At 32.0% G+C, this 244,925-nt stretch overlaps 6 protein-coding genes, 2 long non-coding RNA genes and 1 pseudogene across 9 annotated transcripts; 5 read left to right on the top strand and 4 right to left on the bottom strand.

Annotated features, from left to right (window-relative positions):
• Positions 1–16,130: 16,130 nt before the first annotated feature.
• LOC127721131 (uncharacterized) lies at positions 16,131–20,362 on the bottom strand (annotated as a pseudogene).
• Positions 20,363–25,488: 5,126 nt separating this feature from the next.
• Positions 25,489–28,121, bottom strand: LOC127722010 (uncharacterized). The gene is made up of 3 exons (XR_007991596.1): positions 27,703–28,121; positions 26,821–26,973; positions 25,489–25,885 (listed from the first exon to the last, which is right to left on the bottom strand). It is a non-coding gene; the product is annotated as an uncharacterized LOC127722010 (long non-coding RNA).
• Positions 28,122–36,373: 8,252 nt separating this feature from the next.
• LOC127721996 (trichohyalin-like) lies at positions 36,374–39,420 on the top strand. Its single transcript, XM_052228849.1, has 2 exons — positions 36,374–36,516; positions 37,639–39,420. Exon 2 carries the CDS (start codon positions 37,689–37,691, stop codon positions 39,180–39,182), a length of 1,494 nt encoding a protein of 497 aa, XP_052084809.1. The 5' UTR covers positions 36,374–36,516; positions 37,639–37,688; the 3' UTR covers positions 39,183–39,420.
• A 2,469-nt stretch (positions 39,421–41,889) lies between these two features.
• Positions 41,890–45,930, top strand: LOC127721992 (uncharacterized protein MAL13P1.304-like). Of its 2 annotated transcripts, none has more exons than XM_052228838.1 (2): positions 41,890–41,965; positions 43,345–45,930. In XM_052228838.1, the coding sequence occupies exon 2, from the start codon at positions 43,888–43,890 to the stop codon at positions 45,757–45,759; it is 1,872 nt and encodes a 623-aa protein (XP_052084798.1). In that variant the 5' UTR covers positions 41,890–41,965; positions 43,345–43,887; the 3' UTR covers positions 45,760–45,930. The 2 variants fall into 2 exon arrangements, with proteins under 2 accessions (XP_052084798.1, XP_052084797.1); XM_052228837.1 differs by having other exon boundaries at positions 43,342–45,930.
• A 6,333-nt stretch (positions 45,931–52,263) lies between these two features.
• On the bottom strand, positions 52,264–54,472 carry LOC127722009 (uncharacterized). Its single transcript, XR_007991595.1, has 2 exons — positions 54,046–54,472; positions 52,264–52,803 (listed from the first exon to the last, which is right to left on the bottom strand). It is a non-coding gene; the product is annotated as an uncharacterized LOC127722009 (long non-coding RNA).
• A 33,104-nt stretch (positions 54,473–87,576) lies between these two features.
• On the bottom strand, positions 87,577–96,061 carry LOC127721130 (ornithine decarboxylase-like). The gene is made up of 5 exons (XM_052227805.1): positions 96,012–96,061; positions 92,357–92,406; positions 90,375–90,451; positions 89,517–89,689; positions 87,577–87,904 (listed from the first exon to the last, which is right to left on the bottom strand). The coding sequence occupies exons 1-5, from the start codon at positions 96,059–96,061 to the stop codon at positions 87,685–87,687; spliced, it is 570 nt and encodes a 189-aa protein (XP_052083765.1). The 3' UTR covers positions 87,577–87,684.
• Positions 89,620–180,004, top strand: LOC127721997 (ornithine decarboxylase-like). The gene is made up of 11 exons (XM_052228850.1): positions 89,620–89,691; positions 166,055–166,178; positions 166,913–167,003; positions 168,579–168,655; positions 170,722–170,894; positions 171,755–171,892; positions 172,385–172,556; positions 174,095–174,257; positions 174,624–174,754; positions 177,757–177,965; positions 179,749–180,004. Exons 2-11 carry the CDS (start codon positions 166,071–166,073, stop codon positions 179,804–179,806), a joined length of 1,320 nt encoding a protein of 439 aa, XP_052084810.1. The 5' UTR covers positions 89,620–89,691; positions 166,055–166,070; the 3' UTR covers positions 179,807–180,004.
• A 16,821-nt stretch (positions 180,005–196,825) lies between these two features.
• LOC127721129 (ornithine decarboxylase-like) lies at positions 196,826–201,894 on the top strand. The gene is made up of 6 exons (XM_052227804.1): positions 196,826–196,831; positions 197,588–197,678; positions 198,991–199,067; positions 199,712–199,884; positions 200,332–200,469; positions 201,882–201,894. Exons 1-6 carry the CDS (start codon positions 196,826–196,828, stop codon positions 201,892–201,894), a joined length of 498 nt encoding a protein of 165 aa, XP_052083764.1.
• An 11,700-nt stretch (positions 201,895–213,594) lies between these two features.
• Positions 213,595–217,246, top strand: LOC127722001 (tripartite motif-containing protein 5-like). Its single transcript, XM_052228855.1, has 3 exons — positions 213,595–213,722; positions 215,609–216,229; positions 216,488–217,246. Exons 1-3 carry the CDS (start codon positions 213,643–213,645, stop codon positions 216,855–216,857), a joined length of 1,071 nt encoding a protein of 356 aa, XP_052084815.1. The 5' UTR covers positions 213,595–213,642; the 3' UTR covers positions 216,858–217,246.
• Positions 217,247–244,925: the final 27,679 nt, after the last annotated feature.

Raw genomic sequence — 244,925 nt, 5'->3', positions numbered from 1 at the left:
TTCAATAACTGCCATGGCATTGTTAGTTTTTTGTCGACTAATGACTTTGATAGAATTTCGTTTTTCAGTCTCATATATGAGTGTACACGTATCATGATGTTCAGCGATTGGTCACCATAGACTGTTCCCTCAAATTGACAAACCCGAAAATCATAGAATGCATTTTCTAAAAAATAAAACACATTAACAGAGGTATTGATTTTATCAATTTGTCTTGTATATTCAATGTCTATACCATTGGCCAAAACTGAGTCTCGACTCGCATGGTGAATGATGCACGTGTAGCAAGAGAAGCTTACCCTATCTACGCACCTTGTTATGTTCCTTTTGAAGTTCGTGTGATTAAATAAGACACACGAAATTCCTTTGACTGCTAGTGACGTTTTATAAGACATCAAGTGAATATAAAAATACTTTGACTAGGTCAACTATCGTGTTAATTAAAATGTGTTTTTTTTAAGATTATAACATGTATAAGCATTAAAGGCAACTTAAAATCGAAACTGTTATATGGTGAAATTTTTAGCGAAAGGTCATCCTCAATTAGCAGAAATGAAATTTAAAAAAAAATGTTTATCTTTGTTATATCCATACGAATGTTCTCCATAGTCTTGCCCGCTACTAATTATACTGAGTGCCAATGAAAACGCAACACTTGTAAATTTCAAATATTTTAAAATATATAAATATTTTTTTTTAAAATGATTACCTTTATCGGTTTGAAAATGAATCGTCAGACTTCTTTCGACAACTTTACGCTTGAATGATTTTAGAAAAAAAAGTTACGTGCTCGGTTACAGAAAAAGGGGGTGAGTCGAGTGCACCGCTATTTTTCGCACGAGTGATTTTTTCATTGTGTGTTTTGGAAAGCCTCGCTTAAGAATTTAACTTTCCCATCCTTTTTGTAAGCCACTGCAATAAACTAAGGCGTAGATGCCAAGACTTTCAGACAACCAGAGACATGAAGTTTGGGGCATGGTGCAAGGAGGCATTTCAAGTCGTGAAATTGCACGCAGAATGCAGTGTTCAGCCTCAACAATTACCAGACTTATCCAAAGATTCAACCAAACTGGGTCTTTGAATGATAGACCACGTCCCGGTAGACAGAGAGCAACTACTGCCCAACAGGACCGATACATTCGTCTTCAGCATCTGCGAGATTTGTTCCGTACGGCTGTCCAAACAGCACGGGAGACTGTCGGCGTCCATAGGAGACAAATTGGAGCAAACACGGTAAGACGCCGTTTGCGCAGCAGTGGATTAAGAGCACGGAGGCCTTTCCGAGGTAACATGCTGACAGCAGTACGACGCCAAAATCGCTTTAGATGGACACAACAGCGTCAGAGATGGTCACACAGGCAATGGACAACTGTTTTATGGACGGACGAATCAAGATTCCATCTTTGCCGTAGTGATGGACGAACTCGTGTGTGGAGACGAAGAGGAGAACGCTATGCAGATTCGTGTATCCAAGAGACAGATCGTTGGGGTGGTGGTAGTGTCATGGTATGGGGAGGAATATCATTCAACAATAAAACTCCGCTCATCACTATCAATGGCAATTTAAACGCTCAACGCTACATTGATGAAATTTTACGGCCGACCGTTATACCGTTTATGGCTAGGCATCAAGATGTTAATCTTTTTCAGCAAGATAACGCTCGTGCACACTCCGCACGAGTCAAAACTGCGTTTATCAACAACAACCATGTTCAGACATTACCATGGCCAGCCTTTTCGCCGGGTTTGAGTCCAATTGAACACTTATGGGATCAAATTGGACAAGCCGTAAGACGACGACAGCCACCACCAGTTACGCTGCGCCAACTCGAAATTACATTGCGGGAAGAATGGACAAACATTCCACAACACCGTATCCGACGTCTGGTCAGGTCAATGCCACGTCGTTGTAGAGCTTGCGTTGCAGCACGCGGTGGACACATTCGTTATTGAGACTGTGAGTTAGTGAACTGTAGCGTTGTGATGCATAACCGTATTGCATTCGAATAGTGGCAATTGAACATTTTTGTTTGAATTTTATCTTTAGATAAACCCTTTAACTGTCATTAACAATTACTATATAGAAAATATTATTTTGTATAAAAATGTTATTTCTAAAAAACTTAGTGTTGCGTTTTCATAGGCACTCAGTATATAAATGTATGTAACTATAGTGCACTGTATGTTAAATTGGTACATTAAAAAAATCAACTCTTAAGTGCTGTTATAGCCATACTAGTGCGTAGCTCCTTGGCGATACTTGTTTTATTTAAATGTATTGTCCAACAGCAAAATTAACTGTCAAGTTGCAGTTACTTTCACATTGACTTCAGTATGTACAACACACGTTTTCAAATAACCTAAAAGTGTCTTTTACACAATTGATATCCAATTGTTTGGAGTTTTTTACGAATGTGTATGATGTTAAATATTTGTATTGCCTGTTTTGTCTATTTCAAACGTTGTTCATACAACATATACATGGAACGCTAAGCATATTTTTTTTTTATATCATCTTTATTGTTTCATTCTTTAGTTATTCAATTTGTCCGCTCTGTGTTCCATGTATAACTGTATTGTTAGTTTTGCAAAGGATTTAGATGGAAATCCTTCTATAAATAATTTAAAGGCTAACAATCCAGCATGTATGTTACAACAAAAGTAAAAGTGAGTAAAAAAGTGTGAATATAATGATTGGTAGTTGAAATAGTCATACACCTGTGAGTCAAATTTGGGAAAAACCACACTGTTCTTACAGTTAGGTAAGATAAGATGGAAATAATGCAGATCTATCTACTTACAGCAATTGTAATTTTTTGTTTGATGCCTCATTCTGTCACAACATTATATATTGGTTAATACATTTGCTTTTGGTAAGTGAATGGAGAATATATACAAACTTAATAGCCCCTTCCATTCTATGATTAAAAGCATGATATTTCTTATATAACATCCTCAGTTATTCACACAATGTGTCATATAGGTGTATTTTGAACTTTTATTAATAACTGACAAATAGGTTCTTAACCTAAAATCCTCTTTTATTCAATGCTGAAAAATGCCAGCGAGCTTCATTTGCTATTCATATTGCCTTAAATTAAGTTGTGTCAATAAGATGTCATACAACAATACGCCTTTCTAAACTGATATTTACAGTTTATTGGTATGTCGTTATGGTACACCACAGTTCCAGTTTCAGTTTTGATTGACCACACACATGTTTACCAAGCCACATTCTTTTGTTTACCTGTCCCAAGTCAGGAGCCTGCTTTGAAGTGGTTACAGTGCTTTAAGTATGTTGTACCACATCTTTTTGATTTCTATTTACGAGGAAAAAAACTGAAGGGTTAGTCTCATTTTGTAACACATATATGTGTAAATAGCTAATTCCGGACAAAAATTTTGATTTCAAAATGTGTAAGACGTCATTGTTGCTTCACATTGACAATAACCGTTTTATTTACCGGATATAGTTTAGATATGGAGAGCAGATTATTCATATTCATCCTAACATGGGCTCAGTAATTTATTTTACACTTTATCCCGTAAAAGTTGTTTTCAGAATTCTCCTATCCTCCCCTAAGGATTAACCAAGAATTGAATGTATGGGGGAATTCCCTTATTTTTAGACCTTACCCATCCATAAGTAAAATTTTACTTCCAAAATGTTGTCAGATGAAAATGCAACCACCTGTTAATTGGTAATGTCATGGGTACTCTTTGGGAGCAGTTTTATTGGAATTTAAACTTCTAGTTTATGTTCATTATCAATTATCTTTCAGCTATAGAAACAGAATTAAATGTGAAGGCGCAGGTGGCTGTTGAGGATGATAAATTGCTTGGTAGTAATTTTATTTCTTTTATTATTGGGTTAAAAAAAAAAGATGAAAAGACACAAATGTTGTTCATATTTTTGTCTTAAACAATAGAAAACAATTTATGCTGAACATTAAACTGTAAACATTAAAATATTGAAGCAACTCCAAATTTATGAAAATGTATGCAAACCAGTTTTATATAGTGGTATTTTTATTTATATATTTTTCCATAAAAATAAATTTATGTCTTCATAAAATTGTTGTTAGATTATCAGAAGGTCAGTTTCTTTTTAAGTTAACAGAAAAAAACTTGAAGTTATATGTAATGAGTTACTGGGCAAAAATTATGTTCATTTAGTTATCCAACCATGATACTTGCGTATATACACTAAATTTATATGATCATGTTTTAACCTTTAATATGTTAACATGCATCTATAAAGTTAAATTAACTTTCCTGTGAGCTCTGAACTTATCTGACCAGTTTACATTGCTAAAGTGTGTATGGAAAACACTCTTCATAAGTGCGATGATTGGGCTGTGTAATTTTATAATGTTTCTTGCACGTTCCTGTTTGTAAATCAAACATTATAACCGTTTTAAAACAATTTTGTTAATAAAAAGTTTTCTTTCAGCATCAATAAATATATGATTTAGAAGTAATTTTATTTTCCACATATATCACACAATGAAAAAAATGTAAAACATCATTAATTCTTTCATTGCATTTTCAGAAAGCACAGCAGATATACTACAGGATATTATTTTACCATCACATTCTACACCATTGACACATGCACTGACGAAACCTATTACAGACGCAATGATAAGACCTATCACATACACATTGACAGCACCTATGACAAACACACTTACTGTTCCCATGACACATACAGGGACACCCACAGTGACATTTCCTTTGAAACGGACAAAGACACACACAATGACAGTACCTAAGCACACACAGAGACATTACCTTTGACGAAGACATTACCTTTGACACAGACAAAGACATTTACCTTTTACACAGACAGAGACACAAACAGTCACATTTCATTTGAAGCAGACAGAAACATTACCTTTGACACAGACACACACAGTGACATTACCTTTGACACAGACAAAGAGACACACAGTGACAGTACCTTTGACACAGACAGAGACACATACAGTGACAGAACCTTTGACACAGACAAAGACACACAAAGTGACATTTCCTTTGACACAAAAAAAGACACACACAGTGACAGTACCTTTGGCAAATACAGAGACACGTACTGTGACAGAACCTTCAACACAGGCTGATTTATTCTCACAAACAAACCTTAAAAGAAAGATGAACCAGCAGGCAAAGACAAAACCTGTCTGGGAACAAAGAGTAAAAAAGGTACTTAACAGTAGTTTGAACTTATTTCTTATGTGAACTTACTAACAAGAGATCAACTAAAAAGTAATGAAAGCATATGACCATCATAATTAGTAAGATGTAACCTAGATTAATAATAAGATGGCGTCCAGTGTAAAATATACAGGGAATGTTGGTACATTAAAACGAGTTACTGCATTGATAATACTCAGCATTGTGTTCTTTTGTAATAATATTATATGTATTTGACATTATAAGCAATAGTTGAATAGATAGATATGCTTTTAAAAATTTACTACAACTGTTTTATACTCTGATATTTGTTAAAGTTTTTTAATTCAGAAGATTTGTCTAGTGGATATGTGCAAACTTAGAAAACAGGTTTTTTTATTTATTCTGTTCATTATGATGTAAACTATAATCTGTATATCAAATAGGAGTTTTGAACCTTATATCATGTTTCACTGGTTTTTGAATACAGTTAAAATATGATAAAACAAAACGTTGTTTTTTTATATTCTGCAGCATAAATGTATACCTTGTATTTTTGTAGAGTTTAAAGTAGAAGACATACATTTCTAAAAGCTGCAATATTGCTTTTCTATCCTGGTTTTCAGTTAAACTGTAAAACTACATTTAAACATGTGACGTATCCTCAACAAATGATATGCTAATTAATAATACAAATGTATATATATATTATCATAAATTGCTCCTGCATGCACAAGGTCATTTGAAAATGCCAGGGGCAATAATGGAAACTAAGCCTGACTGAATAGTTGTTTTTGAATATGAATTGGTGCTGCAAAAAAAAAAAGATGAATTGCATACAATGCCAAATGTATTCACTATACTAATAACTACTATACATGTACATGTAAATCCTTTATTCATCCCCTATATGACATTTTGCATGTTTGTGTGGATTTAAAAATCCTAAAACAAAAAAGAATTGTATTTACCTGCAATACATTTATTATAGTTTAACACTTATCAATAATTCAAGTCTTAAAGAAAAAATAATGCATTGTGGCCATATTTTACCTTCCACGAGGGACCACAATCCTGACAAAATATGACATCATCAACAGTTGATTGACAAAAGCAACAAGAATGAGTTGCTGGGGACTGTTCCTCCAACCTGGTTTCAATGAGCCTGTTTCTCAACAAGTCCCATGCTCCCGTTACCCTTTGCCTTTTTTCTGCGTAGGTAAGATTAGTTCTTGAAGTTGCAGGATTACTGTTCACATTATCTACAAAAACAATTATTTTATCATAATCATAGTAATTCTATCATTTACAAAGCAGGCAAATTAACAAGACAAATGGACGCAAATTGTTTTTTTGTTGATTTAACTTGAGGGAGCAGACCATCTGGCCAGTGCGCAGAAGAAGAAAGTAAACAATTGAAAATTCCCTTTTTTAATTGCAGCAGACCATCCAAACTGTAGTCTGATATTATATTCTTGTAAAAAATAAATACAAAACGTGTGGTCAAACATGTTAACCATTGTTGTTATTCAGCACTTTAGACAGTAGCCATCTTTCATGAGTGTATTTTGTTGTGCAAGCAATCTATATAAGATATCATGTCCACAGTTGTAATAATGAAAAATATATTCAAAATGATGTTAAGTACAATGAATTTTTAACCTTGCTAGAAAATCTGGTAAAAATCAATAAGTATTGCTTTAAATATTTTATGCAGATAGAACATTGATTTGAACACTTATTCAAGAATAAAAAATGACAATATGAATACAAAAAATACCTTGACATGGAAAATCAAATTGGTCAGCTGGATAGTTTATTTGAGAATGTTGGTTAGTCACTTCTTCTGTTATCTTGTTGCCATCACTAACATCAGAACCATTATATGTTATCCTGACATATTTTGTTTTAAATTTGGAAGATGCCCCATCAAAAACAGTCCTCTTTATTTTGGGTGGTTTTGTTATTAAATGAATCCTTTCCATCTGAAAAAGAAATGAATGTGAAGTAAAATAAGTGGTTGATCAGTCTCTGTTAAAGGTTGTGGTTTTTAAATGATTAATGGTTTGCACTGCATCGTTATGATATTATTAAATACATGATGTTGATTGTTATTAAAACTTTTTTTCAAATGTCAAATACATGTACATTGAAGTATATAATCGGGATAAAAAAGACAAGCCTTTCTTTTCCCATCAGTTAATATAAGAATGTCCCAATCATTTGATAGAAAGAAGATGTGTGTCTGATCTCGCTATCTCTGATATGAACTATGATAAAAGTGTTTTAAAAATTCTGGAAACACATGAGAGCACTTAGGCCAAATATAAATATATGTGTGGTTCCAGTTACCCCACCTACCCTACTTTTTAGTCTTAATAATAGCCTACAATAAAGATATTTTTGTCATTTTTCATTAAGCACTGTTAAAGTCAGAATGTTGCTCCCATGACTCAATCTAAAAAAAAAACAACAGCATAAAATAAAAAAAAAAATCCCTACCTACCTACCTACCCTAACTTTATTTTACATGTAACTAGAAGCACACGTATTATTTATTTGGCCTAACAAAACCTGACTAACAGACACACAAATAAATGAACACCCATTATTTCTTTGTACTGCTCGAACGCGTCATGTGGGGTAAAAATACAGTTATTCTATTTTGTAGATTCCAATTGCAAACATATTAAGCAAAATAAAAATTAACCAAAAGCTGTTACTTTTTCAAAAGTCAAAAGAGTGGAAATATATCAGTGAGAATAGTATCTGGCATTAAACTGTGAGTAAACTCACTAAAGGATACCCCCACTTCCCATTTTTAATAACCAATTTAGTTCAATTATCTCCCTTAAATAAAAAGACAGACAGGGTGAATCCTATATACCACACCAAACGTTGTTTGTGGGTTATAAAAACTAAAAATAAATAAATGGAGAATGTGTCCATGTGATACGGATGCCCCGCTTGCATGACATTATAAAGGGGCATAACTCCTGGACGGTAAATGTGACGCCACCCAATTTCTAACTTGATCTGTGTTATGTGATAATAAGAATTGTGTATAAGTTTCATAAAAATGGTTTGAGGCAAACTAAAGTCAAAGAACTGAATTGAAAAATTCAGTTTTTTTGGGGGTTTATAAAGGAGCAAAACTTAAGAGCGGTAACAGTGAGGCCATCCAATTTTAAACTTCATTGGTGTTTTGTAGTTATAAGCATTGTGTATAAGTTATATAGAATTTTTTATAAGGGGGAGGGGGGGGGGGGGGGTGGGCAGAGGGAGGTGGGGCCAACTCCAGTCATGCTCCAGTGTTTCGTTATATAATCAACCAAATATTTTTGAAAGTGGGGGGGGGGGGGGGGGGGGGGGGGGGCAAAGGGCCTATGGATCCGCCTATGGAGGCAAACTCAAGTAACAGAACGGAAGCGATATATTTAGCAATTTGTTCAATAATAAAAGGACTGTAAATAGCTCAGTATCATTAAATGTTGAACCGCCAAAATCTGAACTTGATCTGTGTTATGTGGTAATAAGCATTGTATACAAGTTTCATAATATTAGGTTTAGGCAAACTAAAGTTAGAGAACAGAAATGAAAAATTCAGCATTTTTATTTTTATAAAGGGGCATAACTTAAGAACTGAAAAAGTGATGCCACCCAATTTCGAAACTTGATCTGTATTTTGTGATCATAAGCATTGTGTATTAAGTTTAATAATATTTGGTTGAGGAAAACTAAAGTTAGGAGAACGGAAACCAATTTTGGGGACGTACTGGACGGACAGAAAAAGACAAGCAACACTTAATGCCCCTTTCTCCTAGCAGCTGGGGCATACAATTTTTTTTTTTGTTCAATTTATTTTATTAACCTAATATGATGAGATTACCAAGAGTGAAGAGACCTAGGTCAACTCTCAGCATAAATAGGTTTAACAAAATTACAATCAAACATCAGTTTAAGGTGAACCTCAATTAATTGTACAATTATGTGGAAAACAAAAGGGCCTGGAACGATTTTTAATCAACGCTATTGTCCTACATAGTTATATATAAACTAAAGTTCAATTCTTTCATTCCTCGTTTGTACGTCATGCCGGTTAACAAATTCCACCTCATCATTTTAGTTAAAGATATCCATACATTTTAATGTTATGAAGAAGTTACGCACTGATGTATTATTTCCAGGTTTAAATGTTAAGTGTTACTCATTTTGTTCCAATCTGGATCCATTAAGAACTATATATGTAAAAGGTGTTTTTATAAATGTATGTACTTACTTTTTATAGATAGTAAACTAATTAAGATATTTAAACACCTTAGTTTTCAATGGTTATCAACACTGCAAATTTTCTGAAAAACTTTCAATCGGAAAGTGAAGATACTCCTATAAATCGTGCACTGCTGTTGAACAAACTTTCTTAATTTAAAAATGGCCGCCAAAAGAACGGTGATGCTGACACAGGATGCAGCGTGCCCAGCTTAACGGAATTGCGCATGCCCGATAATACCTTAGTGGCTCAGGTTAAGTCATTCTATTCAACAGGATAACCCGATACTATATAGTAACACAGTATACTATGTTATCGGCTGAACAGCATAACCCCGCATAAACTAATATCTATTGAATAGGAAAACCCCAGTTGCATCGGGTGGTCTAATAGTTCAGTAATACGGACGCTTACTCACTCATAACTGAACAATAACCTGTTATAAACTTATACCATTAGAATAATATGCGCTATATGTTTATGGTTTTTGAATATGAATCATTTATGGCAGATGCAGCAATAAATAAAATAGATTTTGTGATTGACAATATATTTTTTTAGATAAGTAGATTGATCCTCTTAATATATTTAGACCGCTTCGGAAGTCTCGTGGTAGCGTGTTCGCCTCGAGAGCAAGAGGTCGTGGGTTCGAATCCCGGCCGGGTCAAACCAAAGAACTTGAAATTGGTATTTTCTGCTTCTCCGCTAAGCATACGGCATTAAGGAGTAAGAGCAAATACTGATCGGCTCGGAGTCAGAATAATGTGTCCGGGTAAGGTGACATGTCTTCCTGCGGACTATTACATTGTGAACTAGCACGTTAAAAATCCGGCTCAGCGTTTTAGTCTAGTACAAAGCAGGTTTTAATATTCATATAACATTTACATGTTCTCGTCTTGAATATGTATATTAATTTGCAGCTGCACGTTAAGCAGCCATTCATCATAATTAATATATGAGCCTCCTCATGGGGTATTTGATTATGATTACTTGGCCGTTTTTATAGTGATTATTTGATTACCAGACCAAATATTTCATGATTATTTGATTATTTGATAATCTAGGACTGTATTTTTGATTATTTGATTATTTTTTTGGAAAAAAAAATCAATGATTATGTGATGATATTGGCAAAAAAAATGTGATTATGTGATTACTTGGACACCCCCATGAGGGGCCTCATCTATGTTTGCACGTATATAAAGCAGAATTAATACGTAAATCTTCTGATTAATACCTATAATTAAATTTTAGATCAAGTCATTTCCAAATTGAAAATAATGAAAGGCTTCGATGTGGAATCAAATATAAACGCGACATCTTGAATTTTTCTACTGTCAATTCCAATGTAGTTCTTGTTCAGCAGTAAACATGTAACTTCTGTCTCTGGATACCTTTTGGGTTTGTACTATGCAGTTGATATGGCAGACCGTCTTTATGTTATATCGACTTCACACACATTGAAATTATCTCTTAGTTAAGTTATACACCTAAAGAGTTATTTGGAAACATAAAAGAATCATCACTTCACATATTTCATAGTCGCCTTTACATAGTGTTTGCTTGTAACAATGTCAAAATCAACTAGCAAGATACTGTGGATTCATTTTTTTCGTGGGTATCAATTTTCGTGGATTGAGGAAATCTTGCATTTTCGTGGATAACTGATTTCGTGGATTTATCAAAGTCTATACAACCCAATAGCACATTTGTGATTCGTTGAACATTTAACTTAATAGTTCATCTGTACCAAAGAAAACCACAGAAATTGGTATCCCACGAATAATAATGAATATGTTTTCTCTGTCAAGGATGTCATGTGTTGCCTAGTAATAACAAAGACACGTCATCAGATACAAGTGCAACCTATAATGCGATAGTTGTTAACAAGTGTAATTAATTAGTTAAATGTTTTAGATATTTATTACGTAAAACATTTTATATATAAATGAAGTTTTATTAATGTAAGGTATACTTCTATTATAATACAAATAGTTACAAAGTTTAATTATATGTAAGTGACTTATAGTTCAAAATAATTTAAATTATGTATATCATAAAACTCATTACTGCTCATTCGAAAACAGAATTTTGTCTGCAAAACAATAAGTACATGTTATCTGGATGTGGATATGTAGATATAGAAAAATATCAGCCCACGAGCCTGAATATGAAGCTAAATGTCGAGTGAGCGTAGCGAACGAGCCATTTAGCTTTATATTCTGTCGAGGGGGTTGATATTTTTCAATATCTATACAATCCACATTCAGATAACATTTTTATCATCTTTCAAAGCAATGTTTATTATCAAAATTTCCTTTTTCAATAATTTCGCGGGAATTGTTATGCCCATTACCAGAGTGTCTTTGTTATTACTAGGCAACACACGTCATCAAAATATTAAACCGTGGTTACACCTTGTGGCCAAAATACGCAGGGTAAAATATTCCCATTAACTAGAGGAAGAAAAATGTTTCGTGTACATGATAATGCATATATGAGAGTATAGTATTTGAAGATGATACAAAAAAAAAGAAATATTAAAGATTATATTGAAAGATCGTAGTATTTCATATCGCCAGAAGAAGAAAATTTCTACTCGCTGACTGCTGAACAGCATACGCTTCATAAAAACAATTCCAGAAACACATCAAAATGCTGTTTGTTTTCAAGACTAAAAGTACACATATATATTTAAGTAGTCGTAATTCGTAAAGGAGAAGTTAATTTGAGAAAGACAGATGTTGGTAAATTGTCCTTCTTGTATGTAAATACCTCGACATCTCGCACCTTGTACCCGCCATTTGTACGTGAGAAGACAAGGAAGGTAGGTGTTATTTTTGTAACGACTACCCCACCAAATTGCAGTGGGACGGTTTTCTGGTTCAGGTTATGGGGTACCATTTCCTATAAGTGCTTTGCCAAATGTTATCATTGAGAAAAACATATTTGGTTCAAACATGTCAAAATTTTCCGTCAGATATTTTCTTCTGTATTGACAAATAACAGAACCAGATCACCAATATTATACAAAATTGCTTCGCTGCATTCTGTTTGTCCATGTACATTGATATATCATTCTTTTGATGACTTGGAGTTAAAATGATGACAAGGTACATCATGTTTATTATTCTTGAAAAAAATTATGCTTTCAGTGTATTCAACTAGGTAGCTCAGGGGTCAGAGCATCTCTTTATGAGAAGGTCTTAGGTTCAAATCCTAACTTAGTTACACTGAAACAGTAAATACTATAAATATAATCTTAACATGTTTTACATGTATTAATCATTTAATATTTTGCCCTCTTCAGTCTATTTCATGTGAATTATCAATGTACATATACAGATATAGCCAATATATATGATTTACACCATTTTTCACAACAAAAACATTAAATTGTGACTTTTTGTGGAATTTTTCAGGATACCAATTTAATATGCAGTGAACATGATAATAAAATTGTTGTATGTGTGCTTTTTTTATGAAACAATTATTTTTCTTTGTTTTATAAGCAATTTGAGAAAACTTGGTATATGTAATTCAGGCTTAAATAATTTGACATTAGTGATACATGTATGAACATGCACTCAGTTTGACTTTGACTTTCATTTGCTGAATTTCCCCCGAATTGAAGTAAAAAATGTCTGTTTGATGACTTTGATTGGTCTTCAAAAGCATTATCTTTGTCAGTAGCCATTTTGTATGTTTGTTTTGTTTTGTTTTGTTTTAGCAGACGAAATAAGTATCTTAGACTTGTCAGAAAGAGGGTTGTTGTTTTGTGGTAGATTTTTTCCCCTATTTTATTATTTAAAATGAAATGTTTAATCTAGAGTGTATAATATATGTGCATTTAATTAATAAAGTTTTATTATAAGTTTTACTGTGAATTTTATGTTCACTATAATTGTTTTTAAACTGCCACACCCGCATTGTTGACATTTGTATCGATAGATTGATCTCAATACAGGTCAGATCAATAGTTCAAATTAGGTCAAATAGTTCAGTTCTAAAACAAAGTAGTCCCGGCAGAACTTATCAAGACTGCCGTCGACACCATTTTATCAACATCTCGTTTCAGAATGTAAAGTAATTTTAGAAAAAAAAAGAAGTGGTTCATTGTAAAATATGTACTGCAAGTGTAATTCATTTTATTAAAAGAATTTATTTGGTGACTTATCACCATTACAATACAAAACAATATGTTGGGAGAATTTGTTGATAAGTCCTGCTCACTTGATAATGTCTCCTCACTTGCACGCGCTAACTGGATACGAGTTTTACAGATATGTTGAGGAAGCTGATATAGCGGTAGGGAAGGATGATAACAGTGAATATGTACGTTCCGGTATGTCAACAGTTTTAAAAAACTGAACAACTTTTTAAGTATAACCAAGAAAGTCAAAACAAAGTCCGAGTCTTGTATAGATCCAACCGAGAAATATATCTATAAAAGAAGAAGCCATCGACACATCATTAGCAGAAAAAAATGATGGACAAGGATCTGGGACCATATTGACCCTACAATCTAATGTTTTATATCAAACTATTTTGGATTTTCAGAAGTAAAAGTTGAATACATGTACCTTAATAAAACAATGCTGTTTTGGATAAAAGATAAAATAAAATAACTCGTGATTGAGTTAGGCAGACATAAAATAACAGTAAATTCAATGAAATAAGAATATCATGCACAATCTTGACCATTTGACAAGAACATGCTTAGAAATAATATGGTGCACAACCGTCGCCAATAAAAGTTTTTATTCAGTAAGTGTATTTTTTGTTTTCTGTTTCGATGGCGAAAGATTTTTTCTATTACGCTTGTGTTCTTTATGTATAGATAAACGTTCTTGTATAACCTAAGAAGCCAATCCATAATAATTACATTACATGTATGTTTCACGAGAATCTGTTAGTTTGATTAGCAAACAACAATCACGCGTCATGCATAAATTAACCTTCATATCAAAATGAAATTTTAGATTCGTGAATTATTAGCATAAAAACGAAATTTTAAGAAATGAATGTTTCTTATTGTACTTTTATTATTGTGTAAAAGTGTTGATCGTGCTATGGCAAGCCTTTCTCGTCAAAACTATGTTTTAACCATTTTTCGAAAAATTTACACACTAAAAAATAAAAAAAAAAACACACTGAGATTACAAAAACCTAAAAACACACACTGAGAATTAAAAATTACACACTGAGATTTCATAAAGACGCACTCAGATTTCAAAAAATGAAAAACACACACTGAGAATTGAAAACTCAGTATGTAATTTTTAAATTATCAGTGTGTGTTTTTCATTTTTTAAAATCTCAGTGTGTAATTTCGATTTCTCAGTGTGTTATTTCAGGTGAAAAAAGTGGTTACACATACTTTTGGCGAAAACGGCTTTCCCTATCGTGCACACATTTTTAGAATGCAGCGCTCCCGCGCTTCATACAAAATGTGCTTAGGTCAACACTTTTAAACCCCAATAAAATTACAAAAAGAGGTGAAAACTTGTGAAGTTCAACAGCAACTTTCAATTCAGTCATTATTAAAGATTCTTCGTCTCTGATTTTACATTCAGTAGTAGTTGTATGATAGTATATGAAATAACTCAAATATGTTTTCTAAGTTTCTAGTATTTTGATATATTACAAAAGTCTAACAACGACACTATTGTTGGCCGTTTTGTAGGCATTTGTTGATGATTTTCCATTAAAAATTCAGAAATTCAACTCATTAGAAGAATTTTAAGAGTTATTTTAGCTTGTTATTTTTCAATATTCCTGAAACTTTCTTTGAACAAGCACAACATGTGATGATTGCAGAATAATGTACATTTGAGACGTTCAGATCCCTTTTAAGTACCAGACTATGGTTCTAAATATATCAAATTCTACAATATGCAACTACGTTTAATAAGCATTGGCTACACATAACAGGGGCGGATCCAGAATTTTTGAAAAGACGGAGAGGAGGGGGGGGGGGGGGGGTGGTGGTGTGTGCGTATTTCCATTAAACTGACTATATACTGTCGAGCGAAGCAAGGCGAAACTTTTTTGAACGATCTTATGCAAAATAATCATATGAATCGTGAAAAACATGACATAATTATTATTTTTGACGATCAAAAAAGGGGGCATATTAGATTGAAGGAGTGAATGTATGAAGTTTGACTTCATAGAATATAGTGACTGCACCTTCCTTTCTTATACTTTTTATTACTAGTATTTGTACACAGGATGTTAAGCAACCAGCACTCAATCAATCAATCAATTATTTGATTGTATTTGCAATTATAATTTTTTACTTTTTTCCCTCAGAATTTAAAATTGAATTTGAAGTATGCAAAGCATGTGTGGTGTGCTATGTTATGGGGGTCTGAAACGAAAGGGGGTCTTCATTGCTGTATTCTATATCTGTTAAGACTTTTTGTCTCTTTTTCTAAATTGTGTTGTCCATTGTTCTCTATTCCGTATATTTTAGCAACTGTCTCTATTCTTTATAATTTAGCACTCCGTTTTGCTCTCATCTAATTTGTATAGCTTATTCGTCTCTGTTTTGATCATTATTCTCTTTTCCGTAAATCCCATCCAGAACATCATGCTATGGATCATAACAGTTTGTAATAACAATAAAATCACAACATAACATAACATCTTTAAAGTCTAAAAAGTAACCCTATCTGAATAATCAATATGGACCGGAGACATTTCTACCTGTTTCATTGATAGTAAGTTGCTTCGGTCGAATAAATTTGTGAGATATATCAAAAGTAGTTCCACGTACATTAACGTTTATCTCTGACCGACTACTCGTTCCCATTGTTGCAAGAACCTCATACTTTTCATCAGAAGAAACAACCTTACACTCTTTGCATGGTTTTCCATTCTGGTAGACTTCCTTTGTAAAAGTTATTTAATTGTCACTCTTGCCGTCCATCATTTTTCTAAACCATTTATCATCATGTACAGTGCAGTTATTGTTTGTTATTCCAACGGCTAGGGCATTTGAAGTAAAGTATGGTATTGTCCATGCCATAACAACACGTCTGTTATCTAATTTCCAGGATATCAGCCCGCTGCATCCTCTTATACCAATGGCACTCTTATGACTGACCTTACAAATAAAACAAAAAAGTATGTTGGAAAATTGACGATATCGGAAATGACCTATAATCATAGACGCCATAAGTTTTGCATTACGAGGGTACAATTTGCTCAGGAGCCTGTGATTTGTAAGGCATGATTTAAATACACCCAATTTTTCTACCACTTTTGCTTGCTTGATTAATTGATTGGTGTTTAACGCCACTTTCAGCACTACTGTGTTAGTTCGTGGAGGTCAGTTTGTGTTAGTGGAGAAAGTTGGAGTGCCCGGAGAGAAACACCGACCTTTGGTAGGAAAACTGACAATCCTAGTCAATTAAGATTAGAGTCGAGCGCACCTGCCACGTGCGGGATTCGAACTCACAACCTCAATCAGTCAATGTTCATAGGCTAGTGATACAGTAGTTCGACTACTTAGATGACTCGGCCACCAAGACTATTGCTGGACAAACAGTCCCCGATGGCATCACATGCCCAGGATCAAGTCCTTTGATATTGGCATGATTTAAATGATAAAAAAATCAGTGTTTTTGTATTACTGATTATTTAGTTCATAAAACTTTTAAAACGACAAACTTGCATTGGAATGAAGGACATATTAATCACCTAACACTGGAACGAAGGAAGACAAGAAAATACAGACAACAGTAGGAAATATTTGAAGTATTTTAGGGTTCATGCGATTCCCTCAGTGTTTATTTGTTACTTTGATTTGTCTTCTTAAGCGATGTACGAGATTTGAACATCGAAAAACTACTGTCACCATGATTCAAGTGTCCGACTAGGCTGGGTCGATTCAGAACAAAAGTTATACTTTATCCTAGATTTCAAATAATAACATTATCTAAATTCATAATGAATTTGTTTAAAAGAAAAACAAAGGATATGGGGCATCCATCCATGACACAAAATCAGTACATAGATATAAGAAGATGTGGTATGAGTGTCAATGAGACAACTCTCTATCCAAGTCACAATTTGTAAAAGTAAACCATTATAGGTCAAATTACGGCCTTCAACACGGAGCCTTAGCTCACCGAACAGCAAGTTATAAAGGGCCCCAAAAATGACTAGTGTAAAACCATTCAAAAAAGAAAACCAACGGTTTAATCTATATAAAAAACGAGAAACGTGAAACACTTATGAACCAAATCAACAAACGACAACCACTGAACATCAGGTTCCTGACTTAGGATAGGTGCAAACAAATGCAGCGGGCTTAAACGTTTTAATAGACACCAACCTTCACTCTATCTGAAACAATAGTGTAACATCACAACATAGAAAGACACACTATAAAATATCAATTGAAATGGCTTAATTCAATCAAAAGACATCAGATCTGTACTTAGTGTCTTTTTGTTGTTTGGATGTACAAGTACCCGGCCACGTCCACTTGTATTTGTAGTATTTGTATGTTTATCCATCTGATGAGTTAAGCCTCTTTCAACTTATTTTTATAGTTCTTTCTTATGTTGTACTGTTACACCACTATCCCAGGTTAAGGGGAGGGTTGGGATCCCGCTAACATGTTTAACCCCGCCACATTCTGTATGTATGTGCCTGTCCCAAGTCAGGAGCCTGTATTTCAGTGGTTGTCGTTTGTTTATGTGTTACATATTTGTTTTTCGTTCATTTTTTGAACATAAATTAGGCCGTTAGTTTTCTCGTTTGAATTGTTTTACATTGTCATTTCGGGGCCTTTTATAGCTGACTATGCGGTATGGGTTTTGCTCATTGTTGAAGGCCGTACGAGAACAAAAGTGAAAACTTATCGTCATACTAAACACTTATCAAAGGTAGTATTATTAAAAATAGTGTGACTAGGTATAACACTAAATAAGTAAACATTAAATAACAAAAATACATTACAAATTGTATCAACAGGTCAAATTAAATTGAATGTATCAACCAAATGTAACAATGATGTGTCTTTACTGGGTTTGGTCATAAACTGAGATTCAAAGCAATACAGGAATAAATCTGCGTTTAAAGGGGTGCAGTTAGTGCCCATAGGAATACAAGCACAGCAAAAACACACAAAAGAACATCAAAAGAACAACGCTTTTATTGCTATTATCCATCTCAAAATCCCAGTGAGACCTTCAACACGGAGCAAAAAAACCTCTCACCTCACTGCAAGTCTAAGACAGCCCGTAGCACGGCCCCTAGCACCGGCTTGTGCGGAATCCTTTGTCAAAAATAATTCGGATATACTTTATAAGATGTAACACCACCAAATCGGGCCCGGTCAAAAAGAACATACTGGAAAGTAGTACATATTTAAAACAAAGTAGTTCCTACATTTATGATTTCAGTGTTTCGCCTGATTAATATTGTAAAACAAAAGAAATCTTCAAATGGAAACCCGAGCATTTTTAATACACACCTCCTTTCTGCAATTACAAGGACGATAAGCAAGTAAACATTCTATCAATCTGAATAATTGACCTTACCACTGCTTGAACTGATCCTGGTCCAATAGACCTAGGTGGTACTGACAACATCCCTGTAAACATTGTATACTGAGTTGAAAATAACTCACTTTTGGTCCAATTCTCCACTGCCAGTCCACATTTAATACCTGTGTGGGAACGCATCAAACTTTGAAGATCAGTTCCCTTAAGTGTTTGTCCTAAAGTTAGGGATTTTCGCATTGATGGTCCAAATTCATTCCAATCAACACGACCTGAAAATCACAAAAATGAAGTTTCTTATAAATGAAATGTTCGACAGCAGCAAACCTGCATCCACGTTCTGCTTCATCTATCGTCCTTACCAAATTCACAAATATCAATGATAATTCATGTTAACACAGAAGTGCTGACTACGGGACTATAGTCGTCGTTATGAAGCAGATAGTAGTATTCTTACATCGTTAGTGTTTGAGAACACCACACAGTCACTATAGATTAAAAACAATTCCTGAATTTAATCTGTCTTAACAGTTGGAAAATTTTTACCCAATTTTTTCTCAACACTGTCTTAATTTTGTAAAATTATAATTACTTTTCTTAACTTTTTGTCTTAACAGTTTGAACACTGTCTAAAAATGTCTCAACACATTCTTAACCTCTGGACACTGTCTGAATTTGTGTCAACATAAAATTATTCTGAACAGTCGGAATTAACAGTCTGGAATTATCTGAACACACTCTAAACAGTATTAGCTCTGTTCAAAAAAAAGTTTTATAAAACTTTGTTATTTATATTAGTTAATTAAAAAGGAAATCAGTTTCATAACTGATGGTGGATACAGGTCAACGTAAGGGAACGACTCTTTAACTTTGAAGGGGAGTCATGTTTTTTTCTGACACATTTTCGTACCACCCTAGCATCAAATACTTTATTGTACATTTTTTAGGTCGCAACATTAAATTTATATGCCAAAAAAAATCAGAAATCTTTTCCCTTCTGCTTGATTAAACTATTTATTTCTACAAAGTTGGGAATCAGAATATGTTTTTTTTTATTTTTAGAGAAAAAACATCATTCCTCTCCATCCCCCTCAGAATGAAATTGTCATTTCCTAATAGTTTTTTGAATGCCGAGTTCAGAAATTTAGTTTATATTGTTATAAAAGCTTTAAATATTAACACATTGCTTTATATATACAATGCACATGCCTCTCCTTGAAAGTTTATTTTAAGGTTTGTGTCGGATAATTATAAGGTGGTGGTAATGCGTCCATGTATGTTATCTAAAAACATCCCCTCTTAATCTGAAATATCTCACGCGAATCAATGAGAAGAAAGTGTCAACTTTACCTTTATCATTTTGATTTTCTAAATCTTGACAGCTACTGTCCTTTTCCATTTCTTTTTCAGATTTCATTATATGTTAAAACATCGTAAATAATTTGTCGTGATCAAGCCCCAAAAAAGTGTAAATATAGAATCAGTTTGATACGAATTTATCTTATTAGCTTGATAAGAGTTGCACATTATACATGTATAACTGATATCATTTTAGATTTGTAAATGTAATGCATGTAAGTACAATCGACTTAGTAGTTAGTCAGTGCTTCCGCACAAACATGATTTATAACATGCTTTCGTAAATTTTCCGTTGATCAATTTAAAAATTATTAAGAAACTATAAGGTTCTAACTACATGAGGTAGAGTTGACCTTATATTTATTTTGTCCAATCCTTTTTTGGCCCCTTTTGTTCATATAGCTTCTAACTTTTCTACGTATTAATGCACCAATGACTTTTATATATTTAGATGTGAGCGTTTCTGATTAAGGTAAATCCAGAAAGACGCACGAAGTACGTCTAAACAAGTGACAACTCTACGACCGATCCATCTATTGGATCACCAGTGAAGGTGATACACGGCTGAAAACACATATTATGTTCATAATTACTCTAAATATCAGCACAACAATGTTAAATCTGCAAATTTGCGAAAGCAAATTTATGTTCTTCCCTCAACGGGATTCGAATTCATGCTATTGAGATATCGAGACAACACCGCCTGCACTGTGTCCAGCGCTCTAAACCACTCGGCACCCTAGACTGAACTAAAAATTCAGCTTTCGTTGACCTAGTGTTACCTTTCCTCGTCAGTAGAATCTAGAGTTGTAACACACTTACATGATATATTAGGCATGAAGATGGAATGGTTGCATCACACTAAGTGATGGTTATAAAAATAGTTGTTATATTTTATATTAAATATATTTTTGCTATTTATAGAGCACGCATTTTACGAATTAACGCATTACACATGTTAATGAGTAAGGTGTGGCTATATATGATTTGTTATATTAATGGGCGATGACGCATGTCAAAGGTTAGATGTTGACCAATGAAACTTTTTATGGATTAAATATGTCAATCAAATAGTGGCGCACTTTACGAATGCATTGTCAGTTTTTCTTCGACTTCTGAGTGCATGAGTTTTGAATGTCTACTTAGTATATTCAGCCGTTTTCTGTTCATATCTTATGGGCTTTGCACTTTGTTGAAGGTCGTATGGTGACCTATTCTTGTTAATTTCTGTGTCATTTAGCCTCTTGTGGAGAGTTGACTCATTGGCAATCATACCACATCTTCTTATTTTTATACTTATAACAGCAACAGTTCACCTTTTGATCACAATCGCCACTTATATCAATAGAAATCACAATAACCACCAACAAAAAAAACAAATACTTTCCACCACAACAATTACAGCCACAATTAAGCGAAAGCCAGAAAACCATACACAATTTATCCACTTGTTTGTGAGATGAGATCAAAGTGTACACAGAGCGCAGGGCTATGAATATATAAATTAATTCATTAATTGTTGTTTGTTTAACGGCCAGTGACAAATATTTCTTGCATTTTCAAGACGAATACACCTTATCAGCTATTACAACAACAGGTAGCGCGTTGAAAGAGTTATTTACAAGAAGAGAGTATAGCACTGTCTCTAGACGTGATATCGGATTTAACGTCTGCATTCCGACTGGACATGGCTGTGTGTTTATGCATAAACCGCTCAGCCATACGGACGCCAAATGTTAGACAGGTTTTTAATGCCGGAACTGGAGAAGTCCATGGGATGACCATATTTTTATGTCAAAATATAAAGCTAACTAGTTATCAGTGGCGTAGCATTAACTCTGATTTGGAGTAGGAATCAGGGTTGGGGCACCCACTCCCCCTTCCGATGCTGTCAATGTTTTGCGAAAGAAATAGTATTATTTTTATTATATGTAATCAAAGGAGTCAGGTGAATATTGCCTTTTACTACGTTAGAGTCCCGACATATATGAGTTGCTGGGTTACTCCCCTAGGGTATCATTAGTTCAGTCGTCATTAAAGAGAGGCGAAAGATACCAAAGGGACATCAAACTCATAAGTCGAAAATAAACTGACAACGCCATAGCTAAAAAAGAAAAAGACCAACAGACAAACAGCAGTACACAAAACACAACATAGATAACTTAAGACTGAGCAACACGAACCCCACCAAAATATGGGGGTGATCTCAGGTGGTTCGGAAGGGTAAGCAGATCCTGCTCCACATGTGGCACCCGTCGAGTTGCTCATGTAAGTACAAACCCGGTTATAAGTATAATTCGGTAGGTCTCCTTCGGGGAAAACGGGACGGGATTGTAGTTACGACATTTGGAACACATCCGCTTTCATCTGTGAAACGGATATTTCATAACGGTCAACCAACTCGTGATGGCGTCTGTAATATTTACGAAGGGATGATTTCAACTTCAGCACTTGGAACACTTGGTTTAATAGCTTCCTTGTGAGCAGCAACCCTCTATCAAGGAAATCATGATAGGAAATACAAGCCCTGGAATATCGTATCAACTGGGAGGTATATACTCTGTATGCTGGAATGTTGCTACATAGAAATGGAAAGTTCACAATTGGGAAGGTGAAATCATCTCTTTTGTCGTAAAGTTTTGTTTTCAACCGACCCTCATTATCAATTTCTAGATGTAAGTCAAGATATGAGGCAGACTTAACTGTATCTGTTGTATCCTTTATCTCAAGTTCGATGGGATAGATGCGTTCAACATAGTCATCAAATTTTGAAATATTTTGTGAGAGAACATCATCTATATAGCGGAAAGTAAAGTTAGAGGATACTGCTAACTTCTTTTCTTTCTTCATAAGAAGTTCCTGTATGAAGTCAGCCTCATATGAATAAAGGAGCAAGTCGACAAGAAGGGGGGCACAGTTGGTTCACATGGGGTGCCGATTGTTTGTTGAATACACGTCCTCCAAACGTAAAATAAATATTGAGATTTGAGCGTTCCTGGTTAGTGGCGGAATCAGGGGCGTAGAGGTCAAATCTACTTTTTTCATCATCCAATTTCATGTAAGCATACATGTACATATGATTTATGTATGAGAATTAGATATTGAAATCATGTTATAAACAAGGAGGACCAATTTACTATATGATACACCAGAGCTATGTTTTTAAATGTCAATTATAACTGAAATTAAAATTAGATTAGCGTCATCTTCGTAGGGTGGAAGCGTAAGGACAAAATCGCGAGAATGTCGTTTTAGAAATTTGAAAGCAAATTATAAATCCTTTAAGATGGCAAATTTAAAAGATTTTAGCAAAGTTATGATGAACTGGATCGGTCGCTTTTTTCTAGTGGTTAAAATAGCATGTGGCATCTTTAGAAATATTTTGCGCAAGTCAAATCAAAATCGAAAAAATGAAATCAAGACTTGATGATAACCAGCTGTAAAGAGACCGCTGGATCATCTGTTTGAAAGACTTGATGATAACCAGCTGTTAGGAGACCGCTGGATCATCTGTTTGAAAGACTTGATGATAACCAGCTGTTAGGAGACCGCTGGATCATCTGTTTGAAAGACTTGATGATAACCAGCTGTAAGGAGACCGCTGGATCATCTGTTTGAAAGACTTGATGATAACCAGCTGTAAGGAGACCGCTGGATCATCTGTTTGAAAGACTTGATGATAACCAGCTGTAAGGAGACCGCTGGATCATCTGTTTGAAAGACTTGATGATAACCAGCTGTAAGGAGACCGCTGGATCATCTGTTTGAAAGACTTGATGATAACCAGCTGTAAGGAGACCGCTGGATCATCTGTTTGAAAGACTTGATGATAACCAGCTGTTAGGAGACCGCTGGATCATCTGTTTGAAAGACTTGATGATAACCAGCTGTAAGGAGACCGCTGGATCATCTGTTTGAAAGACTTGATGATAACCAGCTGTAAGGAGACCGCTGGATCATCTGTTTGAAATTTTTGCTGACTTTATTGTCTTTGCTTGACGGCAGATTTAAAAACAAATTTGTAAGTATGAACTGATTTTTATTTTAATATAAAAAAAACTTAAGAAAAGGGGATTTCCGACATTGCGATTGTTGTGGACCGGGAAACAAATCCAGGAAGCACAATAATGACAATTGAATCACAATGATTATATAGGCTAGCAATGATTTGTTCCATGATATGGAAGTTGTTAAAATATTATGAGGGTGAAGATTAATTGTATCCTTCTTATTCTATTTTTAATTATTTGACAGAGGCACCCTTTTCTTAGATTTTTTTAAGGTTCGTGCTGCTCCATTTTTAGTTTTTATGTAGTGTTTTGTGTACTTTTGTTCGTCCTTTTTTTTTTTTCATTTTAACCACGTTGGTTTCTGATATTCTTCGACTTATGGTCTTTGGTAACCCCACTGGTGTCTTTGTCTCTTTATTACAAGAAATTCCACAAATAATTTAAATGACGAGGGGGCCCATGTATAGATAGGTACCATGTCAGGTGATTCAACAGTGTATTTTCGTTTAATAAATATTAAAATAATAAAATGATTAAAGTTACAACAAAGCTTTTATATTAACACACGGCGAAGAGTTCGTGCTTAAGAATTATGTTTTTTTTAACTGAACATACACGATAACAGCATGAAACCGTTATAAATAATTATCTTGATTTTTATTTCACAAAAAATTAATACAAATCTTCAAATGTTGAACTCATTTTGATAAATATGGTCTTAGTTGCAGATCATTGATATCCTCTTTTAAATTTACTTACACTATGTTTTAACGTGATACAGTTTGACAGCTATAAATAAGTAACTTACACTTTTCTACTAAAACGCCTAGATTGACAGTTTTTATTGGTTTTATTTTGTTGGATTGCTGTCGTGGAAAAGTACATCTCGTCGTATTTTTCTAATCTTATTATATATCTAGCGGACCCCCCTTCGAATCCCCGTAAAAAAATCAAAATCTACCAAAAGCAAAAACTGCCTACGGCAAAAAAAAAAAAAAAAAAACAAATCACACACAAAACAAAAAACAGCACAACACAAAACAAGCAAAGCAAGGCAAATCAAATCAAATTAAAAAACAAAAAACAAAAGGAAAACCTTTTTTGATAAAAAAAAAACCCCATACTTTTACTTTATTTGATATATCAGTAAAACACATTAAAAATTGTTGTTTTTACTTATAAAATAATTTACAGCTGTATCAGTAAATAATTTTTAACACGCTCTATTACAAAATCGAGAAGTTTTCTGTATGCCATTAATTTATTCTTGCTTGGGATCTGTACTTTGGAATGCAATTAAACTGTCTGCAATTAAATAAATGTATTTAGCTCCAATCTCTTATGTCTAAATTCTGACGTGTAGTTCCACATCTTTTTAACACTGCTTGCAATGAGGAATATACAGAATACGTTCATAATGCCACCAACGCCACATATAATGGCGGAGTACGGGAACTGAAGAGGATTAGCCGGTATACCAACCTCGTCAAGATTGGTATCGAACCGAACATATCTGTGTATCATCTTTCCAGCTGGTAACCATATCATTATGCCTGCAGATATATTTATTAATATTCAAAATTTTCATCGTTGTTTATTATAATAAAGAGATCGTTACAATGGATAAAAATATGGTAGATAAACCATACACAAAACTTACGAAGCTTTTTTTTTTATTAAAATTGTACGTAAAAAAATGATTTTATAACTGGAGGAATGAAACTACATACATTTTGGGTACTTTATTATATACTTAGTAGTAAATACAGGTAAACTGTATGTGTAATACAATCAATGACAATCGCGCTGTATCAACCATCCGTGATGATATCGATATCAGTTCCGGTAACCAAAACTTTATCAAACCCTTAAACTCTATGACGTCACGTAATCGATATCAGTCACGCTTGTAAAGGCTATCCCAAACCCCTAATCTGTATAACATCGGATTACAGCGGAAACATCTTGAAGTATATAATAAAGTGTATATGATATGACTTTTTTCAATATCACACCCTATATCAACCCTCAACCAATATAATCCCTCAAGCAGAGCTGTTGGGATTATATTGGCGTTTCGGGTTGATACTGGTGGGATATTGAAAAAGCCATATGATATTCTCTATTTATTCCGATAATAGAAAATGTATAAATATATTAAAAAAAAGTATAAAATTAATAGTGACGATTGCCAATTATATCACCTGGAACTGCTGAAATGTATGGATAAAAAGTTACACAATCATCCTACGATTCCCTAGAAATCATGGTTTCAAACTCTCCAATAACAAAATACTTTGAACTATTCATTGTTTTTAAAATCATAGAAAACAAACAAAAATCACGACAAACATATAGTTTCTCAAAACAGTTACTGGTAACAAACGTTATTTTCCTTATATGTGAAATACATTTTGCTTGAAATAAAAAATATAGAAGAAACATTATTATAAAGAGTGTGTTTAAATAAAAAAAAAAAGAAACAAACCTGAAAAAAGGAACATTAACGAAGCTGCAAATCCTGTCAGTTTGGGACTCTTTTCCTTGATATGAAGAAAACACAGGATGCATGCAGAAATGCTCAAAAGGATTCCGCAACTGGTATACATTCGGAACTCTGTTAACCCAGTCATGTCCATGACTAAAACAGATACAATACTGAAAATTTGTGGGAATATGAAAAGGAGATTCGGGTTGAAACTCAATAAGATAGCATCTGTACAATATAGTTTGACCCTTAAACTAATATAAAGGGATCTTTATACGGTCTCAAACAACGATTACTAAAATTTGGGATTAAATCGTACCCACGTGTATTGTAATATTTGCCGCCGTAAACTTAAATATATATCATGTAGCAATGATATATGCCTTTTGTTGAAAAGGAACGGAATATTTTCCGCTAGACATTCAGCAAACAAGAATCTAAGAATAAAGATGGATTTTAAAAAATTCCAGTACAGGTGTATACAGAAGGTTGAGAGCCCTACAATGAATATAAAAAATGAAGATAGAACTTGTCTCAGATTGTTTTGCGGCTTAGCATAGCTTATTCATATAGAATGTCTGAAGCGTTATTCTTTATCCACCTTTAACAGTAACGCTCAAATTCAACATTTGAAAGTCAATGATGAACAATTAACCGATAACGAAAAAAGCTATATCTACACATGAAATACCCAAAAGGGACATGTGAAACAACATTTGTCTTTTTATTTTTGGCATGTGCTATTTTAGGCAAGGAATGGTTTAAGTGTTGACATTACCTGTAATACTGGTAACTGAATTTGCAACAAACTAGTAATTGTATCATTTCCTACATATTTCTTACAATCAAACCATCGTCTATGATAAAGGTTTAAGTACTTACCATTTACGTTGTACATGTATGATGGATAAAATGACGTACCACAGCCATCAGTGGTGCACATTTGTTGGAACCAAAGTCCTAGTCCTATTGAGGTCATAGAAATATTTGTCCATGATGAGTCAAAAGATTGTGACCAAGCCGAATCAGATATTACTGTCCAAAAAGGAGTGAATGTTCCTGTTATTATCAAGATGGTTGCTAGGACACCAGCAGTCAGAGCAATGTGTGCATACATTTCAGCATTATAGAGACCTTAAAAAGTCAGAGCAATATGCTGTTCTTCAGTAAAAAACACATTGTATAATACTCATTACTTTATTGTGCTAACAAAAAATTATTAGATTTGAGACATGTAAATCGAGTAAACCTACCCCATTTCCATTCTCAATTTTATTACAAAAATTATAACGTTTTCATTTATTTCTAGTCTTTTCTTAAAACGTTTGATAAACATTACTAAGCGTAGTCGAACTACCTAAGCCTTAAATTATGCTTTTGAATTATTTTATGGGGTTATAAAATGAAAACTGCAGCCTTTACACTTTGTTGTGGGTTGTCATTTGGAAACGCAAAACAGCGGGTGTTTTTTTATTTTTGATGGAATTTCAAATTACATAACAATTTTTTTTGTGTATGTGCTTTCTATTTAATACACATTTTTCTTCATTTTTCATTTCACTTTACATGCCGTCTACTTTTATTGTCATCTGATTCTGATTTCGGACCCCCATTCCCCCAAAACGCAGTTACTATCCAAAATGAGAAACCTGGCACTTCTTAACGTAAACAAAACTCGGGTCCAAGATACCAGCGGCTCTTTTCACAAAAAAATCTTAAGAGTAAAAATACTCGTAAGTCATACACATTTCAGTATAACTTACGATCAATTTAATCGTAAGAATTTTTGTGAAAAGAGTCAAAAAGAGTTACAATGTTTTACGTCGTTCCTCTACACCAGACTTACCATTGACGTTAGATTCAGAACAGTCAGAAGATCAATTCAAATACAAAGTTGACAAGCATTAAAAACTTTCGAAAATTTCAAAAAGCTGTGCCTAATACGGCTTACGAAATCTATGTCTGTATAAAGAAAATACTTACCGTCTCGAATAATTCAAGATTTTATGTAACAGTAAATTTACAGAACATATATAAACATATCAATAACATTTCATGTCAACTAAAAAATATTTTCTTTATCAATCTCCAGAAATCTAAAAAATTTAAATGTCTAAAACAAGACTTATCATTGTTTGAAATTGATAACTTTTGTGCGCAAAAAATTAAAAAGTCTTGCTAAATTGTGTTTACACGTTCTGTATATGCATATTAGAAAAAAAGTAACTATGAAATTAAACAATACGTACCCTTTGATGTCAATGTTTACTATATAATGACAAATAATGATCGGATTATTGATACAAATCTATTCACATTAAGCAATGTGACCGGAGGATATTTTGGATACATTCCATCCGCGAAATATTAGATCAACGTACGATAACCTCAAATATTTTGTTATTTTTCTACAATTTGCTGCTATCAGGAATATCACAAACACTAGTCTCAAAATAAATTTGGTTTTGCTGACGTATATCGACTTTAGTTTGTATACTTTAACTGTTTGTTTATTATAACAGATTTTTTTCGTAAAATGAGTCTACAATTCTAAACATTTGAAGAAAAAAAAACATACGTCATTTTTTCAGTATGTAAGCAAATCTGTTTATTTTTTTTTTTAGTTTTTTGCATCATAAATAAAAAAATAACTTTTATTATCTTTTATTTTGATCCTTAACGCACAAACTCGTTTTTATATAAATGTAAGTTAATTCATTGCTTTTCTTCATCATATCCAAAGGTACATTTGGTAATTATATCGAAGATGTGCGATCTCAACCATCAAGGGAAATTTATATGCATAAGGTCAGACCAAATACATACGGACGTGCATTGCACGGCATCATGTTTTTATACGTCAGCTAACACATACTTTGATAATAATAAACAGCTAGGCTCTCCTCTTAAGGTCATGGTATGTTGTGGTCGTTATCTGTCTATCTTTGTTAATGATAACTTTAGTTTTAGAAGATTTAATGCTGATAAAATAAAAAGATTATGGATCGATCCGTTCCTGGAAAATAACCAAAATTAGGCGAAAAATGGTTTTTGAAACTAATTTTTATAATGGTACATGTGTTTTTTTGTTTTTTTTCAGATTTTTATGCAGTTATAAGCATACCCTAACACCTGAAGTCTCGTTATTCTGTATCAAAATTAATATAAGTACAGGTGCGGATCAATAATTTTGAAAAAGTTGGAGCCCCTGGCAAGCCAACGTTTGGAGTTATACTTGCGTTTATCATATATGTAGCTCCATAAGGGGGATTCCGAGCCCCCTGCCCCCTAAATCTGCCTTTAATGAATATGATATGATTTTTTTCAGATTTACTTTTGTTTATTCCTAGATACATCTATACACAAGGAGTAAAATTGGAATCACTACGCAATTATCAAAATTTCGATTGTTTAGGTTTTGTGTCTATTTTCTTTGACGTCCTTCGGAAAAACTACCTTTTCATTTTTAATTCCTTTCGATGTTAGTTGCTTGATGCTGAATGCTGAAGTGGTTTTCCAAATAAAATGACAGAACAAATATAACATAATTTATATAATACAGATTTAATTCAGAAGTGAACAAACGTATAAGTAAAGCTTAGAACTTTGGATTTTTCAGGAAAAACTAAATCCAAGTCTTGTTAACATAGTTATTTTCGCTGACACAAATGAACGTTCGTAGATTAGGGGGAAGATTGAGCACCGGCAAACATGTTTAACCCCAACATATTCCGTATGTTCTTGTCTCAAGTCGGAAACCTGTGATACAGGGGTTTTCGTTGTCGGCAGTCATATTTGTTTTCTTTAACTGTTTTATCATAAATCATGCCTTTGGTTTTCTCGTTATAATTTTTTCAACGTTTTGTCATGTTGAGACTTATTATAGCTGACTATACGGTACGGATTTTCTCATTGTAGAAGGCCGTTCTTTAACCCATAATTGCCTACATCCACGACATATTGGTGTCTGGTAAATAGTTGTTTTTATTGACAATCATACAATATCTTCTTTTTTTTTTAAAAGGACTCACACTTCAACTTTTATTCATATTTAAGGTTCAATTTTCATGAATTGTTTTGGTTCAGATTGATTATGATGCTTCCGGGTTGCATTGTTTTACGCAGAGTGAACATACGTTTGCAATTACCAGGACAAAAAGGGGTTAATATGGCGGGGTAAAAAATAACTCTGTATCTTCCTTAACATTAAAGCCTGATTTTTAATTTGATGCGGTATTTACTTGCAACAATTTTCTGATAAAAGCAAACCCTGTTTTGATTTAGGCATCCTATGTGCTTAAACTATAGATTCTACCAATTCATTGAGATTGACATAACAAAATGAGAAACAATTCAAGCGAGAAAAAAAACAACGGTCTGATAAATAACAAAACAATAAACAGAACATTAATATTATTAAAAATTAAAATGTTAAACTAAGCACCAAATAGTTGTATCCTACAGTTTATGACGTCATGCATGCAAAGTGAAAAGTACTGCAGTCGATATTAGAGTTTAAAGTAAAAACATGCCTTTGTCTGTATAAACGAACAGAGATTTATATTGTAAAAAGAAGGAGCTTTGCGGTTTTATGTTCTCTTTAAATAACAACATTTTTAGAGGGTCTAATCTAAGGTTTTCAACCATCCTATGTGGGTGCATGACGTTTTCTCTTTCACCCGATACAAAATGCAAAACCACTTAATGTTATATTTCTTATTATTTTATGTGTATCTAATGTTTTACTTTTAGGTATTTTGTCGTTAGTAAATATGAATATCATTGATGATTTAGGATTTTTATATTTGGTTTTACCATTTCTAAATTCTGATGTTCACTAGGTAAAAGGGAGGTATTGACGTATTCTCAATATAACCTTGCCACATGTCACAAAATCTTAGGGGAAATCATCGAATGACGTTATTTAAGTTTTTGTCCGATTGGGAATTTGATGACGGCTTTTTAAATTAGTTTATTGAATTCATTCACAAACTTGTTGGACTAGTGGATGTCACGAGTTTTATATTTGGATCGAACCTCCTTTTTTTTTTTTTTTAACTTTTATCACAGTAAAACGTATTCATACAAAATATCAATCTTTATGAAAACATAATAAGTAGTTATCATGATTGTAAAATAAACAAGTAATAGATTAATAGTTTTTTTTTTCTTGTGATATAATATGTAAAAAGATTTGAATTTGGACTTGAATTCGGAAACTAAAACTCATCTATAAAGATCCATTCATAACCTTTACACACCACACGAGAAACCATGTATACTGATTGTACTTTAGTCTGGTAAACATTATTTATTAAGTAATTGTAATTGGCTTTTAACTAGCTTTCAGTAACAGCTAGTACTCTTATTTCGGTGCTTTGTATAAATTGTTTTTGTTTATCGTACCTTCTTTTGAGTTAGACCAATTGCAACTGATTTTTACAGTTTGTTTTATGTTGTGCTGTTACACAACTGTCCCAGGGTAGGGAGAAGGATGAGCGCTCACAAACATATTTAACCCCGCCATATTTTTTGTGTGTTTGTCCCAAGTCAGGTGCCTGTAGTTCAGTGGTTGTCGTTTGATCATGTCTGCCATATTTGGTTTTAGTGAATTGTTTTGTTATAAATTAGTTCGTTAGATTTCTCGTTTACAAAAGTAAGAAGATGTGATATAAATGCCAATGAGACAACTCTCCACCATATTATTGTATTGTTTCATATTTTTCATGTATACGGTATGGGTTGTTTTCATTGTTAAAGGCCTATAATTGCTTACATGCACTTCATTTAAACTCTGGTGGACAATTGTCTCATTGGCAAGCATATCACATCTCCTTATTGTTATATCAGAAGAAAATTTGGTAGACATAAATAAATGTTGAATTTTGAGATGTACAATTTTTGATAAGAAAAATATTTTTTTCATCATTTACATTTTTTATTACATATCTTTATAAGTAAAATATGGAAAACAGACCACAGTTTCCAGTAGGAAATTTTAATTCAAGTACAGTATTTGGAGTATTGCCATCTTAAAATAAATAGAGTTATCTTTCTTTCAACTAATTATCTTGTATCTTTATATGTATCACTACACAATAAATGTATCCAGTGACCTGAGGTGTTTACTAGTATTTAATTATGCGACGAAAACAACCTGTTCAACCCATACGCACAAGTTAGTACCTTGTGCGCACAAGTTGTAATCTTATTTTGGGTGGCACTCCAGAGCTTCCTTAGGTTACAATATACCGTTTTTTATCTATCGTTAATTAACAACGAATATAAGTAAATAAATCCTCAGTACCGAATCACAAGAAGATAAAAGGATAAAAAATTGAAATATGTTGTCATATAATGATCTACCTTTTACTTTTATTGCACGAAAACGCGTAAAGACAGACAACTTATGAAATTGCAAAGCGCTCTCGGTGGCTTTGTTGTTGTTTTTTTTTTAATTAAACAGCGTGTTAAATTTTAAAGATATATCTAAGTACTAGTTTATTTTATATAAGCCTTCTCCTGTCATCGAAAAACGAACGGACGAGACAAGCAAATACGTTTAATGTTTTATGTAATATCCAAACAAATCTAGAGAATCCATTGTAATCTGCTTTGTTTGAGTAAGTTTACAATGATAAAAAATTGCAGTACAAAGAGATAGGGCCAATATACTCATTATTTGTTTCACTTGCAGGGTTAGAATAAACAAGTTTGTGTGACCGACTAGATTTTGAATCGTAAAGAGTCTTTAAAATACACTGAAAAAAGTGTCAACTATTTGGCATATGTCCATGAAATGAAACTGTTCAATAGCGTTTTACAGTAATGTTGAAAACATATTAAATATACTTTTTATAAAATTACATGTCTTTTGTCTGAAATTTCGTATCGAAGGACATCCTTAAACAAATAAATCAATTTGTTTTTGAAAGAAAAATACAAAAAAAATTGAAGAAATGCGTTAATTTTGGCAAAATACTGACATTCGTGGTTCTGAATTTGTATCAATGCCATTATTGTAAAAAAAAAAAAAAAAAAAAATGAAAAAAGAGTAAACAAAAAAAGGTGATTGTTTTTCTATTTTCCTTGATTTTGGAAGAAGTTTTCACAAAATAATTTATTAATATATAAATAAATACAACAACACAAAATTAAACTAAGCCTTATAATATTTTTTTAAGGAAAGTTAAATGAAAATCTATGAAGTTTTTTTTTAATAGCATAACTTGTATACATTTTGTTTATTTTCAGTCGATTAATTTTGAATCAACCCCAACAATGTTGTAACGGACATGTATATTGTTTGTCATGCGTCAAAGAATGGACTAGACGGGGGAACAAAACGTGCCCTACCTGTGGAGCACAGGCTACGTACAGTGATAATACTGGTTTGAGAAATAAAATAGAGAGCAAATATGTACGATGCGAGTCTTCTATGTGTGCATGGAAAGGTAGACTTGAAAGTCTTAAACATCATGTTGCCGATTCTCACCATTCGTCAGAATCCAGCGTTAGTACCGAGAGAGACACGTTATCAACTGACGACCGAATAGAATATCACAAAGTAGCTAAGGAGGTTGACAAAATACACCATTTGAAAAAGGAGGTTGTCCGGCCAACGACGGATAAAAAAGATGGAAAAGATTAAGAGACAAAATGTGTTATATAGGCAAAGCGCACAGACGTTACCTCCTTTAGAATCAAACACTTCTCGTTCCGACAATTACCGACCACTTACGGATATAACCGACAGGAAAACGGACAAATTACCTGCGATTGCATTGCAACAAGCACATACTAACAGAGGGAACTTCTACCAAAAACTGGAAGATATTGAAAATGTCAAGCAGAAAAAAAGGTCAGATTTATTTACCATGATTACTTCATCGTATTATAGTTTATGATTTGATAAAAACGTGTATGAAAAACAATATTAAATCATACGGCGATCTTACAAAAGTATATGATCAAATGCTATTCCTTTGAAGAACTAATGATCATTGGTATATTAATTTTCTGAGACGATTGCGATTGCAAGTTTCGTGCATAACGTTCAGGGACAAATATTTCTTGTTTATTCAGGAATCGAAAAAATAAAACAATGAATCGGTTAATTAAAAGAGAGGCATGAGATAATAAATGGATATTCAAACTTATAATTCGAAGATAAACTTACATGCGGTATGGGCTTTGCTCACTGTTGAAGGCCGTACGGTGACCTATAGTTGTTAATTTCTGTGTCATTTGGTCTCTTGTGGAGAGTTGTCTCATTGGCAATCATACCACATCTTCTTTTTTATATTAACAAAGCCATAGCAAAAAAACGAAAAACTACCAAAAGACAAAAAGCACTCTGCACAACACAACATAGAAAACTAAAGACTGAGCAACCCCACTTCAGATCCTGCTTCACATGTGACAAGCGATGTGTTAGTCTTATAAATTGCGTTGTTAAGTTATATCAAGTGATCAGGTATCACACAATGGAGGATTGGTAATTGACTCGATACATGTAATGTTGACAGGCTATGTATGGCTTAAGGATATGAACGACTTAGACCACTAGGCCACTGAGGTCCCTTAACGTCTAGGAAGGTGACACTCTCACAACACGAATCCTCCGATTTAACACCCCATTTCGAGAAGACTTGGGGAAAAAAGTATTCAAATTGTGTATACTCCTATACATTAAGATAAAAAAGTAACAAATACTTTAAATACCTTATATTACGTATTTCAGGGAAATAACACGAAAAAAACTGGAACAAATCGAAAGTCGAAAAGTTGCAGAAAGGCACAGTTTATACAGAAAAATACAAGACATTGAACAAAAACAACAGGAAAATAGATATAACTCTGAACAAAGAATTTTGCAAATAGAGAGAAAAATGAGGGAGGAAAAAGATGCTTTTCAAAGGAAACTTTCAGAAAAAGAAAAGAAAAACAAAGATGGACACGCAACATGGCAGAGACATATAAGTGTGATCAAGGTCAAAATGAAAATGATAAAATGACCACTCATAATATGAAAAGTACCATCAAACCGAAATAAAAAAACTGGAAAATCTTTGTTTTTCTTTTTTGGATGAATCCGTCTCCAGAAATAGTCACGGTCCTTCTTATTGTAATGGCCAATCTTTCTTCTAACTTGAACGCTTTTGCAGAATTTATACTTTCGATTTATTAGTGAATGCATTGTCGTCCATAATATGCGTGTAATACTTGTCACTTGACGTAAAGCAAACGGCTATTGATTTATACAACCTTTGGTCTCAAGCACACCTGAATAGAATAGTCATGGACACAATAGTATGGAGGAAAATATGTTGAAGACTCAAAATTACTTTTGAAATATCTAGTCAGTTATAAGTGCTTTTATTTAAAAACAATATTCGACAAATATATAATATTTAGTTTCAGATTGCTTTAATTGCTGAAAACAATTGTTTTTTTAATTTAAACTATAATTGTCTTTTTGACTATGTAAAGTTATTGGTTTTTGTAATTATACCCTATTATAATTGTAAGATCGATTCGAAAATTCATTATTCATGCAATTCAATTATACATGAAATTATGTTGCTTATGTTACGAAATGTATGACAAAATTTAATCATTGTAGCTTTGTGTTGAATATTTTCACTATCAATGAATCTTATCAAAGACTATATAAATATGGACTTGATTTAAGAGGTAAGCAGTTGTTATTTATGATGATAATATGATAATAAACTATATGTCTTTCTATTCGTTTCCCGAGTTTAGTTCTTTATTCGTTTATTAGAAATTTATCAAAATTTATCAAATGTGTTTTTGGATAAGGGAAATACACTTTGAACAATCTCTTTGTTTTCGAATCTGGTACAATACAAGTTATTAAACAAACTTTTACAGTTACAGTTTTACAAAATGACATTTGAAATGATATCAAATGAACATGGAGATATGATGTACATACGTCAATTAGACAGCATCCCAACGATACAAACAAGAAATGAAAGACATTGAAGTCAATAAAGATTCTCCATTAAGAGGCAAGTGTCTACATAATATTTCAACCTCTCAATCGTTCCGAGTGTAGAAAAGTTTAACAGTGACTTCCCAAGATCACATGCGCTTGGGATATCGACCACTCTTAAAATTTCCACTTTTTTGTTGTTGTTTCTGTTTAAGTTAACTCTTATTTAATTTTCTTTATATTTAAACTTATTTCCTCTTACTATACTTGTTTTTGCTCATATCCGTGCAATCTTACAATAACCGTGGTTTATACGTAATGCTCCTCTAATCCTGGAAAATAAAAGTAGAGTGACAGCACGTATAAACTACAGATATAGTAAGAGTGTATAGATAAGATCAAGACGACATAAAACAAAGGACAGTGAGTAGACATATTAAAGAAAATTTAATAAGAAAATCTTAAATGTAAAAACATCAGAAGAAGGAGGTCTATGCCCGAAGCCCCTGTGAAAAATATCTTCATCAAAGCCAAATTCCTTTAATAACAAAATCATCAACATAATTAACATAATTATGGACAAGCACTGGCAAGATACATTTTTGTTGTTGGCTTATTGGCCAGTGGCAAATATTTCATGTATATTTAGGACAACCTGAGCTAGACACATGCTAATAGTATATTAAAAAGGTAGATACAAATGTCATTTTCCCGTAAACAACAAGTAGCATCAGACAAACTGATTTGAAAACAAACTATATAAAGACAATACATAAAACTAAATGTATTTTCAAATTAAACGAATCCTATCTTAGTGAATGTAGCGAATTTATTAACAAATTACTTATTTTATCCAGGGGATACACATTATTTAACCGAATGATATGAAAGACATTATGTAAACAAAATGAGCGATCAAAGAGAAACAAGAAACGTGGAAAATGGAAAGAAAGAAGAAGCACGTGATAAGGAAGTTAGTTCAATGCATTTGAACGACGATATTACAAACCAAGAGAATGCTATCAAGTCAACAAACGCGAGTATAGATGAGTCGAAATCTGGACACCAACAGGCAGGACGAAAAGACGAAAATACCAATGATAAAAATGAGGAACTGAAAGAAAACATAAATAAAAAGAATAATCAAGAAAGAAACGATTTGGTATATAGTGGCTCTGCAAATGGAGCTCATCAAGTGGCGGGAAGAAAAGACGAAAATAAGAACGTCAAAGATGAAGAAATTAAGGAGAACATAAACGAGAAGGACAATCAAGACGGAAAGGATTCGGTATATAGTGGCTCTGTAATAGCAGCTGTTGGCGTACAAGGGAAAGACCCGCGCGATAAAGGGAGGAAACATACAGAAAATCATCTGACAGAGAAGGATATGATTCGTGTCAAAAATGATGATCAAGAAAATACTTACACTGATAATAGAATATTGCCTATTACTTGGAAGAATGAATTATTTGAACAACAAAATAGTCGGATAGTCGGGACAATACGCAATCTTGAACCAATCACTTCGCATATCCGAATGGAAGAAATTCAGTGGCAAAGACTATTGGAACGGAAGTTGACAAGAAAAAATGACGAAAGGGAACTAGAACAAAGTTATAGGGACGAAATTCAAACACAAATCAGAAAAATAGAGAAAAAGAAAAAGACTGATAATTTAATGCTCAAAAGAAGAATGGTTGAATTTGAGAAGAGACGAAGAGCAAACAATTTTGCTTTTTGTCGAATGCTACAAAGAAAGGATAAAGAATTCCAAATAGAAAATGATGCTTTACAACAAAGAATTCTTGAAATCGAGAAACAAAAACAGAAGAACGTTGAAAAATTAAAAACCAGAGTTAGTCACCTCGAAGAGAAGAAACAACGAGAACAGGAAGTCTTTCTACAGCGTATGCAAGAGTTGGAACACAAAAGAGAAGAGGAGTTCGAAGCGTCACAAAAACGTTTTCAAGAAATTGAAAAACGCAAATATAACGAAAGAAAAGCTTGGCTTTTACATGTCCAAAAGATAGAAGGATTGAAAAAGGAAGTTTTTAAGAGATCCGTCCAGTCCTTAGATTGCGAACCCAGATCAACTGATACATTTGAACAATCACGTGACCAAGAAGTATTACATAATCAGAACATCGTTAAGAACGTGAAGGACCAGGCAAGAGTCATGGAAAATGTTAGTACTCAAAACATACAACGTACCTTAATGCTTCCTAAAATACCAAAACGTGGGCTGATAGGTAAGGTTAAAACGGAGGGAGGAAAATCAAGAAAGAAAAAGGAAAAGAATTATGGCGATTTAAGTGTTACAGCAACTGAGAAGTCTTTACATAGTGGAAGCATACAAGATGATACTGAAGATTTAAGACAAAATGTCACAGTATCAAATTAAACTGAAATAATTACGTTTCTAGATTACACAGCATACCATTAATCATTGTATGTGACACTGTATGCATATAAGTTATTCCTAAATCAACCATGCTGATTGTCAAGACTTTGCATAATACAATTTAACCTTTTATGTGTATATATAGTAGTTATCCCCATATCAACATGCTGATAATATAGACTCGAAGAAAATTAACCAAGACACTGTTAAGACACTTCTATATTTTTATACTGATTTTCTTTTTTACATTACATTGCATTGTACATTTGTTAAGGAAGCATTAAATATGAGTTATTTCACAACGGTATGATCAGTATAGCCGACAGGTTATCATCAGAGAGAATCCAGTTTGTCATTTATAATTCTAATGAATTGGCACAATTTTTGAAGTTTAGATTTCTGTATTCAATCATTAAATCATCGTATGTGGTCTAGCATTGCTTAATCTTAATTTTCGGTGTCATATTTTGTTAATTTTGTTTGTCTTTTTGTAATGTTTTGTTATACTATTCCATGGCATCAAACTCCGTACAGTGATCGTTTCCGTTCCGGAACTATTTTCCTTTACTCCATCAATGTGTAGAGTAGTATGCGGATCGGAGCTGGAACTGCCGGGGAGTTTGCCATGGCATTTGAAGAGAAAAAAAAGGTGCGGTCCCATGCAGGACAAATTGTTTTACGCATAGTGTCTAAGAAAACAAAGCATTAACAAAACAATGTATGCGAAGATGTACAGTTTAGTAACGGATAATATTCGATTGTTATTTGTGAATTATATTTCATGCAAAGTCAAAAAAAGAGGCGAAAGATACCAGAGGGACATTCAAACTCATAAGTCGAAAATAAACTGACAACGCCGTTACTAAAAAAAGAAAAAGACCAACAGACAAAAAATAGAACACAAAACACAACATAGAAAACTAAAGACTGAGCAACACGAACCCCGCCAAAAACTGGGGGTGATCTCAGGTGCTCCGGAAGGGTAAGCAGATCCTGCTCCACATGTGGCACCCGTCGTGTTGCTCATATTAGTACAAATCCGGTAATAAGTCAAATTCGGTAAGTCACATTCGGGAAAAGGGGCACCGGATTCAAAGATATACAATGTATAAGCAAATTATATCGTCTTTCCTAGACTCGGATGATTTAGAGTTTGACGTAATGCACAGTCACGTGTCTATTGTCTATTGTTGACCTCTGAGTGTCTTGTGGTTTTACATATTCTACGACCTGAAAGTTTCAAATAAATTGGTATAAATAAAATTAGGGTTGTTTTATATGTGTAGAAATTATTCAGTACCAAATAACATCGTCAAAAACATATTTCTACAAGCTTGAAATTGAAAATACAGCAATGATATGGACTTTAAATTCAATTTTACCTGTTGGGTGAGAGTCATGCTCTATTCTCGTAAAAGAACATAATTTTTTTTAGCGATTACTCTTTGATAATTCCCGAAAGGGCTTCAAAAGAAGAGTTTTGTGTCATTTTTGCATGAATTTTATCGCCTTAGCTCTAACACCATCGCGAAATTTAATGAATTGGGAACCTTCAAACCAAATTATCCTCAGGATCATAAAAAATACCGAAACACTGCCGTTAATTGAATGTTTATAACCTCTAGAAGTGGTAGTGCAACAGCGGATGAAGTGGTATTAAAACAGAGAATCTGTTTCAAGGTGCTTTGCTAAACTTTCTAAACTATGTCAGGGTAGCCTAGCAGATCTAGAGAAGACGTTCCCACTGGTTTTCAGTTCTGAGTTTATCACACATCACGTGATTATAGAACAACATGCATCAGGTAAGTTGGAGACCAAAATTTGGAAAGAAATATACTAAATATAAATAAGAAGATGTGGTATGAGTGCCAATGAGACAACTCTCCATTCAAGTCACAATGTATAAAAAGTTAACAATTATAGGTCAAAGTACAGCATTCAACACGGAGCCTTGTCTCACACCGAACAGCAAGCTATAAAGGGTACCAAAATGACTAGTGTAAAACAATTGTTTGAGAGTATAAAAACCAAAGGGCCTTACAGATCGGGTTTGAGGCAGTTGGTCTATCAAATGTACTCGTATTCGCTGATGAGAGTTTGTACACATTACGCTCGATATAAAACTATAAAGAATTTGAAGTTTCGAGACAAAACTTTAATATAAGAAATAATTTGTACGTCTATAAACTTATGCAGCCGAATTACCTGCAATTATGTTCTTTTGTGATCGCGCATTTTCTTTAAAGCCTATACACGTAACCGTCTGATTTTATTTGAAAACATCAGTCCCAACAATATATCTACAGGAATTGTTCCATAAGAATATTTTGCAGATTTTAAAATTAATTTTATGATCGCATGAAGACAGATATATAACTTCTCTGTTCTTAATTATACATACACCATTTTGAAGACACATTATCAAAGTCATAAAAACAGTTATTATAAAATTTAAGTGTCTAGTTACCAATGATCTTCTATTTTATGAAGATTTTATGAACAAAACACAATTATTTCAAAGATAACAATAGCAGTAAGTCAAATACTGCAATGTAAACACGAATATTTATGTATTATTAACAATATTTTAAACAGCATATTTTACACATTATCTCAATTATTTTGATTTAAAGTTTCTCTTGATTGTTTAGGGTGAGTAAGCAGTTATGTTCAACTATTGTTTAAATTTGTTTTGTTTACAATATGGCCGAAAAAAATATCATATGCATAATTACATGCAATTGTCATCATACGGGAGAAGATTATGAACTTGTGGAAATATGGTAAGAAAAAATATTTCATTGATGTAAAAGATCTATAAAAATATTTTTCAAATATCAAAATATAGCATTTTCTTTAATATTAAAATATAGCATTTTTTAAATCTAAAAATATAACGCATTTTTTAAAAATGTAAACAAAACACATTTTCTTTGTTCTATAAAGCTTAAAAAATGAAAACACTATACAAAAAAAAAAAAAAAATTGCACATTCAAAGCTGATATGAAATTGCTCCTACTATCTATGTAAATATGAAATCAAGAATTAAGTAAAATTGAAAATGGAAATGGGGAATGTGTCAGAGACAAAAACCCGACCAAAGAGCAGAAAACAGCCGAAGGCCACCAATGGGTCTTCAACACAGCGAGAAAATCCCGCACCCTGAGGCGGGCTTCAGCTGTCCCCTAAACAAAAAGTAAATGTACATGTATGTAAAAAAATTGGAATCTATTTTGACGCGATTGTTGCGTAATATTAAGCCAGAAGAAATAGAAAAATTGTTGGTTTCAAAACAAGTAATCTGTTAATCAATTGTATAAATTCTTAGCAATCAATTTAAGGTTTTATACGATAACCCTCTCTCCCCCCCCCCCCCAAAAAAAAAAAAAAAAACCACAAACGCTGTCTTTATGTCGAAATACATATTTCTTTACGGATATCTTTATCATTATGTAGACAAAGAACTGATATAAAAGCTGCATAATATTATCAAGTACTGAAGATTTTGTGAAACTTTGAACAGAAATAATTATTTTTGTTTAGAAAACAATTCAGATTTAAATTGAGGACAACCAAACGATCAGTATATATCTGAGGGTTTATATGGGGTTTAAATGATAGGGATTATGGTCAAACAGTGCAGATTAAAGGAAGGACTCAACATTAAAGAATAAAGAAACTAGGGATCCCATCAAGACCCTCATATCTCCACTGCGCTATAGATTTTTAAATGATGACAAAGAGGCTGAGATGCATTTCGTTTTAAATTTTAAAGGAATCAAGGTCTTTGATCTTATTTGGTTAAATCTTCGTTATTATGAAAAACATATTTATTTACGTATATATACACAATCAGAGAGGTCAAATGATTTGAAAGAGCTAAGACATTAAGGTCAATGTATTTTTGTAGCACACACATTTAGATCTCATATTTTATATGACATGTTTTACAATACATTCTGCTAGTATATGCATAAATAACATGTGCATTTTATGTTAAATTTGATTCGGATTTGGTAATTACAGATACGTACGTGTGCAGTATGGATTGTAATTTGTCGGAGATTATTAGAGAATGAGCGATAGATATATATTCACAGTATATTTCTAAACCAAAAAAGGGAAATGAATTATATTTTTATAATATTTTCTTTTCAGCAGATGAACACACCGGGAACAACAACATACTAATCATAATGACAAAGAAATGGACTGGATAGAGAAATTGCCATGGGTAATGCCGTTGACATTTTGTATCGAAAGAAAATTGAAGAGCGCAAAAAACAGACGGAGAAGGAACGACAAATTTTCCAAGCTTGTATAGCCTGGAATATCAAGCAAGAGGAACTACACAAAAGAGAAACTGCTGACAAAAAAGAAAATGCATGGAAAGAACAAGAGAGGGAGAGAATGAAAAAAGATGAAGAACTGATGGAGATGTATGTTAAAAATATCGAAAAAGAGAAAATAGCAAACACGAAAAAATTAAAGTTAAGAGAAAGAAAAATTGAGGAAAGAAAAAAACTTAGTTCTTCTTTGTCTAGTAGAAGCACTAGGCAGATGGACGAAAACATTAAAAAGGAATAAAAAATAATTGCCAAAAACATAGAGAATATCGAAAAAAGATCGGAAAAGTCAAGAGGGGAGACGAGAAAGCGAATTAATACAATAGCAAAGAAACACGAGGAAGACCGGAAGCTGTTTATGCGCAGATTTACAACTGCTGAACAGGAAAGAAATAAAGATATTGTAAAGGCCGAACGCAGAATATCCTACATTGAGAAGAAGATTGTCCAAGAGCGAATGATTTGGCAACAAAAACTGATGGCTGCAAGACGAATTGAAAGTAGAAAGAAAGTATCTAGTAGAAAACTTTGGGAAATTGGACGAAAGACAGTTGAGAAGAAAAAACAGTCAGTTCAAAAAGTAAAACAAGGGGAAGGCAATAAAGTTTATAAATCTCAACGAAAGTTTGGGATAGAATGGGAAAACAAGACATATCCAAGTGGAAAAGATAAACTGTTTAAAAACATGGGAAACAAGGCAATACATAATCCCACTGTCAAGCCGACATTGTCAACTGTAAAAGAAGAAGATCATATTTTACTTGAAGTAGGCAAAAAGAACATTACACATAGACAAGGCATAAAAAACCACCGTATCACTAAACCCGTAGTAAAACCAAAACGATTTTCTTCACAGACAAATATAGTGCGACGTACCGACTCAGAACGGTTTCAACGTTTTTATGTTCCTCAAAAGAATAGTTATGCAGTAAAACAAACAATTTCAAATATCTTAAGAAAAACAGATATGGATGTCAGTACAAATTCTCCTCTGAACAAAGCCGATAGCGTTACAAACGGTGCGGAGTTTGGTAAAACACAAGAAGATAAAGAAAAACCAAGACAGAAAAGTGGTAATGATAAAAACAATCTCCGTAAAGATAACAAAATAAACAATCCTTCCGATCAAAATACATCCATTAAAAAAACAAAGAATCTCGTGGGAGAATTTGAACATAAATCACAATCAACAAAACCAGAAGATATTGCAGAAAAGTCAACGAAATTAGATGAAAACATAATTCATAAATACAATCATGCCGTCCGTACAGACAATGTACATCGAATCCAAACATCAAAACTTGGACAAATCAAACCAAATATAGCTCAAACACATTCTGGTAATTTCAGCTCATTAAAACGTTTACAAGAGAGGAAACACATTATCACAATATCTGATCCGCTGATTCCAAAACGTTTTGACCTCAGACAACCGGAAGTTGAGGAAATTATGGGCATTAAGCCTCTCTCAATCTCGAAAGATGATATAACAAATAAAACTGTTCATTTTGAAAACAAGTCTTCAGAAAACAATAAAACAAGAACGAAAGGAATAGAACCGAAGAGTGATAAAAATAACGAGAAGTCTGAAAATGCAAAAATGAACAATCAATATTCAAAAATGAAGGAAGGGCAAATTTCAAAGAGTAACGATCAGAAAGAACGTTACGAGTTTCTATTTTCTACAATTAAAAAACCGAAAAGGACGGGAGACGACGAAAGCGAGAGTAAAAACAAGGAGAATACAGACAAAAAGTCAACAAATGATTCTGTACCGGACCTACCAACAACTAAAAATGTACTTCTGGTAGATAAAACTCAAGTCAAACCACTTGAGATGGGGACGGGGGCAGTCAGTACAAAAGTGTCACTAAAAACTAAAATTAAAGAACTAGAAAAGGACACTAAAACAAAACTACGCTTTGGAAAAACACAAAAAATCGAAGGAGGTTCTCGAGACCTGAACACTGAAGACAGACGGAATACCAAAACCATTGAACAAATGCAGAGAAATACGTTGCAAAATTATGAAACCAAGAATTCTGAGCATACCACACAAGAAGACAGTCGCGAAAGAAGACAAAAACTAACTGTTTCAATAAAACCAAGGACTAATTTATATGTAAATAGATATCCCAGCATGTTTTTAGTTGACCAAAGAATATCAGAGGTACAACGAAGGATAGATAAAATGATGAAGACAAGCAGCACAGACATATCAGTAGCATGATCTTCTCAATTTTTTTCATCATCGTTATATTTGTTTTATCTGCGTAACCACATTTGCTCACGTTTATCTAGAAGATTGGCGGTATTAGATGGTAATAATATGTAAACTTATAGTTTTAAATTAATTTTTATTCTAACTAAGTTGTCAAGGGAATAAAGTATTTAACCTTTACTTTTTTCTCAATAAAATATTTTAATAAAATTGAGAAGGGAAATGGAGAATGTGTCAAAGAGACAACGACCTGACCAATGACTACACAGCATTCCTTAATGCACGGTTCATTAAGCTGCAAGAAAGATATGTCACTCTCTAGCTGTTTAATTTGTTGGTTATTACATGGGTATATGATACAAAATATGGAGATGTGGTATTATTGCCAGAGAGATAACTATCAACCATAGCTTAAACGGCGTGGATTAAAGCAACTGTAGGCCATCGTACGGCCTTAAACATTGAGTAAAACTAAAACCGTATTGTCAGCTGTAAAAGGCTCAAAATGACAAAATGTAAAACAATTCAAACGAAAAATCCAAAAGCCCGATTTATGACAAAACACATATGACACTGAATTACAATCCTTTTACTTCGGACAGGCACAATATAGAAAGTGGCTGGGTTATTGAAATTTTACAGAAGAACCGAGCTCCAAGGTAATTTCAAAAAGGGGGTAGTCTATAAAACCTGACAAAATCAAACTTAAACCTGGTTTATAGCTAGCTTAACCTCTCACTTGCATGACAGATGTTTATAGTTCCGCTCTATTGACAAATTTGGATGAGCAACCCAAACAAACATAATTTGTTAACATGACAATGATAATGGGACCCAGCAAGCAAAACTGTGTAAACATACATCACAGACAAAAAACACAACCATCTCAAAACATTCAAACAAAAATGAAAATAAAAGCTGACAAAGACGTCAACAAGAAATGTTTTATAGTTGATAGTACATACTGTATAGTAAAACAGAATAAGTACAGAGTAAGTAAAATATAAATACAAGGGTATACAAAATTAAAACAATACTTTAAAAACCTCATGCGTCCGAATCGCACCTCCTAACCAATCCGCATCAAAAATGTACAAAGCGAAATGACAGAAAGTTGGATGCACAATTACCGAGCCACATCCAGAGTCAAACGATCAAAAGAAACATTATAAAATACAGAAAAATAAAGGGAAAAATATAAAGTAAATAAATAAATTGTTTTAAGAATTTCAAAGACATCTTGTCAAGCGTTATTTTTGAAAAGGCCACCCGTGTACATATTATTAGATTTGTTAAATACTTTAAGTGTTACTGAGCTGTGTAATCTTACAAAATATATTTTTCCTGCAGTGAAATTGAGAAACGATTGTTTTTAATTGGTTGAAGATTATTGTTGTTTTCTTAATTTCGTTTTTTTCTGTGTTAATCTATTATTCATCTATCGGTCTTATCATGATCATGTCTATTTATATGGAAATAATTGTTAAATCCCTTTTATTTGCAAAACGTAAGAAATTGAATTAAATTTTATAAAAATTAAAATTGTAATTAATGAAGCAAAAGACTGGACTTGCACGACTTATTCCGGTTTACATTTGTTGGTTAATGAAAATGTAGGGATAATATAGTCCTATATCATTGTATATGGTTATTTCATTATAAATGTACCGTAGTGATCTAGTGGTTTAGGAAGTTTAACTGCAGCGATCACTAGCCTATCAACACTGAGGTCTGGGGAGTTCTAATCCTGCTCATGGTAACAACTTTATGTCTTATGCTAAGTCAAGATTGCCTCATCGGATACCAATCATTTTTATGTACAGTGTGTATTTCTGAATTATTAGAGGGAAGTGATTGTCGAATTTTGGATAACAGAAGAAAATTGTGATAAGAATTCTTTTTGGTTGACAAACTCACAAATTGTGAGAAATATTTTTTTGAAGATAGAAACTAAGAAAAAAACCTTATGGTCAGTAATTAGTGTCAAACTGAGAGAGACCGAATGTGTCGACACAAAAACGTCTTTTGCAACACATAAATAACCAGGTATGCGAATCGAGATTCAGTCAATGTTGTAACGATTGGGAATACAATACTACTGGGGATCGATTCTACCACACCAAAGATACGTACCTTGTTAAGTTCACCACTAGGGTTGAACGTACGAATGACACTCTATATAAAGGATAGTAAGTTGAAGTGCCAGGGGCGTATCAATGCCACGCAACACAAATACACATTCAATATATTTTTAGGGAAGACCCACAAACGCCCTCTCGCTTTGCGCATTCGCAAATCCAATTTGCATTATAGTTTCAGATATACATTCCGATTTTTTTATCCTTTTGAAAATGCAACAGATTTTTCATAGACTTTAAAGTGTGCTTAGTTGCAATTACAAATTTCACAGAAGAACTTACACTATACGAAACTAGATCTTACACGAGCCAGTCGCAATGCTTGAATACTGTCTCTTATTCGTAGTGACAATTGTAAATTTTCACATGACTTTTACGCTCTTGCAATTATTTCTCGATAATGTCATGGAAAGAATTCTTTCTTTATTAAACCGTTATAAATTTATTGTAATTCATGTTATATAAAGATTGTATCAAAATCCATTCATGATATGTTGTGATGTTGAAATGGTACCACCAGTAGTTTTGGAATTGCTCTTTTTCTGTATTGTTCCATTACCCGAAACCCTGTATCAATGTCATCAGCATTACACTTGCCGATATAAGTGCATAAGGGCTTTTAAATCAATTAATGGTTTGTTGTTTGTATTGTAGTATTGACAAAAAAAAAGCATATATTGTTAAAGAATCGATTTGGATCTTTAAAGTATAGCTTAAAAAATCTTTCTACAACAGTCCGGTTTTCGTTTTTTTGCTGTATTTTTTGTGCAAAATTATTAAGGAGCATACGTTTTACCACAATTTGTATATGAAGAGCAAGCATAGAACTTCCTGCAAAATATTTATTTGATAACTGAAACAATATGATAACAATTTAACAAACATATACAATTGACTTGTTGAAAACAATCACCTTCTGATATCACCAGGGATCACCTGTCTTATCATATTGGTTGTAAGTGAATAGTACTTTTCAAAACGAAGATTTGCTACCACCATGTCTCAGTAACTCGAACTGCCTCCTGTCCGAATGATCAGTTATCACTGTATATAAATTCACTGAAACATTTATGTGGAAGACTTTATGATCATTAGTCTTTTCCCCATACAGCAATGTACTATTGCGCTAATTGACCCATATATGATACATTCCGTTCGTGGACTGGAGATGAACATTTCATTGAACATAATCTAGAAGTGAGGCTTCCAGAGTTAAATTCTGTTTTGGGAATAGATCGCCGATTTTGGCTCAAGTCCCAACTGTTTCTCAAGTCAGAAATTCAATCAGGGTTATTATTGCAAGAGTGAATTGTTGTAGACACGGTGGTTTAAATCTCCACTACTAAACAATTCTGCAAACTTATATATACCTCAACTTTCTGATTGAAAACAACAACACCAGGAATTAAATTACCATAAGGGGCATAATTATTTTACACTTATTTTATGGAGAAGAATTCGGTCACATTTATCTACGATGGAAAGTGGAAAAAACCCAAGAAGACGGTGAATAAACTGAACAATTCTGCTGTGCAATTACACAATTTAACTTTAAAATCAAAAAACCAAATTAATCATCATTAAGGGAGATAATTCTACTATTTTCTTTCCTTGATTTATATTGATTTTCTCTTCTCTATTTTAGCCCATTCGTCTCTTTCCTTTGTGTTATGCCCCTATTCTCTATACTATAAACCCCGTCAAGACTTTAGTGTGAAGAGTATATTCAAAAGCGTTTTGAATGATACTAACAAAATACCAGCTAAAAAACAAATATATTTTCATTAGTTATTATTGGCTTTGAACTAGCTGTCAGTAACTGCGAGTACTCTCAGATCTGTACTACGTGTCTTTCTGTTGTGTGGAAGTACCCTGTCATTGATGCACATGAAACCAAATATCAAAATGCTCAACGATAACTAATGACTGAAAACGGTTTTTTTGACAGATTTAAACAATACAAACGTTAAGAATCTATAAAAATAAAATAAAAAATAAAAAAAAAGGATAACAAAAAACAACTTTTTTTGGTACAAAGGTATAAAACAAAGAACATACAAAATGTCTTTGACTCTTTTAAAATGTCTTCAATCGCAATGCATAAACCTGCATAACATTAAAAACAGGATTTTCAATATTTTAGTCCATTGGACTGGGTGCAAGTTTTATCAGGATACGCATTTACTTACTTACGACGCAACCGGTCTCAATATCATTCGAACAACTCACCGAGTATAAACTGATACAGCATCAGGCTGAATGTATAAGTGCTGGATTGAACACGACAGTTAACTCATTGATGATATGACATATTATATTGTATATCTCTGATGAATTCATATGCAACCATCTGAGACGTTATAGCACTATGCTACACAACATTCCCAGTGCCATACCCAATGTCATACAGACATTCCAAGTCTGGCAACAGATATTTGGGTGTTGTGTCGTAGTACAGCAGTCGATTGTCATAGGCAAAGCGGATTTAAATCTCCACTGTTTGTTAACAATTGAATACTATATGTAAGTACATGTTTACATTATGAATGAACACAACATAGCATGCAGTCATCTTACAATATACTAGAAATGGAAAAGGGATGGGATTTCCGGTTTGAATGGCTGACCACGGTTTTCCAAGCTCCGGGAAATAACACAACAATTAATATCAATGCACAGATGTGAGAGTCACTCTATCTATTTAAGCAATAAACAAAACAACAATTAACATCAGTTATAGATCAAAACACAACAGTTTTCTACTTTGCAACCATGAGTGGTCAAAATGGCGGGCTCCTATGTCTTGGCACTTAAACACAAGAACATTAATAAAGATAATGCAGACCCTGATGCTGAAATATTCAACGTCAAGCCTGTATTCATTTGAGAATCAGACATTTTCGGTAGCTCAAAACCTGATAAAAACAATTATCTTACACATACCGAATTATTCAAATGTATTGATCTTACCATACCAGCTAACCACCTAAATGGTCTTCAGAGAGTCATTGGAGGGGTATGGCGTATATACCCAGACAGTGAGGAAGACCGAGAAAGTCTTGTGGTTAATTCGATAACAGTTAGGAAAAAGCGCATTGAGGTATATCCAAGAAATCCAAAATATGTTGAAAAAGAAAGCCCAACCACAGTCAGAATTAGAATAAAAAATATTCCACTATCCGCTGATGATGGGCAATTGGTAAGGTACCTACAAAATTGGCACCTCGAAGTACTAAACTACCACAGAGAGAGATTAAGAATTGATGGGCTCGTGACAAACTGTCAAACAGGTGACCGAATCTTTTATTGTGAACCCTTTCTCCACACAATTCCAAGAAACGTCAAAATTGGCAAATATCGTGGACTCATTTTCTATAAGGGTCAAATAAATCAGAACAACACAGAAATTGAATGTACCAAATGCCTGCAAAAAGGTCATAAAAAAACAGACTGTAACAATGAATGGAAATGCAAGACATGTGGTGCAAATGGGCACATTTCTAAGGACTGCACAGCTGAGTTTAATGAGAACAGTCAAGTTGACTCAGAAGTATCGTTGGAAGAGTCAGATGAAACAAGTGAAGATGAGTCTGAGAAAGGTGAGGAGATTGTGTTATCACAATTGACCGAAAATCTGTTAGATACACCACATACTGAAGAAATCAGTAAAAAAACTGAACTTCCGAAAGATACAAACAATATACATGTACAGAAACAAAACTCATCTGAATTGAAGTCAGACATACCTGCACAACAATCTCCTGAACAAAAATTGAAAAAAAAAAGAAAAAGAAAAAAGCATCCAACTCACAGGGAACAACTCATGGTCCACTCGATAAATATCTTGGAACAACCCCTCAGCAGAAATCAGCAAAAAGATCTGTCACCACACCAACTGATACACTGCATGACCGTGAGATTGGCTCAACAAAACCAAAGACATCTGATAACACATAACGATCCGAAAACACATAAGCATCCAAAAATAAAATACAACTATGAATCATTGTAAATACTGTATCATATTTTTTATTTATTTGTATATATCTCTTTTTAGCCAGGAAAAAAATACAAAAAAAAAATAAGTCACAGTGTGATATAATTTCAGATTATATACACCTTGAAAATAGTATTACAATAAATATGAATGAAAATGTATATACATGTAATAAATTGTGTATAAAACTGTATATTTTAAAAAAAGATGATTTTCAAATGACCCCATTGTTGAATATCGTAAAATCACTATATAAATGTCTCTGTTCTGAATATGTTTTTCAACAAATAACAGATACATGTAGGAACAAGTCAAGTTGTGATAAAACGATCACAAAAATAACTTTCTCAGGTTTAAAAAAATATATATGGAAAGCTGTATTGGTAATAAAATTTATTATGATGCACAATACTCATTTAAAAAATCATAATACAATAAACATAATAAATATACATATACTTGAAGTTGAACTGTTTAAAAAAAAACACACTGGCCGCTCGAAGTAGAAATATAGATAAAAAGAATATATCCTTGATGAATACCAATTCATTAATCCACATATATCCAAAATAAATTTTTCTGAATATATGCTTGCTTTATAACAAATTATCCATCAGTCTCAATCCACATATATTAGAATTATTACACTGCCCTTTTTCATTTCACGTAAAAGGCATTTGGATATCTTATTTAATCCACATATTAGGAATACTTCAAAAGTTTTATTTAATCCATATGGTAAAAACCATCCTTCTATCCTCTGCAAGCCACACATTATTTGCCAAAATGTTCCTCCATAGAAATATACAAGTACCGTTTCTGCAAACTATAAACATTTCGACTGTTTCTAAATTTATTGTAAATTCCTACACCATGTATATAGTCCAACAATTACAGCCTACTGTCAAAATATCAGACCTAAAAATAAATAACCATGAAATTATTATACATGATATAAATAAAATATATCTGTTTTCTCAATATATATATATAGTCTCAAAAAATGTAAAAAAAGCAACTGCAAAATCTAATATATATGAACAAATTAATAAAATTATGTGCTTAACTACATGTATGCATGCTTATATATGTTTGTGTTGTTATATTTTATTTGTGTTTATGTACATTGTCAAGTTTGTGTTTATATTTTGTTTACTATATGTACTTATTTCACAAATAATCATGTACCAATGTTTTAATAGTAACCATAAAATCAAACAACTAATGAAGATATGTAGTGAATATGAGGTGAAACAAATATATCTTCTTTTTGCACTTATGTCAACAACACATTTAAACTTTAAATTTAACAATGGTTGAAAATCTTCATATAATATCACTAAACTGTCAAGGTTTAGGCCAAAAAGGAAAAAGAGAAAGATTACAACTATGGACAAAAAATAAAAAATGTAATATTCTTTTCATTCAAGAGTCACATTTTATAGAAAAATATGAACAAACAATAAATAATGAGTTTGATGGTAAAATGTTTCATAGTCATGGTAACACACAATCAAGAGGGGTCTCAATCTATGTAAAAAATAATTTAAAATGTAAAACAATAAACGAGATAAAAGATACTGAAGGCAGAATAATTTTGATAAACATAGAAATAAATGACAATATTTTTACTTTAATAAATGTATATGCTCCAAATCAACACAAAAACAGAAATACATTTTTCAAAAAAGTTCAAAATATAATTGAAAACAATCGATTGGGTATTCTTATACTAGGAGGTGATATGAATGAAACTCTCTCAATTAATGATAAAAAAAAACTAATAACATCCCAAGAAACTACAAACCAGTGAATAGTATAAAAAAATTAATACAGAAAAATAATTTAACAGATATATGGAGAGAACTTAATCCAAATACAGATCAATTCACATGGAGAAGAAAAAATGATATAAAAATAGCCAGTAGAATTGACTTCTTTTTGATAAGTCCTGATATAAGACCGCATGTTATGAAAGCAGATATTCGACCAGCAATGATCTCTTATACTGATCACCAAGCCATTTCTTTACAAGTTAGACAAAATTCAGAAGAAAGAGGCAGGGGATTCTTCAAAATAAACAACAGTATACTTAAAGAGCAAAATTATATTGACCTCATAAATAAATTAATCGAAAACTATAAAAAAACAAATACTCACCAAAAATTTAAAAACACTGTGGGATATGTTTAAATCAGAGGTAAGAACCGCAACTCTTACTTACTGCAAACAAAGATCATCTGAAAATAAAAATGATATAAAAAATTTAGAAATAAAATTAAGAAAATTAAATGAAAAAACAAATGCAAGCCCAACTATGAAAAAAGAAATTAAAACCATTGAAAATGAACTTGAACACCTCAATTCCAATAAAGTTAAAGGTGCACAAATAAGATCTCGAGTACAATGGTTAGAAGAAGGAGAGAAAAATACTAAATTCTTCCTGGGCCTTGAAAAATCAAGACAAACAAAAAAGAGCATTACAGCGCTAAAAGATAAACAGGGGAAAATAGTTACAGAACACGCAGAAATTTTAAACATAGAAAAATCATACTATGAAAATTTATATAAAAGCACTTCTCCAAATTTAAAAGATATCAAAAATTATATAAATGAGACCAACATTGATCCAACTATCTGAAATAGAAAGTGATTCCTTGGGAGGCCCCTTAACAGTAGAAAAATGCACTAAGGCAATATTTAAAATGAAATTAAATAAATCGCCAGGAATAGATGGGCTAAGTGTAGAATTTTATCGCACTTTTTGGAGTAATTTAAAAGAATTTACAGTTGAAGTTTTTAATAAATGCTATGAAGAGGGAGAACTAACAACCATACAAAAGATAGGTATAATATCCTTAATTTACAAAAAAAAAAGACCCTTTGTCACTAGATAACTATAGACCAATTACGCTATTAAATGTAGATACAAAACTCATTGCATATGCAATAGCCCAACGTTTAAAACCAATACTGTTGAAAGTAATTCACAGCGATCAAAATGGTTATATCAAAAATAGATATATTGGTTTTAATATACGCCAAATCCAAGACATTATAGATTATGCTGAAACCTTTCATATTGATGGTGCATTACTTTTTATTGATTTTTCAAAAGCTTTTGATTCATTAGAATGGAGCTTTATGTATGAAGCCCTTATAAAATTTGGTCATCCAAACTCATTCATTAAATGGGTTAAAACATTATATAAGAATATTAAAGGCTGTATGCTAAATAACGGTTGGATTTCAGAAACTTATAATGCATCTCGTGGGATACGACAAGGATGTCCATGCAGTTCTCTAATTTTCACTATAGCAGTAGAAATTCTTGCATGCAGAATAAGGCAAGATACTGGTATTAAGGGATTTCAAATCAAATTAGACTCTAAAAGACATAGTTTGAAAATCTCACAATTAGCAGATGACACTACTCTTTTTTTAAAATGCAAGCAGGAAATAAGCTATGCTTTAAACTTGATTGAAATATTTGGAACACTCTCAGGTCTTAAACTTAACCGATCGAAAACAGAAGGCATATGGCTAGGCAAACTAAAAAGTTGCAAAGATAAATATGAAAATATAAACTGGAATAAAGAACCTATTAAAAGCCTAGGGGTATATTTTGGACTTAACAAAGATGAATGTGACAGATTAAATACAGAAAGAATTTAAAAAAAATCTCAAGATGCAATCAACAACTGGAACAGAAGAAATCTCACAATGATAGGTAGAATAACAGTAATTAAATCTCTTATCCAACCAAACTTAACTTTCTTGGCATCAGTTACAACTATATCCAAAGAATTTTTGAATGAATTTAAAAAACTGATTTACAACTTCATTTGGGGTAATAAAAAAGAAAAGGTTAAACGGATAACTTTATGTAAAGATTACTTGGAAGGAGGCCTTAAAATGATTAATATTGACAATTTCCTATCAGCTATACAATTATCCTGGGTCAAACGATTAACATCAAAACACTTTGCAAACTGGAAAGTTATTCCCCTTTTCTTTTTTAATACATTTGGAGAAAACTTTTCTTTATTCAACATGAATCCAGGTAGCATAAAAGCAATCCCAAACCTTAGTAAATCACTCCTTCTTTTCTACTTAGAAATAGTTAAAAGTTGGTTTAAATTAAAAAATATCTCAAACAAAAATAACAGTACAACTTTTGTTAATATAAGACAACAATACATTTGGGGCAATAAACATATAAAATTTCAAAACAAATGCTTAATATTTTCACATTGGATAACAAACGGGATACTATTTATTAATAATATAATCGACAAAGCAGGAAAAATTTCACAAAAGATAATATTAGATAAATTGACCATTAAATCTAATTGGATATCAGAAATATCTAAAATAAAACATGCAATACCAAAAAAGTGGCAGTTGGAAATGAAATCAGATAAATCGTGCTATACTCAAGTTAAAACAAATAAAAAGATATACTTAAAAACACAAAATAGTACAAAACTGATCTGCATTGAAAACCTTCCATCAAAAGAAATATATAAAAGCATTTATTCATGTAATATAGAGGAAGAAACACCAATTGGCTTTCTAAAATGGAAAACACAATTTAAATTGGATTCGTCAAGTTATCTATACAAAATGCTCAACTTTATATTTTATAGCTTACAAGTTAATAAATTAAAAGTATTCAGGTGGAAGTTACTTCACTATATCCTTCCTTGTAAACAGCTATTGTATATCTGGAAACTGAAAAACGATGACCAGTGCCATATTTGCAATCAATTAGAAAACTATGAACACTTTTTCATTACTTGCAAATACTTTCAAAATTTTTGGAAAAAGGTCAAAATACTCCTTAATAAAATAAAAATGAGGACACTGATAATCACCTATAAAAATCTAATACTTGGCTACAAAATATATGATAAAACATACTATGACATAAATCTGTTTCTCACTGTATTAATGTTCTCTATTTATAAATCTACATATGCATCAGAGTATAAACAAAATAGTGTTGATGTCTATAGAATTTTTAAGTTAGAATTTAAACAATACTTTGAAAGTATGAAACTTCTTGATAAAAAAACAAGTAGATTGTTGAATGATGTTTATAAAAATATATAATAACCATGTTTACATTGTATCATGTGTATATGTTCTTTTTTTTCAGTATAACGTATATTGTATATTACGTAGAATAACCTATATGAAATGTAAACAACTGCGAAATTTTAGGTTTCATGTGTGTTTTTAAAAATGTGATAAATGATCAATGTTTACCTGTACAACAAACTTATTGAACATTGACCCTGTACTGTCTACTGACCGGAAAAATCCTTGATATTTAAGAATAAATTATGATTCTTTCTATAAATTTATTAAAAAGCGATGGAAATATTTCCAAAACTCACCATTAGAAATACTTAGATAAGATCCTTCTGCTCTCATCATCAATACACATGCCGTGGTATTCTTTAATCATCCGATCATCTCAACTTTCACGTGAAATATTTTGATCAAGGTTAAGGTCAACGATTAAACTATAAACAATATCGGACAATAGATAGTACAACTTCCGTAATTACTTAATATAATAAAGACTTCAAAAACGAATTGTTAAAATCAATGTATTCATTGTATAACTAACCATATTTAATAGATATAAATTTTACTGTATAATCTCCCTGGTTAAACAGTAACTAATTTACAGGGATACCCGACTGAATGCTGTGAGTCGTGTAAGTTGTAAAAACAGCAGAGAAATGTGCAATCAAAGATTTATTTATAAAAAAAAAAAAAAAAAGAAATGGATCAAACATTGTAATACATTTTATTCTTATTCAAAAAGTACACACTTCTTTATTATTGAAAACAAAACACAAACAACAATAATGAGCTGAAATTATACATAAAAGTCATTTATTTATTCGAGGAAACTCTTCGTCTTACAAAAACAAAAAGCCAAGTTAATAATCATTAAGCATGATAAGGGAGATAGTTGTGTAATTTTCTTTCTTTTTTTTTCATTTAAAGGATGTTTTCTTCTGATGTTGCAGTCTCGTTGAAATCTTGTTCGGGAATTATTTCCAAAAATGTGAAACAAGTGGAAAATATTAACGAATTTAAAAAAAAAATCATAATTAAACTAAACTCTGTGAAAACAATTGTGTACTTACAACAAGAAGTTTGTGAGTAATAAAATGTTCGAATTTTATAACCAATCCGGTCAGTGTCATTAGCCAAAATATTGAGAAAATGGGTAAGGGGTACAAAGAAATGATTTTACCAAAAATATGTACATCCCATATCAATTTTTTTGTTTTCAAAAATTTATACCAAACAAGTTGAAATAATATGCTTTTTGTTGTAAAACCAAAAAGAGAAAAATCACAAATTTACAAAATTGACAGCACGGTCAATTTGAAAGCAAAAGGCAACACATTTTTATAAAACTTTCTTGTATCAACACCAACCGATAGTTTTTTTTAAAGTCATATGTACATGTATTCAGATTGGTCCACTTCATCTGTAGTGAATGTATGAAAAAGAGCTTTATTGTAGAACTGTGAATTGTTTCATGATAATTGTCCAAAAATGGGTAAAAACTGATAAAAAATAGGATAATTATTAAAAATGGTTACTTTCCAATGGCCGTAGCAAAAAAAAAAATAGAAGTGCACAACCATATGACTTTTTCTTCATCAATTACTTTCTTACAGTCTTATAAACCCAAACATAAGGTAAAGAAAAAAGTTTAACTCTATAGAAATTTGTGGCTCCTCAGATGTGTACATCCTTAAGTGAAACGTGACATTTTCATTTATACAATTGAACGAACTAAACCTTTAGATAAAACTCTTTCAAAATGCATTTCTCATTGTGTAACGTGTGCAGTATGACGTTAGTGACAAGACAGACAATCGCCAGCCCAGAAATTGAACAATTTTAGCAATTTTATATATACTGACTTTTTTAATTGAATTTTCCGAACTAAAGCTTGATATAGAATATAATAAAAAAGTGTTTAACCAATATTTGTTAGTCAAAAAGATATGGAGTTTCGTCGTGTTTCTTGAAGAATTTCAGGTATCTCAATTGTGTTCTTAAAGACACGTCTCGTCCGTTAATTTTAGAATAGTCGTCTTAGTTCTTCTTACGCAAAGAAAAATATCCTTTTATAGTTAGTCTATGGAAGAGTGTACGATAAATCTTGAAATAAACAACTTCTAGGTGCGCACTACGACCAATTAAGAAAGTAATAGGTTAATTCTGAAGATCATTTCTCTTGATAAACTCAATTGTTCATTCATTAATTTAAAAGCAAATACTGAAGTTCCGATTTAAGTTTAGGCAGTAGGATGAAATGACATTCTTCTACACATTCTTTCTTAAAGTGTAATTAAATCATTTTGATAAGATTTTCACTGAACTCTTTTGACACCTTTCTCCGTTGAAAATCAACTGACGAATACCTTTACCCCAAATATATAGCACTAAATGACGATGTGTTGTTGATTCAACCACTGCCCAATTTTGTTACGTAATCAAGCAACTAGACTCAGACACTCGGACTTCCCCTGAATTTATAAGCTACATATATTTATTATGGTAAAATTTTAACTGTCACCTCATAGACAGAGGGAGGGGTAAAACTTTGACTAAAGTGACAAGTTGTAAGTCAACTAAAGATATGTAACAAGAATGTTTAAAATTCCTGTATAGATAAAACTAAGAGGCTGAAGAAACCAACAACAGAGAAATAAAAACGCATAACTCGTATAGAGACCGATATAATGATGAAATAAAACAAAAACAAAAACTTATATTTCCGTTGCCTCTATTTTCCACCAATTTCTGGAACAACTAGAGTGTTTATGGTGTCTGTATTGCTCATCTGGCACTATTGCATAAAATTGATTAAATGCTGCAAGAATATTTGTGTAGAATGTGTGTCGATGGATATTGTTTTCTCAAGTTTTCAAGGTAATAGCCAAATATAGAAACATGGGATATATGAAAACAACACAAGTTGATTGATGTTTAAAAATCATAAATCGTTGAAACCTGTATATGTATCAATAACCACTTAAAACAGTGGTTCACTTAAAACAGTGGTTAAATATTGTCAATCTTATTGGTTTATTCGTATAGATTAATTTTATTTTGTTGAAAATTGAGAAAATTCTACTATTATCTACTAGGCGTTAACAAAAATAAGCTGACAGAAATCGTCTAACGATTTCAAACAAATAAAAAGTGAACGAAAAACAAGAAAGAGTGAATTTTAGCCTGAATTAATTTTACATAGACACTTTTCAATTTAAACTAAATAGTTTCGAATAAACTCATCAGAGATACTAGAATTAAAATTTTGTACGCCAGACGCGCGTTTCGTCTACAAATGGCTCATCAGTGACGCTCAATTTAAAAAAGTTAAAAAGGCCAAACAAAGTACGAAATTGAAAAACATTGAGAAAGAGAAATTTCATACTTTTAGACTATACTATTGAAAATCGTATTTAAATGACGTCAAAAATAAGCGTATAAGCGTATAGTTAAAGAGTTTTTTTTTCGGGTAATAGAAATGATCTGAATCAAACGCTATACATTTGAAGAAGAATGTTTTTTAATATATTATTATCATCATTATTTAGATTTCTACAATCTAAATTAAATCAAATTCAAAAGCTTTCATTATTTCCTGGCCAGTGAACGTGTTTCACTAAAAAAAAAAAACGCTCGTTAGTGGCCGTTTTTTATTGTTAATATCTTGATGGTTTTCGTCTTTTGGGAACCTTGGTATTTAAGACAGATCTTTAATATGTTCTTTCTTCTTTATTTAAAATTTTATGAAAATTGACATATTGCATAAAGACTTGATTTTGTTGAAGACCGTCTTTTACCCTTGAATGGTATTTGTTTTGTGTCGTTACTTTTCTGTCTCTTTGAAGTGTTGCACACATAGCAGTTAAACCATCAATTAAGTTAGATTACTGTTTCTGTTGCGGTTACAATTATCCATACATCTTTTTTTTGTTTTGTTTGTTTGTTCGTTTGGAAGAATCTTTGCACGTAGCTGTCTTAAATCGTTTTATATTGTTTATCCCTCAAAATAATTACGACAGCAAAGCATCTGTCACGCGTCACTTGTTTTCAATTTTTATTGATTTGCAAAAGTAGATTACGTGATTCCAATTCTGATTAAGTGTCTACATTTGGCATTTTAGATTGGAAAAAGATGGATGACAAATTAAGTGGCTAATCCTTTTATTTTGTTTAAATTTCGAATTTTAACTCGTAATAAACCAAATTTTGAGAAAAAAATAAGTTCCCCTTTATTTCTTATCTATTGCTTCTTGAAATTATTCTCAGAAGGAAAATTGTAATTAGACAATATTAAATTTAGGTCGCAAGCTATATTTTTGTGGAGCAAAACTCCCAAAACATGCAATTCTGTATTGGTCTGGAGAGACTTATTTTTCAACCAAACAAAAAAAAAAAAAAAAAAATAACCGTTACATTTGCAAGTGCAATAAATCATAAACGCTCTTAATTTTTTCTAGCTCTGCATTGTATTTAATATGATAAGATGTCTGACTCTCCGTTCAAGTACTTAATCTATGCTATTGCGATTCATTTCATATGGAAACAAAAAAGTTACCTAGGAATAATATGATTCTTAACCTCTGCTTTCTTGCAGTTTATATAAACAGTGATTTAAAGGGAGAATGTTAATTGGAACACAAAATAGGAGTTTGTCCTTTTAAGATTGTTACAAATTGCATATTTTTCGATTCACGAATATACATCAAATAAAACATATGATGAAAATGTTTAATATGCATCGAAATACATCCAAAGTTATAGTCTATTATATCAGTCAAGTAAAGCTTTTTTCTGTAATGGCCCATGTGCCGAAAAGCTTTATTTATATCGACAGATAAGTATAAAACTTAGTATTTTAAATGGAGTTTTAAATTTTATTTTCTTTATGCAAAATGAAGATCTGGAATCACCAGGTCTCAGACGTCCATCTGAAGTTATAATTGTCACCCGATACTTGCCTCCACAAAGTATAAGTTTTAGTTTGATGTAACGTATATACGTATCGTGTCAAACTAGTGACTAGTGCAGACACGGTGATTGAAATCTCCACATCCGATTTCGGATAAGATCTATATATAGTTGTATACTACGAAACATAAACATAGAAATCCCGAATTATATTACCATCAAATGTATAATAATTTTACATCCAATTTATTCTTATAAAAGAGAAACACATTAATCGTACGAATAACACGAGCGAAAACCAACAAGACACTGAATAAATTGTACAATTTAGTTAAAAAATATAACAATTTTTGAACAAACTAAAATATCAAATCTCACCATGGGAGATAATTATGTTATTTTCTTCCATTAGAGTTATTTTTATACTAGGTACTGAACTTGACATGTCTATGTGTTATAATAACACTCACCGATAGGTAAAAGTTAGATTCAATCCATTTTTAATAGGCATATGTAATAATGAAAGATCACAATTTCCATTTTTGTCAGGGGAATAATTTGAATTTTTCATCTAGCATTTTTAAAAATGTGACCCAACGAGAAAAATTATATGATAGGGGCAAAAAAAAAAAAAAGAAAATACAATAAAAAAAAACAACAATTTTTTTGAAATAATGGGAGTGGCATATTGCAATCCCTATGATCGGTCTCTGTAAAGACAATTCAGAATAATCCTGCAATAGTGTCACTCATTGGCGGTTTCAGATTGACCATAAAAGAGTATGCTCAACCCCTTTTTGATCAAAAAAAATATCATTTATTTGCATAAAATCGTCAAAAAAGTTTTACGCTCGGTGCTTTTTTTTACAAAAATTAAATCCGACGGTTCTAGTCTCGAACCCTGGATCCGCTCCTGATCACTGTGAGCTAGACTGTGTGTCTAACAACAAGGTCACTTTGTTAGATAGGTTAAATTATTACATGATTTCCTAAAGAGAAAACGCATTTCAATCCCTACAATGTACTCTATAGAATTTGTTCAAACATTTTGAGGCAAATGGTTAATCTTTTTTTTTTCAGAAGTAAAACAAACAAGCAAATACAAAGATTTACGGCGCCCTGAATTAGCGAAATATAATTACAATCAAAATTAAAAAAAATCTTCTTCTCCGTCGCCTTTAAGTGAAAGTCATTCGTAAATTGTCGGTACAGTTATAATGGAAATTAAAAACAAAAAGCCGGGTACCAGAAGAGTTCAAATAGCACAATAAAATCAAAACTTTGCTTGAGTTAACGGTTAAATGGTATCGTTTTAAAGATTGAAATTGATTTTTTAAAGGCTAGTACGGTTTAAGCATGTCAGTGTTTCCCTTATTTAGGGTCTGTATGAATCGTATATGATTTCGATCTCTTCTTAAAATTTCGATTGATAAAGTGGGTTCACTAACTAATAATTTTGGCCCTGAAAATCTGAAAACATTTCACTGTGATAATGTTGTGAAAATTTGATTAAAATATATGTTTAAATGTTCAATTGTTTCAGTTAAAACATATTTCAACTAATTGCGTCATTAGTGACATAATTGTGACGTCATAATGAAGGGGAATTTTGTAAAAACCTGATTTTTTGCAGATTTCTGTAAAATATATGACAGTTTTCTGAAAAATTAACACTGGCGCCACCCTGCGCTCACAAATATTTCTTCTGAAATATTCGTTATATACCATATCCTTTTTTTTAAATAACAATTTCAATGGGCATGGGGTGGCGCCACATACAAAATCATGAAAAAAGGTGGAAAAGTTGACAAATTTCTAGAAAAATGGAAGAAAATTAAATCTATTCCTATTTCACGCTATAATATTTATAAGTATGAAGCAGATATACAATTTTCGTATTACACTTTGAAGTATTATACATTTATCAATGCATACCCATTAGATTTACTTTAATGATTGAAGTTTAAAAAAAACACCTTTACAGGGCCCTTTATTGGGATTCCTGGCTCTAATTCTTTGAATTTGATGGTAACACTCATTATAAAGAAATAAATCTCTTGAAGTACAACGCAACATAAATAGAATTCGAAAGGACTTGGCCAGCCGTCTATTTTTTTGTACATGACAAATTAACAATACTCCATCGGAATTAATGCCGAGTGGATGCCTACTACTGATCGGAAGCCTATTAAACAGTGGAAATCTATTACAGACCGAAAATATTTTACAGATAAGAATCATATTTCAGGACGGAAAACCTTAACGGGGCGGAAATTTATAAAAAAGCGAACATTGATTACAGATCGAAAACCTATTACAATGCTGAAGTATATTACGAAACGGAAAAATATTGTAAGATTGGAAATCTAATAGGGAGCGGAAATCTATTACAGAGCAGAAATCTATTTAAGAACGGAAATATATTACACAGCGGAAAATCTGTTACAGAGCCAAAATGTATTACTGATCGGAAAATTCTTGCAAAGCGTACGAAGAATCAACTGTTATTGCAACCGATGTCTTTCGACCGAGCACATAAATACTGACGTCCAAATGAGTATAGAAATTACCCTTCTGATACATTGTTTACGTAGCAAAAAAAATGATAAAAATACAAACAAATAAGAGAATATTTATAAACTAGATAGCTAACTAACCGACCTACTAACTAATAATTAAATAGATAAAAATGATAAGATAATAATACAAAATAAAACAAAATAGAAATATAAATTTATATCACCAAAAATAACTATAAACCTTACGTTACCTATAATTATAATTAATTACAAATATTTTTCTCCACACAAAATTAATGTTTAATTACTTCTTTAAAAGGAACAGATGCATTCAATGTTCGAAATGTGATTTGAATTAATTTTGTGTCAATATCTTTAATTAAATATACACATAAACTCGAAACATTGTTCAAAGAATGAATAAGTCATGTAAAGTTATATTTCACCTGGTACAACAAGTTACTAAAGTTTAAAATACACATCTTTCCTATCAGTATACAATTTTCAACTTTTCAAACTTCAAATATGATATAAAGCGTAGTTCAAACTGCTCATTTTGAAAAAAAAAGATTTATAAAGAGGGGTAAATAAGATATGAAATTATGTTTTTTATTTAAATACTCTTTAACAAAATTAAAGATGAATACATTTGAACTCAAATATATTATACAATTATAAAATATAACAAGTAATAAACTGTTGGATATTCTAATAAAAAAAAATAGTTTGCACATAATATGATAAGAAAATCAGACCAGATCTGAAAGTGAGAAATATCGTGTTCTTGAACAAAAAGTCAATTTATTTTGCGGAAAATGACAACAATATTCAGCATCCCTTTTGGACACAAGATTTTAGCAATCAAAATATATATTACGGATTAAATTGATTAAATAGACAACGTTTATGTTTTAAGAAATAAGTTAGAATAGTCTAATCCATATAAACTTATCTTTACCTGAGCTGCAAAGTCAGGTACGTTGCCAGCTTGTATGTAACATCTTGTCTTTTTTATGCAGGATGTTTTATGTTAATGGCAAATCTTTAAAAGTGTCTCCTATATTTATTCACAGCTTCTCGCAAGACACTTAAAACCATGAAATATTTTTCTTTTGTTGAAGGTCATATTTTGATGTTCTTTGATTCTTTAATGTATTTGATTAGTATGTACTTCATCGCCTTTCAAATTCATATGTAATAATTTTTCCTGTTTTTTTAAGAATTAAACTTGTTTATGCTTTAATTTTTTATTTTGTTAGTGAGAATCTATAAATTTCATTGTTGCGACATTTTTCATGTGTTTTCTGTTTCTCTGGAAGTAATTAATTAAAAACATGTACAAATCACCAAACAATACTCTGCCGCAACGAACTTATTCAATATTTTGCAAATGAAGTAACTCGTCAAAAATTGAACACAAATTTACCACAATAAATATGTTTATCTAGTTTTTAGCTATATCTGTTATTAAACAAAGTTAGATTTGTTGAATTGAATTGCTACACCTTATTTTATGAAGTAAAATATAAGTCCTGCATTACATGTTGTCTTCTGCTCTTTAAGAAACTAAATCAAAATAATAAAAACTGTTATTATACAATGTTAATATTAAGTTACTAGCAATGTTTGGTTAAATCGCTAACATTCAAAAGACAGAATATTTGATTTAATTTACTTAAAATGAAATTAACACTCTTTAAATCTTAAGAAACTTAATAGATTAATTCATTAAGTGATTATTAGACAATGTTTAAGTTACTAGCAATGTTTGGTTAAGTCACAAACGTTCAATTATATATATATATATATATATTTATTTAGAATCTACCCCTTTACAACGGGGGCACTTGCGGACGGGGTATCCACAAATGCGTCTAACATCATATGCAATGAATATATACAGACAAGTAAAAATATTCATATAACATTTTCAGAGTTAAAAATTGGTACATTGTAAAATAAGACATATTACATAAGAAAAATAAACATTATGTACAATATAAAAATTTGAACTAAACTAAGAGTTATGTAAAACATATTACATAAACAAATAACATTTACAGTTTAGGTTCCAAAACCAATGATCTCTGAGAGTACTTTTCACTCAACATTTTTTTCCCTGAACTGTCCAAAGTTTTACTGATATAGGGATCAACCTGATAAAGGCCGACCAATTGATTAAATTGCATTCAAAGGAAGATAACACTCTATAAATTACGCGATCGAAGCGCCTTTAAAGGTTGCATGAATTTGATTTTCACAAATAATACACTTAGTCAACAGCGATGTTTTTAGCTTACTTTAACAAAATTGCACCAAACTGACTGCTAAAAGCGAAATATTATTTCAATATTCCGATTTTATTAATGTTTGAAAAAAATCAAATTTGTTTTTTCAAATAGATACTTCAGTTTATATGCTTTTCTCTATGAAATGAGAATCAATAGAACTAAAAACAGAACATTACACTATTGCACGTGCGTACCTGTTTCTTATAGTTTATGTTTACCTGTTTGTTTAGATTTATAACAATAATGGAGTCACATTCCTCCCAAAATTTTCATGGGTTATGTCAATTGTTTATTTAATGGCTTCCCGTTAAGAGTATCCACAAAATGGTGATACTTTATAACGATTTTATACTTTATGTATTGTTTTCTATGGATTTGTTTCTAGCTCTAAATAACGTCTTAATATAAATTAAATCAAATTTGAGAGTTTGACAAAATTCGGTTGGCATATATTTTGCAGCATATGCCCCTTAATGCTAATTAGTTTTAAGAAAATTATTATTTTTAGGAAAAACGATCTTCCGTGTCTCAGTTTCAACAAGCGTTTCGCTAAAGAACTGTTATCATCACTTTTATAAACCTTTATATATATTAATTGCTCATCAACATTTCCCAGTCTCACAATAGAGATTTGCTCGTCTCACAATGGAGAGTTGTGCGATTTGTATCCAACCAGTGACTTATATAGACACGGTGATTTAAATCTCCACAAGTAATGTACGAAGGAGAGATATATATAGTTGTACACTACGGATACAAACAAAGAAACCTCAAATCATATAACCATATACGTATGATAATTTAACAGTAATTGTTTCCTGATATTAAAGAATCACATAAATCTCAGATTGTAAAACAAACAAAACAAGAAGAAACTCCACATAGTGTATAATTCACTTACAAAAGTAAATAACTCCTATCACAAACCAAAGTACCAAATTTAGACACATAAAGGGAGATAATTCTGTTAATTTCTTTTCTAAGAGTTTTTTTTCAACTATTGAAGGTTAGCACAATTATGCCATATATCAGTTTATTTATGGTGTTTAATTATTGAAATGTTGAAAACATAATCAATTTGCTTTACAAAAGAAATCTATATTCACATATTTTGTAAAATTGACAATATAAATTTTACAATTACAAACAGAGTTGAATAATAAGGACACTGTGAGATAGACTATGTATTTAATATCAAGTTTACTTTTTTTGTAATCAGAAGAACATTAAAATCAGATTTTGTATTCCTTCTAAGGAGAGAAATTTCCTGAACATTTCTACGTATATAACTAACTATAAAATTACCATATCTGCAAGTTAGTAATCTTCTTCTTTCTGTTATTATTTCTATCAAGTTACAATCATATTATTAAAGGGGGTGACATTTTGATTGTTCCGACAAATTGTTTTCTGTTGGCAAACCAAATTGGAAGTTTCAACAAAAGTCACATGAGAAGGGAATCGAAAGTGTAAAAGTAGGCGCGGATCCAATGATTTGATGTTAGGGGCAGGGGCGTCCGTGAAAATGAAGAGTTAAATGACAATTGTTTGACAAAGAATTGGTTATAATTTTACCTTTAAGAAACTTAAAAAATACTTGTAAAAGGGGGGGGGGGTCACCATGCAGGTGTGGCCCCGTCTGAATCCGCACCTGAAAAGGTTGCTTATGATTATAAGTTTTGTTTTGGGGTAAAAAAGAGGAGGGAGTGTTTTTGTTATTCGTTATAAGAATGCGGAGTCTTGCCTCCAACTATTTGAATAATAACTTAATTTGTTCGAATCAGAAGCACATGACTGATATCGACGACTTATGTTTAATTTGTGATGAATGATAAAAAGGAAATATGGAGTATCCTTCCATGTCAAGAAACAAACGGTTTTCAACAGCAGAAAGAATATATTTCAAGCTCTTAATTGCCAACAGTCTATAGAAGTTGTGAATAAATTATACAGAGGCTAGGGTGGTTGAGTGTTTAGGGGGGTGGGGGTCTTTTCCTTTATGAAGGTATACATAAACGTGCCGCCTGAATGGGTCCATTTTTATATGTCAAATACATGGCAATGTAGTGAAATGTAACCAAGGGAGTAGTATCAATGGGAAATAAATTTTAATCTTTCGGTTAAATGTTTGTATATACTCGGCTAAAATCTAAAAAGTACGAAAACAAGTGCAATAATTATTTTTAGTCTATTTAATGTCACAGATTGTAAATGTGATAACAGAGTAATATTTGAATGGGTTAGGATTTTGCTTTACTTAATATACATATGTGTCGGGATTTTCAAAAAAAAAAAACGTTGATATATGAATGGGGTTTTTCTGTTAAAATCACAGACGCACATCGGTACTAGAAATCTTATATTTATCTTTTTATTATTCACTGTAGTTGGTTTATATATTACTACTGCATCACATAGAATCAGTGGCGGGTTCAGTGTAGAGATGTAGCTATTACAGAGGGGAGAAAAAATACCGAGCGGTAACTTATTACAAAGAGGATATATATTACAGCGCGGTAACGTATTACAGAGCGGATATATATTACAGAGCGGATATTATAGAGCGGAGATATATTAGAGCGGAGATATATTACGGAGCGGAAACCTATCACAGAGCGGAAATGTATTGCAGAGTGGAAATTGATTACGTATCGGAAATCTATTACAGACCGGATATATATTACGAGCGAAAATATATTTATGTGAATATGATTTAAACAAATCAGCCCAAATTTAAAGGTTAGAATATCGTGTTATCAAACAAAAATATCTAATTTATTTTGCGGAAAATGATTAAATTGATTGGTACGGACATTAGAACTTTGTAATTAAATACATAAGAAGTAAATCTAAATTTCAATCAGACCAAGTTTATACTTGATGAAATAAGTTCAAAAAACCGGTTTTTGAATTTTTTAACTTATTTACTAAAAATATTTGCATTTTCAACATTAATGTATGATGCTGATTTAAAACAGCTCTTTGTCAATTTCATACCAATTCGAAAAATTTAAAGCGCGGTAACATGTATCCAAATTAATTTCAAATGAAAAATACATCGACTTTTATCGTTTCTAAAGATGACTTGTAAACTTGCTAGTCACTTGTTTCTTGTTGGTGAACTCTAAGAAGCGTAGCGTAATACAGGTTCACGAAATTAGATAAAATCTTCTTTTGCCAATTGAAGAGATTTTAAATTTCAAGTCTAAGTACTTAATCTATGCTAAGGTAGTGCATTCTATAAAGATAAAGTAGAATATTTATAGATATAAGAAAAAGTGGTATGAGTGCCGATGAGACAACTCTCCATCCCAGTCAAAATTTATAAAAGTAAACCATTATAGGTCAAAGTACGGTCTTCAACACAGAGCCTTGGCTCACACCGAACAGCAAGCTATAAAGGGCCCCAAAAATTACTAGTGTAAAACCATTCGAACAGGAAAACCAACGGTCTAATCTATATAAAAAACGAGAAACGAGAAACACTTATGAATCACATCAACAAACGACAACTACTGAACATCAGATTCCTGACTTAGGACTGGTGCAAAACAATTGCAGCGGGTTTAAACGTTTTAATGGTACCAAACCTTCACCTTATCTGAAATGTCTTGTTAAAGTGGTTGAAAGTTTTAGTTTATTGTTATGCACTGTACTTGTACTCAACAATGAAGGGACAACTGTATAGTATAAAAAGACTTTTAGCTCTTTTGTTAACTAGTAGAATCATTTTAGAGCATTGCGTGCTTCTTTATGCTCTAAAATTTGTTTGTTTCTTGTAAGCTTATGCCGGAGCAAAAACCAATGCCCTTGAGAACAGTACCGGTATTTGGAATGCCAGCATATATTCGTATATGTATATTAAACAAAGGTTCAGCAAGAGAAAGAAAACGGTGTTTCAATGCATGACACAAAATTACTTGCTTGTCCTTGTTTCCGTAACTGCATTTTTTTTATGAGACGAGATAGTTGGTCTTGTGCTCAACCCCCAACCTGGAGGGTCAGTTGACTTGGTATTAAGGTTCCAGTCCTCTAGATCAGTTGCCAACCACGGCTTACGAGTCATGATCTGGCCGGTTTTGTTCGAGTTAGATAGGTTGCCTTGCTGGGCTAATGACTCCTATCTAGCCAAACTATTTACCCATAGCTGGAGCAAGGTTGATGAGTGCTAGGGCATATCCGCACATTGATAGGCCTAAACACTGCAACTCTAGGGCCCAAAGTTACTATTCGATCATAAAAAAAGATACAGCGCCTTTTTTGTTATTCTACAACTGAATGTCACAGTAAAGTTTTGTAAAGATCAGGTGATTCCATGAACATTAAGAACAAAACGTGAGAATGGAATTATAGAAATATATTTGAAACAAAGTAATGAATATAAACTTTCTAAGAAGGACATAATTTGCTTTAAACTAATTGACCTTTGCAACGACATAAACACATTTACCTTGAAATGATATAAAGAGAGCAAAAATAGATTTTCTCTAAAATTTGTAAAGGCTTAGTAGAAGTACAAAAAGCGATTCATATTGAAATATATATGTCTAAAGCTCACCAAACGCAATAGATCATTGAGCCGACCGTGTGAGGGCTTTTATGCCAGTCAAGGTCGGGAAAACACACCCACTACCACCATGTTAGTATCTTTCGTTCTGTTCTTTTTTGCGGACAATATGCGCTATTCTATGAGAATCGAAGTGTCATTTACCCGTACATTTATACTTACTTATCAATCTACAACGGTTGTAGAACCTATCACATCTCACAACCGGGTGCGGGATTTTCTCGCTGTGTTGAAGACCCATTTGTGGCCTTCGGCTGTTTTCTGTCCTTTGGTCGGGTTGTTGTCTCTTTGACACATTCCCCATTTCCATTCTCATTTTGATGTACAACAAATAAACATTCAACTTGATATACAAATCTAGGATTAAGTTTACTACTATTACTAACGTATCATTAACCTCTCTGACATGGGTCTGAGAAGTTCTAAAGACTGTTTAATAGAGACTCTAATATGACTAACAGGTTCAGGAGTGGGCTAAGATTGCAAACTAATTAAGTAAAAGGGTCAAGATCTTGAAACGATAATACTTTATTTGTCTTAATATACAAACATTATTTATATCATTTAGTATTGCAAATTAATTTTGTAGATCTAAATGGTTCTATATGAAGATGTGTACTTTTGTTAAAATTACGTTTATTATTCGAAAAAAAATGAAGATCTGAAATTACCGTGGCTCAGTAAATGAACGAATACAGTGCAGACGCTTCTTATAAACTGTCGCATTTGCATATCAAACATTTTATCAAAACAGTCATTCTTTTGCATTCGTCCCGCTAGTTGTCCTGTTAGGATCAACCTACTGCAAGGACCTGCTTATATGCAGTAGTCACAGTTTTTTCAATCTCCACTTCATTCATCCGTTGGAAATGTATATATAGGTATACATTACGAATACAAATATAGACACCTGGCATTATATTACCATATAACGTGTAATGATTTTACAGTTATTCGATCATGACAAAAGAGACACGTGTGAATTGAAGACTGTGTAAGCAACAAAACGAGAAGAAGCTCAATATATTGTATAATTCACTGATAAATGTCAATAACTACATTTAAAAACCCATATACTAAATTAAATCACATCAAGGGAGATAATTCTGTTAATTTCTTTTGTGAGAGTTGTTTTACTACTGAATTTTAGCATATATTAGTTTATTTATGGAGTTGAATTATTGAAAAATTTAAAATGTAATCAATTTGATATATATTTTTTTTCTTCACAAAAGAAATCTCCATTCACATATTTTGTAATATATACAATATGAATTTTACAAACAGAGTCCAAATATTAGGAAATGGGATAAATTTTAATATATTTTTGTAACTAAATATAATATTAATTTTGTTTACTAGTTAATAATCTTCTTACTATTGGTATTTCTAATACAATTATAATTTAATAGTGAAGGGAACATTTTGGTTGTGGTGACAAATTGTAGTGTGTAAGCAAACAATGGCAAAGGCAAATTGAAGGTAACAACAAAAGACACATGAGCGGGATATCGGAAGTTTAAAAGGCCTTAATAGGATTATAAGGATGTTATGGCTTCAACGTACTGATGTATTGATATGGCTAGATGAATGATTTGATTATGTGATACATGTATGAATATAATCACTGGTTTGAACGTTTGAATGACTGGTTCTAACCTGATTAATGATACACCAAGGTATTTATAATTCAGGATGACGACTATCTCAAAATATTACCGGGTACCAGAATAGCTAGGGAAATTCAAATTTTATGAGTATACGGATTAGTTATATACTGTTATAAAATTTAAAATAATTCTATTGAATAGAGAAGTCCAGTTTAAACATTTTTGTTTTTATTTTTGTCTGATTCACAAAAAATGTATGTATCAAGTATGATTTCTACTCGTGTTAAGTGTTTAATAAAATAAACTGAGTGACACCATTGAATCATAATTATATAGTTATTTAGAAGAAATGTAACTTTAAGGAACACAAATTTGAAAGGACAAAAGCGAAATAAGTACATTTTAAATGATCATATTGTGTCCAACAGCGCCTTGCAAACCTAACAGACGACTCAGTCTAGTCTGGCTTCAGAATATTGAATATTGAAAATCAAATTCATGTTACCCTCGGCTGAATAATGAGTAAATAAAATAAATAAATAAATGAATAAATGTCAATGTTTTGAACAGTTAACTAGTGTTGTCCACACAGCTACTAAATGACTTCCTAAATAAATTCATCTTTGTTTCAATTTTTACCGAACTCCGAGGAAAATTCAAAACGGAAAGTCCCTAATCAAATGGCAAAATCAAAAGCCCAAACCCATTAAATGGATGGAAAACCAACAGTCATATCCCTTACTTGGTACGGGCATTTTCTTGTGTAAAAAATGGTGAATTAAACCTGGTTGTATAGCTAGCTAAACCTCTCACTTGTATCACAGTCGCAAAAAATTTCATTATATTGACAACGATGTGTGAACAAAATGCAAAGACATAATAGGTAAAAATGTCAAAAATAGGGGTACAGCAGTCAACATTGTGTTACAATCTCAATCACTATAAAAACAAACAAATATATCAACAAAGACTAGAGGCTCTCAAGAGCCTGTGTCGCTCACCTGATTGTACTTCGGTTTTGGAAATCATGTAAAAATAGATTAAAATCATAACAGATACCCTAAAAATGATTGAGGTCAAATTTGGTTTAATATTGGCCCCGTAATTTAATCAAAAGCAGAAAACTTTTGTAAAGTTTACAGAAATTACCAATAAATTCATGGAAATTGTAGAAATTGACGTTATAAGGACAATATCTCCAACAAGATGTCAATTGACAATTTTGCTTATGTCTACTGATGCTGGCAGCCATCTTGGATGACAAATCAGCTACAAAGTAACAACACTTGGTCAGCACCTCAAAAGAAACATTCAATCTATGTTTGGTTTCAATCCATTAAGCGGTTTTCTAAAAGAACACATTTGTATACATTTCCAATAGGGTCCTTTGTTAGACTAAGTCCCCGTTGGCAGCCATCTTGATTGATGGATTTGCTACAAAGTAACAACACTTTGTCATCACCTTAGAAGGAACATTCATGCCATGTTTGGTTTCATTCCATTCAGTGGTTCTCTTAAAAAAAACCATTTGTATGTATTTCCAATAGGTCCTATGTTAAACCAAGTCCCCGCTGGCGGCCATCTTGGATGATTGATCGCCTAAAAAGTTACAACACTTGGTCAGCACCTCATAAGGAACATTCTTGCCATGTTTGGTTTCATTACATTTAGTGGTTCTCTAAAAGAAGACACTTGTATGTATTTCCCATAGGGTCCTATGTTAAACTAATTCCCTCTCTGGCGGCCATCTTGGATGATGGATCAGCTTCAAAGTAACAACACTTGGTCAACACCTCATAAGGAACATTCATGCCATGTTTTATTTCATTCCATTTAGTGGTTCTCTAAAAGAAAACATTTGTATGTATTTCCCATAGGGTCCTATGTTAAACTATCATGTCCCTCTCTGGCAGCCATCGTGGATGATGGATCGGCTTCAAAGTAACAACACTTGGTCAACACCTCAAAAGGAACATTCATGCCATGTTTGGTTTCATTCCATTTAATGGTTCTCTAAAAGAAGACATTTGTATGTATTGCCCATAGTGTCCTATGTTAAACGAAGTCCCCCGCTGGCGGCCATCTTGGATCAGCTTGGATCAGCTACTAAGTAACAACACTTGGTCAGCACCTCATAAGGAATATTCATGCAATGTTTGGATCATTCCAATCAGTGGTTCACTAGAAGTTCAAAATGTAAAAGTTAACGACTAAAAACAAAAAGGCATATAAACAAAGCACATTAGCAAATACCAAAGACAAGAATACAAAAATTTACCATAGCACAATAACACAATGACTGGATGTATAAGTACCGAGCCACGTCAAATGGACACCACCAAAAATAGACTAAAAGCAACAATTTACAACGACAAATAAAACAACACTATAGTACGTAATTAAGATGATAAACAAAATCAGTACATTGTAGGTAAATTAATATTTTACTTCGGTACTAGTGTTCAAAACAAACGTAGTTCCCAGGAGTATTTGAGAATTTGCTCTGCACTTTGTTTTCGACTCTGCAGAAGTTGATAAAATTATCAAACAGTTGAGTTTTACTTGATATTTTCCACTTGGTGACACAGTTTAAATCACCAATTATTGTCAGGTATGTATTGTTCCTCTATTGGCAATATCAATCAATGCAGTTCACTTCAAATAGAGGTTTCTTACAGTAGAGATGACCATGATATTGAGGAACGAACTTATCTCGACGAACGAACGTAATAGGAGCGGTAATTGTATGTTTACAAACGTACTTAAAACTTAAAAGATGTTATCATGTTTAACGCGTGTTTGGATGCAATCACGTTAATAAATAGAAACGCATAAAATATACCGATTTCAAAAAGGATTTCATAATAAAAATGAAAGACATTTAAAAGTATCAGAAAGTGTTACATGTCTTACGATACAATGTTGTTGTTTGCAATTGTTGAAAACGTGATGAAATGTACTTCATTTATATGATTATTCGAGTGCGCCGACAACTTTTGCAATGTTCAAACAAATATGAATGCAGAACTTTGACGATTTGAAATAATTTATAAATTTATTGTTGTCGGATCGTATGTCGACTCTGTGTTTTAATTGGGTATTCAAGTTTCAGACAAACAAATCTATCAGTTTAAAATAAAGAAAGAAAACCTATAGTTTTTTTTAACTAAAAAAAGAACGATTTCTGTTGCAAATAATTCTTTATCGTATCTGTCAATCTCTAACGATGGCAAAAAATTTTAATGTAAAAACCTGGTCATAGGAGTAAATTAATCATTATTTATGGGGGTTAACTTGACAAAAGGCATAATGGTCCCGTTATAGCGCATACGAAGACATCAAGGATAACTTTAGAGCCTTACAACTTTTTAGAAGAAAAACATATATGTCAAAATGACCACATGCGCTTATGGGGTAGACCCTCCTTTGTTTTCTTTTTTTTTATATGTTTTCTTTTTCATTTATCATTATTTATTATAGAGTATTCATTTTTTCTATGTGTATACCACTAAGTGCTATCTATCACTACTGCGTATGCCCTACAGAGTTTCGAGTGAATTTACCAACTCTCTCACACTTACAACCCCTTATTTTACTATTCATGTCTTCTTTGACTGTCCATGACGTTAAAATACTAAATCCCTGGGATGTGTTTTAGTTGATTTTAGTCTCTGATGCATGATTTTTTATTATTAATTGTTTGTGCTTTTAACTAGCTGTCAGTAACTGCGAGTACTCTCAAATCGTACTTTCTCATTTATTTGACCTGTTGATACTAATTGTATTGCTTTTTTGTTATTTAATGTTATTCAGGGTTATTTCTGGTATATATACCAGCTTTGATAAGTGTTTGGTATAACTATAAATTTTCACTTCGTACTATGAACATCAAAATTATTTATTTTGTATAAATATTTCCTTTCTCTATTGGTACTGTACACGTATACCTAACAACAAAATTATTTTCATTTACCTGTGTTTAAAGTTATCGCAAATGGATGGTATTGTTGTTCGAGCATATTGTTTTTCTTTAATTGTTAAACATTTCTTACCGATATAACATGTTACTTTTATTATTCTTCCCTTAGTTTATTTATTTTGTATTTACATTGTGTCATAGGTCAAATTTATTTGTTCAGTGTATGTTCAATTGTGTTAATATGTCCTTTGATTGAGTTCAGCTATTTCAGTTGATATTTTATAGTGTGTCTTTCTATGTTGTGATGTTACACTATTGTTTCAGAAAAAGGGTGAAGGTTTGGTACCATTAAAACGTTTAAACCCGCTGCATTTGTTTGCACCTGTCCTAAGTCAGGAATCTGATGTTCAGTAGTTGTCGTTTGTTGATGTGGTTCATAAGTGTTTCTCGTTTCTCGTTTTTTATATAGATTAGACCGTTGGTTTTCCAGTTTGAATGGGTTTACACTAGTAATTTTTTGGGGCCCTTTATAGCTTACTGTTCGGTGTGAGCCAAGGCTCCGTGTTGAAGACCGTACCGTGACCTATAATGGTTTACTTTTATAAATTTTGACTGGGATGGAGAGTTGCCTCATTGGCATTCATACCACATCTTCTTATATCTATTAAAACAACATTTTAGTATGGACATCAAACCATATCAGAGGATATGCAATGATTAAGTGGACACTGAATAGGATTCAAATTATATAAAGTTCAGGAAAAATTTATGGATCGCGATATGCTTCGTCTGACATGGTTTGTTTGATACACATGCTATTGCGTAGATTGTTGAAGTACGTTTCACCGATCAGAGTATTTACAATATCATTTATTTCGCAAAATACTCAGAAAGCAAATAATATGATTGATAAGAATATTATTTAGATGACTAGATGATGGTACGTCAACCTTTCTTTATTTCGAATACTGATACACTGGGTTTTTTTATATAATAATAAAAGTATTGAAACGTATTTGGGTGGGGTGGAGTTTGGGTTTAAATTTTCATGTCTTTTGAATTTATTTGCCTTTTTCAAGGTGGGGACTTGGAAAAACTAATAGAATTCAGATGTTTCCTACCAGATACAGGTAATACCTTCTTTAAACTACATGCAAACGATGCGAATTATATGATTACTAAACTTCAACCAGCGTTTTTATGTTAGATTTATTCATTACTATGTAGAAAACATCAGCTCCCGTTTCGTACAATTCGTCAAATAACGCTTTCGTAAGTTCGTTCGTCATTACACAATATCCTTGTCATCTCTATTGATAGATACGTATTTATCCATATCTAAAACAATTGTAGTGCTTATTACAACTCACAATCGAAAATAGTAATGTGTGTTCAAGTTCAAATATGTATATTTTTTAAAAGAACTGTATGGTTTTATGTATAGGTGTAATACCACCAAATCATAGTACGTCACATCCGGTTGCATACGAAAATAGGTCGAAAAAAATATTCCCTTGAATTTGACAGTTGTAGGTTATTGATCCTACATTTCATTGCAGTAAAACATTTCTGGGTCATAAACATATATCTTGGGTATTTCAAAGCACCATTATTTTTTTATTTGGGGTTTCTATAGAATATTTTGGAAACTTGAGGTTACATGGTTACTAAAGCTTGTACACAGGTTAAAAAAGGGGGAAAATTTGATTGGTTAACTTCCAGTGATAATTATTTTCTTATATGCAATGAAATGTTATGTAAAATTTTTTCTATAGTACTGGACAGGATAAAACTTTACTCATGCCAAGTATTTCTTTATTTGAAACAAAGATAAATTCTGCACAATTTTTTGAAAAGTGCAAATTTAACAAAGACTAATAGGGGAAAATCAATGGTGGTATTACACCTAATATGGGAAGCTGTACATGCACCTTTGACCTTGTGAGTACTCTCATGTGTTAAAATTTCTTGCTATTTAAGTGAAATATTACAAATAATGAAATATTCTGAGTGGATTGAGTCTCCAAAACACATTTTATGAGAAAATTTCCTTGAAATAGGACTTTACCCTGAATATTAGTTGACAAAACAAGCCATACTTAGAATTTTGGGGAGCTTTTTCTCCTTATTTATTATATTCTGCTATACTAGAAAATTTTTCCTAAGAAATACTTTAAAAACTATATAGTTTTAAGTAAATGAAATTATTTTTAAAGCAGTAACAACAAATTTTTCACCAAAAGAGAAGCTTTTTATGTCCCTCTCTGGAACGCGGCGTAAATTTAAGTTTTACGTAAGGACTTATTGAAACCACGTTGGAGACAGTACACTTTTATACGGATAGTTCATTCAGCTTGAATACTTCAATTAATCATTTATTATAACATTTCTATCATAAATGAATGAAAGTTACCCCAAAAATTTTATTTATTGGCCTAAAAAGTAGAAATTTTGAGGAAATGAGAGTTATAAATGGACCAAAAGAGACCTTATAAGGAAGACAAAGAGGTCCATTAGTAGTATTTATCATCCTAAAGTCATCTTTTGTATCATATTTAACTGTTTGTAGGCAGATGAGATAAATATTTGATCATTTATTGGTCAACACTATATTCTATCATGATGCGGCTTAGTTTGAATTTTTCGAAGAAATTTTGCTCGAAACACTGTAGATGTCGTCTTACATTATACTAGATTTTTCTCAAACTATTGAACTGATTATGACAAAACTTGACAGGAATGCTTGAAATAACCAGTATTACAAAGGAAAAAAGTCACATTCAGTTTATTTAACAAAAAAGTCTTCTTTAAAGAACTATACATTAGTTAAAATTACATAACGTTTATTTTTTTGAGAAAAAAAGAAGATCTGAAATCACCGTGTCTCAGTATGAACATGCGAATTTTGGGTATTCGCTTTCTTAAAACTGTATCATACTGCTGCATACAAAACCTCATAGTTGCATCATAGTGCTAACCTTTTTTGTTTAGTACACTTTATGTATCATGGTGTATAAAACGTTTTGTTCAACACCAACACATCGAAGTAACCAACCATATAGACACAGTTCTTTCAATTATAGGTTAGATAATACTTGGTCATGTTTTATAAATATTTAAAGCTTGAGGCGTAGCCAAGGGTTTTAAATGTTCATTAAACATGACCAAGTATTGTCTGACCAATTTAGAACATATTCACACCTTCGAGTGACATAACGAAATTAGCCTCTCCCATTGTAATAATCTAACCTCAATATGAGCTCACTTAAAATGTTAGTATGGTTGGTAAAATGGATGTAAATCATATTTAATGGTCATTCTAACAGATGGAATGAAATAGCAATGCAATAGTTTTGTGATAATAAAAAAGGATAAATTATTCATAAATAAAGATTTCTTCTGCTTCAGGTACAGTATACTACTTATATATCTAAATTTCCTTCATTTTAAAAGGACACAATTTTATATAAATCAGCTTTTTCTAAAATTGTATAATTTTCAAATAATGACAAAACTTCATTAATGATTTTTAGAATTACAATCGTTTCAACATCAGACGCTTATTTTTTTTTTATTGATGAATGAATTGGGTTTTTATTAGCAGTCACTGTTTCGCATAAGAATTATATTAAATATTATTTTACCTGCACCTTTGTCCCCTTTTCATTGGGGGGGGGGGGGGGGGGGGGGGGGGGGGGGGGAGTGGGTTCAATATACGAACCATTATATAACGTATACAATGTGGAAATTTCATTTAAAAAAAATGCTTTTATACTTTATACTCTCCTGTTTTCATTTATAATAATTAGACAAGCAACAGTACTCATAATTTTTTTCTTTTGCTCTTTTCTATGGAAATTGCCTTTGGGGGGTTCTTACACTGCATTATTGTAGTTATTACGAGTTCACTTTCTATTTAATCTACAATGGAAAGTCATTCATGTATAGCATTTTATAGTACATGGAAAGCCGTGTACTATGAAAATTAGAAGGGAAATAAATGATTTTCCATTGGACGAGAGGGCGTGAGTATGTTCTAAGCTCCACTTGAAACAAGCGTTGGAAATGTATTTATAGGTATACATTACGAATACAAAAATAGAAACCAGGAAATATATATTACCATATAATGTATACAGATTTTACATTTATTCTAACATGATAATAAAGAAACGTGTGAATTGAACAATGTTTAAGAAACAACACGAGAAGAAACTCAATTTATCGTATAATTCACTGATAAAAGTAAATAACTCCAATTACAAACCCATATACTAAATTAAAACATATCAAGAGAGGTAATTCTGTTAATTTCTTTTGTAAGAGTTTTTTTTTTACTGAATTTTAGCATATATCAGTTTATTTATGGTGTTGAAATATTGTAAACAATTTGATAAATATTTTTTCTTTACAAAAGAAATCTCTATTCACATATTTTGTAATATTGACAATATGAATTTTACAAAGTCCAAATACTCAGTTCAAATATGAGGAAACTGTGAGATAGACAATAGTTTAATTATCAGATTACTTTCTTTAATTGGGTAAACTGTAATATATTTTTGTTATTGCTTTAAGAAGAGACATTTTTTCACAATAACACGTATAAGTAAATATGATATTAAACACTTTTTTACAAGTAAATTAGTACCTTCTTTCTATAGGTATTGATATCAAAATTATGATTTATTATTAATTATTTTATGTTGGCAAAGGCAAGTGGGAGGTAACGACAAAAGAGGGATATCGGAAGTTTAAAAGGCCTATGTATGATAAAGATGGGTTAATGGCTTAAATGTTTTGGGTGTATTGATGGCTGTACAGCTGATTTGATTGTGCGATATGAATATAAATAGATATAGGAAGATGTGGTATGAGTGCCAATGAGACAACTCTCCATCCAAGTTACAATTTATAAAAGTAAACCATTATAGGTCAAGGTACGGCCTTCAACACGGAGCCTTGGCTCACACCGAACAGCAAGCTATAAAGGGCCCCAAAAAATTACTAGTGTAAAACCATTCAAACGGAAAAACCAAAGGTCTAATCTATATAAAAACGAGAAACGAGAAACACGTATGAACTACATAAACAGACGACAACTACTGTAATCAGATTCCTGACTTAGGACAGGTGCAAACATTTGCAGCGGGATAAACCCTGCTTTGTACTAATGTACGAGGCGCTGTGCTTTTTGAACATTTGAATGACTGGTTCCAACCTGTGTAATGCTACCTGTACATCCAGGTGTTTAAAATCCAAGATGTTGACTATCTTTATATATTACAGGGGGCGTGTTTTATTGGTATCTTCTGTACATCTCCAGAATTATCCTAGGTGAAGAATCCAAAAAAATGAATCTGGACCTCCTCTGGAGATATTCTGTAGAAGAAGCAATAAAACAAAAATAAATCCTTTTTCCCAGGTGGTCCATGAAGAAAATCCAGGACCGTAACTAGGCCTTGGAAACAGACGAGGCAGGGGTCTGGGGGGCCGCCGAGAGAGGCCCCTATGTTCATGGGGCCCAGGTGGGTTAAGCCCCCTGGTCGAAAATTGTAATATAAGGGTTCGAAATAATCTTGTTACAACCGTTTTTGTATCATATCTACCATTACATTTTTTGTTTTATATTTACCGTATGAAGAACTGTATTAGGCTTTCAGAGCCGGCTGACAGATACTTGCCTCGAATTTTGTACCATCAAACATGTATCCATTTAAAGTAGGGTACATGTTTGAAAGTAGAAAAAGCGGGACAAGTGTGTGTGGTCAACGCTTCATTGAAAATAACACAAATTTTGATAACACTTTAATAAAGCCCAAAGAGTGGATCCTAGTCACTGTCTGTGAATGCTAGTTCGACCTTTATTGTGCCACCAAGATACAATCATTTGAGAACAGCTTCTGCGTTCATTTACCCGTAATTGTCCGTACGACGATTGTGAAATTAGCAATTTTGAAAATAATTATTCAATTTCAGAAAAATAGTCAAGTATCTAAACTTTATAGTGTTCAAATGCCTTCTCAACGTGTCCTTGAAAAAATGGCACAATGAAAATCAAAGATGTAAGTCGGTCTATGAGTTTTAAAGTAAAACATATCTATATAGGGGAGATAATTTAACAAATTTATACGTTATATAGATATCTCTTGAGAATTTTTTTTAATTTCCATCGTGGCCTATATATTTGATATTGTTAACGTAAACAATATTACTAGTAAATGTTTGCGCTTAGATGAACAGCGAGACTGACCAATTATTCTAGTTCTCATTTCAAATACTTTGACTAAGAAGTTTCAAATATAATGGACATCCAAAAGATTCGTTGTTTTGAAAGAACTTACACAGACCGACGGATTAAGTTAAGTTGACACTTCGGTATTCTAGCGGGAAATAGATAATTGCAGAACCAAATGCCGTTTACTGGTGTTGGTAATAAGGCAGACTGAGAGTGTTCGATACCTAAGGTATACGTAGTTGAAATAAAAGTACAGAAGCTTCACGTCAACATTACTTACTATTCGAAGTATGCAGTACTTAATTCTTGATAGGAAAATGCAAGGAAGTTTTCTGCATGCCTAGCTTTTTCCATTTTCTTTTTTTTTTTTCTCATTATTATTTTTTTTGCCAGACATTCAGACGAGGTTGCCTCGTTTGCCTCATCAGTAGTTAATCTGCTGGTCCTAACTATTATTTCTATTGCAAAATCTCGATTGTCAAAACCTATGGGCCACCACTTTTCAAAAACCTTAATTGTATATGAATGTTTACCAGGTATACAAGGTCATGGCGTTTCTCCGACGGTTGATGACCAAATCCGTTGGAAGTGTACTGATTGATACTTGTTTGATATGTTTGAGCTTCTGATTTTTCCATTTGATAAGGGACTTTCCGATTTGAACTTTCCTTGGAGTTCGGTATTTTTGTTGTTTTACTTTTTAGTCTGGGAGAACAAGATTTATTTCAGTGTTAGTTGTAGTAAGTTTTGAAGAAACTCTCAGTAACTGCAAATACCCTTATTTCGGTGCTTTGCGTCTATTGTCTTAATGTTAGTTGTTTTTGTGTCTCATACCGATCTTTTGAGTTAATCTAATTGCAACTGGTTTTTACAATTTTTTCTTGTGTTGTACTGTTACACCACTGTCCCAATTAAGGGGTACTGAGCGCTCACAAACATGTTTAACCCTGCCATATTCTTTAAGTGCCTGTCCCAAGTCTGGAGCCTGTAGTTCAGTGGTTGTTGTTGGTTCATGTCTGTCGACTCATATTTGATTTTTTTGTAAATTGTTTTGTTATATATAATAAGGCCGTTAGTTTTTTCGTTTGAATTGCATCACATTTAACATGTCGGGGCCTTTTTTTTAGTCGACTATACGGAATGGGTATTTGTCTTTGTTGAAGGTCGTACGGTTGCCTATAATCGCTTACATCCACTTCATTTGAACCACGGTGGATAGTGGACTTATTGTCCGTGCAGTTCTTATATTTAACCAGCGTATCGTCCCTACAGGGATATCCTACTAAGGCTGCCATACCATAAAAACGTTTATCACACAGCTCACATTCTATTATATTTGCATTCCTAAAATTAATGTCATTTAGACTACGCGAAGCCATGTTTGTTATGTGCCACTGTCGACTAAACTACCTATTTAAAAGGAAGAGGTAGAAGAGAGCCAGAAGATCTTCCGAATGCAAAAAAAAAAAAGATGGACCTCTTCTGGCTCACTTCCGAAGAACAAAAAAAAAAAACACGCCCCGGGAGTCAGAATAGCTAGAGAAATTTAGGATTTTTGCCACAGTATACGGATTAGTTATATATTGTTTTAATAAAATTCAAATTATTTCTATTGAAGACAGTGGTCCAATTTAATCATTTCTGTTTTTATTTTTGTCTTATTTAAAACAAATTTATGTGTCAAGTATGATTTCGACTCGTGTTAAGTGTTTAATAAAAGAAAATTGAGTGACACAATTGAATTATACTTAGTTTATTTAGAAGAAATCTAACTTTAAAGGAACACAACTTTGCAAGGACAAAAGCGAAATAAGTAAATTCAAAATGATCATATGGTGTCCAGCGGGGCCTTGCAAACTTTACGGACGACTTGGTCCAGTCTGGCTTAAGAAATATAATGGAAACCAACATGAGATCAAGCTAAGGATTAGCTTAATTACAATTGATGCATGTCTTTCAAATGATACATAAAGGATTACGGAAAATATTGAAAATAAAATACATGTTACCCTCTGCTAACTAACTAACCAATTAATTAACTAACTAACTAAGTAAGTAACTAAGTAACTAACTAACTAACTAACTAACTAACTAACTAACTAACTAACTAACTAACTAACTAACTAACTAACCAACTAATTAACTAACTAACTAACTAAACTAACTAACTAACTAATAACTAACTAACTAAAAATAAATACATAAATAAATGTCAATGCTTTGATTTTACTAACTAACTAACTAACTAACTAACTAAACTAGCTAACTAACTAATAACTAACTAACTAAAAAATAAATACATAAATAAATGTCAATACTTTGATTTTACTTAATTCACGCTTAATATATAACAATTAACTGATGTTTTTCACGCAACTACTAAATGACTTCTTTAATAATTAGAATCACTATATAAATTTAACTTTGTATCAATTTCTTTGATTCAACAGTCATTTAAAATCATAAAATTGTTCAACTGTATCTAATTAAGTTTTAACAGGGTACTAGTGTTCAAAACAAACGTAATTCCCAGAAGAATATAGTTTTCAGCCGTTCAAGCGTTCAAATATGATCTGTAAAATATTCAACTAGGCTGCTGACTTAAAATAACGTTTTCTAAAGAGAGTAAAATAAGACGTAAAATTAAACTTTTTGATTTTTGAAATCCAAATACAAACAAAGCAAACACGACAGGTGGTATATAGCAACATGAGCAATTATAATTTGAAAATACAATATCGGTTTGATAGAGATGCTTATTGGAATCAACCGTTCTTATTCTTATTAAGATATTCAATTTGAAAACAATAAGTTTTTTGATTTTTTAAATTCTCATTAAAATATAAAATTTGAAAACAATAAATATAACATACAAAAGACCTGACTTGCGACAAAAGGACAGAATATAATTACAAACGTGTTTTGTACACCTCAATTTCAATAAACAAACAAACTGACTTTTATTAAATTAGTTTGTAGATCTTTATGATTAAGGTAAGTTTTGGTAGATTTTTTAAAAATGTTTGTCTATCTTTTTCGTTCAGCAATGTTATCGAATTTTTCCTGCTTCAAAAAAGTAACTGTCTGCAATTTGAAACATTTCACGTTTGGATACGGATTTTTCCGAGTGTTTTATACGATATTTTTAAGAATGTTAGATTTTAGATTAACCCATTGCATGCACTTATAACGACAATTATCATGTGTTAACATAATTTTGTAAATATTTATGGACTCTCTGTTCGAAATAAAGTATGTAATGCTTATACAAAAGGGGGTAGGGTTGCTATGCATTAATATTGAATTGCTTTAATTACATATTCAAGGACATAAACAATTACCGATCAGGCAAATACTATAATTTTCATGGAAATAAAATATGCAAAGTTCTTACAATGTTTTCATTAATAATCAGAAAAAAAATGTCTATTATCAAAATATTTAGAGGGATCCTTAGATGTCTTGTTGCAAGCCAGAGTTTCTTACCATTTCTAACATACCACCGGTCTCTCACCCTAGTAGGCCCTTTTTATAACTTATCTATTAAATTCATTATTAATATGATATCGTTCTGTAAATGAATGAAACATTTGCCGCTGGACATGGCGTAAAGAGTGGTAGTTCATAAAATCTAATTAAAATTTAAATTCCGACTTCGTTAGCCATATATATACGAGCACTCCAGCTAAGATAGATTGGTAGTTCATACTGTTTATAATCTATGAAACGGTTCAGAATACATGTTGTTTACGTAACTTTTTATGTAAGTCTGTAGAAGTATGATGAAATATAGAAAACATATACAAATGAACAGAATATATATATAAGTGCCTATAAATAGCAGCACATGACATACAAATCTATGGGAGTGTGGATTAATCAGTACAGAGATTAATTCAATTACACAAATAAAATTATAGATTGCCTAACAATGTAATTTTAACACACTATTTAGTATGTAAATATAAGAATGTTTAAAATATTTACAAAATGATGAAAATAAACGCAATATTTCGCTAGACTAACTAGCTTTATCAAGCGTGCATCTATCCAGGTGAAATCGGATGTAGATGATAAGAAACTTTTGTAGCTCAATGTATATGTTGCACTTGAATTTAGCTGCCTTGAAAATAATACATAATTTGGATGAAGTTCAAGATTTTTACAAAATTGGTAGTTGAAGTTAGCAACGTCCATTGGCCAATATTACAGGATAAAAAGGACGATGCTGTGTACTAAATTATTCTTTATCTTTCCTGTATCTTTTCTCATCATTTTCGTTAAGACCATCAGGTTCTAAAGTGTGGAGTTGGTGGATCCAAAAATTTTCTCTTCTCCTTCTCGCCGTGGTGTCCCACTCGGTGTTGAGTTCTATGATTTGGAAGGTAACATTATCAAAAGAATGTTTCGTTGAACGAAGATGTCTTGTGAGAGGTCTAAATTGAAAACAACGTTCAAACCTATATATATATATATATATATTGATGAAGTATTGATACTGGAAATAATTCATAAGTATTACAATAAGATTTCTTTGACCTTTACCTTTAAATCCGTTTAAACTAAGACTTACAAAAAATATTGGTATATAATAAACAATGAGAATAGAATCCATACTGTCTTTATCACATAACATAAGTCGTTAAGATGTCAATGTTTTCTTAGCTTTACCTCTTCAAAAGTAATGTTCGTTTCCACATTTTGTATTTTCTGTCCAGGAAAGCCACCACCTATGTCCAAGAGGTGCATGTTAAATCCCATAGCCAATCCAATGTCAAATACTTTTCGTGACTGCTCAATTGCTGACTCGAAAGCTCCTATTTCTAGACAACATCTCCCAACATAGAAACTAGGTTTTAAAAGATTCATACGAAATTATTGTTAGAAAATTGAGAAAATCTCAAAACTATAAACCATTTTATTCAGATTGTATTCGGTCTTGATTCTATATGTTGAATTTGGTGATTGTTACTCAACTTTCATGAACTACTAACTTAACAAAACGCATTGAGTGTTAAGTTTATTTATAAAAATCCCCTCCCGTATTGATATCTTCTATCTAACGTACAAAATGACTTCCTTAGAACTTACAGAGTTTTCTAATGTTATGAAATTCAGAGGCATCATTAACGCATTCAATTTATCATTAAATGGCCATAAGCAGATCGTATGTATATGACCAACATGAACATTATGTTCAATGAGTTCACGAGAAACAACAAACTCTAAAAACCTTTCTTTTAAGTTTAAACCAACCATCAAAAAGTTTGTAATGTAACAGTCATATCCACATTTTCAAAGTAATGGTATATTAATGTTTGCTTTTAAGGAGATTAAACAATGCAAATATCACTGAATGTAACAGTGCGTCTGTACTGTGATGGGGGACTTTTAAGTCCTTAGGTAAGTGCTTATAAACTGGGTTAAATTAAACATATCTAAGTGAACAAAACTTGGTTGATTGAATGATTCAGTTTTGTTGATATTTAATTCAAGTAATTTAATTAATTATAAATATTGCTTAATTTAGGGCTTTCGGAAGAAGATTGTTAATGTTCTTTGTTAAATTCATTGACCACTTGCCAAGATTCGTGGCATTGTATAACTTAAAATACTGCACTGTACATAAATGCGGATGTCTATTTGTGTATTTAGGATGCTTTCACATTTACGTATACCTCACAGCTCGTTTTTGTAGTACATATACTGCACAATAAATTAATGTAAACCCTGACTTTTCTTTAGGAAAGATAATCGTGTGAAACAGGCTCATTCAAGACAAAAATATTCACAAATTAAGGGAAAGCCACACTGTATTTGTAGAATAAGATGTCATTTAACAAACTATACCTATTGGCACTTTAGTTAATTGTTTGCGATTATACATCGTATCCTGATGGCCTTACCATACACCAATCACATTTAATTTGAGTTTCATAGCAACTTGCAAGAGTTCCGATGCTCTCAAAGGATGGCATCCACATTTTCTTCCTAGGTGAAATGTCACCTTGTAGTTTGATTGTGGACTGATTCTAAGCACCAATCTACAAATAAAAACCCAGTTTTGTAATAAAACAATTTTCTTTTTTAGGTTTGTAGACGTCTTTTGATTTTGTTATTGCAACCCGCTGTTAAGCCACACCAAGCACAACCAGCCCACATACATTCCATTCATATCATTATTCAAATCAAAGTCTGAATAAAAAAAAAAATTGTTTATAACTTGTACAATTTTTTATAATCTTTTCTTCAAACGATCATATCCAACCCAATTTGTCAATTAAAATAAAGATCATAATTATTTGACCCTGACAGTAGAATTAAATTCGAATAAGTCAAAAACGGTAAACGATAAAGAGTTTTGATAGAAATGTTTATGTAGAAACCTCCATACTATACACATTTAACATATTTTGCATGTATTTGAAGATTGAGTTAACATTATCAAAAGATTTTTTTTTTTAAATGCAAATATTACATACTTTGCCTCTGGGTATTCTTTCTTGATCTTTTCTAGTTCATCCTCACAATCGAATGGCATCAAAGAAACACCATTTTCAACCGCAAATTTGAGAAATGATGATTGTTTGAATGTGTTGGCGTAAATTAACCTTGATGGATCAACTCCAAGGTCTAATATCTTCTGTATCTCAATCTGTAAGTTACATTGATAAGTATAAAGTATAGTTCTGTGTTTTATATTGATTACTCAGGTGTTCTACCTCCGGGTATATATTGCCTTTGCAGTATTTTGACAATTTTGAATATTTTGGCTGTTAATGCTCTTCAGCTTCATGTTTTATCTGACCTTCGAACTTTTATTCGAGCGCCACTAATGAGTCATATGTAGACAAAACGCGCGTGTTGGGTAACACATTATAAGCCTGGTATCTTCAATAAGTTTTTACTAGTATCTTCAAACCAATATAATATATTTCCAATTATGAAACTGAATTTCATTCTTCTGTAAATGTTTGTAAATGTTTGCTTACACCAATGCAGCAAACAAAATAGTTTGTTAGGACTTGATATATGCTGATTTATAAAGACACTACTCACAAAATTAAATACGTAAACAATTGTCTTCATGTTTGACAGAAACAAGCATTTCAAATTCATTGGGTTTCCTGCTGTAAAAACATTAACAGTACCAATTTTTCTGAACCAGATGCACATTTCGATAATAAATGTCTCTTCAGTGATGCTCGTAGTAAACTATGTTCTATTATTAGTCATTATGCAGTTGTTTTGTTTACATGTAAATGTCCCAAATTATTAGCAAATCATGGTTAAACATTTTCATTAGCCATGACTTGATTATCAAAAACAAGTTCGATTACCTTACTTGCATAATCAAATGAAAGTCCCATATCTGCTAGGATCCTAATGACAGGGTCAACATCATTACATTTTATTGCTGTAAACAGAATAAATAACACTATTAGGGGGAGGGTTGGGCGCTTGCCACAAGTCAGAAGCCTGTAATTCAGTGTTTGAACTTGTCGTTTGCTGCTGTATACCATGTTTGTATTTCGTTTATTGTTTATTACATAAATCTGGCATTTACATTTGTCATTTCGGGGCCTCTTATAACTGACTATGCGGTATGGTTTTTGCTCATTGTTGAAGTCCGTACGGTGACATATACTTGTTAGCTTCTATGTCATTTGGTCTCTGGTAGAGAGTTGTTTCATTGGCATTTATACCACATCTTCTTATGTTTATACTATATCAAAATCGAAACAAAACACATTATTCTTATGACCAGGTTATTTTATAATTCCAAGTAGGAGGATGAAACAAATGAAACTACATACACTTTAAAAGGTATGAGAAATAACAAGGAATCGAACATAATAAGTCGGATCGTCTGCAGAATAAAAACTTAAATCACCTACTTCAGTTTAGTTTTGTTTGTTAGAATGGCTGTAATTACTTTACAATTTCTTTTATATCATATATAAATATTATGTGACAGGGAAAAAAATAAATATTCATACCATATTAAAACAAGATTGTCTTTATATTTGTCAGCATTTTCAGTAACATTACTATTAAAAAATCTTATTTCGTGTAAGAGGATTCAGAACATCTAAAAAAAAGTTAACTCTTTAAAAATCAGCTGAACGTTTTAATCACATACAATAGTAAGGAGAAATCAAGCTTCTCAATTATCAAAATTATTGTTCGTCAAACTGCTATCTATCCAATGAAATTATTTCTGTAAATTGTGTGGTTCAAATGTCTTGAAATTTTCATAGTTTTGTTAGCAGGTCAAAGTGTATTTGTCAAAGTTTAATGAAAATTTAACGAGCCAAATTTATTCTAGTCGAAGTGTTGGGTACTCCTTTAAACAGTACCGGTGCCAATTTTTACTGCGCCAGATGCACATTTGAACAATAAATGTATCTTCAGTGATGCTCGAGGACAAAAAATTTGAAAATCCAACACTTCGCACATTGAAATTTTGAAGAGTTAATAAAGCCAAAAAGGACGAAAGGCATTGCGTAACATAAACAACGAATCACCGCTTTGCATGATAACGATACATTTCTAAATCTTATATGATTTCGAATATTTCAAAAGTTCAATTAAACCTTTTCTGCATTTGCCTTGCAGAACCAAAGTTCTGGGTACTACAAAAAGGGGATATTTCATCGTCCTTTTTTTTTTTATCTCCCCTGGCCTTATGTTTACATATTAGGATTTTGCCAATTGCGTAAATGCTTACTGGATGACAAATGCCAAAAACTAAGAACTGTAATAAAACATATCATTCCACAAAATTGTAAGAAGCAAATTTCCTTTACAGGATTTCAATCAAAATGGCATGGCATCACATTAATATAAATTCTTAAAAAATTTCACTCGACCAAAATTAAAAAAAAAATGATTAATGTTTTGGCTATCCAGCTACTCCATGTGTATATATTTTTGATTCATGTTTTGTTCTTATAAAAATGTACTGGTTTCAAACATTTCATACTTCCTCATTTTTAATATTTATTTTGCAACATTTTCGTGACTTCAGTAAGTGTGACATCTACTTTTAAACGACAAGTGCATTGATTATTATTTTATAATTAGCCATTATGAGCATTAATTCACACAAAGAGACGTTACAAAATTATATAATCGAATAGCAATTATGTGTAGAAGCAATGTTGGTCTTGCCACGGGTGGGATAAACGAATAAAGGCGAAAGAACCCTCCCCGGGGTTCGTCAATCAAAGTTTTGTTACCACTGTTGTGCGTGAATGAAATGTTGAAAGGTCTTTTTATTCATTTACTTTTCACTTATATTAGGCTTTTGAATACGCACCATAAAATGGCTCTATTCGAGGAAAACACTCCTGCCAAGTTCTGTGTTTTCTTATGATATCTCAAAGGTTTCCGATAGCAAATGCATTGTCCTGTAGTAGTTTAGATATATAAAGATTTTGAAATCATATAGAATGGTTATATATGTATACATATATGATAAAACTCGATAACATCGCGAATTTCTCATGCAAAAAATCTGTATTACTACTTTTCATCAGTAATATGATATTTGATTTTGTTCTTTTTGGGATTGTTTGTATAATGAAACTTTAATAATTCAATATAATGAAAACCTTTTAACTGTATAGTGGCATAATTGTGTTAACAATAGAAAAAAAAATCACAAATATTTATTGATGGTTGAGGTTTGAAAAATGCAAGGCATATCATACTACATGAACGACATCGTTGTAATTTCAGTTAGTTTGGAATAAAATAAGAAGGACTAAAGGATTAAGGGGTATAGTTCATTGATTTATAAACTCAATTACACAATAAATCCACTTATCTCTATATTTTTTTTTCAAACTTCAAATATTTTATTGCACTAATAGTTGTCCCTTAGCGCTAACAATGACACTAAGATTCCTCCCTGTAGTATGATGATGATGGATGGCTGCTTAACGTCCAGCGGCAAATTAAATACATACTCAGAACGAGCAGATGCCAATGTATTATGAATATTTACCCTGTTTTGTACTAGACCGACACGCTGAGCCGGATTTTTAACGTGCTAGTTCACAATGTAACAGTCCGCAGGAAGACATATCACCTTGACTTTGAGCCTACCAGGCTTTGCTTTTACTCCTTAATGCCACGTGCTTAGCAGACCTAGAGAAGCAGCAACTATCAATTTTAAAGTTTTTGGTTTGACCCGGCTTGGGTTCGAACCCACGACATCCCGCACTCGAGGCGAATACGCTACCAAGAGACCGTCGAGGCGGTTCCTCCCTGTAGTATTAATTGTTATTAAAACTAGGGGGTTTAACTAGCAAACGTATTATACATTTGTACTTTGCGTTAGTTGCATTTTACAAAGTATTTCTTCAAGCACATGCATCCACAATCAACCGGCTAAATGATTACTCGATCAACGTACATCATAAACCTATATCAAAATAATAGAATATTAATATAAAACTGAAGATGATGATGATCTTAAAATCTTTTGCACTTGATCATTTGTTGTAATGATTATTACAGCCATTACGATCTTACGGAAAAGAAATCATTTCCTAGTTACATTAGAATGTTATCTTATGGAACGCCACAGCTGCCTTATGATAACGATAATCATATCATTAAGGGTTGAGATATAACATGAAGTAAATTTTCTATACTATTACGACATTTGACTGTACTACTCTGTCAATTTGCTTTATCACTTAGATAAATGTATATACTATAAAGACGTTTTGATATAACACGGAGTTACCTTTTTATACTATTCTGTCATTTTACTTTGTCATGAATATACTTTTGTATACTATGAAGACATCTTGATATAACACGGAGCTACCTTTTCATACTGATTGGTAATTTTACTATACTATTATGGGAGATTGCTATGTCATAAAGATACATTTTATTCTATAAAGACATCTTAATATAACATTGAGCAACTTTTTCATAATATTTTGTCACGTCACTATACTATTATGTTATGTAATTATCTTATTACGATAAATTTGTATACTATACAATCATCTCGATATAACATGGAGCAAATTTTTCATACTATTCTGTCATATTACTATCTTACGACGATAAAGTCGTATACTACAAAGACATCTTGATATAATATGAAGCCAACTTTTCTTACTATCTTATCTTCTCGCTATGCTATTCGGACAGATTACTATATCATAATGATACATCTTTATGCTGTAAAGACGAATTGATATTTTTTTTAGGTAGAATTTAATAAATTCGAGGTGAATATGGCATGTGAAAAATTGCCTCCCCCTTTATATATAAAAAAAGTCAATAATATAAAAATAAGAAAATGTGATATGATTGCCAATGAGACAACGCTCCACAAGAGACCAATTGACAAAGACATTAACAACTATTGGTCACCGTACGGCCTTCAACAGTGAGCAAAACCCATACCGCATAGTCAGCTATAAAAGGTCCCGAAATGACAAATGTAAAACAATCCAAACGAGAAAACTAACGGCCTGATTTATGTACAAAATAATGAACGAAAAACAAATATGATATATAGCAACAAACGACAACCACTGAATTACAGGTTCAGTCTTGGAACAGGCTCATACAGAATGTGGCGGGGTTAAACTAGTTTAACTCTGGACGGAAAAATCAAAATTTCACCAAAAATTATATAAACCATAAGACTATCATTAAAAACGTCAGTGTAAAGTTTGAAGTTAATCAAGCAAGGCATTGTCAAGATACAGCTTGACGTGAAACCCCCCTTTTTTACTGAATAAAGTCCATAAAACTAAAACGAAAGGTTAAAATTTCACCAAAAGGATACAGACCTTGCGACCATCACCACAAAAAACTGAGTACAGTTTAATGTTAATCAGGCAAGGCATTCTCAAGATACGGTGCTAAAAAAATCTAAATTTAACCAAAAAGTATACACACCGTTAGACTATCATAATAAAGTTTGAAGTTAATCAAGTAAGTCATTCTCAAGATACGGTGCGACATGTTTACGACGGACAGACGGACATCTGTATACCATAATACGTCCCGTCAAAATTTGACAGGCGTATAAAAAACTTTTTAAAAAGGTATAAATGTTTTATACAGAAAAAAAGGATAGCATTTGTCTACCTTAAGAAACTATTCCTACCAATTAACCCGCTCGTCCTTGATACTCCTGGGATGTGAAAGCAACTTGATGTACATGAACAAACTTGACCCATTTGGCAGTTCATAACAAAACGTCATACCATGAAAGCGTAAAAAACAAGATATTATAATAGTAAGAAAATCAACACCGAATGCAATGCATTAAACACAAGCCAACAATTTAAACAGACAGCAGCTGAAAAACGGGACCTTGTTGTTTTCTGAGCTGCACAGATTTGGGGAAAATTACAAATTCAGTAACGAAATGAATTTTTACTACATGTAAATGTAAATATTATTTCCCTAATATTGTTTTTAAAGATTTTTGGTAAAGTAACACAGTGTCTTGCTCACACTTCTTTAAAGATATGTCTAGAATACATATTTCTTAATTCCATCTGGAAATCAATAGCTTTCAATAACTTAAAAAGAAACAAAGTAAATTTTTTTCACTTTGACCTTTGTCAATTATCTTTTAAATTGGTGACCAATCGTCGCATTTAATGAATTTTAGTACTACAAAATTCCTGGTATTTATACCAGGAGCCGCACAACTGACGACTGGCGGCTAATCGTACGAGTTTTTCGTTTGTAGAGCCACTGTCATATTTTTACAGTGATAAAATTCAAATGTTTGTAATGTTGACTATATACTCAACAGGATAACAGTTAATATTAATAGCAATTTATTTTGCAAAAGAAAGGCATCAACATTGTGAGAAAGTTGTAGGTCCATAAAAAGTGTAGATTACATGGGCATACAACTTTTAGCACATGAGAAATTATATAAGTATCAATTCTTATCAAAAGTTATTGCATAGGCCTGTTACCTGAATAAGTGAACTTTATAACAAAAACTATCAAATCCTAAATGAAGCATGTTATCACTATGAAAATGAACTTCAAACTTTACACTGTTGTGTAATGGTCTGTATAATTGTTGGTGAAATTTTGATTTTTCTTTCCAGAGTTATGGACTTTTTCATATGAAAAGGAGGGAGTCAATTGTTTACATGCCATATTCGCCTCGAATTTATTAAGTTCTACATAAACAAAACAAAAAACACCTTTTTTATATTCCTTGGTCAGCATTACTGTTATATCAATACGTATTTATACATTGTAGCATAAAAATGTATCATTATGATATAGTAATCTTTCAGAATAGCATAGTCAGGTGATAAGCTAGTATGAGAAGGGTGGCTCCATATTATATCAAGATGTCTTTGCAGTATACGACTTTATCGTCGTAAGATAGTAATATGACAGAATAGTATGAAAAAGTTGTTCCATGTTATATCGAGTTGATTGTATAGTATACAAATTTATCGTAATAAGATAATTACATGACATAATAGTATAGTGACGTGACAAAATAGTATGAAAAAGTTGCTCAATGTTATATTAAGATGTCTTTATAGAATAAAATGTATCTTTATGACATAGCAATGTTCCATAATAGTATAGTAAAATGACTAATCAGTATGAAAAGGTAGCTCCGTGTTATACCAAGATGTCTTCATAGTATAAGAGAGTATCTTCATGACAAAGTAAAATGACAGAATAGTATGGAAAGGTAACTCCATATCATATCAAAACGTCTTTATAGTATATGAGTTTATCTTAGTGATATAGCAAATTGACAGAGTAGTACAGTCAAATGTCGTAATAGTATAGAAAAATTGCTTCATGTTATATCTCAACCCTTAATGATGTGATTACCGTTATCATAAGGCAGCTGTGGCGTTCCATGTTATCTTAACAAAAATTGATATCACTGCAAATATGACATATTGATAGACAGACAGACTGTTTCACACAAAAACAATATATTCTATATACAGGAACATTCTCTATGGTGAATTTCACTTGCGCGAATGTGAGGTATATGAAATTTTGCGTAATTCTTTTTGACTTCTAATAGCCATACATTGAGTGAGTGTTCATTCTGGTTGGTTTTCATTATTTTTTATTTATGGTTAGTTTTGGTTTTTTTTGTTTCCGGTTTTTAATGTAGGGATTTGATTGTCTCCGTCTTGCACTCGTTCGTGGATAAATTAGTTTTCTTTGTAGAACATTCACTTATGAATACGTGTAAGGCTTATCTATGTCAAATTGGCTTTATTATTCATACCATTTTATATATTCTTAGCTATATGATAATAAAAGTACATGTATATGAAAAACAACTGATTACCTCATGTCCAACAGAGTTAATTTTCCCCTGGATTTGGTTGCTGATGGGTATTAATTTTTCCACTATTTCTACATGTTTATTAACATCGACACAGGTCTTACTGAATCTCTATTTAGCCAGCAAAATATCTTCAGCGTTATGAAAATCAACCAATTTTCTATATGTACATACGAGTATATCTCAAAACTATAGAAACAAAAGTCACTCAAACTAAAAGAGAGGTGAAAGATACCAAAGGGACATTCAAACTGGTAAGTCGAAAATAAACTGACAACGTCATGGCATAAAAAAAAACAAACAACAGTACACAAAACACAACATAGAACACTAAAGACTGAGCCACATGAACCCCACAAAAAAAACAGGGGGTTATCTCAGGTGCTTCAAAATGGTAAGCAGATCCTGCTCCACATGTGGCACCTGTCTTGTTGCTCATGTAAGTACAAACCCGGAGATAAGTCTTATTCGGTAGGTCACATTCACATTTTCTTAAGTAATTATAAGTTGTTTGTTCTTTTTTGTTGTGATGCTGCCTTTTTTTGCCTGTGTGGTGTAAATTAATGTAACGGTTCTGTCTACCCTGTACTCCTTAAATGTAGATTTTCATATCGAAGTTTCATAACTGGTCATATGTAAGGGTGAGATAATTAAATGTACTGACGGTTTATGAATTTGTTAGCGTCTTTGGGTTAGCTAAATAAACTCATCATAGATACAAGGATTGAAATTTTGTACGCCAGAAAATGTTAAAAAGGCAAAATAAAGTCATTTGACGACTGGCAAAGTAACAGATTAAGTAGGAGCTACACCTGTTTGTTATCAGAAAACAGATAAACTTTACTGATTTTACTTTTTATATTACATTATAATTCATGATCACGACTTATTCCCCCTTAATTTCAGGAGGATACCGTACATTCAGAGCTGATTTTTTGTATAATAATTATACAGAATAGTTTTTTTTTCCCTGAATAGTTTTGAAATGCTTCCTTTATTATTCATATTATTTCAAAGAACGTAATCGATATAAAATGTCTGACCGCTTAATGGGTTTTAAAGCTTTGATAAGTTAAATGTAACAAACGCTGATATGTACTAAGTAAGGGTTTAGATAATGGACTTAATGTTTATTTTTCACTGATACCGTTTTAATGGACAAGCGATGTGTCAAGCAATAATTCCTCTTAAACTGATACCATCAGAAAGTTATATTTATTATATTTGGTTCTTATTTTTATCAACAGCCTTGCTTGTTCTTTTAATCGTGTGAGACAGATTTAATGCGTGGGCTTCTTAAGACCGTTAAGAAGCTATTATAAGCCTTCCGCGTACCGCTACTTAGAGAATGTCTCTTACTTATCTTACGATACAGTTTAGTTTTCTGATCTGTAATTTTACCGATTGTGTTTTATTTCCGATTGCAAAAATTTGACTGAATGTGGATTCGCATGGCGGGTCCTGTATGCATATCAAGAGACGCTCACTATGTCGACGCAAACGGTCTCCTTTTGGAGTGCTTGCAATTCCCTCAGATTTTTTTTGTTACCTTAAATTGTCTATTCACGAGATTTGAACATATGTAAACTACTGCTGCCTTGATTTTATTCTCCTTTGAGTTATACACTCAAGGATATCCATAGTTTTGTTTTAACGAGGTTCATATAGGTCCTTTTGTAGTTTAAAGGGTTGTATATTATTTAATGTCTTTGTTGTTTCTACCGGGAACAGTATCCTTTTTAAAAATCTGTTTTGTGAAATCTAGGATTAGATAATTTTCATGTAACAATAGTTCGTGAATTATATGATATCATAATGTGATATAATACGCTTTTAAGCAATCTGTTTTATAAAAAGACCATAAACCCACTTATTCATGGTATGGTATCAATATTTCTGACCTCTGTAATTTCTTGAGTCTGTAAAAAGACTAGCTACAACGTAGACCTATATGCACGTGTAGTTAATAAATTAAATTAAAAAAACTGTTATGAAACAGACACACATCTATCTATGATACTAGATACGAAATAAATAGCTAAAGGTCGGCCTCTGATGAGGGTTTACCTGGGAATACTCCCGAAAGAACCCGAAACATTGCATATTAAATTCTAAAGAATTAAGCAATAAAAAGTACGTAGTGTCAGGTCAGAAATATTGATACCATACCATGAATAAGTGGGTTTATGGTCTTTTTATAAAACACTATACTATATGCACAATGTAATAGTATACAATTCTATATGTATATAATACTGTACATCTTTCTTTATGTATATAACACTGTACATCTTATACAATATACATGTAACTAGTTATGTAAATAACATAGATCTACTATATAGCTATCACTATTTACATATGAAACAAAGATATACCTGAAACAATAAAGTAATGAATAAAAATAAAATAAAATAATACAGAAACAAAATGTATGCATATAACATACAAGACACTGATATATATATATATATATATTGGAAAATGATACCGAATCATATTTGACTGAAACATGGAAGTTATACTATTATACTAGCAAACAACCTTATGTCAACATAGTCCTTAAACATACTTGAAATATTTGCAATTGGACGTATAGCAATCAACAATCAATAATTCATCACTATGTTAAACCTAAGAAGGTAACATGGAAAATAATTACAAACTGATATGATTGTAAATGAACTAGCTAAGGGAAGTTATACTATTATACTAGCAAACAACCTTGTGTTATCACTATATATATCATCGTCTAAAACATACATGAAATATTTGTCACTGGACTTTAAGTAACCACAATCAATAATTCATCGCTGTATCGTGTCAAACCTTAGAAGGTAGCATGGAAACTAACTACAAACTAATATGATTGTCAATGAACTATGGAAGTTATACTATTATACTAGCAAACAACCTTGTTTCACCACTATATGTATCATAGTTCTAAACATACATGAAATATTTGCCACTGGATGCTAAGCAACCAACAAATCTTTAATTCATCGCTGAATCATGTCAAACCTCAGAAGGTAGCATGGAAACTAACTACAAACTAATATGATTGTCAATGAACTATGGAAGTTATACTATTATACTAGCAAAACAACCTTATGTCATCACTATATCATAGTCCTAAACATACATGAAATATTTGCCACTGGATGCTAAGCAACCAACAAATCTTCAATTCATCGCTGTATCATGTCAAACCTTAGAAGGTAGCATGAAAACTAACTACAAACTAATATGATTGTCAATGAACTATGGAAGTTATACTTTTATACTAGCAAACAACCTTATGTCATCACTATATCATAGTCCTAAAAATACATGAAATATTTGCCACTGGATGCTAAGCAACCAACAAATCTTCAATTCATCGCTGTTTCATGTCAAACCTTAGAAGGTAGCATGGAAACTAATTACAATAATTTGATTGTCAATGAACTATGGAAGTTATACTATTATACTAGCAAACAACCTTGTTCCACCACTATATGTATCATATTTCTAAACATACATGAAATATTTGCCACTGGATGCTAAGCAACCAACAAACTTTAATTTATCGCTGTATCATGTCAAACCTTAGAAGGTATCATGAAAATTAACTACAAACTAATATGATTGTCAATGAACTATGGAAGTTATACTATTATACTAGCAAACATCCTTGTTTCACCACTATATGTATCATAGTTCTAAACGTACATGAAATATTTGCCACTGGATGCTAAGCAACCAACAAACTTTAATTTATCGCTGTATCATGTCAAACCTTAGAAGGTATCATGAAAACTAACTACAAACTAATATGATTGTCAATGATCTATGGAAGTTATACTACTATACTAGTAAACAACCTTATGTCATCACTATGTCATAGTCCTAAACATACATGAAATATTTGCCACTGGATGCTAAGCAACCAACAATCGTTAATTTATCGCTATATCATGTCAAACCTTAGAAGGTAGCCTGGAAACTAACTACAAACTAATATGATTGTCAATGAACTATGGAAGTTATACTATTATACTAGCAAGCAACCTTATGTCATCACTATATCATAGTCCTAAACATACATGGTATATTTGCCATTGGATGCTGTATCATGTCAAACCTTAGAAGGTATCATGAAACCTAACTACAAACTAATATGATTGTCAATGAACTATGGAAGTTATACTATTATACTAGCAAACAACCTTATGTTATCACTATATATAGCATCGTCTAAAACATACATGAAATATTTGTCACTGGACTTTCAGTAACCACAATCAATAATTCATCGCTGTAACGTGTCAAACCTTAGAAGGTAGCATGGAAACTAACTACAAACTAATATGATTGTCAATGTACTAAGGAAGTTATACTATTATACTAGCAAACAACCTTATGTAATCACTATATCATAGTCCTAAACATACATGAAATATTTGCCACTGGAGGCTAAGCAACCAACAATCTTTAATCTATCGCTGTTTCATGTCAAACCTTAGAAGGTAGCATGGAAACTTACTACAAACTAATATGATTGTCAATGAACTATGGAAGTTGTACTATTATACTAGCAAACAACCTTATGTCATCACTATATCATAGTCCTAAACATACATGAAATATTTGCCACTGGATGCTTAGCAGCTAAAAATCTTTAATTTATCGCTATATCATGTCAAACCTTACAAGGTAGCATGGAAACTAACTACAAATTAATATGATTGTCAATGAACTATGGAAGTTATACTATTATACTAGTAAACAACCTTATGTCATCACTATATCATATTCCCTAACATACATGAAATATTTGCCACTGGATGCTAAGCAACCAAAAATCGTTAATTTATCGCTGTATCATGTCAAACCTTAGAAGGTAGCATGGAAACTAACTACAACTAATATGATTGTCAACGAACTATGGAAGTTATACTATTATACTAGCAAACAACCTTATGTCATCACTATATCACAGTCCTAAACATACATGAAATATTGGCAACAGGACGTTAAGCAACTAATATCGATAATAATTATTATGTCAAGCCGTTGAAGGTTACATGGAAATTAATAACAAATAAATATGATTGTCAATGAACAACGAAAGTAATACTATTATACTAGCAACAGATCGTTGGCGTTTCAATGGGCAGAGTTGCCTCCCTGGAAATATCTGATATTGCTATATTTAACCATAATTATAGACATAAAACAGAGAAATACCCTACGAAAATAATATTAAATTCCACTAAAGAATGAGAATTGATGGATTTAATATATTTAATGAAGAAGGTGAACAAAGTGAACAACTATTTGAAATAGTACATTGTTTTCATTCCTTCTGAAGGTACGAGAATTCTTAGAATCAATAGCAACATGTACTTATAAGATAAACGTAGAAATACGGTCTAAAGTGTAAATGTCTTGCGGACTCCTCCCTAACAAATACAGTTGGGCTGAGTTAGCATAGATGCAGACAGCAACTTCGAAAGAAACCAAATATTAGAAAACAAGTGGCAGAAATATCTTGAATATCTTAACATGGTAATAACAAAATTTGGTATATATTTCGGAAAGATCCGATTGCCAAAAAACAAAAAAAAAAACAAAAAAAAAAACAAAAAAAAAAACAAAAAAACTAAAAAAAAAAAACAAACTATCTAAATCCAAACCAGATATTGGTTTAAAAAACAATAAGAATATTGGCAACATGATAATTAATCATTAAGCCGAAGACATTGATTCACAATACCCCACCACGGGAGGCTTTAGTATACAATCATTATACTGTGAAACAGATGTAAAAAGACGTGATGCCGATTTATTTCAAGAGATCACCTACAAGGGAAAACAGAATGGTTCCTGTTATATTCATGCATAGACCCGACATGGTATCTACACAAACCTCTTCAATTGTTAAACATGGAGACATTGGTATATTATCAAATAGGTGTTAAAACATACACGGCAGTCTAGTGTGAATTCAACAGTATAGCACTGATAACTACTAACCATTAGATCTCGTGTAGATTTATGATAGATTAGATTACGAGAATAAAGACAATAAGTCTTTTCATTATATATATGAATAATTAACCAAAGGTGCTGATCTACTTGGTCAGTTTCTTTAGTCTGTAAAAAGACTAGCTACAACGTAGACCTATATGCACGTGTAGTTAATAAATTAAATAAAAAAAAAACTGTTATGAAACAGACACACATCTATCTATGATACTAGATACGAAATAAATAGCTAAAGGTCGGCCTCTGATGAGGGTTTACCTGGGAATACTCCCGAAAGAACCCGAAACATTGCATATTAAATTCTAAAGAATTAAGCAATAAAAAGAACGTAGTGTCAGGTCAGAAATATTGATACCATACCATGAATAAGTGGGTTTATGGTCTTTTTATAAAACAATGTTAATCAGGCAAGGCATTCTCAAGATACGGTGCTAAAAAAATCTAAATTTAACCAAAAAGTATACACACCGTTAGACTATCATAATAAAGTTTGAAGTTAATCAAGTAAGTCATTCTCAAGATACGGTGCGACATGTTTACGACGGACAGACGGACATTTGTATACCATAATACGTCCCGTCAAAATTTGACAGGCGTATAAAAAAACTTTTTAAAAAGGAATAAATGTTTTATACAGAAAAAAAGGATAGCATTTGTCTACCTTAAGAAACTATTCCTACCAATTAACCCGTTCATACCATGAAAGCGTAAAAACAAGATATTATACTAGTAAGAAAATCAACACTGAATGCAATGCATTAAACACAAGCCAACAATTTAAACAGGCAGCAGCTGAAAAACGGGACCTTGTTGTTTTTGAGCTGCACAGATTTGGGGAAAATTACAAATTCAGTAATGAAATGAATTTTTACTACATGTAAATGTAAATATTATTTCCCTAATATTGTTTTTAAAGATTTTCGGTAAAGTAACACAGTGTCTTGCTCACACTTCTTTAAACATATGTCTAGAATACATATTTCTTAATTCCTTCTGGAAATCAATAGCTTTCAATAACTTAAAAAGAAATAAAGTAAGTTTTTTTCACTTTGACCTTTGTCAATTATCTTTTAAATTGGTGACCAATCGTCGCAGTTAATGAATTTTAGTACGACAAAATTCCTGGTATTTATACCAGGAGCCGCACAACTGACGACTGGCGGCTAATCGTACGAATTTTTCGTTTGTAGAGCCACTGGCATATTTTTACAGTGATAAAATTCAAATGTTTGTAATGTTGACTATATACTCAACAGGATAACAGTTAATATTAATAGCAATTTATTTTGCAAAAGAAAGGCATCAACATTGTGAGAAAGTTGTAGGTCCATAAAAAGTGTAGATTACATGGGCATACAACTTTTAGCAGATGAGAAATTATATAAGTATCATTTCTTATCAAAAGTTATTGCATAGGCCTGTTACCTGAATAAGTGAACTTTATAACAAAAACTATCAAATCCTAAATTAAGCATGTTATCACTATGAAAATGAACTTCAAACTTTACACTGTTGTGTAATGGTCTGTATAATTGTTGGTGAAATTTTGATTTTTCCTTCCAGAGTTATGGACTTTTTCATATGAAAAGGGGGGAGTCAATTGTTTACATGCCATATTCGCCTCGAATTTATTAAGTTCTACATAAACAAAACAAGAAACACCTTTTTTATATTCCTTGTTCAGCATTACTGTTATATCAATACGTATTTATACATTGTAGCATAAAAATGTATCATTATGATATAGTAATCTTTCAGAATAGCATAGTGAGGTGATAAGCTAGTATGAAAAGGGCGGCTCCATATTATATCAAGATGTCTTTGCAGTATACGACTTTATCGTCGTAAGATAGTAATATGACAGAATAGTATGAAAAAGTTGTTCCATGTTATATCGAGATGATTGTATAGTATACAAATTTATCGTATTAAGATAATTACATGACATAATAGTATAGTGACGTGACAAAATAGTATGAAAAAGTTGCTCAGTGTTATATTAAGATGTCTTTATAGAATAAAATGTATCTTTATGACATAGCAATGTTCCATAATAGTATAGTAAAATGACTAATCAGTATGAAAACGTAGCTCCGTGTTATACCAAGATGTCTTCATAGTATAAGAGAGTATCTTCATGACAAAGTAAAATGACAGAATAGTATGAAAAGGTACCTCCATATCATATCAAAACGTCTTTATAGTATATGAGTTTATCTTAGTGATATAGCAAATTGACAGAGTAGTACAGTCAAATGTCGTAATAGTATAGAAAAATTGCTTCATGTTATATCTCAACCCTTAATGATGTGATTACCGTTATCATAAGGCAGCTGTGGCGTTCCATATTATCTGGACAAAAATTGATATCACTGCAAATATGACATATTGATAGACAGACAGACTGTTTCACACAAAAACAATATATTCTATATACAAGAACATTCTCTATGGTGAAGTTCACTTGCGCGAATGTGAGGTATATGAAATTTTGCGTAATTCTTTTTGACTTCTAATAGCCATACATTGAGTGAGTGTTCATTCTGGTTGGTTTTCAATATTTTTTATTTATGGTTAGTTTTGGTTTTTTTTGTTTCCGGTTTTTAATGTAGGGATTTGATTGTCTCCGTCTTGCACTCGTTCGTGGATAAATTAGTTTTCTTTGTAGAACATTCACTTATGAATACGTTTAAGGCTTATCTATGTCAAATTGGCTTTATTATTCACACCATTTTATATATTCTTAGCTATATGATAATAAAAGTACATGTATATGAAAAACAACTGATTACCTCATGTCCAACAGAGTTAATTTTCCCTTGGATTTGGTTGCTGATGGGTATTAATTTTTCCACTATTTCTACATGTTTATTAACATCGACACTGGTCATACTGAATCTCTATTTAGCCTGCAAAATATCTTCAGCGTTATGAAAATCTACCAATTTTCTATATGTACATACGAGTATATCTCAAAACTATAGAAACAAAAGTCACTCAAACTAAAAGAGAGGTGAAAGATACCAAAGGGACATTCAAACTCGTAAGTGGAAAATAAACTGACAACGTCATGGCATAAAAAAAAAACAAACAACAGTACACAAAACACAACATAGAACACTAAAGACTGAGCCACATGAACCCCACAAAAAAAAAACAGGGGGTTATCTCAGGTGCTTCAAAATGGTAAGCAGATCCTGCTCCACATGTGGCACCTGTCTTGTTGCTCATGTAAGTACAAACCCGGAGATAAGTCTTATTCGGTAGGTCACATTCATATTTTCTTAAGTAATTATAAGTTGTTTGTTCTTTTTTGTTGTGATGCTGTCTTTGTTTACCTGTGTGGTGTAAATTAATGTAACGGATCTGTCTACCCTGTACTCCTTAAATGTAGATTTTCATATCGAAGTTTCATAACTGGTCATATGTAAGGGTGAGATAATTGAATGTACTGACGGTTTATGAATTTGTTAGCGTCTTTGGGTTAGCTAAATAAACTCATCATAGATACAAGGATTGAAATTTTGTACGCCAGAAAAAGTTAAAAAGGCAAAATAAAGTCATTTGACGACTGGCAAAGTAACAGATTAAGTAGGAGCTACACCTGTTTGTTATCAGAAAACAGATAAACTCTACTGATTTTACTTTTCATATTACATTATAATTCATGATCACGACTTATTCCCCCTTAATTTCAGGAGGATACCGTACATTCAGAGCTGATTTTTTGTATAATAATTATATAGAATAGTTTTCTTTTCCCTGAATAGTTTTGAAATGCTTCTTTTATTATTCATATTATTTCAAAGAACGCAATCGATATAAAATGTCTGACCGCTTAACGGGTTTTAAAGCTTTGATAAGTTAAATGTAACAAACGCTGATATGTACTAAGTAAGGGTTTAGATAATGGACTTAATGTTTATTTTTCACTGATACCGTTTTAATGGACAAGCGATGTGTCAAGCAATAATTCCTCTTAAACTGATACCATCAGAAAGTTATATTTATTATATTTGGTTCTTATTTTTATCAACAGCCTTGCTTGTTCTTTTAATCGTGTGAGACAGATTTAATGCGGGGGCTTCTTAAGACCCTTAAGAAGCTGTTATAAGCCTTCCGCGTACCGCTACTTAGAGAATGTCTCTTACTCATCTTTCGATACAGTTTAGTTTTCTGATCTGTAATTTTAACGATTGTGTTTTATTTCCGATTGCAACATTTTGACTGGGTGTGGATTCGCATGGCGGGTCCTGTATGCATACCAAGAGACGCTCACTATGTCGACGCAAACGGTCTCCTTTTGGAGTGCTTGCAATTCCCTCAGATTTTGTTTGTTACCTTAAATTGTCTATTCACGAGATTTGAACATATGTTAACTATTGTTGCCTTGATTTTATTCTCCTTTGAGTTATACACTCAAGTATATCCATAGTTTTGTTTTAACGAGGTTCATATAGGTCCTGTTGTAGTTTAAAGGGTTGTATATTATTTAATGTCTTTGTTGTTTCTACCGGGAACAGTATCCTTATTAAAAATCTGTTTTGTGAAATCTAGGATTAGATAATTTTCATGTAACAATAGTTCGTGAATTATATGATATCATAATGTGATATAATACGCTTTTAAGCAATCTTTCATTGAATGTTGTATCATCATCGTATACAGTTTTAGGAAAGAGGGGTAATTTTGAGAGATAACGAACAGTGCAATAAAATATTTGAAAAATTGAAAATGTGAAACATCGTCAATTAATATACGATTCGAATGTACCGGAAGTTATAATTATCTTCTAAAGAAACAGTGAAAAGAACATCTGACATTTTAATGGTGCTTTAGAACATATCTTATATGCGTAAACATATATGTATGGTATATAGTATATATTGATAAAACTTGGAGGTGAAGGCTATGAGGCCATTTTGCACTATTAATTGTTTTTAAAATAATTTATAATACTATACTACAATAATTAAACCGCGAAATATACTTTCAAATAAACAAATAGTCTTCGATACATAATTTTTTTATCAGTTTTTATTGGCTTTGAACTAGATTTTTAGTGACGGCGAGTACTGCCAGATCTGTGTGTTTTGTGTTTTGTGTTTTGTGTTTTGTGTTTTGTGTTTTATGTTTTTGTTAGTTGTTTTTGATCTTTTGTATCGACTAATGAGTTAAGCCCTTTTCAACTGATTGTTATAGTTTGTTCTAATAATGTGCTGTTACACCAATGGTTAAGGGAAAGTTGGCATCCCCGCAGACATGTTTATACTGCCACCTTCTGTGTATGTCTGTCATAGTCAGGAGCATGTTATTCAGTGGTTGTTGTTTGCTGATTATCATATTGGTTTCTTGTTTATTGTTTTTTACATAAATCAGACCGTTAGTTTTCTCGTTTGACTTTATTTACATTTTTCTGTGTCCTTTATAGCTTGCTATGCAGTTTGGGTTTTGCTCATTATTGAAGACTGTATAGTGATCTATAGTTGCTTACCTTCTACGTCATTTGGTCTCTGGTGGAGAATTGTTTCATTTGCAATCTTATCACATTTTCTTATTTTTAAATCAGGATATTAAGATACTTACAGTTCACTATACGTTAAATTGACAAGTAATGCGTTTCAGACTTATCAATGACGATATTAGATAACGTTAATAGTTCAAGGATCACAGGATACAATATGCAGGTAAAAGAAATTATCACAGGAAAAAAATAACTAGAAATTCGAAACATAGCGAAAACTGTACAAAAATTATCAGGCGAGTTTTCATTGGCGTTATTTGGCTTTAATGGTGAAATTTTAAAGCTTTTAGTTAATATAAAAATAAGGAGATGTAGCAGCAAGATTATTCAATTACAGAAAGTATCAATTATATCGGCAATCGGTATTCAATTTCCGCAAAGTTCAGTATACCTCAGCATTATCAGAGCGGTAAGTTAAATACAGGTAAACGAATTGCTAAAAATAGTTTAATATAATTATATTATGGTTTAAACAGCCTTTATCTGTAAATATTGATATATTTAGATTAGTTCCGCGTACTAAATGCATATTTGCATGCCAACCTAAATAGAAGGTATATCCGTTAAATACACATGATACATTGAAACTAACATTTAACAATTATTCCGATAGTTTATTCTGCACATTGTTTCATTGCGCCGTAATTCACGTTTTATTTTTGACAACCAATTATTCATTTAGTACTCTTCCAATATGAATGTATTGTTGAGAACGTAGGCATGAGGACAGACAACACCATAGCTATAATGTCTTGTAGTTACTTTTTGGCGGGTAACTTTCGTCTTTATTCTTGGCTTGAGGACTGGATAAGTCATAACAAGAAACAGAAATTACGAGAATAGTATCACAACAATATGACAGTTGTTTTTCTTTAGTTTGATGTGTTTGATCTTTTGATTTTGCAATTCCATAAGGGACTTTCTGTTTTGAATTTTCCTAAACTAAAATGGAGTTCGGTAGTATTGTTTTTTGGCTTTTAGTTCTTACGTCTTGACACAAATGCCACGTCTACTATGTAAATATTAATGTGTATGGAACGGATTTAGAGACATAGTCATATGTATTGGAGAGCATTTAGCTCTATACTTTATACTGAAATAAATAGCACATTTTGGACAAAAAAGGAGGTGCATTTAGCTTTCTTTAATATAAAATAATTTTTTTAATAACGAGGTGCATTAAGCTTCCTTACAATAAACTGATATCTATTAAGAAGGTGCATTTAACAATGTGTTAACAATACTGTGCTAATAACACCAATAAACATGATTTCAGTCAAAATAGCTTAGTTTTTAACAGGACCTCCATTACACAACGTAACCAGGTATAAGTAGCCCCACACACAACAGCTGGTCCAAGTACTGACGACACTTATACATTCTGTCCAGTACGTTAGAGTCCTCTAAGAGTAACAACCCATTTACAACAGATACAAAAGTAGTATTCAAAACCTAGAAGACCATTCTTTAATGGTAAAGGGCATTTTAATGCCTTCTGGACACAGTTTAGGTTATTGAGTAACATGTTCAGTTGGTCCAATGACAGACATATGGTGTAACTCATTCTGAATAGCCTTAAATATGAAGCCCGTAGTATATATTAATGAGCTTCCCGCGTCCTAACACGAAGAAATAAAACATGTATACGATGCCATTTCTCAGAGATTGGGGGATTACATTTTACCAACGACATATAGGACTACTTTGCAGTTTATTAAGCAGGAACACAAAGAAATCCTCCAAGAATACTAGTAGACTAGTAGAAGAGAGGCTGCAGATACCAAAGGGACATTCAAATTCTTCAGTTCAATATAAACTACGAACTATATAACTAAAACAAAAAGAAGACAAACAGACAAACAACAGTACACAAAACACAACAAAGTAAACTAAAGACATAGCAACAAGAACCCTCAACAAAAACTGTGAGTGATCTCATGTGCTCCGGACGGTTATGCAGATACTACTTTACATGTTGCACCTGTAGTGTTGCTCATGTAAGTACACACCCGTTGATAAGTTAAATTCGGCAGGTCACATTCGGGAAAAAAGGGACGGGTTTGTATTTACGACATATCCTTCGTCATCTGAGAAACAGATATTCCATAACGGTCAACCAACTCGTGATGGCGTCAATAAAATTTACAAAAAGATGATTTCAACTTGGAACTCTTGGTTCGAAAGCTTCCATGTTAGCAGCAACACTCTATCAAGGAAATCATGATAGGAATCACAAGCCCTGGAATATCGTATCAGCTATAAGGTATATACTCCGTATGCAGGTGCTGCTGGAATGTTGCTATATAGAAAGTTCACAATTGGGGGGCTATAATCATCTCTTTTGTCGTAAAGTGTTGTTTTTAACCGACCCTCATTGTCAAGTTCTACATGTAAGTCATACGATACAGACTTACCCGTTTCTACATATTCTTTATCTCAAAGTCGATGGTTGGAAAGATGCGTGCCACATAATCACCAATGTTTGAATACTGTAGTGATAGAACATCATCTATATAGCCGAAATTGCTACCGTTTATGTTATTGTTACTATTTTCTATCTTCTGAAACAGTTCCTGTATTAAGTCAGCCTCATATGAATAAAAAGAACAAGTCGGTTGGTTCCCATGTAATGCCTATTATTTTTTTTGAAAAACACGTCCTCCAAACGTAGCAATTTTTTTTTTTAAAGTACGATTTATCGCTGCCTAAGACAAGATACTTATTAAAAGGCTGCCAGAGATCAATCGATAGTGTATGAGGTCCGCATACAGAAACCAGCTTCATTGGAAGAGGTACGATTGTGAAGACAGGACAGGTCAGGAAAATATTGAAATTTTGCAAGTAGGCGGGACGCAAGATCAGTCTGTGATTCATTTTAAGTTGCAATATGGATAAGCTGAGCTTCGACAATAATACCAGGTTGCAATTGGAGAGGTAAAAAAGGACAAAAGGAAATATGAATAGTCATAAAATCTGAAAAGAAGGGAAAATGTTTTTATAGACGAGAACCAGGGGGACACCTGAATTAAGATTTTAGCAAATATTTAGCCAATTAGAACCCAGTTAATCAAGAAGGAGATAGTGATAAAAGATTGGAAAAAGAGGAGATTTAACGAATGATCAGCCACAATTGGCTTTTCAAAATAATTAGAATAAGATAAACTACAGCGAGATGGGTCTGTTGACCAGGTCACAGACTATGTAAGTGAGGTTGACGAGATTTTAGAAATTAAAGGCGACAACAGACATAAAACAAACAAGAGTATAAATAAATTCAATATATAGAAACCCATATTACTCATACTTTACCTGGTAATAATATATATTAAGAAACCAGACAGAATTGGTATTGAAGATTTTAATAGCTCTGAGGAGAACACAGAGTTTGAAATAGTTATTGATAAGGTTAGTGCAGTTACAAATAAGGCTCCAGTGTTTATGGGAGGTCAGTCAGTAATAGCTGTTATAGATACAGGGACAGAAGTAACTATGCTAAGGAATCATTACTTGACAGGTTTAAAAAGTGACATGGCCCAAACTCGAAGAAGGCAAAAATGAGATTAGTTGTTGCCGATCGCAAAACAAAGAAAACATGAAAACGTAAGGGGATGATATTGTAGATATAGTTACATTAAAATTCCCATCTTTGGGAGGTTTATATTAGCCCAATAAGAGATAATATTTTATTATGATTTTTTAGCATTGAAGAAGTTGATATAACCCATAGTACGAGGCGGGATAAGAAGTCGAGGGTACATGGGCAAATTGTGAAGTTGTACTTGTTATAAGCAGATGTGATAATGTCTCACACTACACGAAAAGGCAAGATTTACAACAATTTGGGCAATTATGTAAATGTTTGACAAATGTAACTACTTTTCTGCCAGATATATTTGCGGACCTACTATTGTATATGTAAATGTATTATTCCTTTGGCGTTATTTAGGACGTCCTCAAAGATATGCTAAAGATAATTATTTTATTTCTATAGCTTTATGCATATTCCAAAGATATGTAAAGATAGGCCTTAGATTTGCATGCACTTTCCAGGATAGGAGATATATGCAAAGTTTAAAATTTGCATAAATGTTTTACAGGGGTGTGGGCAGTTTTTTTAGACCGCGGTTTATAAAACATTTACAACCAATGTAAATGCTGTCAAATGTTTCTGTTATATTTGCAAACGTTTCTCGATATCGTTCATGCATGTAAAGAAATGTACTTTATTTACATATACTTTCCAGTATTATAGTTATTTTGATAAATATTGATATTTGCAAAATATCTTTACACATGTATGCAAAGTTTTGAGAGACCGCGGGTTATAAAACATCTACAGCTAAAGTAAATGCTGTCAAATGTTTGTGTTATATTTGCAAACGTTTGTCGATATAGTTTATGTATGTAAAGATATGTATTTTATTTACTAATGCTTTCCATTATCATAAATATTTTGATAAATATTAATATTTGCAACATATCTTTACACAGGTATGCAAAGTTTTGAGAGACCGCGGGTTATAAAACATCTACAGCCAAAGTAAATGCTGTCAAATGTTTGTGTTATATTTGCAAATGTTTGTCGATATAGTTTATGTATGTAAAGATATGTATTTTATTTACTAATGCTTTCCATTATCATAAATATTTTGATAAATATTGATATTTGCAACATATCTTTACACAGGTATGCAAAGTTTTGAGAGACCGCGGGTTATAAAACATCTACAGCCAAAGTAAATGCTGTCAAATGTTTGTGTTATATTTGCAAACGTTTGTCGATATAGTTTATGTATGTAAAGATATGTATTTTATTTACTAATGCTTTCCAGTATTATAATTATTTTGCTAAATATTAATATTTGTAACATATCTTTACACAGGTATGCAAAGTTTTGAGAAACCGCGGTTTATAAAACATTTACAACCAAAGTAAATGCTGACAGATATTTGCTTATTTTTGCAAACATTTGTCGGATGTATTCATGTACGTAAGGAAATGCATTTTATTTACTTCATAGTTATTATATGAAACATTGATACTGTTAAGTTGTCTTTACACAGGTATAGCTTTACGAGACTGCAGTTTATATCTCGCATGCACAACAAACGTAAATGAGGGTCGTGATTAGAGCTAAAAGAAGAAAAAAAGAAAATAATTTACTCCCAAAAATTTAGATAAAAAGGGTCTAATATATACAGAATAGAAAATAATCATGACAACGGATATAAAATATAAAAAACAAATAGAGAAATATGACCTAAATTAGCATAGAATACAGATATGAAAGACCCCATTCGGATCCTAGTAAATGCTGAAAGATGTGTCGACTATTTCGCATTTATGGAAAAAATAAATCCATATATTGTAAAGTAATTTTTGCAGCAAAGTTCACGTATTGATAGTTTCAGAGAGTCACACCGAGCGAATATTTGAATTGAAGTAGATATTGTTCTTCCCGATTCAAAACAGAACTGATTGAAGATATAATTAATGATATTAAAAAATGGCAGGGTGCTTTTTAAATGTCGGATCGATGATATTTTTTTTTCTTTTTGAATAAATAAAATCTCCAAAGCTTTACTCCAGAACCATGGAAAATATTTAAAACAGTAATGGGAATTTTTTTTAAAATTATTGCTTGCATAACAAAACACAAATGCTTTAAAATGTTCATAACTTTCCTTACAGCAGAGATTACAGTTCGATATGCTTGTATCAGAACGGAAACTTTAACTAAGCCGATGAATTGTAACAGTAAACTAAGATTTTTTTTTATATCTATAGACACATAATAAATTGGTTGATGGATTGATTTGTGTAAACGTCTAGTTGCAAATACTACATGAATCTAAGGTGTAGGAAGAAATGCACTCTTATTATAACACTGTACTAAATTGTAAGCAGCTTTACCTTTTGTACTTTAAAATATGAAAACAACGGTGTCATTCAGGAATGAACTCTAAACTAGAATAAATAAGATAAAATCGACAAAGACAGTACGTTTTCTCAACCCAAGCTTAAGTCTACCAATCTTGGCGTGGACTTGGAAAAAAGTTAGTTTAGCTTCTGCTTATTTGTGATCTTTTTTTCATTTTAAACAAGAGAATACAAATTAATTATTTCAATATAATTTGAGCCAAAGCGTGTGTTTTGCATGATCCTACAATTTGAAAATACACGAGTATGCACATGCATGTATTTTATCAGAATGTTTATGTTTGCAATTGAAAATGTCTAATTATACAATAAAGAAAGAGCATGAATCAACTATCCATTAATAGGTGGTAAATGTGTCACTTGTATGTAAATGAAGGGATTTTCATGACTGTGAAATGGTTCATCTTTTAGCACTACAGGGTACTTTAAAAGGAAAACCGTATGTGTTAATTACCAAAATTTATCAAATAACGCTTAGTGTGTATAATAAAATTCAGACGTTGTAAAGAGATTGATAATATACCAATTACGCAAGCCAAAAATATGCCAGATAAAAACATCGGTATCATTCTGTAATTAAACATGCAGTTTGTATTCGTGAAAACGTGTTAATTCTTTGAAAAACGCAAATAATTTAAAAGTTTACATGCTAGAAAATTAAAGAAGAAATAAGAACAGTTACTGTAACATTGTATCTAAAAATATGTTGAAATTATATACAGTAAAACTGTTTTTAAACAATTATCTTTTGTATATAAAAACATTCTTGTTTCCCGGCTTCTCATAGCAGATATAATAGATTCGATGCAAAGCAAGTAATTTAATTTTTGAATCAGGTATTATCTCTGTATTTCGTGTTTTAACAAGAATAAAAATGACCAACATAAATGAAAAAAGACTACATCAATTTCAATAATCTTCCTGCTCCTGTATTAGTTTTATTCTAATGATATATGCAAGTATATTCAATGAATTCAAAATTTAAATAAAAAAATATTGGTGCCCTTTGGTTTTCCGATCTTGACTTTATCCTATTTAAAGGTATAATGATATAAAAAAAATCCCAGTAAATGTATTTGTTCCAATCGAAGGTTCAAAAATTTTAAAACATTTTCCTTTCCTTTCAAGATTACCATTTCATTTCAAATCAAAATAATGTTGTTGGTGAATGGTGTAAAGTTAATCGTCAATATCAAACTCGACCTCCATTTTGTCATCAGTGACAACATATTGAAATTTGAAAACCTTTGGATGAAAGGTTCATAAGTCATCGTACGGAAACGACTGGAGCTGCCCGCCCGCTCGTCCGCAGTACAACAACAGATCAATAACGGGAATGGAAATCCGGTAATAAAAATAGAAAGTCATTAATAAATGTAAATAAATCCGGTTTACTGTCAAATTCTGACATCCTCATGTTCATGTCGTATACTTGTAAACTGGTGTTTGTCTTTGAGTCGCTTTTTGTTTTTACTCAAATCAATAAGCAGTGTGTCGGCACTGATTTTTGAAAATTGTCAGCAACAAGGCTGATATATACCTGATATATAATATATAATATAACTTTTATAAACATCCGGCAAGAATTGTACACGTTAGAGAGCTAACAAGACCGGACGGAAGACGGACGCCCGGTATTTCTATGTCCCCATCAACTCGTCGCGCGGGGGACAAAAATCCAACGACATCTTAAAATCATTTTGAATTTAGATTCATATTAAATTGCACTTTGGTCTTCGAGGATGGGTGTGTTTTTGGTGGTTTTAGTTAGACATGATGAACATGCCTGGTACAGCTGGTAAATTACGCACCTTTTCACAAAGTGGGGAGACAAAACGACTCACAGACGATTAGCAAAGGTGCTTTTTTTTGGGGGGGGGGGGGGGGGGGCATATTGGTCACATAGGCGTCGGGAAAAGCCCGAGAGTACTCACACAGTGTTATAAAAAGTTTTTCTAACAAGTATACAAGTGTTTATGTAAATTAAAAGGGTTGCTGTTTCTCTATTTGCATAAATGAAAATGTGGGATACACACAGCAACCGGCCAATTAACGGCAATCAAAACCAAAGACATATAGAAAACACGTGACTTATGCAGGATGGACAAGTAATTTTTTACTGCTAATCTGTTACAGTAGTTTTGGTAAAGATTCGTTGGTCTCTTGAATATGAAAGTTAATAAGTATATTTAGTATAGCAAGTATTAAATCTATCAAATTATAACATCACATGTTCACAACAATAGTCAGATTTAAGCTATAACAGCAACATAGTTCAGTCTCCTAGTATGTATTTGTTAGTCTTGAAAAAACTAAATACTGGGATCATATTGTTTTACCAGTATCCTTTCAACAGTCCGTCCCTCACTTGGTATACTAGTATAAGTTTATACGGCTGATTTTGTAGGATTATGTACAGTTTTTAAGCTTAAACTTTTAAATGATGTACCTGGTGTTAGTACATACACTAAAGATTCGCATTTTGTCATTTTTTTCTTTTTTTTTCATGACAGATTGCTTAGTTTGGCATTTGGAAATATATTGCGCCGATTTATTTTTTACCTATATTGAGGGTGCATATATATTCTCAGGATTATGTTTTCTTTAATAATTTTTCACGAACGACAGAATGTTGAACTTGGTGTATTTAAGTGAAATTTTGCATACAGTTTGCAAGGTTTGTCCGACTATCTACGCACACAGCCCACACCTTTACATCATACAGAGTATCCTATATTTATATTGTGTATTGTATCAGGATGTTGATTTTCTTTTTAATTTTCACAACTAACAGAATGTTTAACCTTTCTTGACTGCTGCACCAAATGTGTTTTTCAGACACAACAATTCAAATTGCACTGTATCGTCCTGTAAATGCATGGAATATTTGCCACCGGACGTTGAGCAACAATCAATTAATCAACCAAAATTGTACCTATTTACCAAATTACGTTATTCTGTAACGTCACACGTTTTCTGTCAAATTCCCAGCGTATCGGTCAACTTTGAAGCAATGTATATAAAAAAAACAAGGATGATGACATATGTGTTTCTGACACTGAATTTTACATCTATAGGTCACTGACTGCCTTCAACAAATGAGAAAAGCCCATACCGCATAAGCAGCTATAAAAGGCAACGAAATTACATATTCAAACGAAAAAACTAACGACCCAATTTATGTACAAAATAATGAACGAAAAACAAATATGTTACATAACAACAAACTGAATTACAGGCTACTTGACTCGGAACAGGAACATACAGAATGTGGCGAAGTTAAACTCGTTTAAAGGCGCCAACCCTCCTTTAACCTGGGACAAAAAAATGGACCCCTGTTGTGTTCATTTTTCGCTACACTAACGGTGCAAAGCTTAAGATGGAATGGCGGACCAGTTTAACTTGGGACAGTGGTGTAACAGTACAACATAAGAATAAACTGTAGAAATCAGTTAAAAAAGACTTAACTCATCAGAATAGAATATAATACATATAACAAAAAACAGAGTGGACGTGTCATACACTTATCCGGGAATTACCCTTAACCCGAAAATTTACATTTATCCCATTACCCTTAACCAGGGAACAAACATATTCTGTAATATTTTTTCAACAAAGCAAAATTTGTAAAGTTTTTTTTTTAAATAGATTTACAGTTCACTAATAAGCATTTATCGGTATATAGTATTTCGATAATTTTTGAATAATGCACAAATATTGAAATTATTCTCATTTGTTAAGGGAATTTACATTGAAAAATTAAATTTCATGGAAAAGGAGACAACTGCAACTTATTACTCTTAAACGGAAACGCGTTTACTCTTATCCAGAAAATGTAATGTTTTATTATTGACTAATTGTCTGAACACAGAAAGGCATATCCAATTTTTAATCAACTAAAATAAATAGATATAAATGGATATAAATGAAATTTTATTTCCTCAATAGACTTGTAGCTTTAAAGTCGAAGGTAATTTTATTTTTGTATCATTCAGGAGACAATCATTTTATTTTCCGGGGTGGGGTTTGCAAGAAGATTTTGAAAAATAACACCCTAGCCTGGTAAGAGCCGAAAATAAATAACCTTGCATAAGAAAGGATTTAAATGGATGTTCGGTAAATAAACACAAAGTACAGGAACCAGTTGTGCACAAAAGTGAAAATAAATTTTCGCGCAAAAAATGTAAGCGTGCATAACGTTATGATAGATGGAAATGAATGGCCAATCCGAAAATACAACCACTTAATTTGAACTTCGGAGGATGGTTGTCGCATTAGCAATCATACCACATAATTCGAATTCAGGATATCCTGAAATATTTCATGACCTTTACAAATAATCGGTAAAAATTGATTTATTTCTAAAGGTCCTTCGGTATTTAAATTTCAGGATATCTTTAATATATGTGGATGAGCGCGAAAGTATTATATTTTTTTGTTCGTGTTTTTTATCTTCTTAAAATTCAACCACCATGGCTACCATGTCTAAAAACCATGTTACCTGAACATAGGAATTATATGCATTAATTGTCTAATATCTAGAAAACCATAATAGATAAATAAATCATTCGCGCAAAAAATGCTCAGAATATCAATTTTTACTTATTTCCCATTTCCACCAAAATGATCAGACGGCTTTTGACTTATTCGCGAAGTTTGCCTTTTATCTAGAAAACTATGATAAGTTGGAACTATAAAATAATCAACAATGCAAGATATATTTTTGACAGGTGAGCGATTCAGGCTATTAGGTATCTTGTAATTTTAGTTTAATGAATAAACTCTTATCCGATAAATGCAGCAACATATTTTCTCTCGAATATATGAGACAGACTACAATGTATATATAAGCTTTTGACGATATTTTACTGTATGTCAATACTCTTATCTCGGAAATAAAAAGTGAGTTCTCATTTGACGGAAAAACATACGATCAACAGCTGTTTTGCAGAACTACAGAAAATAAGATAACTCCGCTACTGTCAAACCCTCGGTTTCCTTAGAAACGGCTCACTATATATATACAGAGATAAGATAAAACGTATTTATAATAACACTTTATCATATTACAGCTACATGTATATAAATAAGTCTGAAAAATTAAGGCTGATATAAAAAAAAAAAAAAATCTAATTTTTCTGTTAACACTTCTCACAGATCATTTTACGTATTCAACTCACAATTATATGGAAATGATAATTTCTGTTGACCCTCAACTCCGTTTAAAACACGTACGAAATAGAAAACAATATTATGTATATAGATGAGACTATCTTATAAACATTCAGATGATACTTTCATCTGAATTAGTCTGGTTTTAGTATGCAATTTTATTTTTAATGTCAGTACTCTTAACCCGTCAAAATTTTATTAAAGAAAAGTACATGTATGATTCAGTGAAAGTGGATAGTTGCTTTGATGTTGTTGGTTTTTTCTCCTTTCTTTCCGGAATGAAACCAAGTTTCTTGTAAACTTGCGAAACTTATAAATAAAGTAATTTTGCTTTGAACTGCGCCTTAACATCACTGGGTCGATGCCACTACTGGCGGACGTTTCGTCCCCAAGGGTATCACCAGCCCAGTAGTCAGCACTTCGGTGTTGACATGAATATCTATTATATGGTCATTTTTTTTAAATTTCCTGTTACAAAACTTTGAATTTTTTGAAAAACTAAGGATTTTCTTATCCTATGAATAGATTACTTTAGCCGTATTTGGCACAACTTTTTGGAATTTTGGTTCAATGCTCTTCAACTTTGTACTTGTTTGGCTTTATAACTATTTTGATATGAGCATCACTGATGAGTCTTATGTAGACGAAACGCGCGTCTGGCGTTTCAAATTATAATCTTGGTACCTTTGATAACTTTTTACACCACTGGGAAACGACAAGACCATGTTATTATTGTTCATATCATACCTCCTTCCGAAGAAGTCTGCAATTTGACTTTTTATGTTGGTACTCTTATCCCGGAAATATGATGTAAAGAGAAAGTTTTTGTTGCAGGGAAAGCTGCGATGCTTTCCGTTTTCTCCCCTTTCTGCCCAAATATGACACAATATTGTTTCTTATATTCAGTACAACTACTCATATCATACCCTTTTAAATATTTAAAAACACATAAACGGGCAGTCGTGTGGAAAGAATGATTCCTATATACCCTAATAATTGCTTGCAAGACGTAAAACAAATACGACACAATTAATAGAAATAACGATAAAACAATGAATATTTCTATATTAGATTTGCATGCGAATAAGTTTGCAAAAATTTACCTGCAATTGTACTTTTTATGTCTGTACTCTTATCCCGGAAATATGCAATGGAGTTATGTAAGTATTAGTTACAATGATGTCGGTTGTCTCTGCTTTTTGATAAAATAACACAATACTTTTTTTGTAATATTCTTTAACGTTCTAAAAGGAAAGTCGAGAGGACAGACTGACGCCTAAATACCCATAACTTTGTTTCCAACACTAAAAGAACACAATATAGTAAATAGAAATATCAATTTAACAATACAGTAACTATAATCTTTTTTATTATACCTCTAGCTACACTACACAAATAGCGTTTATATCCTAAACACAATCCTAAGCACATTCTTGTCCCTCTTTCTGAAACGCCAAATTCATTTAAACACTTTTATCTATAGGCATTAAGCTTTTAAAAAATGTATGTGCCTAGGGATTGAGGGACTCGAATTTTTAATGTTTAGGAATTTTCGCGCTTAGGTATGTACATATTGTTTTGATTTCAGGAGTCCCAATTGATAATCATTTGGAGTTTGTGACGAATTGTGTCCGTTTGCACCTACACTATTTCTAGTGTTACAAATTTAAAACATAAACCCATTGAAATTTCCAAGATGATTTTTGACTCTCTACTCATATGAATGAGTTCAAAAGTAAATGATTATGACGACTTATATTTCACCACTCTGTGACATTGGTATCGGCATCAATATTTGCGAACAGGACCTCATTTTTCCTTTGTTTGATTCAAATATCATTTATAAGCAGCGTCACCTGGTCAAGGTAGATGAATCATTAAAAGAACAATAGACATTACAAGTTTATGATCTAAACAAAATAGGCATTATAAGTTTAGGACCTAAACACAATAGATAGGCATTACATGTTTAAAATCTAAACATGTAATGATCAAAAACACTTTAGGGAGCCATCCGTATAGAATTTAAACACAATCCTAAACATATTTAGACCTAAACATGTAACACTTACATTTAAATTTAAGCGTTATTTTTACAGTGTAAGTTGGTCAGGAAAATTTAGCTCGCAATTTTACATTTTATGTCTTACCCTTATCCCGGAAAAAATGTTATGAAGGGAAAATATTTGTTGCAAGGGTAAGTAAATTCCTTCAGTTGCCTTAAATTTCCTTTCTTTCCAAAATAAAACAATTTTGTTTCTTACCTTCTTTACAAACTGCTCACATCAAACGGACAGTCGAGCAAACAGGATGTTTCCTTATGCCCGAATCTGTTTGCAAGACTGGTTAAAATACAACAAAAAAGAGAGAAAAAAAAAAAAAAAAAAGACTGAACAATGCCATATTTTTTTCATAGATTATTCTTTTATAGAAAATGATCTGAAAAATGTAGCTAGCATTTCTACATAATTTGTCGGTACTCTTGTCCCGGAAATATGTTATATAGAGAAAATATGTATATGCTGTTTTTTTTTTTTTACCTGTTGAAACCTCACTGTGACTCTGAAACGAAGAAAAACAATAAAAGCGCTATTCCTGTGCACTTTCTGGTGGTGTGCCATGGATGGATACTCCATAACTTTTCTTTTCTTTTATAGCAGGAAATCAGGGTAGTAGCTCCGATGCCTCAGTGGTGTCCCCTTTTCTTTTCATCATCATATTCTCTGCAAAGTGCTCACATCATAAATTGTGTATATTTGAACGTTCTAAATGGACTGAATATATTATTATTTACCCCAAACTTTTTTGCAATACACAGTAAATAGCGACTAAACAATGCTATTTGTTTTTAATTTGACCGTTTTCCTAATCAGTCTAAAAAATTTAGCCTGTAATTTTTATATCATATGTCGGTACTCTTATCCCGGAATTATGATATGAACGGAAAACATGTGATGCAAGGAAAAGCGGTCAGCAACTGCGATGCTTTCAGAAGTCTTCACTTTCTCTTCAAAATAACATGTTTGTATATATGTATCCATATATATCTATTTCGTATATTCTGTGCAAACTGTTCACATTTTTTATTTAAAATGCTTTTCCGTTTTAAAGTCGTGTGGCCAATATGATTCCAATAAACAAAACATTTCACTTTCAAGTCATATATAATGCGACGATGTGTATACCTTTATTTATATAAAGATTAGCAATGTTTTATGGTTTTTTTTAGATTGTATCTTTATCGAAATTTATCTGAAAAATTTCGCTTACAATTTTACTTTATATGTCGGTACCCTTATCCCGGAAATATGTAAAAAGATAAAATATGTATATGCTCCTTTTTTTTTGCTCTGTGTTCAAGGCCTCACTGTGACTTTGAGATGATGAAAAAAAAAATCCTATTCCTTTGCATTTTTTTTTGGCTGTGCACATGCTGATTTGTGTCTTTGATAGATACCCCATATATCCGTTACTTTCTTTTATAGCAGACAATAAGGGTAGTAGATGCGATGCCTAAGTTGTGTCCCCTTTTCTTTTAATCACTTTCTTTGCAAAGAGCTTACATCATACATTTTTGAATATTTGTACGTTCTAAACGGACATTCCAGCAGACAGAATATATAATCATTCACCCAAAGCTGTGTTTGCAATACACAGTAAACAGAAATAGCGACTAAACAGTGCTATTCTCTTTTTATTTTGACCGTATTCCATATCAGTCTCAAAAATTTAGCCTGTAATTTTTCATCATATTTCGGTACTCTTATCCCGGAAATATGTTATGAAGGGAAAATATGTTCTAATGCTCCTTTTTTATTTTTTGTAATGGCAGTCTAAATTCCAAACCATTCATTCCAGTCGACATACCATGCAATACGTGCCTACTGTATTGTTTATAGTTTCTCTCTTGAATATACATAACAAATTGCAATTGGACTTCGGTGTGAGCCAAGGCACCGTGTTGAAGGCCGTACTTTGACCTAATATTGTTTACTTTTTACACATTGTGACTTGGATGGAAAGTTGTCTCATTGGCATTCATACCACATCTTCTTATTTTTATTTAAGCAAACAACAATCAATTAGTCATCCAATTTGAATTATAATTACTATTTTTTTTTCATACAAAATGATCAAACCATAACAAAAATCCCACTTGTATCATTAAATAAATCTATTTCATAATCATGGATTCAGTTGAAAAAAGCTATATACAACATTTAGAGAAAGAAGCTTTTGTTAATGTTGAATTTCAGAAGGAACAGCAATAAAACGATTACCTATAGCGATTGTATTTCAGGAATTGAAAAAAATTAAATATCTTTTTTAAAACCAGACAACTTTGGGATATATTATGATAGTTTTTATCGTATGATAACCTATTGAAGAACGTTAAAATGTTTGAAACACGATGCTAGATTACAAGGTTCTTGTTACTTATAAGCCCTCAAATAGATAAAGTGAATGGAGAGCTCTCCATTCACTTTATCTATTTGAAGGCTTATTAGTAACAAGTAATAGCTTTTCTATAAAGCTAGCCGTCTCATAGCTGATAAAAGTGGATAATGTTTTCTCTCTGTACTTTAATTCGTTTAGAATTGTATGTACATTGTAGTGGATTACCAAAATTATAAAAGGCTTATACAATTTTTTAGATTTACCAATTTCTTTTTGGGAAAGTATTAACACTGGAAATGGAGGGGGTAATGTCTTTTTATCGATTATTTTTTTTTCAAGCAGATATCGGAGTTGTTCGTTGACCTTTTCTTTGGTTGTTGGCTTATTTATTTGTGTTAGAAAAGTATGGCCGCTTCCACCTGAAAGTTTTTCGTTCATAATAGGCATCGAAAAATGTAGAGAGTGAAACCGTAGTAAAATTTAAACATATAAGAACACAATTAATATATTTCCAATGGTATCTCACATCTTTTCAAAAATGATCCTTAAAATGTAAAGCGTCACATATATGTATGGTTATTTTTGTTGTCGATGAAGATTTTGTCTATTCATTGTAGTTGGACTGCAATGTGGAATGCCCCACGCCTCTTTTTCTATATTTGAATAATGAGTATCCTTCCAATTAAATGTTTCTTTTTTCAGATTATTTGTTTTTATTGGACTTCCTGATTATATTTTTTAATGAAAAATACTCACAGTCGTGAGACGGGTAATTTGTTATATAAGACCTATTGTAAGCGCCTGAAATTCAAAACATAGTAGTTTCGCCGCCATTCTTTTTCAAATTATAATGGACGTCGTTGGTTATAAAGTAGGAGATAAGTTCTGCAAAGCTATTTTAAGTTCACTATGAGGCCATCAACATAAGAGAATCAACAACTTTGACCAAAAACTTTATTAAGCATACAAATTGATACTGTATCTTTTGTTATTGTTTTGCTTGTAAATATCTTCATATTTATTTACTATACCATTTAATGTTGGATGACGAATAAGGTCTTTATCATACTTACTCTTAAAAGCTTGACATACTAGACTGACATAACCTTTTGTATGGAGACCTTTCGCATGTTGACATATAAAAGTCTTTTTGTTTTATGATCAGAGTATATGTAGGTTTATACTTGTTTTACAAATCTTGCAGAAAACATACAATTAAGAATAATCTTTAAAAATGCCAACAGTATTTTCGTCTTTGAAATTTATAATTTTCTTTTATTTCTCTTTCTCTCATATACATTGTAGCATGTCTAGTAAAGATAGTCAATAAACCCCAAAACAAACATTAGGAGTTTGTTCCTGACCCTGCTCATGGCTTCAAGTAATATCTGAATTATTTTTTGTAACAAACAAATTGTTCCAGCGTGACATTTGTTCCGCCGGAACTTATTTCATAGGACATATGTTCCACCGGAATTTATATCACAGAAAATTAATACCCGGAATATATATTATAAGGAAATATGTTCCAGCACTGTAAAATTTGTTCCGGAACTAATTTGTTTACTAAATGTTAAATAAGTTCCGGGTGTTATAGATTAACATGATGCATTAACTTTATATCAAGCAAAACATTGAATAGTTGTACCTGACAAATGTAATACTCAACATTCAAGTCTTTAAACAACACGAAAACATTCAAAATAAGGTAAATCTTTTAGAATTTCAAATTACGTCAGCATATATATCATGTATATTATACGTAGATAATATGATCAAAAAACAAATGCACAACTATGATTAACAACTGTGATAAATATTTAAATCACACTATTTCATATTTCTACAAATTCTGATATGAAGTAACATATGTTGAATTGCAATATTTATAAATAAATGATTGATCTATAAAAAATTTCTGATGGATTTTTCTTATTCTTTCCTTTTCTGACTCATTAAATTATTGCCATTTGGGTATTTTTGTTATGGATAATGTAATTAAACATTTTGCTATACTCCACAGAATCCATATTGGATGTTTACACCTTTGATTTATTACATTATCAATTTAATACATGTTTTTATAATGTACTTGAATTATAACTTCAAACTCACTGATAACAATGCTCAGTGTTAAAGATAACTTGTATAACTAGTGGGACATATTTCACAGACAAGGAATTTATTTCACCAGGTAAGGAACAAATTTCACAAACACAGAACTTATTTCACCAGGTAAATTGTGGAACTTATTTTATAGAGATGGAAAAAATCATATAGAAATTATCTGTGAAAAAAGTTTTCCCAGAATATATTTCCTGTGATATTTGTTCCATTGGAACTTTTTTCACAGGAACAAATTTTGGCTCACCTATTCACAACTATTCTATATATTATAGTTACCAGACTTGTATGTATACATACTTTTTATAAATGTTGTAATGACATATCCATTGAAAAACCGTAGATTGAACTTTAGAAGTAAATTGTCACGTTTTGTTTGTTGCTTAATTGGGTTGCTGCCTAAATTAATTATGTATACTTCACATCTCCTTAAAAATCATTCATAGAAATTAAACATTGCTTAAAATATGTTAGCATACATGTATAATTGCTTTTTATCGTCTGAGAGTAGTTTTTTGTTCTTCTTATATTCCTTTTTTTAGATATATTTTTAGTCTTCTGTTCTTCAACGTCTGCTATCTTGATAGGAAGAGCTAGCTAGGTAGATCTAGACAACATCCAAATTAGCCCAACAATCTTAGGGTGTGTGCGGGGGCACTTATTATGTAATAAGTGGAAGGGATGAGTCGCTGGGATAGATCACTATTTGAAGCTTCATGATATTGCATGTGGTCAAGAAATTTTGGTGAAACATAAAACAAGGTTGATGATTGAATCTGAAACTAATCAGATGTCGAGATTTTTTTTACAGATACAATTAAAATCACCAGAGATTGTGTATATATATGTCTCTAAAATCACTTTCGTAAATGTTTAAGATATTTGTCAGATCTATTTACTAGTATCTCCCCATGAAATAGCCATAGCCAGAAATTAGTAGTACTTTTGCTAATTAATATTCATAATATGTAAATGAGAATTGTACCACGTGATAATAGTTTGAACTGGACTGGCTTGATATCATTAAAATCTTTAAAACACGGATATTATAAGTTGCCCGTCACAGAGTCCTTGTTTATAATCACTCTGATATTTCCGTAAAGTTGTCAGGCGGTCAAAATCAAAACAATGAACGCGAATTTAGTGAATTTTTTGTGTTTTCGTGAGTTTATTCTTCTTGAAATAGGGGCATTTTAGATTTACGTGGGAACCTAGAGTTCAACGACTACACATACAAGGTTTGGACTTGCTTATTTTTTGGACATTCAAGTTTCAAGTTTCATCCCGGCAACATGTTTTTGTAATGACCTTGTTAGCCAATTTTCTACACGAAGTTTGCAAATTTGACGTTTCAGCCATTTTAGGCTGTATTTTATAATGCAATGTCTCTCGCTTCGATTTTTGAAATAGCTCAGAGACCTTGATTTTTGCAACGACAGTCATTATGTTTTGTTTAAATGATGTATATTGTTGTGTATATTTATTTTCTGTCCCGGCAACCTGTCTATCACTTCAATTAAAGTTAAAACAGACATTTTTTTTTTCAAACTTCCCTATCATTTCAATATAATTTCCGTGACCCGTATCCGATTTCTTTTGTATAATATTCAAATAAGCAAAGCGGCGTTGATTTCTGGATATGCGTAACAATGATAGCTATGTGCAGGTATATATACTTATTGTAAAAAATATATGATATCTAGGGTAACTACATGTATGTTCTTTTATTATTCAATATATATATATATATATATATATAAAGGGTGGGGTATTGGATTTCTCAGCTGCTCAACCCTGCCATAGAAAGGTCGAAGTACCGCCGCCTCCGCCCCTGAGATAAAAATTCTCGTAAAATTAATATTAATCGAAAAGAAATTATTTGATATCTCCGTTTTAAAATGTTTGTGTTGCCTTTAGATTATCTTACTGAGTATAAATAAATATAACCTAAGAAAAAAACATTTTCCTAAATGTTTTCTTTTGTTTTCACGTATAAATTGTGTTACCTGTGCTGTACCGGTATGCATGATTGGTAACCAGGCAAATCTATTTACTAAATTAAAGAGTTCAGATCCGACACTCTACGGGATTAAAAGACATTTACTAGGTTTGAATTGCCCCAACCAATCAAAGAACTTTAATTATTACAGCGTCAGTAATATCTTCCAATCAGGTAGTAAGAAAGCCGCAGTTCGAGGAGACGGTAATGACTGAATATTGCCAGATTTATTAATTTTGTAATGGTTGGTTCAGTTGCATATACTGCTTATTTCGATACATTAAAACAAACAAAAGGGGCTTAGAGCGGTGGTACCTTTAGAGTATAGCTCAAGATTTTTTTGTATACACTGTTAGTGTATAAAATAATCAATTTAATTACTTGAATTTTATTCCATGAAAATACGAAGGTCCATATATATCAAAATATCCATTTAAATGAGAAAATACTTTTTTAAGTAAACAAAAAATCGGTCGTATTTGTAAACTCATATTATAGAGTTATTGAGAAGGGAAAAAAATTAATAATATACTAGTATGAGCTTACCAGAATTTCATTTAAATACGATCATGCTCAAACCAATCGATCCGCTCTTTTTTTATGTATTATATGTATACACGGTGTACCCTCTAAATAGTATTATAAAATCCCAGAACAAAAACAAAAAAATATGATATTTGTTTATTTCTGTCGGATCAGTAATATTTAAATTTGATTTGTGGTTATGTTTGTGTTGCTGTACAGTATTTGATGCTGTACTTTCCGATTGAATAATTACTACAAATGTTTAATCACCGGCAAAATTGAAACATCGAGTATAAGGTATTGTAGGATCACCTGTGTTAGATTTGTTACACAAGTATGCACACCTATTCTCTTATCCACAAAAAATGAAGTTTCAAGTTACACAAATTTTAATCCTCCCTCTTTTACACCCTCGCAAAATAAAATTATCGTCCCATTGTCATTAAAATGTAAGAGTTTGAAGTTCAAAATCATAGATTAAATGAGTTATGAGGTTTAGAAAAATTACCTATCTAAACTTAAGATATCTTACGATTTTTTCTTCCTCGACAGACCTTAAAGATTTTCTCTTGAACACTCACACTATATTTTCGGTATTCTTGGTATTTGAGAACATCTCAATATAATCAAATAAGGTAAGTTGGGTTATGGTTGGAGCGGTATAAGTTTAAAAGCATGTTTCTTGTTTATCTCTTTATCATTTGAATTTAATGATTTTGACATGAAAGAATTTTGTATGTTATAAAGATTTTGGCATATTACTTGCACTATGATGATTAAAATTGTGTGTACAAGCTTTTTATCAATTAAGAATATCCACAAATAATTAATACATACATTTTCTTTTTCATTTATGTGAGTGTTGACATTTTTCATCAGAAGAAATAACAAAAAGTTAAACAACATCAATATTGTTGAAAACTTCATCTTGATAACGGACTTCGGAAATAGCGACTAGAATGACTAGCTACATGTATATTTGTCATATCATAGCTTGACCAGTAAAGCTATGGCAATATTTGTACATATAATCTGCACCTTTCAAATATATCAGCAAATTAAAAGCAAATATAACTATTTACCATACATTTCTAGCTGTCTTAAATATCTTTCTTTATAATATCTTTGCATACATATTCAAAGTTACATATGCCCAATATATTTACACATACATTTCTAGCTGTCTGAACTATCTTTCTTTATCATTTCTTTGCATATGTATTCAAAGTTACATATGCCTAATATATTTACACATTTCATTGATATTATCATTTCACCACATTTCTTAATTGAACAAATTGTCTGCAAATCTATGTATTTACCATACATTTAGGAATATGTTCAAGGCTTTTGAAATGTTCTGATTTGACATACATTTCAGCCGACTATAAAGACTAACAAAAATATTCCTTTACAATACATTTGACAAGTCTCTGCAGATTAGAGGAAATGATGCTTTACACCCCTCTATAAAGTTCTCGTTTTGAATTGGTGTGCATATCAGGCAAACTTAGATGCACCTTACACTTTATAACACCATTAAAATTATTTGAATAATGATGCTTTGCAACCTAGACAAAGGAACACATTTGCGGATAAATTTACATCATAGAAAAGTACATGACAAAGATTTCCATTTGCAGAGGTATACAAATACATAAGTTTGTGAAAGTTTTGAGATGGTCATAAATATATGCAAATTCTAAACTTTGAAATGGTTTGATTAGATGTTGATATATTTTATAAACCGTGGTCTCTCATAACCGCCCATAGGAGGGTATAGCACAAGAAATGTTGATATTTACAACATGTAAAGACAAGATAAACTAAATGCAGAGGTTTGTAAATATATGTAAATGTCGGTCTCTGAATACATTTACACAACATTTGCATACCTCCTCAAATCCGGGATTTCGTGTAGTGTCAAGAACTTTTGTAAATGAGTCGATAGCAAAGCCATCAAACAGTGGGGGTATTCTGGTGGGTAAAGGACCGAATTAATTGACACTAGATACACAAGATTTGAGCCATTTAAAGAAAAAAAGTTACATTTTGATTCTCCGGTGTCTTGTTGAACCTTTGAATGAGAACACCCGAGTACGGGTCCAATTTTGGAAAATTTCCTGGTAGAATTGAAGAAGAATTACCTTTTTGGAGAAATGCACCCTATTATTTACCCAGAGCAAGTCAGCGAGCTTGATAGAGATGAATAATTATTCAATGATAGAAAATCCCATTTGATTGATAGAGTATGTTATGATATATGCAATCTTAGAGATGAAAAGGGGAATTTGACTTGCCCAAGAATACCTGATCAGTGGAAAAGACAGGTTTCTAAAATCAAGCATGTTTATACTTGTGATAATGCTAAGGAATCTAATAGCCTGGGCCCGTATGCATAAAGCTACTTAAGTTAAGATTTGTTCCGAACAGACGAATTTTTCTACATGTACTACGATAAATTAGTACTACGATTGGATATCTTAACTTAAGTGGTTTTATGCATATCAGCCCTGGAGAATAAAGTCAAATTTCCCAAGCTACAAGACTACCTTAATGGTCTATATGATAGGAGTTGTGCGAATTCTGAAAGACGATTCTCTAAGACAAGTAAATAGCATTAGATGTTATTAGCCCATTACCAACAACAAATAGAAGCAATTAATATATTAAAAAAATCGGGGACCATTTCACACGCTGGATGGAGCCTTATCCGCTTCCCAACTAACAGAAATCGAGTGTGACAGAGAAGCTAGTACATGAATTCAAAGGTAGATTTTGTCTACTTTTAGAAATGCATATTGATAAAGGTAGAAAGTCTGACTTTTTCAAAGAGATACGCTCTTTACTGGAGAACACTCGCTCGACACCTTATCGACAATCATCAAATGGATCTAAAGAAAAATTTAACCAATGGAGAACATGTTGCGCAGTTTTACAAATAACAACAAGACAAATTGAGATCAATTTGTAGGGTTACTACTTTTTGCTTTTCGTAGCACTTCAAATCTAGCCATGAATTTTACTTCAATTTTTTTAATGTTCAGAAAGGAAGTAAATTTGTCTAATATACTATTTCCTTTACCTAGACATGAATCTTTGAGATTTGATGGGTATGCTTCCAAACTTCGTCGCAGCAAGGAAGAAGTACTAGTATATAAAACCGCTAGAACAAGCTTGTAGTCAACGGCAGAACGCAGAAAAAGATACTACGATAGCCGACTGATTGAAAAAAGTTTTACGGTTTAGAAGAGCAATATGTGATTATAGAAATACTTAGCCCAGTAGTTTACAAAATTCGTAACTAGAAACAAACAGAATTTGATCATCATGATCACCTAATACAATACTCTTCAAAACATCCTCCAAGTTGGGTACACAAAATCCAATAATCTATTAAGGAGGTAGACCTAGGTTAAGAGAAATAACTCTTAAAATCAGTAGTACGTTTGTGTTAGCTATTTTCATCAATATATTCTAACCTGTTAGGATACAGAGATTATTTCCAATCTGTTTCAATCAAATGCTTAAAATGCATTGTTGAAACTTGACTTTTACAAACGTATAACTGATTTAAAGAGTTATCTCCCTGAACCAAGGTCTACCACCTGAAGCCAGAGTTAATATAAATGCAATCGTCTTCATTGAAAAGACACAAGTTTTTTTTTAAATCACTCGTTTTATTGAAGCTCACACTATTTTCATCTGGAATGGAAATCAGTGTTCTTTCACATCTTCATCAAAGAAACATTATCCTTAGAGTCGTTCCTTTTAATTGCACCCTCTGTCAATAGTGAACTAAAACAATACAGAACTCTTCAAACACTTTGAGCAACAGAAAAAATGTAGATCAATTCCAATCAGAACTTGATACCACAACCGTGCGTCGGTGTTCTAGACAAACCAAAACTTTAACCTTTATATATGACAAGACAAGGGATATATAGGTTTCAGAAATGGATTCTGTTCAAACAGAGATGACTGTAAACTGACAGTTACGGTAACCTCAGCATGTAAAAACAATTCAGTAGAAAAAACATAACATTCCAAGTCTTGAGCATGTTCAGAACAACACATCTTTTTCAGAAGACGCTATTTCAATAGAACCCTCAATCATTGTCACAGAGAAGGAGCAGCACGGATAAGAAAGTCCAGATATTTTACAAAAAACCTTAAAATATGCCACAATTGTAGATGAGAAAAATGTGAACCCGAGTACGAGGATCACGTATTATGTAATGACATACCCATATCTAAATCCACAGACAACTCTTGCCAAACAAATGAACACCTTCCAAAGAAGATAAACCTGTTCGAGCTACAACTAAAACCATAAGAGAACAACATACGACAGACACCAATGACTGGCGGATTGTATTGTAAGGTTACAAAAACAACTTGAACAAAAAGTAGAAATAAAAAATCTTAATTCCACGATTGTAACCATGGACGAATACGAAAACTTATTCAAAGATGGAACCCGGAGTGTACATACATTAGAACTTTTCATGCTCAAGTTTTAAAAAATCCTAAGTAAAAAAGGCGGAAGAGACAGGAATTAAGGCTTATAATTGGAAGAGAGACCGATAAAAACATGGCAAAGAATTAAAAAAGATCAGAGAAACCAAGGTCTTCAAGAGAATTACCCCCATTGTCACACATCCTCATTTCATTAATATTAATAGTTTTTTTTCAAATTCCGTAGCGATTTTCGGATATGGCCGCCTCAGAATCTGTTATTAAACCCTATCAAGTCTATTCCAGAAAATATTTGCCAACTACTACATCTCGGATAGATTACCAATCCGTACACCCGACGCAAATAAGAACTGATAAGTATTGACAGTGCTTATCAGTGGCACCGGAAAACCAGTTTATTGAAAAACCGACGGGAATATTTTGTGCTTTACAATGCAGATCACGCGAGAAAAACATGAACTATTAACAAAAGGGCGTATTTTTTGGTAAATTTTGGGATAAATTGGATTTATAACTACTTTTTAAAGTAAGATATTTTCAACATTTCAGCGTATTCTGAAAGGCTGATTTTTTTTTCTGATCAATTCTTTCTTCGGGTGTACGGAATGGATGGTGTAATAGGTTTAAAAAAAACACCGGTTGGAGGTGAGGTAGTTGGAAAACATTTTCCCGAATAAACTCCATAGGGCTTGATAAAGAATTTACAGGCGGTCAACTTGGTCAAATAAAAAAATTGCTTCGGACTCACTCAGAATCCCAAAAAAAGAAATTAGTTAGAAGCTATATTCCCTCGAAGAGATCATACAACCGGTGAAAGTTACTCTCAACTTACTCCTTACATGCCTTAGTGTTATTGTTTTATATTATATCTATACTACTAAAATAGTGAGGTCCAATTTGAAAGCCGGCATGACATAAAACGACGAAGCAAAGATTTCAACTTTATATATTACTAGTATAGAGCAATGCTTTTGATTCAAAATAACACCATTTCATACCATTTAATTTGTTTTCAAATTCAATTCAAGTTCCGTGTCAAATGTGATACCGATACCAATAGTATATTTTCCAGGTAGTTTCCAGTTGTAAATGAAAGCAGAGAAAACTGTGCAACTTATAATCAGTGTGACTTTATCAGATGACAATACAAATACTAAAAATCCAAGCTAAAAATAAGGCATATGTACTTTCCATTTGTTAGGGCAATGGTGTTGGTTAAACATTATACCATTCCAGACCCTTTAGTTTTTCACATAATTAATATTACCAATGAAAGACGGAACGAGAGATGTTAGATAGGGCTAGTTGACTTGTGTTGGCCATTTATACCAGCTCAAAGAATCTAGTTGTTGTAAAGTTTCTAAAGTGCATGACTTTCCTTACCTGAAGCACCGTTCCAGATGTCTATAATTTTAAGTTCCGGTCAACCCTATGTAATGAAAGGATAAGTGGATACGTAAACGGTACTAAGTTGTTTTATCCAAAAATGGAACTATTAAATAGCAAACTCCCCGGCAGTTCCAGCTCCGTTCCGCATACTACTCTACACTAGTTGATGGAGTAAAGAAAAATAGTTCCGGAACAGAAACGATCACTGTACGGAGTTTGGATAAATAGTATTTGAAAACGAATGTAGACACTGCAAGTATTCTTCGTATGGCTTATATAAATTGATATTCGAATGATAACGCAGTTGTTTTAATCAAAAATGGTAGTTTGGTACTGGTAAATTGTATTAGAAAACGAATATTTTGAGATAATTGCTAACTGTTTGAACACTTATATTACCAGTGGATATACTTTCTAATTGAATCAAACCTTTAAATCAATTGTTGTATGACGTCAGTGGAGTAAAGTCATAGAATTTATCTCGAAATTATCGGGTTTTATTTCACTGTTACACCCCAGATCTATTGTTATACTACATAGGTTTTATTTCTGAAACAAGTGTAAATTGAATACTTATTTGTTATTACAAATAACAATGGATTTCGACCACAGGGTGTGACGAGCGGGGTTTCTGGAAATCCCTGCTTCTACAACCAGAAAGCATAGTCCATTGTTATTCATAACAATATGAATTTGTTTTCCTAAATTTGTTTTCAGTAGCATGAACAGAAGTGATTACTAATAGTTTTAACTATAAATGGTCTAAACAATCTTAAAAAACATTTCAGGACTCACAAAAGTGAGAAAAAAAATATTAATCATCTGGCAATTTTGAATAAAAAAAACCCAAAATTATTTAAATACTCATTGACATTTGCTTGAATGTAACATTTTTATCCCATATGTCAATGTCTTAAATAACATACACGTAAAAAAAACTTTTATTTGCATGATACATGAGACAGCATATAGTATTTATTTGGACTTGATAATCACTTACTAAAATAACTATTAATGTTTGATTGTTGACGGCAAACGATGGAACTGAGTTTGCGGTAATTGTGGTTGCTGGTACAGTATGGTCGCTGTTTGTGATGGCTTGTTTTAACACGGTAGGGTCGATGCTGATGGTGGCTTGTTTCGCCATTTACCCAGTTAACACAGAAATGTTTTTAAAATATATTTAAAATATATTGCACTATATCACAAAAATATCATAAAAAATATTTTATTGAGGTTAAATGTATGGCTGTACTAATGTGAATTACATATTTTAAGGAAATATTTGTATTGTATGTTTTAAAAATATTTTTCTTAATCATCATTTTTAACATCTAAATAACATAATAAAGATATTTTTTCAATATTGATTGAAAACATCAGAACAACATTTAAAATACATTTTCCCAAATCGATTGGCCAATCATCCTTTCAAAATGTTTTATGGATGTTATATAAATGTTTTAAAAGTATTTTAGGCATGTTTTACTGAAACATTTAAAATAAATGTGAAAAAAAATATTTCAATAATGTTATATGTATGTAAAATGATAAAATGTTTTTACAACATTTTAAATAATTTGAGTAAAACGATTTTAACATCACAAAAATGTTTTCTGGATATTGAGGTTAAATGTATTGCTGTAATAATGTGAATAACATATTTTAGGAAAATATTTTAATTTAATGTCTTAAATATCATTTTTATACTTAAATAACATAATAAATATATTTTTAATGTTATTTGAAAACATCTGGACCTGCATTGCTGTGTGTAATTGATTGAAATTTCAAACTATCTGCAAACAGAGAGTATAGCTGCAAGGCAAATGTAAAAAATGCTTGCACCGTCCTGGGGGGCCTTATGGAGCTACATTTATGGTTAATCTAATTCCACCTATTTCACTCCAACTGTGTCTAGTTTGGATGGAGCCTGTGGTCCCTCTTTTCAAAATTCTGGATCTGCATCTGAAAAACAACTGCTGTCATACTGATCTTTATCCCACATCTCCTTTTAAAATTTACAGTTGATGACTGTGGAATCTACATATATTTTGGTTATTTTTGTCGGATTGATGTCTCGTTGACATAACCCCACTATTTCCTGTTTAAACTATCTTTTTTATTCACAAATCTGATTTTTATTTAATAGTCCATTTTTTTATTTTGAAGTATTGCCTTGAACACGCTACAATTTCTCATGAATTCACTTACAGAAAGGTATTCTTTTTTTCAGATTTTAAATATCTTTGTGCATTTTATTTGGTCTTCGCATTGAACAAAACATTTTTGAGAAGTATTTCTTGATCTTTTGTTTGATCATGTGTAGCATCTGACATTTTTTTTTCTGATCAGCTTTTTGACTGTTTTCTTTGTTGCCTTAGTCAACACTTTACAAGATACCAACAATTAGAAATGCAAAACATTTATTCAATATTGTCATATCACTGTTCTTTTTCAATTTTCCTTTTGTTCCATTCTTTTTATTTCTTTTTACATCTACTGACTTCTGTAAAAAAAATGTAAACAAGTTAGTCCTTCTGTTCAGTGATTAACTAGTAGAGATTCAGCTAATTTCATCAAATTACATAAGAAACTTTTTTTCTTCAATTTAATCCAGTGGTTTCACAAAAATATATCGAAAGCGTCATCTAATCAGTGTTACTGGATTCAGAAGCAAAATTTGTAGCTATTTTTTACATCTGTGGAGCTTGGGGGTGTATGAATATTACACGAGTCTACAACGGTAGAGTTCACCAGTTTATAAAATAAGACTACATGTATACAGTACAATACTCCCAATTGAGAGTAGGGCCTGTAACCTTTTCGTGGTCTTACCAACAAAAAAAAACAAGTCTCTTAATGGTTATTGTATATTTTAACGCAAATACATGTAATATAGATTGAGGATTTTAAAGAATAAATACCTTCACAAAATTTGCTCCGCTCCTCCAGGATGGTTTGAATCATTTCTAAGCTTATATACTTCTGCATATCTTGAATATCCTTAATCTTGGCACTGCTAATTGATCCTACAAAAGTTAAATAAAACAAAATAAATAAAATACAGGTAAGAATAACTCACATTGTATTAGTCAGCTACAAAGGCCACAACATTCAAAAATGAAAGACAATTCAAACAAGAAAACTTATGGTATAATTTATAACGTTTGAGGAAAAACAAATATGTCAGAAATGAACCAACGACAACTGCTGAATCAAAGGCTCCTGATTTTGGATGGGCACATAAATAATTATCTACATTTAACTGGCCTGGGCTGTAGCCGTGTAGGGCTAAATACAAATTACAAGTAACATAAACAATATATTATAGCAGTGTGCACCAAAATCTTTTCCTACAACTAGTCCGAAGACAAATATTCAGACATTTTCCTTATGTCTAAACAAAATTTTGCAAAAATTTACTAATCCGAATAAAATTTTACTAGTCTGGGGCATTGCCATTGGACTAGTTGCTAACCATGCAGGCTGTTATAGAGGCAACGGCACTCGAGTTATGGCATAGCAAAAGCTTTGATAACCATTGCGTGATGGGATTCCCTTGACTAGTAGATACGTAGCCTGCGGTTGAGCTAGGGAAGTACTGCTTAAATAGCTCAGTCTGTTAAAAGGTTGACTTGTAACACTGAAGAGTGAAGTTCCGGAGGAGACAAGCTCACTGGTTACAAGTGATTTCATTTGTGAAGTTTAAAATCATATAAATAACCCTTTAAGTTTAACCCCTTTTGTATAAATCTTAATATTTATTGGACATAAACATCATAACATATATGCACTGACTAAATCATCACCCCCTTTTTGCATTGTGTTTGCTTAAATACACTCGTATTAATTCTTGGAATATATTAATCAAATTAACTAAGATATTTCCAGAAGCACTACAATGTTTTAAAAATGTGAACTAGTGTCATATCTTACCAGTTTTAACGCATGATAAGGTTATTCTTTAGTTTGTACGTTTCCTTTGTCTTTGTTTACAGCATGGCGGTAAATAAAACTTCCGGTTACTGGTTCCAGAATTGCATCGGATCATGTTCGTTGGTCATCGGGAACAATTAAATTTTAAATTTGTAAACGTTTGTTGTCGGCACTGGAACAGAAAATCCGGAAAATAGCAATACGTGCACTATATGAAGCTATATATGGGAAGTACCGCTCCATATCACCTTAAGTTTAAGTTTCTGTCATTTGATAAAATAAAATTTTTATTCAATAATCTAAATGAATGTTCGCATAATATTGTTTAAACATTTTCTATTAAATGTTTTTGCGTAAATGTTTTCATAATATTATTTTAAAATGTTGTTAAAATATTAGCAACAAAATGATTCGTAAATACATTTTCTCAATATAAAATGCGTAACATTTTTAAAATGTTTTCATCAAATATTATAAAGAAATGTTGTTAAAATATCAAAATGGCATGTTATTAAAACATTTCATGAAACGTTTTTAGAAAATGTTTAAAAAACAGTAGGAACAACATTGTTAAGAATGTTTTACCCATATGCTTTTAAAATGTTTTTCAGAGGTAGAACCTACATATCTTCTGAACATTTATAAAACATTCAAACAAAAATATCTTTAAAAAAGTTATTGAAAACATTTTCATGAATATTTTTACATCATTGTAAAAACATTTTCAAAAAATGTTTTAAATAAATGTTTTTAAAATACCGAAAAAAATATCTACATAACATCACAAAAATATTTTTTCGACAACGTTTTGAGAAGACATTTATACAATCTTATAAAAATGTTTTGAAGATGTTTTGTGCTACCTGGGTAATAGCCTGAAATAAGTATCCACCTTGTCTTTTTTCTGAAAAACAAGAATGATATTGAAAATTATTTTGTTTAATGAAATGCAGTTTATCTGATATTAAGCCACTTATCAAGGACAAGTGTTACGAGGAGAACCGTTTTTGTTATTATTTAGCCCACTATATGAAAAAGAACGGATAAGGGGCAATGCCACGAAGATATCACCAAATCATCCAAATGTAACACACGAAAAGAAATCGAGAGATCACCACATGTACTACCCATGCATAAGGGCAACCACGTTTAAATTTTTTTAACCCTGATTTCAAGTTAGTAGATGTTTGTGTTTCATCTGTTCCAGAATGTAGGGAGGCTAGTGAGTGCCCACCCCACTTTTCAAAGTCCTGAATCCACCATTGAAATGTTAGATAAATTGTTCTTCAAGTGAGTTGAGTTATCAATGTGAATACATTTTAATGTTTCTAAAATTTAGATATAGATATACATATAATGCAGAGGCGGATTCAGGGGGGACCAGGAGCTTGTTATTTGGAAAATATTTTGATGATGGATGTACATTCTGCTTGTTATTAGCAAAAAGTAGTAATTAAATCATTTTTTTGAGTATTTTAATGCTTTTGGATTCAAAACATTATTCATTTACCCGGCTTCGTCAATTTAGATTAAATTTTATTTAGATCTTTCACATGTCCCCCTTTTTGCAACACGACCAAAAGGGGAAGCAACTTCAAAAGCATGTGAGCTATCTAGTTTTATTAAGATTGAGGCTTAAATTATCATTTTTTTTACGATTTAGTGCATACAATATAAATCCCTATAACATTTTGAAATCGGCTATTACACTTGATGTCTCGTATGATTCCTGTTTGCAGTGGAATTCATGGATAGAAGACCTAAAGGTAACTGGGGTGTCTCAACGTTTACGATAGATATTTATTATAAACTTCTGTAAAAGACTTCTGAGTCAATGTACTTTAAACATTTCAAATTAAAAAATGAGGTCACAGACTTCATTTTTTTTATGAATTAGCAAATCACAATAATTTTGTATTGATTATATAAATGGGAAAATTTGGTTTTTATTTGTAAATATTTCTAAATTATCAAATAAATGGATGTGTCGGAACGAAACGAATGCCGCTGACTGCAAAACAAAAAGTTTTGAAAAAATAAGCGGAAAGGTGTTATTAATATTAATCCGAAGCCCGTAATTGCGGAAAAAAATCAGCAAGGCGAACCAAAACGTAATCCTGATTTTTAAGGCATTATGGTAGACTCACATACAAACAATCAGCTCGTTATCTGAAGGCTTTTAGAAAAAAAAGTCCAGAAAACTTAGTGGGTCATGGGCTTATTTTCTTGAAAAGTCAAAAACATACATTTTTTCTTAGCAATCAATATAATTATCTAACCTTGATTTTAGAAGGATTTTGTCTGAATATTTTGAATAACAGATATTTTAGAAAAATCTTTAAAAGGGGTGCTCAAATTAATTTCCATTAATGTGAAAACGTTTTAAAAATCTAGATATAGATTTTATCTTAACTTGTGACAAATGCCTTTCTATTGCTCCCCTATCTATATTGATTGACCATCACCTATAGGTTCAGGTGAAAATGAGGACATTGCAAACAAAGTTTCGGATGTTTTATAAGGGTCAATTGACCTCTTTTAAATCACATCATTATTGGATTAAGTAAACATTAGCCGAACAATAGAAATTTGTCGCTGGTTTAAAATAAATCTAGACATGTTTTTTAAAACATTTTACAGAAATGGATACCATTACTATATAGAAATCGGCGATGGAAAATGCATTTTTTAGCACTAAAGATTCAACGATAATCTGCTATCCCTGAAATCAATTATCAGTTTATTCCAGGATTATATATGTATAAAAGATGCATAAAATCAGCCTTTTAGAAACTTTTCATTGTTTTGTCAAATTTATGCCATGGATTAACACATTATTAACTATTAAGCATACCATTAGAAACAAATACTCCTAAGTGCAAATCTTTACATTTATCTTGAAGTAAAAGATGAAATACACCGATGTCAAATGAAGACTCTTCCTCAGCTACGTTTTTTGCAGGTAAAAAAAAATGATTGTAGGGAGTTAAAAAGTGTACATTATGTCGGAGATTTCTGACAACACTAGTTTATTGACTAATCAAAGATCCAATGATATGCAGAAAATATGATAAATCATATATACACAAGTTTTACCTTTTCCAAAAAAAAGCGTCGATTTTTTTTTGTTTTTTTTTTGTAATTTTAATACTTATTACTTTTTAGGAATTAAAAGAAGATACCATTGATATTAACAGCTTCCATGTTCTTGGCAATCCACATATGCATTTTTTTTTTTTTTTGTATTTTGTGGCCGTCGGGGTTTCTAATCTAGAAGATAATCTAAATGTGATCTTGCAAATTTTCTGTAAAATGTCTATTATGTTTAAATTTGAAATAACCAAAACAATTGACGGAGCAGATCCAGCCAAATTTGAAAGGAGTGTTTCAACATGAAAATCATTATAAAAAAGGGTTTTTTTTTTCATATAAAAGCAATGTCTGCCCCCAACAGGGAGTTTTTCTTCTTTCTTATGTATGTTAAATGCTGTCTCAAATCAAAATAAAGTTTTCTATTCTATTCTATACTCTTCATATGTAATCTGTTTTTTTTTGTATTTTGTGGCCGTTGGTGTTTCTTATCTAGACACACCTATCCCTCAATATTGTCGAATATGAAAGTTTTTTTAATGTTGGGGAAAAATTGGGGGGGGGGGGGGGGGGGGCTTTTTTGTTAAACATATAAAATATTTGATGATGGATGATTACCTTCATTAGACTGATAAGTATGTTGAGTTATAAATATTGCGTTATCTATGTCTATTCTGCCAAATCCAACGCCTGACTCAAAATCTCGTCCGTCTCATATCCGTCCATATTAACTGCATACAAGGAGCATGATGTATTTGTTTTTATTAAATGCACAATACGGCCAACCTTGACATATAAAAAAGCTACGGTTCATGTAAGGACATTTAATTTGTACATGCGAAATGGCTATTTTTACATTTGTAAAATCTACTCACTTGTCAAAGATTGAATACAGATTGTCAAAATAAGGTTAGTAGTGGGGTTTGTCTAAAAATATTCTTGGTTTTTTATTAATCATGGTTTGATAATGTCTATAAAAATACTATCCGTTAATTTTTTTTTATTTAATATGCAATGTAAACAAATATGATTTTTAGGATAGGTTGTAAATTAGTTATAAACTTCGGGATACGGTGTGTTTGGATAAGAAACCCTTCCGGCCGATCCCTACAATGTAAGAGTATAACTATTACGGAAATCACGGTTTTTCATTATAACCAATGTAGTTATAATAATTTAATTACATATTGAAGTCATGACAAAAAAGCTGATTGAATACGGACGATCTTTTAGATTTGATAATTTAATTATCTCCATGTCTTGTGAAAAAGGGAAAGAACACAAAGTTAATACGATATACAGTACTTGCAACCTTAGGCGTTACTGTTTGACGTGAACTTGACTGATCGATGACTGATCGGTGATCGATGACCCATAGAATCCGTCAGATATGTCAAATAAGCTATTTGAGAGTTACCTTGACAACGGTCAGCGATCGATCAGTAAAGTAATTATTTGCACGGATCTGACGGATATGTATATAATTAAAATTCTTATGTAAAACGAACTCCACAGTATTTACATTCGATAAACGCGGACCTCTACGAAGACACCTTTACTCTTCTTCTTCTTGTTCGTATTTCCTTCCAATTAGAAACACCAAGTAGAAACGGAGTTGTTTTCACTTGTATTATTTAAGATTATTTTTACAGTACTATATACATCGGATAGTTTTAAAATGTAAAAATTTGTTGAACAACTCCAACCCCCATGTACAAGATAAAAAGTGTCATCCACTAATATATATACAACTCTATCGTGCAAAGCATGTGCAACATATATACATTTATATCCTTTGGTTATGCTACAGGAAGGTTAAAATGTTTATAAGAGTAAGCACATTGTCTAAAAGATAGCTCATGTTCAAAGCTAGCAAAATTCTTCTTTCCTTCGGATAAGATTTTGTACAGCTAAAACGTTATTCTTATTTCATGCGGTTCACCATAAAATAAAATTATATTTCAAAAGCACTATTTGGTTTCCTCACAAGTACGTTATGAATGTGGAGAATAGTTAAAACATAGAACAGTTACTTTCATGCAGCATTCAAATATTTAGAAGGATAAGTTACTATATTATACTGTTTGTTAAAAAGTAGTATCTTTAAAATCTAAGAATGATTGCTGTTTGTTGGTTGGGAACCTTTATGTAATATTCAGTTCTAATTTTAATTTCAGTCTTTTATGATGGATTTCATAGCACATTTCACTTGTTGCTTTTGTTATATGTACTAAATTTGATGAGGATTTAATTGTTTTACTTTAATAGCTGGGATCAACTATCAGCTGTGTTATTGATTGTTTATAAAAAAAGAATTCATTCCATTGTCTTAGTCCAATGTATCCAATGATGATGTTTTTTAATCGAAATAGATGTGTTTTTCTGACATCATGTAGCAGTATGCAACTTGTGAGCATATGTATCATATCTTCCTCTTCTAGACCACATAATGGACATGTTGCAGTTTCTTTATTGTTACTGAATTTAGCTATGTTGGTTTGTAGTAGGTATGTTCCTGTTGCTATACAACAGTGGTTGATAAACCTTTTCACCTCAGTGACTGATGACCCAATAGATTGCCAAATTTGATGCGGTTTTCCTATTTCCACTTGATCTACACAGAGATGTTTTAGTGTTGATTTATTGGCTGATTGGTCTTTATAGGTTTTTGACCAGTAGTTATTAATCGCTATCTTATATTTATGTTTCCATTGTAATTTGTTCATTTGATTATTTAGTAAGAATTCTAGATTCGGTAGGTTATACAATTCCAACGTTTTGGATACTATGTTATAAAAACTTCCTGGGTTGTTGATGTTGATAGAGATCCTTTGATTAAGTTGTTGTATACTATCATTTTCATTGTTTAGAAGGCTATATAAAAAACTTAGTTGACGTTTGTGGAGCTCTGCTTCTATGGGTAGTGCACCAATAAGTAGATAGACGGCACAGACGGCTGTTCTTTGAGACAGTGATTGGAATTTTTTTCTTAGGCAGTTTATGTGGAACTTTCTAAGGCGGTCAATATCTATTTGTTTTAGTGGTAGTATTTCAAGTCCAAAAAGAAGTTTAGGTATTACATAGCTCCGATATATTTGATAAGAGGTGATGGGATTTAAGCCATTTGATCCATGAAGTCCGCTGTTAATTAAAGAGTAGAGTGTCCTGCGGGCTAGGGACAGTCTGTCCTCTACATTTATGTTATTTTCTTTAATTTCAGCTCTTATTATACCTAGATGTTTAGTTTGGTTGGTTGGTGTTATACAAGTGGTGCCGATATTCCATTGTAGGTTTTTTCTTACAGTTTTGCCTTTATTGATGATAATAGCATTTGTTTTTGTTGGATGAATTGTGACCCTGTCCTGTTTGGCATTTCGTAGAACAGTGTTTAGCATAATTTGTAATTCTTCACAATCATCAGACAGAAGTGCTATATCATCTGCACATGTTGGTGTGCCAGTGTAAATATTTCCAATTTTCATTCCTACACGGCTTTTCATTAGTTCATTCAGTACGTTGTTAATGTAAACCTTATATAGGTGAGTGGAAAGGACTCCACCTTGTCGCACTCCTTGTTGTATTGGAAATTTGTCACTTATTTCACCTTTCCATTTTATTTTTGAGGACATGTCTGTATATAGATCTTTGACTATGGACCAAAGCTTTGGATGTATGCCACATTCATACAGTTTATCTAGAAGAATGATGTGAGAAACCACGTCAAATGCAGTTTGGCTGTCTACTGCAATCATATATAACGGTTTTAAAGTTACGTGTTTGGATTCTGATTTACATTCTGATACGAGAAAGGCAGCTATTAGCATAGAGAGACCTTCTGTAAAACCAAATTGCATGTCTGCTTGGATAAAGTTTTTGGTAAGACGTGGTAACAGAACATATTCAAATAGTTTGGTGATTGTTGGTGTCACTGTGATACCTCTGTAACTTTCTACTAATGTTGGATCCTTCAGCTTTTTTAGTACTGGGTTAGTAATTCCAGTCTTAAAGAAAAGCGGTATTTGTTTTGTAGCTATGATTTGATTAAAGATGGAGGTGAAAATTGGTGAAAGAATACTTCTAGTAGTTTTGAGATGTTCTGCGGCGATGCCAAATTTATCCGTAGCTTTGCCAGTGTTTAGTTTTCCTATTGCTTCAAAAATTTCGGTTTCTGATAGTGGTTCTAAATCAATGTTCATGTTGTCATAAATGAGATCTATGGCATTTGTTCTGACTGTACTTAATTCTAGAAATGTATTGTCGTAGTTGTTATCTTTTGGTACAAATAAGTCATCCATATATTGTGAAAAGCGTTTAGCTTAGTTTTTCGGATCAGAAATATCACAATTTGGTCCTTTTATTATGGAAGTTGTTGAGGTTTTGGATTGGCCTCTATTTCTATTGATAAGTTGGTAAAATTTCTTCATTGATGGGTTTTGCATAATTTCTGAATATATTTTTTGTCGATCTTCATATTTTTCTTTTCTCATCTGTTTTCTGAGTTCTCTTTGAGCATTTATTTTTGATGTTTTGGAAATATCATTTGGTTTTCCTTTATCGACCCATTCCTTGTGTTTTATTTTAGCTGCTTTTATCAGGGGTAGGACAGATGGAGAAGCCTTCCACTGAGGGCCCTGTAATTTTATTATTTTTGATGGAACAGTAGTGGCATCTGCTTTTATCAATTTTTTCATGACATATTGTAATTTTTCTTCAACAGACATTGATGTTGTTAGATCGGCTTTTAAATTTGAAAGTTCATGCTGGTATGCTTGGTTATCGACATTTGATCATTGTTTTTTGATAATTTTACCACTTTTTGGGGGGATGGTATTTTCCCTTTGGAGATTGATTTTTATCTTTGCACTGACACAAGTGTGGCTGGATGTGTTGACCGGATCCATTTCATGTATTTTATATTGATCTAAGATTTCACTTGGGGTTGATAAGATGTAGTCGATTTGAGACTGAGAGTTACCATTGTGATGGATGAAAGTAGACTGTTTTTCTATAGTATATTTCAATTGGAGATCCAAAATAAATTTCTTAAATTGTTCATCATGCTTGTTGTATGATCTAGAGGCTAATAGAGTGGCATTAAAATCTCCTGCGATAACAATTCTATGTGTGTCACTAAATTTGAATATGATGTTGAAAAGAATATCTAGGCAATCTGAGTACTCGTCAATGGAGTGTACTGATGGATTGTGAGTTGGTAAGTAGGTACAGATGATACAGAGTTTTGTTTCTGTATTTATTTCAATAGCTACAATTCTTTCATTTCCATCACTTAACTTCTTTACTAGATGTGAGATATTTGAAGGCCATGATATTGATACCCCTCCTTTACCTCTAGGTAGATTTATAGATGAAATATCATCAACATAGTCAACAATACGGGTAGTTGTGTGTTTATTTGGTAGATATTGGTCTAGCTCATGTTGCTGGAAGCTATAGAGCCAATGTTCCTGAAGGCATATAATGTCAAACTTTTTACATAGGTCAGTGAGGTATTTACTGTTTGATTTTACCCCTTCAATGTTGCAAGTTGCTATTGTGAGATCCGAGACTGATTTTCTAGGTTGAGTAGTGCTCTGTCTGGAGGATCTTGATGGATTTGAGCGTGGTATAAAAACAGTTCTTGGCTTCTTGAATCATATTTGGAGTCGGCACTACATTTTGCTCCTGGCTTGTTATTTGGATTGGATTCAAATTTGTTTTGTCTATGTCATGGGATATACCCTGATGTGGTTGTGTAGTTCCAGGTGGACCGTTGGATTTAGATTCCATCAAATTTAGCCTTTGTTGGATATGGCTATGCTGCGGTTTTTTGTCCCTAGTATCTTGACCCTTTGATGTGTTAGGGTTGTTCACAGGTGTTGGTGCATTTATTAAAGTATGCATGTCAACTCTGGTTGTTTCAGATGAGTTTGATTTTGATGGTCTATTACGACTCTGGTTCTGAGAATTTGGGTATTGATTGTTTGTAGGCAATGTTTGTTGATAGCTATAGGGTAGCCTTGTTGTTACATCGGGTTGTGTTGGTTGTTTTACAAATGTATTTTGATTGACATTTGTTGGATGGTATTGCTGCTGAGTTGGGATGGTTGGTCTGTAATATTGTGGTGCCTGTCTATACATGAGGTTGGTATTTACATATTGGTGGTTTTGTGGTAAATACATTTGGTGGACAGCTTGAGGTGGCATTTGTGTGTAAACTGAATGATGGTATTGAGGAGGTCCAGGAAGTTTTGATGGTAGATAAGGTTGATGGTGTTGATGGCTCTGAAATTGCATCATTAATTGTTGATATTGAGCTTGCATAGTTTGTATATTTTGAAGCATTTGTAGTTCTAAATTCCTAATTCTGTGCTCATTTAATTTTTGTTCAATAAGTTGGCTACAGAAGTTGTGAAGATGCTGGTTTTGAGAAGCACTATTTATTGAAGTTTGGTCTTGGTGTATGTTTGAAGGTTCAGACCAATGGTTATTTTGTTGTCTGCCTAAATTTTGAGATTTTTGTAGAATCTCTACTGTAGAGGTAAGCCTTTCAATTTGTGTCTCTAATTGTGAGATATATGCCTTATCCAGACTGGATTCTTCTTTGGCCTTAGATTTTGTCTGTTGTTTTCTCCCTTAGATTTTGGGAAGATCATTTACTTCTTGTTGAATTCCTCTTCGTTCAACATTTAGAGTTGTTTTATTTATTTCATTGATCTCATGATTTTCTGTATAATGAACCTCTTGTTCTGGAATTAGATTCCTAATTGGTGGATCTATTACAATATTATAAGGCTTATTAGTGACAGTTTTGGTAGAGTTTATTTCGCTGTTATTATGCAGCGTTTTTACTGTAGTGAGGCTGTCATTATGTTGGTGATCATGTTCATTTTCTAACTGATTTGTGTAATACAGAAGGTTTTCACTACAAATGTGACATATGAAATCATTTTGTCTAAATGTTTGCAGATTTTTGTCTGAGATTCCAGCACATGTAAAGTGTAGCCATAGGCTGCATTCACTACATTCAATTGTATCATCCTGCGAGGGTTGTTGGCACATTGGACAAAGATCTATATTTTGAAAAGATGATTCTTGAATAGAATCATTGCTTACTAGATGGTCATTTCTAGAAGATTTCAGCTTTATTTGTGGTATTTCCAGCTCTTGAGATGTGTTGGTTGCATTTTGGTCCATAGTTTGTAAATTTATAGATGACTTTTGTTTTAATTCCAAGTTTTCCAAGGTTTCAAATATATTGTTGTTTACGACATTTAAATCATGATGTTTCTGTTTTATTTCATTGCATAGCTGAGAGTAAATTTCTTTCACAAAAATGTCAATGTGAGCCCCATTTATAAGTAATTGTGAGGATGTATGGTAGAAATTAATAGTGAATTTCTTTTGTTTTCCTTTGGAGCCATCTAACTTTTTATTGAATACTTGATACATCTTATCAACACTGACCCCTTTGTTGTCCACAGTATTACGTTCTTCAGTTGAGAATGTTTCCATATGGCTTGTGAGAATTAAAGGTATAATGTGTTTTGCAAGCTCATAGGCAGCAGTGCTGAGTGAGATAACTAAATTTTTGCCTGGTTTAAGTTCTGCAATTAGATGTTGTCTGTTGCAGTTTTCACCCTTCTTTTGTAATGCTTTTCCTTTATTAAGGTCATATTGTTTTTGTATTGGTGCTGTAGATTGGATGGCATTTGAGAGGGGGTTAGGTATGTGCTGGATGTTGCTAGCTGAAGAATGGCGTCTTGTAAGCATGATTGATAGTTAACTGAGACCTAGTATAGCGTAGAAAAGCCCACACTGACTAGGTCCTACAGATCCTTTTTAATCTTATTATGGTGAGTTATTCAGATGAGTATTAGAGCTGTTGTCTCACGTTCTTTACTATTAGGTGCTACTGTAAACCTAGTATAGCGTAGAAAAGCCCACACTGACTAGGTCCTACAGATCCTTTGCAGTCTTATTATGGTGAATTATTCAGATGAGTATTAGATCTGTTGTCTCACGTTCTTTACTATTAGGTGCTACTGTAAACCTAGTATAGCGTAGAAAAGCCCACACTGACTAGGTCCTACAGATCCTTTGCAGTCTGAAATGGCGAATTATTCAGATGAGCATTAAAGCTGTTGTCTCACGTTCTTTACTATTTGGTGCTACTGCCAACCTAGTATAGCGTAGAAAAACCCACACTGACTTGGTTCGGCAATGCATTGAAGCTGTTATTGTGGCAGTTTATTTAGGTGGATATCTGAGTTGTTGTCTTATATTTTTTTTTCTTAGGTGCTACTACCAACCTAGTATAGCGTAGAACATGTAGAAAAGCCCACACTGACTTGGTTCGACAGAGCTCTGAGGACGTTATTATGGTAAAAATATAATCAAGTCCAGCTGCCAACCAAGTATAGCGTAGAAAAACCCACACTGACTTGGTCCAACAGAGAACTTGAACTGGTTATGTGCTGTACTATTTAGAATTTTATATGAGTTGGTCTCACTGTGTTTATTTACCAGCAGTCAGTTTTCATTTGTTTCAGTATTTTTCGGAGCCAAACTTCAGCCAAAATTCTTTCTGGATGAATACCGTCCTGGTAGAGAGAAAAGTTATAAAATGCCCTTGCTGCAGGGGTACGATGGTTGTTTCCTCGTCTGTAATTTGATCGACGGTATAAATCACATGAGAATTGAGGAGAATGTGAATTTATAGTTGTATTTGTATAGCGAATACAGGAGTTAAGCTCATATATTTGGTCTTGAAGTTTAAGGTCCTGGTTTTTGAATATATTTGGATCTGGGTGATTTCGTGATTTGTTGAAGGACTCAATAGAGAAGACTGGTGTTTCTAAAAAAGTTATTTTACATTCAGGATACTTTTGGATAAGTGTTGAAAATTCTTGAAAATAGTGTGTGATATTTAGCACAGTTTGGTTATCTTCTGAGGTTAAGGATATAAAATTCCCTTCTTTTGTTGCAATATTACAGGTTCCCAACCAAACATAAATCCAGAGTTTACCGTGGAGTAAGATTTCATTTTCTATGTTTGCCTTGAGCCATTTATAAGATTTTTCAACAGTTGAGCCACTTCTGCACCAGAATTTAACTTTCCTGTCAACGACTGTATTACCAATGAATTCTTTTAAATAATTTCCTTTACTGTCAGATAGTAAAATAGGTGTGTAATTGAATGGAGTTGGTGGTTGTGGACTGGCCGGTCTATTGACAAATTTCCAAAGTTTATTTTCGGACATAAATTATATTGATGTCAGCGAGCAGCAATTAATTGAAATGTTATTATCTAAAACCACATATAAAACTTCTACAATGTCTAAAAAGCAGCTATATATTAATTGCTATTTGAGTCTTGTACATGGGGGCGAGGGAGATAAAAAGAAAATGGCTAACGCGGGAAAAATTCCACGGATATTTTTTTGTATTATCACAAATAAAGTTCTAAATTTGTTTAGACTTGAATGGAATTGTTTTGTGTCACTCAATAATCATTAAAACAATGTCTTTGTACAATATAAGTGTTGTGAAAAACAATATGAACTCTAAAATCTAAAAGATTTGCTGGTGCTGTAACAGGTGCGTCTTCTCATGTCAAACGTTACAAATTACTTTTCAAGCATTATATGTATTACTTAATATTCTCTTGTACTTGAACGTGGTATGTTTTATTCAAAATCAAAAGGCCTCAAGTAACAACTTTTTTATAAGAGTTTCATACTTCATTTCAAATGGGGAAAAATACTTCAAGTTTTTTTGTGTTGAATACGGTGAAAACGAATGTAATAATTTTTTTTATTTTGATAGAAATTACGAAATTCCATTAGATTTCAGTATTTTTGTACATCAGGATTGATTGTTTTTCATAAAATATGCTAACTTTTAGGGAAAAGATACAGTACTAAATTTGTTTTCGTGTTGAATAAAAATGCAAACATTTTTTCTTTTATATCAGAAATAAAGCAACCTCAAATGCAATCAGACATTATAAATGCATTTAGATTTGTACATTTGTATAAGATGTGAATAATATAAGGATATATAACAGGGGCGTAGCTAGGCCAATATGATGTGTACTCAATGCCGGTGGAGAAAGTCAAACGGCAGGGGGTCTGGGGCCTTAAGTCCCCCAGAAGCTCTGGGGTAAATGGTGCAAAATCCTGCATTCTTGCAATTTCCTGGGACTTAAAATGACCTCACGGAACTCTTATTTTCATGAGTAACAAAAAATTAAAAAAAAATATTTATTAGAGAAAAACAAACAAGTACTGTTGGCTTAGGAATTTGGATTTTCTAATGTGTAGTGGGTTGAGCTTGATTGAATTAAATTAAAAATAATATTCGTTACTAGTTAGTTAAGAGAGTCTAGGTTAAAAGGGTGGTAAAGGGTGGTACTTGCACGGAAAAACATGAATACAAAGAAGGAATAACAATTTCGTCAATGAACGTGATAAAAAAAGTACTATAACGAACGCATATCATAGGTTGGAAACCTTTAGCTGGCAAGTATATAATATATACGTTTGAAGTCTCGAAATCTATAAGGAAAATTATCAAATTATTTCTGATTTCTTTTTATTAACTTCCAAAACGATAGTCTTTTAATTTTACCAAGCACGGAAAGCAAGCACTTTAAATCTCGAAGCATAGAAAATAAGCACTTTTAATCTCGAAGCACGTATAATTAAGTTGGGGAAACACTTTGAACGAGGCACCCGTCTTGTACAACCGAACGTAAAAATAAAAAAAGTAAAAACACGTTGATCGTCAATTAAAAACAAAAACAAAAACCGGCAAACACGATGCACGAAAATTACCCTTTACCACCCCCGTTAAACTTAAGTTTGACTGGGCTGTTTAAAAAATCTGTAATGACGACCGGTATGTAATTAAGACTATCCATACCTCAGAGGAAAATCACGAGAAAGAATCGTTGTCCATGGTCTCTTTAGAACGTCATATTTTATTTCGTCAGTTATTTTGAAATCTTCAGAAAAGATGTCAGGACTGGGTAAGGAGGCATATAATTGTTTTCTGACACCTCGAGGACCATTTTAATTGTTTGCATCAGCAACATAATCATGATGCTGGTTCCGTAAATGAAAAGTTATTATGGGACGGAATATAGCTACAAAGCGATTATTAACATGGTTGTATAATAGTTTTTAATTTAATTTATTACTTTAATTTTATTCTCACTAGATTTACCATATTTTTATTTTTGTAACATTTTCGATGTGTACGCAACTGCGTTTTTGCGTACGGGTTGCTACGCGCCTGTATAAGCGTAAACTTTTGTTTTTGTTGAGTAAGAATGCAATAATTTTTTTATTTTAATGGAAATTATTGACCGCCATTGGATTTTTGTACTTTTTGTAGTTCAGGATTGTTTTTTTTCATTTAACTAAAAGAATATCTGAGAAAGTATACTAAAATGTTGTTCGCAATGTATAAAATTACCAATTTTTCTTCTTTTGATAAAAGATAATGAATTTTATTTGAAACTAGTTATTTTAAAGGCCTCAAGATCAGTTTTTTATAAGAAATCTAATAATGTAAGGTGATTATTCTCCTTACTTAAACTTTTGTTTGTGTTGAATACATATACAATAGTTTCTTTATTTTGACAGAAATAATGAACCGCCATTTGATTTCAGTACTTTTTGTACATCAGGATTGGTTGTTTTTCATAAATTATGGTAAATTTCAGGGAAAAGATACTAAAATTTTTGTTTGTGTTGCTTAAAAATGCAAATATTTCTTCTTTTATTTCAGATATATTGCAACGTCACTTGCAATCAGTCATTATAAATGCCTTTAGATAAGCAATTTTGTATAAAATGTGAATTATTGAAGGATAAATATGCATAAACTTTTGTTTTTGTTGAATAAGAATGCTATCATTTCTTTATTTTAATGGAAACTATTGACCGCTGTTGGATTTTTGTATTTTTTGTAGTTCAGAATTGGTTGTTTTTTCATAAAATTAAAAGAATATCAGAGAAAATATACTAAAATGTTGTTCGCATTGTTTAAAATTACCAATTTTTCTTTTTTGGATAAAAAAAAATGCAATAATTTTGTAACTAGTTATTTCAAAGGCCTCAAGATACATGTAAGATTTTTTATGAGAATTTTAAATATATAAGGTTTAAACTTTTGCTTGTGTTGAATAGGAATGCAATAATTTCTTTATTTTGAAGGAAATTATGAACCGCCATTTGATTTCAGTACTTTTTGTACATCATGATTGGTTGTTTTTCATAAATTATGCTAAAAATACAAATTTTTGTTTGCATTGCTTTAAAATGCATATATTTCTTTTTATATATGAGGAATAATGCAACGTCATTTGCAATCAGACATTATAAATGCCTTTAGATAAGTAATTTTGTATAAAATGTGAAAAATTTAAGGATAAATATGCACAAACTCTTATTTTTGTTAAATATGAATGTAATAATTTCTTTATTTTGATAGAAATTATGAACCGCCATTAGATTTCTGTATTTTTTGTACATCAAGATTGATTGTTTTTCATAAAATATGCTTAATGTAAGGGAAAAGATACTAACTTTTTATTCGTGTTGCATCAAAATGCAAATATTTCTTCTTTTATATCAGAAATAATGCATTGTCAATTGCAATCAGACATTATAAATGCATTTAGATCAGTACTTTTGTATAAGATGTGAATACTTTAGGGATATAGATGCATAAACTTTTGTTTTTCTTGAATAAAAATGCAATAATTTTTTTATTTTTATGGAAACTATTGACGGTCATTGGATTTTTGTACTTTTTGTAGTTTAGGATTGTTTTTTTTTCATTAAACTAAAGGAATATCAGAGAAAATATACGAAAATGTTGTTCGCAATGTATACAATTACTAATTTTTCTTCTTTTGATAAAAAATAATGAATGTTATTTGTAACTAGTTATTTCAAAGCCCTCAAGATCAGTTTTTTTATAAGAAATCTAATAATGGAAGGAGAATGATACTTAAACTTTTGTTTGTGTTGAATACATGTACAATAGTTTCCCTATTTTGATAGATATTATGAACCGCCATTTGATTTCAGTACTTTTTGTACATCAGGATTGGTTGTTTTTCATAAATTATGGTGAATTTCAGGGAAAAGATAATCAAATTTTTGTTTGTGTTGCTTAAAAATGCAAATATTTCTTCTTTTATTTCAGAAATATTGCAACGTCACTTGCAATCAGTCATTATAAATGCCTTTAGATAAGCAATTTTGTATAAAATGTGAATTATTGAAGGATAAATATGCATAAACTTTTGTTTTTGTTGAATAAGAATGCTATCATTTCTTTATTTTAATGGAAACTATTGACCGCCGTTGGATTTTTGTATTTTTTGTAGTTCAGAATTGGTTGTTTTTTCATAAAATTAAAAGAATATCAGAGAAAATATACTAAAATGTTGTTCGCATTGTTTAAAATTACCAATTTTTTTTTTTGGATAAAAAAAAATGCAATGATTTTGTAACTAGTTATTTCAAAGGCCTCAAGATACATGTAAGATTTTTTATGAGATTTTAAATATATAAGGTTTAAACTTTTGCTTGTGTTGAATAGGAATGCAATAATTTCTTTATTTTGAAGGAAATTATGAACTGCCATTTGATTTCAGTACTTTTTGTACATCAGGATTGGTTGTTTTTCATAAATTATGCTAAAGTTCAGGGAAAAAATACCAAATTTTTTTACGCATTGCTTAAAAATGCATATATTTCTTTTATATATGAGGAATAATGCAACGTCACTTGCAATCAGACATTATAAATGCCTTTAGATAAGTAATTTTGTATAAAATGTGAAAAATTTAAGGATAAATATGCACAAACTCTAATTTTTGTTAAATATGAATGTAATAATTTCTTTATTTTGATAGAAATTATGAACTGCCATTAGATTTCTGTATTTTTTGTACATCAAGATTGATTGTTTTTCATAAAATATGCTTAATGTAAGGGAAAAGATACTAACTTTTTATTCGTGTTGCATAAAAATGCAAATATTTCTTCTTTTATATCAGAAAAAATGCATTGTCAATTGCAATCAGACATTATAAATGCATTTAGATCAGTACTTTTGTATAAGATGTGAATAATTTAGGGATATATATGCATAAACTATTGTTTTTCTTGAATAAAAATGCAATAATTTTTTTATTTTTATGGAAACTATTGACCGTCATTGGATTTTTGTACTTTTTGTAGTTTAGGATTGTTTTTTTTTCATTAAACTAAAGGAATATCAGAGAAAATATACTAAAATGTTGTTCGCAATGTATAAATTACTAATTTTTCTTCTTTTGATAAAAAATAATGAATGTTATTTGTAACTAGTTATTTCAAAGCCCTCAAGATCAGTTTTTTATAAGAAATCTAATAATGGAAGGAGAATGATACTTAAACTTTTGTTTGTGTTGAATACATGTACAATAGTTTCCCTATTTTGATAGATATTATGAACCGCCATTTGATTTCAGTACTTTTTGTACATCAGGATTGGTTGTTTTTCATAAATTATGGTGAATTTCAGGGAAAAGATAATAAAATTTTTGTTTGTGTTGCTTAAAAATGCAAATATTTCTTCTTTTATTTCAGAAATATTGCAACGTCACTTGCAATCAGTCATTATAAATGCCTTTAGATAAGCAATTTTGTATAAAATGTGAATTATTGAAGGATAAATATGCATAAACTTTTGTTTTTGTTGAATAAGAATGCTATCATTTCTTTATTTTAATGGAAACTGTTGACCGCCGTTGGATTTTTGTATTTTTTGTAGTTCAGAATTGGTTGTTTTTTCATAAAATTAAAAGAATATCAGAGAAAATATACTAAAATGTTGTTCGCATTGTTTAAAATTACCAATTTTTCTATTTTGGATAAAAAAAAATGCAATGATTTTGTAACTAGTTATTTCAAAGGCCTCAAGATACATGTAAGATTTTTTATGAGAATTTTAAATATATAAGGTTTAAACTTTTGCTTGTGTTGAATAGGAATGCAATAATTTCTTTATTTTGAAGGAAATTATGAACTGCCATTTGATTTCAGTACTTTTTGTACATCAGGATTGGTTGTTTTTCATAAATTATGCTAAAATTCAGGGAAAAAATACCAAATTTTTTTACGCATTGCTTAAAAATGCATATATTTCTTTTTATATATGAGGAATAATGCAACGTCACTTGCAATCAGACATTATAAATGCCTTTAGATAAGTAATTTTGTATAAAATGTGAAAATTTTAAGGATAAATATGCACAAACTCTAATTTTTGTTAAATATGAATGTAATAATTTCTTTATTTTGATAGAAATTATGAACCGCCATTAGATTTCTGTATTTTTTGTACATCAAGATTGATTGTTTTTCATAAAATATGCTTAATGTAAGGGAAAAGATACTAACTTTTTATTCGTGTTGCATAAAAATGCAAATATTTCTTCTTTTATATCAGAAAAAATGCATTGTCAATTGCAATCAGACATTATAAATGCATTTAGATCAGTACTTTTGTATAAGATGTGAATAATTTAGGGATATATATGCATAAACTATTGTTTTTCTTGAATAAAAATGCAATAATTTTTTTATTTTTATGGAAACTATTGACCGTCATTGGATTTTTGTACTTTTTGTAGTTTAGGATTGTTTTTTTTTCATTAAACTAAAGGAATATCAGAGAAAATATACCAAAATGTTGTTCGCAATGTATAAATTACTAATTTTTCTTCTTTTGATAAAAAATAATGAATGTTATTTGTAACTAGTTATTTCAAAGCCCTCAAGATCAGTTTTTTTATAAGAAATCTAATAATGGAAGGAGAATGATACTTAAACTTTTGTTTGTGTTTAATACATGTACAATAGTTTCCCTATTTTGATAGATATTATGAACCGCCATTTGGTTTCAGTACTTTTTGTACATCAGGATTGGTTGTTTTTCATAAATTATGGTGAATTTCAGGGAAAAGATAATAAAATTTTTGTTTGTGTTGCTTAAAAATGCAAATATTTCTTCTTTTATTTCAGAAATATTGCAACGTCACTTGCAATTAGTCATTATAAATGCCTTTAGATAAGCAATTTTGTATAAAATGTGAATTATTGAAGGATAAATATGCATAAACTTTTGTTTTTGTTGAATAAGAATGCTATCATTTCTTTATTTTAATAGAAACTATTGACCGCCGTTGGATTTTTGTATTTTTTGTAGTTCAGAATTGGTTGTTTTTTCATAAAATTAAAAGAATATCAGAGAAAATATACTAAAATGTTGTTCGCATTGTTTAAAATTACCAATTTTTCTTTTTTGGATAAAAAAAAATGCAATGATTTTGTAACTAGTTATTTCAAAGGCCTCAAGATACATGTAAGATTTTTTATGAGAATTTTAAATATATAAGGTTTAAACTTTTGCTTGTGTTGAATAGGAATGCAATAATTTCTTTATTTTGAAGGAAATTATGAACTGCCATTTGATTTCAGTACTTTTTGTACATCAGGATTGGTTGTTTTTCATAAATTATGCTAAAATTCAGGGAAAAAATACCAAATTTTTTTACGCATTGCTTAAAAATGCATATATTTCTTTTTATATATGAGGAATAATGCAACGTCACTTGCAATCAGACATTATAAATGCCTTTAGATAAGTAATTTTGTATAAAATGTGAAAAATTTAAGGATAAATATGCACAAACTCTAATTTTTGTTAAATATGAATGTAATAATTTCTTTATTTTGATAGAAATTATGAACCGCCATTAGATTTCTGTATTTTTTGTACATCAAGATTGATTGTTTTTCATAAAATATGCTTAATGTAAGGGAAAAGATACTAACTTTTTATTCGTGTTGCATAAAAATGCAAATATTTCTTCTTTTATATCAGAAAAAATGCATTGTCAATTGCAATCAGACATTATAAATGCATTTAGATCAGTACTTTTGTATAAGATGTGAATAATTTAGGGATATATATGCATAAACTATTGTTTTTCTTGAATAAAAATGCAATAATTTTTTTATTTTTATGGAAACTATTGACCGTCATTGGATTTTTGTACTTTTTGTAGTTTAGGATTGTTTTTTTTTTCATTAAACTAAAGGAATATCAGAGAAAATATACCAAAATGTTGTTCGCAATGTATAAATTACTAATTTTTCTTCTTTTGATAAAAAATAATGAATGTTATTTGTAACTAGTTATTTCAAAGCCCTCAAGATCAGTTTTTTATAAGAAATCTAATAATGGAAGGAGAATGATACTTAAACTTTTGTTTGTGTTGAATACATGTACAATAGTTTCCCTATTTTGATAGATATTATGAACTGCCATTTGATTTCAGTACTTTTTGTACATCAGGATTGGTTCTTTTTTCATAAATTATGGTGAATTTCAGGGAAAAGATAATAAAATTTTTGTTTGTGTTGCTTAAAAATGCAAATATTTCTTCTTTTATTTCAGAAATATTGCAACGTCACTTGCAATCAGTCATTATAAATGCCTTTAGATAAGCAATTTTGTATAAAATGTGAATTATTGAAGGATAAATATGCATAAACTTTGGTTTTGTTGAATAAGAATGCTATCATTTCTTTATTTTAATGGAAACTATTGACCGCCGTTGGATTTTTGTATATTTTGTAGTTCAGAATTGGTTGTTTTTCATAAAATTAAAAGAATATCAGAGAAAATATACTAAATTGTTGTTTGCATTGTTTAAAATTACCAGTTTTTCTTTTTTGGATAAAAAAAAATGCAATGATTTTGTAACTAGTTATTTCAAAGGCCTCAAGATACATGTAAGATTTTTTTATGATTATTTTAAATATATAAGGTTTAAACTTTTGCTTGTGTTGAATAGGAATGCAATAATTTCTTTATTTTGAAGGAAATTATGAACCGCCATTTGATTTCAGTACTTTTTGTACATCAGGATTGGTAGTTTTTCATAAATTATGCTGAAATTTAGGGAAAAAATACAAAGTTTTTGTTTGCATTGCTTAAAAATGCATATATTTCTTCTTATATATGAGGAATAATGCAATAATGCACTTGCAATCAAACATTATAAATGCCTTTAGATAAGTAATTTTGTATGAAATGTGAATAATTTAAGGATAAATTTGCATAAATTATGCTGAATTTCAAGGAAAAGATACTAAATTTTTGTTTGCGTAGCTAAAAAATGCAAATGTTTCTTATTTTATTAAGAAATAATGCAACGTCAATTGCAAAATGGGTTGTATTTCACAAAATTAAACGAATATCAGAGGAAAGATACTAAAAGTCATTCATATTGTTTAAACTCTAACAAATTATCAACATTTCTATTTTTTTATAAAAAAATTCAGCAATGTTATTTGTAACTAGTTATTTTAAAGGCCTCCGGATACGTTTTTTTATAAGAATTTTAAGATTATAAAAATATAAAAAATAATACATCGAAATTGGCAAAAAATGATCATGTCTTTTCATTTTCCAGAGCATTTTCGGGGAACAAAATCCCAATCGCGATAAAAAATCGTTTTAGCACTGTTCGGGTATAAAATATATAACATAAATAAAAACGAAAATCACCATTCTGTTATAATAATATTTAAAATCAGTTTTATCTGCATGTTTCTTTTTTTTTAATTCTTAAAACTTTTCTGAATAATCACTAAAAAAAATGTTGATCTTTTGTACTTGAACGTTTCGTATTTTCCGTGGCGCCATTAATTAAATGAAACGAAACTAAGATTCCGTAATTTGTATTAGTTTATCATGTGACGAGAAGAGTTCAATCCGTCAGAAAGGTCGATCGGTCCTATCCGTCCCAGGGGCGTAGCTACCCGGAGGCACGGCAGCACGTGCATCCACGTCGTTTTCACAAAAAAAAAAAAAAAAGAAAAAAAAAAAGACATGTATGTGTACGATAAATACATACAACTGGTGTAAACTTGGGGGAACTTTTTATATTACGGGCATGGTTTAGAAAATACCAGCTACATAGTTGTTGGTACCAGAACCATACCGTATACTCGCTTTGAGTGTAAAAAAAAACATAATCCCTCGGCTAGGGTTAACAAAAAAAATTGAAAATTATTACTTTCCGCTTCGCCCCAAAGCACACATCTTACTAGAATGAAGACTCTTAAACTCGTATCGATCCGGGAATAATGACTGTAACCTTGTGAACTAGTTCAATATTGACTTAGAATGGAGGTTTTGACAACACGAATAGTTCATTTTCACATCACGTCAACGTATCTCGTCCTGTGTGCATGTAATATTTGCTACCGAACATTTATAACCATTCAATCAATCAATAATTTCCGTATACTAGTAGATGAGAAGTTGGAACTGTTATTATAAAAAAAAGTACACATTTTCCAGTACATGTTTTACGTTTTTATTTATTTTACAAAAAAAAATCTTTTATATAGATTCGATAATTCGAAGTCGTTTCTATATGGGCCGGCTATACGAATGATTGATTGTAAAACCATTTAAATAAATTGCTAGTTCTAACTCGCTTTACTGGACTATTAGGTCATTCAATTTTAAAAAGAACTGTCTGTCCGAGTAGGACACTAAACTACTGATTCTTCACTGTTCGAAAGATACACCAAACTTTTATTACACGTATCTTCACTGTTATCATCTAGATATTGCCATACAACTGGTCGAATGCATATGCATTTGTTAATTAGCTGTCTAATTAAAAACGCAGATCATGAAAAAGATCGTGATCAAAGTACCATTTACTCTGAAAAAGTTCATTAATTTCAACTTCGAATATTCCTAACTACGTAAATTCGAAATTCCCATCTCTCTCTTGTAGAGTTTACCCACAAAATTTTTAAACATCTAAATACATATGTTAAGCAAAATATATGAGAATGTGTCCACCAAGTATTTGGTATCCATGATGTTTTGCTAACAGAAACTCCACATATAGTATTGTGTTTATGTTTATTGTTTGTTTTTTTAAATCTACTTTGCTCAATACAAATACTAGCATATGGAACAAATCTCTGTGATTCTAAAAGCTTTCACGTACAAAAAACGCAAGCGACAATGATAAGTCTTCATTCGACTCGAAGTTAAACAAATAGTTGACCAAAAAACCACAACAAAAATGTCCAAGTTTTATTTCGGTTGTGATTGTTTTGAAACGCTATATATGCGGAACTTCCGGGGGGCTTCGCCACCCTGTCCCCCTACCAGGGCTTTGCCCTGGACCTACTGGGGGCCTTAGGCAGCCCCCAGACCCCTCGCCCTATAGTTTGTGATTCAACTTCATTAAGAAGGTAGCTACGCCCCTGCGTCCGATCCGTCCGATCAGTCAAATATTTTTATCATAAATCTGACGGATTGGTGACGTGAGGTTGACGCGAACTTGACTGATCGGTGACTGATCGATGACCGCTGATTGATCGCTAAAATAGTAACGCCTAAGGTTGCAAGTACTGTATATATATTTTAAGATCAGAAATTGGATAAAGTAAAATTGTTAGCGTTCACATCTGTGACGACCAATGACTGGAGATAAGATTTTCCTTGTTCAACAACTTATTTACATGTTTTATAAAACAGGAAAATAAATGCACTGATTCAACCGTTTGTAAGCGATCTGTAAACACAAAGTTTTTTTACATTTATTTGGCAATAAGCAAGTGAACTGGTAAGTTTATATACTGTTAATTCAAAAATTATTGCGATTTTTGAAGAATGGAAAATAAATGCCAGATTATTTATTGCAATAATAAGTAAATCTGCATACAGATATACTCATCCAGCCGCATTATTCGCAATAATAAAACCTCGCAAAAATTTCTGAAATTACAGTATAAGATTATTATTAGTTTCGTGAATGAGGATTTATATGAAATAACAAATGCTGAATAAGGTTTATACAGGCAGTGATTCAGGAAAAAAGACGGAAAAAATGTAGGAAGGGGCATATAATCTATTTTCTCTCTAATCTTGCAAGAAAAGGTATGTCTAAACAAGTAGTTATAACCACCCCTAATGAATTTGTATTCCTTTGTTTAGGTTATTTGCAGATTAACATTCAGACGTTCTTCATATTTTGGTAACTTGTATCTTTGCTTTAATATTTTGCCATAGACGCCAACATTAATCCAAATATGCGGTTTTACTGGTATAAACAGTAAAACTGGTTTTATGTGATCACATAATTAAAGGTCAGAACGCAGTGTTATCAAGTAATCAATAGAAATAATGAAATGACAGATCTATGCACTCTGAACTATCTTAACAATAAAACCGTTTTGAAGTTTATGAGGGTTTATATAAGTTTTAGCTTGTGTCAATCTCTATCCTAGTTTTCGTTTCGATTTGAATTAATTTTGCTAAATACACCACGTATTGAAATTTTGACAACATGGACATCAATATCGCGAAAGCACTTCAAAAAAGGATGTAATGAATATGTACTGCATTAAAGAATCATCTACAATATATACCTAGCATTTCACTGATCGTTATTAATAGTTAATGCTGATAATATATAGCAATGTTATCTGTATATATATATATATATATACATATATAAGTAGTGTGGTCTAGCGCGTCGGATACAGTGCAGGCGATTTGGTGTCACGATATCTCAGTAGCATGAGTTTGAATCCCGGCGAGGGAAGAACAAAACATTTGCGAAATCAAATTTAAAGATCTAACATTGTTGGGCTGATGTTTAGACGAGTTGTATATACAGAATGTACACAGCCATGTATCACCATCACTGCTGGTGATCCGATGGATAAATCTGTTGTCACTGGTTCAGACGTACTTATAAATATAATTATTTCTGTGACTGTATCTTGCATTAATTTGTAGGATCCTTTACAATAGATATTTCAGCTGATCTGTAACAACTCCATCTTCATGCCTTATATATCATGTACTGTATTACGACGCTAGATTAAAACTGACGAGGAAAAGTAACACCCGGCCACCAAAAGCTTTATTATTTGTGAAGCCTAGGTGGTCGTGTGGTCTAGCGCGTCGGATACAGTGCAGGCGATTTGGTGTCACGATATCTCAGTAGCATGAGTTCGAATCCATGCGAGGGAAGAACAAATTTACCAGTAACTAATCTCAAAGTGGACTTCAGACTTACAATCAAATGTTTACTTTTCAATTTTCATGATGGACATAAAATTTAAATAAGTAGTTGAATGTCATACATGTACCATTATCACTTTATCGTTCAATGACTCAACACAATAAATATAACTTCTTAAACAAAATGTTTTTAAGTATACAGATTTTTTTTTTAGATAAACATAAAATACACATTAAAGGAATATAAAGGTTGAACGGCAATGAAACATGAAACATTGTATTTTGTATGTAAGTGGTGTGGGTGTAAAACGATCGTATGAAAGGATTTTAAAAGACGGACAAGCCTAAATTGATACGTACTTGATATTAAATATTTTTCATGTTCCTTAAACAAATTGAATATTAATCCTCGTATGAATTTTAACACGACAGTTTTTCAATTTTATTTTACTGCGGGGGTTTATTCGTTGGTAATAATTTGTTGAGTATATCTAATGTACAAATGGACGAAATGTGATTATTGAAAAATACCTCATCAAAGACATTTTGTATATGAATAAAAGGAGATGTCGGATGAACGATAATGAATTTTATTTAAATTACTAAACTGCACGAAACAAATTAAAAACAAATAAAAACACACGTAAGGGCAATTATATAATATTGTATCTGAATCGCCCGAGTCTAACAAGATGAGAATGTATTTAACATAAAGAATCACATATTGGAAATTACTCCAGAGAAGTGTATATGGAAAATCATAGTTGTCTATTCCGTGATTAAAATAATAGGGGTTGATTTAATGAGCTATCGAAATATTCTAAATGACGTTACATGTAACGGTTAAGATTCAAACAGCGATTTCTTTCTAACTCAAAGCGCTTCGTTACTTGCTTGTTATACAGATTTAGTGAACTCCTTATAATGGACTTCAACTTTTATGTTCATAGCTCATTACATTTCATTTCCTTCAAACAGGCAGTTTAACCAGGACGATAATTACAACACATTTTGAACATTTGTACTGTGATAATCTAAATTCTCTAGATTCAAGGTTCACATATGATTATATAAATTTGAAATAACCATAGAAACACAATTATCAAAACATGAAAACCTGTCAGACAGAAAGTCGGCTAGCTCCTCAGGCATAGAAATGGAAATGGTTGAGAAATGCTTATTTCAGCCATATATTTCTAAAATTTTTACAGAATTTCAATCAAATAAAGATGAAAATCCTTTTAAGTTTGACAAGTTGATACCCTCAAGTCATTCAGGGAAGTTGCTAAGGTACAGAATCTACATTTACTGAATTCACCTCTTAAGCCCGAGAACAGTTATTTCGTAGTGCATTTCCTTTAGACGAAAAACGCAAATAAAAAAAAAATCGCGCCTGTTCTTTCCAAAAAAGATTTTTACAGTGTAGTGTACTACTTTTGGGACAAATTATATCAAAACTATAGAAAATTCTATCGGCTATAACTCAAAATATGGATAATATTATGTTAAGGCGGTCTGTAATTTAGTTTGACAGCTTCAGACATACTAATTTTTGACCTTTTCAAACTGGACCAAATCATTACTTTACCTAAAAATGTATGCCCCAAATTTTTACATGCAATTTCATCCCCGTATTTACTCTTTTAGGCATAACATATCAAGAAATAAATTTAGAAGGTGTATGAAAAAAGTTCTACACTGTCCACACTAGGGACTCTATTCGTAGACAACGAAAATCAAAGGACGATAACTGTGTCCCGGACCAGTAAACGTTTATGAGGCTTAAGATGTATTAAAATAGGGGGAGCTATTCAGTGAGACGGGTTTCAAAAACAGACTAAACCATGACAAATATGATAACTTATACATTGTATTTTGGAAGGCATCCGTATATAAAATGTAATATTGTTGCGACTAAACATTTTTTTTAAGGTAAACCTGAGGAAGTATGACGTACTTTGTCCAAGATAGCATAAAAAGCCACGTTGAGTTAGTGGAAAAGCAACATTCCATTGACAGTCTAATCAAAGAGAAGATTAACCAGATTGGATCGGATGTATGTTACTTTATTTTGTTAGTAACAAAATAAATTTTGTGATATTCAATTCAATTTACAGAGCTTAAAAGTAAACTCTGATTTCCTATTTACATAAGATATTTTAATCATAAAGCGTAACATTACAATTGGTTGATATTTACTACTATATATGTGTACATAAATACGTTGGGGATGGAAATTCGGAACATACACACACACACACACACACACACACACATCAATGAGTATATGCATATTTCGAACAAGTCATCATATAAATTTAAAAATAGGATTGGAATCTTAGGGGAAGAAAATTAATGGACATATTAATGTAGCGTAATTTTTTTTTAAACATTAAAACCAAATATTTGGACCAATTGCAAGAGATTAACAGTATAGTACTTACACTAGTGCAAATATTGAAAGCATTGCTTTCTCTTACAATCACAAATTAAAGTTTTATAATTGAAATGTTACGATAAATGAGCATTAAAGAAAAAGAGGTATTAAAGGTTTTATTTTCACATCATTTTTATAATAAAAAACAAATGTTGACTCAGGAAAGTTAACAAGTGACACTCATGTCTGCTTAAAGTGACACCTCGACAACAATAATAATATATACATAAAACAGAGCATTCAAAAACAAGAGAACCTGTTACACATGTTCTCAATACTTGAAGTGGTTGTTTACCAACATGATATTTCAAACACTAGTTACGAAATTATATATCAAGCTATATATTTGATAGGAGAATCCCTTCTTTATTGGCGATCTAGGAGACATTATCAGAAAACACAGGATTTGGCAAAAATGCTTGCCAACAGTTGTACCATTCTATGGTAAATATTATTAAATGATAATGTTTTCTGTACTTTACAAAATCAGTTTCGAGTAACAAAAAGGAGCCTTTCAGTGACAATACACAACGCACAACACTTATTTGGTGTCGACTGAATGATAACTTGTAAAAACTCTACCAACTTGCCATTTAGACAAATAAAGAGACAAAAAGGTCTTGTTTTATCAAGTTTATTTACTTGAAAACGATGCCAATCTATAACTGACGAATAAGATTTATGACATACACAATGATTTCAGCATTCCTATTGTCATTTTTACACTCTATGGCGTATACGTATCAAAGACAATGGCAATTTGTAATTTGAAAAATGACAAAAAAATGAAATATCAATTATATGTCATATCAACAATAAAATGCTGACTACTGGGTTGATGATACCATCTGGGACGAAACTCTACTAGCAGAGGCATCGACCAAGTGGTTGTAGAATCTTATCCAAGATACCAGGTTTATAACTTTGCACGCCAGACGCGCGTTTGGTTTTCATAAGACTCAATAGTGGCGCTCGTACTAATATAAAACGAGCTAGATATGGTATGATAACATATGAGACAACTATCTACATAAGTTAATATGAAGTGAATGTAAGCAATTATGGGCATATGAACGGCCTTCAACAATGAGAAAATCCCATACCGTTTAATGGGCTATAAAAGGCCCCGACATGAAAAATATGAATCCAATTCTGAAAAATAACGGCCTAATTTCTTACCAAAAACACACAAATATGACAGACATGACCTAACGACGATCACTACACTATGATACTTTCATTACATTATACATGCCAGTTATATCTGTCATAAGACAAATTTAAATGTATCAGAGGTGGTGATAAGTTATCCCACATACGACATATGATCGTAACTAGATAGTTGATAATCATTGTAAATAAAGGCGCTGTTAAATAATAATAAATCGATTAAACTGAAACAAATCCGGGTCACAAACCAAAACTTAGGGAAACACTTCAACTATTAGAGTGAGAAAAAAAATCACACGGAACAACAGAAACACTGAACTGCTACAAAAACAAACGCCAACATACATAGAAACGGACTATGTGATAACAACTGCCATATTCCAGGACATTTTAAGAGAAAATGGTAGATTGAACCTGGTTGTATGGCTAGCCACACTCTTGCTTATTTGACAATGTTAAAAATACCGCTAAAATGACAACATTACGTGACAGGAATACAGTACAAATAAATGCAAGAACACTCAGGACAGAAAAATACATAAATAAATAATATAATAGTACATTTCAACATGTAAACCACAGAATAATAAAGAGGCAAAGGATAGCAAAGGGACATTCAAATGCATAAGTCGAAAACAAACTGACAATCCCATGGCAAAACAGAAAGAAGGACGAAAAGAAAAACAATAGTACACAAAACACAACATAGAAAACTAAAACTGAGCTACACGAAACAAGATAACAGTTAAAATACCAATACTCATACTCAAAAGTCACTGTACAAAGCATTTTTTAACATTTTCATGATTTTGTTAGTTCATAAAGTATTTTTTTATTCTTGCTTTACAGCAGTGAAATGTAATGATTTTTATCCTGTGCTGAGGCTAATGGCAGACATGGGGCTGTCCTTTGATTGTGCAAGCAAGGTAATATAATAGTTATAAAACCGTAAGGAATATCAAGTGATAACAAATAACGTATCATCTAAAGGTACACGACCAATTATTAACGATATGAAAAAACTTTATTTCTATTTCAATACAAAGATAGGACAAAGACTTAGTATTGCATATTACCATTTTTCTAAATATGTTATTTTATTTTTTTCAAAAACACTGTTAGTGTCGTCATAAAATTAAATGTACATGTGCAATATGACATGTATGGTGCAATATATTTGAAGATAAATGGCATAGAAACTAAATGTGATTGACATAAAATAAAGTGTTACAATAAATCCAATTTGATAATAAACCACATTTCGTATAGTATTTGGACTATCAATAATATTTGGATTTTATTTTGCTCATTTTGATCGTTATTGAATATTTATGTTACAGATGATCAAAAATATTTAAGTCATAACCGAAATCACTTCTCTTAATTGATTGCGAAATATTCGAAATGAACTTATCAGCGGATTTTGACTGATTTTGATGAGCAAAAAACGATACGGGTGTTATGTGTGAAACAGGAATTTCTTTCCCTACATAAGCAACTTGGTTCACTACTGGTTTTTTAAAGGGTTCATATTTGTTCAATATTATTTTTTTTTGTGTAATGTTCTGGTATTGTTTTTTTACTTTTTTGTCTTTTTCCCTTCTTTTTTGACCTAATCGTTGTCTGTATATATTCGACATGATTTTTGTAATTGCCTGTTTGCTATTTCCTTTGTTTTACTTTTCCATTTACTGCTGTCAGAATACTATCATTCGTTTTGGTTATGATGTGTCATCAGAAAATAATTATCATTATGCAACAACTGAACAAAAGCAAAAAATACTTGCCCGTTGGTATAAAGTAATGTGTATAATAATTATAATTTTTGGGAAGCTATTGTTTATCTTTGTCGTCTTTTCCTATTACCATTTAATTACTCAATTTGATTGACCGTTATTGAATATGTTTGTTACAGATGACCAATAATATGTTTCTACTTCATATTGTGAAGTTACCGAAATGAACTTATCCTCGGATTTTGACTCGCATGACCAAAGTAATTATTGCTTTTTAAATATACATCCCCTTGAAACGTTTTGTTTTAAACAAAAGGTCTAGAAATTAACCAATGCCTTATTACATGTTTGTTTCGATCACCATTGATGAGTGTAGTGTAGACGAAACGCACGCGTCTGACATTCTGAAAAATAAGACTGGAATCATAGATTATTTTACGAATGAAAAAAACATCAACGTCGATTCTCTTTACTCAATTTTATGTACTTAGAAGTAACATTTATATAGGAAAGCTAGTGTGTCATTGTACAATAACATAAAAGATGTGCTCATAAATATTGAAGCTTCGTTTTTGTGGATGAACATGAGAAAGAAAGAAAAAAAAAAACATATGACATAAAATGAGTTTGTGATTGTAAAAATTATGGTTTATAAAAAAGATGCGTAATTTGTATGTAGTCATTTTATGGTATGTCAAACGCTAGTGTGTTTTCCATGCATATAGAATGAAAGTAATGATACGCACGCGTCTGACATTCTGAAAAATAAGACTGGAATCATAGATTATTTTACGAATGAAAAAAACATCAACGTCGATTCTCTTTACTCAATTTTATGTACTTAGAAGTAACATTTATATAGGAAAGCTAGTGTGTCATTGTACAATAACATAAAAGATGTGCTCATAAATATTGAAGCTTCGTTTTTGTGGATGAACATGAGAAAGAAAGAAAAAAAAAACATCTGACATAAAATGAGTTTGTGATTGTAAAAATTATGGTTTATATAAAAGATGCGTAATTTGTATGTAGTCATTTTATGGTATGTCAAACGCATGTGTGTTTTCCATGCATATAGAATGAAAGTAATGATATGCAGTGAAGACGTAATATATAGAATTGGGTTTTTTTTCACATACGTACTGCTATAGCTTTTATTTCCTGAGTTCGAACCTAGTCATTTCACGCTGAAAGAATATATATATTGACTGATTTATGGAGCAATAATCTTTTTTCTATATCTATTTTCTCTTTAGATTGAAATACAGAAAATTCTGGATCTTGGAGTTGATCCGACCAGAGTTATATATGCCAACCCATATAAACAGTTATCATCTTTGAGATACGCCTCTGATAATGACGTAGCTATGATGACATTTGATTGTGAAGATGAACTAGAAAAGATCAAAGAAGTTTATCCTGCCGCAAAGTATTTAGGCATAGATTTGATGTTATATATTTATATCTATTGTGGAGTCAATGTCCTTTTGATTTTGTTCTGTTAAGGTATTCTTGCTTTGCAGCTTGTGAATTCGCCTTTCTTATTATTTTTGCAGGACGTATCTGATAAAAAGTATTTCACAAAAACGTATCAGAATCATAATTTCATACAATTTCATGATGCAAACTACTTTACCGAAATGAATTATAATTTCTACTAACCAGGTCAATACTGATAAAATCGTTAAAACAATAGGGCCAATACCTCTACTCTAGGAGACACAAGTTCGAGCAGCTTCATGCTATGAAACCGTCAACCTGTTCGTGACCAGTAGTATTAAAAGTGTCGCGAATAGTATACATTGATTATACTTCAAAAAATCAATAAACGTGAGTGATGTATAAATGAAACGTCTCGTATTTTGTTTGGTAACAATTGTATCGTTCCTATTAACTGGAGTTTTCCTGTTTGTCCTTCTGACCAACATTTTCTAGCTATATTTGAATGTTCCTGATCAAATTGACTTTAGTTTTAGCAATTACAAAAATCATTCTAAGAAACCTGAAACATTCAAAATGGATATACACAAATGAAAAAAATTGTAGGAATGATGTCTCATTGATATTCCCAACATCCCCTATCATGCCTATATTCAATTAATTGTTAAAAGAAGATTGGTAGAACACATAGATATAAGTTATATTTCTAACATCAAACAGGTACAAAGTGTAGGGTTCTTATTTTTCCGCTGTGATACACCTCATGTTTGCAATGAAATGGTAAATTAATTCTGTAAACTTGGCATTTTATGTCACTGTTTCCTAAAATGTTTATTTCATGTTTTAAAGACTGGTATTGCGAATATGTCCACAGTCAAACCACAAGGTACAACATCCTTTAAAAAGGAAGTTCGGGTGTCATCCTTTGAAAGCATCACAGCTGCTTGAATTTGCAAAGAAACTGAAATTAAACGTAATTGGTGTAAGGTAAGATACTTATTTTGATATGGATCTCTTCACTCGAATTTGTTTTTGCTGTGGTTAAACTCTCAAATCATGATGTGGAAAATATTACTACAATCAACAATTTAATTTTGTTCTAATTAAATGTCTAAATACAATTACCTTTAAAGTGCACATGTATGTATTATCTAGAGCATTCACCGCTATAATCCATATAACATAATTTGGTCAAGTATACACGTCTGTAGTATTGAGAACTACTGTACTTTGATTCAGTATTTAAAAAGATATTAAGTTTATATCGTATTGTTCATTACATAATCGAAAGAAGGTCAAACGAGCAGGGATAACCTAATTTGAATATCATCTATTAAGTGATCAAAAGCGTTAGATAATAACTAGCTATAGACAGTCCTTTAAAGGTGCATTTAAAATATATTTAGAAGGAAAGAAAGTGATGATATCAAAATCAAGGGGGAATATTTTGGGTGTCTAAGAGATTTAACGATATTACAGTTTCCATGTTGGAAGTGGTTGCCAGGAAGCTGCAGCTTATGAAGCAGCTATTGAGGAGTCAAGATATGTATTTGACATAGGACTTGCTATGGGGTTCGATATGACACTGCTGAACATAGGTGGAGGTTATCCCGGACGAAACGTCCAAAATGATAAAAACACATTTAAAGAGGTATTAAAATAGTTCACTATAAGTAGCGTAATGTCTTAATTTGATGAAGGGTTCTGATTTGTTGGGTTTTATTTATACACAACAACCCCTTAGGATCCTACTGATATTTGATATGTCTGTATAGGCGTACGTAAGACAATAAGATTGTTGTTATATCGAGATTTAGTTATATTTAGTACTATGTACAATCCGTATTGCTAAATACAGTATATGGCCTTACTATTTTTTTAAATTAAAAAGTCAACATCAGTTTTTATAGTTACATGGCAATAAACTGTGGTCACAGAAATATCTATGTTTCGTCTATGATAAATGTACAGTTGCAAATGATAAAAATATAGGACTATCTGCCCATTTTGAACCCATTATTATTCCAGAGTATAAACTTTTTTTTAACATGTACTTACAACACTGAAAAACAATGATGCTGTATTTACCATCTTTACTTACGAGTTTTACGAAAACTAGTGTCATTAAACATGGTTTTCATTTATCAGACCTAAATTTTTAATCTTTAATGGTCGATGAACCCATCGTATCCAAGGTTTAATAACGAAAGACGATACTGATACTGCTGTTGCATACCACTAATATCTAACTATTATAAATCTGTATATTACCTTTGAACACAAATTTCTGTAAGAAAAGCGAAAATTTAGCAAAAATGCTAAAATTCAGCGGACTATGATCATGGTTACTTATCAAATGTAGATGATTGATTTGGATTCACCTCTCTGAAATGCAACTGTATAACAAATATCACTGTTGGCTAAACAGATATATATATATATATATATATATATATATTTGATATGTCAGGCATGTAAGATTTGGTCAGTACACCATGCATATAGGGCTGATGACGAATACGATATAATAATATTTTTGCAATAATTTTCGAATAAAACATATATCACTTACTTATCATATACATTTCCTATTTGCCCCGTGACAAATATCAACATCTTTTAAGATCACGATGTAACCGGATATTTACTGTATATATTTTTTATATAATTTACTACCTTGCCCTTAAAATAAAACAATTCCCAGGAAAATAATAAAAAAAGTTATCTTATATTCAATTATATCTACTTTTATTTACTATTGTTGATTGTCAGCTGATCTGTTACAAAAAAAAAGGAATAAGAATAAATAACTTATTCAACAATTGTAACACTTTGTTTTTACTTTGTTACATGTAATGCAATGCTCTTCTAGAAACAACAAGAGAGATGGAACAAAATGTCGACAAAACTTTTATTAAAGCAATTGCGCCAATAAGCAAATTAACTAAAATCAAAGTATTCTATTTTTAAATGAAGAAAAAAAATTAAAGAAATAGGACTTGCTATTATGCATTTTTGAAAATGTCATATAGTAAAATATTTGTTTCCAATAAAAAGCAACAGAGCATACATTGAGAGTGATCAAATGCAACAGTTATTTATCGATGTTTAAAACATTTATATAAGGTAAAACTCAAAGATGTATTATGAATATACAAACAAATAAAGAAACATTACCTCTATTTGTAGATATCTTGCCTAGTGAATAAATCGTTGGAGAAATATTTCAAAGGGAATGATGTCAGAATAATAGCTGAACCTGGACAGTTTTACGTATCTTCCGCTTTTACAATAGCAACCAATATCATAGCGAAGAAAAATGTTGATAAAGAAATTGAAAATATAACACCTGGTTTGTATACATTCGATATATATTATCAAAACACATATTAATATCTATTAATCATGTAAAATGGTGATAAATATACTATAACATTTGCACTTATAAATGCTGGAGATTACATTTGTTATATGTCGATTCCTCTTCTACAAGGAACAAGCTACAAGTCTTAAAGGGCTTTACCAGCCCTTTAGCAAGTACTGGCATGAAAATACCAAAATTGGTTTATTGAAAAGATTTTAAAAATCATTCCAAACAAAAGAATGCATCTTTTGATGCATAGCTCTAATTTCTTGTCCGGGTTTGGCTTAACTAATTGCTGTAGATTGAGTTATTATTAACATACATGTATCACATATTGTCGATTGCCATTTTCAGATGGTGAATTACATGGTTACAGAGATACACTGTATAAACAAATTAGAATGTATTATGTCAATGATGGAATTTATGGATGCTTTTTTGACTGTCTTCTCTACCCTGGCTGGTTCGTTCCATCACATTTTAAGGTAACATACAATACGATATCAGCAGTAGATTTAAATATTGCGCTTGATAATGCGTAACATATTGGTAAAAACACCTTTCTTACAGACAATGAATATTATTGTTTTTCTTTTATTGATATTAATCTAAAAAACGGAAGATTTGTAGATTGTTGCGTTTCCTCACGCTAATGCAACGTGCAACCTACACAGTCAAAACTAAAAGTCAATGGGAATGGTTCTAAATTAAAAACTTCCGGTACATTATTTTTATTGTTTTATTTAAGAATAGTGAGTAATTGATATAAAACTCTACCCAAAACGAAACGCCACAAGAGAAAAAAAAATGCAGTCAAGTATTGTAAATGTTAGTTTGAAATACATTAAATCATGTTAAACAAAAGGTTTAGATTTAACGCTCTGGGGTAATATATGTAACAGTCTTTATTTACTTTTCATTTTGGCATTTATGTAAACAATTGCCTACTGATGAAATTCATTGAGCGTTTGTGGCAATATTTGTTGTGCCGTTTAGGTCTTGTCACACAGTTTTCATTGTCAATGCATGTGTTGCATTAAATACCAGATACAAGCATTCACCTACCCTTCGAAGAATTGGTTGGCTTATAGACGCTTGTTGATGTTTTACCATTAAATGCATCAATTATACGGTTATCTTATTGTAACCTTTGTACGTGTTTCAAAAATGCACATCATTTAAAGTTTTATACCAGATGTCGGGCATAGTTAAATATCTACATTATTTAACCTTTGACTGCAGTCTTGAGGTAAAAATGTTTTACACAAATTTGAAAATGTCGGTATAAATTGTAGTCTTTTTCGAATAGTTAATGATGTGTTGTGTCTTTTTGGAGAAAGTTTAAACCGAAGAATAGCGGGCATGTTGATATGCATACATCCGTAAATACTACACGGACGTTTTTAAGAATGAAATTTAAAATTCATCTACATTCAAGTCCATGTGCCCCACAGAGAGTCATATAGTTAACAAACATATCATAACCACATCACAGCTTAAGGCTTCTTCTGAACATATGAAGGCCCCCCTACTATGTATTGGTTACCTAAACACAAAAAACTAGTAAAATATCGTTTCATCTTGGCCTCTAGTAACTGTTCTACAACTAACCTTTCAGTGCGTTTAACAAGTTTCTTTACTACTATCAAAGAGCTTATCATAAACTATTGTAATAAAATAAATGAAAATAGTACAATTAACTATTTTTGGAGTGTAAAAAATTCTTTGGATGTTTTAGATAAATTGCGTGCTTTTGATGACCCTTTTGATTTTGACTTTTCTACTCTTTACACTACACTTCAACACAATCTTATCAAACAAAAATTTGACTATTTAATTAAATGGTCGTTTGGTAAATTTGAATGCAAATATATTTGCTGCAACTCATTTAAAGCCTTCTTCTCTAATGAGAAAGGTAAATATGCTAGATATACTTACTGGAGGTGTGATGAGATGATTGAAGCTGTTAATTTTGTCCTTGATAATATTTATGTACGTTTCAGCAGCAAAGTTTTTTCGACAGGTTGTAGGTATTCCTATGGGCACTAATTGCGCCCCTTTAATAGCAGACTTGTTTTTGTACTGTTATGAATCACAGTTTATGACCAAACTCAGTAAAGATCCGTCTAAATTTCATTTAATTAGTGAATTCAACAACACTTACCGTTATCTTGATGATATTTTTTTCGTTAAATAATAAAAAAAATTCTCAATATACTGCCGAAATTTACCCAACGGAACTTACTTTAAATAAATCAAATTTAAACGGTAACAACTCTCCTTTCCTAGATTTAGAAATTTCGGTTTTACACGGGAAACTCCACACTTAAATTTACGACAAAAGGGACGATTTTTCGTTCCCTATTATTAATTTTCCCTTTTTGGATTGTGAACTTCCTTTGGCACCATCTTACGGTGTTTATATTTCCCAACTCGTTCGCTCTGCCCGTGTCTGTTGTGACATTTTTGGTTTTAACGAACGTAATCTAGATATAAAGATTTTGTTTTGAAGTTTAATTGTACCTGTAGAAAACTTATTTCAAACATGCAAATCCTCAATTTTACGGCAATATTGTTTACCGTGCCCGGAAATTTAGAAACGATCCTGGTAAACTTATCGATCCTTTAAAATAAACTTATTCTAAAATGTTACCGATTCAACACTGTAATTAGATCATTAAATATTGTTTTTATTGGTACTGATATTGATTTCGTTATCAGTAAATTAAAAGCAAACTAAATATTATTGTTATATACATATTCACATTCATGGATCTACAATTTGTCGTTACCTGTATCTTGGCATTGCACAAGGTCATGTTTTTCTCTGACTATTTATGAAGTCTTTACACTAAATCCATTGGATGTTGGATGTGTAAAGATTGATAATTTAGTCTAAGATGCATGATTATTTTATTAGTTGTTAGTGGCTTTGAACTAGCTGTCAGTAACTGCGCGTACTCTCAAATCTGTACTTAGTGTCTTTTTGTTGTTTGGATGTAAAAGTACCCGGCCACGTCCACTTGTAATTGTAGTATTTGTATTTTTATCATCTGATGAGTTAAGCCTCTTTCAACTTATTTTTATAGTTCGTTCTTATGTTGTACTGTTACACCACTGTCCCAGGTTAGGGGGAGGGTTGGGATCCCGCTAACATGTTCAACCCCGCCACATTCTGTATGTATGTGCCTGTCCCAAGTCAGGAGCCTGTAATTCAGTAGTTGTCGTTTGTTTATGTGTTACATATTTGTTTTTCGTTCATTTTTTGTACATAAATTAGGCCGTTAGTTTTCTCGTTTGAATTGTTTTACATTGTCATTTCGGGGCCTTTTATAGCTGACTGTGCGGTATGGGCTTTCTTCCTTGTTGAAGGCCATACGGTGACCTATAGTTGTTAATTTCTGTGTCATTGGTCTCTTGTGGAGATTTGTCTCATTGGCAATCATACCACATCTTCTTTTTTATATATAGATTTATTTCTTTTCAGGACGACGACGAAAAAGTGTATGACAGCACAATATGGGGACCGACTTGCGATGCTGTAGATTTAATTATTGAAAACATCAAACTACCAGACTTAAAAAGGGGAGAGTGGATTTTCTTCAAGAATATGGGAGCATATGCATTCCAATGTGTGACATCTTTCAATAGCATGCCAAAAGTCAAAGAATATTTCATATGTAAAAGAGTGTTATGGTCAGTTCTTTTGTATTTATTTCAAGTTAAGTACCTGGCTTTAGGCAGCACTTAAGTAAGAAATAAGTAAATAAAAGGGTGCTATGGTATTTCTAAATATAAACAGTGAGGTGTGAGCTATTGAAGCATATTAAGTTGGAATTTGCTGTTATAAAATTTTATAAATCAATTCTAATTAAGGAATGTATCCCTTTCATGCAAAGCTCATTGTCCAAACTTGGCTATACTTATGGTATGATCAGCTCTTCAATATAAATAAGTTGATGTGGTCTGAGTGCCAATGAGACAACTCTTCATCCAAGTCACAATGTATAAAAATTTAACAAGTATAGGTCAAAGTACGGCCTTTATTATGTTTATATAAGGTTTTGGATTTTCAAATATGCTGCCCTCGACCATCATCAAAGAGAAATTATTTGTCGACAGACGCATATTATACATAAAATTAGTACCTTTTTTATTATCAAAGACCTAAATGAGACTTTCAGACGAAGAACAACAATACTTATCCTTTTTCTTTGCTTTCTGCTTTTCAACCATATGTGTTAAAGGGACTTCTTATTGTGGATCTATACACCAAATGACTTTTTTCCATTATGCTATCCTTCAGGTAATCCCTTTAAATTATAAAAAAAAGCAAAAGAAATTTAAGTTTCGATATAATTCAATAAAATTATATCACATTAAAAGGGAATTAGCGATTTTTACTGAATAGTAATTAATCCAATGATTGACATAATATAAGGGGAACATGGTTTCATTCCGAAAAATGTTTATGTGTCTGTAAAAACTCAACAAATATACATAGCTTTGTACGCAAGACGCATGTTTCGTATAGATAAGACTCTTCAGTAGCGCTCGCAATATCAATGTAAGCAGAACATGAAGTTGTAGGGCTTAAAAAAACAAAAATTCCAAAATTTTGCGCTAAATACTGCTTAAGCAATTTATACATTAATAGCCATGGAAAATTAAATATTGATTACTATTGATAACTGTTGGTGAACCCTTCCCCTAACATGAAAAAAGCGTTATATGAATTCAAACATAAGAACAAACTTGAAAAAAACCCAGTTTGGAAGTGTTTGAAGTGGATAGTTGTCTCATTGGCAATCAAACCACAACCCCTTTTATATATAATATATATATAGAACATTTAAAAGTTAGATCCCCAGGAATTACGCTTGAATATTCTTAATACACAGGTTATCTTTTAAAGTACAACGATGTCTGCGAACCTAATTTTAAATTTAATACAAGTCAAACCATTTATAGGATTATTTTTTTTTTAATTTTCTTCCGTTATAAAGTAGTTATATATCATCGAATAAAATTGTATTACATCATTCTTGACCTAACCCTTTCTGCTTGTATATATATTTAAATGAACACAGATATCAATTGAATCCGAATCTTAATCAAACACATGATACATCATTTATAACGAGAAATTTTGTATATTTCATTAGGAATAAATTTTTCTACAGCGCTTGCTGTTTTTAAATAAGTGTCTATTTGTAGTGTAACATACCTACTCTTAAAATGTACAACTTGTTAAACACAACAATACTTTGGACCAGTACCATGTCTGGATATTTGGACAGTGTAATGTGATGTACTTCCCAACATTTTTATAAATGTTTATTATCCCTTTTTATGTATTACCCAAACGTCTAAATATCTTAAATTGCAATGTTTTATTAAACCTTTTTAAAAGACAAACTTTACGATATTCTGCTGATATGGTTATGCAAAAATGATTGCGATTTTTTTTTTGTTTTAGGGAGGAAATATATCCACTAGAGCAAAGTCGTCTCATCAAGACAACACAAGGGGAATGATGAGCACATTGACTGATGTCGAATAAATAAAACATTCACAACTTGTAATAACTGATCTCAATCTTGCAAAATGAGGTCAGACGTGCCATTGTATATACAAAAAAACTATAGATATTTTTAGTTCTGGTATTTTATTGGACAAAATGTAACCAATTGATAATATGGTTTTAAATGTATACAATAAATCGTACAACACTTAAACAAAATTTAAAGAAATGCAATATATCTAGAGCAGATGATTATCTGTACAAGAAGAAAATTTCATTTCGTTCTTATGTATATGTAATTTATATGAAGAAAAAAAATGTCCCTTCGTTTTTCGCAGTCTGAAAACTGTCTTCAATAGATCACACTCTCTGGTAGCTCTTCACTTTGATATTTACATCCACATCAGCAGCAATAAATGACTTTCTTAGGCTTTATCAGCTAACTTATATCCAGATAAGACAGCAAACAATGGAATTACCACATTTGTTATATTCCGCATTATTCATGTTATTTGCAATGATTTTTTTTTAACTTTCAGTTCATGAAACAAGCATTGTTTTATTCTTAATATTCTTTTAACGTATTAAGCCAAATCGTCCAGCAATAAAAAAAAAATTATTTCAACATTTTTTTAATGTAATGAAAAAAGATTTCTTTAGATATTTTCTGATTTTTATTCAAACAACTTAAAAGCATGACAACACGTACATAAATGCACGCATGCACGTACATATATGCACGCATACATGTACACTATACATATAGATTCTACCACTGCATCGAGTGCGGTACGATATTTCTACACTCGAGAAAGTTACATTTTTAATTTTGAAACTGTCGAGAGTTGAGAAATATCGAATTGTACGAGATTTGGTGGTTGAATCTGTTTCTCTGATGACTTTTAGACGACTTGCAGACAAAACTTATCCTTCTTTTCCAATGATCTGCAAAAAGATGTGTTCTTTGTATGTAACGTCATTAGACTTGGTCGCCTTTTTTCGTGACGTCACAATAGGTAATTCAGAGAAAAGCAAAAACGTTTGACGTTATAATTGAATTTTGACCAATAAAAAACTGAGATCAAACGAACCACACGTTGGTTACAAAGAAATAATCAACAGGTCAGGAAAATGGATAAATCGGCTAAAAATAAGAGAAACATGCAAACACACACATACAAAAATAATTAAACATATTCGCTATGCACATGATAAGGGTTTATGGAGTAAGTAACCTTCATCTATAGGTATGGTACAAGCGAAAAATTAGGAAAGCGAAATATTGATTTTGTTTTAAATGATCCTCAATGCAAAAAGGGAAGCCATGATTATCATTATGTTAAAAATTGTTTTGTAAATGTATTATTGTCTGCCGGATAATATCTTTCACCATTAAGCAGGATCAGACAAATTTTTCCTAGCATTTACACGTACAGGGATTTACAAATGTATATTGTGAGCTACCAATCTCATAACAGATCTTATGTTTGTTTTGCCAGCGGAGTGGGACGGTTAACATGTACCATCTCTTTTTTTCTTTGAAAAAACTCTTTTTGTTTAGAAATGAAAAATGGCAAACAAATCTCTAAGAAGGAGTAGGAAATAATGTATGAATAGATATTCTGTGTCCTTTCGTATATTACCACATTGTGCGCCAGATTTCAATCAGCTGCAGTAAATTTAGCTGATTTTTATGTGATCGTTGTTCTATTTTAGGTAAGTTTACTGCTGTAAATTGAGACATCATTAATATACATTAAAAGCACATTTCGTTTTATGAATTATCAAAGTATTCCCATGAAGAAAGGCATACGATATCAAAGTGACAATCAAAATCATAATTCGAAAATGAACTGACAACGCCATGTAAAAAAACCGAAAAAAGACCATAAAACAAACAACAGTATACAAAACATAACATAGAAAACTAAAGACTGAGCAACACGAACTCCATCAACAACCGGGGGTGATCTAAGATGCTTCGGAAGAATACGCAGGTCCTGCTCCACATGTAACAGCCGTCGTGTTGCTCCTGTATGTACAAACTCGGTGATAAGTCGCTAGATCACATTCGAGGAAAATAGGACGGGATAGGGGTCACTTTAATTGGAACATATCCGTCGTTATCTGTAAAACAGGTATTCCATAACTGTCAAACATTCGTGATGGCGTCCGTAAAATGTTTGAAAGAATGATTTCAACTTCATCTCTTGGAATTCTTTGTTTTATAACTTTCTATTTGTTTGGTTCACATATTGTTGTCAATATAATGGAATTTTAAGCGACTGACATACAAGTGAGAGGTTTAGTTAACTTGAAATTTGATAAATCGATTGCAAATTTATTTGCTGAAACACATAAACAAATCCAGTTTCTCAAATACTGACACCGACAATTCAAAGAAACATGAAAGAGTTTCAAACCAATATCATCAATAAATGATGTTCAAACAAGGACAGATATTTTTCCGCAACGGAAAAGAAAAACTCAAGTTTGTTCACCATGTTGAAGATAGTCAAGGTATCACCATACAAAGTGATCAAACATTTGGAATACACAATAAAATTGAGCTCTCAGATATAACTAAAATAGATATAAGAAGATGTGGTATGAGTGCCAATGAGACACCTCTCCATCCAAGTCAAAATTTATAAAAGTAAACCATTATAGGTCACAGTACGGTCTTCAACACGGAGCCTTGGCTCACACCGAACAGTAAGCTATAAAGGGTCCCAAAATTACTAGTGTAAAACCATTCAAACGGGAAAACCAACGGTCTAATCTATATAAAAAACGAAAAACGAGAAACACTTATGAACCACATCAACAAACGACAACTACTGAACATCAGATTCCTGACTTATGACAGGTGCAAACAAATGCAGCGGGATTAAGCGTTTTAAATGGTACCAAACCTTCACCCTTTTTCTGAAACAATAGTGTAACATCACAACACAGAAAGACACACTATAAAATATCAACTGAAATAGCTTAACTCCATCAAAGGACATATTAACAGCATTGAACATACACTGAACAAATAAATTTGACCTATGATACAATGTAAATACAAAATAAATAAACTAAGGGAAGAATAATAAAAGTTATATGTTATATCGGTATGAAATGTTAAACAATTAAAGAAAAACAAGCCTGTCAACAATTTATTGCGACTTGATATGTACTGCGGTATTAGATAAAAATAAAAATTTGCCAAAAAGTAGCGATGGAAGTACTTCCAAGTTACATGTAGATAAATCAAAAACGTTATTAACAAGCATGGGTAGTTCAGAAATATCAAAAACTTTATCAACAAGCATGAGTAGTTCAGAAATATCAAAAACTTTATCAACAAGGATGGGTAGTTCAGTTAAATCAAAAAGTATATCAACAAGTATGGGTAGTTCAGTAAAATCATAAACTGTGTCAACAAGCAAGGGTAGTTTAGAAAAATCTAAAACTTTATCAACAGACAAGGGCAGTTCAGAAAAATCAAAAACGTTATCAACAAGTATGGGTAATTCTGTTAAAGCTGAAAAACAACAGTAGAAATGTCAACTTTGTCAGAAAATTTCAAAAGATTATGTTGAAAAGAAAGATGGACAGCACATATGTACAGGTTGTGAAAGCCTGTTTACTGGAGAAGATAATCAGACAGATGGAGGAGAAAATATGAAAAAAGAGCCAGAAAAAAAGAAAGAGGAAAATGAACTTACTTTAATCTCAGTATACTGACACTTAATATTTAACAATGTCAATGACCACAAAAACAAATTAGTTTTATTTTATGGCAATGTTTTGAAATTTTTTACTTTTGAAATATATATTTAAAAGATTTTAAAGCACAAATGCCCACATTTGTAGTTGTTTTACACAAATGCACACTTTTTGCTGCATGTGAAATTAAAATTGGCGTCAGATAGTTACCGAATTCGGGAAAGGGATTCCGGTATTGGTTAGAAAGTAACTCTGTCTTTACCTGTGTATACGATATTATCACATTGCATTTTACTGTGTTACATAATAAATAGACAATATTTTAAGTCGTACATTTGTGTAGTGATTTACAGAGATCTTCTTCCTTTTTTGTGGTGGATAAAACAACTGACTCCTTTATCTTGTTTTCTTTCGGATTGAGGGAAATATAAAAAAAATTAGAGGAAATTAAAAGCATGAAATGCAAGACTGTCAATTCTTATTCAATAGTATATTATTACATTATGATGGTAATTGCAGTATACTATGTATATACATTGTATTTATAGATCTATCATAACTTCGAGTTCCTTTGTCTCGTTGGCCCAATGCTGTTTACTGACTAAGTACAAGGATAAATATTATTTTGGATGAACCTTATTTTCTTATTTTTTCTATTCGATACAACTAAAACTTGTAATTGTGAACATGATTTCATGGAAATATTAAATGACAATATGAAAGAAATTGTTAAGCAAATTTAATGACCCATTGACATTGAATTTAATCTACTGAAAAACATGATCATTGTCAATCTCAAGAACTGAAGTAATGCAATTTTAAATACATGTAATAGTGTTATATCACTTTTTTTTCAGGTCCACCCCATACCTCTAAGGAATACTGAAATATACTAAAATTGTAAGACCGTTGTTTTAATCTTTCCATCAGTGATTTAGATCACTCTAATTTTTTTAGCAAATTTATTGTCTATTTTTCTCCGACTTATACATTTTTGATAATCCAATAAGTCATGAAGGTATCTTTTGCTTTTAATTAGGAAATGTTTGATACTCCAAGAACTAAGAAAAAGTGTAATCTGTATGATAACTAATCCGTAGTGGATGCTTATAATGCAGTGTAGGATGGAGGAATGTCTATATGCAGCCTGCAAACATTTTTGTGGTACAAATTGTGCAATTGAACCAAGAGTAAAAGGGATAGTTAGTATAGAAGTAAGTATGTACTAATCAAGACACTGACAAACATCAGTTCTGATCAGCTTTTTGGTGAAAACAAAACCATATAAAATATTTACAATAACTGAAAACATTGATTGATTGATTGTTGGTTGCTTAACGTCCAGTGGCAAATATTTCATTCATGTTCAGGACGATCAATGAAAACAAGCTATGTTAAATTCTAATTCGTAAACTCAAACGAACATGAAATATTTATCAAATAACCACAAACTCTTACATGGGAGACGCCACTTGCAGAGACAAGCGCACATTTTATTATAAATATGAGTATAATATTGTGGAAAGTTCATATAAATACACAGGTATTAAGCAGCTTGTACATGTACTGTTTTCCCCATACTAGTAGTCTACAAATCTGAAAATAAATAATATAATTAATAATATTATTTATTTGGCAAAATGCTACTGTACACTTTGACTGCAATGGCTCGAATGACTTTAAACCACCTGAGTTCACTCGTGCATAAACTCAATATCCCATTCGAACCGACCTTACTATAATTAACCAAACACTAGTCAACTATAAACACACAACATTTTTACATGTTCGATTTTTGTACAACTTTGATAAATACATTTAAATTCTAATTCGTAAACTCAAACGAACATAAAATATTTATCAAATAACCACAAACTCTTACATGGGAGACGCCACTTGCAGAGTCAAGTGCGCTCGAAACACAAAGAACGGGAAAATAGCATTGAATATTTATTTGAATTCCTAAATTTTGATAAACAGATAACTGTGCTTTAAAGTCTTCTCTCACGTAACCATCTTTTCCTCTGTCCCATTTTAACCTGTTATGATTCAGAAAAATCCTAAATTAAATATAACAGTATAACTGGCGGAACTGTGATAAACTGGATATAAGAACCATAATCAATCATGTCTAAAACAAATGAATGTGTAACATTATCTTTCAAATACTTATATATGTTCTTCTCATTTTCCTAAACAGATCATGAAGAGGGATTCTTTTTCATAATCAAATGACATGTACTGAATTACAATCTAAATGTTCATTTTTATAATAAATTTTAAATTCAATATGATGAAAAACAATACATGATGTAAACAATACTTATCACCTTGATCTTAAAACGCTCTTGTTCCTTGTGCTACTTGGTCCGTCAAGGTCCGTGTAACAGCACACCTAATTTTATTCTCAACCTCGGAATCCTAAGCAAGCTCGTCTGATAGGTATTCTTTGACTGTATCCCATTCTGCTGGTGACTTGTCAGCGATCTTACTACACTTGTTCCGCTTAAGAATTTTCTCCATAAGGTCATAGCTAATATCCACGACTCTAGAATATTCATCACGCTCGGCTGCACGTTTGATCCTGGATACTATATAATCAATTTCAGAATTAAATTCGTGCTGAACATGTTTACTGTAACTTAAACTTATAAGAAAGTCTTGATTTAAGCTGTTTATAAACAAGGTTTCTGATTTATTCGTCGCGTCTTCCAGAAGTTCCATCTTCAGGCTATCAATTTTACTATTTAAATACTGTTTAAAATTGTTCAAGGTTATGTCTGCAATTTTGGTTACCACATCTTCATTGTTATGTCAGTATCATAATATCATAAAAGATCATAAAAGTGATTTTCTTCACGTTCAGAACTTGCCATATTACGAAAAGTACAAGTTGAAGATAAACTCATAAAATGCTACTGTACACTTTGACTGCAATGGCTCGAATGACTTTAAACCACCTGAGTTCACTCGTGCATGAATTCAATATCCCAATCGAACCGACCTTACTATAATTAATCAAACACTAGTCAACTATAAACACACAACATTTTTACATGTTCGATTTTTGTACAACTTTGATAAATACATTTAAATTCTAATTCGTAAACTATTAAAGTTCATTTTTGTGTACATTCACCAATCCGGACAGCAGTGATAAGTGTGTAGTTAATTGATCTGAACATATAATAGCAAACGCATGACATTCAAAAATTGAATCAATTTTTAAAGACCCAAATGTAGCAAAACACTCGTCCTACCTCCATGACAAATGTCTCCGCAGATAAAGCCCCAAACAACATCGTTTTTGTGTGTAATTCACATTACATAAACTGCTTGATAAATGAATTAGGTATTGACAATTCACTTGGAAGCTCAACATTTACACGACATTTACCAAAGAGGAAATCCTTGATAATCATATGTCTGTTTTATGTTCCTTTTGAATGACAACCAAAGATGAAGAACTGGATCTTCCATCACTTTATTGGATATCTAAACTACATATGTGTCCTTACAAACAACGGTATATTGCTGGGTCTTCCAAGTGCACCACGAAACCTTTTTCTAAACTATTAACATCAATTTTATCAGATATCAAAGCCGGGCTTCAAAGTTATTGTGAAACTACCTATTCTAAAGGTGCCATGAATCAGACGTGGCTACTAAAAAAAATCAAAGATCTTTTAGAGTACATATAATCAAGGACTCTTTCATCTTGCAATAGTTATTGCAAATCATTTGACTTTTCTACACTTTACACAAGTATTCTCCATTCCAAACTTAAAGACAAATTGAAAGAGTTGGCACTGCTTTTTTTCACAAGAAAAGAACGGCCAACGTAGATACAAGTATCTTCTCTTAGGGAGGGATAAATCCTACTTTGTAAAAAATCACTGTGATTTAAACAAAAAATTCTCTGAAACTGATATTATCAAGATGCTTAATTTTTTGTTGACAACATATTTGTTACGTTTTGAGGACGTGTTTTTCAACATACAATCGGCATTCCCATGGGTATCGACTGTGCTTTCTTGTTCCTTTGTTCATATGGTGCTGACTTCATACAGGAACTTTTTAGGAAGAAAGAAAAGAAGTAAGCAGTATCCTTTAACTTTACTTTCCACTATTTAGATTGTGTTCTCTCACTAAATAATTCAAAGTTTGGTGACTATGTTGATAGCTTCTATCCCATCGAACTTCAGATAAAGGATACAACAAATACAGTTAAGTCTGTCTCATATCTTGATATACATCTAGAAATTGACAACGAAAGATAGGATTTCAGCTTCTCAATTGTGAAATTTCTATTTATATGTAGCAACATTCCAACAGCGCCTGCATACGCAGTATATATCTCCCAGTTGATACGATATTCCAGGACATGTTATTTCTATCATGATTTCCATGATAGAGGGCTGCTGCTCATAAGGCAGCTATTAAACCAAGAGTTCCAAGTGGTGAAGTTGAAATCATCCTTTCGTAAATTTTACGGACGCCATCACGATGTTCACAGATGATAGCGGATATGTTCACAAGATTCGTAATTACAATCCAGACCCCTTTTCCCCGAATTTGTCCTACCGAATGAGACTAATTACCGGGTGTGTACTAACATGAGCAACACAACGGGTACCGTGTCACATGTGGAGCAGGATTTGCCTACCCTTCCGGAGCACCTGAGATTTCACCCAGTTTTTGGTGTGGTTCGTGTTTCTCAGTCTTTTGTTTTCTATTTTGTGTTTTGTGTACTGTTGTTTGTTTTTTTTTTCTTTTTTAGCCATTGCGTTGTCAGTTTATTTTCTACTTAATATGCGTTTTAATGTCCCTTTGGTATCTTTAGCCTCTCTTACATCTCATTTTGTAAATTTGTATAGAGGAAAGGCATGCTAAAGAGATCAAAGACCAGCTTTCGTCGATCTAAAGGATGATGTCTCTCACCCCGGTATGGGTTGAAGCCCCGTTAAAACTATGTTTGACAAAAATGACCAATCCGGGGTACATATTAGTCCAGAAGGGGCAAAATTAAAATTGTTTCTCATATCAAGAACTTTATGAGCATTGCCAGATTAGGCGAATACGAAACACTCAGTTGTGAAAAAAAAAGAACTCGAAGTTCAGCTTCTACACCAGGATCAGCTGAAAAACAACTCCCAAAAAGAAAAATCTCTTCTTTGGAAGAAACAATTACTAATTTATAAAATAGATTCTTACAGCACAAGCTTTTTAACAAGTTAATGAAAAGGTAATACCGTTTCGACTCCTAACATCACTGAAGAGACATTAATTGTCGAAATCCGGATATGGTGTACCAATTTTTGCACCTTATGTTTGCGATGTACCATCTTTTCCGCAAGTTTATTGTTTTCTGTTTTGTATTAAATTAATAATCAAGATCCATTTTCACCAACAAAATGGATCTTAAATATTAATCTAATATCAAACAGTAAACATTAAAATTGCGGAAAAGATGGTATACCGCAAACAAAAGGAACAAAAATTAGTACACCATATCCGGATTTCCACAATTAATGTCTCTTCAGTGATGTTAGGAATCGAAACGGTATATATATATATATATATATATATATATATATTTATTACATTCAATATTAAATCAAACATTTCAAAGTTTAGATCTCCCCGAAAAGACCGTTTGAATATTCTTAAAACATACAGGTCATCTTTCAAAGTACAACGATGTCTGTGAACCTAAATCTAGATTTAATGCAAGTCAAACCATTTATAAGTTGATTTTTTTTTTCATTTTGTTCTTTAGAAATAAAGAAGTTATATGTCATCCCATAAAATTGTGTCATATTATTCTTAACCTAAATCGATATCAATTGAATTTGAATATTACACATTACACATCAATTAAAACGAGATAGTTTTGTATTCCATTTGGAATAAATTATAAACTGATCTATCTATATATATGAAAAAAAGCAATAGCCAACGCGTTATTTACTTCATGTACATACAAATTCTCTGTTGATCAGCATATAATGTTAGAATTGAAAGAAACACTGTCTTAAAGGGGCATAACTACGGAATATACAAAAATTAAAGTATGATTGTTTTTTTGTTCAATCATTAATGAAAGTGATAAAGTGAAATAATAATTCGCTTTTGGCAGCCAATTTGGTTCAATTTTGTCAAAATAAGATAAAAAAAGAAAACACCGCTGATGAATTATTCACTTGCAAGTTTTCCGTATTCATGTGACCTTTAATTTAACCCAGCAGATGGTGATGGGTTACGCATGAATTCAGCTATTAAAGGAAGACAATGTCAACATTGAAATTTAAACAAGGATGAACCATTGGTTGACTGAATCGATCCACAAAAAAATCATTCTTATACAGGTAAAATCGATGATAAACATATTTTTTAACCTACACTATGAAATCAAACAGACCAAGAAAAATCCGGCAAATTACACGTTGTCACTATCTGTTTATATTTATATTTATGTTTATATCGGTTAAATGACCGTCGGCAGTCTTCGGAGGTCATCTCGATAAAGACCCTCAGAATTCAAAATTCCCTGCAACCATGTGTAATTATATTGGTACCATTCCCAAGTTATGTCTCTATGAGATGAAACATGAAAGAGGCGTGGTTTGTGAAACACTGTATTTACAAAGTGCAACCTATAATCTCCAAAGGAAACAAATCTCGACAAAACCGTTTTAAGTAAACGTTGTCCAGGGAGTGGTACCACTAAAGTTCGTTTCGAAGATAAATGAAACTGAACAAATTTCTGCAGCGCTCGCGATTTTTAAGAACTGTCCATTTGTAGCGTAATACGTCTACTCATAAAATGAACAACTGGTTAAAGCCAACATTATTTTGTACCTGTACCATGTCTGGATATTTGGACCGTGTGATGTGCTGTACTATCCAACATTTTTTTCAATTTTTATTAACTTTTTTATGTATTAATCAAACGTCTAAAATATCTAAAATTGCAACGTGTTATTAAACCTTTCCAAAAACAAACTTTACGATATTTCAATGGTATGATTATGCATTAATAAATGAGAACTTTTTTGATTATTTTAGGGAGGAAATATATCCACTAGAGCAAAGTCGTCTCATCAAGACTACACAAAGGAAATGATAAACACATTGCGTGATGTCGAATAAATAAAACAGTCCCAACTTCCCATAACTGATTTAATCTTAGGAAATGAGGTAAGACGTGCCATTGCATATACAGAAAACAATGCATATTTTAGCTCTGGTATTTTAATGTACAAAATGTAACCAGTTGATGATATTCTTTTAAATGTATACAATAAATCATACAACATTTATACAGAATCCTGAGAAATGCATTATATATCTTGACCAGATGATTTATCTGTATAAGAAGAAAAACATATTTTCTTCGTTCTTATGTTTATGTAATTTATATGAAGAAAAGTGTCTCTTTGTGCACATGAAAAAGAGGAACAGCGTTGTTATCGTTTTTCTCAATGTGAAAACTGCAGCAATGCCTTCAAGGGCTAAGATCTTTCTGATTGCTCTTCAGTTGATATTCAGCAATGAATGACTTGCTTAGAATTGATAAACTGACTTATATGCAGATAAGACAGTGAACCATATACAATGGAATACATATTTTATTTATATTATTATTGGCAATGATTTTTTTATGTTTAGTTCTTGAAACAAGCGTTGTTTTATTCTTACTTTTAATTATACGTATCATGCCCGCCTTCTGTCTTTTCAGATATAAAAACATATTTTACAAACTTTTTAATGCAATAAAAACAATTTCTTTATATATTGTCTTTTTTTTTATTTAAACAACTTTCAAGTATAACAAACAAACACGTTTGCATATGCACACATACGAGCACGTACAAATATGCGCGTATACACATATACTATACACATACACACATTCTTCAACTGATAGTTAATCAAATATATTCTATATGCACATTATAAGGGATTATGGAACAAATATCATTCATCTGTAGATATGGTACACGCAAAAAATCAACACATTGTAGGCCGTATTTTCATAACCTGTAATCCATTTGTCTGACTTTTATCTGGTCGTTGTTCTATTTTAGGTATATCTACGTCTGTAAATTGGGACTTAAGATGCATTCGTCAATATGTAAAATTTTAAAGCAAATTAATTTTTATTAATTATTATAATCTTCATATAAAGTTAGTATTTGATATGAATATAAGTTAAGTTAAATATAATATATGATTCTACTAAAACTTTTGAAAAACAAGGATCACTCGTTGTTGATTCTGGAATTTTTGATTCAGGTAATATTTGAGAAAAGTGAACAATACTCTCGTATATAAATACTTTTAAGGCAATGCATAATGATGCTTATTTGTCATACGAAAGTAAGGAAAAACAGATAATGTTGATATATAATTGACATTTATAAAACTTAAAGAATGGACCTTTCAAGGACTAGAATTACTCACCAGGCAATTATATGTCATTTTTATATTTGTTTTGTTGTTTTTGCATTGAATGAAATCCAAAAACATATTATTGATATTTGAGATGAATTAAAAGTCTATGGCATGTTTATGAATTTTAGTATTTCCTGTTTGCGCCTATTGTTTTCAAATAATATACCTATTAAATAAAAGCTTTAAAACCTCACCATTAAAGTCAAATAACTCTAATAAAAACTCATATGAAAATTTATAGGGTTTTCGTTATGTTCGAATTTCTATTTATCTTTCTTGTGATAATTTCTTGTTCCGTCGAACTTTAAACTATTAACGTTATCTAATATCGACATAGATAAGTCATAAACTTTGTATATTTAAGGACACATATTGTTTAATTCGAAAGAGAAATACCTAAAACGCATTACGTTTCAATATAACGTATAGTAAACTGTAAGTTTCTTAATATTTAGAGTTAGAAATTAAAATGATGTTGTATGATAGCCTACGAGAAAACTCTCTACCAGATACCAAATGACATTTAATGTAAGCAATTATAGATCACTGTACAGCCTTCAACAGTGAGCAAAACCCAAACCGCATAGCAAGCTATGATGGGCACAGAAATGACAAATGTAAATAAATTCAAACGAAAAAACTAACGGCCTGATTTATGTAAAAACAATAAACGAAAAAATCAATTTGATAAAAGCAACATACGACAACCACTGAACTACAGACTCCTGACTAGGACAGGCATACATAGAAGCTGGTGGGATTAACATATTAGCGGGACGCCAACTCTCCCACAAACCTGAGAGAGTGGTGTAACATCTCAACACAACATAAATACAAACTATAACAATCAGTTGAAAAGGGTTTAACTCATCAGATCGAAAGAAAAGACCAAAAACAACTAACAAAAATACAAAACACAAAACACACAAAGTACACACCTGACAGCATTCGGTGTTGATATGGGAACAAACTGTGCGCCTCTCATTGCCGGCTTCTTCTTATTTTCATACGAGTCGGAGTTCCTTCAGACACTTGTCAAAAACAAGAAGATCAAAGAATCCAGATCATTTAATTTCACATTCAGGTATATTGATGATATTCTTTCCATTAACAATCCGAACTTTTCTGATTGGGTTCCATTAATATATCCCCCTGAACTAGAAATTAAAGAAACAACAGCCACGGCTTCCTCCGCCTCATTTTTAGACTTATACCTCGAATTTGTCATACACAGTCATCTCAGTACCAGAATCTATGACAAACAAGACGATTTTAACTTTGAAATTATCAATTTTTTCCACCTTAGTAGCAATATACCAGCTTCACCTGCATATGGGATATACATTTCCCTACTTATTCGGTATTCAAGAGCTTGCAGCTCCTTTTCAGACTTTGTAAAACGTCACCAGTGTCTGAGTAGAAAGTTGATGAACCAGGGGTATGTCAAAGAACGTCTCGCCCTTTTTCTAAAAAAGTTGATCGAAAGGTACCAAGACCTTGTTGATAAATATTCCGTATCAACTTCACAAATAATACACGATGGTCTTGAAGTATAGATTCTGCGTTCTGACGTTGTTTATCATCTTAATAACGTGTTATAGTATTCTTTGATTTGTCTTTATTAATATATTTTTACTGTTAAGTCTGTTTTTTGTGATATCCATTGACGTGACTCTGTACTTATGTATCCAGTCATAATTTGAACGACAAAATTATTTTATTTTATTAATATTACTTTTACTGTTAAGTCTGTTTTTTTGTGATATCCATTTCACGTGACTCTGTACTTATGTATCCCGTCATACTTTGAACGACACAATTATTTTATATCTACCTGTGTGACGTTAAACGCGCGATTCTACGCCAGTACTGAAAACCTTTCATCCTTTATGGGTGGATTTTACTTAAATGAATTAAAGCGTACAATAAAAAAGCAAAATGAGGATGTTAAATTTGATGTATGACTTTTTTTGCTTCTTTGTTACATTTGTTTGTTTTTATAGTGATTAAGATGATAACACAATGTTGACTGCTGTATTCCTATTTTTGACATTTTTACCTATTGTGTCTGTTTGTTTTGTTCACGCATCGTTGTCAATATATTGGAATTCGATGCGACTGTCATACAAGTGAGAGGTTTAGCTAGCTATAAAACCAGGTTTAATCCACCATTTTCTACATAAGAAAATGCCTGTACCAAGTCAGGAATATGACAGTTGTTATCCATTCGTTTGATGTGTTTGAGCTTTTGATTTTGCGATTTGATTAGGGACTTTCCTTTTTTAATTTTCCTCGGAGTTCAGTATTTTTGTGATTTTACTTTTTAGCTAGCTATAAAACCAGGTTAATTCCCTCATTTTGTACATAAGGAAAAGCTTGTACCAAGTCAGGAATATGACAGTTGTTTTCCATTCGTTAGATGTGTTTGAGCTTTTGATTTGGCTATTTTATAAAGGACTTTCCGTTTTGAATTTCCCTTGGAGTTCGGTATTTTTGTTATTTTACTTTTTATTTAATACCAGTTATAAAACTTCGATAATAACATCCAAATTTAAGGAAAAGAGAGGCGACAGATATCAAAAGAACATTTAAACTCGTGAGTCGAAAATAAACTCACAACGCCATTGCAAAAAAAAAAAAAGAAAAATACCAAATTACAAACAATAGTATAAAAACACAACAAAGAAACCTAAAGGCTGAACCCCATCAAAATCCGGGTTTGCACAACGATTGAAAAATATCCTACCAAAACTTATTAAAGAAGACCAGACTGTATATGTAAAGAATAGATTTATTGGTTTTAATCTTAGACAGATACAAGATATTATTTATTTCACTGATTTACAATTTTGAAGGGCTATAATCTTTGTTGATGTTTCTAAAGTGTTTGACTCTTTAGAATGGAATTTTATGTTTTCAGTTTTAAAACATTTTGGATTTAATGATTCTTTTATAAGATGGGTTAAGACTTTATATTGCGATATTCAAACATGTGTTATGAATAATGGTTGGATATCTGATGTCTTTAAAAACACCAGGGGTATACCCCCAGGATGTCCTTTATCGGCTTTATTATTTGTCTTATCGGTGGAAATCATGGCGTCAAGATTAAGAAGCAATACCGATTTTAAAGGTATCAAAATCAAATTGGATTGCCAAAATCATAGCATAAAAATTTCTCAACTAGCAGACGATACTACTTTATTTTGTTGTTCTAAATATGACGTTCAGTTAGCTATGAACTAAATTGAAATATTTGGTTCTTATTCAGGATTGAAATTAAATAGAAATAAAACAGAGGGGTTATGGGTAGGAAAGCTTAATCATGTAAAGACAAAATTGAGGGAATCAACTGGAGCAATGGACCAGTTAAAACTCTTGTCATATACTTTGGGCATTGTAGAGAGGAATGTGAAAAACTAATTTGGAAAAATAAAATTGAAAAGATGAATAAATTATTTTGTTCTTGGCAGAAAGGAAATCTTACAATTTTAAATACACTAATTGTGCCTATTTTCACTTTTGTGGGAACTGCCCGTATAATTCCCGAGAAATATTTAAAAGAAAAAGAAAAAAGTTGTTTTGAATTTGTTTGGGATAATAAACCAGATAAAGTAAAAAGAAATTAAATCATTGGTCCATATGAAAAGGGGGGATTAGATATGATAGATATAAGAAGTTATTTCACTGCTTTAAAAGCTATGTGGGTTTAAAGACTAGTAACTGATTGTGAAGGAGGTTGAAAAATTATACCTCAGCACTTTTTTTTATAATTTTGGGTAAAACAAACAGTGGGAATAAGCCAGACGAAAGCATTGAAAACATCCCAGATTTTTATAAAAATATCCTTAAATGTTGGAAATTAACTTAGTGGAATGTAACAGGGAACATCAGGAGGAGCTTGGACTCCTGAAGGGTATTGCAACAAGCCAATATTTGAAATAAATATTTAATTATGTTATTAAAAAAAAAAATCCGGGGTTGATATCAGGTGCTCCGAAGGCTTAGAAGATCCTGCTCTACACGTGGCACTCGTCGTGTTGCTCATGAATACAGGATAGACAGGACCGGTACATGTATTTACATCATACACGTTACAAAACAGACAACTCGTAATTGCTTACGAAAGTGTGTCACGATATCTTTTAAGAGAAAATTTAGTTTGAGCGGCTTATGTTTCTATACATTTGAGATATCTTTGTATGTGCATGTAGAATATTGTATGGTTTTTATAACGTTTTACATATTTTACAGGCTAAAAAGAAATTCATTATGACCAATGTCAATTCTAATACACGTGTAGAAATAGTGGAAAAATTACCACCCATTAGTAACCAAATCCAGGGGAAAATTAAAGCTTTTGGACATGAGGTAATGAGTTGTTTTTCATTTACTTTTTACTATCATATAGCTAAGAATGAATCAAAATAGTATGAATATTAAATCAATTAAAAATGAATAATACTAAAACGTGTTCAAAAGATAAGTGCTACAAAGAAAACTAATTTATCTATGAACGATTGCAAGACGGAGACAATAAATCCCTACGCAAAAATTAGAAACAAACAAACAAAATAAACAGTATATATAAACTAATGAAAACTAAACAAAATGAACACTCAATGTGTGGCTATTAGAAGTCAAATAAAATTACGAAAGATGTCATATACCTCACATTTGCGCAATTGAAATTCACCGCATAGAATGTTTTTGAACATAGAACATATTGTATTTTTTGTGGAACAGTCTGTCCGTCTATCAATATGTTATACTTGCAGTGTTATCAGCTTTTGTTCATTTATATTTGATAACATTCCCAATGTAACTAGGTTATGATTTCTTTTTTCATAAGATCGTGATGGCTGTATTAATCATTACAACAAATGATCAAGTGCAAAAGATTTTAAGATCATCATCATCATCAGTTTCACATTAATGTTCTATTATTTATAAGTTTATGATCTACGTTGATCGAGTAAACATTTAGCCGGTTGATTGTGGAATGTGGATGTTGATTGAGGAAATACTTTGTAAAATGCAACTAACACAAAATATAAATGTATAATATTTTCGCTAATTAAACCCCCTGGTTTCAATAGCAATTATCACTACAGGAAGGAACCTTAGTGTCATTGTTATAGCGCTAGGGGACATAAAATATTTGAAGTTTGAACAAAATAAAATTTAATTATTCAAAAAGATAAGTGGATTTATTTTGTCATTGAGTTTCTAAATCAATGAATTATAACCCCTTAATCATTTAATCTTACTTATTTAGCTTCAACCTTACAGAAATTCTAACGATTTCGTCCAAGTAGTATGACATGCTTGGCATTTTTCAAACCTCAAAACAATAAAGAAGTATTTGTGTTTTTTTTTTATTGTTAACACAATTTTGCCACCATACAGTAAAAAGCTTTTCCTACTATAGAGTTATTAAAGTTTCAATTGTACTAACAAGCTCTTAAAAATCAAATATAAATATCAATATAACTGATGAAAAGTAGTAATACAGATTTTTTGCATGAGACATCGCGATGTTTTCGGGTTTTATCATATATATATATATAAGCATTCTATATGATAACTTCAAAATCTCAATATATCTCACCTACTACAGGACAATGCATTTGCTATCGGAAACCTTGGAGATATCATAAGAAAACACAGAATTTGGCAGGAGTGTTTCCCTCGAGTAGAACCATTTTATGGTACGTGTTTAAAAGCCTAATATAAATGAAAAGTAAGCGAATAAAAAGGCCTATCAACAGGTCATCAACGCACAACATTGGTAACAAAACTTTGATTGGTGAACCCCGGGGAGGGAGGCATTCGCCTTTATTCAATTATCCCAACCGTAGCAAGTCCAACATTGCTTCTACACATAATTTCAATAAGATAATATCATATTGTAACGTCTCTTTGTGTTAATTAATGCTCAAAGTGGCTAATTATAAAATGATATTCATTCCACTTGTCGTTTAAAGTAGATGTCACATTTACTGGAGTCACGAAAATGTTGCAAAATAAAGATTAAAAGTATGAAAGTATGAAATGTTTGAAACCAGAACACTTTTATAAGAACAAAACGTGAATTAAAAATAAATACACATGGAGTAGCTGGATGGCCAAAATATTAATCTTTTTTTATCGGTCGAGTGAAATTTTTTAGGATTTATAATAATGTGATGCCATGCCAGTTTGATTGAAATCCTGTAAAGGAAAATGTTTATAGTAGATGTCACATTTAATGACGTCACGAAAATGTTGCAAAATAAAGATTAAAAATGCAAAAGTATGAAATGTTTGAAACCAGTACATTTTATAAGAACAAAACGTGAATTTAAAATAAATACACATGGAGTAGCTGGATATCCAAAACATTAATTTTTTTTTTATTTCGGTCGAGTGAAATTTTTTAATAATGTATAACAATGTGATGCCATGCCAGTTTGATTAACATCCTGTAAAGGAAAATGTTTAAGGTAGATGTCACATTTACTTAAGTCACGAAAATGTTGCAACTTTTAGTTATTTTAGTTTTTATTCTGAAGACGATCCGACTTATTATGATCAACTCCTTGTTATTTCTCATTCCTGTTAAAGTGTATGTAGTATAATTTAGTTCATCCTCTTACTAAGAATTATAAAATTACCTGATCATAAGAATAATGTATTTTGTTTCGATTTTGAAATAATATAAAAAAAAGAAGATGTGGTTAAATTGCCAATGAGACAACTCTCCACCAGAGACCAAATGACATAGAAGCTAACAATTATATGTCATCGTACGGCATTCAACAGTGAGCAAAACCCATACCGCATAGTCAGCTATAAGAGTCCCCGAAGTGACAAATGTGAATCAATTCAAACGAGAAACCTAACGGCCAGATTTATGTAATACACAATAAACGAAATACAAACATGATATACAGAAGCAAACGATAACCACTGAATAACAGGCTTCTGACTTGTGGCAGGCGCCCAACCCTCCCCTAATAGTGTTATTAATTCTGTTTACAGCAATAAAATGTAATGATGTTGACCCTGTCATTAGGATCCTAGCAGATATGGGACTTTCATTTGATTGTGCAAGTAAAGTAATCGAACTTGTTTTTGTAAATCTAATCAAGGTTGCTGAAAATGTTCAACCATGACTTGCTAATAATTGGGGACATGTAAATAAAACAACTGCATAATGACTAATAATAGAACATATATAGTTTACTACGAGCATCACTGAAGAGACATTTATTGTCAAAATGTGCATCTGGTGCAGACAAATTGGTACCGTTAATATTTTACAGCAGGAAACCCAATGGACTTGAAATCCTTGTTTCTTTCTAACATGAAGACAATTGTTTACGTATTTATTTTTGTGATAAGTGTCATTATTATAAATCAGCGTATATCAACTACTAACAAACTATTTTGGTTGCTGCATTGATATAAGCAACAAATTTACAGAAGAATGAAATTCAGTTTCATAATTGAAAATATATTATATTGGTTTGAAGATACTAGGCTTATAATGTGGTACCCAACACGCGCGTTTTGTCTACATACGATTCATTAGTGGCGCTCGAATAAAAATTCGAAGATCATGAAGCTGAAGAGCATTAAAAGCCAAAATTATCAAAATTATCAAAATACTGCGAAGGCAATATATACCCGGAGGTAGAAAATCTTAGTTAGCAATACAAAACATAGAACTATACATTATACTTATCAATTTAACTTACAGATTGAGATACAGAAGATATTAGACCTTGGAGTTGATCCATCAAGGATTATTTACGCCAACACATTCAAACAACCATCATTTCTCAAATATGCTGCTGATAATGGTGTTTCTTTGATGACATTCGATTGTGAGAATGAACTTGAAAAGATCAAGAAAGTCTACCCAGAGGCAAAGTATGTAATATTTTGATTTTAAAAAAAAAGATGTTTTTTCATAATGTTTATACCATCTTCAAATACATGCAAATATGTTAGATTTGTATATTATGTAGGTTTCTACATAAAAACATCTATCAAAACGTTATATCGTTAATCGCTTTTGACTTATTCGAATTGAATTCTACTGTCAGGGTCAAATAATTATGATCTTTATTTTAATTGGAAAATTGGTTTGGACATGTTGGATATGATCGTTTTATGAAAATTATAAAAAATTGTACAAGTTAGTAACAGTTTTTTTTTTTATTCAGGCCTCTATTTGAATTATGATATGAATGGAATGTATGTGGGTTGGTTATGATTGGTGTGGTTTGACAACAGGTTGCAATGACAAAATCAAAAGATGTCTATAAACCTAAAAAAGAAAATTGTTTTATTACAAAACTGGGTTTTTATTTGTAGATTGGTGCTTAGAATAAATCCACAATCAAACTACAAGGTTAAATTTTACCTAGGAAGAAAGTTTGGATGCCATCCTTTGAGAGCATCGGAACTCTTGCAAATTGCTATGAAACTCAAATTAAATGTGATTGGTGTAAGGTAAGATCATCAAGATACGGTGTTTAATCGCAAACAATTAACTAAAGTGCCAATAGATATAGCTTGTTAAATGACATCTTATTCTAAAAATAAAGTATGGCTTTCCCTTAATTTGTGAATATTTTTGTCTTGAATGAGCCTGTTTCACACGATTATCTTTCCTAAAGAAAAGTCAGAGTTTACATTAATCTATTGTGCAGTATACGTACTACAAAAACGAGCTGTGAAGTATACGTAAATGAGAAAGCAACCTAGATAAACAAATATACATCTGCAGTTATGTACAGTGCAGTATTTTAAGTTATAAAATGCCACGAATCTAGAAAAGTGGTCAATAAATTTAACCAAAAAAAAATTAACAATCTCATCCCGAAATTCCCAAATAGAACAATATTTATAATTTATCAACGACCAAACTATAATTTTTACAAATAATTGAATTAAATATCAACAAAACTGAATCATTCAATCAACCCAGTATGTTTTGTTTCTGAACATTTAAATATGTTTAAATTAACCCAGTTTACCAGCATTTACCGAAAGCCCTCCATCACAGTACATTTCAGTGATATTTACATTGTTCAATCTCCTTAAAAGCAAACATTACTATACCATTACTTTGAAAATGTGGATATGAATGTAACAGTACTTTGTGACGGTTGGTATAAACTTAAAAGAAAGGTTACTAGTGTTTGTTGTTTCTCGTTAACTCACTGAACGTAATGTTCATGTTGGTCATATATAAACGATCTGTTTTTGGCCATTTGATGACAAACTGAATGCATTAATGATCCCTCTGAATTTGCATACATTAGAAAACAATGTAAGTTCTAAGGAATTCATTGTGTACGTTAGATAGAAAATAACAATACGGCACGGGGATTTCTATAAATAACTTAACACTCAATGCGTTTTGTTAAGTATGTAGTTCATGGAAGTTGAGTAACAATCACATAAAATCAAGACCGAATACAATCTGAATAAAATGATTTATAGTTTTTGAGATAATCTCAATTTTTTGACAATTATTTCGTATGAATCTTTTAAAAACTAGTTTCCATGTTGGGAGTGGTTGTCTAGAAACATGAGCTTTCGAGGCAGCAATTGAGCAGTCACGAAAAGTATTTGACATTGGGTTGGCTAATGGATTTAACATGCACCACTTGGACATAGGTGGTGGGTTTCCTGGACAGAAAATACAAAATGTGGAAACGAACATTACTTTTGAAGAGGTAAAGCTAAGAAAACTTAGACATCTTAACAACTTATGTTATGTGATAAAGACAGTATGGATTCTATTCTCATTGTTTATTATACACCAATATTTTTTATAAGTCTTAGTTTAAACGGTTTTAAAGGTAAAGGTCAAAGAAATATTATTGTAATACATCATACTTATAAATTGTTTCCAGTATCACAACCTGATCAACATATATATATATATATATATATATATATATTCCGCAAGTTTATTGTTTTCTGTTTGGTACTAAATTAATGATTAAGATACATTTTGTCACATCTGGTGATCCGTTTATTTGGCAATTGCCATGGCAGTCAGCGCGGTTTAAGAACATTCGTTGGTCGACCTGTTAGTCAAATACGTTTTGTTAAAATATACTTTTTCACTTTTTTGGTCTTTTGGAAAATGTTGTTTGTGCTGTATTTAGACCCCTCTACCAAAAAATTTGTTTTGCATGCACACGTTTAAAAATTGCGGTTTTTATCCAGCGCAATCATAGGTTTAAACATTGTTTCAATTTAGACTTGTATATATATATATATATATATATATATAAGTACGTCTGAACCAGTGACAACTCTTCAACAGATTTATCCATCGGATCACCAGCATTAATGGTGATACATGGCTGTGTACATTCTGTATATACAACTCGTCTTAACATCAGCCCAACAATGTTAGATCTGTAAATTTGCTTCCGCAAATTTTTTGTTCTTCCCTCGCCGGGATTCGAATATATAATTTGTCTAAACAACAGCCCAACAATGTAAGATCCGTATATTTACCTTTCCTCCTCAGTTTTTATCTAGCGTCGTAACACAGTACATATATAAGGTATGAAGATGGAATTGTTACAGATCAGCTGAATTATCTATTGTAAAGAATCCTACAAATTAATGTAAGATGCAGTTACAAAATTAATTATATTATAAGTACGTCCAAACCAGTGACGACTCTACCACAGATTTTATCCATCGGATCACTACTGGTGATCCGACGGAAAAAAAATCTGTTGCAGAGTCGTCACTAGTTCAGACGCACTAATATATATATATAATTGAGGTAAATTGTATGGCTTTCCAAATACCGTTTCGATTCCTAACATCACTGAAGAGACATTAATTGTCGAAATCCGGATATGGTGTACAAAAAACCTTTGCACCTTTTGTTTGCGGTATACCATCTTTTCCGCAAGTTTATTGTTTTCTGTTTAGTATTTAATTTATAATTAAGATCCATTTATTACATCGGTGATTCGTTTATTTGGCAATCGCCAATGGCAGTCAGCAGGGTTTAAGAACATTTGTTGTTCGACCTGTTAGTCAAATGCGTTTTGTTAAAATATACTTTTTCACCTTTTTGGTCTTTTGGAAAATGTTGTTTGTGCTGTATTTAGACCCCTCTAACAAGAAATTTGTTTTGCATGAACACGTATAAAAATTGCGGTTTTTATCCAACGCAATCATAGGTTTGAACGTTGTTTTCAATTTAGACTTGTTTATATTTTTTCGTTTGGGCTTGTATCATATTTGCCTTCGGGCTTATATGATCCGTTCATCCTATTTTGACTCCTCAAAATTCAAGAGTCTATCCCAAATTGAGGTAAATTGTATGGCTTTCCAAATACCGTTTCGATTCCTAACATCACTGAAGAGACATTAATTTTTGGTCTTTTGGAAAACGTTGTTTGTGCTGAATTTAGACCCCTATAACAAGAAATTTGTTTTGCATGCACACGTATAAAAATTGCGGTTTTTATCCAACGCAATCATAGGTTTGAACGTTGTTTTTAATTTAGACTTGTTTATATTTTTTCGTTTGGGCTTGTATTATATTTGCCTTCGGGCTTATATGATCCGTTCATCCTATTTTGACTCCTCAAAATTCAAGAGTCTATCCCAAATTGAGGTAAATTGTATGGCTTTCCAAATACCGTTTCGATTCCTAACATCACTGAAGAGACATTAATTGTCGAAATCCGGATATGGTGTACAAAAAACCTTTGCACCTTTTGTTTGCGGTATACCATCTTTTCCGTAAGTTTATTGTTTTCTGTTTAGTATTTAATTTATAATTAAGATCCATTTATTACATCGGTGATCCGTTTATTTGGCAAGCGCCAATGGCAGTCAGCAGGGTTTAAGAACATTTGTTGTTCGACCTGTTAGTCAAATGCGTTTTGTTAAAATATACTTTTTCACCTTTTTGGTCTTTTGGAAAATGTTGTTTGTGCTGTATTTAGACCCCTCTAACAAGAAATTTGTTTTGCATGCACACGTATAAAAATTGCGGTTTTTATTCAACGCAATCATAGGTTTGAACGTTGTTTTCAATTTAGACTTGTTTATATTTTTTCGTTTGGGCTTGTATTATATTTGCCTTCGGGCTTATATGATCCGTTCATCCTATTTTAACTCCTGAAAATTCAAGAGTCTATCCCAAATTGAGGTAAATTGTATGGCTTTCCAAATACCGTTTCGATTCCTAACATCACTGAAGAGACATTAGTTGTCGAAATCCGGATATGGTGTACAAAAAACCTTTGCACCTTTTGTTTGCGGTATACCATCTTTTCCGCAAGTTTATTGTTTTCTGTTTAGTATTTAATTTATAATTAAGATCCATTTATTACATCGGTGATCCGGTTATTTGGCAATCGCCAATGGCAGTCAGCAGGGTTTAAGAACATTTGTTGTTCGACCTGTTCGTCAAATGCGTTTTGTTAAAATATACTTTTTCACCTTTTTGGTCTTTTGGAAAATGTTGTTTGTGCTGTATTTAGACCCCTCTAACAAGAAATTTGTTTTGCATGCACACGTATAAAAATTGCGGTTTTTATCCAACGCAATCATAGGTTTGAACGTTGTTTTCAATTTAGACTTGCGGTTTTTATCCAACGCAATCATAGGTTTCCGCAATTTTTATACGTGTGCATGTAAAACAAATTTCTTGGTAGAGGGGTCTCAATACAGCACAAACAACAATTTCCAAAAGACCAAAAAAAGTGAAAAAGTCTATTTCAACAAAACGCATTTGACTAACAAGTCGAACAACTGGTGTTCTTAAACCCTGCTGACTGCCATTGGCGATTGCCAAATAAATTGATCACTAGATCTAACGAAATTGATCTTAATATTAATTTAATACCAAACAGAAAACAATAAACGTGTGGAAAAGATGGTATACCACAAACATGAGGTGCAAAAATTTGTACACCATATCTGGATTTCGACAATTGATGTCTCTTCAGTGATGTTAGGGATCGAAACGGTATTTGGAAGGCCATATAATTTACCTCAATTTAGGATAGACACATGTGTTCCCCATAACGACGTTCATAGTCTTGAAAAGTCCCAAGATGGATGAAAGCGCTAGACAATGCTGCTTTTAAAACTCTTTTTGTGTATTTAATTTTTAATATATATTTATGGCATTTTTCATATCATACCCCTTATCAGCCCTAGGTCATGATATCAGCCCGATAGGCTCGAGGGATGATTTTGACCATGGGCTGATAAGGGATCTGATATGAAAAATGACATGTTATGTTCTTTTTATCATATACTTCAGCAGAAGACATACAGACAAAAACTATTTTTAAAACATTGAAAAAATGCATTTGTTGTAATATTTGTTTTGCATTTTTTAATAATATATTTTCTTGATTCCTAATATCTTTTTCATCCAACTTTGTTATGTTTTACACAAAATACGTACCATTGAGGTGTATTTTCCGGAATTTGCCGAATGACGTCGAATTGTCATGCGATAACGTTACAGAAAAGCATGCGCTAATAACCGAAAGCAGTTGATATAAAACGGAAGCAGTTGATATAAACCGGAAGCAGTTGATAACAAAAGTCATATCACACGGCTAAAGCAATTCTTCAAATTTAATGAATAAATATATGTACAAATTAGTTTTATCATGGGGTACAATTATACCATTATTTTCTATAAGTATATGATAAATATATATATAAAATGTCTGAATAATAGCCAACGATAAATCTTACGAGGCGATGGATCATATAAATATGATACAGTACACTACAAAATATAATATATAATAAGCAAGTCTAAAAGGGTACAACATCACAAAAAAATAGTAAAATCATGAACAAATATTAAATATTTCGGATAACTATCCTTCATCAGTAAGATGTCAAATGATTCTTATCATGACATGTGGTAGTTGAACTGAAATAATAATCTTGATCGTCATACAAATTATCACGAATCAATACGATGATAATTTTTTTCAATATAGATGTTTGGAAGCAGGAATAAATTCCTTAAAACTGTGAGAGTCCTGTACTGAAGCCTGAGTTACAGGAAACAAGTGATGGTAGCGACTCATTTTATGTTTTTTCATTAATGCCCTCTGCGGAAACTGTCCTTAACTTTCTTATCCAAAAACTTTCCCGAGCAAGTCTGTTGGCCCTTGACCAACCCTCGTTGTGGTCTATGATCGTGATGGTAAGGTTTTTGAGATCACCTTGAGCGTGCCCAGGTGATCTCAAATGACGACTTACGGGGGATCGGGCTTGCAGGTTGTTGAATGTCTGTTCTGTCTCGCCAACATACTGCATGCCACATCGACACTGAAGAAGGTATACAACATTCTGGGTTTTGCAAGTTACTTTGCAATATATAGTGTATACGGACCCAGTGGAGTGGCAAGTAAATGGTTGAGTATTCAGTATTTGTTGGTAAGTCAGATATCGTCTGTTACCACACGACTTGCACCATCCTGCAGTTGAAGAGCTTTTATTAGAGGAGACATCAGCTCTCACAAATAAGTCTTTCAGACTTTTGGGTCTCCGAAAAGCTAAGACAGGAGGTTTGGGAAAGATCTTGGATAATTTTGGGTGTTTGGCAATAATCTGCCAATTGGCACGGCTGAAACGGGAAAGGTTAGTAAAGGCGGGATTGTATGTTAAAACAAACGAAACTATTTCGCTTCGCCTTTCTGTTTGTACTGTGATAAGTCATTGCGGCTGTTATTGTTAGCATCATCGATGAAACGGAACCAAGACAGAGCTTTAGATCAACATCTTTATCTATTGGTTCCGTTTCATCGATGATGTTGACATGAAATGGATTGAATCTCAACAAAAACTGGATGATTTTATCAAACATGCAAACAACGCCCACCAGTCAATTAAATTTCTCATGAAATTTCCGACTCTAACATATCTTTCTTGGACACAACTACATCTATAAAGTACGGTGTCATGTCAACAGACCTCTACTGTAAACCTACAGATAAACATCAGTACCTTTCTCCCCAATTGGGCAAAGCTGTCGACCCCAAACACTGTACAAAAAGTATCCCGTACAGTCAAGCTCTCAGATTAAAGCGGATTTGCTTCTCTAACTAAGCTGTCACTAAACGGTCACAGGAACTTCGCGGATTCTTGACTAAACGAGGTTATAAGAAATTGGACATAGATAAGGGGTTTGCGCGTGCTAACAATAACGGCCACAATAACCTATTATGTCTAGGGAGGATCGACTCACTCGGGAAAGATTTTGGATAAGAAAATTAAAAACTTTGGCACAAAATGGGATCAATGAAAAGGTGTAGTTCTAATTCACACAGTGCTTTTCATTTAGGTTATATAACATATTACTACGCAGTCTCTGTTGCTATTCCTTTCCCCTTGTCTAGAATTATCTTAAATCGCAGGGTGCTATTCATTTGAGATGTATGAGTACGCAGCCACGTTCAATTACTTTTTCAATTTTTTTTTTTTTAATCATTATCAAACTACTATTTATTTGGGATGTGTAAATACGCAGCCTCTGTTGTAATCACTTTACCGTCGTCAAATTTGAAATTTGAGTATTATACTAGCTCAAATCGGTCAGTGCTGTTTATTGGGAATATATTTTTACGCTGTCTTTGTTTTAATATCTTAACTTTCGTCACCTGTGAAATTTTAGAAATGTACCAGTTCATATCACACATTACTATTTTTGTTAGTAGCTTATCTATGCAGTCTCTGTTGTAAATACCTAACCTATGTCATTTTTGAAATTTTAGAATTGTACAAGCGTTGTTGTGTTCGGTTTTAATTGTATTAATTTCAAGATTGTTATACATTTGTAGTTAAATCAGAATAGATTGATATGATTCATTTTACATCATAATCATACTGATGAAGGATATCTGTTATCCGAAATATTTCTAAATAATTACATTTAATGTTTCCTTTTTTTAATATTGGTGATGTTTTGAACAGTTTTCAGGCGTTTATATATATTGTATTTAATTTGGATTTACTTTGGATTTACACTGTAGTGTGGATGCGATATTAAACATCCCTTTTGTTACTTATTACAACTAAATAAACTATTTCTCTTTTAGGCATTTCCTTCATAGCAACAAAGCACAACCGATGTTTTTACAGCGATCTTTGCATGAAAATGAAAGACAGTGGAAGCAAATAGGTACAAAGAATAGATTAGCATTATTGGTCCTTATTGATGACTTTATTAAAAAGGACGAGGAATTCCGAAAAGATAAAAATCGTACTTTTGAGAAAACCAAACGGGAGGAGAGAGATAAAAAAATATTAGCAGATCGTGCACAAAGATTGAAAAGATATGAGCAACATAATACGAGTTCTCTGTCTTTAAGGGTCAACCAATTAGATAAAAGAAGATAGAGATAGCGAGTAGAAAAATAAAGAAAATGGAGAAAGAGGAGGCCGAAAGAATGAAATTTCTTTCAACGAGGATCCAAAATGTTAAAAAGCGTACACATAGAGCTAGGGAAAAGGAACGAAATGAAGCTATTGAAAGAGAAAAGCAGCTTATGGATATCGCAATAAAACAATTAAATGCAATTAAAAATGAAAATAAATTGAGAGAAGAGAAAAATAAAGAACAGGTCGAAGCAATGAAAAAACGTGTCAATGAACTTGAACGACAGAAAACCATAGCACGCATCAATGCAGAACAAGCTATGAATATTATTGACAGAAACAGACAACAAAAACTTGAAAATTCGTTGCATCATTTTCGCAGTTTAGAGCGCCAATTTGAACAGGATGTGGTGTCCCTTACAGAAAGAATTAATAATCTTGAACGTGAGAAAATCAAACAGAGAGAGTTGCTACGTCAGCGTAATGAAAAATTTAAGCAAGAAATCGAAAGAAGAAGGAAAATATCTTCTTTGCAGAGACAAAACGACGAAAAGTGTAAACTGGAGTATTTATCAAACTTAAAAACACGAATATCCAAAGTTTCAACAAGAAAAGGTGGCTTAGGATTAGACATGCATGAAAATATTGCCGATGTAAAATTAAAAACCGAAAAGGATAAGCTATAAAATTGAGAATGGAAATGGGGAATGTGTCAAAGAGACAACAACCCGACCATAGAACAGACAACAGCAGAAGGTCACCAACAGGTCTTCAATGCAGCGAGAAATTCCCGCACCCGGAGGCGTCCTTCAGCTGGCCCCTAAACAAATATATATACTAGTTCAGTGATAATGAACGCCATACTAAACTCCAAATTGTACACAAGAAACTAAAATTAAAAATAATACAAGACTAACAAAGGCTAGAGGCTCCTGACTTGGGACAGGCGCAAAAATGCGGCGGGGTTAAACATGAAAATAGCATTTTTCAGAAAACAACGAGTTTTGTACGAGGAAAAGTTAAAAGAAGACGAAAATATGTGGAAAAGAATTAGAAATATGTCTAAAAAGAAAGAATTGGCAACGGATAAAATGATTAATGCGATACAAGATATCCGAGAGAAGAAAAGGGAACTCAAACAAAATATCAGCGACACAGAGCCGGAGCCAGAAGTTGAAGCCGAAATGTCAAAGAAAGCAAAAACCTTGCTGAAATTTGAATTAGAAGCAAAAGAACGAGAACAACAGAGAATCAAGGACGCTTTCAAAAAACTGATGGGAAATATATCTGATAAATCATCAACCTTAGTTCATTGAGCAGACGTTAAATGTATAAACGGAATATGTCGTATATCAAAAGCAAATTCAATAATATGGTTATGTAATACTTGAACGAAATTTTAATATCTGATTTTAATCAACTTATTATATCAATTCTTTAATAAATACGGAAGTTTTTAAAACTTCTTTTATTAGCTCACCTGACCTGAAAGGTCAAGTGAGCTTTTCTCATCACTTTGCGTCCGTCGTCCGTCGTCCTGCGTCCGTCGTCCGTCGTCCGTCGTCCGTAAACTTTTACAAAAATCTTCTCCTCTGAAACTACTGGGCCAAATTTGACCAAACTTGGCCACAATCATCATTGGGGTATCTAGTTTAAAAAATGTGTCCGATGACCCCGCCAACCAACCAAGATGGCCGCCATGGCTAAAAATAGAACATAGGGGTAAAATGTAGATTTTGGCTTATATCTCTGAAACCAAAGCATTTAGAGCAAATCTGACATGGGGTAAAATTGTTTATCAGGTCAAGATCTATCTGCCCTGAAATTTTCCGATGAATCGGACAACCCGTTGTTGGGTTACTGCCCCTGAATTGGTAATTTTAAGGAAATTTTACCGTTTTTGGTTATTATCTTGAATATTATTATAGATAGAGATAAACTGTAAACAGCAATAATGTTCAGCAAAGTATGATCTACAAATAAGTCAACTTGACCAAAATGGTCAGTTGACCCCTTAAGGAGTTATTGCCCTTTATAGTCAATTTTTAACCATTTTTCGTAAATTTTTGTAATCTTTTACAAAAATCTTCTCCTCTGAAACTACTAAGACAAATTTAACCAAAATTGTCCACAATCATCATTAGGGTATCTAGTTTAAAAAATGTGTCCGATGACCCTGCCCGCAAACCAAGATGGCCGACATGGCAAAAAAATAGTACATAGGGTAAAATGCAGTTTTTGGCTCATATCTCTGAAACCAAAGCATTTAGAGCAAATCTGATGGAATAAAATTGTTCATTAGGTCAAGATCTATCTGCCCTGAAATTTTCAGACCAATCAGGCAACATGTTGTTGGGTTGCTGCCACTGAATTGGTAATTTTAAGAAAATTTTGCAGCTTTTGGTTATTATCTTGAATATTATTATAGATAGAGATAAACTGTAAACAGCAATAATGTACAGCAAAGTTAGATCTACAAACAAGTCAACATGACCAAAATTGTCAATTGACCCCTTAAGGAGTTATTGCCCTTTATAGTCAATTTTTTACAATTTTCATAAATTTTGTAAATTTTTGTAAATTTTTACAAAATATTTTCCACTGTAACTACTGGGCCAAGTTCATTATAGATAGAGATAATAGTAAGGAGCAAGAATGTTCAGTAAAGTAAGATCTACAAACACATCACCATCACCAAAACACAATTTTGTCATGAATCCATCTGTGTCCATTGTTTAATATGCACATAGACCAAGGTGAGCGACACAGGCTCTTTAGAGCCTCTAGTTTTCATTGCTATGGTCAGTTCTGTCGTAATTTCACCACCCGATGACACATTAAATTATTGTCAAGCAAAAGGTTTGGTCGATTTTCTGAGAACGGGGAAAATACATAGATGCAAAAGTACATTTACTTCTTTGGGCTCTATAAGCCAGACAGATATTTTTAACCCACGTGATAAACAATAGCAAAAAGACATGCCCCAAAACAAAATCAAAATAAAACAAAATAAAAACAAGTAAACTCGAAAAGACGTTTTGAAATTGCATTAAAACACTGCGTTTTTCAAAGGCTATACATTCAGATCGCTTGCTTACGCCGCTTTTAGAAATTAAATTGAAACTTTATTATCGGACTACAGATTAGAATGTCCTGTGTTAGGCTTAACCAGTTTTTATCGTATTATATCGAGTGAACCATGTTCCATCGATGTTTATGTTGCTTGATAGAACAGCTATCATTTTATTACAACCAATAGAAATTCGTTCAATCTTACCTATCGAACACGTGACAAAGAATAAATTTACTTAACGACACAGTACCCAAATTGCACTGAGTACTTAATTTGCACAAAAAAACAGCAGGGATCATACAGGTTTTCTAAGAGACTTAAAAGTTTATATTCATTAAATTTGCCATTATTCACGTCTTTCAACATAGATAAATATATTAAAATAAACACAAAACGGTCACATTTCCTATCAACAGATGAAATGTCCAGTGGAAAAAGTAAGAGCTATGGAAACGTTGCATACCAGCTCCGCAAAACGTCAATTTTCAAAAATGAACAATTAATTGAGTAACATATTTTTTTTATAATGTACTAAATAATTAGGTTTCAATAGTATTTTAAACGCGATATAGATGTGTGCTCATGTTTAAAATCTAGTTAACTGACTTTCAACAATTGTTTTCCAAAACACAAATAAGGAGATGTGATATGATTGCCAATGAGAGAATGTTCACCAAAGTCTGGAGAAAAAGATGTAAACAGCTACAGGTCACCGTTATTCAACACTGAGCCTACACAAAAAGAATTGAAAGCTTTCAAAACAAAATATGAATCAAATCAAAACGGGAAACTAATGGCTTGTTATATTTTAATAACACTAATCACCATTGCAGACAATTATGGCAGACAGTAACCAGCGACAACCATTAGTACTGGCTCTTAACTAAGGAAAACCACGTAATGAAGATGGCAGTGAAAATTATGACATTGATCGCAAGACATTCCCCAAATCTGAACAGTAGTGTTACAGTACTTAATAAAAACACAACTGTTAATATGAGAAAAAAGGTAAACATGTATATCCACGTCAACTCTGTGTTTTTTTAGATGTATTTCTACTTGTATCCATCTGATGAATTAAGTTTTTTTCAACTGATTTTTATAGTTTGTTCTTATGTTGTACTGTTAAACCACTGTCCCAGGTTAGGGGGAGGGTTGAGCGCTTACAAACATGTTTAACCCCGCCACATTCTGTATGTGCCTGTCCCAAGTCGGGGGCCTGTAGTTCAGAGGCTGTCGTTGGTTAATGTCTGTCATATTTGTTTTTCGTAAATCGTTTTGTTATAAATTAGGCCGTTAGTTTTCTCAATTGAATTGTTTCATATTTTTCATGTCGGGGCCTTTTATAGCCGACCATATGGTATGGGTTTTTCTCATTGTTGAAGACCGTACGGTTGCCTAGAATTGCTTACATCCACTTCATTTGAACTCTGGTGGATAGTTTGTCTCATTGGCAATCATACCACATCTCCTTATCTTAATATAGACCCCTAAGATTGGTACCAGATTCAAACAACTATACAGGACATACCAAACGGATCTTAGAGTACTGGCAGTAATGAAAAGCTAGTTCAACCCAACTGTAATCGTTTATAAATGAGAATAATAACCGGGTTTAACGACCCTATTCCGATCGGAAGTGGTTGTGTATTTGTATTTCGAACGGTGAGAACATCCTGGGTTTACTAACGACCGGGAGAATTCGAAATATCAACTACAAAACATTATGAACAAATACTATAAATATGCGGATTTTTCATATCTACTATAACCCGATCTCGCATTGCTCACTTTTTCTGATTTTTCGCACCCATGAAATATATCAGAAAACAGGTGCGATGCGAGATCGTTTGTTTTTTAATTAAATTGCACTTAGATGTGAGTACACTTCTTTTTAAACAACGGTAATTGAAGAACAAGACTACAGTTAAATAAGCGACAAGGATTTAATTATTGTCTCACTTTCAAAACTTTAAAAAACATCCAATAATTATTGGTAATTACGTTTGCTATTGTTTTCATTGAAATGAAAATTTGAAAATCAATCTTTAACTTATCAATTACTCTTTTAAATTTCATGTTTTAACGCTAATTATTACTTGTGTAAATATTGACAAATATAATTAGGCAGATCGAACAAAATACACCTGGGAAAATTACAGAACTGCTGACAAAGATGTCGAGCACTGTGTAGTCAAACAATTATGACATCGGTTGGCTATAGGGATAATTTATTTTTCAACCTTACAGAAGAGGAGAAGGAAGAGTTCACGTGTTCAATATGGTTTGTAATGCCATTAATTTATTTTTTTAATTGTATCATCAAACTGAACGCATACAGTTAAAATTAGATGCCATTTTTTACTCTGAGTTGTAACATATTTGATAGGTTATATCGATAGGAGTAAAGTAATTCAGAAAAGGAGTTCCGTCTATATATATGAAAATAATGAAGATGTGGTATGATTGCTAATGAGACAACTATCCACCAGAGTTCAAATGACGTGGGTATAAGTAATTATGGGTCACCGTATGGCCTTCAACAATGAGAAAAACTCATACCGTATAGCTAGCTGTAGCCCGTTATGACCACGTCTATATCGCGCTTCAAGATATCACAATATTTTACACCGATTGAACATAAATATTGCAACATCTGTTTGTGTTATTTTTCATGTGCTAACATAAGAGATAAGTCTGTTGACAAACTAAATTTTTTTTTAGAGTAGATAGATTTCTACCGAAAAAAAACTCATGTTCACATACATGTATTAGCGTCATTTGCAAGGTCAGTTCACCGGAAAGCTCTCGTGAGCTATTGGCATCACTTGGTGTCCATTGTCATTATTAAACTTGCACATTCTCATCTTTTTTAATGAAACCACTGGTCCAATTTAACCAAACTTAACAATACTAATGTATTGTAGGTCATTTACTGATCACCCTCGTCTCATTTGCTTCCGATCGAATAAATAAATGGCTACCAGAGGAAGTGTTTTATTATAATTGCCGAATATTCCAAAATCGAATTCATTTATCCAACAAAACGAAATGCTTTGCAATTGTTTTAACTACAATCCCGTCCTTTTTTTCTCGAATGTGACCTATTGAATTAGACTCATCACCGGGTTTTACTTAAATGAGCAACACGAAGGGGGGTTCCAACTATATGTCCCCATTCAAATGCATTGATCGTCAAAAAAAAGGGGGGGGTTCCAAACCTTGGAACACCTTGGATCCGCCACTGTTACCCTTCCGAAACACATGAGATCACCTCCAGTTTTTGGTGTGGTTCGTGTTGTTCTGTCTGTAGTTTTATGTGTTGTGTTTTGTGTACTGTTGTTTTCCTTCTTTGTCGTTTTTCGTTCTATATCATGACCTTGTTTGTTTCGATTTATAAATTTGCCACTCTTCTTTAAATGATTGACGGTTTATATACCCTTACAAACGATCCTCATCCCTAATATTGTTCGGATGGTATGGAGGCATCTATGGTCCAATCATATTCTTCTATTGAGCGACTTATCGTTTATATATTTCAAGATACAAGTTAAAGAAACAGACAAAACACGATACTTGGTAAAAATCATTATTGCCGTCAAGGCAAATACTCAAATAAGAAACGAGCTTGTTTATATAGACAGTAGGTAAATCATGACATTATGAATATTTATGTCCCTGTCAAATTTCCTTTTTGTATCTATAACGGGTTTTGGCCTTGGCTACTATGTTAATTGCAGATTAGGCACGTAAAGAGAACCGAATTTCAGAAAAAAAGTATTGTAATTTGGGAAGGTTCGAAAAGTTGCCTCAGCAATTACCTCGAGTAGGCGTAATCTGAACGAATAGTGCTGCAAGGATTTTGTTGCCGCCGTGCTAGATGCGTGAATAAACCGCCATAAATTTACACTCCTTCCGAAGGACAGGTTGTTTACCCGATTCATTTGGGACAACTGCAGATACATCTTGTGAATTATATACAAAAGAGTCGAAGCTCTCAGTAGAAGAAGCTGGGTTCAATTTCTATATCCCAGGGTTCCCCTCTGAAATATATAACATGTGCCAAATGTAGCAAAAAGTATAATATTATGTACTGATCTGAAATAAAAGAGGGAACTTATATATTTAAACGTAGCGTAGCGTGGTATTAATAATATATTATACTTGTAGTTGTCACATCTTACGGCAGCCCCATGAGTGTGATAATGGCCACCAGTTTTGTCATTTCTGCATAACAAGATGGAGTTACCAAGCTACCCATGGTTCCTGTCCAATGTGCCGGGTGGATGGACTTTATCGTGAGAATATCGAGTTAGAAGATCGTATAAACCAGAAAATTGTACGATGCGAATGGAAACGATGTTTTTGGACTGGGCCGCTCACAAACTTGGAAACTCATTTGCATACTGTTTATGTGGAAAGGAGTAGAAGAGATGCTTATCGTAGTCTGGGAATGGATACGAATCGATCTCGGCAAAGTGAACGGTCACGAAAAATTGAACATTCAATCACGAAACAAAACACTGCCTTGTCGCAAAATATTCAGAAACTTGATTTACAAAGTCATGCTAGGTTCGAGAAAATATACAAACGTATCATAGAAGATGAATGGCAAAAGTTGAAAAAAGGAGAAAATATCAAGCGTCGTTTTATGAAATTAAAACGCCACATTGAAGAGGAAGACATGCGCATGCTTCATAGAATCAAGGAAGTGGAGATGAGGAAACTTAAAGAAATAGAAAACAATAAACGAAGAGTAAAAAGTCTAGATCTAACCAAAGAAAAGTTCAGGTATGCAAAGGTATTGCTTCAGTTTAGCCAACGCCGACGTATTAGTCCAGAGCAATAGCAATTGTAATAGTAATAGCTGACACTTTTCACATGAGAAATGTGCGAACTGAAAAGATCTCATTCGAGCACGTGTATAACTGTTGTATATAGTTTAAGTACAAACAAATCTTATGATAGTTCAGTACATTATAAACAACGGATAACAATATAAATTATAAAATTTCGTATTTTTTTAATTGTTTTGTATTTTCATTTAAGAGAAACTTCCCTTAGAAGATCACTTCGAAAAGAAAAAGAAATCAAAGATGAAAATATTTCACAAAAGCATCGTATAGACAATATGCTGAAGAGAAGAAAATCAGAAAAAGAAAAGAATGAAGACAAATTGAAAGAGATAGAAAGAATGAAATCGGAACGTAGTGACAATTTTCAACGTAGACTTGAAAGGGAAGAACATGAATGGAACGAAAAATTAGAAGCTTTATTGAAAAAGATCAAAGAGACAGGCAAACAGAAATACGAAGAAATAACAACCATGCAAACAGAAATAGAAAGCGAAAGAAGTAAAGATAAGGAGAAGGAATATAAACAAAAGAACATTTCTTTTTTCAATGTTTACAGAAAATGAAAAGCATTGAACTTGGAAAGACGTTCTTTATCTTTGACGAACTTCGTACTTTTATTGAATCTTATTTAATATCATTTCATATCGTAAGTTATTGAAAGGAATGTCTTGTAAAATAATGATTAGGAGATATTTTTGTAAACAGTATTAAATTTAGCAATGTTGATGGTCTGATATTCTACTGTTAGCTTTTTCTCATTTGAAAAAAAAACTGCTACAGCAATATGCCGTACACATATACGTGTTGAAGTAAAGAGCATAGATACATCAATGTAACGATATAACTAACCCGAAAATGAACATTAACATTTCGAATAGAATCTCTGATTTCAAAAAATTTAGGGAAGTAATTTTTTATTCGATTTTCTTGAAATTTTCACATGTTTAATAAACTGTTATCTTCTATCATTTGTTACTAAAATCAACTACTAATAGTTGTCAATAAAAAAGAAAATTTCACGTTTGGTACATGCATTGATATATAGGTAATCGCATATTCATAAGCTCCAGAAGAGAGACGATTTGAGTCTGCATGAGGTATAGGGGATGGTTTAGATCTCACAAAACATGTTTAACCCCGCCACATGTTTGCGCCTGTCTCAAGTCAGGAGCCTCTGGCCTTTGTTAGTCTTGAATGCTTTTTTAATTTTAGTTCAAGTATATGTTTCGGGGTTAAGTGTGACGTCCATTTTCACTGTACTAATACACACTTTTGTTTAGGGGCCAGATGAAGCCCGCCTCCGTGTGCGGGATTTTTTCGCTGTGTTGAAGACCCATTGGTGGCCTTGGGCTGTTTTCTGCTCTTTGCTCGAGTTGTTGTCTCTGACACATTCCCTATTTCCATTCTCAATTTTATGATATAGCCCTGAAATTACCTACATTAAACCGGCTGTCAGTTGGAATCATTTTTCTTATTTTGTTTCTGCTTATTACATTGTAGTCTTTAATGTAAGCAACACTTATTCCTTTGGGTTATTTTTGTACCCATTAGTTTCTATTCTGAAAACCCAATCTAGACATGGTCAAATGGTCCCTGTCTATATTTGTCGTTAATTGTCTAAACATAAATTTATCTCGCTACGCTCGCTTTGTCTCGTACGTGATCGAATTTTCCCTAGATTTCAAATCTAATTTGATCCTTATTTCTTCACAGATGTTTGGTATCTCATATCTGATATAGTCATAAAGTTGTTTAAGCTCCCGAATGAAATGGTAGAAAGGTTTATTTGAGTGTGCCTATTTTTGCACTGAATACGCCCCAACAATGTAGTAGGGTACAGTGGGCGGTAGAGCAGACTAGATTATGTCAATACTTTTATTACGACAGTATAAACAACAACCCTGCAAGTACACAAATAGACATAAATAGACGTTAAGTTATACACAAATAAACATAGACATATACACATTATTAGTAAGACAATACAATACAATACAATACAATACAATACAATACAATACACTGAATCAAGTATACAAAAATACATCTAGCTTATCAAAATAGTCTCTGCTAAATACGATTGGTACTTAATTATGAAACTAGAGTGTATTTGAAAAATAACATAAAATACAACCAGTCGAACAATACATTCAAAACTGACATGACACAAGACAAATACAAGAACATGTAATTACCTGTCTATGGGACCAGGTTTTATACTGGTAATATGTATCAGTAACTATATTCTTATTCAGTAGTAAATAATATCTGAAAAATATAAAGTAATAACATTTTTACCTCTATGAACAATGAAAATATTATAACTGTCTGAATCTTTAAAATCATCAAACTATATGTTGAAGCTACAGAACACAATATGCTTTATCAGTTATTCAAATAAAAGGTCTGATTATTATACTTGCAGGATATCACAATTACAAAAATAATACTTTAAAATTATCTAACAATGAATACCATAATATACCAAAAGACACACATTTTTTTATAAATCTATCACTCATGCTCATTCACACAAAAAGGGGTAAAAACTGGGGAAAAGGTAATAAGGAAGAATATCTACCTTATAAATATATATCTGTCACAAGAATATAGAATCTGCAATATTCTCAAACTCTATGATAGAAAATATGTCTTAACTATATGAAGACAAAGAACCCACTGGTCACAATATAGATTTAGGCGGGAAAACTATATCCAACCACAAAACAAAGGAATCTAGAAATATCCAACCAATAGAAAGACTCAAACAAGACACACCTTAAACTACTCACAACTCACTTGACCATAACACCTCTGGAAAATTCCTAATTCCAATGTATAGTTAAATATAACAATACATGTACTATAAAGATCAATCATAGCCTGAAGACAAAATCAATACTTTGTCAAGTAGATGAATAAAATATATTCTTTTTAAACAAAAGAGAACTGTATCAGTCAAATAACTTTAAAATATAATTTTATTCAAATATCAAATATTCATATGTAACAAAGCATATTCTATGAATGTATTATAAAATATGAGAAATACACATTATCACAACAACATGACTGCAATTTCAATTCCTGTCACGTTAAATAAGATAGATATAAGAAGATGTGGTATGAGTGCTAATGAGACAACTCTCCATCCAGGTCACAATTTGTAAGAGTAAACCATTATAGCTCAAAGTACGACCTTCAACACGGAGCCTTGGCTCACACCGAACAGCAAGCTATAAATGGCCTCAAAAATGACTAGTGTAAAACCATTCAAACAGGAAAAGCAACGGTCTAATCTATATCAAAAAAGAGAAACGAGAAACACTTATGAACCACATCAACAAACGACAGCCACTGAACATCAGGTTCCTGGATTAAGTCAGGTGCACACAGACTGTAAAGAGCCAGTGTCGGTCACCTACATATATGTGCATCTTCCAAAATAGACACTCTGTAACATTGTAGACTAGATAATTGATGACTAAAATCTCTTTTTTGTAGATATCGTATTGCTGTTTTTTTTATTTTTGTAGTTTCTCTCAATCTTCTATAGCTTTTACTCAAAATAATAACAGGATAAAATAAAAGGATAAAGGTTCATTGGACATCATTTCGTTGAAGTTACCTTGATGATTCAGACAAAACGAAGGTACATGATTTACAAAGACACGTGTGTTCGACAAACCTAAAAAAAAAAGCAACAACTCATAGGCTATATATACCATGTGTTAGGCCTAAAAGGGACAGGTTTATAAATGAAATTGTATGAGGGTCTGGATTGCAGGGGGAGGGGTCCTTAATTTCTGTATTCTTAAATTTTTAGGGCATTTTGCTTTATCTTTAAAAATAACGCTCATGCTACAAAATTCTAATGAAAATGATTTTACTATTGATTTTGTTCCATAATAAAATGATTTCTTTATGCTGTATATCATTCATTTTTGTAATTAGTATTGTTTTATCAATTTCATTTATTTTCCCTAGTTATTCTTTATACTTTTCCATCCCATTATTCTTTATCCTTTGTTTTTTTTCCTATTCATCATTTTTTGGGGCCATTATTTTTTCTTCTGTAAACCCAATCCAGACCCTCATATATCTTAGATTTAAGATCTGTTTTTGTCACTGCGCATGCTTATTTTTTCATTGTAGTACAGTTGTAAGTAAAGTTGGTTATATCTGTTATCTTTCTGGCCGAAAAAAAAACCTTTTTAAAATGTGATCTTTTTAATGTGACCACAAAGTGCAACCGTCTTACTTTATATGCATGACATATTTGCCATTGGAGTCTAGGATAGCAACAACCAATACATATTACTAGTGTACATGCACTTGAATCTACCAATATCGGACAATATGATATAACTAGTTTATATTGCTAATAATACAGACCTTGGCGGAGTTATAAATTTTAGCGGCGCCCAACCCTCCCCGAACCGGGGACAGTGGTGAAAAGAACAACACAAGAACAAAATGTACAAAAAAATAAACGACAAATAAATATGAACAATCGCAACTAACGACAACCACTCAATTACAGGCTCCTGACTCGAGACAGGCACAATAGCATAAGGCGGGGTTAAGCATGTTTGCAAGCGCCCAACCGCCCCTTAACCCGAAACAATGATGTAACAGCAAAACATAAGAACTGACAATACAAATCAATTGAAAAGGCAATGACTTGTCAGATCGATACATAGCAAACCAAACAACTAACAAAAAAGACACAAAGACACAATGTACCGATCGTAGAGTACTCCCAGTTACTGAAAGCCAGTTCAAAGTCAATAACCACTAAAAAAAGATGGTTTAACCCAGACAAAATACAACATTTATGTCGGATCTAAAATATAAAGTACATTCTAATGCAGTCAATGTGGTTTCTTTAATAGAGAAATTTTAATATGTGTATAATTGATTAATATAATTTTTTCACTTCGATTTTCAATAAAGCTATTTGTTATGCTTATCCGATATTTCATAAAAAGAAAGACAAGAGTTACTGTAATTGTTGTTTGTTACACTATACAATACAATGATGTTTAATGATTGCCAATGAGATTATTATACACGAATCCAAATGCCATGTATGTTAGCAACTATAGGTAAGGGTACGCGGCCTTCAACAAAGAGCAAATCCGATAGCGTATACTAGCAGTCAGATATGCAAAGCCCGATTGCTATTTTTAATGTTTTTCGTTATTGTATCCGTTCTCTATTTAAAAGAATGACAACTGCTGTACGTCGTTTATCTACCTTTTATTGGGTATATCTGATATTCTAGCAAAAAGACAAATAAGATTATTCTGAGATAAAAAAAAGAATACTACCTTACGTCACTTCACATGTACACAGTATACCCTTATGGCCATTAACCCCATGGATTAACTGGGTGTATAGAAACATCGTCGTTCCTTGGTCTTCTTCCGACCTGCAATAGACGTATTTACACTTACAGCGTTCATTGCTTCCTATCGCCGGAAGTATAGCGGATCAATAGGTCATTCGGAGACAAATCCTATTGCAACATCAAAACAAACATGACCTTGTCAAAGTGGGGCGTCCGTTCGGCTGTGCGGGATATATGAATTCGCAGCCACGTACGGTCAAAATGGGGAAGTTAAACCAAATTCTTCGTATTGAGAGTACAAGGCTCTCTGCACATTAAGAACCACAGTTGCTACTCTGTGATGGGTCTGTAAATGGCCTGTTGCAAGGTAAAATTGCTGTCCCTATCCAATAAACCTTCTTTTTTTCAGCGGCATTCCAAAATCCCCCCGCATCGTCCAGGTCAAATCCCTGTTGTAGGACCGACTTAATGTTTCTATTGTTTAATTTGTTTTAGTCCTGAAACATTTGCCACTGGACGTAAAGCAAACAACAATCAGTCTTATGAACATTTTGAACCTTAAATGTATGTTAATTTAACTTTATCGTTACATTGTCAACTATTGAAAAAAAAATAAATACAGTACTTCGTTGGTTGAAAAGCATTTATGAAATATTCTTTACATTAATCTAAAAGGCTTTTGAAAATGTTTGATTCTTAGTTCCATTCCGTTCAATGTACATTTACAAAAAGAGATAAAAAGAAAACAACAAACAAATCCTTAGCTATGCGTAGTCGCTATAACATGAAAAAAAAAGCAAACTTGTGATAAGTTTTATACCAAGTATTATTTGCAAATGAGACATAAGTACATTGTACACAGGGTCGTGATGTCCATAGTATTGCTTGTCCAATTGAAGCTACCATGTATCTACAGGTTTGATTTTTTTTTTCAAATATTATTTGTAAAATGTAAATATAAAGTCTCTGGTACTCAAAAAAATCAATTCAATAATGATGCAATTGTTCCAATATGTATTGCTTCATTTTAAAATAATTGTCCACTCTTAGCAAGTCATGCAGCAGTTTTGAGTATAAGTTGACATAAAGATACGAAACTAAATTGTTGCGAAAGTAAAATGAATATAAAACTTAGAATAACAGATATTATTTCGTTACAGCAGGTTAAGAACATTGAGCTTTCTCTCAATAACTGCGAGCATACTATAATAATTTAATAGAATGCAATATTGTTTACTATATTCTTTTTATAAAACTTTTATCGTGCCGTTACTTAAGTCGTCAGTTGTGTTTTGTTAAGTCATTATGTCATCTTCTCTTATTTTGGGGAATTTTGTGTTTATTGTAGATGTTTTACTGTTCCTCTTTAATCTATAAACATCTTTCAAAAGACTTGAAATGACTAAGATCGCAACATATTATGTTGTCACCTGTCTGTTTCTGAATGAAGACTGAATATTGATCTTTAGACTTTTATGCTTGTCATGTTTGGTTGCTGTCTCATTGATGTATACCTAACATCTACTTTTATTCATATATATTTGTATCTGATGATCATCTTAAATTGGTCCTTCTTGTCCAGAGAAAAAATGAGATTTGTATAAAGACTTAGAGCGTAGCATATACTCTGCTTTGTACAATACCTAATATCAGAAGCTGAATTTAATGTACAAGCTCAAAATGTAGTTGTCTGCAGAAAGAAGTCAGTCTCAAAACGGGAGTATTAATCTGAATTTGAACTACATAATAAGACGAAGCTTTTTCGACTACTTGTAAATACTTCATTCATACTTAGTAGAGACAAATCTAAACTCTTTGGTTTGACTTGGCTTTACCATTTCAAAAATACAACCGAAGTAGCAGAAGATCATAGAGAAAGGCATAACTGAATGGCAAGGTTAATTTCTACACAAAAGCCAATCATTTGTACATTGTAACTCTATAGTTTGTCTGCAAGAACTTACCAAAAAATTACTTAGAAATTTGTACTGGATTAGGAGCTCATTATTTGCATACAAAACAGCAGATTAATTAAGCTTTTTTAGCCAAATCATACGGTTTAAATTTAGATTTATATAATACGTGTTTTTCTAACGATTAAAATTATAAGGCTGGAATCAGGGATACTTATGATGCATGCAAAGTTATTTATTTTGTTTATGTCTCTCTTTAGTGATTTAGTATAAACGTTATTGATGTCGCGTAAAGTTTTCATGTGTTCTGGCGTTTTAAAGTTGACACGTTTTGGGGAAGAATGTTGAGAACTGTCGTATTACACGAAACTTGGTTGTGAAATTGTTTCCTCTAATAAAACTTAGACAATATGAAGGCAATTTCTTTTTTCATCTACCTGCAAACAGCTGTGTTATGTCAATGTGACGTAATCTGGCAAGGTTGCCTTTAAAGTGACATTATAATAGCAATTTCACAGGAAAGCAAGACAATTTGATGTCATAAATGAACTTCTTTCATCGAAGAACTGATATCACACAAAACACATGTTGGTTATAAATTAATGACCAACCGGTCGGAAAGACTTCAAATTTGCTAAAAACCAAAGAATGTTTTACTTACAATCATTATTTTTTTCTTCTTCAAATGAACACGGAATACGAATACAAATATTGTTAATAGATAAATATCTTAAAATTGATAAGTATTAATTTCATTACAGACAAATCTTAGTTATGTTCAAACATATAATAATGATACAATTGTGTTAATAAATTAAGTTTGTTCAGTCAGATTTTCAAGAAATTGTTTTAAAAATCGACTATATCAATAATATCTGATTTGCCCTTTAAAAATGTTCAAACATCTTCTTTGAAAATGATTACTTTAATATTAACATTATAACACTTTCCCACTCTCTTTACAAATATCAGAGTCTTAAAACAATAACAAATCAACACACTTAATAGCATTAGCCTATTTCCCAAAAGTGCCAAAGATATTATGAAAAAAAAACACTCAACTCGAGATTGTGGATTTTCTCTTCTCGACAGTAAATAGACTAGTAGTTTTAATCTAATGTTATCAAATCAAACATTTGAAAATTTTACTTGTAATTATTATGTTTTAAAGGCTTTTATAGCCGACAATAAGATCTTGTTTTTTTTTCTAATTTTCGAGGCCGTACGGTTAATTATGATTATTTACATTTACTAGATTTGCACTTTGAGTGATGGTTGTCTTTTTGGCAATCATATCACATATCCTTATTTCAATATATTAGAAACATTTAAAAAAAGGTCGACAAACCCAAAAATGCTTGTCTAGCCAAGGACTTAATCATATCTTTGCTTTTTGCTATAAATACCATAGAAGCAGATGAAGGATTCGAAACGAAAGAAAACCAAGAAAGGGAATAAAAAGTGGGTGATAAGTTTTTCTGCTTCCCTGTCATAAACAACTTGCAGAACATTATTGTCGTAAGACGTTGGTTCAAATATACTGTCACCAACCCAAAAACAATAATTAAGTGTAGCTATCACCAGAAAAAAAACTGTGTGTCATCATCAAAAACTTATTCACTTTGCTTTTTCATAATTATCAAATTGTAGGATGCATATAACATGCAAATAGGGTTGATAAAGTTTTATACCCCATTTAACCATTAAAAGATAGGCATCTTTATTTACCGTATTACGTCCGTTTTTACCAAAAACTTCCAGCAACAGAACACATGACAAGAGTTCAAAAGACACATATGCAATAGATCCCAAAAAACTGATAATTAGTATATTTTGGTGAAAGTGAAATATTTCAACGGAACGCGTGGCGTTAAAATAAGAACTCCGTGACAAAGCATGGAAGCAGAAAGTTAGAAGTACAATCAAAATCACGGTTATAACTATATCATAGGAGAAACCTAACAGTTCAGCCATAGACGATTTGGAATAAATAGGAATATCCAAATCGCTCATATTCGTTATAGATAATATGTTTTCAGATTTTAAAAGAAATCCAAATACAAAATTTGGGGCACAGATAAGAATGGCTATTACAACACAAATAACCGGATAAGAGGAAAATGAATCAAAAGTTTTTTCAGGCATAAGTAGTTTGATGTCGTTTGAATTTTTTCCATTGTTTATTGAATTTGTTGGAGCCTGGGATCTGTCATCTCCAGTCGAAATTGACATTGATCCAATAGACCCACTCTCTTGCATAGATATTAGTTCATTATTTGAACTTTTATTTTTTACAGGTACCGGCCATAATTCTGCTAAAAATATCATACTTAGAAGTGAGTATTCTAGTTCTATAGGATGACAATATGGTCTAACTGCTTCAAACACAGTTGCTGCATAACACTTATTGTCGATACTGGTTTTGTTGTCTGCTAAACACGGTGTTGCGGCTCCCCCTCCATTACGTACACATCAACAAAAAACTGAGTCCACTGCGAAATATTAGCCAGGAATATCAACAAAAGACTGTAATACATTTTCCATGAAACACAGAAATTGTAATTTATAAATCGATGGACAAATGTCGATTGGACAATGGAAAATAAAATTTGTACAATTTTGTACATAACAATTACACTTTCATTTTCTAGCGACGCTACAGTAGAGTTTTTGCACCCGATTTGATGTGAACTGGTAACATTAGGATAACAAGTTATTGCCTTAATAATCTTGACTGCTGAATAGAAAACAGTGATTCCAGTAAAAATCCACAAAAACGATAGTTTAATCCTTAGAAAAAATCGATCTTGTGTAAGAGCATTTGCTACGCTATTCCTAAGTCGATGAACAATCATGAAAATGATACAAGTTACGGCTGCTACGAGAAAGCAAATACCCAAATATACTTGCTTTGGACCAATTGAAGAACCGGTAAACGTTTTGTCAGTAGGATGCTCAAACGATGCGATCCCAAAAAGAACAACAAATGTTACAACTAGAATACTAGTTAGGATTATGATACCGCTTATACTTCCATCGTGAACGTTCTCTTTCCGTTCTGATTGCCTGTTTCCTGATTCTAACCGGGACAGCCGCCCGGCTGTAAACGGAATGACAAATACAGCATCAACGACTTCTTTGCAACAATTTCGTTCCATTTCCTTAATAAATGTAGCGGATGATGTGTTCGTGCCTTCGACACTACCTTCTATTCACCAAATCAAATTTCATCTGACTTTTCGTCTCTGAATTGATTAGTATGAGAAATGATATTTGATTCTTGAAGATTTAAGCTGACTTATTATTTCATACAACTTTCTTGGTTATACAACTTCTTGGTTGAGGCACCTGAAAAATTATAAGATCAAGATTAAGTCAACAAATGTTTTTTTCACCAATCATATCTTTTAAGGTATATTTATATAGAATCATTTAAATAATGTTTCTTTACCGACAATGCTGTCATAATTTATTCATATGGAGTAAATGTATTTGATTTAGTTAGTAATTATGGTGTTTTACATTAGAGACACCAGTGGAGCCCATCTCAAAATAGTTAGGAGTTTAATCAAATACGAAGTTGTGTTCAAAACTGACAATAAAGAATACAAAAAAGTACTTACGTTCAATAAAAAAGCTATAACAATATACGTGTCTAGGGTAAAAAAAAAACCTTTGAATTTTAAGTAATTCAACATCTCAGAAACAATAGATTTACATAAAATAAACATATCAATGATGTTTGATATTAACGCCGATAAAAAGTATCTGATCAAATATGTACATGAAAAGCATTCGAAACCGAAAAATTCTAAATAAGTATGCAAAACACGATAAAATCTATCTATGCTTGTAATAAAATACTAAGCGTTTCGAGTAATCAAACATTTCATTAGTAGTAAAGTTGATGATTTTTCATTATAGCACAAAATTGCTCCCTTTTGGGCTGGAAATTCTTTTTTTGAACGAAATGTATATCAGCAATGGCATAGCTCCAGATATTAAAAAAAAAGTCATTTAAGAGACGAAGTTTATAATGTTGCATCCCAAATGGGTGTATCTTCTACAAATGACCTACCAGTAATATGCGAAACTAAACAGATAAAAGTCATCTTATCAAATCAAAACTTGAGAAGCATTAAAAACTGGAAATTGGACACAATAGTCCTAAAGATAAAGTGATGGATCCATTTGAAAATAATACACACGCAGTCAAATTTGGTTTGGTTAATCGTTTTCTACCCCAGGGATAGATTACCTTAGCCGTATTTGGCAAAACGTTTAGAAATTTTAGGTCCTCAATATTCTTTAACTTCGTACTTTATTTGGCCTTTTTAACTTGTTTTATTCGAGCGTTACTGATGAGTTTTTTGTAGACAAAATGCGAGTCTGGCGCAAACACAAAATTTCAATCCTGGTATCTATAATGAATTTATTTATTGTATCTGTGTCAATTATGAAAAAAAAAGATAAATATTAGAAGGGGATATGATTGGAAATGAGATAACTCTCCACCAGTGACCAAATGAAGTTTAAACTTTCTAATACGAAATGATTTTTACGTATAATTTTAAATAATATCAACATGATGTTAAAGTTGTATCGATATACTAACTTACCACGACATCGTTGACAAATTAATATCCTGTAAGCGCTGTTAGCAACTAACAAAGATGACTAAACTGGTTGACTATAATGACTCTACCTGAAAGTTCATACAGAATATTTCGAATTTAGCACAAAATCCCCAAAAAAACAAAAATAAAACATATGCAATCAAAAATAATTTATGAAAAAAGTGTACTCATCAGTCATAAGACTTTTTGTCACATGTATCGCCATTATTATATTAAATGACAAACACTATCAATTCATTATTCAATTATCTAAATTCACAATTCACAGGTGGATACATTTAAAATCTCTTAATAAATACATAAGGAAGTAAGCATGTAAAACAATTTTTTTCTATCTTTTTCGAAGGTTAAAAGGTTAACATATATGAATCATTTGTTAGTTTAAAAAAATTCATAAATGATATATATTATTAGTTTGTGAACAAATCAAATATCCTAAACAACAGGATTGGAAAACTGTTTGCGAAGCTTTTACAAGAAGAGTAAAATCGCAAAAATACTAAACTCCGAGGAACATTCAATACGGAAAGTCTCTAATCAAATAGCAAAAGCAATAGTTCAAACACATCAAACGAATGGATAAACGATGTACAAACTGATCTTTTTGTCTGTTGTTATGAATCTATAAACTTTGCGTGTTTTGTCTTTTATAAACGTACCTTTTTTGAAATACTGAGACTTTTCTACCTCAAGAATAGATGACCTTAGCTGTATTTGGCAAGCCTTTTGGAAATTTTTGGTCCTCAATGCTCTTCAACTTCGTACTTTATGTGGTTCTTTTAACTTTTTTCGTTACTCAAGCGTTATTGATGAGTCTTTTGTAGACGAAACGCGCGTCTGGAGCAAATGCAAAATATCAATCCTGGTACCTATGATGAGTTTATTTTCGTTGCCCTCTTAAGCTTTTATGACAGTATGAACAGTATGACTGAGTGTGATTTGGAATTGCGGGTGGCACAGGCATAGCAGAAGATGCTTATCTTAACGGAGGACTGAATCTTGTTTTTTTATCATTATCAGCAATACTCTACCTTTTTATTAGTTATTTTAATTGTCATCTTGATCAATTGATTAGACTCGAACATTGGAAAACTATTGTTGTCCCCATTTAGCATGAAAGACATGTAACTGTCTCTGTAAATATATAGGTCACAGTTCGGCCTTTAACAATAAAAGAACATAATAACATCAGCTATTAAAGGTAAAAAAACATGAGCACATATTAAACATTTTAAATGAGAAAACTAAAGACAGATGTGAACCACAGTTGAATAAAAATTAAAGCTCCTGACTAGGGACATTCACAAAAAGAATGTAGTGTTTCAATGTCCAGCAATGTTTTGTCCCGAAAAACTGTTTTGTTTTATATAACAAATTTCTAGCAATTTGTTCATGTTCTATAGTTCGAGAATGTAAAAGAAGCGAGGGATTATTAATAATTTTCATAATATACCTATCCGGCACTGGCTTACAATTAGTATAACGAACGAATAATATTTGGACATAGCGTTATAAATAAGAGCAGGCAATTATAATACACCTCAGTTTAAATCAAATTATAGGGGTTCGCTTGTAAATTTTCTAATTAATCGGGTGTATTTCGATAGGCTTCTGAATGATTATCGTCTTTTACATTTTAGCTTGTCTATCAGTTGTTTTATCTGTATTTTCCTACTAATATTTTATTGTGATACTTGTGCGCTAACACAAAAGAGAGCAACAAAAGGTGAAGGTAAAAATAAAATGAATGAATCATTACATATAATTCACAAGAAAACTGAAAATCGAAAATGAGGTGACTCATCTTTTGGTAAGGAGAGAAATTGTGTTTTTAATCGCAACAAAATTGTTATTACTATTCAATCCTGTCCATTTGCGGGGTACTGGTAATAGAGCAATTTTGGGAATTTGAACAACTCTACTAAACATTATATGAAAGTACACAATGTGCTGTTCGATACAGGTTCAACAAAAAAGCAAGCTTCAAATTAGATACATGTACTGATAACCTTATAGTAGTATAAAAAATTCAGAAGTTGTTTGGTATAATTTGGTCAGTATACAGTGACCCTGAAAATATTTCAACATTATGTCGGCGATAAAATTGTATGTATCGCGAATTAGTTGGAGGATGCAAGAATTGTTACAAAAATTATATGTATATGATGATAAATAGTTATTTAGGAAAAAAGAACTTTAACAATTATTTTATCACACATAGCTTTATCGAAATAACGTTTTAAATCGAAAATATATGACATAGAGCAAAAGAATGGCGAAAGACACCATCTGAACATTCCAACTAATAGGTCAAAAACTGACAACGCCAGTGCTAGTAAAGAAAAATACAAACAGACAAACAGTAGTACACAAATCACAACATAGAAAAGTAAAGAATGAGCAACACGACCCCCCCCCCCCCCCCCCAAAAAAAAAAAACAAAAAAAAACTAAGGGTGATTCTCAAGTGCTTCGGAAGAGTTACTAGCTTTAGCACCCGTCGTGTTGCTCAGAGATATTGACAAGAAAACAAATGTACACATAACTGACTTGCCAATATTTTTCTGGACCTCCTCATGTAGGATGTATTATCTGCATTGTATTACAGTTAGCAAGGTTATGTAAGAATCGAGAGGCTATGATCAGATAACGATATTAATTTTCAACAGTTTTATTTGATATCGTACTATTAATCGTGGATCTCTGTGCGTACCCTTACTTCAAATTGAAGAAACAAGGCGACAAATGGGTACTTCTTAAGTCGTCATAGCAAAATAATTTTGCAGAAACAATGCAGTCAAAGCGTTATTTTGATTATACAAATAATTTCAATGCGAAATCATCGTTGATTTATCTGAAATGCGAAGCCCAAATTTAAACGTCTATAACATTTACAAATTCTTCTACATAAAGAAGACATGAACACATTTTTAAATTAACTTGATTTTCTAATACACCACATTTACGACTAGCATAGAAATAAAAACATTTTATTAGAATATTGATGAGTTGATTTCAATGGATTTCATACAAAAGTATCACTGGATGAGAACTTGTGTTCTATCCAGCAGATTGTTGAGATTAAAAGCTGGAGACCGCTAAGGAGAAACATATGACAGTATACACTTAATATGAAACATAAACTTGTATACTAGCATTTCGTTTTCTATGTGTTGCTTCACATAGTCTAGAAGCACATACGAGGAATTAATTTTGAGTAATCTTAACTGGCATGTTCGCAGAATATTTATAGAATGCTGCAAGAACATATGTGTAGAATAAAAACTTGTGTCTTTTAAAATCTCCTCCAGATGGTTATTGAAACCTGTTTATTGACAAAACAGCAGTTAAAGGAGCATACGATTTAGTGCTTGTTATAAATGTTTGTCATAGTTATATTTCTAGATGTACACTTGATAAATTGTGTCAGTATTAGCCGTTGTAATGATTCGAAGTTATCTTTACTTATTCTAAACCTTTTAGTAAACGAAGAAACTTATCGCTATGCAGTTTTGTTATTAAAATAAATGATACAGTGAAATTGAGAATGAAAATGAAAAAAGGAACACATCTTTTCACAGAAGACTAAAATATTTTGTTTTCTATAGTAAATACTGAGCTGATTACCTACATGTACAATAAATACATCACACCTTTTGTTAATGAACGTCTACGGTGTTAAATTACATCGATGATTGCACAAAGTAAAATCAATATTTTTCAATTTTATTTTGTCTTTTTGAGTGATCAAATCTGATATCATTCTTCAGAAAATACATTCATGTTCTGTGCGTCGAAGATTTAGAACCATTTAATAAAAGAGTAATGAATTGGTTATTTCTGGTTTGGTCCTTGTTTAAGTTCTCGGGCCAATCCAGATTACCGTGAGACTATATCAGTGCGAATAAGGAAATAGAATGTTAGTAACGATAAAATCAAACTGACATGGTCTCTCTTTCACGCATTCACAAAAGCATAAAATTGATAATTTGATATTTTTCTCTCTCTAAATTTGGAATTGATGGTGAAATCGATAGTTTAATGCGACTGTCATACAAGTGAGAGGTTTAGCTAGCTATTAAACCAGATTAAATCTACCATTTTCTACATAAGCAAATGCCTGTACCAAATCAGGAATATGACAGTTACTATCCATTCGTTTGATGTGTTTGAGCTTTTCGTTTTGCCATTTGATGAGGGACTTTCCATTTTGAATTTTCCTTGGATCTCAGTATTTTGGTGATTTAACTTTTTTTTTATGCATACATGTTTGAAATATCAAATGCATGTATACAATCAGTAAATTTACTCACCAAAATCAATCAATCTAAAGAATTTCTGGATCATTCTAAATCTGGACCTTACCCTTATATTAATTCTATCAGAACCTTTATGTAAAATTAAAACATCTTCTATAAGAAAAAATCTACAATGCTTTTTAAAATGGTCGCATATGCTATAGATTTAAGCTTTTGGATATCATACGGCATATTTGGTTCATATTGAACAAACAGGTTATCCATGCAACACTGAGGAACAAACGATCAGTTTGCTGGTGTTTCTTATTGAAGACATTATTTGTTGAATTTGGAGGTAATTTTTTTTAACAAATTGTCGGCATTCTTATGGGAACGAACTTGGTGCTTCCCCTTGCCCACCTCATCTTATTATCACATGAGTACGCGTGCCTTCAGACACTTGTAAAAAACAAGAAAATCAAAAAGGCGAATCATGTACTTCATTTTCAGATATATTGATGATATCCTTTCAGTCCCGGCTTCCAATGCCGCATTATTAAATGCAAACCTCTCATTCGACATAACTGGTCATCTCAGTGACAGAATATATGACAAACGAGACGATTTTCATTTTGAAATTATAAACTTCATCCACCTTAGCAGCAATATACAAACTTCAACTGCATATGTATTAAGCATTTTCCAACTGATTTGGTATTCAAAAGCTGTTAGCGTTTCCTTAGACACTATAAAACGTAACTAGTGTCTGAGCAGAAAGTTGATAACAAAGATTATGTCAAAGGACGAGACCGTCTCGTCCTCTGTCTTAAAATGTTCATCGGAAGTTACTAGGACATTTTGTATCAACTCTGCAAATAGACATGCTGGTTTTCAAGTATAGATTCTATGTACTGACTGTTGTTTATCATATCAATTACGCCTTATAGTGTTCATTTTATTTGTCTTTGTATATTTTCAACCTTTACATCCCGCCATTGTGTTATTGTGCTATGGTCATTTTTTTAATTCTTGTCTTTCATTTTTGCTTATGTGTATGTCATTTGATTTTCATATTTGACATAGTTGTTTGTGATTAAAGTTATAATAGAAAGTTGACTGGTGAACCCTTTTTTTGTACATTTCTAACTATTTTGTCTGTTTGTGTTGTTCACACATTGTTGTCAATATAATGGAATTCTATGCGACTGTTATATAAGTGAGATGTTTGGCTAGCTGAAAACCCAGGTTTGATCCACCGTTTTCAAACATAGGAAATGCGTGTATTTTCTGTTCATTTAATGTGTTTGAGCTTTTTATTTTACCTTTGATAAAGGACTTTCCGTTTTTAATGTACCTTGGAGATCGGTATTTTTTTTACTTATTACGCGTTATAAGCCACTGATTTAATTTAGTATTAATTTCATTGATTGAATTTTTTTTAACAAAAATCAACACTGAATTGTTTACTGAATTAAGTTAGGTAAAATAATATTGAATTACATGTGGGATATTTACTTGTATGGTAAAACAAATTTAGCTTTTATTAGCATGTAGTTTCCGTACTTCAATGGTTCAAATACTCAACTTAGCTGTTTATTATAAAGAAATCTTTGGAAGGACATAAAGTAAAATCACAAAAATACCTACTTAGAACTGAAAGTCTTTTAAACAAATGGCAAAATCAAACGCTCATACACATCATACGAAGCATAAAATCTTAGTCGAAACCTATATATGGCTGAGCGGATACCAACTACAGATCGGAACCCTATTATAGAGAGGAATTCTATTACAGATCGGAAATCTATTACAAATTGAAATCATATTTCAAGGCGGAAAACTTGAGTCACGTTTTTGAAGAATGTGTCAAATTGAATGTAATTGCAACCGCTGCCTGCCAATGAGAAGCTCCGTTTCCAAAGTAGAACTACAACTTACAAACCAATAAATCACAAAGCAAGCAGATTTACAAATCAAGAAATTGTACAAATCAAGAAATTGTACAATCAAGAAATTTTTCTCGTACTCAACCAACTTTTACCCTATATTTACTAACTCGTACATCTACCAACTCGGACTCTTACGATCTCTGATTAGATACGAAATACAATACAATAAAGTACAATTTTATTAGTTGATCATATTATCTTATCTGACTTGATTTGTTTTCAAAGCAGACATTTCAAAATGCAAACATTCGTCTTTAGAAGTAAGTGCTTGTATGAAATTGTTTGAAGGATAATTTCTTTCATATACATGTTGAATAATCATCATTGTACAAAATTCTAATTATAGTAATTTTACGTCAATGGCGGATGAGGGGATGTTTCGGGGTTTGACAACTACAATGAATTAGTGCTTTTGTATGAGGACATACAGTAGGAATACCCCCTTTTTATATGACTTAAATGTGTTGGTACCCTTCTTATGACTGGGTCCGCTCCTGATTAGTGGATAATAGAATAATCGAAAAACTTCATGAACACATACATTTATGCAAAGGCAAAAATCAGTAAAAAATTCAAATCTTTGATGTTATATGGATCTTTGTTTTATTGGTAGTTGCGTTGTTCCTGTGTTCAAACCGATTTTTCTAGTTAGTTTATTTACGAAGGTCTAAAGAAACTGTTTGAAGCGATCAAGCCAGTACAGAAATTAAGCATATCCTAATGATCATTTACCCAATGGGTTATCTCGGATTAGAGAAACATTGCAATGCCTTTTTCCTTCTTCCGACCCCTTATTATACCCTTGCAAGTCGCAATCACGTCTAGTCAGAATGAGGACGTTAAATTCGATTCTTCCTGAGGGGAACCACTCTCGTTTAAAACCATAGTAACAACTCTGTGACGGGTCTGTACATGGTCTGTTACGAGGATTAACAGTCCCTATCCAATATCCAAAATATAAATGGCCCTCTGAGACCTTTGATGACTTTCCGTAACATGTTCATCATCCGCTAGGGTTAAATTACATAATAATTATTATTTTTTCACGGCCTGTTAATTTTTTGAAATTTTCGAGAGATTATACACTTGAAAATTGATGCATAAACACATGTTTGTCAAATATACAGACTTGTCAGTATAATTTGTGACAATCCTCCCTTCGTAAATTTTACGGACGCCATCACGAGTTGGTTGACCGTTATGGAATAACCATTTCATAGATGATATCAGATACATTCCTTATGTCGTACCTACAACCGCCTTCCCTTTTCATGAATGTGACCTACCGAATTAGACTATTTACCGGATTTGTAATAACTTGAGCAACACGAGCAGAAGATGCTTATCGTAACGGAGGACTGAATCTTGTTTTTTTATCATTATCAGCAATACTCTACCTTTTTATTAGTTATTTTAATTGTCATCTTGATCAATTGATTAGACTCGAACATTGGAAAACTATTGTTGTCCCCATTTAGCATGAAAGACATGTAACTGTCTCTGTAAATATATAGGTCACAGTTCGGCCTTTAACAATAAAAGAACATAATAACGTCAGCTATTAAAGGTAAAAAAACATGAGCACATATTAAACATTTTAAATGAGAAAACTAAAGACAGACGTGAACCACAGATAAATAAGAAATTAAAGCTCCTGACTAGGGACATTCACAAAAAGAATGTAGTGTTTCAATGTCCAGCAATGTTTTGTCCCGAAAAACTGTTTTGTTTTATATAACAAATTTCTAGCAATTTGTTCATGTTCTATAGTTCGAGAATGTAAAAGAAGCGAGGGATTATTAATAATTTTCATAATATACCTATCCGGCACTGGCTTATAATTAGTATAACGAACGAATAATATTTGGACATAGCGTTATAAATAAGAGCAGGCAATTATAATACACCTCAGTTTAAATCTAATTATAGGGGTTCGCTTGTCAATTTTTCTAATTAATCGGGTGTATTTCGATAGGCTTCTGAATGATTATCGTCTTTTACATTTTAGCTTGTCTATCAGTTGTTTTATCTGTATTTTCCTACTAATATTTTCCTGTGATACTTGTGCGCTAACACAAAAGAGAGCAACAAAAGGTGAAGGTAAAAAAAAATGAATGAATCATTACATATAATTCACAAGAAAACTGAAAATCGAAAATGAGGTGACTCATCTTTTGGTAAGGAGAGAAATTATGTTTTTAATCGCAACAAAATTGTTATTACTATTTAATCCTGTCCATTTGCGGGGTACTGGTAATAGAGCAATTTTGGGAATTTGAACAACTCTACTAAACATTATATGAAAGTACACAATGTGCTGTTCGATACAGGTTCAACAAAAAAGCAAGCTTCAAATTAGATACATGTACTGATAACCTTATAGTAGTATAAAAATTTCAGAAGTTGTTTGGTATAATTTGGTCGGTATACAGTGACCCTGAAAATATTTCAACATTATGTCGGCAATAAAATTGTATGTATCGCGAATTAGTTGGAGGATGCAAGAATTGTTACAAACATTATATGTATATGATGATAAATAGTTATTTAGGAAAAAAGAACTTTAACAATTATTTTATCACACATAGCTTTATCGAAATAACGTTTTAAACCGAAAATATATGACATAGAGCAAAAGAATGGCGAAAGACACCATCTGAACATTCCAACTAATAGGTCAAAAACAGACAACGCCAGTGCTAGTAAAGAAAAATACAAACAGACAAACAATAGTACACAAATCACAACATAGAAAAGTAAAGATTGAGCAACACGTCATTGCAAAATAATTTTGCAGAAACAATGCAGTCAAAGCGTTATTTTGATTATACAAATAATTTCAATGCGAAATCATCGTTGATTTATCTGAAATGCGAAGCGCAAATTTAAACGTCTATAACATTTACAAATTCTTCTACATAAAGAAGACATGAACACATTTTTAAATTAACTTGATTTTCTAATACACCACATTTACGACTAGCATAGAAATAAAAACATTTTATTAGAATATTATTACTTAATATGAAACATAAACTTGTATACTAGCATTTCGTTTTCTATGTGTTGCTTCACATAGTCTAGAAGCACATACGAGGAATTAATTTTGAGTAATCTTAACTGGCATGTTCGCAGAATATTTATAGAATGCTGCAAGAACATATGTGTAGAATAAAAACTTGTGTCTTTTAAAATCTCCTCCAGATGGTTATTGAAACCTGTTTATTGACAAAACAGCACTTAAAGGAGCATACGATTTAGTGCTTGTTATTAATGTTTGCCATAGTTATATTTCTAGATGTACACTTGATAAATTGTGTCAGTATTAGCCGTTGTAATGATTCGAAGTTATCTTTACTTATTCTAAACCTTTTAGTAAACGAAGAAACTTATCGCTATGCAGTTTTGTTATTAAAATAAATGATACAGTAAAATTGAGAATGAAAATGAAAAAAGGAACACATCTTTTCACAGAAGACTAAAATATTTTGTTTTCTTTAGTAAATACTGAGCTGATTACCTACATGTACAATAAATACATCACACCTTTTGTTAATGAACGTCTACGGTGTTAAATTACATCGATGATTGCACAAAGTAAAATCAATATTTTTCAATTTTATTTTGTCTTTTTGAGTGATCAAATCTGATATCATTCTTCAGAAAATACATTCATGTTCTGTGCGTCGAAGATTTAGAACCATTTAATAAAAGAGTAATGAATTGGTTATTTCTGGTTTGGTCCTTGTTTAAGTTCTCGGGCCAATCCAGATTACCGTGAGACTATATCAGTGCGAATAAGGAAATAGCATGTTAGTAACGATAAAATCAAAATGAGATTGTCTCTCTTTCACGCATTCACAAAAGCATAAAATTGATAATTTGATATTTTTCTCTCTCTAAATTTGGAATTGATGGTGTAATCGATAGTTTAATGCGACTGTCATACAAGTGAGAGGTTTAGCTAGCTATTAAACCAGAATAAATCTACCATTTTCTACATAAGAAAATGCCTGTACCAAATCAGAAATATGACAGTTACTATCCATTCGTTTGATGTGTTTGAGCTTTTCGTTTTGCCATTTGATGAGGAACTTTCCATTTTGAATTTTCCTCGGATCTCAGTATTTTGGTGATTCAACTTTTTTTTTATGCATACATGTTGGAAATATCAAATGCATGTATACAATCAGTAAATTTACTCACCAAAATTAATCAATCTAAAGAATTTCTGGATCATTCTAAATCTGGACCTTACCCTTATATTAATTCTATCAGAACCTTTATGTAAAATTAAAACATCTTCTATAAAAAAACATCTACAATGCTTTTTAAAATGGTCGCATATGCTATAGATTTAAGCTTTTGGATATCATACGGCATATTTGGTTCATATTGAACAAACAGGTTATCCATGCAACACTGAGGAACAAACGATCAGTTTGCTGGTGTTTCTTATTGAAGACATTATTTTTTGAATTTGGAGGTAATTTTTTTTTAACAAATTGTCGGCATTCGTATGGGAACGAACTTGGTGCTTCCCCTTGCCCACCTCATCTTATTATCACATGAGTACGCGTGCCTTCAGACACTTGTAAAAAACAAGAAAATCAAAAAGGCGAATCATGTACTTCATTTTCAGATATATTGATGATATCCTTTCAGTCCCGGCTTCCAATGCCGCATTGTTAAATGCATACCTCTAATTCGACATAACTGGTCATCTCAGTGACAGAATATATGACAAACGAGACGATTTTCATTTTGAAATTATAAACTTCATCCACCTTAGCAGCAATATACAAACTTCAACTGCATATGTATTAAGCATTTCCCAACTGATTTGGTATTCAAAAGCTGTTAGCGTTTCCTTAGACATTATTAAACGTAACTAGTGTCTGAGCAGAAAGTTGATAACAAAGATTATGTCAAAGGACGAGACCGTCTCGTCCTCTGTCTTAAAAAGTTTATCGGAAGTTACTAGGACATTTTGTATCAACTCTGCAAATAGACATGCTGGTTTTCAAGTATAGATTCTATGTACTGACTGTTGTTTATCATATCAATTACGCCTTATAGTGTTCATTTTATTTGTCTTTGTATATTTTCAACCTTTACATCCCGCCATTGTGTTATTGTGCTATGGTCATTTTTTGAATTCTTGTCTTTCATTTTTGCTTATGTGTATGTCATTTTGATTTTCTTATTTGACACAGTTGTTTGTGATTAAAGTTATAGTAGAAAGTTGACTGGTGAACCCTTTTTTTGTACATTTCTAACTATTATGTCTGTTTGAGTTGTTCACACATTGTTGTCAATATAATGGAATTCTATGCGACTGTTATATAAGTGAGATGTTTGGCTAGCTGAAAACCCAGGTTTGATCCACCGTTTTCAAACATAGGAAATGCGTGTATTTTCTGTTCATTTAATGTGTTTGAGCTTTTTATTTTACCTTTGATAAAGGACTTTCCGTTTTTAATGTACCTTGGAGATCGGTATTTTATTTACTTATTACGTGTTATAAGCCACTGATTAATTTAGTATTAATTTCATTGATTGAATTTTTTTTTAACAAAAATCAACACTGAATTCTTTACTGAATTAAGTTAGGTAAAATAATATTGAATTACATGTGGGATATTTACTTGTATGGTAAAACAAATTTAGCTTTTATTAGCATGTAGTTTCCGTACTTCAATGGTTCAAATACTCAACTTAGCTGTTTATTATAAAGAAATCTTTGGAAGGACATAAAGTAAAATCACAAAAATACCTAACTCAGAACTGAAAGTCTTTTAAACAAATGGCAAAATCAAACGCTCATACACATCATACGAAGCATAAAATCTTAGTCGAAACCTATATATGGCTGAGCGGATACCAACTACAGATCGGAACCCTATTATAGAGAGGAATTCTATTACAGATCGGAAATCTATTACAAATTGAAATCATATTTCAAGGCGGAAAACTTGAGTCACGTTTTTGAAAAATGTGTCAAATTGAATGTAATTGCAACCGTTGCCTGCCAATGAGAAGCTCCGTTTCCAAAGTAGAACTACTACTTACAAACCAATAAATCACAAAGCAAGCAGTTTTACAAATCAAGAAATTGTACAAATCAAGAAATTGTACAAAGCAAGAAATTGTACAAATCAAGAAATTGTACAAATCAAGAAATTGTACAAATCAAGAAATTGTACAAATCAAGAAATTTTACTCGTACTCAACCAACTTTTACCCTAATTTTACTAACTCGTACATCTACCAACTCGGACTCTTACCATCTCTGACTCGTACCAGCTCGGACTTTTACCAACTCGTACTCAATATTATATTATTCAAACTCATTAACGTTTTTATATTAGATACGAAAAACAATACAATAAAGTACAATTTTATTAGTTGATCATATTATCTTATCTGACTTGATTTGTTTTCAAAGCAGACATTTCAAAATGCAATCATTCGTCTTTAGAAGTTAGTGCTTGTATGAAGTTGTTTGAAGGATAATTTCTTTCATATACATGTTGAATAATCATCATTGTACAAAATTCTAATTATAGTAATTTTACGTCAATGGCGGATGAGGGGATGTTTCGGGGTTTGACAACTACAATGAATTAGTGCTTTTGTATGAGGACATACAGTAGGAATGCCCCCTTTTTATATGACTTAAATGTGTTGGTACCTTCTTATGACTGGGTCCGCTCCTGATTAGTGGATAATAGAATAATCGAAAAACTTCATGAACGCATACATTTATGCAAAGGCAAAAATCAGTAAAAAATTCAAATCTTTGATGTTATATGGATCTTTGTTTTATTGGTAGTTGCGTTGTTCCTGTGTACAAAACGATTTTTCTAGTTAGTTTATATACGAAGGTCTAAAGAAACTGTTTGAAGCGATCAAGCCAGTACAGAAATGAAGCATATCCTTATGATCATTTACCCAATGGGTTATCTCGGGTTAGAGAAACATTGCAATGCCTTTTTTTCTTCTTAGTCAGAATGAGGACGTTAAATTCGATTCTTCCTGAGGGGAACCACTCTCGTTTAAAACCATAGTAACAACTCTGTGACGGGTCTGTACATGGTCTGTTACGAGGATTAAAAGTCCCTATCCCATATCCAAAATCTAAATGGCCCTCTGAGACCTTTGATGACTTTCCGTAACATGTTCATCATCCGCTAGGGTTAAATTACATAATAATTATTATTTTTTCACGGCCTGTTAATTTTTTGAAATTTTCGAGAGATTATACACTTGAAAATTGATGCATAAACACATGTTTGTCAAATATACAGACTTGTCAGTATAATTTGTGACAATCCTCCCTTCGTAAATTTTACGGACGCCATCACGAGTTGGTTGACCGTTATGGAATAACCATTTTATAGATGATATCAGAAACATTCCTTATGTAGTAACTACAACCGCCTTCCCTTTTCATGAATGTGACCTACCGAATTAGACTATTTACCGGATTTGTAATAACTTGAGCAACACGACGGATGCTTAATGTGGAGCGGGATCTGCTTACCCTTCCGGAACACCTGATATGACCCGCAGTTTTTGCTGTGATTCGTGTTGCTTAGTCCTTAGTGTTTTGTGTTGTGCCTGGTGTAATATTATTTGTCTGTTTTTCTGTTTTTCTGTTTTTCTTTTTTAGCCATGACGTTGTCAGTTTATTTTCGATTTATGAGTTTGACTGTCCCTTTGCTATCTTTCGTCCCCCTTTTGTAATGTAGCTCTTTTCCATCATTTACACCAATACGACTAGCCCCTTCACATGACGAAAAGAGGAAATTCCTTCATGTCTACTTTACCTAAAGAGGTATTGATGCAATCAACATCAGCAACGTTCTACATCACAAGAAGTTAACATCTAAAATTCCAATTTATTTTCCAAATCAGTCTGTTCCGATTGTATCCTACAGTTACACTAATACTATTGCACCCGAAGTATTTAACTATAAATAAGCATTGCAGGACCTTGAATTATAACAATGCCTCAAAACCCTCTGGCATGTGACTGTTCCCACTCGCCTTATAATTAGAACACATCTGGACATGTTATTGCTGGGATCTAACCATAATTCAACATGGAAATCTCCGAAATGTGATTTCTCTTGGTCTTCAGTTAAGAGAACCCCAAAACATCAATTGGAACCGTAACTTCAAAATAATTATGGATTTTCCATTGAGGACTACGACAGCATTGGCTAAAATGGACACTTTGTCAGAATGGGTCAAAACAATCAGGTCTCTGATTCAACGTCGCATTCATAAGTTGAAAAACTGTCATCCCTTCATGATGAGAATGTCGTTCATGCGGACATATTTTCAAATAATATTATCTTTATATGGATATCGTACTACTACGAGTGTCTTGTAAAAGAATTAGGAATAAATTATAACTGAGGTATTCAGACATAAAAAAAACATTGACAAGGATGAATCTTAAGTCCTTCATGGCTTAAATGAACATTACATTGAACAACAAATCGGAGGACTCACCATGTTTGTATTGGATAATAAGCTTCATAAAATACAGTACATACAACGATACATTGCCGGCTCATCTGCATGTTCGTCTAAAGAATTGTCCATTAGATTGACAAACATTCTGTATGAAGTTAAAGAGGGTCTTCAGAAATATTGTGAAACTTTTTACTCGCGTAGTGGTATTAACCATATGTGGATTCTAAATAACTCTAAAGAACTTCTGGATAATATTAAATCTCGATCTTTTTTCTCCAATTAGTTTTATCAAAACTTTTGATTTTTCATCCCTGCATACCAACATCCCCCATGTGAAATTAAAAATTGTCTAAAAGAAGTAATTCACAATGCCTTTCAACATAAAAATGGTAGCATACGCTATAAATTTATGACTGTGTGATACCATACGGTATACTTTGTAAATTGTGAACAAAAAGGTAAAACATGCTTCACAGAGGAACAAGTGATCAGTATGCTGGAGTTTCTTATTGACAACATATTTGTTGAATTTGGACGTAGACTTTTTCAACAAATGGGAGCGAACTGTGCGCCTTTTCTTGCCGACCTCTTCTTATTTTTATATGAATCGGAGTTCCTTCAGACATTTGTAAAATACAAAAAGATCAAAGAAGCCAGGTTATCTAATTTAACATTCAGATATATGGATGATGTTCTTTCCATTAATAATCCGAGCTTTTCTGATTGGGTTCCATTAATATATCTCCCAGAACTAGAAATTAATGAAACAACAGACACGGCTTCTTCCGCTTCATTTTTAGACTTATACCCCGAATTTGACTTACACAGTCGTCTCAGTACTAGAATCTATGACAAAAGAGACAATTTCCTCCACCTTAGTAGCAATATACCAACTTCACCTGCATATAATTACATTAATTGTATGTTTCATTATAACACTTTATTTCGATTGGCTAACAGCAATCGCGAGTAATTCTGAAATTAACATTCATTTCAAAATGAATTGTAACATTCATGATGACACACAATTCCACAATAAAGTGCACAAGTATATAAATTAAAGAAAAACTTAGAAATCGTGATTCCATAATAATAGCGAAAAAATGTGGTCATAAGTATTGAATGCTTCTTGACGTAATTTCATAGGGTTGTAAAAGCGTTGACCGTGTGTACATTTTTAGAATGAAGCGATTCTGCGCTTCATACAAAATGTACTTCGCTCAATGCTTTCATATCCCAATGAATTTACAAAAAGAAGCAGTCAAGTCTTGACTTTGTTGATCAACTTCACAAATAATACACGATCGTCTTGAAGTATAGATTCCAGGTACTGACGTTGTTTATCATCTTAATAACGTGTAATAGTATTCTTTTATTTGTCTAAAGTTGAGTCTGTTTTGGGGGCTATCCATTTGACGTGACTCTGTACTTATATATCCCGTCATTGTGTTATTGTGCTATTGTACATTTTTGTATTCTTGTCTTTAATTTTTGTTAATGTGCTTTGCATATATTCCTTGTGCTTCTTTGTTACATATTTGTTTGTGTTATAGTGATTAAGATTATAAATCAATGTTGACTACTGTATCCCTTTTTTTGACATTTTTACCTATTATGTCTGTCTATTTTATTCACACATCGTTGTCAATATAATTGAATTTGATGCGACTGTCATACAAGTGAGAGGTTTAGCTATCTATAAAACCAGGTTTAATTCACCATTTTCTTAAAAGAAAATGCCTGTACCAAGTCAGGAATATGAGAGTTTTCATCAATTCGTATGAGGTATTTTTGCCATTTGATTAGAGTCTTTCTGTTTTCAGTTTTCCTCGGAGTTCATTTTTGTGATTTTACTTTTTATATTGATATTGTTACCCACATGTGTATGTATTGGCACCGTCTTGTAAACTCAGCGACAAAGCTATTGTCATCAGCTTTCAATGTATATCATACAGAAGACCCAGCAGGCACTCAACGTTGAAATAAGGTTAAAATGGTGTTCAACGTATATTCAACGTTGAAACAACGTTATATTTTCAACGTTGGGTAATTAAC

This window comes from Mytilus californianus, unplaced genomic scaffold (genome assembly GCF_021869535.1).
Source record: "Mytilus californianus isolate M0D057914Y unplaced genomic scaffold, xbMytCali1.0.p SCAF_12, whole genome shotgun sequence".
Taxonomy (NCBI): Eukaryota; Metazoa; Mollusca; class Bivalvia; order Mytilida; family Mytilidae; genus Mytilus; species Mytilus californianus.
This window is presented reverse-complemented; position numbering and strand designations above follow the sequence as displayed.

Coding starts and splice junctions, on each gene's coding strand:
- LOC127721996 (XM_052228849.1), top strand. CDS start 37,689: ATGAGCGATCAAAGAGAAACAAGAAACGTGGAAAATGGAAAGAAAGAA.
- LOC127721992 (XM_052228838.1), top strand. CDS start 43,888: ATGCGCAGATTTACAACTGCTGAACAGGAAAGAAATAAAGATATTGTA.
- LOC127721130 (XM_052227805.1), bottom strand. CDS start 96,061: ATGCTTCATTTAGGATTTGATAGTTTTTGTTATAAAGTTCACTTATTC. Junction 90,452..92,356: donor TCGAATAGAGCCATTTTATG/GTGCGTATTCAA, acceptor TTCTGTTTACAG/CAATAAAATGTAATGATGTT. Junction 87,905..89,516: donor AAAGAATACCCAGAGGCAAA/GTATGTAATATT, acceptor ACAATAATTTCG/TATGAATCTTTTAAAACCTA.
- LOC127721997 (XM_052228850.1), top strand. CDS start 166,071: ATGACGTACTTTGTCCAAGATAGCATAAAAAGCCACGTTGAGTTAGTG. Junction 167,004..168,578: donor AACAGTTGTACCATTCTATG/GTAAATATTATT, acceptor CTTGCTTTACAG/CAGTGAAATGTAATGATTTT. Junction 168,656..170,721: donor CCTTTGATTGTGCAAGCAAG/GTAATATAATAG, acceptor TTTTCTCTTTAG/ATTGAAATACAGAAAATTCT.
- LOC127721129 (XM_052227804.1), top strand. Junction 197,679..198,990: donor TCGAGTAGAACCATTTTATG/GTACGTGTTTAA, acceptor TTCTGTTTACAG/CAATAAAATGTAATGATGTT. Junction 199,068..199,711: donor CATTTGATTGTGCAAGTAAA/GTAATCGAACTT, acceptor TTTAACTTACAG/ATTGAGATACAGAAGATATT.
- LOC127722001 (XM_052228855.1), top strand. CDS start 213,643: ATGACATCGGTTGGCTATAGGGATAATTTATTTTTCAACCTTACAGAA. Junction 213,723..215,608: donor GAGTTCACGTGTTCAATATG/GTTTGTAATGCC, acceptor TTATACTTGTAG/TTGTCACATCTTACGGCAGC. Junction 216,230..216,487: donor CTAACCAAAGAAAAGTTCAG/GTATGCAAAGGT, acceptor TTTTCATTTAAG/AGAAACTTCCCTTAGAAGAT.